The 277,728-nt window shown below is 45.2% G+C and overlaps 1 protein-coding gene across 1 annotated transcript; it reads right to left on the bottom strand.

Annotated features, from left to right (window-relative positions):
- Positions 1–45,871: 45,871 nt before the first annotated feature.
- On the bottom strand, positions 45,872–276,020 carry PCSK2 (proprotein convertase subtilisin/kexin type 2). The gene is made up of 12 exons (XM_063125359.1): positions 275,791–276,020; positions 230,275–230,379; positions 152,032–152,145; positions 148,011–148,119; positions 131,153–131,190; positions 77,646–77,722; positions 73,328–73,416; positions 71,125–71,300; positions 52,527–52,742; positions 51,399–51,499; positions 50,842–51,069; positions 45,872–46,693 (listed from the first exon to the last, which is right to left on the bottom strand). The coding sequence occupies exons 1-12, from the start codon at positions 275,971–275,973 to the stop codon at positions 46,207–46,209; spliced, it is 1,923 nt and encodes a 640-aa protein (XP_062981429.1). The 5' UTR covers positions 275,974–276,020; the 3' UTR covers positions 45,872–46,206.
- Between the last annotated feature and the right edge of the window lie 1,708 nt (positions 276,021–277,728).

Genomic DNA, 277,728 nt, shown 5'->3' with positions numbered 1-277,728 from the left:
GAGAGCTTCTCCGAAACAAAATTTGGCCCTTGGCCTGAACAAGGTTCAATACCCCCGGACATGACCACAGGATAAAGCAGCCACACCACAAAAGGTAAGGTATGGATCGAACCTAAAACAACTGGATTTCTTTATCCCCAGCCCTAAACACTGATTTGGAATATAGCCCTAGAACTTTTAAAGGAACTGAATTTCAAACTAAGTTACCCCACTCCACCAACGGGGAGCCAAATATATCACTGATGTAAATGTGCATCAAGATGGCCATCTGGACTCTACTGAAGTTGATGAATGAAGGAGATATTGTAAGAGGGCAAGCACATCCCCTTCTAGGGTTACAGGTCTTCTACCACAAAGCATGGCTCAAGCTGGATTGGGGTGAGTGTGCTTAGTACCCTAGCATTTCTAGGATTGTGATAAATATAACTATTAGAACTGATTAACTTCCTTATTGAAGTGATGATTGGACAATACTGATACCTATATTTCTAATTATGCTCTATGCTATGAATGTTAGCTGCTGCCATGTGGTTGATTTTCATTTCATGAAAGTGTTGCCTTCCATAGAAAGTATTTTTCAATACCCATGAAAAATGGGTATTGACATTTAACTACAGAAGGCAGAACATTATACAAATCACTCAAAACTGCTATCCACAACCAACAACCTGTACACGCTAACTTGGGAGCGAGTCCCATCAAACTCAATGGGGATTACTCAATGGGACTTACTAGGAGCAGTTTTCCCCATACTCAATGGAGTTTACTGGGAGCAAGTTCCATCAAACTCAGTCGGACTTGCTTCACAGAATTGCAGTTGGAGTACTTTGCTTTAAAATGCATTTATGGATGGGGCTGAGTCATCTTAAATCTAGACATTGCAATGATGTAATACAGTTTAGAACAAACTCAGGATCCTCTTCTGAGCATTTGGGAGTAAATTTGAATACTTGCAGCTTTAACTTTATTGTGAAAGTCCAACTGAGGCAGCTACAGGGAAGTGAAATGTCCGAAAATTAACATGTAAATACAAAACAGATTCATGAACCAGGTCCAGAGATGTCCCCCCAACATTCCCTGCACTGAACAGACAATTGGTTCTACCAGCTATGCTTGTATTTAATTCTTTCTCCCAACCCATGTCCACTACTTTCAGATGACACCAATTGCCTCTTCAGCAGTGATCAAGGAGTACCTCTTGCACACCTGTGGGCGATTAATGTTGGGTACTTACCAGGGCCAGCACCAGGAGTCAGCATTGCTGAGGTCCCAGGCAGCAGTGGGAGGATTGGGTCCTCCTGGTGTCATTGGGCCCCTTCTGGGCCCACCCAGTTTTAGCGCTGTGCCACACTGCCAACTGCAGCACCAACTTCTTTTGAGTTTAGTGCATAAAATTGCATGACTTCCACAACTGTTTGTTTGCCCGTTTGCCGTGTGATATGCAAGTTGAGAAGCCTTGAGCTAAACCCACAAGAGGTGAAGTGCTGTGCACACCATTCTAGGTGAGCTGTGGAGCAAACGTAAGTGAGCAAAATGTGGAATTGCTTAACATGGTGATTCCGAAATGGTGGATCAAACTGCACAAAGAAAAGTTTGCCAATGATCACTGGCAAAGAGGATCAACAATGCATATCTGAGCAGGCAAAACTTTAGTGAGGATTCGCTTAGTAAACATTAAAGAACTATTGCAATTGTCAGGCTACATAGCACCAACCTGGACTTACCAGAAAGATTAACACCACAGGATTCCAAGAGTAAATGGCTGGAAGGAAGGCAGACATCTTACGTCTTGGTTGCTGTGATCCAACACTTATTTATGGATATGGGAGCATGGGTGGCATTTCTTGCCTGCAACCCCCCTCCCCCACCATTCATTTTCAAGGGAAGCAATTCATCTGAATATGTATATGATCAGACCCTTTCATGAAAATGAAAAGGCTGAATCACACAGGCAAGAAATCTGTGTGTGCCTTTGAGCATACACAGAACTCTGGATCAAGGGGAGTGAGTGGAAACCAAAGGCCATGGAAGATGCCAATGGCAGAACTCTGGCTAGTGTTAATGTACCTGGATTTCACCCAGGGCAAATTTTTCTAACTTCTCAGATGATAATGTATTAGCTGGGTGAGAAGTTCTGAAACTCTGCTCAGAGTAGATGCAATGTTACTGGACTTACACTTCGTAGTTTTGCAAAATCAGGCCATACTAAGGTTAGCTATTTTAGGGCTTTTGTTTTACCATTTCAAAGCATCCTTCCAAAATCATTCAATCAGCCAGTATTCAAGTTCTTGCAAAATCTTAAAAGGATGATCTCTGACCTGGTTATGAATGCAGCACTGAGGACCATTAGGAACACTCTTTGTGTCATTCCTAAGTAGGAAGTGTTCCCTATATGGCAGCGCTGTGCACGCTTGAACCTCAGTGAAGCTACTGATAGTAATTTATTTCCCTATCACTTGGCCAGATTTATCTCAGACTTACACAAAAATGTATGTGAACGGTGTCTTCAGTGAAAATAAAATACTCTGCATAAACAACGAGATATCTGGTAGTTCTCATTTAAATGTTATCTGCAAATAATATGACGACCCTCACATTTCCAAAGTAGCTTCCATTTTATTTCCCACATGCATGCGTCTTGGCTCCAAAACCAGGCCAATTCAGGACTTTGCTGCCATGTACTCTTCATAGCCAACCAAAGAGCCTTGCGATAGCAACCCAAAGACCTATCTAGTCCAGCCGCTCATGAAAAGGCTTCGAGCAGGATGTGAGGCAACAGCACCCTCCCACTGGTATTGAGGGACTTGCAGCCTTTGATTGGGGGTGGGGAAACATATAGCTATCACAATGGGTAGCTAGGGACGGCAAATCTGTCAAGTCTATTATAGTTCAATCTGTTGGATTTCCACCCGTTTCCAGGATCATTTGTGAATTTTTAAAGGCCTGCATGAAAAGGCATACGTGTTTCTGTGTGCATGCACACTGCATAATGTACAGTGATTTTGTGTGCACTTACCCCCAATATTCATATTCTGTCCATTTTCCCTCTAATAAATACACTTTCAGTTGTGCATTTTTGATCACAAGTCCAAACGGTGCATTTCAGAGTGCAGTTTGCTCCAGTTTGTATTTACCCTATTTCTTCGATTCTAAGACACACTTTTCCCCCCATATAAACATCTCTAAAAATGGGGTGCGTCTTAGAATCGTGGGTGTCCGTTAGGGAGGGGGGTTTTTTCTGTTGGTGGTACTGAAATTAGTGTGTGTCTTACAATCGCTGGCATCTTACAATCGAAGAAATACGGTATATTTGGGGACCAAACGGAATTCTCACCCATTCGTATTATAGCCTTGAATTCCTCCACGAATTTGTGTAATCCTTTTTTAAAACAATCCACATTAGTAATCATCAGCAGATGTTCATGAAACAAATCCCATAGTTAGATGAGATGCTGACTCACCTTTCACTCTAACAAGTAGGCAGTATATAATACATGTGGTCATTGCGTTCGCAGCCCAGGGTGGATGAGATGTTACAAGAGATGCTAAATAAAGCATCAGTTTACCTCCCTAATAGGGTACAATGCCACCACAGTTATTGTCACATCTGGTCTAAAATTAAATTGCTTTTTGACTCCAACTTCCAATGTGAAGTTTATAAGGTTTTCACTGCAGCGATGGTGCTAGAGGGACATCACTCTGCATGTTGTTGGACATCAGGAAAAACTTCCTGTTAGAGCAGTATGACAATGGAACCAGTTACCTAGAGAGGTTGTGGGCTCTCCCACACTAGAGGCCTTCAAGAGGCAGCTAGACAGCCATCTTTCAGGGATGCTTTAGGGTGGATTGCTGCATTGAGCAGGGAGTTGGACTCGATGGACTTGTAGGCCCCTTCCAACTCTACTATTCTATGATTCTATGAACCACCAGCCATCGTTGTCAATGGTGGATTTCAAGTTTTACTGGAAATGCAGATTGTTTGTGCCTGCAGTCCTTTTCAATCTTTACAGTTCCCCCCACCCATAATGTGTAGTAACACTTTGTGTTGTGACATCATAGTATTCTGCATTTCACCAGAAATGCTATTTCAAACCCCCAGAGGCAAAGAAATATACGTCAATCCTGTTCGTATTTCCACCTGCCCACATTATGCTTTTAGGTGTACATCAAAAAGTATACCGGGTTGCATCCAGTGTTACTCCTACTTAGAGTAGATACATTGTAATGAATGGGACTTCCTTTCAAGTCCCATTTATTGCAATAGGTCTACTCTAAGTAGGAGTAACACTGGATACAACACATTGCGTGGATGAGGTAAGGCTGCCTAAAATCACATGTATGGTACAGGTACACTTTCCCTGGATGACTGCAGCTCCTTGGCACACATACACTTGATGGCAAATCGAGGTTTGCTGCTACAACATAATGTGTGGAAAGTAGGGCTCTGATCTGCTTCACTTCAGAGCGTAGAAGCAATAGCAAGGCGGCCTGATTCCCATCTGACAAAATCGGAGACGAAGCAGGTTGGGGGGGCTGCGGATCGAAGTGAAGAGGATTGAGACCAAGTGGATCCTTTGCCTTGATCCGGAGCTCCGAAAAAAAGGTAAGTGGGGTCTTACCTGGTGCTGCTGCAGTCCGTGTGGTGATGGCGGCAGAGCCAGGTAAGGGGGCAGAGGGGAGGGGGGCTTACCTGCCTCTGTCGCGGTCCCACGGCGGCTTCAACTGAGGCTGAGGCTCAAACTGGAAGTCCAGGCTGCAACCACGGCCTGCCCTTCCGCTTTGAGCCTCTGCCTCAGGTTAAGCCGCTGCCGGAACGCAATGGATTCAGGTAAGGGGGGGAGGGAGGGGGCCTTATCTGGTGCCACCACCGCCACCACAGTCCATGTTGCGACGGCGGTGGAGCCAGGTAAGGGGGCAGGGGGGAAGGGTCTTACCTGAGTCCATTGTGTTCCGGCAGCGGCTTCAACTGAGCCTGAGGACTCAAACTGGTTTGAGTCCTCGGGCTCAATTGAAGCTGCCGCCGGACCACAACAGACACAGGTAAGGGGGGAGGAGGGAGGGGGCTTTACCTGGCACCGCCACCATCGCTGCGGAGCTCCAATTCAGATCTGGAGCTCTGCAGCAGAGCAGACCATAGGCGGATCAATGTGGGGCAGAGTGGGCCCGATCCGGAATTTGCGGATCGGGGGGTCCATGCACAGCCCTAGTGGAAAGTCCCATAGCTGCATATATATTACCATCGCACTTTCAATGCCAAATGTTGTATCCAAAAGAGAGGCAGAGTAAAATATAAATCCTTTCTTGAAAAGTATCCACCTAGCAGCACTAGCATTATGCCTGACTAAGCACCCGAATTACTATTCCCAATTTCCTCTTATAGGCTGCCTCCCTTTAGCTGGGTATAATCCCAGCTCACTGAAAGATACAATGCCTATGCAATCACCACATTATGATCACGCATCTTTCGATATGGAAGAAATGTTTAAAATAGACATGATAAAAAAAGACATGATAGCACTCTTCAAATACTTAAAAGGTTGTCACACAGAGGAGGGCCAGGATCTTTTCTTGATCCTCCCAGAGTGCAGGACACGGAATAACGGGCTCACGTTAAAGGAAGCCAGATTCCAGCTGGACATCAGGAAAAACTTCCTGACTGTTAGAGCAGTGCGACAATGGAATCAGTTACCTAGGGAGGTTGTGGGCTCTCCCACACTAGAGTAATTCAAGAGGCAGCTGGACAAGCATCTGTCGGGGATGCTTTAGGGTGGATTCCTGCATTGAGCAGGGGGTTGGACTCGATGGCCTTGTAGGCCCCTTCCAACTCTGCTATTCTATGATTCTATGATTCTATGATAGTATTTCAGAACTATTAGGAGAAGAAAAGTGGCCTTTATAGGCATCCTGGCAATTGGATTTTTTTTTTCCTATTCTTTTTTCTGCTGAAACCATTCGTTTCAAAAATTGGGTTCGTGCTGGATTTAAATGAATTATAGAGCTCACCAAAACTCATTCTCAGAATACATAAACCCCTATTCAGGTGTTACGTAATCAACATACAAGGAGGGGGGGGGGTTGCTCTCCTTGTCCTCGCTCTGTTGTCATTTTGTGGATCACATGGACAGTCCCCATGGAGGCTCTTCTCTTCACAAAGTCACCCTCCATACATAGAGGAGATGAACACAGTGATGGAGGAACTTGGGTTAGTCCACTCCCCCTCCTTGTGTGTTGCTTATCCTTGGCTATAGAAGTCCTGAATAGGGCTACAGTGACTCATGATTCCTATTAAAATAGGGTGCTTTTCCAGACTGCTTTAGCATTTATTCTGCAGGTTCAGCTGGCTCTATTACTTACATGCTGTTGGTGGGTGCTTCTCCTGCCCTGGACATCATGGCCAGGTTTGCATTCCTTTGGAAGGACCATGTTCACAGTTTGGGGGTACTCACTGATCCAGTCCCTTGAGGCTCAAGTGGTCTCTGTGGCATAGAGTGCCTTCTACAAGGTTTGGCGGTTATGTCAACAGCGACCCCTTCTGGATGAAGAGAACCTTGTGGAACCTTGCCATGGTTACCATGTTCTGGTAAGGTTAGACAACAGTAATGCATTGTACTTTTGACTGAAGACTGGGAGCTTATTTTTCAGTCCTTCAACAGCTGCAATGGCTCCTGGTCTGTTTGCGGGCACAATTCAAAGCATTTGTGCTGACTTTGAAAGCAACTCATGGCATGAGATCATGCTCAGAGTACCAAAAGGGTCGCCTGCCTCAATATCAGCCATCCCACCTGTTAAAATATGGAGCTGAGGCAGGTCAGAACATGAGAGAAGGCCTACTTGGGGGTGGCATCCTGACTGTGCATGAATATCAGAAATATGTATATATACTTCCTCTTATACACAATTGGATCTGTATATATAAAAATATAATACATTGATTAAAATGCTGTGCCTAAAAGCTGGCTATTAGTTTGTATATGTTTGTATGTTCTCCCCAGAGAGCTTCTCTTGACACCCAAGTTGTTAAACCTGTCTTATTTTTCTCTTTTAAGAGAACCAACTTTTTGTTCTTTTTAAATGTGGCTGATCATATTTTATTGTGTTGTTGATTGTTTTTGATGGTGACTTTTTGTGCACTTGGGGAAATTTTATCTGAAAGGCAGCATATACACATTAATTAGCAATTAATAATTACTAATTTCACTAGAACTATGGAGAAATCAGTTCGAGTCGTCAATTTCAGCTGCTATTTTGGTTAGGCTCTGGAACGTCAGTTTTTCATATGATTTGTTAAAGGATAATGTTTATGCTGTGCCTAAAAGCTGGCTAAAGAAGGCGCTGCCTCTGAGCATGTGAAAAGTTTCTTAGCCTGACTTCCAAGCAAACACCAGCAGCACCCATGCATTTGAGTTTCCACACAAGCCTCCTTGGCACAAAGTTAATGAGTACAATGCCACATAGCTTCTGATAAGCAATTAGCCTTTGTGTTTCTCAAAACCTCCTGCCTTCTTGGGAGACAATAATGAGGCCTACTAAGTAATCTACAAAGCTTTATTCAAGCAATAAACATCTTTTCCCACCTGAAGAGAGTCAAATCTCTAGGAACTTTCCCCTAGGCAAAACTATGCAAACTAAGCGAGACAATTGTCCTTTCAAGAAGAATGGAAAGCACTTTCCCGAGATGCGTTAATTTCAGAGAGACTAGTTATGATGCAGCTTCTGACGGGACGCCAGACGGGCTGACTTTCTTCTTCCTTCCTATAGCTGTTTTAGTCTGCGGTGTACTCTAGGATTGGCTAACCTCTCTGTGCTCTCCCCCTCAGAAGAATGTTGGCTTCCCACTGACAGTGTATTATTTGCCTTTGATGAGATAAGCTCTGGAGAAGGGTCACTCCCAGCTGGTGAAGAGCCCGTGAGAGCTTTCTCCCCCACTGGTACAGGATGGCCTGTTTCTGGCACTGACTCCTCTACTTCAGAGTCTGATTCTGATTGATCACTTGAAACACCTCCTTCCAACCCAGGGGAAGCAGGGCTAGACATGACATTATCAGAATTGCCGCTTTATCTTTTTATTTTGCTTATATTATAAAACATTAGCACTGGGCTTTATAGTTTAACAATGTTCACTCTCTATAAAAAATTAACCCCATAACTCCCACTTAAGAATTTATAACAAATTAACATTATTTTGCATCAGTATAATCACAAAAAAAGGTACCCTTAATTGGCATTTTTTTCAATCTCTACTCTGATGCAAACAATAAAATAATATCCAAATAATTAATTCCATATATATTTATATTCTATATACATAATAATAATAATAATAATAATAATAATAATAATAATATCAAAATTTACCACCACTCCTTAGAGTTGTCTTTCAGTTCAGATTCAGTTCCCAGAGAGCAAGCGAACAGAGAGCGAGCAAACAGGAAGAGCAAACAAGAGTTTGACAGGGGGAGTTCGGCAGGGAACCCCAAGGGGGAGGACTCTAAGAAAAAAAAGAGGGGGGAAAAAACAAAGAAAACATAAAGACACCTACCCACCCCACAAAACAAACAAACAAACAAAAAACCCAACCAAAAAATCTTATTTTCCCTTAAGACATACTCATATGGTTGTGTACCTTCAGAGAGGACAGGACAAAGTAAAGGCAATTCCACTATAATCTGAAAGGAAAAAAACAAAGCAGAAATTGACAATATGGATGGAAAGGAGCCCCTAGAGGTGGTGACCTGCAAAGGGTGTGCAATGTTCATGTTTCTGCCTGAGCTCAACATGGCGTATACCTGCAACAAGTGCAAGCTGGTGGCACTTTTGGAAGAAAAAGTGAGAGGACTTGAGCGGCGAGTGTCCACCCTCCAAAGAATAAGAGAAGACGAGGAGTTTTTAGACCGAACAGTGGAACTGCAACAGCAACAAGAAGCACACGAGATTGAAGAGCAACAGCCAGCTGAAGCAGAAGTGGAGTATGCTGAGGGGAGGAAAGCCAATGAAGAGGAAACTCTCTGGAAAAGAGTGACAGTTAGGAGCAGAAGAACTAGAAGGCATTCTGCACCGGTGGAATCATTAGAGTTAAGCAACCGCTTTCAGCTTCTGGAGGATGAGTCTGAAGGACAGTTTGCAGAGGAAGAAGTACAGGAGACACCGTGCAACAATGAACAAGAGGCAGAAGGTAAGTCTACTAAGAAGAAGAGGAGAGTAGTCATTGTGGGAGACTCCCTGCTGCGTGGGATTGAAACCCAAGTATGTCGTGAAGACCCATGGACTCGCCAGGTGTGCTGTCTCCCTGGAGCACAGATTAGAGATGTGACTGAAGGGTAATCGAAACTCATAAAGTCCACGGACACATACCCCTTTCTTCTCATCCATGTGGGAACAAATGATGTCGCCAAGCAGAGCTACGAAGAAATCATTTCAGACTATGAAGCTCTGGGAAGGAAACTGAAGAACTTTGGGGCCAGGTAGTTTTCTCATCCATCCTCCCGGTTCTTGGAAGAGGATTAGAAAGGGAAAGAAAAATACTCTGGATGAACGAAGGTGGTGCCGACGTGAGAATTTTGGATTCTGGGACCACGGGCTACGTTACTTGGAACATGGAATGCTGACAAGGGATGGGTTGCACCTCACAAGGGCTGGAAAGAATGTGTTCAGCCACAGCATGAAGAACTTGATCAGGAGGGCTTTAAACTGAATCTTACGGGGGCAGGAGACGTAAACCTCGAGGCAACAAGGGATGAAGGCCAAGGCACCACAGTACAGAGAACAGCTCCAATAGTGCCCCAAAATAGTGTCCGCAACAATGTAGGAACAAAGCCAGACTATTAAACACATGGTCTTCGATGTCTATATACTAATGCCCAGAGCATGGGAAACAAACAGAACGAACTTGAACTCTTATTACATGAAGGCAAATACGACTTGATAGATATAATTGAAACTTGGTGGGATGACTCCCATGACTGGAATATAGCAATTGAAGGATATAACTTGTTCAAAAAGAACAGAAGAAATAGAAAGTGAGGTGGAGTTGCACTATATGTTAAAAATACCTATCCCTGCACAGAAATACAGGCGGATGAGACTGGGAGCCCCGTCGAGAGCGTCTGGATTAAAATAAATGGGGCTAGGAATAAAAAGAATATGATAATCGGAGTCTACTACTGACCACCCAATCAAGGAGAAGACGAGGATGAAACTTTTGAGAAACAAATTGCCAGTGTTTCAAGGAAGTGTGATGTAGTAGTGATGGGGGACTTCAATTACCCTAATATCTGTTGGGAGACCATTACTGCCAAAAGCGGCCCTTCCAAGAAATTCCTGACATGTATGGGTGATAACTTTCTCCTACAGAAAGTGGTGGAAGGAACTAGAGGGTCGGCAATCCTTGACTTGTTATTGACCAATAGGGATGACTTAGTGGATAAAGTGGCAGTTACGGGAACTATGGGGGAAAGTGACCACGTCATACTTGAATTCTTGACTATGAAGGAGACAAAAGTCGAGCATAGCCATACACGTACTGTGGATTTTAGGAAAGCTGATTTTAATAAACTCAGAACTATAATAAGTAAGGTCTCGTGGCAAGGGAGCCTAATGAGAAAAGGAGTGCAGGATGGGTGGGAGTATTTAAAAAATGAAATTTTAAAGGCACAGTTACAAACAATTCCAACCAGGAGAAAAGATAGAAGACAACAGAGGAAACCAATGTGGCTCCACAAAAAGCTTAGAGATGACCTGAAAACAAAAAGGGATACATATAGGAAGTGGAAGGAAGGCCAGGCTACAAAAGAAGAGTACAGACAAGTGGCGCAGAAGTGCCGAAATGGCGTCAGGAAGGCTAAAGCTGTGAATGAGCTGAGATTAGCGAGGGATGCTAAAAGCAATAAAAAGGCTTTCTTCAGATACGTGAGTAATAAAAGACAGAGGAAAGAAATGGTGGTTCAACTGCTTAATGAGGATGTCAAATCGATAACAGACAACAAAGAAAAGGCTGAAATGCTCAATTCCTACTTTGCCTCGGTCTTCTCCCAAAAGCGGGTCTATGACCCCCCTGGAAAAAGTGAAGCAGAAGTTGAGGGGGCAGGATTGCAGTTTGAGATTGATAAACAAATGGTCAAAGAACACCTAATTTCCTTGAATGAGTTTAAATCTCCAGGGCCCGATGAACTGCATCCAAGAGTAATGAAGGAGCTAGCAGAAGAACTCTCAGAACCTTTGTCTATTATCTTTGCAAAATCATGGAAGACGGGTGAGGTGCCGGACGACTGGAGGAGGGCTAACATTGTCCCTATCTTCAAAAAGGGCAACAAGGAGGAACCTGGGAACTACAGACCAGTCAGTCTGACATCCATCCCTGGGAAAATTCTGGAGCAGATTAAGAAGTCAATCTGTAAACACCTTGAAATCAATGCGGTGACAAAGCCAACATGGATTTGTCAAGAACAAGTCCTGTCAGACAAACTTGATCTAATTTTTTGATAAGGTAACCTCCCTTGTGGACCGTGGGAATGCTGTGGATGTCATATATCTTGACTTCAGCAAAGCTTTTGACAAAGTACCACATGACATTCTGATTAACAAACTAGCTAAAAGTGGGCTAGATGGAACAACTCTTAGGTGGATTCACAGTAGGCTACAGAATCGGACTCAAAGAGTACTTATCAATGGAACCTTCTCAAACTGGGGAGAGGCAATGAGTGGGGTACCGCAGGGCTCAGTCCTGGGCCCAGTGCTCTTCAACATTTTTATTAATGATTTGGACGAGGAGGTGCAGGGAACGCTGATCAAATTTGCAGATGACACAAAATTGGGTGGGATAGCTAATACTCTGGAAGACAGAAACAAACTTCAAAGTGATCTTGATAGGCTAGAGTGCTGGGCTGAAAACAACAGGATGAAATTTAATAGGGATAAATGGCAAGTTCTACATTAAGGAAATAGAAACCAAATGCACAGTTACAAGATGGGGGATACTTGGCTCAGCAATACTGCAAAAGAGAAGGATCTTGGAATTGTTGTAGATTGCAAGCTGAATATGAGCCAACAGTGCAATATGGCTGCAAGAAAGGCCAATGCTATTTTGGGCTGCATTAATAGAAGTATAGCTTCCAAATCACGTGAGGTACTGGTTCCTCTCTATTCGGCCCTGGTTAGGTCTCATCTAGAGTATTGCGTCCAGTTCTGGGCTCCACAATTCAAGAAGGATGCAGACAAGCTGTAGCATGTTCAGAGGAGGGCAACCAGGATGATCAGGGGTCTGGAAACAAAACCCTATGAAGAGAGAGAGAAAGAACTGGGCATGTTTAGCCTGGAGAAGAGAAGATTGAGGGGAGACATGATAGCACTCTTCAAATACTTAAAAGGTTGTCACACAGAGGAGGGCCACGATCTCTTCTCGATCCTCCCACAGTGCAGGACACGGAATAATGGACTCAAGTTAAAGGAAGCCAGATTCTGGCTGGACATCAGGAAAAACTTCCTGACTGTTAGAGCAGTGAGACAATAGAATCAGTTACCTAGGGAGGTTGTGGGCTCTCCCACACCAGAGGCCTTCAAGAGGCAGCTGGAAAAGCATCTGTCGGGGATGCTTTAGGGTGGATTCCTGCATTTAGCAGGGGGTTGGACTTGATGGCCTTGTAGACCCCTTCCAGCCCTGCTATTCTATGATTCTATTATTCTATGATTCTATGATTATGAAAATATGTACACCCATTTATTTATTTTGCTATTATATAGGACATTTAATGTTCAAATAGAGAAATGCATTGGTACATCAAAGCAATGGCTTCTAAACATATTCTTAAATGAATATTTTCTTTGTTTAGCAGTTTGACGATCTTCTAAGATGTCAGTGTGATCTTTGCATTTGTTATAAATATGTGTGCATGGGATGTGCATGTATATCAGAAAAACATACATACACATATATATCTTATAATACAATTTGGTGTGTATGTATAAATATATAAGACGTGATATGTTGAACTGCTGTCACACATACCATATACTATAGCTATTAATTTGTATATTTAGAGATAAATGGCCTGTACCAGCAAGGAGGATCTTCACAACTGTTATGGTTGTGTGTTGTGATGCCCGTCGGTGCTCCCTGCCACTGGCCTTGATGGAAGCTTATGATGGTGATAGGAATGACCATCTCCATATGGAGTTTCTGCTTTCATGCAGGGTCTGGATGCTGGCTGAAAGTCTTTTCAGCAGACGCAAATTCTGCTCTCAGCTATTAGCTTCATCCCACCTGTTTCCCTCAAATTATCCCTTACAGCGTTTAGCTGTCATTGTTGTTATTGTTGCTAGTGGCAGCGCTCCTAAGATCCTTTGCATACCAGGAAAATGGGTTTAAGTGGGGAAATGTAAAAAAATCATTTAAAAAAATCAATGGATGACCCAATCTGATTCAAATTTGGCATGCTGAAAGCTCTCCTTAATATCTATTATTGTGCCAATTTTGATGTCTTTATCTTTAAAGCTTACACAGATGTAAGCATTTGTTTAATTTTTCTTTCAGTGTAGGAAATCCTGCTCCTTCGCCCCAGTGGCCGCTCGGAAAACAACAAATGATTTGCTCCAAAAGTAGTACCAAAATAGGGCAGGTCTTTTGCCTTTGAAGCACAATTAAAGCAGGATGCATGGGAGTACTTCACAGTCAAAGCAGATTATAAACTGGAAGACTTCAGAGTACTTCAAAATAAAAGCAGATTATACGATGGAAAACTTTGGAGTCCTTTCATGCAATTCGCAGTGACTGCACAGTATAACCCTGGTGTGATAAAGCTCTATGTATGGCCATATGCTCCCTAGGTTTTTAGGATTCATTTCCCCAACCCACAATAAATTACATTGAATCCAAAGGAAGTCTCTCATTTACTTTAAGTTGCAGCTTATGGCCATTTCACTCAATAACCCCCATGGACACAAAAGCTTCCTCTTGTTTTCCAGGAGACAAAAGTGATAAGAGCGCCTAAGCAGAAACACTTATGCAGATGTGATGCATTTTCTCTTATAGGACAGAAGAGGAGTTTGCATTTGAGATGTTCTGGATTGTTGCTAATGAGAGCTTTTAGGCTGTCCTCAATGAAGTGCTAATGTTCATGCATATATCTGAGGTTAGACGTAGCCCCATGTTATACTTTGGTTTATTTTAAGCTCACTGGCTTACCAAGTTTTTTATACTTTCTCAACAAGCAACAACAACAGAAGCCAGAAACAATCTTACAAAACACAACTCTTTCTCGTCAGTACGCATTCCAAAAACCTTCCTTTACGAGACCCTCTGTTGCACTGCAAGTATCTTCAATAATAGTGACATTCCAATGGCTCCAGTACACGCACCGAGTTCAATATATGCAGGGCCTTCCCTTTAATTTTCTATGCATGTTCTGTGCATGTAATGGGCATAACCCAGCAGGAAAAAAGAATGGGCAGTCTCTATGCGCATGGAGTTTCAGATCAGGCATGGTTTCCTCAACACTGTTATTTCATATAGGGATGTGCTCCGCTCCGATTAGGAGCGTAGAAGCAGTAGCGGATTGGCCTGCTCCGCCTTACCCAGAGGCGGAGTAGGAGCGGACCGCGGACCCCCTAGAAGCAAGGCGAAGAGAAGCGACCATTTTTCGGAGCTCCGAGTTCAGTCGGAGCGCTCCGGTCGCCATCTTGAAAACATTTCGCCATAGGATTGCATTGCGGCAAATAATCGCGCATAACTACGTTGTTTTTGAAGCTATCGTTCTGGAAATTCTTGTGCACAGAGAGTCGTGGATGGGGGTCATTTTGAGACCACTCTCACCTCTCTGCGTGCTGTGGTTCACGTGCAATATTTTTTTAAAAATCGGGGCAACCGCGGGGCTCAAACTGCGTTTCGGCTTTTCGCCCATAGGATTGCATTGAGGGAAAGAATCGGGGATAACTGGGGGGGGGGTTTAAGCTATCGTTCTGAAAATTCTTGTGCACAGAGAGTCGTGGATGGGGGTCATTTTGAGACCACTCTCAACTTTCTGCGTGCTGTGGTTCACGTGCAATATTTTTTTAAAAATCGGGGCAACCGCAGGGCTCAAACGGCGTTTCGGCTTTTCGCCCATAGGATTGCATTGAGGGAAAGAATCGGGGATAACTGGGGGGGGGTTTAAGCTATCGTTCTGAAAATTCTTGTGCACAGAGAGTCGTGGATGGGGGTCATTTTGAGACCACTCTCAACTTTCTGCGTGCTGTGGTTCACGTGCAATATTTTTTTAAAAATCGGGGTTTGGGTTTTTTTTTTTTATTATTATTATTTTTTTGGAAGCGATGACAGGCACATTCAACTCCCAATCCTGATGAGAATTCATCTCCTCAGAAAGCATCCTCCTCCAATCCCAGCGTTGGAGGGGGGACTAAGGCAGACCCACCCTGAGAACTTTCTGTTTTGTGTCTCTTTGTGGGTTGGCGTTCGTGGAGGGAACACTTACTTAGCTAGTGCTCCTGCTTTGGAGATAGATTAATTTAATATAGGTTTAGTTTGGCGCGTGTGTGTGTTTGTTTGCTTCTTTCTGACTTGTAGCTTAGTTTGCCCTGTGTTTTCCCCTTACTTTGATTTAATATAAACTTTATTTTTGAATTTTGGAGTGTGTGGTTGGGTTGGTTGCCCCCCCCCTTCCCTGTATTAAAGCCTGACTGTTCTGCTTTTGTGAAAGCTTTCTTTTGAAAGCATACACACACTTTTTGTCCCATTTCCCTACATTTATATTCTTAAACATATTTTATTATATTCTTTCACATAGTCCATTAGTATATATTCTCATACATATTATATTAGTATTCATATTTTGTTCTTCTTATAGTAGTGGTTGGTTCTTTTTCCCCCTCCCCTCTCTTAAATCCTGATTGTGTTTCCTTCTATCTTCTATATACCAAATATACCAAAAAAATTGGATTCTCTTTTTCTTCTCTGTGTAACTTCGACGGAGTGGGCTGCTTTTGTCAAGTTCAACAGGCAGCCACAGATTGAGCATTTTGGGGAAAGCATACGCACACCATTTCCCTATTCTTAAACATATTATTATTATATTCTTTGACATAGTCTTAGTAGTCTATTAGTATACATTCTCATACATATTAGTAGTAGTATTCATATTTTGTTCTTCTTATAGTAGTGGTTGTCCCATTTCTTGTCCCATTTCCCTACATTTATTAGTAATATTCTAAAACATATTATTATATTCTTGTAGATATTCTTAGTAGTATATTCTCATACATATTAGTAGTAGTATATTTTATTGTTCTTGTCCCATTTCCCTACATTTAAACATATTATATTCTTCTTATACATATTCTTAGTAGTACCTTATACATAGTATTAGTAGTATTAATATTTTGTTAGTCATCATGAAAAGAGAAAGCAGGCGTGCTGAAAGCAGCAAGGCTCAGTCTGCCAGCAGGGCTTCCTCTCCTCCTGTGAAACTCAAACGGGCAACTCCTTGGCTGACTGCTCCAAAACAGAAGCAGGACAAGCAGCAGGCAGAGCCACTCTCTTCTGCAACTTGTGCCCGGCGTTCTCTTTTTGAGGGTGGGAATGGGAAAAGTGCCCGTTTGCAAGAGGCACGTGGCAGCAGTGCCATTAGAGGAGGAGGAGTATCCCCAACTCCTTCATTCTCCTTTCAGCCCACGAGCCCGCTGATGGACCTAGACGAGGTCCTCAGCACAGTGGAGGGGGGGGAGGAGGAGGAGGCGGTGGGCCTCCAGGATGTGGGGGCTGAGGAGGAGCAGCAGCAGGCCGAGGCTCTCTCCCCAGTCTCATCCCACACCCCTGTTTCTGTGGCAACACCAGAGAGCTCAGGCGGGCAATTGGTGGTGTCACCACAGAAACGAAAGACAAGCATCGTGTGGGACCACTTTGAGTTGGGAGCGGATCCCCGCTTTGCTGTCTGTCGCCACTGCAAACTCAGCCTAAGCAGGGGTTCATCGACAGGGCATTATGGAACCAGCAGCATGAAGATGCATCTTCATAGGCAGCACCAGGCGATCTTGCTGGGGAAAGAGGCGGGCAAGGCGACTGGTTCCAGGGGAAAGCCGAAGGCTGCTGCTGGCACTGCCACTCTAAGCTCTCCATCTCCCATCCCCACAAGGGTTAGGCAGGCAACCCTGCAGGACATGGGGTGGGGGAAGTATTGACCCACAAGATGGCGTTTTCCAATGCCCACCCAGGGTGCTACTGTGTTGGGGCATCTGCCGGGACTGACTCCTCCCCAATACTAGATCTATGACATGTCACTCTGCCTGCCCCTCTGCTAGCCTGTCCTCCTCGGTGACCGACTCGCTGGGATGGTTTGCGTTTGCAATGCGTGACTAACTGCAATGCTGGCTTAGAAACCAGCCATCACTTCCTTGTGCCCCCAGAAATGCCCGCAGCCTGCCTGCCTGCCTGCCCGCCTCCCCCGGGGTGCTGCTGTGGTGGGGCATCTGCCAGGACTGACTCCTCGCCTACTCTGCCTGCCTCTCTGCCCGCCTGGTGCCTGGTTTGCTCCCAATCGTCCTCCTCTGTGCCCCTCAAGGCGTAACTGCTGGCTTAGAAAGAAACAACCAGCCATCTTTGCCTCACTTTGCGCCCACTTATGGGTTGGTTTGCTATGCGTTAGTGCTCAAGCCATCCTTGCGGCACTACAATGCATGCTGCCTGCCTGCTTTCCATTGATGGTGCTATATAAATAAATAATAATAATAATAATAATTCTCCCCTTCCCGCCTTGCAGCGATGGTGTATGTGTCTTGCTTTGACTAAGGGGAGAAGTCCTTCCTGCGCTCACTTAGACTTTATCAAATTCAATAATCCCTTTTTCAAATGTGCCAGAAGATTTAGGGTTATCTCGTGGCATGTTGGGATTGCCTTGGAACTGGCCCCATTGAGCTGTCTGCAATTGCAACTTTAAATCCCTGACATACTGGAGTGTTCAAATTTCAAAAGTTCCCCTAACATCAGGGGATGATGGGATTGCCTTGAAACTTGGTGTCCATGGGGACACATGGGTAAGCTGTCATGGGACCAAAGGATAGGTTTCTAACGTGCAAATTGACGTAGTTGTAGAATGGGACTTGATTTGGGGTGAGTTAAAAAGTTTAAGCCGCGCCAAAAATCAGGGGATGATGGGATTTGCTTGCAACTTGGCGTGCATGTGGACACATGGATAAGCTCTCCTGGTGCCGAGTTTGAGGTTTCTAACATGCAAATTGACGGAGCTATCCCAAGGGGTGTGAATGGGGTGCCCGATTTTCATAAATTCCCCAAAAATCAGGGGATGATGGGATTGCCTTGAAACTTGGCGTGCATGTGGACACGTGGATAAGCTATCATGGTGCTGAGTTTGAGGTTTCTAACGTGCAAATTGACGTAGTTGTAGAATGGGACAATTTGGGGTGAGTTAAGCCATGCCAAAAATCAGGGGATGATGGGATTTGCTTGCAACTTGGCGTGCATGTGGACACATGGATAAGCTCTCCTGGTGCCGAGTTTGAGGTTTCTAACATGCAAATTGACGGAGCTATCCCAAGGGGTGTGAATGGGGTGCCCGATTTTCATAAATTCCCCAAAAATCAGGGGATGATGGGATTGCCTTGAAACTTGGCGTGCATGTGGACACGTGGATAAGCTATCATGGTGCTGAGTTTGAGGTTTCTAACGTGCAAATTGACGGAGCTATCTAAAGGGGTGTGAATTAGGGTTATGGGAGGTGCGTTAGAGGGTAGAGCCGCGCCAAAAATCAGGGGATGATGGGATTTGCTTGCAACTTGGCGTGCATGTGGACACATGGATAAGCTGCCCTGGTGCCGAGTTTGAGGTTTGTAACATGCAAATTGACGGAGCTATCCCAAGGGGTGTGAATGGGGTGCCCGATTTTCAAAAATTCGCCAAAAATCAGGGGATGATGGGATTGCCTTGAAACTTGGCGTGTGTGTGTATACGCCCATGAGGTGTCATGGTGCCAAACGTGAGGTTTCTAACTTCAACGGAAAAAAAGTTGTTTACTTTTTTAGCTTTCAATGCAAGCCTATGGGGGGGCAAAAACGGAGCTCCGGATCCGATCCGGAGCTCCGAGCGGAGCGGAGCGGAAGTGGGCGGAGCGGGGGCGGGGCGGAGCGACCCGCTCCGAAAAATGGCGGATCTGCAAGTGAAGCGGAGCGGGGGGTCCGTGCACACCCCTAATTTCATATGTTATTCATTAGGCATGTGCTCCGCTCCGATTAGGAGCGGAGAAGCAGTAGCGGATTGGCCTGCTCCGCCTTACCCAGAGGCGGAGTAGAAGCGGACCACGGACCCCTAGAAGCAAGGCGAAGAGAAGCGGCCATTTTTCGGAGCTCCTAGTTCAGGCGGAGCACTCCGATCGCCATCTTGAAACATTTCGCCAATAGGATTGCATTGCGGAAAACAATTGGGGATAACTGGGTTGATTTTTAAGCTATCGTTCTGAAAATTCTTGTGCACAGAGAGTCGTGGATGGGGGTCATTTTGAGACTAATCTCACCTCTCTGTGTCATGTGGTTCGCGTGCTATATTTTTTAAAAAATCGGGTAAACAAACATTACAAACAGGGACAGCGCGGGTCAAACGGAGGTTTTCGCCCATAGGATTGCATTGCGGAAAACAATCGGGGATAACTGCGTTGATTTTTAAGCTATCGTTCTGGAAATTCTTGTGCACAGAGAGTCGTGGATGGGGGTCATTTTGAGACTACTCTCACCTCTCTGCGTGGTGCGGGTCGCGCGCTAGAATTTTTGGAAAAATCGGCGGGAAAAATACCTTTTTCAAAGGGCTGAGGGGCAGTCAGCTCCCGGTCATGATCACATGATCCCAAAGTTAGAGGAGGGCATAGGCAAAACGGGTAACTTGGGATTCTGGGAAACTTCTCTTTCTTCATCTGAACGGACTTTTCCCAGTGTTTTTTAACACAGTAGCCCCAGCAAATGCACAAACACAACCTGAAATCATATACTAAGCCAAGAATAAGAGATAGAAACACAGCACTGCTCCCCACCCTAACTTTGGGGAACAACTGAAAAGATGTGGTGCAAGGGGATGAGCTCCCCTAGGGCATCTCATCATGGACGTGCCCCCACTCTCTCCTGCACTGGAAGGCCATCAGAGCCTTCCAAAGAGAGTAAAACGGTGGAGCAATGCCTATCATGAGTCGAAGTGAGCGTTTACTTCTTAGTGGTGGAGCAATGCCTATTATGAGTTGAAGTGAGCATTTACTTCTTAGAGCTCTCGTGGTGAAGCAATGGCTGTCTTGAGTTGAACTGGCAGCTGCTTCCCTCTCCCCTGGGCACGTCCCCCTATTACTGGTAAAAGACAGATATAGCCTTTTTTTAAAAGTTCTTCTTGTTGTTTATTGAGCAACACTGCTGCTTTTAATTCCACCCCTCCTTTGTTTATTTGTTTATTTATTCCATTTTATATGCATTACTGGCTTATCCTTGGCTCCCTTCCTTATGCCCCCAGAAATGCCAGCTGCATGCCTGCCTGCCTTCCCTCCCTCCTCCCCTGCCCACCTCGCAGGGATGTTGTGTGTGTGTGGCTTTGACTCAGGGGAGAAGTCCTTCCTGCGCTCACTTGGAGTTTTGGAAGTTCCAAATTTTGCAGGTTTAAGCCCCGCCAAAAAACAGGGGATGATGGGACTGCCTTGAGTCTCGGCGTGCGGCGTATGTATCCCTGGATAAGCTGTCATGGTGGTGAGTTTGAGGTTTTTTTTAACGTGCAAAATTGACGGAGCTATGGAAAGGGGTGTTGGATTTTCATAAATTCCCCAAAAATCAGGGGATGATGGGACTGCCTTGAGTCTTGGCATGTGTATGTATCCCTGGATAAGCTTTCATGGTGGTGAGTTTGAGGTTTCTAACGTGCAAATTGACGGAGCTATGGAAAAGGGTGTGAATGGGGTGCCCGATTTTCAAAAATTCCCCAAAAATCAGGGGATGACGGGATTGCCTTGAAACTTGGCGTCCATGGGGACACATGGATAAGCTATCATGGTGCCAAGTTTGAGGTTTCTAACCTGCAAATTGACGGAGCTATGGAAAGGGGTGTGAATGGGGTGCCCGATTTTCAAAAATTCCCCAAAAATCAGGGTATGATGGGATTGCTTTGAAACTTGGCGTGCGTGTGTATACCCCCATGAGGTGTCATGGTGCCAAACGTGAGGTTTCTAACTTGAACAGAAAAAAAGTTGTATAATTTTTTTAGCTTTCAATGCAAGCCTATGGGGGGGGGAAAACGGAGCTCCGATCCGGATCCGGAGCTCCGAGCGGAGCGGAGCGGAGCGGAAGTGGGCGGAGCGTGGGCAGGGTGAAGCGGCCCACTCCGAAAATGGCGGATCTGCAAGTGAAGCGGAGCGGGGGGTCCGTGCACACCCCTAATTGAAATACATATTAGAATATGTTTTTCTAACCATACTTATCTCAAAATACACATTTTAATGAATTTCAATATATTTCTTGAGCTGAGAACTGCCACCTCAACATTTGGAGGACTGTGAAATCCAATGGATAACCACATTCCAATCTGCACAGTAGGCTGGGAGGTGCAGATCAGGTCAGTTCATATAAGAATTCACAAACATCAAATTCTTCAAGTATCTCTAGATTCAGAGGAGTAGATGCACTTTGTGAAAGACCACAAAGAGTCCTGTGGCACCTTAAAGGATAACACATCTATTGTGGTATTTGTGGATCAAAGCCAACCTGATCACATACATGAAATATTATTCTAAGTTGACTGGCAGACACACCAATTCATGGAATCAGCTACCCAGGGAGGTGGTGGGTTCTCCCTCCCTGTAGGTCAGGGGTGTACAGTCTTTTCAACCTTGAGGGCTGCATCTGGTGTTGGCTAGGGGTGGTGGTGTAAATTCACATACATTTTGGCACCCACTCACCACCCTTCCAGTTGAGTTCTAGGAATTGCTGGATACTGGTGAAGGTAAAAGCCTCTCCCATCCACAGAGATTTCTGTTTCTCCTCCACTACCAGAAGCAGAGAAACAGTCATCTCAGAAGTCAGGGAACCCCCAACCCCCTGCAAACTGACCAGCTGGGATGTGGAGAAAGGTAGGCGGTGTCCTGCCAGCTTTGGGAGCTGTAAAGAGAATGACCAAGGGGCACAGGTTGTGCATCCCCTGCTATAGGTCTTCAAGCAGAAGCTGGGCAGCCAGCTTGGGGTGTTTTCATGGTTTGCTTCAGATGCCCTCATCACTCTCTTACTGAGTCATTCGGGTGGCTGGGCTGGGTTCTGAGAGCCCTGAACTTGGGCTCCAAGGGTGGCTTTGCAGCGCTGCAGCAACAACAAAACATCAGACCAATAACATGCAAATTCTAACATGCAAATTGACGGAGCTATGGAAAGGGGTGTGAATATGTGTTGGATTTTCAAAAATTCCCCAAAAATCAGGGGATGATGGGATTTGCTTGAGTCTCGGCGTGCTTATGTATCCCTGGATAAGCTTTCATGGTGGTGAGTTTGAGGTTTCTAACGTGCAAATTGACAGATCTATGGAAAGGGGTGTGAATGGGGTGCCCGATTTTCAAAAAATCCCCAAATATCAGGGTATGATGGGATTGCTTTGAAACTTGGCGTGCGTGTGTATACCCCCATGAGGTGTCATGGTGCCAAACGTGAGGTTTCTAACTTGAACAGAAAAAAAGTTGTATAATTTTTTAGCTTTCAATGCAAGCCTATGGGGGGGGGGAAACGGAGCACCGATCCGGATCCGGAGCTCCGAGCGGAGTGGAGCGGAAGTGGGCGGAGCGGGGGCGGGGCGAAGCGGCCTGCTCCGAAAATCACAGATCTGCAAGTGAAGCGGAGCGGGGGGTCTGTGCACACCCCTATTATTCATATATCCTCAGAACACATTCATGGCTTTGTTTAAGTTGTACATTTTAACATAACCACTAGAGAAACTGCATTATCCAATCCCAGGTAATTCAACATTTTCTGATAAACACATTCACCGTTTACATCAGGGGTAGGCAACATGGCTCCCATGGTCACTAATGCACCCTTGACACCTTTCCGGCACCCACCTAGCTGCCCACCCCCTCCCACTTTTGCTAATTGACCCATTTTCTTATCAGCTCTGCTGAAAACTGTGGGTTCAAAGAAGTTATTTCATGTGTTGGGGATCAGACTCTGCCTATGCCTTATACTCAGTCTTTGAGGCAGATTACTTGTCCTTTGCCAGGCCTTCCATGGCAGCCATTTTGTGTTGGTGCCAAGGACACTTTCTCAAATTGCCAAATGTGTGCAGGACCTATTATTATTATTATTATTATTATTATTATTATTTATTTATATAGCACCATCAATGTACATGGTGCTGTACAGATAACACAGTAAATAGCAAGACCCTGCCGCATAGGCTTACAATCTAATAAGTTGTAGTAAACAATAAAGAGGGAAGGAGAATGCAAACAGGCACAGGGAAGTGTAAACAGGCACAGGGTAGGGCAAAACCAACAGTGTAGAGTCAGAACAAACTCAATATTTGAAGGCTATAGGGAAAAGAAAAGTTTTGAGCTGAGTCTTAAAAGCAGTGATTGAGTTTGTAGTTCTCAAGTGTTCTGGAAGAGCGTTCCAGGCGTAAGGGGCAGCAGAAGAAAAAGGATGAAGGCGAGTAAGGGAAGTGGAGGTCCTTGGGCAGGCGAGAAGCATGGCATCAGAGGAGCGGAGAGCCCGAGCGGGGCGATAGTGTGAGATGAGAGAGGAGAGATAGGCAGGAGCTAGGCAGTGAAGAGCTTTGAAGGTCAGTAGGAGAAGTTTATATTGGATTCTGAAGTGAATTGGAAGCCAATGAAGAGATTGCAGAAGTGGAGTGACATGGTCAGAGCAGCGGGCCAAGAAGATGATCTTAGCGGCAGAGTGGTGGACAGAGACCAGCGGACTGATGTGAGACGAAGGAAGGCCAGAGAGAAGAAGGTTGCAGTAGTCCAACCGAGAGATAACCAGTGCGTGAACGAGAGTCTTGGCAGAAGAGACAGACAAAAATGGTCGAATCCTGGCAATATTATACAGGAAGAAACGACAGGATTTAGCTACTGCCTCGATGTGAGGAGTAAAGGAGAGCGAGGAGTCAAATATGAAGCCAAGACTACAAGCTTCCTTGACCGGAGTAAGCGTGACATCGTTGACAGTAAGGGAGAATGAGAGGTGAGGAGAAGGTTTAGGAGGAAAAACTAGCAGTTCAGTCTTTGCCATGTTAAGTTTCAAACGACGATGAAGCAGCCAGGCTGAGATATCTGAAAGACATGCCGAGATACGATCGTGAACATCTGGAGAAAGTTCCGGAGATGAAAGATATAATTGTGTATCATCGGCATACAGGTGATATTGGAGGTCGTGAGATTGAATGAGCTTGCCCAAGGGCAGCATGTATAGAGAGAACAACAACGGGCCAAGCACCGAGCCTTGCGGAACCCCGACTGAAAGGGGAAAAGAGGAGGACGAGCTGCCGTTAGCCGACACGCTGAAAGAGCGACCCTCTAGATAGGAGGCGAACCAGTTATAGACAGAGCCACAGAGTCCAAGGTCGTGGAGGGAATCTAAGAGAAGATCGTGATCAACCGTGTCAAAGGCTGCGGTTAGATCAAGGAGAATAAGAACAGAATAATGGCCTTTAGACTTGGCAGTAAGAAGATCATTGGTGATCTTGGTAAGGGCTGTTTCAGTGGAATGCAAAGGACGGAAGCCAGATTGAAAGGGATCCAGAGCAGAGTTATTAGAGAGAAAGTCAAGACAACGAGAGTAGACCAGACGTTCCAGGATCTTTGAGACAAAGGGCAAGAGGGAGACAGGTCGGTAGTTAGACAGGGATAGTCGATCAAGAGTGGGTTTTTTGAGAATGGGAGAGACTGTAGCATGTTTAAAAGCAGAAGGAAATGAACCAGAGGACAGAGAAGAATTAATGATGTGAAGCAAGGACGGGAGGATAGCGGGGATAAGATTAATAAAGACGCGAGAGGGAATCGGATCACGGGAACAAGTGGAAGGCTTCGATGAGCGCAGTATTTTAGACAGTTCATCAGCTGAGACCGAAGGGAATGCCGAGAGAGTTGAAGGAGGAGCTGACAGGTGAGGGACAGGAGCTGGAAGCGGAGCAGAGTTGGCTAGATCGGAGCGTATAGTTTGGATTTTAGCATTGAAGAAAGAGGCAAAGTCGTTGGCAGACAGGGAGGCGGGGAGAGATGGCGGATTAGGCTTCAGAAGAGAATTGAAGGACGCGAAGAGCCGCTGAGGGTGCTTAGCATTTGACTGGATCAACGTTGAGTAGTGCTGCTGTTTGGCCAGTGAAATGGCAGAAGAGAAAGAGGAGAGAACAAATTTGTAGTGGACAAAGTCCGCCCAGTCCTTGGTCTTACGCCACAGGCGTTCGGCTGCCCGGGAACAAGAGCGAAGGTAGCGGAGGAAAGAGGTGAGCCACGGTTGGGGTTGAGAGGGGCGAACTATCCGAGTTGTAGATGGAGCAAGATTATCAAGAGTTGAAGATAAGGAGGAGTTAAAGGAGGAGACGGCTGAGTCCAAGGAGACGGCTGTGTAGACAGAAGGAAGAGAGGAGGCTAAGGACTGAGAAAAAGCCTCGTAGTTGATAGAATGCAGGTCACGACAAGGGCGAGAAGCGGGACGTGAAGGAGGGGGATTGTGAGTAATATTGAAAGAGACTAGATGATGATCTGACAGAGGAAAGTCAGCGATAGAAAAGTCCAGGACAGAGCAGTTCCGAGTGAGGACAAGATCCAGACAGTGTCCAAGGGAATGTGTGGGTGCTTCAGACCAGAGCTTAAGATCGTAAGAGGAAGATAAGGAGCGAAATCGTAGAGCTGCAGCATCGTGAGGGTCATCTACATGGATATTGAAGTCACCTAAAATCAGAGTAGGAGAGTTGTCAGAGAGGAGAAAGGACAGCCACGAGTCGAGATCAGAGAGAAATTTAGAGGATGAGCCAGGGGGGCGGTAGAGAACTGCAACCCGCAGTCGCAGCGGAGTGAAGAGTCTCACCACATGTGCCTCAAAGGAGGAGAAACAGTGTGAAGGTGGAATGGGAAGAGGCTGGAACTGGCACAAACTCGATAATAAAAGACCCACACCACCACCTTGACCCTCTGGGCGACTCGAGTGAGAGAAAGAGAGTCCTCCAAGAGAGAGGGCAGCAGAGATGGCGGTGTCATGGGCAGGAAGCCAGGTTTCAGTAAGAGCAAGGAGGTGGAGAGATCTAGAGAAGAACAAGTCCTGGATGACAGGGGCCTTGGAAGCAATAGAGCGACAGTTCCATAAGGAGCACGAGAAAGGCAGCTGTGAGGGGGGGAGACACCGAATAGGAATTAAGTTGGGAGAGATGAGCTTGGAGCGAGCCATGGGGAACAGATATGGTGAGAAAGGAATTAGGAGAAGAAATGGGGAGAGAGATAGCAAGTAGGCAGGGAAATAAGACATGCGCAGGACGGGATCAGCCAGAACTGGCCTGGCCAAGACCAGTATCAGGAAGCAAGAAGGTAGGTACAGTGAAGTGCAGACAGATGGGGTAAGTTAAGGCAGTCACAGTTGCCTACTCCTGACTTACATCTATCCACATCTCCAGTCCTGGATTCACAGCCTTCCTGTTTATTCAAACATATAATTCGATGGCCCTTTTACATTTCCAATATCGCTCTTCCATCAATTAGGCCAGCATACCTTTTTTGGGGGGATTTGAAAGATAAAAAGGAGAGAGACTGTGAAATGTTACCAAAAAATTGTAAGTTCGTTGCATACAAAAGAAATGAAACAAAACCCGAACAAAAATGTGAGTTTAAATAAATTTGGTGCATACAACGTGCTTACAATTCATTTTCACTCTGATATCTATTGTGCTTAGTCAGCACAGCATGGGGGGAAAGTGAAGGTTTGGTGAAATCAATGTGAATTGCAACCAGGTAATGAAAACATAGATATATTATTGAGCTTGCTCCTCAGACAGCTCCCATTTCTTTTTTTTCTACATCACAAACTATACTTTTGTAAAAAGGGCTAAATTAATAGCAACGGACAGACATTATAATAATTCCCAACATATGAAGCATATTTCCAACCAGCTCAGCACAACTTAAATGGCTTCAGGTCTGGTCAGTGCAGGATTGGGCAGCATCAGATCTGTGAGCACCACTCTACCCATGGGCTGTTTCCCTGTGTCTTCAAAGTGCCCTGCTGATACCTATAGATTGTTTTATTTGCATTTTCTTTCCCAGAATGCCTCTGGTCCCATAGGGAGCTTGCAGGTTGATCCGGGGGTGGGGGAGGAGGAAGCAGGGAAGAGGTCCAGCTGTGCCTGGGTATTCGTGTCTGACTGTGACTGCCACAGCAGCCATTTTGTGAACATGCGCCCCCCAATTTGTAATGGCACCATGACACTTTCTCAAAATTCCTGAAGACCCCTGGATTATTGCCTTAATGGGAGATTATTTGGGCACCTCATAGACACCACCATTGGTTAGCCCATTAGCAGGAACTGGCAGGAACTCCCTAAGGTCTCAGGCCAAGGATCCTGTCCTAGACCCAAAACATAAAATCCTTTTTAACTTGAGATGCTGGTGATGGGGCCTAGGAATTTCTGTGTATCCGTCATAGGTTCTCCTTTTGACCCATGCTCCTCCCACTTATTTTATTGGTTGCCAGGTCAATGACAGTGACCTTTGGAGGGACGATTTGGTAAAAAGTGATGAAAGCTAAGTCAGCTGGACTCAGGATGTGTCTCATATATGACTCTTAGATGGAGAAGCTGAAGACAGACATTAGTTGGAGTCCTCGGGCTTTGAACCAGTGACTCTGGCAGCACATCCCAGTTTCCTTATTCACTGAGCCACAATAGAAGCTCTCTATCAGAAGGATCTATTGGTCTGATGTTTTGTTGTTGCTGCAGCGCTGCAAAGCCACCCTTGGAGCCCAAGTTCAGGGCTCTCAGAACCCAGCCCAGCCACCCGAATGACTCAGTAAGAGAGTGATGAGGGCATCTGAAGCAAACCATGAAAACACCCCAAGCTGGCTGCCCAGCTTCTGCTTGAAGACCTATAGCAGGGGATGCACAACCTGTGCCCCTTGGTCATTCTCTTTACAGCTCCCAAAGCTGGCAGGACACCACCTACCTTTCTCCACATCCCAGCTGGTCAGTTTGCAGGGGGTTGGGGGTTCCCTGACTTCTGAGATGACTGTTTCTCTGCTTCTGGTAGTGGTGGAGAAACAGAAATCTCTGTGGATGGGAGAGGCTTTTACCTTCACCAGTATCCAGCAATTCCTAGAACTCAACTGGAAGGGTGGTGAGTGGGTGCCAAAATGTATGTGAATTTACACCACCACCCCTAGCCAACACCAGATGCAGCCCTCAAGGTTGAAAAGACTGTACACCCCTGACCTACAGGGAGGGAGAACCCACCACCTCCCTGGGTAGCTGATTCCATGAATTGGTGTGTCTGCCAGTCAACTTAGAATAATATTTCATGTATGTGATCAGGTTGGCTTTGATCCACAAATACCACAATAGATGTGTTATCCTTTAAGGTGCCACAGGACTCTTTGTGGTCTTTCACAAAGTGCATCTACTCCTCTGAATCTAGAGATACTTGAAGAATTTGATGTTTGTGAATTCTTATATGAACTGACCTGATCTGCACCTCCCAGCCTACTGTGCAGATTGGAATGTGGTTATCCATTGGATTTCACAGTCCTCCAAATGTTGAGGTGGCAGTTCTCAGCTCAAGAAATATATTGAAATTCATTAAAATGTGTATTTTGAGATAAGTATGGTTAGAAAAACATATTCTAATATGTATTTCAATTAGGGGTGTGCACGGACCCCCCGCTCCGCTTCACTTGCAGATCCGCCATTTTCGGAGTGGGCCGCTTCACCCTGCCCACGCTCCGCCCACTTCCTCTCCTCTCCGCTCCGCTCGGAGCTCCGGATCCGGATCGGAGCTCCGTTTCCCCCCCCCATAGGCTTGCATTGAAAGCTAAAAAAATTATACAACTTTTTTTCTGTTCAAGTTAGAAACCTCATGTTTGGCACCATGACACCTCATGGGGGTATACACACGCACGCCAAGTTTCAAAGCAATCCCATCATACCCTGATTTTTGGGGAATTTTTGAAAATCGGGCACCCCATTCACACCCCTTTCCATAGCTCCGTCAATTTGCAGGTTAGAAACCTCAAACTTGGCACCATGATAGCTTATCCATGTGTCCCCATGGACGCCAAGTTTCAAGGCAATCCCGTCATCCCCTGATTTTTGGGGAATTTTTGAAAATCGGGCACCCCATTCACACCCTTTTCCATAGCTCCGTCAATTTGCACGTTAGAAACCTCAAACTCGCCACCATGAAAGCTTATCCAAGGATACATACGCACGCCAAGACTCAAGGCAGTCCCATCATCCCCTGATTTTTGGGGAATTTATGAAAATCCAACACCCCTTTCCATAGCTCCGTCAATTTTGCACATTAAAAAAAACCTCAAACTCACCACCATGACAGCTTATCCAGGGATACATACGCCGCACGCCGAGACTCAAGGCAGTCCCATCATCCCCTGTTTTTTGGCGGGGCTTAAACCTGCAAAATTTGGAACTTCCAAAACTCCAAGTGAGCGCAGGAAGGACTTCTCCCCTGAGTCAAAGCCACACACACACAACATCCCTGCGAGGTGGGCAGGGGAGGAGGGAGGGAAGGCAGGCAGGCATGCAGCTGGCATTTCTGGGGGCATAAGGAAGGGAGCCAAGGATAAGCCAGTAATGCATATAAAATGGAATAAATAAACAAATAAACAAAGGAGGGGTGGAATTAAAAGCAGCAGTGTTGCTCAATAAACAACAAGAAGAACTTTTAAAAAAAGGCTATATCTGTCTTTTACCAGTAATAGGGGGACGTGCCCAGGGGAGAGGGAAGCAGCTGCCAGTTCAACTCAAGACAGCCATTGCTTCACCACGAGAGCTCTAAGAAGTAAATGCTCACTTCAACTCATAATAGGCATTGCTCCACCACTAAGAAGTAAACGCTCACTTCGACTCATGATAGGCATTGCTCCACCGTTTTACTCTCTTTGGAAGGCTCTGATGGCCTTCCAGTGCAGGAGAGAGTGGGGGCACGTCCATGATGAGATGCCCTAGGGGAGCTCATCCCCTTGCACCACATCTTTTCAGTTGTTCCCCAAAGTTAGGGTGGGGAGCAGTGCTGTGTTTCTATCTCTTATTCTTGGCTTAGTATATGATTTCAGGTTGTGTTTGTGCATTTGCTGGGGCTACTGTGTTAAAAAACACTGGGAAAAGTCCGTTCAGATGAAGAAAGAGAAGTTTCCCAGAATCCCAAGTTACCCATTTTGCCTATGCCCTCCTCTAACTTTGGGATCATGTGATCATGACCGGGAGCTGACTCTGCCCCTCAGCCCTTTGAAAAAGGTATTTTTCCCGCCGATTTTTCCAAAAATTCTAGCGCGCGACCCGCACCACGCAGAGAGGTGAGAGTAGTCTCAAAATGACCCCCATCCACGACTCTCTGTGCACAAGAATTTCCAGAACGATAGCTTAAAAATCAACCCAGTTATCCCTGATTGTTTTCCGCAATGCAATCCTATGGGCGAAAACCTCCGTTTGACCCGCGCTGTCCCTGTTTGTAATGTTTGTTTACCCGATTTTTAAAAAAATATATAGCACGTGACCCGCACGACGCAGAGAGGCGAGAGTAGTCTCAAAATGACCCCCATCCACGACTCTCTGTGCACAAGAATTTCCAGAACGATAGCTTCAAAAACAACCTAGTTATGTGCAATTATTTCCCGCAATGCAATCCTATGGCGAAATGTTTTCAAGATGGCGATCGGAGTGCTCCGCCTGAACTAGGAGCTCCGAAAAATGGCCGCTTCTCTTCGCCTTGCTTCTAGAGGTCCGCGGTCCGCTTCTACTCCGCCTCTGGGTAAGGCGGAGCAGGCCAATCCGCTACTGCTTCTCCGCTCCAAATCGGAGCGGAGCACATGCCTAATTTCAATGCATTTTTTCATATACAAAAAAAGAAAAGAAAAGAAAAAAAGATAGCAGCAAAACCAGGATAGAATGGATTTATAGATGAATACATGCAAAAGTAACACAGATTGATAATGGACAAATCCATCCTTATCTGGAACCTGATATAGCAATGACATTCCATCCCCATTTATCCTGGCTCAAGCTTTGATAAATGTAAGGCTAGAAATAGCATCAGTCAGCATCAGTCACCTATTGTAGAGATGACATGACTGAAGCCCACACAACAACTCTGTACACATTCCACAGAAATCAGTACTGCTGGTCTCAGTGGAACTTTCTTCTAAGTAAGGCCACAGTTAGACCTAAAGTTTATCCTGGGATCATCCAGGGTTCACCCCTGCCTGAGCACTGGATCCCTTGTGTGTCACCTAGGTGAACAGGTTTGACCCCTGGACGATCCAGGGATAAACCTTAGGTCTAGCTATTAGGGATGTGCTCCGCTCCGATTAGGAGCGTAGAAGCAGTAGCGGATTGGCCTGCTCCGCCTTACCCAGAGGCGGAGTAGGAGCGGACCGCGGACCCCCTAGAAGCAAGGCGAAGAGAAGCGCCCATTTTTCGGAGCTCCGAGTTCAGGCGGAGCGCTCCGGTCGCCATCTTGAAAACATTTCGCCATAGGATTGCATTGCGGCAAATAATCGCGCATAACTACGTTGTTTTTGAAGCTATCGTTCTGGAAATTCTTGTGCTCAGAGAGTCGTGGATGGGGGTCATTTTGAGACCACTCTCACCTCTCTGCGTTGTCTGGGTCGCGGGCTATATTTTTTTGAAAATCGGGTCAACCGCGCGGCTCAAACTGCGTTTTCGGCTTTTCGCCCATAGGATTGCATTGAGGGAAAGAATCGGGGATAACTGGGGGGGGGTTTAAGCTATCGTTCTGAAAATTCTTGTGCACAGAGAGTCGTGGATGGGGGTCATTTTGAGACCACTCTCAACTTTCTGCATCGTACGGGTCGCGGGCTATATTTTTGTGAAAATCGGGTCAACCGCGCGGCTCAAACTGCGTTTTCGGCTTTTCGCCCATAGGATTGCATTGAGGGAAAGAATCGGGGATAACTGGGGGGGGGGTTAAGCTATCGTTCTGAAAATTCTTGTGCACAGAGAGTCGTGGATGGGGGTCATTTTGAGACCACTCTCAACTTTCTGCATCGTACGGGTCGCGGGCTAGACGTTTTTAAAAAATCGGCGGGAAAAATACCTTTTTCAAAGGGCTGAGGGGCAGAGTCAGCTCCCGGTCATGATGATCCCAAAGTTGGAGGAGGGCATAGGCAAAACAGGTAACTTGGGATTCTGGGAAACTTCTCTTTCTTCATCTGAACGGGCTTTTCCCCGTGTTTTTTAACACAGTAGCCCCACCAAATGCACAAACACAACCTGAAATCATATACTAAGCCAAGAATAAGAGATAGAAACACAGCACTGCTCCCCACCCTAACCTTGGTGAACAACTGAATCGATGTGGTGCAAGGGGATGAGCTCCCCTAGGGCATCTCATCGTGGACGTGCCCCCACTCTCTCCTGCACTGGAAGGCCATTAGAGCCTTCCAAAGAGAGTAAAACGGTGGAGCAATGCCTATCATGAGTTGAAGTGAATGGTCACTTTTCAGTGGTGGAGCAATGCCTGTTCTGAGTCGAAGTGAGCGTTTTACTTCTTCTCAGAGCTGTGGCTGTCAGTGTCTTGAACTGGCAGCTACTTCCCCCTCCCCCGGGCACGTCCCCCTATTGCTGGTAAAAGACAGATATAGCCTTTTAAAAAAAGTTCTTCTTGTTGTTTATTGAGCAACACTGCTGCTTTTAATTCCACCCCTCCTTTGTTTATTGATTGATTTATTCCATTTTATATGCATTACTGGCTTATCCTTGGCTCACTTCCTTATGCCCCCAGAAATGCCAGCTGCATGCCTGCCTGCCTTCCCTCCCTCCTCCCCTGCCCACCTCGCAGGGATGTTGTGTGTGGGGTGCCCGATTTTCAAAAATTCGCCAAAAATCAGGGGATGATGGGATTGCTTTGAAACTTGGCATGCGTGTGTATATCCCCATGAGGTGTCATGGTGCCAAACATGAGGTTTCTAACTTGAACAGAAAAAAAGTTGTATAATTTTTTAGCTTTCAATGCAAGCCTATGGGGGGGGAAACGGAGCTCCGGATCCGGATCCGGAGCTCCGGGCGGAGCGGAGCGGAAGTGGGCGGAGCGGGGGCGGGGCGGAGCGGCCCGATCCGGAAAATGGCGGATCTGCAAGTGAAGCGGAGCGGGGGGTCTGTGCACACCTCTACTAGCTATGGCCTAAGAGGCTTTGGAAGTATTGGGTAATATCCACTGTTAGTCCTACTTAGGGTATATCCATTTAAATGAATGGTATGTAAATTAGCCATAATTACTCTATGTCTCATTCATTTCAATAGGTCTACTCTAAATAGGACTAACATTGGATACCACCCAATATGTCTAGTTTCAGTGTGGAAGAAAAAGAAATTTGCCACAGTTCAGAACTATCAGCTGTTTCAGATGAGTTCTTACATGTTGCTTGGGTTGGTGGCATCTTCCACTGTGGTTACATCTTTGTATAAGTAAAGGCGGGGGGTCTAGAAAGGCCAGAAGAGATTTCAGCACTGTGTTAAGGTCAATCCTTTAATTAGGGTGACCATATGAAAAGTTTTCGGGCTCCTGTAGCTTTAACAGTTGTAGAGAAAAAGGATTTTCAGCAGGTGTCATTTGTATGCAGACAGCATCTGGTGAAATTCCCTTTTCATAGCAATAGTTAAAGGTGCAGGTGCTCTCCTCTCTTTTGTATCTGGTCAAGAGGGCAGGACTCCTGCAGCTTTAACTCTTATGATGAAGACAAAATTTCACCAGCTGCTACATGCATTCAAATGACACTTGCTGAAATTCCCTTTTCTATACAACTTTAAAAATACTGTCCTCCTTTTCATATGGTCACCCTACTTTAATGTAGCTTATCAAGGCAAGATCATATAAAATGTAGGCATGTGCTCTGCTCCGATTAGAAGCGTAGAAGCAGGAGCGAATTGGCCTGCTCCGCCTTGCCCAGAGGCGGAGTAGAAGCGGACTGCAGACCCGTAGAAACAAGGTGAAGAGAAGCACCCATTTTCGGAGCGCTTCTCTTTCTGCGGACCAATCCGATCGCCATTTTGAAACATTTGGCCCATAGGATTGCATTGCGGAAAAGAAAAGGGATTAACTGTGTTGTTTTTTAAGCTATCTTTCTGAAACTTCTTGTGCTTAGAGAGTCGTGGCTGGGGGTCATTTTGAGCCTGCTCTCAGCTCTCTGCGTGTTGCAGTTCGCTTGCTAGAATTTTTTAAAAAACCGGCAGGAAAAATACCTTTTTCGAAGGGCTGAGGGGCAGAGTCAACTCCCGGTCATGATCACATGATCCCAAAGTTGGAGGAGGGGATAGGGAAAATGGGTAACTTGGGATTCTGGGAACTTCTCTTTCTTAGTCTGAACGGACTTTTCCCAGAGTTTTTTTTAAAACAGTAGCCCCACCAAATGCACAAACACAACCTGAAATCATATACTAAGCCAATAATAAGAGAGCACTGCTACCCACCCTAACTTTGGGGAACAACTGAAAAGATGTGGTGCAAGGGGATGAGCTCCCCTAGGGCATCCCATGTGGACGTGCCCCCACTCTCTCCTGTACTTGGAGGGCCATCAGAGCCCTCCAAAGAAAGTAACCTGGTGGAGCAATGCCTTTCATGAGTTGAAGTGAGAGCGTTACTTCTTAAGACTGGGTCAGCCCTCCAAAGTGGTGAAGCAATGTCTTTCATGAGTTGAACTGAGAGCGTTGCTTCTTAAAAGACTGGTCACTACTAGGACCAGTCAAATTGGCAGATGCTTCCCCCTCCCCTGGGCACGTCCCCCTCTTACTGGTAAAAGACAGATATAGCCTTTTTTAAAAAGTTCTTCTTGTTGTTTATTCAGCAACACTGCTGCTTTTAATTCCACCCCTCCTTAGTTTATTTATTTATTTCCATTTTATATGCATTACTGGCTTATCCTTGGCTCCCTTCCTTATGCCCCCAGAAATGTCTGCTGCCTGCCTGCCTGCCTTCCCTCCCTCCTCCCCTGCCCGCCTCGCAGGGATGGTTTGTGTCTGGCTTTGACTCAGGGGAGAAGTCCTTCCTGCGCTCACTTGGAGTTTTGGAAGTTCCAAATCCATTTTTCAAGTGTGGAAGAAGATTCATATTAGGTTGATGATCTCTACTCCCCAATTCATGGCATCTTGGGATTTCCTTTGAAATGGCCCCATTGAGCTGTCTGCAGGTTTAAGCCCCGCCAAAAATCAGGGGATGATGGGATTGCCTTGTACCTTGGCATGATTGTGGGTCTAGATGGCATCTGTGAGTGTGCCCACTTCCCTTTTTTTATCTGTCCAAATGTCAGAGAACAGTCCACGTCTGCAAATGGGGTGCCCGATTTTCATAAATTCCCAAAAAATCAGGGGGATGATGCGACTGCCTTGAGTCTTGGCGTGCATGTGTATCCCTGGATAAACTGTCATGGTGCCGAGTTTGAGGTAACTTTCTAACGTGCAAATTGACGGAGCTATCGAAAGGCGTGTGAATGGGGTGTTGGATTTTTATAAATTCCCCCAAAATCAGGGGATGATGCGACTGCCTTGAGTCTTGGCATGCGTGTGTATCCCTGGATAAGCTATCATGGTGGTGAGTTTGAGGTTTCTAACGTGCAAATTGACAGAGCTTTCGAAAGGGGTATGAATGGGGTACCCAATTTTCATAAATTCCCCAAAAATCAGGGGATGATGGGACTGCCTTGAGTCTTGGCGTGTGTGTGTATACATCCATGAGGTGTTATTGTGCCAAACTTGAGGTTTCTACCTTTAACAGAAAAAAAGTTGTATATTTTTTTAGCTTAATGCAAGCCTATGGGGGGAAAAAAACGGAGCTCCGATCCGGATCCGGAGCTACGCAGCGGAGCGGAGCGGACATAGGCGGAGCGGGGGCGGAGCGAAGCGGCCCAATCTGCAAATCGCGGATCTGGAAGTGAAGCGGAGCGGGGGGTCCGTGCACACCCCTAATAAAATGTATGCACATACCCTATTTCTTCAATTCTAAGGCACACTTCCCCCCCATATAAACATCTCTAAAAACGGGGTGCATCTTAGAATCGCGGGTGTGTCTTAGGGTTTTTTTTTTCTGTTGGTGGTACTGAAACTAGTGTGCGTCTTACAATCGATGGCGTCTTACAATCGAAGAAATATGGTATGTAAAGAACAACATGATGAGACATTGCAATGCCAAAGTCATGATGCTGATAAATTTAAACTCTTTAAATTCATCCAGGAAGGGATCAACACTTAGAACGTGTCTTACCAGTTTTAAGTGTGCGTTTCATAGTCTTACACCACATGAAGTTCAGGTTTTGATGTTTTATTGAGGTCTTTTCTCTGGTTTTTATTTTGAACTTTTCTGAAATAGCTCATTGTATTTGTTATGATGTGGCCAATTTCGCCGTATTAATTAGCTTTCCTTTACTTCTTAATTAGCCAATCGCATTCCTGGGGGGGGCATGTTTATTTAATTTCCACACCCAAAGTTGGAGCCGTTTTTTTTCTGTGAAGCCTTGCACTTCAACTTGCATCAGCCCTACCTAGCAGAGCCAATGGTGAGGAATGCTGGGAGTTGTGGTCCAAAAGATCAGGAAGGCACCAGGTTGGGGAAGGCTGGTCTAAAGAGAAAGTAATACAATCCCGCCCAAACTGTTTGAATTCTAAATGCAGGTGCAGTTGCCTAACATAATATGGAGGAGGGGCAATTGAAGCAGAGAGAAGAGGAAGTGGGAGGGGAAATTTGCAGATGGGGAAGTAGAAGAAACAGATGTATTTTCTTAGTGTGGCCAAAAGGAATGCATTGCCACAGAAAGAGAAAACGTAAGTAAACGTTTTAAAACAAGCTACGTTTTAAATCGTTCAAGAACAAAACGTTCAATGCCTGTGAAAACAACATTTCATATACTAGTGTAGATCCCTTCCTGGTGATTTTTTTACATATGCTTAACTTTTTCCTACTGTAATGAATATGACCTGAAGGACCTCAACTTTGGCTGGACAATGCCCTTAGTTATTTAATAAAATTATGAGTGCATTTTCCCATATATTATAATAAAAAATAAAGCTGGGAATACACCATGAACATGATGTAATGAGAACAAACCAATCTCTACATTAGGATGGTACATTGGTTGTTCGACTGAAACTTTGTTGGCCCTGTTTTTCACATCATATATTTTCAACAGGAACTGAGAAAAATCCAGATATGCGAAGGGTATCATCTGGAATGTAGGTTCTATAAAAGCCCTTCAAAGCTGTGCAAGGTCAATGCCTCAAAATAATATGATCTTTCATGACTGACCCTGAGCTGAGGGTACCAAGCGGAAAATCGTGCATCAACAATGGCTGGCCTGTCTTGGTTAGCATCCTGATCAAAAATCTAGTGCCTATGTGTTTGTGGGCTGAGGCATAAATATTTTCCCCTAGAAAGATCATAGATCTCTAGTAGGGATGTGCTCCGCTCCGATTAGAATCGGAGAATCAGAAGCGAATTGGCCTGCTCCGCCTTGCCCAGAGGTGGAGTAGAAGCGGACCCTTAGAAGCATGGTGAAGAGAAGCGGCCATAGGAGAAGCGCTTCTCTTTTCGTGGAGCGATCCGCCCGCCAGTTTGGATAATTTCGCCCATAGGATTACATTGCTGGAAAGAATAGGGGATAACCGTGTTGTTTTTTAAGCTATCTTTCTGAAACTTCTTGTGCTTAGAGAGTCGTGGCTGGGGGTCATTTTGAGCCCGCTCTCAGCTCTCTGTGTGGTGCAGTTCACTTGCTAGAATTTTTTTTAAAAAATATGTAAAAAAACCGGGACAGGGTAAAAGTGGAGGGTTTTTTTTTAAAGCGATGACAGGCAGATTCAGCTCCCAATCCTGATGAAAATTGATCACCTTATGAAGCAGCCTCCAATCCCAGCGTTGGAGGGGGGGACTAAGGCAGAGCCACCTTGAGAGCTTTCTGCTTTGTGTCTCTTTGTGGGTTGTCGTTCGTGGAGAGAGGAGTTAGTTTAGGTGCTGCTGCTGTGTTGGAGGAGATTAGATTAGGATTTAGCTTGGGTTGTGTGTGTGTGTGTTTGCTTTTTTCTGACTGTTTGCTTAGTTTGCTCTGTGTTTTTCCCTTACTTTGATTTAATATAAACTTTATTTTTAAATTTTGGAGTGTTTGTTTGGTTTCCCCCCCTTCTCCCTCTAAAAGCCTGACTGTGTTTCATCTTCCTTCTTTCTTCTATATAAAAAAAAATACAAAAAAAAACAACCCTAAAAAAATATATTCTCTATTTCTTCTCTCTCTCTCTCTCTCTCTCTCTCTCCCCCCCTCTCTCTGTATTACTTGGACTGTGTGTGTGACTGTGTTATTGTGGGAGTGTGCTGTGTGCACTGCTTGTGAAGTGCAACACAGCCAGTTTAAGCATTTCAAATCCTGTTTGGGCAAAGCATACACACTTGTCCCATTTCCCTAAATACATATTAGTATTAGTATTAGTATTATATTATTATCATCATGAGAAGAGGGAGCAGCCGCACGTCTGTGGCTGGGCGTGCTGAAAGCAGTGGAGGGCAAGGGAAGGCTCAGGCTGGCACCAGTAAGCAGGCTGCCTCTCCTGCTGTGAAAATCAAACGGGCAAGACATTGGCTGGCTGTTCCTCAACAGAAGCAGGACAAGCAGCAGGCAGAGGCACTCTCTTCTCCAACTTGCGCCTGGTGTTCTCTTTTTGAGGGTGGGAATGGGAAAAGTGCCCCTTTGCAAGAGGCAGGCGGCAGCAGTGCCATTAGAGGAGGAGGAGGAGGAGTATCCCCAACTCCTTCATTATCGTTTGAGCCCACGAGCCCGCTGATGGACCTGTCTCCAGACCTCCTAGACGAGGTCCTCAGCACAGTGGAGGGGCAGGAGGAGGAGGAGGCAGTCCTCCAGGATGTGGGGGCTGAGGAGGAGCAGCAGCAGGCTGAGGCTCTCTCCCCAGTCTCATCCCACCCCTCTTCCGCTGTAACCCCTGTTTCTGTGGCGACACCAGAGAGCTCAGGCGGGCAATTGGTGTCACCACGGAAGCGAAAGACAAGCATAGTGTGGGACCACTATGAGGTGGGAGTGGATCCCCGCTTTGCTGTCTGTTGCCACTGTAAACTCACCCTAAGCAGGGGTTCATCTACAGGGCATTATGGAACCAGCAGCATGAAGATGCATCTTCAGAGGCAGCACCAGTCGATCTTGCTGGGGAAAGAGGCGGGCACTTCCAAGGCGATTGGTTCCAGGGGAAAGCTGAAGGCTGCTGCTGCTGCTGCTGGCACTGCCACTCTAAGCTCTCCATCTCACATCCCCACGAGGGTTAGGCAGGCAACCCTCAAGAACATGGGGTGGGGGAAGTATGGATCCACAAGATGGCGTTTTCCAATGCCCACCCAGATCACCACCTGCATCGGTGAGATGGTGGCGTTGGACGACCAGCCATTCAGCCTCGTCGACAACGCAGGCTTCAAGAGGCTGATGGCGCTTGTGGTTCCATACTATAAGCTGCCGTGTCGCACCACCCTTAGCAAGCAGGGGGTGCCTTCCCTGTACCATTCCTGCAGGGAGTTAGTGCTGGGTCATCTGTGCCAGGCAGAGGCACGGATGGTGCACGTCACCTCGGACATTTGGCCCAGCGAGGGCGGAGTGCACGCTTACCTGTCCCTGATGGCTCACTGGTGGGCAGCCATGGGGCAGGAAGCATCCAGCATTAGAGGGACTGGCTAGGATGGCTACTGCTGGGCCCTCCTCCATACGCAAGTGATGGACCAGTCCCACACGGCAGTGGAGATTAGGGAGGCCATGAACCGCATGGTGGATGGGTGGCTAGCTGGGCAGAAGCTCACCCGCGGTTACATGGTCACGGACAGGGGAGCCAACATGGTGAAGGCGGTGCGCAACGGTGGATTTGAGGGCGTCCGCTGCATCGTGCACGTCTTGAACCGCAGCAAGTCTAACCTCAGTCCCCTGGCCAGTATCCGTAACCTCCTGGAGAGCTGCAGAAAGGTGGCAGGGCATTTCCACCACAGCGTCAAGGGCAGTCGATTGCTGCGGGAGAAGCTGGAGGAGTTGAATTTCCCGCAGCACAGGCTAGTGCAAGACGTGGTGACATGCTGGAACTCCACCTACCTCATACTGGAGCGTATGGTGGAGCAACAGCGTGCCATCCACGACTTGTTCAGGGTCAGGGACATGGGCGTCCACCCAGCCCTGGGCAAGCAGCAGTGGGACGCCATGTCCCAGCTGGTGGTGGTCCTCAAGCCGTTCCTTGAGGCCACCGAGACCCTGAGCACTAGCTCTGCCCTCCTCAGCCAGGTGATCCCTGTATGCAGGCATCTCCAGAAACAGATGGGCGAGTTTCTGGAGTACAAGGATCCCGTCACCGGCAGGCGCTTCGAGCCCGAGGTACACGAAGCGGTGACTAGGCTGAGGGACGGCCTGACACGGAGGCTGGAGCCCATCCAAACAGAGAGGGTCTACATGTTGGCAGCCATGTGTGACCCTCGTGTGAAGGATGGGCTTTGTGGGCCAAATACCAGGCAGTACTGGGTGGAAATGCTGGTGGGTGAAGTGCGGGCGGCACGGGCCAAGAGGGTGGGGCAGAGTGAGGCAGAGGAGCAGGCCACCACTCCCCGCAGCAGCAGCAGCAGCAGCCTCACCTGCATTCCTCCCAGCAGGAGCACAGGCCAGGGGTTTTGGGCACAGGCTCTGCACGCTGTGGTTGGGCAGAGACCCTCCCCAGCCACCGGCCAGGATGACGCTGCAACTGCCATGCAGTGTTACCTGGTAGAGCCCATGGAGGAGTGCTCCATGCACCCCCTGGCCTACTGGTCATCCCGCTGCCAGATTTGGCTGGACCTGGCGTGGTTGGCCAGCGATCGACTCAGCTGCCCACCCACCAGTGTTCCAAGCGAGAGGGTGTTTTCTATGGCAGGTGACATAGTGACCCCTCACCGCTCTCGCTTGGAGCCGGACTTGGTGGAGCAGCTGGTCTTTCTGAAGGGCAATCTGCCCCTGCTGGGATACCCCACCCTCAAGCCCTCGTGGGAGTGACAGGCAGGCTCCCCTCCCTTTAATTCCACCCCTCCTTCGGTTGGCAGGCAGACTACAGTTCAGGCAGACAGGCTTTTTCTTTTTAAAAGTTCTTTTTCTTCTTCTTCTTCTTCTTCTTCTTCTTCTTCTTCTTCTTCTTATTATTATTATTATTATTATTATTATTATTATCCTTAGCATTTCATTATTTAGTGGCTGCGTTTCAGTTCACAAAATCAACTCTGAATCATTCAATTCGTCTCTCTCAGTAAGGTCATGCCTTCTTCGTCTTACATACATGCAAACAGGCTTTTTCTTTTTAAAAGTTGTTGTTGTTGTTGTTGTTGTTGTTGTTGTTGTTGTTATTATTATTATTATTATTATTATTTTCCTTAGCATTTCATTATTTAGTGGCTGCGTTTCAGTTCACAAAATCAACTCTGAATCATTCGATTCGTCTCTCAGTGAGGTCATGCCTTCTTCATCTTACATACAGGCAGGTAGGCTGTAGTACTTATACATTTCACTCAGTCAAATTCAGGCTATCTCTTCCTTACTACCACAGTAGACGTAGCAGTGCACCAGTCGCCCTTTGGACAGCTCTTTTAAGAGAAGGTGCAGTGCATATGAACCAGTGCCATGGGTTTGAGAAGCAACCTGTCACTTCAATTCATGCAACCCATTGCCTTCACCTGTGCTTTGGCAGTGAGCTGCGTCACCTGTATCCCTCCCAGCAGGAGCACAGGCCAGGGGTATTTTGGGCACAGGCTCTGTCTGCACGCCATGGTTGGGCAGAGACCCGTCCCAGCCACCGGGAACAGGAGGAAAACTCCAGCAGTCCACTGGTTGCCCTTTGGAAGGTTCTGGCTGAGGATTGGTTTTTCCATGTCATCCGACACTTCCACTTTGCATCCAGCAGCAACATTAATGCTCCAAGCCTGCATCATCTTCCACACTCAAAGTAACTGCTTCAATAAGTACTAGCTCCTTTGTGCCCACCGGCCCATGCCTGCCCGCCTGCTGGCTTGCCTGCCTGCCGGCCTGCCTGCCTATGCCCGCCTGCCTGGGAGCCGTCCTTGTGAGGTAGCTGGATCTGCTGGGACTGACTCCCCCAGAGATCTATGGCATACTTGTGCAAGGTACTAGCTCCTTTGTGCCCACCGGCCCATGCGTGCCAGCCTACCTGCTCGCCTGCCTGCCCACCCACCTGTCCTGCCTGCCTGCCTGGGAGCCGTCCTTGTGAGGTAGCTGGATCTGCTGGGACTGACTCCCCAAGAGATCTATGTCATACTTGTGCAAGGTACTAGCTCCTTTGTGCCCACCAACCCATGCCTGCTCTCCTGCCTGCCTGCCTGCCCATGCCCGCCTGCCTGGGAGCCATCCTTGTGAGGTAGCTGGATCTGCTGGGACTGACTTCCCCAGATATCTATGGCATACTTGTGCAAGGTACTAGCTCCTTTGTGCCCACCGGCCCATACCGGCCCATGCCTGCCTCCCCGCCCGCCTGCCTGCCCGCCTTCCTTCCTTCCTTCCTGCGTGCCTTCCCCCTGGGGTGCTGCTGTGGTGGGACATCTGCCGGGACTGACTCCCCCATACTAGATCTGCCCACCTGTCCTCCTCCTCTGTGACCGCCTTGCAGGGTTGGTTTGCACTTTGCAATGCATTACTGCTGGCTTAGAAAGGAACAAGCCATCCTTGCATCACTTCCTTGTGCCCCCAGAAATGTCTGCTGCCTGCCTGCCTGCCTTCCCCTTGGGGTGCTGCTGTGGTGGGGCATCTGCCGGGACTGACTCTCCCATACTAGATCTATGGCGTATCTCTGCCTGGCTCTCTGTCCGCCTGTCCTCCTCCTCCTCTGTGACCACCTCGCAGGGATGGTTTGCACTTTGCAATTTGTTACTGCTGGCTTAGAAAGAAATAAGCCATCCTTGCATCACTTCCTTGTGCCCCCAGAAATGTCTGCTGCCTGCCTGCCTGCCTTCCCCCTGGGGTGCTGCTGTGGTGGGGCATCTGCCAGGACTGACTCCACCATACTAGATCTGCCCGCCTGTCCTCCTCCTCTGTGACTGCCTCGCAGGGATGGTTTGCACTTTGCAATGCATGACTAACTGCTGGCTTTGAAACAAACCATCCTTGCCTCATTTCCTTATGCCCCCAGAAATGTCTGCTGCCTGCCTGCCTGCCTTCCCTCCCTCCTCCCCTGCCCGCCTCGCAGGGATGGTTTGTGTGTGTCTTGCTTTGACACAGGGGATAAGTCCTTCCTGCACTCACTTAGACTTTTGGAAGTTCCAAATCAAATTTTCAAGTGTGGAAGAAGATTCATATTTAGGGTTATCTACTCCCCAATTTATGGCATGTTGGGATTTCCTTTGAAATGGCCCCATTGAGCTGTCTGCAGCTTTAAATCCCTGAGATACTGGGGTGTCCGATTTTGAAAAATTTCCCCAAAATCAGGGGAGGCTTGGATTGGCTTGAGTCTTGGCATGCATGTGTATACATGCATGAGGTGTCATGGTGCCAAATTTGATGTTTCTCACATGAAAAGTGACGTAGTTCTAGCATGGGACTTGATTTGGGGTGAGTTAAAAGGTTTAGCCCCGCCAAAAATCAGGGGATGATGGGATTTGCTTGAAACTTGCCATGAATGTGGATCTATATGGCATCTGTGAAGGTGCCTGCTTCCAAGTTTTTATCTGTCAAAATGTCAGAGCAAATCCCATGTCTGAAAATGGGGTGTCCGATTTTCAAAATTTCCCCCCAAATCAGGGGAGGCTTGGATTGGATTGTGTCTTGGCAGGCATGTGTATACATGCATGAGATGTCATAGTGCCTAATTTGACATTTCTCACATGAAAATTTATGTAGTTTTAGAATGGGACTTGATTTGGGGTGCGTTAAAGGTTAAAGCCCTGCCAAAAATCAGGGGATGATGGGATTTACTTGAAACTTGCCATAAATGTGGATCTAGATGGCATCTGTGAGGGTGCCTGCTTCCAAGTTTTTATCTGTCAAAATGTCAGAGTAAATCCCATGTCTGTAAATGGGATGTCCGATTTTCAAAATTTCCCCGAAAATCAGGGGATGCTTGGATTTGCTTGAGTCTTGGCACTCATGTGTATACATGGATAAGCTATCATGGTGCCGAGTTTGAGGTTTCTAACATTAACAGAAAAAAAGTTGTAGGGGTTTTTGGATTTCAATGCAAGCCTATGGGGGGGAAGCGGAGCTCTGATCCGGATCCGGAGCTTCGCAGCGAAGCGAAGCGGACTATAGGCGGATAGGAGCAGAGCGGAGTGGACCTGATCCGGAAGTTGAGGATCTGGAAGAGAAGTGGATCGGGGGGTCCGTGTACACCCCTAATCTCTAGCTTATTTTGACATTACAGAGCCAAGCCACCAGACCTTAGTTTCTCAAGCCAGCATCGTTTAGTAATGGAGAGATCCTCCATTTACCCTGAATTGCAGAAGCCATTTTGGCTTCTACATTCCATTTTGGAGTTTTCATGGAGCAGAATGATTTCATTCCAGCTTCTGCTAGAATTCTACAGCAACTTTTCCCAATCAATTTTGTCATGCTGGCTTGGGCTGATAGGAATTGAAGTCCAAAACATCTGGAGGGCACCAGATTAGGAAAGGCTGTTCTACAAAAAGTTACGAAACAATTCTGACCTTCACTATGTCAGAACAGTTACTGAATGGTGTCAATCTGACAAGTATGTGCTGCGGAGTTTCCCTGCAAAGACAAAACGATTGCTCTAGAGACAGCCGCTCAAAGATTGTAGCCTCTCCTATTGCAAATGCCTCCCACATCTCCAGGAAATAATTCAAAAGGAATGACTAAAGGCATAAATGGGCACGCTGTGGACAATCTTTTGCATAACCTGATCTACCAAAAAGGACTCTGATGGAGCAAGAGGGGCCACTTATTTTTTTATACCAGTACAAACCTCCTGCCACCATGAAGAATGGTTATTCCTGGCAGTCTAGATTGGCACTAAAAATTGTCCAAAGATCTGGATGGGGAATATTAGCACTAGTATTAGGAAAGATACTAGAAGTCACCCTCTGGTTCCATTCATTTATTCACAGTGCAATCTCATACAGGTCATTTCAAAAAATAAGTCCTATCAAGTTCAGTAGGCCATTGTCCCAGGAAACTGGATATGGGCTCTCAGCCTAAAGTGGCAAAACACCAGGACAAGTCAATGTTCTGTAACCTCTTTCAGGCTGAAATCTGTTTTTATTGGTTGTAAGAATGCAACTGAACTTATATTGGGGCCAAACTGCATGCTTAGATTATTCACATTTTGTTAAAAAGTGTGCTTAAACTAGCCACTTTCAATTTGAAAGAGGGGAAAAAACAAAACAGCTGCATGGTCAAAAATGGGACTCTGCACCAGCTTCTTGTTGAATACTGCCCCTCCTTGGGCTTCAATATGTCCCTGAAGGTACTGTTTACTGCAGCCAGCACCTTTGGGGACAAATAGCAGTGAGGGAGAGATTTCCTGTTTTTCTTCAGAATAAAAGTGGCCAATTTAAGTATACTTAAAAATGTAACATGAATAATGTAATGTGGCATCTGATTTTTCTTTTCCCATTATTACAATTACTGTGACAGTATCTTAGCAAGTCCGAATTGCCAATGTGCTCATTCATCTGCCCAAAAACATGATTTTTTAAAATGATAATAATAATAGGAAGAGGAATGCAGTCACAATTTTGTTGGTTATCAGTTTTTGCATGTCACTTTAAAGAATAAAAATAAAAATCCTACCCAAAAATATCCCAACCCTGAAACAAAGATAGTTATAGTCATCCACTCTTACGAAGTAGTTGGTGGGTAATAATATATTTGTGACTCAAAATTCAAAAGTTTCCACTGTAATTAAATTAGGCAACATAGACAACTCTAAAATCAGAAAGTTGGGAGAATGATCTAGAGACAATAACTGGAATATGGCTAATGGAAATATTTAGGAAAGGAAAAGGGAAAGGAGGTTGCCTGACATGCAAAGCAGTGCTAGTTCTTGCTCAATATACTCTTCAGACTTCTCTCTACTGCTTCATCTAATTCCTCTTCCAACTCCTCCTTCTTGGACATGGCCAATTTAGACTGGTAATCTTTTACTATTTGGTCAATGTAGGGTGCGCTTTGTGTTCCATGTAGCATTAATGTCCATTCCTTGAGGACACCCTTCTGGGGCAGAATACCAACAAACCCAGCTTCCAGAACCCAAGTACCTCTGGGGTCTTCTCCCCAAGAATGTGTTGTCATGAAAGGCCATTTGTCAAAGCCCACCTTGGAATCATCATCTCTTGGGCGTCGACTCAGTAAAATGGATTTAGTCCCCATTGGTGAAGTCATGTTGATATTCAAGTCCCCTCTCCTGGTAGAGTTCACTGTTATAACCGCCTGGACGTGTTCAAGGTAACGGACAAAGTTCTCCTTCCCCTCGCAAGCATCTGTTGTAAGAGTCAGAACCAACTTGCCACTGGATGGGATTTTCCTGGGGTTTACAAAGGAATAAAATCATTTGAATGCAATGCTTTGCAACTCACATTTATTTATCGGAGTATTGTATTATAATACTTATACAATAATTATATTATTTATTAAATGTATGTGTTACTTCCCATTGCAAAAAAAAAATTAAAAAATTCAGCACAACCTCCACACACAAATACAGAAATACATAATTAATCAAACAGGAAAAAAGCAGAAACAAAATTATAAATCATAATAAGGATATTAATACAAATAAACGCCATAAAAGCACAATCTAAAAACAATACAATACAAAAGTTGTTCATCCACAATACACATCTCTCATCTCCATGTAGTTTAGGATGAGAACCACAAAAGCAGCCCTCAACAATTGGCTAACGTCCAATTGTCTGGGGAAATAAGTACACCTTTGTGGTACCAAAAAGATTACAGTGTTGGTGTCAGGTGAGCTTCTTTGAGAGAGCATTCCATAAATTTGGGGCTATCACAGAAAAGGCCTATTCATGAACTGTCACAGAAGGCTGGATAAATATGTGATGTTTTGAGCTCATTAAGGTTCTCCAAATTCTTCGTTGAAGCTCATTTGCTTCCTTGAAGCCTGATCACAAGCGTCATTTTACCTGATGAGGAAAAATGGGCATTTAAAAAAAATGCACATTTTTTTCCAATTGAAAAAATGTGCATTTCTAAAAATGCACATTTTTCCAATTTAAAAAATGCATTTATAAAAATTAACATTTTTTTTCCAATTGAAAAAAAAATGCATTTATAAAAATTCACATTTTTCCCCCAGTCGAAAATGCTCATTTCCCCCCTCAGGCCAAGGTGTGAAAATGCAAATTCAGTGTGTATGTGTGCATTTGTGCATGTTTAGAAGTGTGCAAATGCACATGTGTGAAAATGCACATTTTCAGACTTGACACCTGCACAAGTGTAGAGTTTTGAATGTGAAGACAAGTGCGGGAAATAACAAAAATTTCCCAAGAATGGTCCTGCTTGCATTCGTGTTTGGGGTTGCTCCCTTTCCCAAGCATTCTCCAATCCCCTTTCCCAGCCTCACCTCAGGAACTGCCCAGGCTGTGAAAGACAATACAGCCCTCTCATGCTGATGGACACTTCTTTAAATAGCTTGGATATGCAAACAATCACTGTGGGTCCATTCGAAGAGCATGCACCAGCTCGTCATCTCATTCTGCATATCCTGTCTACATGTGCCTGGCTCATAATAAGGGCACACTGGAACTGCTGATCCTTTCTTATTACACCCATATAGTTTCTGATATTCCGTCCTAGCTGGTCCCTATTAATTGCTAATGTTCTCTTGCAAAATAGTGTATCGTCTACATCTGCAAGCTCATGAAGGGGGAAATGCTTCCAGCAGTGACCTCTGGTAGCCTGTGAAATAAGGATGGTGTTATCCTTTTATATAATAATCCACAAGAAACTGCACCAGAAGAATATAATGATTTTTGCATGTCAGCCATGAGCATCCTTCTACTGGAAAAAAGACAATCTTGCTAGTGTCGAGCCAAAATGGGAAAGGAGGCCCATTTTAGCCACATTTCCCCAAGGAATGCCCCCTCCACTTTCTATGTTTTTTGCACCCCTTTGCAAAAGAGACCGAACTGGTTACAAAGGTATGGATGCAGAGGAAAGAGGGGACACATCCTTCTTGCCATCACAAACTACCAGGTGGTCAGTCTAACTAGCCATCCACAACTATGTGGAAGATACAGAACTAGAGCAAGATTGACCAGCTTGGCAAGTCTGGAACTGTCACCCTGGTTGCCTGGTTGTCCCCCAGCCCCACATTCAGGGTGAGGGCAAAGGATCAGTGCTGGGATCACAAAGCTAAATCTGATTGGCTACATGGAACCACCATGCCATCAAATTCACTACATGATCGCTGATTGGTTGTTAACATGCAATAAAGAAACCATTTCAAGGGCACATAAAAGTGAAAAACAGTAGAAGCAAACAGCTGTAGAAAAATGCATGTAAGAGTGGATAATATTTTTTTCATGGATGCCAGTCCCATCTCACAAAATGGCAATGCCTGCATTAAAAATCAAACTTTAAGGAATATCTGTACACTTCTAATTCCTACTATTGCAAAGTTTAGTATTTACATAAGATTAGGCCATCTTTAGACAGCAGTTGTCTAGTTTCCTTAAATATGTGGTGTTCTTTAATGATATAGAAATTGGTCTTATAAATCTATTATATTCAGTGTTTCCCAAATAAAATCTAATTGATGAGGTATTTATTTATTTATTACAGTTTTATACCGCTTAATAACTGAAGCTCTCTGGGCAGTTCACAAAAATTAAAATCATGAAGAGCATAGTAAAACAACCAACAATCTAAAAACACAAATACAAAATACAATATAAAAAGCACAACCAGGATTAAAACCACACAGCAGCTATTGATATAGGTTAAAATACAGAATTAAAACAGCAAAGTTTAAATTTAAGGTAAATTAGGTGTTAAAATACTGAGAAAAAAAAGGTCTTCAGCTGGCGATGGAAGGAGTATAGTATAGGCACCAGGTGACTTTAAACATCAAAATAAAATAGCATAGGGCTCATCTACACCAAGCAGGATATTCCACTATGCAAGTGGTATGCAAGTGGTATATAAAAGTCAGGAGTCATACTACTCCTTTATAGTGGTATTGAAGTGCACTGACAACTGTTGGGGTCCATTGACACATGCCATATACCGCTTTCATACCACTTTCATAGTGTTATATCTCCTGCTTGGTGTAGATGTGCCCTGGGCCCCAACAGTTGTCAGTGCACTTCATTACCACTATAAAGCAGTAGTGTAGATCCTGCCTTTTATATACCGCTTTCATAACACTTTCATAGTGGAATATCCTGCTTGGTGTAGATGAGCCCATAGTGATCAAACTATGGGCTCATCAAGAACTGTACGATCATTATGCCTGAGCTGTATATAATTTTCCTTTCCTATACAGTAGGGGTTGGCACATGATATCCATGGGCACAGTGCTGCCCATCGGGACCCCTGAGTACACTTTCCAGACCCCCTTCAGACCACTATTTTCTTCTCCCCACCACAGGTGAGTGTGGCAGCAAGAAGGAAGAATGGAGGTGGTGTGGGCATGACATTACAAGCAGGGACGAGAAACAAGAAGGAGAGAATTCAAAATGGCAAATGCTCCCCTGGCCCATGGAAAAATGGCAAATGCACCCCTGGGATGGGAAAGAGTGCCTCCCCTGCTATAAGTATCACCATTTTCAAAGATAACACTGAAAAGGTAAATTGCAGCTGTTGAGAGGCATTAAATTGTTCATCATTAGGTTAGTATTCCAAATAACTCAATTGAACTTTAGCTGTAGCAGTCAATTAGTATTAATTGATTTGTTTGTTGACTCATTCTGCTTGCCACATGAGGATAATCAGAACATAATTTGACTACCTAGCCTTTAATTGGAGATTTGGAGAACACAAACAAAATATTTAATGCTGCAGTGGCACAGCATTCAAATGACCTGTACTTGAAGTATTCTGGAGTCACTGCCACACAGTAGAATAAATCAGAGAAGGATTTAATGACATTTAGTGTCTTAATTTAATTTGTATTATTTGAGTGGAATGGTGTGGACCACAATCAACCAGTAATTGCCCCCAATTCATCCCTAGTCATGGACAACATCCAGAGCTGCTTCCAGACAAGGCTTCCATGTGCCTCATTCGCTCATTGGCTCAGCAATACTACAAACGAGAAGGAGTAATCGTGCAGAGCTGGCTCAAGCCGCAGCAATGGGCCACACTCAGCCCGGAACCATGGAAAAAGCAGGCCCAAAGTGTACGGCTGTATCCCAGGGCCAGGGAGGGATGATCCCTCCCTTCTCCCGGGATCCCCTGTGCGCCATCTGGATGCATAGGGACAATCCCGGGGTTCGCCCTGGGATAAAGGTTGGTCTAGCTAAAGCCACAGTCAAAGGTGTCATCTGAACCACTTGAAATAATCTTGTTCTTTGAGACCAACCTCACAAGTGATCTTGTATTTATGTAGGCTGCAAGCTAACTGAACATGGGCAGAGCTCACTGATCATAATGAGACAACAAGTTTCTTAATTTCCAACTAGATTGAGACTAATGTTTGTTCTCACTTACTGAGGCTCTTGTATTGATCCACCAACACAGTGAAACCTCTCTGGAACAGTCTTCCAGTCTTTAGCCATTGTAACCATTGCCCCAGCATCAAGAACACCATAGCCAAACAAGTGGTTGAATTCTAGGCCAACACCATTTCTTCGCCATTGATGAACTTCATCATGAAGCTGGTTCCTTTTGGAGGTGAGAACGGTTAAATGTTGCATGTCTCTCCACGTCAGATCCACACTGGAAGAAAGTAATATGGTAAGAGTAGGCATCTCTAGAAAGGACTTCTTCAGAAAAGACTATTTTCTCTTAGTAAAAATTGCAGACAGATGTGCTGTCCTATAAGAAAAATCAACAGTGGGATATCTTTAAGGGAATGCCATGTGTATATAAAATAATGAAATGAATGGCTATTCCAGAATAAGCCATTTAATGTACAGCTTCATTTAAATAACTTGGATTGGGAAAGGGAGGGTTTCAGCTCATACAAGTTTAAGATGTTTGTTCATCACCATGAATAGCAGATATTTAAAGTCTTAACAATATAATTGATGGCTGCTTTCACCCACTTTGCCTCCAGCGCAAGTGCAAATACTCCGGCAGCCTCTGGTGCAGCTGCAGATGTTCCAGAGTGGCGTAATGTACAGTTGCCATACAAATCTGTTGTAGCCTGCAAAGGAGTATAGAGAAGTACATGAGAGCAATAATTCCATTCTCCTTCAAACTGGATAGGAAGATAAACATAAGGGAGAGGGCCTTTTCAGTGGTGCCCCCCCCCATTATGGAATGATCTCTCCAACTAGGCTTAACAAAATATTGTTATCTTTTCAGCGCCAGGTCAAGACCTTTCTCTTCTCCCAGGCATTAAACAGCATTTAACAACATATGCTAAATTTGTTTGTTTTTTAATGGACCACAGAACTGTTGTTTTTAAATGGATACTGTTTTATACTGTTGTTTTTATATTTTTGATGGTTTTCAATTTTGAATACTTTTTAATATTTACTGTTTTTAACTTTTGTAAACCACCCAGAGAGGCTATGGGGCAGTATATAAATTAAATAAATAAATAAATAAATAAATAAATAAATAAATAATAAAATATGAAGTAGAATGCTATGTTACCCTCTTTCATTTACTGAACATCAGGCAGTTAAAAAGTCATTTTTAAAAATGAGAAAAAATAGTGAAATCATAAATACTAACTCCATTCAAAAGGCATACATTAAAATGTATAGTAAATAGTAAACACTAACTTCATTCATACAACAGTTATTCAAAATTCAATCAGATACTTGCAAAATACCAGAAAGGGCAGAAGACGTTGGGTTCTGCTCACAGGAACTCTAGATCAAACCCACCATTTTGTAAACTGCAAGACTTATGATCACAAAAGTCTGACTAGCTTTTCATAGTGTAATCACTAGAGGGAGATATTGTATATATTGTCTGGCCAATTTCTGATAATGAACCAGCCTTGTAATAATCATGAAAGTAAAATTGGTCCAGTCTGCTTATCACCATCTCCACCACTGTTTATTATTCAGTACCATTGTTTATTATTCAGTGGTGCTCTTCTCCACGAGTGGAGAACGTCAACATGCTATCTGGTCTAGAGAAGTAAACCATTCCCAGAAAGAAAGATGCCACAATGTTTCCAAAATGACAATATGGAATATTATAATTGCTTTATTTACCACACCAGCTTCAGGATTTCTCTTTCTTCCATTGCTAAAAGTAGAGGCCAAAGTTGAGGAGCAACTTTCATCGTATAATGCTGTTCGGCCATCATTAATAGCTGAATTGATGGAAATGGTCCACATGCTGGATGCATAGCCATCACAGTTACAATCATCGTAACTTCCTCCATCTCCAGAGGCCCACACATAGATGCTTCCCTTGCCAGCACGACCCTACAGAAAAGGTGTAATTGATTTTTTTCAAGTTCAGGCTGTATATATTGTCCGTTTGATTATACAGTATGTTGCAGAGCTATTAACATGGAGAAAACCAGGTCAAAGTAGATAAAATACAGAGCTATCTAAAGTGACAAATGTTCTGCACAAGTCCATTTAAGACAAATTTAAGCCACCTTCACTATCTTTTGTGCTCAGAGTGTTCCTATTTATCTCTTTATTTTCTTAGTAGCAGAAAAGATTTTTTCTAGCAGTTAGTAAGCCACACTAGAGAGAATCAATCCATGGTATAATAGGGGCAGAGCTAGTGTTTTGTTACGACGGATACAAGTCCACTTAACTTGCTAGATCTCTTGGTTTTTGGGCAGTCAATAATCAATTATTGGGCTGTCCATAAACTTACATACCAAAGAGCCCCTGCTTTGCTAAGAAGCTTGGGTAGCTGTGACACACATTTGAGATAAATGGGAGCTTTCTTTTCAATGCAATGTCTGACATACAATTGTGATGTAGATAAACCCCATGCTTCATGTGAGTCATTGACCAGCCATGCAAATGAAGAGGTTCAACATTCCAGTTCTGCTCCATTTTGTTTTTCTTAGGATATAAGCAGGGTTAGGGAGATAATATACATTGCTTGGTTTTCAAAAATGGCAATTAAGAAACAACTAAAGTAACTTGAAAGAATTTCATTTGTCATCACTCGTAACAGAGAAGGAAAGGAAAGGAACCTGGAAAGGAACCTCTCGTGCAAGCACTGAGTCATTACTGACTCTTGGAGGGATGCCAGTTTTCGCTGATGTTTTCTTGGCAGGCCTTATAGCGGGATGGTTTACCATTGCCTTCCCCGGCTGTTATTACCTTTCTCCCAGCTAACTTGGTACTCATTTTACCAATCTCAGGATGATGGAAGGCTGAGTCGACCTGAGCCGGCTGCCTGAAACCAGCTTCCGCTGGGATCGAACTCAGGCCGTGGGGAGAGTTTCAGCTGCAGAAACTGCTGTTTTACATCTTTAAAAAATCCTGTGTAAATCCATTTTTCCCCAAGGTCACAGTTCTGATGTTGGAGCCTGGTTGTGGGAGCTGGGAGGCTGGATGGAGTCTAGGAAACTGCAGGAAGGTAAAATGGTGTTGTAGGGGAAGGCACAGCTTCCCTTACCCAAGCAACTGGAACGTAAAAGACTAAAAGCACAATCCTTTACACATCTGCTCAAAAGTAAGTCCCATTGAGTTCAATGGGACTTTCTCCCAGTTAAGTAATTATACAATTACGGCCTAGAATTCACTTTAGTTGCTGCTTCTTTATCATTCTGCTCAGTGGCTCACATAGTTCTATGACTCTGCTGTTCGTATTTCTCAACCACTTTAAACTCTTCCTCTACCACCTTCAAACAGGGAAAAATCCAGTCTCTCCTAACTCTTGTGAAAGAAAAAGAGAGAGAAATGCCATCAATTTTTAACACCCCCTACTTCTCACTTCCCTGGGGAGCTCAATTACAATGCCATGATTAGATTATAAATTCTTAATACTCCTCTCCAGGTGATTTCTGCCTTTGCAGAGTTTTTGTCCTTTAGGCTCAACCATGTTATTGAGGCAATGTAATGTTTGCCAGCAGTGCAGGGGAAGGACAGATCACAAAGTGCACCCTGGGATGAAGCCAGATCACAGCTTAAATCATGAAATGAGCTCAGCCCATGAGTTACTTCTTTTTGAAGAACCTATTGATATAAAAAGACAGCATCTCTTTATCTTTCTCTCTCTCACACACACACACACGTGGGCAAGTGGCAGTTAATTTGATTTCTAATGATTTTGGTCCTTTTAACTGGGGATAAATTGGAACTTGAAGATTGCTAAAATGAAGTCACAAATATAACCAACAAAATAAGCAGATCTTGGGTGACCTGTTAAAATGGGGATTATGAACTGCATTGCTTTAATATGGAATAGCCATGTTTGTAAGTGAAACCTTCATTATCTATTCCCAAAGTCATATTGCCCCACTAACACTCTCATTAGCCTTTTCGCAGTCAGATGCTTTCAATCTTCCTACAGGGCAGTTGCATAAATGAGCCTGTTGTCTATATTAATGAGGACTTAGATGTGACAGGTGGAATATCAAGCTCAAGCTAAATACTGTTGTGAGCAGTGGAGGGTGTTGTCTCTGATTTCAGTGGAGATGTGATTCCATTCTGGGTCTTAGGCCTTAGCTAGACCTAAGGTTTACCCCGGGATCATCCCTGTTCATGTGAATGACACACAGGGGATCCCAGGATCAGGCAGGGATGACTCCGGGATGATCCCAGGATAAACCTTAGGTCTAGCTAAGGCCCAAGTCACAACTCTAAAGCAGCTGTCCAAGGCACTGAAACCATTTTGGGGATAGGGTTCAGCACCATGGATAGCTCCTTTAGAGGTCTGACTGGTTCTGACTAAAACCCAGAATGGAATCGCAGCCACACTGAAATCGGAGCCGCCAGCCTCTACTGGTTGTAAATTTGGGCTGGTGGTGGACAGGAGAAGGTTAACGGGCCCAGAATGACTATGAGTTATCTTTAATAGTCATTGGCAAAACTGCCAATTGCCTCTTCTGTTAGGGAAATGTTTTTACTGAGAGAGAGAGAGAGAGAGCTCTGGTAAACCCCTTCTCTGGAAACATGAGATTTGATGCAAGGGATTCACAGTCTACTAGAGTGCTAAACTGTATCTCTACCTATGCCAAATCTTCATATTTGTCATTAAACTCAAATATTACAAAATGCCAGGGACTTCCTCCCAAAGAAAACCAAACTTGGACAAGTGCGGCACCACTGGAACATCCACACTGCTCAGAGAAGTGGAGCAAATGTAACAACACAATAGCCATTGAATTCATGTCTACCATATATGTAGAGCATATTATCAGGACAGTTGTGTCTGGACTATATCTGATAACTGACAATGTCAGTTATCAGATCCAAGCCCAGGTAGGAGGACAGAGAAAGATGTGACACGCTGGGGAATGAAGCTCGTGACTCCATGCTATTCAGGATTGGAAGTACTGAGTTGGATGGACCGTAATGTCATATGACGCAGCTCTCTTTATACCTTTAAGCAAAGAGACTAAGATTCATTGGCCCCGTTCAGAAGACAACTTAAACCATGGCTTTAACCATGGTAGTTAAGCCAGAAAGCCAGGCCATGTTCAGAAGACACCTTAAACCATGGCTTAAACCATGGTGAATAAGGCCTTTTGCTTTATTCACCATGGTTATAGCCAAGGTTTAAGGTGTCTTCTGAACACAGCTTGACTTTCTGGCTTAACCACCATGGTTAAAGCCATGGTTTAAGGTGTCTTCTGAATGCGGTCAGTATGTCATATGGAATTAACTAATTAATCATCCATTCATTTAGCATTATCAGAACAGGGAAAAATAGAGAGCCCCCTGCCCCTATTATTATTATTATTATTATTATTATTATTATTATTTATTTATTTATTTATTTATTTATTTATATAGCACCATCAGTGTACATGGTGCTGTACAGAGTAAAACAGTAAATAGCAATAGGCATAGGCTTACAATCTAATAAAATCATAGTAAAACATAGGGGTGTGCACGGACCCCCCGCTCCGCTTCACTTGCAGATCCGCCATTTTCCGGATCGGGCCACTCCGCCCTGCCCCCGCTCCGCCCACTTCCGCTCCGCTCCGCTCGGAGCTCCGGATCCGGATCCGGAGCTCCGTTTTCCCCCCCATAGGCTTGCATTGAAAGCTAAAAAATTATACAACTTTTTTTCTGTTCAAGTTAGAAACTTCACGTTTGGCACCATGACACCTCATGGGGGTATACACACGCACGCCAAGTTTCAAAGCAATCCCATCATCCCCTGATTTTTGGGGAATTTTTGAAAATCGGGCACCCCATTCACACCCCTTTCCATAGCTCCGTCAATTTGCACGTTAGAAACCTCAAACTCGCCACCATGAAAGCTTATCCAGGGATACATACGCACGCCGAGACTCAAGGCAGTCCCATCATCCCCTGATTTTTGGGGAATTTATGAATATCCAACACCCCTTTCCATAGCTCCGTCAATTTTGCACGTTAAAAAAAACCCTCAAACTCACCACCATGAAAGTTTATCCAGGGATACGCACGCCGAGACTCAAGGCAGTCCCATCATCCCCTGTTTTTTGGCGGGGCTTAAACCTGCAAAATTTGGAACTTCCAAAACTCCAAGTGAGCGCAGGAAGGACTTCTCCCCTGAGTCAAAGCCACACACACACAACATCCCTGCGAGGTGGGCAGGGGAGGAGGGAGGGAAGGCAGGCAGGCATGCAGCTGGCATTTCTGGGGGCATAAGGAAGGGAGCCAAGGATAAGCCAGTAATGCATATAAAATGGAATAAATCAATAAATAAACAAAGGAGGGGTGGAATTAAAAGCAGCAGTGTTGCTCAATAAACAGCAAGAAGAATTTTTTTAAAAAGGCTATATCTGTCTTTTACCAGCAATAGGGGGACGTGCCCGGGGGAGGGGGAAGCAGCTGCCAGTTCAACTCAAGACAGCCACCAACAGCTCTGAGATTAAGAAGTAAACGCTCACTTCAACTCATAACAGGCATCGCTCCACCACTAAAAAGTGAACATTCACTTCAACTCATGATAGGCATTGCTCCACCGTTTTACTCTCTTTGGAAGGCTCTAATGGCCTTCCAGTGCAGGAGAGAGTGGGGGCACGTCCACAATGAGATGCCCTAGGGGAGCTCATCCCCTTGCACCACATCTTTTCAGTTGTTCCCCAAAGTTAGGGTGGGGAGCAGTGCTGTGTTTCTATCTCTTATTCTTGGCTTAGTATATGATTTCAGGTTGTGTTTGTGCATTTGGTGGGGCTACTGTGTTAAAAAACACGGGGAAAAGCCCGTTCAGATGAAGAAAGAGAAGTTTCCCAGAATCCCAAGTTACCTGTTTTGCCTATGCCCTCCTCTAACTTTGGGATCATCATGACCGGGAGCTGACTCTGCCCCTCAGCCCTTTGAAAAAGGTATTTTTCCCGCCGATTTTTTAAAAACTTCTAGCGCGCGACCCGTACGACGCAGAAAGTTGAGAGTAGTCTCAAAATGACCCCCATCCACGACTCTCTGTGCACAAGAATTTTCAGAACGATAGCTTAAACCCCCCCCAGTTATCCCCAATTCTTTCCCTCAATGCAATCCTATGGGCGAAAAGCCGAAAACGCTGTTTGAGCTGCGCGGTTGACCCGATTTTCAAACAAATATAGCACGCGACCCACACGACGCAGAGAGGTGAGAGTGGTCTCAAAATGACCCCCATCCACGACTCTCTGAGCACAAGAATTTCCAGAACGATAGCTTCAAAAACAACCTAGTTATGTGCGATTATTTGCCGCAATACAATCCTATGACAATGTTTTCAAGATGGCGACCGGAGCGCTCCGCCTGAACTAGGAGCTCCGAAAAATGGTCGCTTCTCTTTGCCTTGCTTCTAGGGGTCCGCGGGCCGCTCCTACTCCGCCTCTGGGTAAGGCGGAGCAGGCCAATCCGCTACTGCTTCTACGCTCCTAATCGGAGCGGATCACACCCCTAGTAAAACAATAAGGAGGGGAAGAGAATGCAAACAGGTACAGGGTAGGGTAAGCAGGCACAGGGTAGGGTAAAACTAACAGTAGAAAGTAACAGTAGAAGTCTGCACAACATCAAGTTTTAAAAGCTTTAGGAAAAAGAAAAGTTTTTAGTTGAGCTTTAAAAGCTGCGGTTGAACTTGTAATTCTCAAATGTTCTGGAAGAGCGTTCCAGGTGTAAGGGGCAGCAGAAGAGAATGGACGAAGCCGAGCAAGGGAAGTAGAGGCCCTTGGGCAGGCGAGAAACATGGCATCAGAGGAGCGAAGAGCACAAGCGGGGCAATAGTGTGAGATGAGAGAGGAGAGATAGGAAGGAGCTAGACCATGAAAAGCTTTGAAGGTTAACAGGAGAAGTTTATATTGGATTCTGAAGTGAATTGGAAGCCAATGAAGAGATTTCAGAAGCGGAATAACATGGTTGGAGCGGCGAGCCAAGAAGATGATCTTTGCAGCAGAGTGGTGAACAGAAACCAACGGACTGATGTGAAAAGAAGGAAGGCCAGAGAGAAGAAGGTTGAAGTAGTCCAACCGTGAAATAACCAGTGCATGAACAAGCATTTTGGCAGAAGAGACAGACAAAAATGATCGAATCCTGGCAATATTACACAGGAAAAATCGACAAGATTTAGCTACTGCCTCAATATGAGGAATAAAGGAGAGCGAGGAGTCGAATATAAAGTCAAGGCTACGAGCTTCCTTGACCGGAGTAAGCGTAACATCATTGACAGTAAGAGAGAATGAGAGATGAGGAGAAGGTTTAGGAGGAAAAACAAGCAATTCAGTCTTTGCCATGTTAAGTTTCAAGCGACGATGAAGCAGCCAAGCTGAGATATCTGAAAGACATGCTGAGATACGATCGTGAACATCAGGAGAAAGTTCCGGAGATGACAGATATAGTTGTGTATCATCGGCGTACAGATGATATTGGAGGCCACGAGATTGAATAAGCTTGCCCAAGGGCAACATGTATAAGGAAAACAGCAACGGGCCAAGCACTGAGCCTTGCGGAACCCCTACTGAAAGGGGAAAGGAGGAAGACGAGCTGCCATTAGCCAACACGCTGAAAGAGCGACCCGCTGATAGGAGGCAAACCAGTTATAGACAGAGCCACAAAATCCAAGGTCATGAAGGGAATCTAAGAGAAGATCATGATCAACCGTGTCAAAGGCTGCAGTTAGATCAAGGAGAATAAGAATGGAATAATGGCCTTTAGACTTGGCAGTAAGGAGATCATTGGTGATCTTAGTAAGGGCTGTTTCGGTGGAATGCAGAGGACGGAATCCAGATTGAAATGGATCCAAAGCAGAGTTACTAGAAAGAAAGTCAAGACAGCGAGAGTAGACCGCCCGCTCCAGGATCTTTGAAACAAATGGCAACAAAGAGACAAATGGCAACAAAGAGACAAATGGCAACAAAGAGACAGGTCGGTAGTTAGACAGAGATAGCCTATCAAGAGTAGGTTTCTTGAGAATGGGAGAGACTGTAGCATGTTTAAAAGCTGAAGGAAATGAACCAGAGGACAGAGAAAGATTAATAATATGTAGCAAGGAAGGGAGGATAGCAGGAATAAGATTAATAAAGACACGAGACGGAATCGGATCACGAGAACAAGTGGAAGGCTTCGAAGAGCGCAGTATTGTAGACAGTTCATCCGCAGAGACCGAAGGAAACGCAGAGAAATTTGCAGGAGGAGCTGACAGATGAGGAACAGGAACTGGAAGAGGAGCTTACAGTGAAGAAAACAACTAAGGGAGGATGAAATTCAAGGGTAGGGACTGGGAGGGAGAGACGTGGGTAATTGCAATTACATATATTTCAAATGCAGTTATAAATGGGAACGAGGATTAAGGAGACAAGCCAAAGGCCACGTGGAAAATGATGGTTTTGAGGAGGAATTTGAAACAAGAAAGAGGTGATACCACATACTATCTCATGATAATATCTAGAGTAGGGCTGTACTTAGAAGATGTATAGTACCACAAATACCTGTAGAACAGGCAAATGAGCTGTGTCCCATGCTACAGAGAAAGCCAAGAGAAAAAGTAACCAGCCAACTGGACACAGAATTATTTATTAGAACCTTATCTTTGAAGGAAAACAACTGCGGTAACATGTTATGTTGTAACCTCAACTGGTTTTGCCAAATCTTTCTTTTCGCGCCAATATCAAACCAACATCTTTACTCAGGCTATTTGTCATTTCCTAATTTCTTTTCCCCATCTGTTGCTTGTCTGATGTAGATGTGAAGTTACAAGCAGGGCCTCGTCAGGCCTGGGATCTGTAGAGCACCTAGATCACTATTGGAAGGGAAATAAGCATTACATCATAGGAGCAATGATCTCTAGAATGTGTGTGTTGGCGAGGGTGGTAGGATGTGATTGCACCTGCTGGCCCAATCCCCAACCTCCAGAAATTGATAGATACATGTGCACAGAGGCCTACAGACATAACCTCTGCACACAGTGTCTCTAGAGATTGAGCTTTCAGACCCTACACCAACTTTCCCCTACCTGATGCCCTCTAAATATGTTAGACTGCAACCCCTATAATTTCCAGCCAACATGGTCAAAGCTGCAGTCCTTCACACCTGGAGGACACCACGTTGGGAAAGCTGTCATAAGCCCTTAAATCTAAGGTATGCTTAAAGAATGGAGTTTGGAAGTGGACCCAACCTGTATTCATTTCTGAAGTTATGCAGAAAGCTACAGTGAAGCCAGGATAGAAGGTTTAGAGCCCGCCAGCCCTCTCTCCCTCCCCTCCTCTCTCTCTCTCACTCACACACACACACACACACAGAGAGAGAGAGAGAGAGAGAGAGGAGGGAGAATGAGAATGAAGAATCATAGAATCATAGAATAGCAGAGTTGGAAGGGGCCTACAAGGCCATCGAGTCCAACCCCCTGCTCAATGCAGGAATCCACCCTAAAGCATCCCTGACAGATGCTTGTCCAGCTGCCTCTTGAAGGCCTCTAGTGTGGGAGAGCCCACAACCTCCCTAGGTAGCTGATTCCACCGTCGCACTGCTCTAACAGTCAGGAAGTTTTTCCTGATGTCCAGCCGGAATCTGGCTTCCTTTAACTTGAGCCCGTTATTCCGTGTCCTGCACTCTGGGAGGATTGAGAAGAGATCCTGGTCCTCCTCTGTGTGACAACCTTTTAAGAATGTTTATGGCTCAGAGTCAGAGCACTTGAGAAACCCCTGAATAATAAGCTGAGAGAGGTTGGAACCTTTTTTCTATTGAGGGTCCCATTTCTTGGGGTACAGGGGTAATTAGTTAAGGCCAGAAGTGTATAGGGCAGAGCAAACAGTGTATGGGACCACCTGTTTTTTCTCTCTCTTTTAATGTCACCCCTTCTTTCTCTTTTTCCACCACACTCTTCTCTCTCTCCCTCTCTCTCTCTTTTACTCTTACCCCTTTTCTCGCTCTCACACTGACACCCCTTCTTCCTCCCCACCCAGTAGGCTGCCAAGGAAGGGACAGACTACTCTTGCTAGTGGTCAGGAATAATCACTTGCACAGGGCTACCCCACTAATTCCATTGCTCCGCCCATTACCCCCTCCTTGCCAGAGATCTAAAATTGATTTCTATGCCCCCCTCCATCCATACTTCATTCATTTCAGATCCCCCCCTCCCTGTTTACCTCTCCAGCCCAACCCTTATTTCCCTCTGGGCTCCTCCACCTAGGTTGGTGGCCATATGTGGCCCTCAGACCACAGGTTGTGCACCCCTGCTTTATGGCAGAAAGCATCTTGATCTAATAATCCTTTCATGTCTTCTGGCTTGTGACTCACACTGGAAAACTCTGGAGCAGACAGCCTCAGTTTTGCAAACATCTGGTGGTGCAATCACACAAAACTTGTGAAGAATTCCAGTAGGAGAACTCTGCTAGCAAGCTGCTCACCCAATTAATGGTGTGGAGTTGAGTGCAGCCCAAGCAGTTGCTTTATGAATCACCTTAGTTGAATATTGAGAGGAGAATCATTTCCAATTATGTCCTTTCCAGTTTTATTGCAATCCAGACAAGAATGCCAGACTGGGGTTGGAGGCTTTTATTCTCCTGTGCCCCTTCCTGGACACTGACAATAATTAATTTCACTTTAGCTGCACATTAAAATTCCTGATATGCTTCTCTTGCTTGGCCAGTATTTCAATTCTCTTCATTTATTCATAAGTAATCTTCTTGGTATATGAAAATCAAGCCCTCGTTGGCAAAGGAACGCTCTCCATGTTTATTCATGTTGGAGTTTTATTAAAGATCCATGACATTTCTGTTAAGTAAACACTTTCCTGTTCTGAAAATAGTTAGAAATTAGATTTATATTATGCATTCAACAGAGATTTCACAATGCACAGGGAGAGGGAGAGAATGGCTGGATGCACACAAAAGTACAATGTGCAGAGTTATTATTCTTAAAATAAGAACTAATGCAAAAGTGTGAGAAAAAAAGTGGGTTTTGTGAAGGAAAGTTGGGGTCCACACAACATTCCTATAAGGTAGGCCCTGGATCAATCATCTGGTTTCCCAGACTGCCATCTCCCTAACCCCATGTCAAAATGGTATTAGCCAGCCCTCCAGAGAAAACAACACACACGTATCAGGGACCGAAGCAGTTTATTTACACAAACTACAGCTGAAATGGATGACCACCAAAATTAGCACGACCTTAGGCTACTCGGGCAAAGCTTATAACTCTGCAGGTGCTGTTGCAGGAGATAGGGAGTGCTTGGCACAGCCAATTACCCAAGCCATGAGATAGACCTTGAGGAATGTTCTCCGAAACTCCCTCCTTCTGGCCCAGAGGCCTGCTGAGCCAAACTGAGCAGAGGTAGCTGAACAAGTCCACAGCTGTTTTAGTTGTTTTTCTTCCACAAGGATGCTAAAGGAACTCAAGGGTCCATCATGGTTATGGTTTATTCTTATATCAAAGATACACATGCAAACATATTCAGTGACAGTCCAATGTTAGATATAGATGGTGCATGGTCTTAAGAAAATAAGAACACTGAGGGATCAGACCAAGGATCTATCTAGGCCAGATCTATACCAAGCAGGATATAACACTTTGAAAGGTATATGGAATATGAAAAAGGTATATGGAATGTGTTCTGGTCCCAAACAGTTGTCAATACCATTATAAACTATTATAAAGCAGTAGTGTAAATCCTGTCCTAGTTCCACTTTCTGTTCATCAAACTGGCAAACCAGATACTTGTGGGAAAGCTATTAGGTGACACTGTTATGCCCCAGATATGTAAAATTTCCAGAAATTTTGAAGGCATGGAGGGAAAAACATCCTGGGTTGTTGCTTTTCCTGAAACGCACACACACACACACACACGGACATTCAGGGGGGAATGTATAAATGCACAACACTTATTTCTAAGCGCTCTTTAGCGATCTAAAAGTCATTTTGTTACTTTAGGACAACTTTCCCTAACCTGATGCCCTCCAGATATTTTGGACTTCAGCTCTTATCAGCCTCAGGTGGAATGTCCAATGGGCAGGAATACTGGACACTGTAGTCCAAAACATCTGTAGGGCACCAGGTTGACGACGGCTGCTTTAGGTGCATGAGGCAGCCTTTATTTTCCTAAAATTATATTATGCATAAGATGGTTTGCTCATAAAATTATCATTTCATTTGAAAACTTTAAAAAGTGAACTTAGTAAATTTGTAATTATTGTCCAAATAAATAAGATGTTTCAAATATAATGTACCATACATGATTAATTTATGAGCAAACCAAGTTATACATAACATATTTTAGATTCCTAGTTTATATCCAACCAGAGGGAACTTTAGCAAGTAGTTCCTGAAACATCTGAATTGTCCTAGAAGCCAGAAGAAGCAGGAAGAACTAGAGGCAAAGGAGGACAACTCCAGAAACAGAGGACTCGGGAAAACAAAAAACAAACTGTCAAGAGTGTACATTTTCTTTCGATATTATGATTTGGTGTTTCTATGCACATGTTATGAAACTGAGTATGACTTGGAGCATCCCAAAATGTTTATCAGTAAAAGATCAATAATTTTAATAAGAAATAAGTATTCTGAGAATCTTACAGAAAGGATTAAATACATTTTCTTCCCCCATGGCTTCATTATTTCCAGACATTTTACATGTGTGGTCTTTCTATAAAAGTCTTATTACATACCGTGTTTCTTCAATTGTAAGTCATACACTAATTTCAGTATCACCAACAGAAAAAAAACCCCTAAGACACAGCCACGATTCTAAGACGCACCCTGTTTTTAGAGATGTTTATATGGGTGTGGGGAGTGCATCTTAGAATTGAAGAAATACAGTAGTTTTTGTAGGGTGACCATATGAAAAGGAGGGCAGTTGTATTTAAAGGGGAATTTCAGTAGGTGTCTTGCGTATGCATGCAGAACTTGATGAAATTCCCTCTTCATCACAACAGTTAAAGTTGCAGGAGTCCTGCTCTCTTTTGTATCTGGTGAATAGGGCAGAGTTCCTGCAGCTTTAACTGTTGTGATGAAGAGGGAATTTCACTAGGTTCTCCATATATACAAATGACACCTGCTGAAATCCCCTTTTCTATGCAACTGTTAAAGATACAGGAGCCCTGTCCTCCCTTTCATATGGTCACCCTACTTTTTAGAAAACATTTGGGGGTGGGTGGAGAGTAAAGGCTTGGTGACAATATATAAACATATCGTCATAAATTCCTTTTAAAAAATCACAATCCAAAGCTATTCTTTTAGGAAACAAACCAAAAATGGTCCGGTGGGGCGGACACACAGAAAAAAATGGTATTTTTCTGAATTTTTCCAATCTTTTTCCCAGGCCTTCACATCTCTATTTGTCCCCCAGTTCTTCAATAGTGAGCCTGCAGGCCATGGTGTATCCACTAAACCGGAGTTGGTACAGACTAGGGCTGTGCACCGCCTCGGGCCAGGGCCCCGAATCCAAGGTGAGGCAGGCTGATTCAGCCTGCCTCACCTCAATTCTGGCTCAGCCAAAGGTGCCCTGAAGCTGAAGCCGATCGGCTCTGAAACTTTGGGGCACCTCGGGGCGCTTCGCCAACACAGCTCTTCAAAATTACAAATGCAGCTCCAGCACAGAACACTGAAAAAACTACAGTTCTAGAAACTTCAAACCACAATCTGAGAAGCTTCGTACTAAAGTAGACTCTTGGCAGGTCATTATCTCTTTCCAACTCCTGACGAAGGACTCGTAGTCCAAAACATTGAGCAGTTTTGGATACAAACAAAAACTTTTGTACGAATTCTTCCTATACCAGAGCCTGTCTCTTTTGCGCCTACACTATTTTGCTGCTTCCCCCCCCCTTGCATATACCTCCTTACCTGCTGCCATTGCCACCGCTGCCTCGTTGCTACTGCTGGCTTCCAGCGGTAGATGTCAGTAGAAAGAGGCGGCAGGGACTCTGAAGATTAGTACTTCAATGGCCACCGTAGTTTGTGGCCATAGAGGTACTAATCACCAGAGCCCCCACGATATCTTAAAATAGTATGTGGCTTGGGTCTACTGACATCCGGCACTGGAAGCCAGCAAGAGCGACGAGGAGAAGGCGATGGCAGCAGGAAAGCGAGGAGAGTGGGGATAGGAAGGCTTTTCTGTATGCTGGCTGTGCAGCTGGCACCCAGAAAAGTCCAAGTCACCTTGGAGGTTCCGAGTCTTGCCTCAGCTTTGGCACCGAGGTGAGTCGGGCAACACAAGAAGCAACCCCAAGGTGAATCGGGGCTGCTTTGGGGGCTCCGAAACAGCCTCTAAGTGAATCAGGGGGTCAGTGCACAGCCCTAGTATAGACCTAGTATATTTGCATAATGCAATTACAGCATTCCTGCCAGTTGGCCGCCTGGACAATACCTCCAGCAAAGGAGAACTTACCACCTCCTGAGATAGTGAAGACCTCTGCATGCCTTCCATTTCCACCCATTGGTTCTAGTCCTGTCCTCTGCAGCAACAGAGAGCAACTCTGCAACCCCTGCAAACCATCCATGGTCAAATCAAGCTATTTTTTCTTCTTTCAGTTAATATAGCTTTTCCTGTCTCCTAGTAATAGCAGTGGCCCATCAAAAAATGTGTAACCGAGCCCTTCAGCCCAGTGAAGGAAGCTGTAGCCAGACCGAGGAAACCAGTCACCCATGAGATTTAATATCTCCAGTGAAAGAGAGTCCACCACCTTCCATTTCAACCTGCTCCACTATTAAACATCGCTGACCCCTTGGAAGTTTTACCATTGCCTCTTGGGCAGGATCTACACTACTGCTTTAAAGTGCTTTAAAGAGCTTTAAAGAGCTTAGACAGCTGTGTATGGAGTGTGTCCTGGGCCCCAACAGTTGTCAAAACTGTCATAAAGCGCTTTAAAGCAGTAGTGTAGATCCTGCCCAGGTTTCAGAAAAATTCATTTCAGAACATTCTGAAATGAATTTCCCCTTCGGGCTGAGAGAGGTTCAACTCCCCAGCCATAGGGTAAGAAATGGGCGTTGCAAAGTATGGCCTGTGGCAAATCTTGACCCTCTTTGGGGTGACATATAGTTGTCTGTAGAAGTTACATAAAGCTTAAGCGAGGGCAATGCACACAGAATGAAGCACAGCTTTCCTCAGTCTGCATTCCTATGCACACTTACTTAGTAAGAAGTCCCACTGTAGTGGGGCAATCCAGAGTACACATATCTAAGACAGGGCGACAAGAAATCTGCTGTTATTCCAGATTCCCATCACACCATTCGTTAAAAGGTCTTGCAATAAAATGAAAATGAAACAGCACTGCTACAAGACCAAGAACATTTTGAAGGTCACATTTTCTATCTCTAATATGTTCCTTTCTTGCCAGCTTAGCACTACAGAAGCCTTGAACTGGAACATCCTAGCAGGGGTGCCCATTACAGAGTCTTGGCAGCAAATGGCGAGTGCTTTCCAAAGAAAAGAAAAACCTGGTATGCTTCCCTGTACAATGTAAAGGCAGAACATAAAACGAAGCGGGGGGAATAGAAACCAGAAAAATAGAGTTGTGTGGCTTTCAGCGTAGCCTTTGTGAAGCACGAGCCCTTTCCCATATATAAATTGGCAACATAATTTGAGGATTTGTCTCTCTTAATGAGAGATGACATTTTCCACACTGAGTTTACGCTGAGCGGACTTGAGGGGGGCAGGCGGGACAGGGCAGTGAGGTGAGAACTCTGTTGATCACCCTCGCCCAATTTGCAGCATCCTGGCCTCATGCAGCATGGGTCAGGGGCAGATGGAATTTGTGTAAATTGTGATTTAAGAGAAGACAACACAAAAATCTGGGAGCTGGCCTAACCTGTATAGCTTCCAAATAATGTGAGGTACTGGTTCCTCTCTATTCGGCCCTGGTTAGGCCTCATCTAGAGTATTGCGTCCAGTCCTGGGCTCCACAATTCAAGAAGGACGCAGACAAGCGTGTTCAGAGGAGGGCAACCAGGATGATCAGGGGTCTGGAAACAAAACCCTATGAAGAGAGACTGAAACAACTGGGCATGTTTAGCCTGGAGAAGAGAAGATTGAGGGGAGACATGATAGCACTCTTCAAATACTTAAAAGGTTGTCACACAGAGGAGGGCCAGGATCTCTTCTCGAACCTCCCAGAGTGCAGGACACGGAATAACGGGCTCAAGTTAAAGGAAGCCAGACTCCAGCTGGACATCAGGAAAAACTTCCTGACTGTTAGAGCAGTACAACAATGGAATCAGCTACCTAGGGAGGTTGTGGGCTCTCCCACACTAGAGGCCTTCAAGAGGCAGCTGGACAAGCATCTGTCAGGGATGCTTTAGGGTGGATTCCTGCATTGAGCAGGGGGTTGGACTCGATGGCCTTGTAGGCCCCTTCCAACTCTGCTATTCTATGATTCTATGATATGGATCAAGTCAGGCTAGTATGAGGTTAAGTGAGCCGGAGTCGGGGGGGGGGGGGGGCTTCTGAAAGTCGGCAAACTTCTCCCCTCACAAGACAGATTCCTCTGACATCTCTATTTTAGGCATTTTTACCTCACTCTTCCAAGATATTCCCAAGGTGGCTTACAAAATGCCAATAAGATACATAGTCAAAATATGGCCAAAGCCTCTTTCAACCCCAAAGTCTTCATATTTGCCCCAGGGGGTGTCCCAGTTCAGGCACAATGGAACGTCAGTGCTGTCTTGACAACAGAATACTGCTGAAAATCGTTCCCAATTGTCCTGAACAGGGGTTTTGGGGACACAGGAGAATGCAGGGGGAATAGGCAAATATTGCTTACTCCTTATTCATCCAGTGGAAAAGTTTGATTGAACCAAAAGCCTCCTGTGAACAGTAGGAGGCTTTTGACTGCAGGAGGCCTTTGCTAGATCCAACATGGAGTTGATGTATCTTAGGGTGACCACATGGAAAGGAGGAGATGGCTCCTGGATCTTTAACAGTGGTACTGAAAAGGGAATTTCAGCAAGTGTCATTTGTATGTATGCATGCAGCGCCTGGTGAAATTCCCACTTCATCACCACAGTTAAAGCTGCAGGAGCCCTGCCCTCTCTAGCTAGAGTGACCAGATACAAAAGAATGCAGGCCTCCTGTAGCTTTAACTGATGAAGAGGGAATTTCACCAGATGCTGCATGCATACAAATGACACATGCTGAAAATCCCTATTTTATGCAACTGTTAAAGATGCAGGAGCCCTGTCCTACTTTCCACAGGGTCACCCTAGATACTATATCTCTCAGTTCCTGATTCCCATGTTCCCTCTCTGCCACTGCCCCAACAGAACCCACAAAACTGACCTTTAAGCTCCCCCAAGTTATAAAAAGCAGTTTGAGGGATTGACAGGGAAGGTTAGAGGAAACGTCAAGAGAGGGTGGGTGTCCATGGGGAAAGTTCTGAACAGAAACTGCAAAAGAAATTGGGTGCACAAGGAGACCATGCCCTTTCTGTTCAGAGCCAATATAAATTAGCAATTTTCACAAGCAGAAGAAACTTCCCTATACATTTCCCTTTTTTTGCTGTTCTTACGAACAACAAATTGCCCAACACACGCACTTAAACTTTTTTCAATTTTAAAACAATGCTCAAGTGGGGAAAAACCAATTTGAAAACAAGTGGTTGTGTATTACCCTTTCTCTCCCTGATTAACCTTGTGCTGAAATTCATTTTATAAAAACAAGCTGCACCCCATGCTTCATAGGAAAACAAGTATCTTCTACGACCAATACATGAGAAAGCAAACGAGAACTGAAAAACATTTTCCTATCAATAAAGTACATGTAACAGCAACTAAAAACAACAATTACCTCAAGCATATTGTGAGAGGATAGCCAATTAATTAAAAGCTCTTGATGTCAATTTAGAAAACACAGTCATGAAAGAAAATCTAGAATTAATAGCAAACTTGTTGGAAGTGAGAAAAATAGTCAGAGCTGCTAATTGGAAGAAAGCCCTTGTTCCACCAGTTTGGAGTGGTTTTTAGAAACTGAGCCAATTACCTTAGTCTGCAATTCTATACCCACTACGGGTGAAATGGGGCGGGGGAGGGAAGGTAAAAACCCTAACCATTTGAGGGAGTGGGGGAGGATTTTCCATTATTTTCAGGGGCAGAGCTTAACTTATGGTCGTCCCGTTATTTTGGTCTACAACTCCCATCATTCTTCACCATTGGCTCTGCTGGCTAAGGGCTGTTGGGAGGTGCAGGCCAACATCTGGAGGGCCAAAAGATGCCCACTTACTTGGCATGGTGGCAGCCTGAAATGTAGAGGTTAGTAGTTTCAGCAGCAGCAGCCATTACTTTCTTCCATGCATCCGTAGAATTACTCTGTGGCATTAAATTAAAAGGCTGTGTGAGCATAAGGCCCTCATGAGTGATTGGAACTCTGAGCCAATCAGAATTCCTGATCACAAGGAAGAGGCTGATGCACATAGAGATGTATGTAGGGCCATTTCTTCTTGACATGGAGAACTCAGCTGATGGGGGTGGGTGGGCACTGAGTGTAGGCCTGATACTCCACACACACACACACACACACACACACACATTGAATGTACACATGGAAGAGAATGTCTCCACACCCTTAAGTTCTTCCTGGTCTCCTACACTGTTTGGTGTAGCCATCAGATGGAAGAGTTTGCTCTTCCATTTCCCAAGACATATTCATGTTCTTAGCTTATTTTGTTCTGCTATTAAGGATGTATAAGAAATTTGTTCCAGTTCATTTTTGATCAGGATTTTACCCAGTTCCATCTTCCAGACAGAACATGGAATCAGATGCAATCTCCAGTAAAAGTCCACACACTTCTGAGCTTGCAATGTGGTTCACAGACACCCCACTCCACAAAATATGCATTTGACAGCATGCATATATTTTTAAAATGTGTACATTTCAAAATGTGTACATTTCAAAATTAGTGTACATTTCAAAAATGTGCAAAATTGATGCACGCATTTGGAAAAATATGCACTGATTTTCATCCCCCCCCCCAAAAAAAAGTTTGCAATCTGATAGGGACTTGAGTTGTAACAAGCTTCAGGATGGAATTTGGAGAATTTTGGCCAGCTCAAATTTTATTGATTCGCACATCCCAAATTATATATCGCGGAATAGGCAAAAGGATCTTCTGTACCAATTCACTGTTACATTTAAGCCCACACCAATGAGCTCTGTTGATCTGTACATGAATGCTGCTTATAGGCCACATAGAAACCTACAGGGTGTAAACAACTTGCATGAAAAGTCAGATATCACACAGTGACACAGCAGAATGATTTTAAAACGAAACGTTACCTTATTCACCCCATCTGCCATAGCTTGCAAAGTTAGCTCTCTTGGTCCATCCACCGTCTTACCATTATCAGTAGGGCCCCAGCTGGCACTGTAGATATCTATTACTTGAGGCATGTGGCTGATAGAGGAAGCCTCGATAATATCAGTCATAAATGGCTGGTCGAGCATTCGGATACCTGTGGATCGAATCAACACTGAACTAAACAACAACAACCACCAGGCTGACATCTCAAGATAATATCCCGTTATCCCCTATGATTCTATTCATAGGGGATAATATCCCCTATAATATCCCCTATGATTCTATTCTGTCAGGGATGCTTTAGGGTGGATTCCTGCATTGAGCAGGGGGTTGGACTCGATGGCCTTGTAGGCCCCTTCCAACTCTGCTATTCTATGATTCTATGATTCTATGATTCTAGGCAAAAGAAGCCTTACACATCAAACTTTGGTCTGCATTTTTTTCTACTGCAAACCCTCAGTTCCTCTAACATACAGTTTCACAGAATGGTGACAGAGGCAGGAATGCATCATTTTGAGAGAGGAAATATCAGAATAATTTTGTCTTCTGAATGTAAGATTGACTTCTGTAATTAAAGCATGCTTGCATTTCAAAAATAATTTACTTAACTCGTGTTTACGTAAGTTTGGGCTTTACATATTTAACATCAAAATGTATATAGTCATAGACTGAAGGAACAGTCATAGAACAGTTGGAAAGTCAGAAAGGAAAGGCCTCCATTTAAATTGTTAGACTACAAGTGAGCAGAAAGTAGATAGCCAGATGTTTTGGACTTCAACTCCCAGAAGACCCTGAAAGCATGGCCAATGGTCAGGAATACTGGGAGTTGAAGTCCAAAAGCTGGACTTCTACCCGCTTCTGTGTTAGCCAAGCAACTAATCTGAAATACAGGTAAGAACATTCAACACAATACTATATGGGAAACAGCCTAGCTGGCCTTGTCTCTTCGAACTGTCTATGCAAAAGAAGAAGACAGATGTAGGTGAGAGAATTCTGGAATATACCCATTCAGACTGCAACTGGAGTTCACATTTTTGAGTACTATCCCTGCAGATAGTAAACATCAGGGAGAAGACTTTGCTCAATCTGTGTCTCAGATCTGCTCATTTTTTTTTGAAAGGTTTACAGTCCTTTCATTACTCTCTTGCAGATAAAACTTGCTCTTCAAGTTTATTCCAACAGATTCCTTTAACCTTCTCTATCACTGTCCAATTCAGGTTTGAAAGGAGGAGACTCATTTGCCACCTTCTTGAACCTGAGTCACAATGACTTTTTTTCTTCTGATATCAGCTGGCCACTTGATGGTGCTGTAAACCTCAACAGTAACTTATTTGTCAAATTATGGATTTGTATGTAGACACTAGGGGTGTGCAGAGCGGGTCTGCTTCTCCCTGAAATTTGGTGTGGAGCTCTGTTGAGCGGGTTCTCCAATCCAATTTCTGGAGGGGGTCCACCTCTCCGCACTGCTGGATTGCTTGTCAGAAAACCGCTCCATTTTCCGAGAACCATGCTATAATCGTCAATGTGAATTAACAAAAGTGCATACATCTCCATTGTTTTTTAAAGATAGAGATGAAACTTGGCACCCTGATAGCTCTTAAGTAGGGCTTCAGCCATGCCAAGTTTACAGCAGATACCTCCATCATTTGATTTTTAGGGGGGGGGGAATTAAAAATCCCCTTCAAACCATCCACTTATGGATGTTTAGGCAGAAAAACAGAAAGCCAAGGTGAATGCTGGAAGTCATAGATTTTTTTTTCTGTCTAAACATGCATAGGATTGCACCTTTAATTAATTGACATACATTTCAGAACAATGGTGGCCAACAAGGTAAGCAAAGAAACAGAAGAGAGGGCAGGGTAGGGGAAGAAAAGTAAGGAGAATACATGAAGATGCAAAAAAGAAAATTCTCTCTAGATAGATAGATAGATAGATAGATAGATAGATAGATAGATAGATATAGATATAGATAGATAAACAGCCCAGAGAGCTTCAGCTATGGGGCAGAATATAAATGCAATAAATAAATAATATATATATACATATACATACACACACACACACACACACACACACACATACAAGAAGAGTGACAGAAGAGATACTTTAACTCACTTGATCTAAAATGGCAATTTTGCCACTGTAGGAAACCACAATTTTGTTCCCTAATTTATGCCTTACCTGCCACCTTTGAATTATATGCCACTCCTACTCCACAGATATTGTTGTTCGCTGCAGCAGATACTTCCCCAGCACATCTGGTTCCATGACTGCAGAGGAAGACAAGAGTTTCCAGCCAAAGCTTCATGGGAGCATCAACACCCTCCAAAAACCTTAAACCATCCATTGTACATGACCATGAGTCAATCAGGACTGCTATCTAGAACTCTAAAGGAGCTATGGCTTCAGCACCTTGGATACCTCCTTTAAATTTCTGCCTTGTTCTGGCTGAAGCCAAAAGTGACCCCAGTCACTCCAGTGACATAGGAGCCACCAGCCTCCACTGGGTGCAAGCTTATTAAATTTATCAGGCAAATCGTGTGAGAAAGCACTGATTGCTGCCATGGAGACCTATGCAGAGGGCAATCTGTACAATGGAAATTCTTCCGAAAATCATCCATTTTGCAAGGATAGAGGACCTCAGAGGACAAAAGAAGACAGTGATTGGAATTCCCTGCCTTTGGAGATCAGGCAGGTACCAACTTAGTGTTGCTTCTGGCACCTCCTGTAAACTGTCCTTGAGTGACCAGCCACGGTTTTACCAGAACTTGGGTTTTATCAGAACTTTTAAAAATAGTAATTTTTTATATGTTGTTCTTATTCTTTTATTCTATCTATTGTTCACCACTCCAAAATCTTTTGGATATGGAGTGGTACATAAATGTTGTAAATAAATAAATAAATAAATACAATATGCATAAAATGGCATGTGCTATTGTACACATATTGATGCAAATGTATCAATAATTATTATACATGTTATTTAAAAAATACAGTACATACACCATAGTCTGGAAGATTGACCACGTGAGCTGTGTGTCTGCCTGTTCAGTCTGCTGTTGAGGCAATAACTCTTGATGGACAACCGTTCTTACGGTTCATTATCTTTAAACTAGAATTAGACAGGACAGCACTTCAAACAAAGGGTGTCCTCAAACCAAGGAGGGTCCTCTGGCAGCCCGTCTAATAAATGAGGACACCTGGCTACCCTAACTTCTGCTGCTGGCACACACCATTTTAATTCCTTCACAATATCTCTGGGGCCCCAATCTGCTATTGCTCCTCAGCTTCACAATGAGAACTCCACCACACAGGGTGGCCATGTGTCCTACTTTACTCTTCTATTTGAACGTCTCCTCTATTTGAAGTCCTGTCCAGTTTAAAGATAAAGAGCCATCAGAAGGAAGAGATGGACCTTGAAGTTGCCCATCAGCACTTAACACCTGGACAACAGACTGAGCAGGTAGACAGGTCACCTAGCATTCTCTTCTGCACTATGGAAAAATGTATTGTATTTCTGTTTAAAGTAATCCATTCTAAATGTGCATCTATACATATGCATTAGAATATACAAATTTCCATCCTCTTTGGTCCTCCTTTTCTGGTGACAGAAAAATGGTCACTCAACCTAAACATAGGTGTGTGTGTTGATCATAAGTACAGGCCAATTGTAGCATCTACAGCTGGGTTTTACTGCAAACCTGCAGAACATTCATATTGTGATTTTATATTGGCCTGGTTCAGACAACACGCTAAACCATGCTGCATTCCCTTAACCATTTTGTGGTTAAGCAGCATGGTTTAGTGCAGTGGTTCTCAACCTTCCTAATGCCGCGACCCTTTAATACAGTTCCTCATGTTGTGGTGACCCCCAACCATAAAATTATTTTCGTTCTTCTCTACACGATTCATTGTCATGGGATGGTTTGCTAATGAAAATAATACATAACAATAGCTTTAATAATACAAAAGATGATACATGACATAGTTCAGTCAATACAGTTTCCTAAGACCATCGGAAATATGTGTTTTCCAATGGTCTTAGGCGACCCCTGTGAAAGGGTCGTTCAACCCCCAAAGGGGTCCCGACCCACAGGTTGAGAACCGCTGGTTTAGTGTGTTGTCTGAACCAGGCCATTGATGGTTTACTCTTTTCTATTTTCATCATAGTTTTCCTTCTGAAGAGCAGCCTAAAAAATTTTTTCAAAGAAAACAACGAAAATAAACAAACAGGTACTTTCCTGATTTTTCCTTTAGCTCAGCCCCAGAGAGAAACAGGTACATTTCGACCGAGCCCAGTGAGGGACACTTGCAAACTGACCTCCTTGCTTTAGAAACATTACATTCTTGTTTTAATGAAAACTGCTAAATTTAATAAGATACATAGGTTTCCTTTGCGTCTATCTGCTTGTGTTGTTGTTTTGCTTTGCTTTCTGTTTCCTTCTTTGAAGTAGCACCAGGGTGAGGCCAAGGCCAACTTTTTTTTGTTTTGCTTTGCCAGAGATATTTCCCTCAGTAACAGGGGGCTTTGTTGATAACTCTATTAATGGAATGATAGGAGATGCTCTTAGAAACATAGAATCATAGAATAGCAGAGTTGGAAGGGGCCTGCAAGGCCATCAAGTCCAACCCCCTGCTCAATGCAGGAATCTTCTGTAGCTAGGCATCTGTTATCCGGCATCTGTGGCCAGCATTGTAAGGCATGAGGTAGGTTTTAGTATTAAACGTTGCCCCAAATGCTGCTCTAGCAGGGAGACTGCTGACATCTAGTTCTCTTTGTCGCAGAAGCAGAGCTTATACATAGAACCTATAGATCTGTTTATTCTACATTCATACCTTAGAAAGAGCATATGGTAGGTGTTTGAATCTTTATTCTTGATGCCTTGCAACACAGTCCAGTTTGCACTGCTTTTGCATTTCAACATGTTGAAAGAGAGAAGGGGCATTTAGCTATCTAAGAGGCCTTGGGAATAATGAGCTGTGCCCATGGGTACCACAGACACCTCCCTTGGCATTCTGCCCCTCCTGATTTTTTTTTTAAAAAAAACTTTTAGAGATTTATTTTAATTAAAAACAAAACAACTGGAAGCAAAGCAAAGGGCCACCCTCCAGAGCTGCACCATCTTTATTTCCAAGAATGCAAGGCTCTGGAGGCATTCTTAGGACACCGCCCAGAATTTTTGTGAACCACCCAGAGAGCTTCTGCTATTGTGTGATAAAGAAATGTAATAAGTAAATAAAAGAAATAAATTAAGGGGGTGGGTAGCTTCAGCCCAGTCCTTTGCTTTGAAGTGTGCCTTCTGTGAAATAAGGGTGGGAGCACGAAACTGTGCATTTAAACGAATGGTTTTCTGTTTTGGAACTCAGAACCCATCATTGCCTTATGCTTAAGGCATGACTAGATGGGACGATATCCCGGAGATTGCTCCGGGATCATCCCTGTGCATCCACATGACACACAGGGGATCCCGGGGCAGGATATGGCCCTACAGTATAATTCCGTTTCCCCTCCACAATCTCGGGCTCATTCCGAGATCGTGGGACATGTAGGTACCCGTCTCATTTTCGTCCCGACTCCTTGTGAGTAACCATGATGAGCTGGGACCTGAGCATGGGGCATAGAGCTCCTCAGGAGCTCTGTGCCCATTGGTGGTGGGGTGGGGGGAGTGGGAGTTTTTTTAAAAACAACAACAACCCAACACTTACTTTTTGCATAGGAGTGCTCCTGCGCTCATTTTCAATTAAAAAAACCCTAAATGGCGGGCGTGACGTCCTCTTCCTTCCAGGATATCACATACATGTGTAGACGGGGGGAAACTCACAATCATCATAAAGTGAGATCCTCCCCCTCCATCCTTCTTGTCTAACCATGCCCTTAGATTCTTGGGCACATTCATCTCCTATAATATTGTCTTGTGATGCATTTCCTCTTTGGGGGCAATTTGTAAGTGGCCACCTTAACTAGGTCTGCACGGAGAAAAACAGGAGAGCAGGAGGCTGAAGGGTCAGCATATTAAAACCCAAACACATCTTTGTTTTGAATTTCCCTGATCATGGACCATTAGGATCCAAAACAGATAGGATTACAGTGAACATTTTCTCTCGTCTACCCCATTGTTTTTCTACTCCTGGAGGAATGGGTAGGCTCCATTCTCTTTCATCACACCAATGATGCTACTTTTGACAGGGGGGGCTTCACATGAACACCCCCATTGTGCAGACATCTAATTTTCTTGACTGCCCACCTGTTCTATTAAGGTGAACTGGGTGCCTGCATTACATGTAGCATCACTTGTAGTCATGTTGGGACAGTGGTTTTGTGCCGTCTCTTCCAGGATGCAGCCAGCCAAGCTTTGCCAATTCCCGACAAGCAGCATGGGCCAAATCTCTACCTTTTGTAAAATTATTACAGATGTGGAATAAAAAGCAGGAAAGAACACAATGAAAGTTGTATAGGGAACACCACTTCGATCTAGCCATGGTTAGTTGTGCTCCTTACCTGTTAAACCAATCATCTGTATAGCGAGGATACGGATATGGGTCATTACTACTGAAATCATAGCTGGCTTGGGCATTCTGGAAAACACAAACAGTAGAGTCAAATAAGCATGAATTCAGATATATATGGGTTAAAGCAGGAAATCAAGAAAAATATATCTGCTCTGTTAATAAACTCTTATTGTTAACCTGTGTGATATAGCACTTGCTACAGCCATGGTAAAATGTTTGCTAAGAACAGAAGATTTATACTGCTTTTCATTTTTTTTAAAAAAAAATCCCCAAGTATAAAATGTAAAATGAACAAATGTAAAAATAGGATACAATACAATACAATAACAATAAAGCAATATAATATGTCATTAAAGCAGCCAAGTGTAGCTGGCAATGGTAGCAGTTGGGAAGGGGGACCCTAGCCCAGAGGTAGAGGACCCGCTTTGCATGCAGAACGTCCCAGGTTCGTTCCCCAGCATCTCCAGGTAGGGCAGGAAAACTGCTTGCCTGAAATGCTGGGCAGCTGCTGCCAGTCATTGCTGACAACATTGACCAATACATCATGCCTATACCAGTGTGAAAACGACCTTCAAAGATAAAAGAACAAGCAAGAGAAAACAAAACTAAAGGCCATTATTTCCCAAGTAAAGAAAAGAAGACTTGGGGCTCATCTACACCAAGCAGGATATTCCACTATGAAAGTGATATGAAAGCGGTATATAAAAGGCAGGAGCCACACTATTGCTTTATAGTGGTACTGAAGTGCACTGACAACTGTTGGGGCCCATGGCACATCTACACCAAGCAGGATATTCCACTATGAAAGCGGCATATAGTATGTGTCAATGGGCCCCAACAGTTGTCAGTGCACTTCAATACCGCTATAAAGCAGTTGTGTGGCTCCTGCCTTTTATATACCTCTTTCATAACACTTTGATAGTGGAATATCCTGCTTGGTGTAGATGAGCCCTTGGATCAATGGCTGACGGTGGGTGGAATATAATAGGCTACATTAATACTCTGTTTCCAAATTGGCTATACAGCAAGACTTCAGTGTCCCAGTCCCTTGGGAAAGTCTCCTGCACAAGGCCTGTCAAAATTAATGGCACCTTCAAAAAAGTAGTACTTGGAATGACTTGTAGACCCCCTCATAGTTTGCATGCAAAACATCCCAGGTCCAATTGCTGGCATCTCTAAGGAGTGCAGGGAAACCACCTTACTAAAATGCTGGACAGCTGCTGCCAGTCATTGTTGGCAACACTGAGCTAGAGCTTATTGACCAATAGGGATGACTTAGTGGATAATGGTCCAACTCTGTATAAGGCATCTCCCTATTTTCCTAAGTAGGTCCTCCATTAAAATGTCCCAGTTTGCATTGCTCCTGTTCACTGTGGCAGATAGCCAGCCATGGCCTGGTGCAGGATACTCCATTTCATTCCATCTCCCACCCAGTTTCTCATTTTTAAGATTTGTTTGTACTTCTGAAAACCATGGGTTTCCCCTGATCAGTGGGTGGTGATCCGTGGGTGGTGTCATTTTGGCCTCCTAGGCAATGGCATTCACAGCCAGAACATCAGAAATAGAAGAAATGGGCAGCATTTTCCTGGAAAGAGTAAAAGCATGTGGAAGTGTGATGTAGTAGTGATGGGGGACTTCAATTACCCTGATATCTGTTGGGAGACCATTACTGCCAAAAGCGGCCCTTCCAAGAAATTCCTGACATGTATGGATGATAACTTTCTCCTACAGAAAGTGGAGGAAGGAACTAGAGGATCAGCAATCCTTGACTTGTTATTGACCAATAGGGTTGACTTAGTGGATAAAGTGGCAGTTACGGGAACTCTGGGGGAAAGTGACCACGTCATACTTGAATTCTTGATTATGAAGGAGACAAAAGTCGAGCGTAGCCATACACGGACTCTGGATTTTAGGAAAGCTGATTTTAATAAACTCAGAACTATAATAAGTAAGGTCCCGTGGCAAGGGAGCCTAATGAGAAAAGGAGTGCAGGATGGGTGGGAGTATTTAAAAAGGGAAATTTTAAAGGCACAGTTACAAACAATTCCAACCAGGAGAAAAGATAGAAGACAACAGAGGAAACCAATGTGGCTCCACAAAAAGCTTAGAGATGACCTGAAAACAAAAAAAGATACATATAGGAAGTGGAAGGAAGGCCAGGCTACAAAAGAAGAGTACAGACATGTGGCTCAGAAGTGCCAAAATGGCGTCAGGAAGGCTAAAGCTGTGAATGAGCTGAGATTAGCGAGGGATGCTAAAAGCAATAAAAAGGCTTTCTTCTGATACGTGAGTAGTAAAAGACAGAGGAAAGAAATGGTGGTTCAACTGCTTAATGAGGATGTCAAATTGATAACAGACGACAAAGAAAAGGCTGAAGTGCTCAAATCCTACTTTGCCTCGGTCTTCCCCGAAAAGCGGGTCTATGAACCCCCTGGAAAAAGTGAAGCAGAAGTTGAGGGGGGAGGATTACAGTTTGAGATTGATAAACAAATGGTCAAAGAACACCTAATTTCCTTGAATGAGTTTAAATCTTCAGGGCCCGATGAACTGCATCCTAGAGTAATGAAGGAGCTAGCAGAAGAACTCTCAGAACCTTTGTCTTTTACCTTTGCAAAATCATGGATGATGGGTGAGGTGCCGGATGACTGCAGGAGGGCTAACATTGTCCCTATCTTCAAAAAGGGCAAAAAGGAGGAACCTGGGAACTACAGACCAGTCAGTCTGACATCCATCTCTGGGAAAATTCTGGAGCAGATTATAAAGAAGTCAATCTGTAAACACCTTGAAATCAATGCAGTGATTACTAGAAGCCAACATGGATTTGTCAGGAACAAATCCTGTCAGACTAATTTGATCTCATTTTTTGATAGGATAACCTCCCTTGTGGACCGTGGGAATGCTGTGGACGTCATATATCTTGACTTCAGCAAAGCTTTTGACAAAGTACCACATGACATTCTGATTAACAAACTAGCTAAAAGTGGGCTAGATGGAACAACTCTTAGGTGGATTCACAGTAGGCTACAGAATAGGACTCAAAGAGTACTTATCAATGGAACCTTCTCAAACTGGGGAGAGGCAACGAGTGGGGTGCCGCAGGGCTCAGTCCTGGGCCCAGTGCTCTTCAACATTTTTATTAATGATTTGGACGAGGAGGTGCAGGGAACGCTGATCAAATTTACAGATGACACCAAATTGGGTGGGATAGCTAATACACTGGAAGACAGAAACAAACTTCAAAGTGATCTTGATAGGCTGGAGTGCTGGGCTGAAAAAAACAGAATGAAATTGAATAGGGATAAATGCCAAGTTCTACATTTAGGGAATAGAAACCAAATGCACAGTTACAAGATGGGGGACACTTGGCTCAGCAATACTACAAACGAGAAGGATCTTGGAATTGTTGTAGATCGCAAGCTGAATATGAGCCAACAGTGCGATATGGCTGCAAGGAAGACAAATGCTATTTTGGGCTGCATTAATAGAAGTATAGCTTCCAAATCACATGAGGTACTGGTTCCTCTCTATTCAGCCCTGGTTAGGCCTCATCTAGAGTATTGTGTCCAGTTCTGGGCTCCACAATTCAAGAAGGATGCAGACAAGCTGGAGCGTGTTCAGAGGAGGGCAACCAGGATGATCAGGGGTCTGGAAACAAAGCCCTTTGAACAGAGACTGAAAAAACTGGGCATGTTTAGCCTGGAGAAGAGAAGATTGAGGGGAGACATGATAGCAGTCTTCAAATACTTAAAAGGTTGTCACACAGAGGAGGGCCAGGATCTCTTCTCGATCCTCCCAGAGTGCAGGACACGGAATAACAGGCTCAAGTTAAAGGAACCCAGATTCCAGCTGGAGATCAGGAAAGTGCGACGGTGGAATCAGCTACCTAGGGAGGTTGTGGGCTCTCCCACACTAGAGGCATTCAAGAGGCAGCTGGACAACCATCTGTCAGGGATGCTTTAGGGTGGATTCTTGCATTGAGCAGGGGGTTGGACTTGATGGCCTTGTAGGCCCCTTCCAACTCTGCTATTCTATGATTCTATGAAGATCCCAGGTTAAATCCCTGGCATCTCTGGGGAAAAGGTGATATACAGGACACTTAGCCTCAGCCGCTGCTGTCAGTCAGTGTAGACCATTCTGGGATAGATGGAGAACTGATGGAGAAATAGTTTAAGGAAGTTTTCCTGGGTTCCACATTAGTCTGTTGTTTAATGTGTGTGGAGTGCTCCCTTGTAGACCTATTGCTGCCTACATTGGCCTGGGGCCAGGAGGATGCTGGTACTGGTGTTCTCCTTTGCCATGCTCTTGAGAAGAAAGGTCATCAAAGGAAGGTCAAACCCTTTCCCTGCATCATGAGCCTGTCCCATGGAGTGTCCACTAGGAATAAGCCCAGCTGCTCTTCCAGTGTGGTCATGATGACATAGTCACCATAGAAAACAAACGACCAAATGTGGGTAATTAAATTTATACATTTTGATTTCTCAACAGTGTTTCTGAATAACGAATTAAAGAATGCCATGTATTATTCATAACTAGGATTCTTTTTCTTTTTCAGCAGACAAGAGGAAATTAAATCCAGCTCTAATTCGCTGAAATCTCATTCTCTTAACAAGGAACAGTTTTGTTTTGTTTTTGCCAAATGCCAGGCTCTTGTCTGACATAAAACCTTCAAGCGTACCTACTCTAAGACATCATGTACCTATCATTTTTACCCATTGGGCCTTCTTGCTGGAACTCCTTCCGATGTAGGTGCATCTGGAAAGCTCTCCTTTAAGCTTTTGAAAGCTGGATAAACCTTTTTTTTTAGAACGGCACTGCAGTAGCTCACAGTGGTGCACTTAGGTAATTTTAGACTCTGGACTTAAAGGCCTTATGCCTCCCTCCACTCTTTAGATGGTAATAAGCATTATGGAGGAGGGGGGCTCTTTACATGGCAATTTGTTTACTTCAAACTGTGATAAGCCAGCACTGCTGCATTTTTGGGAGCCTCCTGCTCATTGTGTGCAGAGTACAATACATGATCTACTGATGGGAGAAGGCCTCGTCCATTGCACAAAAACGTTGGTGGCATAGGAATAAACATAGTTGTCACCCCAGCCTCTCCAAAATAACCTAAGGCAAAAGGTGAGCTGACCTCCTCAGGATCCTCTGCCACACCTAGAGTTGCCAGGTGAGTCATCTCTGAGGAAGCGGTGTCACTGTGCCCTACCCAGAAGGATGTCTTTGTTCAAGAAACACAGAATTTGGCAAAAGGCGTATTTAGTTAAACACCAAGAGCATACTAATGATCCTGTTCAGATGACATGCCAAGCCATGGTGGTTAAGCATTTTGAGCTAAGCATTGGCCTGGTTCAGACAACACGCTAAACCATGCTGCTTGACCACAAAATGGTTAAGGGAATGCATGAATTCCATTAACCATTTTGTGGTTAAGCAGCATGGTTTAGCATGTTGTCTAAACCAGGACATTATGGCTTAGCATGTCATGTGAACCATGACTTAGGCCATAGCTAGACCGAAGGTTTATCCCAGGATCATCCCGGGTTCGTCCCTGCCTGAGCACTGGATGCCCTGTGTGGCACTTAGATGAACAGGTTTGACCCCAAGACAATCCTGGGATAAACCTTAAGTCTAGCTATGGCCTTAGAGTGTTGTATGAACCATAACCATGGTTTAAACACACTCACTAAACATTTGCTGCAAAGGGGTTAGTGGCCTAACCATGGTTTAGTGTGTTGTCTGAACTGACCCATAGTTAGAGTAGCAGCAGTGTGTGCATGTGAGTGTGTGGGAATAAGCTTGAGGTGAAGAGGTACTTCAACAACACCAACTCCTTTGTAATTATGGACTCAGCATGTCACCATAGCAGCCTCGTGTGGCACAGAGCGGTAAAGCAGCAGTTTCTGCAGCTGAAACTCTCCCCACGGCCTGAGTTTGATCCCAGCGGAAGCTGGTTTCAGGCAGCCGGCTTGGGTCGACTCAGCCTTCCATCCTCCTGAGGTCGGTAAAACGAGTACCCAGTTAGCTGGGGGAAAGGTAATCATGGCCATGGAAGGCAATGGCAAACCACCCCGCTATAAGGCTTGCCAAGAAAATGTCAGCGAAAGCTGGCATCCCTCCAAGAGTCAGTAATGACTCAGTGCTTGCACGAGAGGTTCCTTTCCTTTCCTTTCCATGTCACCATAGTTTTCCGGACCATGTGCGAGAGATCAGAAGCACTGATCGGAAAGTTAGCAAGACTTAAAACACATGATTCACACAACCTGGTTGATTTGCCACAAACCTAAAAAATATATCTAAAATACAGAAGCCAACCACAACCTTTTAAGATGACCCTGGATAATCTTGAGAAACGTCTTTTCGGAATGAAAATGCATGTTGAAAGTTAAAAAGGGGGTTTATTATTCAATACTCTCTATGCGACCTACTCTTAATCACAGAACATTCTCTCTCTCAGTTGCTTTGCAAGCATGTTTACATGCATTGAAATGTGGAGGTTCTTTTCATGCCCCTGAAATAATCTTTGGATTGCCCACAGGACTGCCAACTTTTATACAGTGTATATTTATTCATATCATTTCAGCATGTACTTATCCTGTACGCCGGCCTTAGATCTTAATGATATAGGGCAGGATACAAATGTTTTAAATAAATAAATAAATAAATAAATAAATAAATAAATAAATAAATATACTGAAAGCTCAGAGAGTAAACCTTTCAAAACACAAATACAGATATGTTCAGATTCTTCTCCTTCCCTGGAATCTCCCCATCCCCACAGAGAGAGACCATTAAACTACTGGAAGGAAAGGAAAGGAACCTCTCGTGCAAGCACTTGAGTCATTGCTGACTCCAAGAGGGACGCCTGCTTTCGCTGACGTTTTCTTGGCAGGCTTTGTAGCGGGGTGGTTTGCCATTGCCTTCCCCAGTCGCAGTTACCTTTCCTCCAGCTAGCTGGGTACTCATTTTGCCGACCTCGGAAGGATGGGAGGCTGTCGACCTGAGCTGGCTGCCTGAGAACCAGCGTCCGCTGGGATCGAATTCAGGCTGTGGGGAGAGTATCGACTGCAGTAACTGCTGCTTACCACTCTGCGCCACATGAGGCACTAAACTACTGGAAAGTGTATGTAAACATTCCAAGACTAGCAATGGCATTCTGAGAACTGACATTCATTCAATATTGTTTACTATACATCAAGACTACATTTTCATTTGTATTTCCCGCACAAGATGTTCTTGACAAGACTGATAGATCTGATCATTGTCAACATTTTAACAGCAATTTACTGGATGTGTAAATTGACGGAATCCTTGCTATCATTAGCCGACTCAATAAGAGCTCCAGAATTATGTTAATCGGATATAGTAGTCTCTGCAACTGGTTCGAGCATCTGAAAAATGCATGCAAATAATGCTTTATTAAATGGGAGAAGAATGCATACATTTCAAAATAGGCACAAAGAAAACAACACTGCTTGCCGTCTGTTACAGACTAGAGTCAGAATGAGCTTTGAAATGGAATTCAGAGGAGTTTGGCGAGCACACGTTTTGCTGATGCACGGATCCCTACTTCCTTCCTGTGCATTTTTTGGGGGGAGGGGGTGGGGTGTTTTCAGCAGAGGTCCAAAAAAGACCCAAAGGCTTCGACTGAGAATTCTCCAAGAAAGTTTGGAAGACAAATGCTTCAGAGCCAACCCAAGGGAAGTTCACCCACCACTTGTGAGTATGCATTAGGCCTTCCTCTCCATAGCTGATCCAGAGGACCCAAAATTTTGCTTTCAGCTTATTTCCAAATTTATTTATTTATTTATTACATTTCTAATCTACCCCATTGCAAACAGCTAAAAAACTAAAATGCCACATAACCATTAAAAATACAAACTACAACTACATGTATTTAAAAGAAAAAAATACAATGCAATGCAAAACAACAAATAGCACAAGAATTGATGACTACATTAGTCATTATTCAGCTTTTCCCTATGAATCCACTCCTTTGTTTTTATTTAATTTATTTAAAATATTTCCAGGCCATGTTTCAGGGAAGGAGCCCTTCTTTGTTATCACCCCTCAGTACATTCTCTCACAGTGCCTGCTGACATACTCTTACTGCTCCTCCTCCATTACATTTTACAATGTAATGAGAATTTCCATCTCCAACACTTGGTTTAATAGTGTAGGCCAGTGGCGCAATAGCTCAGGCCTGAGGTGTGTGAAAATCCTGGGGTCCCACTCCAGCACCTTGGGGTTACCCAGACAGCTATGCCTGCATCCCCTGGACCCACCACATTTCCCCAACAGCTGATAATTTGGTGATTTCCCAGCTTCTGTGTGTTTTACCCATTTGAGTGACCAGATACAAAAGAGGGCAGGGCTCCTGCAGCTTTAACTATTGTGATGAAGAGGGGATTTCACCAGGTGCTGCATGCCTAAAAACGACACCTGCTGGAATTCCCTTTTCTGTTCAACTGTTAAAGATACAAGAGCTCTGTCCTCCTTTTCATATGGTCACCCTATCATGCATTAAGATGGTTGTGAAACTCTAACCCTGGTAAATCATTCTCATGACATGTAAATGTGACCTCTATACACTAGATGGTTTAGTCCCCTGTGCGGAGACTTCACTCAGTGGGAGGGCTAAGAGAAGACACAAGGGAAAAAAGAGTCAGTTTGTTGTGCTGGGAAGCTGAATGTTAGAGAACTGAATTCTCATTATGGGCTCTTATCACCTTATATAAGGCAAACTTAACTGCTATTTGTTTACAGCAGAATTTCAAGGGGATAGGGAATTGTTTTTGTATCTTTGATATATTTATTATAATTATACTATTATTGCAGGGCTAATACCCTGAACGACAGTGTTTGAGTTTCAAATTATGGATTCTCCTGTGGATTAAAGTTAAAGAAATCTACAAGAGGGACTACTGAAGTATCCAGCATCTTGAGAAAACAAACAAAAACATGAGCTAGCCTTAACTCTGGTCTTAAACTAATAGGATTCAGTTTTTAAATAACTGAATGGATAACCAGCTAGTATCCTTTCTTTTAGTCTTCAGTCCTAGACATGCTTACTTGGGAGTAAGACCCATTGAAATCATGTCTGAGTAGGCATGTGAAATATCTGTTGGTGTCCTTCTCTCCCAAAGATGCCCTTTGCTCATTCTCCCCCCTCCATCAACAGCTAGTAAACACAAAATCCACAGCTGTTTGCCTCATATTCATTTTTTTTTAAAAAATAGACAGCTCTCGCGTTGTGGTATAGCTTCATTATTCCTTCAAGACGGTCTTTAATCTTGGAGAAGTTTTGCCTGACAAAATTACTGGCTTTGTGCGTGCAGCTTGAACTGAAAAGCAAACCATAGAATACATTATGCCTCGTATTTTAATGATCGGTTCAGAATGAAAGGTTCCCTTGGTAGAGAAAAATAATAATTTCTTGAAAGTTGAAGCTCTATGGAATTTTATGCTTGGAGAAGGAAATGTTATCTAGGCCAAACATAAATCTCCATTCTTACTTTGTAGAACAATGGTGGGGAACCTTTGGCCTGAGGGCCAGATGTGGCCTGCCAGGCCTCCCCAAGTGGGTCACTAAGCCTTGCTCCTCCTCAAAGCACCTCCCATGAGAAAGGCGAGGGAAGCCATCTCCATCAGAGCTGAGCAGCAGCAATGAGAGAACTGCTTCACCCTCCCCACTGACTAGATGGGGATGGCAAATCAGAGTGCTCTATTAACACCCACCCACCCCACACCCATCATAACCACCACCAGAAAAAGAGAGAGGAGAAAAGAGGACACTAATTTGTGTAAAAATTGGAATTGCTGATCAATATTTTAGATGCAGATTTGGAAATAACTACTATAATTTCAATAGAAATACATGTAACCATAGTGTAGAAGTCTGTAACCAAGGGACTTGTATTATATGTTGATGGACAACTTCCAAGCCCCTGCTTCTCTTCCTTATGGTTTTCTATCTTTAAACCAGACTTGGACTGAACAGCCCTTCAAATATTGGACCCTTTTAAATAGACCATTGTCCTCTGTGAAGTAGGACACAAGGTCACCCTAGTAGAAGGGAGAATTCTGGCATATCTGAAGTGAATTGTCCTGCTATAGCTGGATCAGGCTCAGCGTTAGGTCAAACTAAGAAGCAACCCAAAAGCAAGTCAAGGAACTGGCACTGGTCAAAAACACAGTTTTATCAGGAAAGTGGGAGAATTTGAGCAGCCGAAGTCCAAGCACAGATAAGCAGTCCAAGAAGCAGAGTCAAGCAGGAGGCCAAGGTCAATAGCACAAAGGTTCAGTCACTGAGCAAGGTCAGAGGAACAAGGGGCTTGTCTACACCAGCCTTTCCCCCTGGGACCCTTCCTGGATCATCCCTGTGCGTCCACAAGATGAACAGAGGATCCCGGGGGCAAGCAGGGACAATCCCTCCATTTCTCCTGGATTTCTGGGACCACTTCCCCCTCTCCGCTGGGTTTTCCCATGGTCCCAGCTTCTTCCCTCCTCCCTGTGAGTCGTAGGAGTCAGCAGAGGGAAGGAGCTGGGCCAGGGAGAGTCCAGGAACATCGGGGCTCCCCCCCACACACTTACTTTTTTGCTGGAGCGCAAGTGAATTCCCATTCACTTGAGTTCCCATCCGTGTGGGAACAAATGATGTCGCCAAGCAGAGCTACGAAGAAATCTTTTCAGACTTTGAAGTTCTGGGAAGGAAACTGAAGAACTTTGGGGCCCAGGTAGTTTTCTCATCCATCCTCCTGGTTCTTGGAAGAGGATTAGAAAGGGAAAGAAAAATACTCCGGATGAATGACTGGCTTCGAAGGTGGAACTCTTCGTGAGAGTTTTGGACTCTGGGACCACGGGCTACGCTACTTGGAACATGGACTGCTGGCAAGGGATGGGTTGCACCTCACAAGGGCTGGAAAGAATGAGTTCGGCCACAGCATGAAGAACTTCATCAGGAGGGCTTTAAACTGAATCTTACGGGGGTGGGAGACGTAAATTTTGAGGCAACAATGGATGAAGGCCAATGCACCACAGTACAGAGAACAGCTCCAACAGTGTCCCAAAATAGTGTCTGCAACAAGGTAGGAACAAAGCCAGACTATAAAACACATGGTCTTCGATGTCTATATACTAATGCCCAGAGCATGGGAAACAAACAGAATGAACTTGAACTCTTATTACATGAAGGCAAATATGACTTGATAGGTATAACTGAAACTTGGTGGGATGACTCCCATGACTGGAATATAGCAATTGAAGGATATAACTTGTTCAAAAAGAACAGAAGAAATAGAAAGGGAGGTGGAGTTGCACTATATGTTAAAAAAAACCTATCCCTGCACAGAAATACAGGCGGATGAGACTGGGAGCCCCGTCGAGAGCGTTTGGATTAAAATAAATGGGGCTAGGAATAAAAAGAATATGATAATCGGAGTCTACTACTGACCACCCAATCAAGGAGAAGACGAGGATGAAACTTTTGAGAAACAAATTGCCAGTGTTTCAAGGAAGTGTGATGTAGTAGTGATGGGGGACTTCAATCACCCTAATATCTGTTGGGAGACCATTACTGCCAAAAGCGGCCCTTCCAAGAAATTCCTGACATGTATGGGTGATAACTTTCTCCTACAGAAAGTGGTGGAAGGAACTAGAGGGTCAGCAATCCTTGACTTGTTATTGACCAATAGGGATGACTTAGTGGATAAAGTGGCAGTTACGGGAACTCTGGGGGAAAGTGACCACGTCATACTTGAATTCTTGACTATGAAGGAGACAAAAGTCGAGCATAGCCATACACGTACTGTGGATTTTAGGAAAGCTGATTTTAATAAACTCAGAACTATAATAAGTAAGGTCCCGTGGCAAGGGAGCCTAAAGAGAAAAGGAGTGCAGGATGGGTGGGAGTATTTAAAAAATGAAATTTTAAAGGCACAGTTACAAACAATTCCAACCAGGAGAAAAGATAGAAGACAACAGAGGAAACCAATGTGGCTCCACAAAAAGCTTAGAGATGACCTGAAAACAAAAAGGGATACATATAGGAAGTGGAAGGAAGGCCAGGCTACAAAAGAAGAGTACAGACAAGTGGCGCAGAAGTGCCGAAATGGCGTCAGGAAGGCTAAAGCTGTGAATGAGCTGAGATTAGCGAGGGATGCTAAAAGCAATAAAAAGGCTTTCTTCAGATACGTGAGTAGTAAAAGACAGAGGAAAGAAATGGTGGTTCAACTGCTTAATGAGGATGGCAAATCGATAACAGACAACAAAGAAAAGGCTGAAATGCTCAATTCCTACTTTGCCTCGGTCTTCTCCCAAAAGCGGGTCTATGACCCCCCTGGAAAAAGTGAAGCAGAAGTTGAGGGGGCAGGATTGCAGTTTGAGATTGATAAACAAATGGTCAAAGAACACCTAATTTCCTTGAATGAGTTTAAATCTCCAGGGCCCGATGAACTGCATCCAAGAGTAATGAAGGAGCTAGCAGAAGAACTCTCAGAACCTTTGTCTATTATCTTTGCAAAATCATGGAAGACGGGTGAGGTGCCGGACGACTGGAGGAGGGCTAACATTGTCCCTATCTTCAAAAAGGGCAACAAGGAGGAACCTGGGAACTACAGACCAGTCAGTCTGACATCCATCCCTGGGAAAATTCTGGAGCAGATTAAGAAGTCAATCTGTAAACACCTTGAAATCAATGCAGTGATTACTAGAAGCCAACATGGATTTGTCAGGAACAAATCCTGTCAGACTAATTTGATCTCATTTTTTGATAGGATAACCTCCCTTGTGGACTGTGGGAATACTGTGGATGTCATATATCTTGACTTCAGCAAAGCTTTTGACAAAGTACCACATGACATTCTGATTAACAAACTAGCTAAAAGTGGGCTAGATGGAACAACTATTAGGTGGATCCACAGCTGGCTACAGAATCGGACTCAAAGAGTACTTATCAATGGAACCTTCTCAAACTGGGGAGAGGCAACGAGTGGGGTGCCGCAAGGCTCAGTCCTGGGCCCAGTGCTCTTCAACATTTTTATTAATGATTTGGATGAGGAGGTGCAGGGAACGCTGATCAAATTTGCAGATGACACAAAATTGGGTGGGATAGCTAATACACTGGAAGACAGAAACAAACTTCAAAGTGATCTTGATAGGCTGAAGTGCTGGGCTGAAAACAACAGAATGAAATTGAATAGGGATAAATGCCAAGTTCTACATTTAGGGAATAGAAACCAAATGCACAGTTACAAGATGGGGGACACTTGGCTCAGCAATACTACAAACGAGAAGGATCTTGGAATTGTTGTAGATCACAAGCTGAATATGAGCCAACAGTGCGATATGGCTGCAAGAAAGGCCAATGCTCTTTTGGGCTGCATTAATAGAAGTATAGCTTCCAAATCATGTGAGGTACTGGTTCCTCTCTATTCGGCCCTGGTTAGGCCTCATCTAGAGTATTGCGTCCAGTTCTGGGCTCCACAATTCAAGAAGGACGCAGACAAGCTGGAGCGTGTTCAGAAGAGGGCAACCAGGATGATCAGAGGTCTAGAAACAAAGCCCTATGAAGAGAGACTGAAAGAATTGGGCATGTTTAGCCTGGAGAAGAGAAGATTGAGGGGAGACATGATAGCGCTCTTCAAATACTTAAAAGGTTAAGTTCAAATACTTAAAAGGTTGTTACACAGAGAATCTCTTCTCGATCTTCCCGGAGTGCAGGACACGGAATAACGGGCTCAAGTTAAAGGAAGCCAGATTCCGGCTGGACATCAGGAAAAACTTCCTAACTGTTAGAGCAGTGCGACGGTGGAATCAGCTACCTAGGGAGGTTGTGGGCTCTCCCACACTAGAGGCATTCAAGAGGCAGCTGGACAACCATCTGTCAGGGATGCTTTAGGGTGGATTCCTGCATTGAGCAGGGGGTTGGACTCGATGGCCTTGTAGGCCCCTTCCAACTCTGCTATTCTATGATTCTATGATTCTATGAACTCCCAGTCTTGCCTTTTTAAAAAAAAAATTATGGGTGCAACGGCGCAACATCCCTTTTCCCTCCTGGGATGTCACACTTCCCATTAGATGGCCAAGGACGATCCCAGATGCAGATAAGTCTGGGATTGCCCCACCTCCCTCCCTCTACACTAGGGGTGTGCTCCGCTCCGATTAGAATCGGAGAATCAGAAGCGAATTGGCCTGCTCCGCCTTGCCCAGAGGTGGAGTAGAAGCGGACCACGGACCCTTAGAAGCATGGTGAAGAGAAGCGGCCATAGGAGAAGCGCTTCTCTTTTCACGGAACAATCCGCCTGCCATTTTGGATAATTTCGCCCATAGGATTGCATTGTGGAAAAGAATAGGGGATAACTGTGTTGTTTTTTAAGCTATCTTTCTGAAACTTCTTGTGCTTAGAGAGTCATAGCTGGGGGTCATTTTGAGCCTACTCTCAGCTCTCTGCATGGTGCAGTCCACTTGCTATATTTTTTTTAAAAAAAATCGGGTAAAAAATGCGGGAGAGGGTAAGCGGCGGGGTTTTTTTAGCGATGACAGGCACATTCAGCTCCCAATCCTGATGAGAATTGATGACCTCATGAAGCATCCTCCAATCCCAGCATTGGAGGGGGGACTAAGGCAGAGCCACCCTGAGAGCTTTCTCCTTCAGTCTCTTTGTGGGTTGGCGTTCGTGGAGAAAGGAGTTAGTTATAGGTGCTGCCGCTGTGTTTGGAGTTGGAGGAGATTAGATTAGGATTTAGCTTGGGTTGTGTGTGTGTTTGTTTGCTTGTTTCTGACCGTTTGCTTAGTTTGCTCTGTGTTTATCCCTTACTTTGATTTTATATAAACTTTATTTTTTTAATTTTTGGAGTGTTTGGTTGGTTGGTTCCCCCCCTCCTTCCCCCTCTTAAAGCTTGACTGTGTTTCATCTTCCTTCTTTCTTCTATATAAAAAAAAAATACAAAAAAAAATATTCTCTATTTCTTCTCTCTCTCTCTCTCTCTCTTTCTCTCTCTCTCTGTTTCTTGGACTGTGTGTGTGACTGTATAATTGTGTGAGTGTGCTGTGCACACTGCTTGTGAAGTGCAAAAAAAGCCAATACAGTTTGAGCATTTCAAATCCAGTTTGGGCAAAGCATACACACTTGTCTCATTTCCCCAAATATATATTATTAGTAGTATTATTAGTAGTATTATATTATTATCATCATGAGAAGAGGGAGCAGGCGCATGTCTGTGGCTAGGCGTGCTGAAAGCAGTGGTGGTCAAGGGAAGGCTCAGGCTGGCACCAGTAAGCAGGCCACCTCTCCTGCTGTGAAAATCAAACGGGCAAGTCCGTGGTGGGGCATCTGCCGGGACTGACTCCCCCATACTAGATCTATGGCGTATCTCTGCCTGGCTCTCTGCCCGCCTGTCCTCCTCCTCCTCTGTGACCGCCTCGCAGGGATGGTTTGCACTTTGCAATGTGTTACTGCTGGCTAGAAAGAAACAAGCCATCCTTACATCACTTCCTTGTGCCCCCAGAAATGCCTGCTGCCTGCCTGCCTGCGTGCCTTCCCCCTGGGGTGCTGCTGTGGTGGGGCATCTGCTGGGACTGACTCCCCCATACTAGATCTATGGCGTATCTCTGCCTGGCTCTCTGCCCGCCTGTCTTCCTCCTCTGTGACCGCCTCGCAGGGATGGTTTGCAATGCATGACTTACTGCTGGCTTTGAAACAAGCCATCCTTGCATCACTTCCTTGTGCCCCCAGAAATGTCTGCTGCCTGCCTGCCTTCCCTCCCTCCTCCCCTGCCCACCTCTCAGGGATGGTTTGTGTGTGTCTTGCTTTGACTCAGGGGATAAGTCCTTCCTGCACTCACTTAGACTTTTTGAAGTTCCAAATCAATTTTTCAAGTGTGGAAGAAGATTCATATAAGTTTATCTACTCCCCAATTCATGGCATGTTGGGATTTCCTTTGAAATGGCCCCATTTAGCTGTCTGCAGCTTTAAATCCCTGAGATACTGGGGTGTCCGATTTTCAAAAATTCCCCCAAAATCAGCGGAGGCTTGGATTGGCTTGAGTCTTGGCATGCATGTGTATACATGGATAAGCTGTCATGGTGCCGAGTTTGAGGTTTCCAATGTGAAAATTGACGTAGTTCTAGAATGGGACTTGATTTGGAGTGAGTTAAAAGGTTTAGCCCCGCCAAAAATCAGGGGATGATGGGATTTGCTTGAAATTGCCATGAATGTGGATCTAGATGGCATCTGTGAGGGTGCCCACTTCAAAAAAAATTTATCTGTCAAAACGTCAGAGTAAATCCCATGTCTGAAAATGGGGTGTCCGATTTTCAAAAATTCCCCAAAAATCGGGGGATGATTGGATTTGCTTGAGTCTTGGCATGCATGTGTATACGTCCATGAGGTGTCATGGTGCCAAACTTGAGGTTTCTAACTTTAACAGAAAAAAAGTTGCTTGAGGCTTGGCATGCATGTGTATACATGGATAAGCTATCATGGTGCCGAGTTTGAGGTTTCTAACGTGAAAATTGACGGAGATATCAAAAGGGGTGTGAATTTGGGTTACAGGTGATGCAAGTCATTGCATCACCCATAGAAACTTGAGGTTTCTAACTTTAACAGAAAAAAAGTTGTAGGGTTTTTTGGATTTCAATGCAAGCCTATGGGGGTGGGTGGGGAAGCAGAGCTCCGACCCGGATCCGGAGCTTCGCAGCAAACCGGAGCGGACTATAGGTGGAGCGGAGCGGAGCCGATCCAGAAGTTGCGGATCTGGAAGAGAAGCGGATTGGGGGGTCCGTGCACACCCCTACTCTACACCCTATGGTGTAGACATACCCAAGGATACATGGCACTGAAGCTGGTAGAAGATGGTGGACAGTATCTGATGGTGACATGCTGCAAACTCAGATAGTGTTAGTGGGCTCCACTGAATCTTTCCATTATGCGAGTAGTTACCCATTACGCTTGCAGAACCGGTCGGCCATGTTCCGCAATGTGTTGCGCAATGACTACAAGCAGTTGCACGATGGGAATGCACCATAGGTTGCACAGGAGTTACGCAGAACTGCTTGCGTAACCGTGCTTTAGTTGAATTCTTCTTTTGTGCAAAGTTCAGAACCTAGTTTCCACTAGTGAAACGTCATTTGCGCAAACAGAATGACACAGTTGGATAATGCCCATTGTTTTCAGCAATGGCTATGCTGATACTAAAGACTGATTTATCATTTATTTATTTAAAACATTCATATACCGCTCAGTTATCTAACACAGTTTTCAGAGCAGTGAACATAGATATAAACAGTAAAAGAAAGAAGATTTAAAAAATGCAAAATAAAATTGTTTGATTTAAAAACAAAGGAGCCAGAAAAAACAGTTGGGGAAGGCTTCTCTAAACAGAGATGTTTTCAGGAGGTGCTGGAAGCAGCCTAGTGTTCGTACCTGCCTGCCTCCAGGGGCAGGGAGTTCAACAGAGAATGGGCCACTACCCGAAAGACTTATTGATTTAGTTTGACCTAATGCTGAGCCTTATCCAGCTATAGATTGATTTCGGGAACCAGAAGGTTCGACCATATAACACCTGCTCTGGTCCGCTTGCACTGTCTGTCTGTATGTTTCTGAGCCCAATTCAAGGTGCTGTTTTTGACCTATAAAGCCTTACACGGCTTGGGACCACAATACCTGATGGAACGCCTCTCCCGACATCAATATACCCGGTCGCTACATTCAACATCTAAGGTCCTCCTCCGGGTGCCTACTCCGAGAGAGGCTCGGAGTGTGGCAATGAGGGACAGGGCCTTTTTGGTGGTGGCCCCCAGACAATGGAACGATCTCCCTGACGAGGCTCGCCTGGCGCCAACGCTGCTATCTTTCCGGTGCCAGGTTAAGACTTTCCTCTTTGCCCAGGCATATGGCAGCATATCTTAATCACCCACATGTTTAGTTTTTTTAAATGGTTTTTAATGCTTTATGTATGTATGTTCTGTGTTTTAGAATTTTAAATTTTGTATACTCGTTTTCATCTCAATTTTAGAATTTCTGTAAACTGCCCAGAGAGCCCTGGCTATGGGGACGGTATTTATTAAGTGAAATAAATAAATAAATAAATAAATAAATAAATAAATAAATATTGCTAGAGTTTTCAGAGCCCCACTCAGGGCTCAGTTGCAGTTCATTATGGGTCCTCTGACAAAAGTCCTACTCATGAGAAAGGCCTTGCTCCTGGGGGGGGGGGGGGGAGGAAACAGCAAGTGGGCTTCAGGAACCTTCTTGATCAGCCCCAGGATCCTCTGAAGTATCTTGATCCCCAGGGACATCTGGTTCAGGAGGCTCTAGATTGTCGTCTGAAGAAGATTCCTCCAGAGGGGCGGGGGGCATGGCATGTATAGAAGGATCTCTTTATCCCACCCATTTTAATGCATGCAAAGGAAAAGGAAAGGAACCTCTCGTGCAAGCACTGAGTCATTACTGACTCTTGGAAGGATGCCAGCTTTCGCTGACATTTTCTTGGCAGGCCTTATAGCGGGGTGGTTTGCCATTGCCTTTCCCGGCCGTTATTACCTTTCCCCCAGCTAACTGGGTACTCATTTTACCGACCTCGGGAGGATGGAAGGCTGAGTCGACCCAAGCCGTCTGCCTGAAACCAGCTTCTGCTGGGATCGAACTCAGGCCGTGGGGAGAGTTTCAGCTGCAGAAACTGCTGCTTTACCGCTCTGCGCCACACGAGGCTCAATGCATGCAAAACTCACCCCCTTTTACCTTTGCACCTTATCTGCAAAACCAGATAAGCACAGCTGATTCTTGTGCAGTGCTCAAAGTTGTGCAATGCTCAAAGGAATTCTGCTGAAGTAGAACACTCAAATGTATTTATTTTGAGGATAAATATATCTTTAATATGCCATGATTGAAAATGCACTATATATCCTTGAGACAGATTTGATAGGGTTGGAAGAGTGTTGTACTTTTTTATACCTGGGTTTTGCTATGGAGATTTATTTCGGGTTCAGTTTAATTTTCACCAAAACAAATTAAAGAGAAGTGAGCTGGTTCAAGCTGAATTACATGAAGTCAAAAATAGATGAAGTCAAGGCTCAGAAATTGAAGTGAATTGAAATGATGTGGGTTGGAATTTAAAAAAGAGAGTGTTACACAGTGCAATCCTAAATATGTCTGTTCTGAAGTAAGTTCCATTGAGTTCAATATAAAGCAATCAGATAAGTTTGCATTAAAATATGAACAACAATGCTTCTGAATTTTCATGCAAACTTAAGGGGGGGGGGACTTCAAGATGATCCAAACTTAAGATTGGAAAAATGTGAAACTAAGAGAAATGGAAATTTCCAGATCTGTCCATCCCTATCTTGTGGCAGTGAGGAAATAACGTGTTGATAATCAGCAAAAGTCCATGACCTCAGTGTAGTTTAGTACATTTCTACTGCAGCACAGAACATGGAAGCAGCATTTCTCTTTCCTTCCCTATAACTCTATACGTCAAATTTAAGTGAAAAGGGAAACAAATGTCAAAGTGACCTCTTCACTTTTCAAAAGCAATGCTGAAGTTCTAAAGAGACAAACTAGGAAAGTATTTCCACAGACTTTGAGCCTGAAGCTTTGCACCAGGTGCCAATTATGCATTTCAAAACAATACAGAAAATCTACTGCTGAGAACAATATACTTAAAAAACCCAGCAACTTTAGATTAAAAAGAAAGAAAGAATCGTTTTCCTTCCACCTTAAAGTCCAAAAGAATTATGTTTCCTAGTGAACTTGATAAAGTCATGTGATCTTACAGGGAGAGTTAGTACCACCACGATGCCAGCCTAATTAAACACATGAAACTTTAAATGCCGCCTCCACAGCGATATTCCTTTTCTTTTCTTTGGAAAATGAACACTGTTATTTAAACCTAACAACCAAGTGACAAATTAATGGGCTGAATTAAATATTAGATACCACTGCAAAAGGCCAATATCAGGTCTTTACAGCCTCTGAGCCCTTGTGTTGGCCATTTTGTCCTGTTCTTCAAAAAGGCAACCTTTTTGGAACAGGAGCTATAAAAAAAAGGACTTGCATTGTGTTATTAATTCCATCTGCTTCAGGCAAACTGGAGATAACCATTGGGCACCATGGGACTGCAATGAAATCATTTTACAGGATCCCATCCTAGTTTCACAGATGTATTTATTTATTTTTTCTACCTGAAGGAATATAAATTGGATAGAACATAAGAGAAGGTGGGTCTGGTATAACTGCATCAGTGGAAATACAATATCTGCTTCAAAAATCAAACCTGCCAGGTTACCACAGCATTCCTAGCCTCGGGTGACTGAAAGACAATAACGGAGAAAGCCATTGCTATAATATCAGTTCAAATTACATGGAGCCATTCTATATCAGCTGGGCATTTTAGCTGTTCTGAACAGCCACATCCCTTAATATTCACTCTCAAACATTAGGAAATGGTTCCTTTGGAAGATGGATGTACTATTAACGTCCTACGGGTTTCAAAGTAGAAACGTTCCCCAGCTAAACTTGGAATTCCATCACCAAAATCTCCCACCCTGCTGAGCAGTCTGAGCCTACAGAGATTTGAAGGTTCGCTCCAGGTTCAGCCAGGGGTCATCAGTAGGGTGACCCTATGAAAAGGAGGACAGGGCTCCTGTATCTTTAACAGTTGTATTGTAAAGGGAATTTCAGCAGGTGACCTGCCCTCTTTTAAATCTGGTCACTCTAGTATAGCTCCTGCAGCTTTAACTGTTGTGATGAAGAGGGAATTTCACCAGGTTCTCCATATACACAAATGACACCTGCTGAAATTCCCTTTTCTATGCAACTGTTAAAGATAGAGGAACCCTGTCCTCCTTTTCATAGGGTCACCCTAGTCCTCAGGCACAGAGAGTGTCAATTCAAGAGCAATCACAAGATCAGAATGTTTTAGAAAAACGCTCTTGAGATGTTCAGCAGTTGCTGGATTCTACGTATCTTCTTTGCTTTCTATGAGTTGAGCCACAAGGATCTTGTGATAAGGTCTTCATGTTAGAAAAAAGGTATTATCATGTAAACAACTCAGACCAAACGGCTTGCCAAAATATGTATTAGGCCTTAGCTGGACCTACCAGTCTAGCAGGATGGAGGGGTGAAGATCTCAATATATTTTTATCGTGCGATCTCCCCCTCTGTTCACACGCGGCGTGCGACGACCTCAGAGGAAGAGGCGTCGCACCTGCCATTTTGTTTTTTCTTAAAGGAGAAGATGCGCACGAGCGCCCGTGCGCAAAAGGTAAGTTTTTTTTTTAAAAAAAAATCCCCACTCCCCCACCCCACCCCCAATGAGTGCAGTGCTCCTGAGGAGCTCTGCACCCTGTGCATGGGTCCTGGCTCCTCGCAAGGAACCGTGAGGAATTGGGACAAACTGTGATTCCCAGCCACATATTCCGCGGTCTCAGGATCAGCCTGGGACTGCAGAAAAACTGGGCTCAAAGGGTAGGGCGAGATCCCAGGGCAAGGGAGGGATCATCCTTCCCTGATCCCAGGATCCCTTGTGCGTCATGTGAATGCACAGGGACGATTCTGGGGCTCACCCTGGGATTTCGCCCTTAGTGTCTCAATCCTTGCTTTCATGCAGCCTTAGACCAACCTCCTCCAATCCAGCACCCTAAAGATATGTCGGCTACAATTCCCAGCATTCCTATCCATTGGCCCATCTGGGTGGGGATAATGGGAATTGAAGTCCAAAACATTTGGAGGCCACTACATTGGGAAAAGCTGCCTTAGACACATTCCACATAGGGTGGCCAGGTGTCCTCTTTTACAGAGGACAGTTCTCTATTTGAAGTGTTGTCCTGTCTAATTCTACTTTAAAGATAATGAGCCAAAATAGCACCTGAACAGCTGATTAAACACGCAGGCACACAGGTCATCTGGTCACAGATACCCACACTGCTGAGATATACTTTATTTCTATTTAAATTATAATAATTCCTTCTAGATTTGCACCTATACATATAAATTAACGTATGCACACTTTATGAAAATATGTTATCCATTTCCTCTTTTTCGGCAATACGTAAGTGCTCACCCTGTCTCCACAATTCCACATCTTCTAAAGGAGGGCTGGATACTGGTCTGAGGGAGCACTGGGCAAAGTATTTTCCAGTGGGCCCCTTAGTGGGTTTTCATAGCAGTTGTAGCAGGCATTGGCAGTGACTTAAGCAGTGTCAGGTGCCTTGGAACCATGGCTTAAATTTTCCAAAATGCCCAGAGCTGGGGACATAATGGGAAATTTAAATGAAATTTAAATGCAGCTGCCAGGAGGTCATGGAGCACCAGGCCAGAATTTGTTGTTGCTGTTGCTTCTTAAAGAGGGCCCCCTCAGTTGCCCTAGGATGCCAGGTGCTGGCACCACGGTTGTCGTTAACTTTGCCCTTCTGGGAACATTTCCTCCTAACTTTCCCCTTCTGGGCCCATTTCCTCCTCTGTTCTAATCTTCTGACCTTCTCTCACAGCTACCCCCCCTCCTTGCTGTGCTTTCTGCACTTTCTCCAAGTGAGAGCAATAGCAATAGCTCGGGCCTCATCTCCTTTGGACCGCTGCAATAACCATCCCACAACTGAAAGCCAACAGTCATAGGGACACCCTGCATTTCAGGCTCCCAGAGCCAGACATCTCTCTTTGCTGTGTGGAAAATGTCAAAGAGGGAGAACAAAAATGACCTCTGCTCTCCTTCAGCTCTGGGACGGTGGTTGTGTGAAAGCAGCTGCATCAGTGATGAGGAAAAAGAGATGAAAGATACTGCCTTATTCCAAGTCAAAACATGGGTCCATCTAGCTCAGTATTATCTAAAGCAGGGGTGGGCAATCTGATCCCTTCCAGATGTTCTGGAGTACTACTCCCATGATCCCTCACCACGCTGGTCAGAACTTGTGGTAGCATCTGGAAGGCTGTGAGTTGCCTAATCCTGGTCTAAAGTTGAACTGATGGCAACATTGCGAGGTCTCTAAGAAAGGTCCTTCCTAGCTACCCAAGATACTTTGGCTAGATCTACCAGGATTCAAGATGGAACCTTGAATTCCATCTTGCAAATCATGCATTCTACTACAGGGTTATGTTCCCTTTGTAATGCATCCTGGTGGGTATTGAACCTTTTCAGGCCCTGGTACCCATTGCAAGGACTCCATGCTATATAGTGGGAAGAAAAGGCACACACAGTCAAGAGAAGAAAATTTGAAGAGGAGCTGATGAAATATTTGCAGGGTGGGTGACATTTAGAATTGCCCTTTCGAATTTCCTCTGGCAGCACGATGTAAACGTTGGAGTTGCAACATGATGTATAGTGGGCTATTCTAAATAAAGGCAGGAGAACGTAATGGCATAAAGATGGCGTTCAAGATGGCGTTCTTGAACGCCATCTTTATGCCATTACGTTCTCCTGCCTTTATTTAGAATAGCCCACTATATATCATGTTGCAACTCCAACGTTTACATTATGCTGCCAGAGGAAATTCGAAAGGGCAATTCTAAATGTCACCCATCCTGCAAATATTTCATCAGCTCCTCTTCCAATTTTCTTCTCTTGGCTGTGTGTGCCTTTTCTTCCCACTCAACAGAAGGCTTCTCATGGGGAGCTTTCAAAGACTTATTAAATCATGGCAAACACGACTCCATCCGTCCTCTGCCTGACTCATTGTAGCAGAGAGCAACACTACTGTGCAACTACCATCAAATCTGAAGGCACATCTGTGATAATTCATCAGCTTGGCAAACAGCTGGACAACTGAGGGGGCAGATGAAGCCTTATGCAGACATTCAGCCTGCACATGTGAGGGCTAAAAGGGTGGGCGCCGAGGAGGTGCACAAGACCCTCCCTCAGTAGCTCTATCAGTGGAGGATGGTGGCTCTGATGTCCGTGGGGGTGGTAATTCCACTCCAGGTTTCAGTCAGAACCCTAAGGAGCCATACAAGGTGCTTCACCACCCCACTGATCCCCAAGCCCATTGGCTTTGTCCTCCCTGTTTCCAACCTCGCTGCATTGAGCAGAAAGGTTTATAGCCTTGACACAGTTGGGAACCTTGATAAAGAAGTGTCCCCAAACTGTGTGGAAGCTTCTAATCTCATTAGGGACATACACGGATTTTGTTCCCATGAGCAAATGATACGAACAAGTCCCATTCACAACCACAAGTGTGAACAGCAGCACTGTTCTGTGGAAATTTGCACCGTTTCCCAATCTCACATTTGCTTTTGAAAGTGGATATTTGCACAAGGACATACTGGTGCAAATGAACATCTCCCCCCAACCTCATTTTTACAAGGGCTGTGCTCCGCTTCGCTTTGGTTCCTAGAACCGATAGCAGAGCATGGAGCAGCCTGATTCACCTCCGACAAAGGCGGAGACGGATTGGGTCGGGGGAGCTGTGGATCGAGACCAAGTGGATCGAGACCAAGCAGATCCTTCGCCTCGATATGGAGCTTTGGAAAAAAAGGTAAGTGTGGTTGGAGGGGGGCCTACCTGGCACCGCCGCAGTCCATGTGGTGTTGGTGGTGGAGCCAGGTAAGGGGGCAGGAGGGGAGGGGGCTTACCTGCCTCCGTCACGGTCCAGCAGCAGCTTCAACTGAGGCCCAGGCCTCCTGTTTGAGGCCTGTGCCTCAGTTGAAGCCCCACCAGACCAAGACGGAGGCAGGTAAGTGGTGAAGGGGGAGGGGTGTTACCTGGGGCCGCCACCACTGCAGGGGCAGGGGGAGCGGGCTTACCTGCTGCCGGACTGCGACGGAGGCAGGTAAGTGGGGAGGGGGGCCTTACCTGGCTCCCGATGCTTGGATTTGCTTCAAACTGGGCATGAATGTGGATACATGTATAAGCTCTCATGGTGCCAATTTTGAGGTTTCTAATGTTAAAATTAAAAAAGTTATAGGCATTTGATTTTCAATGCAAGTCCATGGGGGGGTGAAACACGGAGCTCTGATCCGGATCCAGAGCCCCGCAGAGGATTCGGAGTGGAGCATAGGTGGATCAACGCGGGGCGGAGCGGACCCAATCTGGAAGTTGCAGATCGGGATCGAGTGCGGATCGGGGGGTCCGTGCACAGCCCCAATTTTTTACACTTTAGCCTATGGAGGAAAAGTGTGCTTTTTGAGTGCACACTTTTAAAAATGTGGTGTTCCCCCCACCCCGATTGAAAATGCTAATTTTTTCCCAGTGGAAAAAAGAAGAAGACCCATTCGGAACTGTGAGCTTCAAGGGGAGAACTTGAAGAAGCTCAACAAGCTCAAACATTGCGTTTTCGACCATCCCTACCTGTATTCAAATGAACGTTGAGTAGAATCTCCCTTCAGACTTTGCTGCTAATCACAGCAAGGCCAGGAACAGGGATGGCAGGGATGGGGATCCTGGCACTGGGGCTTCCACGTGCCCCTCGCCTCACCACCGTTTTAGCCTTCGCATGTTGCAGGCTGACTGCCTGCATACGGCTGTAATCGCGGCAGAATGTCACCTCCCTTTTCTAGATCCCTTTCGCATCTCCCATTGAAGCAAGGCCATTGATCCATTCCTTGGCTTCCATTTTAACTTCTCAAAACAAAGTTAGGCACAACCTCCTGTCTCTCCTGCCCCCTCCCTGCAAGACTGTTACATAATATTCTGCACTCCCCAGACAGAGAACATCTTGAAATGCCTCAGGTATGTATGAAACGATACACTAAGGCAAAAGAAGATGTAGCCCTTCCACTGAACTCCAGCCCACATTAAAAAAAAATTCCTGCTTCTAATGCAAAACACCCACCCCTTTCAAGGACTATGCAGCTCTCCCCCCTCCAGTCTCTTCACTGGAATCAATCTCAAGAAATCATACTTTGCTCAGAAATCCTCTGTTCATGCCTACAATGACTCAAACCGTATCTTGAAGGGCACTTCTGTGATGCCTGCATGCCTTCATTCACCAAAGTAAACAAAAACACTGCATTAATATGGGAAGATTCCATCGCTCGGTGCCATGATCACTGGGTGTTTGGCCTGAAGCCTAGCAGTGCAAGCAGAATGACAGAAAACGACACCTTTTTCTTTCTTTTATTATTTTTAGTTCAATAAGCTTTGGAACAGGTTGTTATGTGTCTCTGTTTTCTTGTTGTTGTTGTTGTTGTTATTATTATTATTATTATTATTATTATTATTATTATTATTATTATTATATTTATTTGTATCCCGCCTTTTGCCCAATGCTGGGCCTCAAGGCGGCCTTACAAAGTTTAAAACATACATGGGGTGGGGGAGGGAAACAAAACCATAAACGTTTAAAATACACAACAAAATTATAAGACATTAACATAGATAGAGGGCCAGATTATTCTCCAAAGGCCTGCTGGAACAAAAAAGTTTTAGCCTGCTTCCGAAAGCCCATCAAGGAGGGAGCCAGCCTAGCTTCCCCGGGAAGAGAGTTCCAGGGCACCGGAGCAACCACCGAGAAGGCTGTTAGATATAGAAAAATATGTTGCTTTTTCAATGTTATGAGTATATTGTAAAGAGATATGGCCAATAGATTGTATGGATGCTGTAGAGATAAATATAATAGCTAATGCATTATTAAAACATGATTATAAGGAGTTTTTGGTTCTGAAAGGGCTAACAGCTAAAAGCAATGTTATTGAAAGACAAGGAAATACACCAGGTGAAAGGTCTTTTTTTTAGCTGAAGATAATGAAAACAACAAAAATAGCTGAGAGAAAAACATGAGGGCATGACCTAGCAGGAGGGTTGTTTTTTTATAGCAGAGATAACATGAGTAATGGAATTGTGTGTTAGACTTACTGGAGCCCCTCAGGATTTATAGCCTTGTGGTTAAGATAAGGGGAGAGAAAACACATCTGTTGTTTGAACTCATGACCTTATGGGGGGAATGTAATTGAGAGGAATTAAGAAGGTGTGCTTATAGAGATAAACGCCAAATATGGAAGTATGTAAACAAGAGTGGGTGGACTATCTAATGAGAAAAGATGAGAGGTAAACAGGGGAGGAGTTACAAGGCGTACCAGGATAGGCTGTAACCCTTGGAATACCTGACCAATGGGTAACCAGGGGAGGGACCACTTCAGCCGAGTTAAGGGTATAAAATAGCTTCACATCAGCTGGTGGGTGTGCCTATCTAGCTTAGGCACCCAGACTTGCAATTCTGTTCAATAAAATCAGAGTGTTAACTTTCACCACTTTGTCCAAGCAATTTCATTTCAAATCATGTTTCTAACAAGGCCCTCTCCCATGTTCCCACCAAGTGCGCCTGTGAAGATGGTGGGACTGAAAGAAGGGCTCCTCCAGAAGATCTCAAAGCACGGGCAGGCACATAAGGGAGAATACGTTCTTTAAAATTTATTTATTTATTTATTTATTACATTTTTATACCGCCCAATAGCCGAAGCTCTCTGGGTGGTTCACAAAAATTAAAACTGTCATAAAACAACCAACAAGTTAAAAACACAAATACAAAATACAATATAAAAAGCACAACCAGGATAAAAACCACGCAGCAAAATTGATATAAGGTTAAAATACAGAGTTAAAACTGTATAATTTAAATTTAAGTTAAAATTAAGTGTTAAAATACTGAGTGAATAAAACGGTCTTCAGCTGGCGATGAAAGGAGTACAGTGTAGGCGCCAGGCGGACCTCTCTGTGGAGCTCATTCCACAACTGGGGTGCCACAGCTGAGAAAGCCCTCCTCCTAGTAGCCACCTGCCTCACTTCCTTTGGCAGGGGCTCACGGAAAAGGGCCCCTGTAGATGATCTTAAGGTCCGAGTAGGTACATATGAGAGGAGGCGTTCCTTCAAATAACCTGGCCCCAAACCGTTTAGGGCTTTAAATGGCAATACCAGCACTTTGAATTGGGCCCGGACCTGGACTGGCAGCCAATGAAGTTGTAAAAGGACTGGCGTAATGTGATCTCGCCGGCCAGTCCCTGTTAGTAAACGGGCTGCCCTGTTTTGTACCAGCTGAAGCTTCCGGACCATTTTCAAAGGCAGCCCCACGTATAACGCATTGCAGTAATCCAAACGAGAGGTTATCAGAGCATGGACCTGAGCCCAAATAACATGGACCTGAGCCATAGAGGGCTTATCAATGTATTCACACTATAAAACCGTATAGAGCTGAGCTGAAGTCTTGCTTGGTCTTTTATAAATGGCACCATTTCCACTCAGTGAGGAATTTAAGAGTAGGGCATGTGTAGACCTCCCAGCGTTCCGGGAGGTGGGGGGAGGATTTCGCGGTATTCTGCTCACGACATCCTCCCCCTCAGTCCACATGGGCCGCGTGATGTCCCGGGCATCGGGCCCATTACAGGAGCCATTTTTTTTAAAAAAAGAATATGAAGAGCTGGAGTGCATGAGCACTCCAGCAAAAATTTCAGGTAACCCCCCAACAAAAAAACCACTCCTGCTCCCCTCCACACCACCGATGGGCATGGAGTGCCTGAGGAGTCCCATGGCCAGTTCCAGGCTCCTCACGTTTACTTTCAAGGAGCTGGGATGAAACTGGGCCGGCCGGCCACACCTACTGCGGTCTTGGGACAATCCCAAGACAGTGGGAAAAATCAGGATACAAGTGATGCCAGTTATCCAGGGGAAATGGAGGGATCATCCCCCCCTGCCCCAGGACCCTCTGTGCATCATAGAATCATAGAATAGCAGAGTTGGAAGGGGCCTACAAGGCCAATGAGTCCAACCCCCTGCTCAATGCAGGAATCCACCCTAAAGCATCCCTGACAGATGGTTGTCCAGCTGCCTCTTGAATGTCTCTAGTGTGGGAGAGCCCACAACCTCCCTAGGTAACGGATTCCATTGTCGTACTGCTCTAACAGTCAGGAAGTTTTTCCTGATGTCCAGCTGGAATCTGGCTTCCTTTAACTTGAGCCCGTTATTCCGTGTCCTGCACTCTGGGAGGATCGAGAAGAGATCCTGGCCCTCCTCTGTGTGACAACCTTTTAAGTATTTGAAGACTGCTATCATGTCTCCCCTCAATCCCAGTTCAAACATGCCCAGTTCTTTCAGTCTCTCTTCACAGGGCTTTGTTTCCAGACCCCTGATCATCCTGGTTGCCCTCCTCTGAATACATTCCAGCTTGTCTGCGTCCTTCTTGAATTATGGAGCCCAGAACTGGACACAATACTCAAGATGAGGCCTAACCAGGGCCGAATAGAGAGGAACCAGTACCTCACGTGATTTGGAAGCTATACTTCTGTTAATGCAGCCCAAAATAGCATTTGCCTTTCTTGCAGCCATATCGCACTGTTGGCTCATATTCAGCTTGTGATCTACAACAATTCCAAGATCTTTCTCATTTGTAGTATTGCTATGCCAAGTGTCCCCCATCTTGTAACTGTGCATTTGGTTTCTATTCCCTAAATGTAGAACTTGGCATTTATCCCTATTAAATTTCATTCTGTTGTTTTCAGCCCAGCACTCCAGCCTATCAAGATCACTTGAAGTTTGTTTCTGTCTTCCAGGGTATTAGCTATCCCACCCAATTTTGTGTCATGCACAGGGATGATCCCAGGGTGATCCCCGGGATAAACACTGGTGTAGACATTTCCTAGGAAAAAAAAATGGGCACTTCTGTACTGTACAGTAGGGGTGTGCACGGACCCCCCGCTCCGCTTCACTTGCAGATCCGCCATTTTCTGGATCGGGCCGCTCCGCCCCGCCCCCGCTCCGCCCACTTCCGCTCCGCTCTGCTCGGAGCTCCGGATCCGGATCCGGAGCTCCGTTTCCCCCCCCCCATAGGCTTGCATTGAAAGCTAAAAAATTATACAACTTTTTTTCTGTTCAAGTTAGAAACCTCATGTTTGGCACCATGACACCTCATGGGGATATACACACGCACGCCAAGTTTCAAAGCAATCCCATCATCCCCTGATTTTTGGCGAATTTTTGAAAATCGGGCACCCCACACACAACATCCCTGCGAGGTGGGCAGGGGAGGAGGGAGGGAAGGCAGGCAGGCATGCAGCTGGCATTTCTGGGGGCATAAGGAAGTGAGCCAAGGATAAGCCAGTAATGCATATAAAATGGAATAAATCAATAAATAAACAAAGGAGGGGTGGAATTAAAAGCAGCAGTGTTGCTCAATAAACAGCAAGAAGAATTTTTTTAAAAAGGCTATATCTGTCTTTTACCAGCAATAGGGGGACGTGCCCGGGGGAGGGGGAAGTAGCTGCCAGTTCAAGACAGCCACCAACAGCTCTGAGAAGAAGTAAAACGCTCACTTCAACTCATAACAGGCATTGCTCCACCACTGAAAAGTGAGCATTCACTTCAACTCATGATAGGCATTGCTCCGCCGTTTTACTCTCTTTGGAAGGCTCTAATGGCCTTCCAGTGCAGGAGAGAGTGGGGGCACGTCCACGATGAGATGCCCTAGGGGAGCTCATCCCCTTGCACCACATCTATTCAGTTGTTCACCAAGGTTAGGGTGGGGAGCAGTGCTGTGTTTCTATCTCTTATTCTTGGCTTAGTATATGATTTCAGGTTGTGTTTGTGCATTTGGTCGGGCTACTGTGTTAAAAAACACGGGGAAAAGCCCGTTCAGATGAAGAAAGAGAAGTTTCCCAGAATCCCAAGTTACCCGTTTTGCCTATGCCCTCCTCCAACTTTGGGATCATCATGACCGGGAGCTGACTCTGCCCCTCAGCCCTTTGAAAAAGGTATTTTTCCCGCCGATTTTTTAAAAACTTCTAGCGCGCGACCCGTACGATGCAGAAAGTTGAGAGTAGTCTCAAAATGACCCCCATCCACGACTCTCTGTGCACAAGAATTTTCAGAATGATAGCTTAAACCCCCCCCCAGTTATCCCCGATTCTTTCCCTCAATGCAATCCTATGGGCGAAAAGCCGAAAACGCCGTTGGAGCCGCGCGGTTGACCCGATTTTCACAAAAATATAGCACGCGACCCAGACAACGCAGAGAGGTGAGAGTGGTCTCAAAATGACCCCCATTCACGACTCTCTGTGCACAAGAATTTTCAGAATGATAGCTTAACCCCCCCCCAGTTATCCCCGATTCTTTCCCTCAATGCAATCCTATGGGCGAAAAGCTGAAAACACCGTTTGAGCCGCGCGGTTGACCCGATTTTCACAAAAACATAGCACGCGACCCAGACAACGCAGAGAGGTGAGAGTGGTCTCAAAATGACCCCCATCCACGACTCTCTGAGCACAAGAATTTCTAGAACGATAGCTTCAAAAACAAAGTAGTTATGCGCGATTATTTGCCGCAATGCAATCCTATGGCAAAATGTTTTCAAGATGGCGACCGGAGCGCTCCGCCTGAACTAGGAGCTCCGAAAAATGGGCGCTTCTCTTTGCCTTGCTTCTAGGGGGTCCGCGGTCCGCTCCTACTCCGCCTCTGGGTAAGGCGGAGCAGGCCAATCCGCTACTGCTTCTACGCTCCTAATCGGAGCGGATCACACCCCTACTGTACAGCACAGGCCCACAACTTTTTTGGAACTGTGGGTACATTTGGGAATTTATTTTATTTTATTTATTTATTTATTGCACTTATATAAAGTGCAATATAAGTGCAATATAAGCCTCCCATAGCTACGGCTCTCTGGGCGGGTTACAGAAATTCTAAAGTTAAGATAAAAACGAGTATACAAAATTTAAAAATCTAAAACACAGAACATACACACATAAAGCATTACAAACTAGGGGTGTGCACGGACCCCCCGCTCCGCTTCACTTGCAGATCCACCATTTTTCGGAGTGGGCCGCTCCGCCCCGCCCCCGCTCTGCCCACTTCCGCTCCGCTCCGCTCGGAGCTCCGGATCCGGATCGGAGCTCCGTTTTTTCCCCCCAATAGGGTTGCATTGAAAGCTAAAAAAGTATACAACTTTTTTTTGGTTCAAGTTAGAAACCTCATGTTTGGCACCATGACACCTCATAGGCGTATACACACGCACGCCAAGTTTCAAGGCAATCCCATCATCCCCTGATTTTTGGCGAATTTTTGAAAATCGGACACCCCATTCACACCCCTTGGGATAGCTCCGTCAATTTGCATGTTAGAAACCTCAAACTCGGCACCAGGGCAGCTTATCCATGTGTTCACATGGACGCCCAGACTCAAGGCAGTCCCATCATCCCCTGATTTTTGGCGCGGCTCTAACCTCTAACGCACCACCCATCACACCCCTTTCGATAGCTCCGTCAATTTGCATGTTAGAAACCTCAAACTCAGCACCGTGATAGCTTATCCATGTGTCCGCATGGACGCCAAGTTTCAAGGCAATCCCATCATCCCCTGATTTTTGGGGAATTTATGAAAATCGGGCACCCCATTCAGTCCCCTTGGGATAGCTCCGTCAATTTGCATGTTAGAAACCTCAAACTCGGCACCAGGGCAGCTTATCCATGTGTCCACAGGGACGCCCAGACTCAAGGCAGTGCCATCATCCCCTGATTTTTGGCACGGCTTAACTCACCCCAAATTGTCCCATTCTACAACTATATCAATTTGAATGTTAGAAACCTCAAAGTCAGCACCAAGATAGCTTATCCACGTGTCCACATGGACGCCAAGTTTCAAGCAAATCCCATCGTCCCCTGATTTTTGGCGAATTTTTGAAAATCGGGCACCCCATTCAGACCCCTTAGGATAGCTCCGTCAATTTGCATGTTAGAAACCTCAAACTCGGAACCAGGACAGCTTATCCATGTGTCCACAGGGACGCCCACACTCAAGGCAATCCCATCATCCCCTGATTTTTGGCACGGCTTAAACTTTTTAACTCTCCCCAAATCAAGTCCCATTCTACAACTACGTCAATTTGCACGTTAGAAACCTATCCTTTGGTCCCATGACAGCTTACCCATGTGTCCCCATGGACACCAAGTTTCAAGGCAATCCCATCATCCCCTGATTTTTGGGGAAGTTTTGAAAATCGGGCGCTCTCCAGTATGTCAGGGATTTAAAGTTGCAATTGCAGACAGCTCAATGGGGCCAGTTCCAAGGAAATCCCAACATGCCACGAGATAACCCTAAATCTTCTTGCACATTTGAAAAAGGGATTATTGAACTTGATAAAGTCTAAGTGAGCGCAGGAAGGACTTCTCCCCTGAGTCAAAGCAATACACATACACCATCCCTGCAAGGCGGGAAGGGGAGAAGGGAGGGAAAGCAGGTAGGCAGCATGCATTGTAGTGCCGCAAGGATGGCTTGAGCACTAACGCATAGCAAACCAACCCGTAAGCGGGCGCAAGGAGCAAGTGAGGCAAAGATGGCTGGTTGTTTCTTTCTAAGCCAGCAGTTACGCCTTGTGGGGCACAGAGGAGGACGACTGGGAGCAAGCGTGCCGGAGGGTGCTGGGCACGAACCGCAAAGCCCATCTCCCAGGCACCAGGCGGGCAGAGTAGGCGAGGAGTCAGTCCTGGCAGATGCCCCGCCACAGCAGCACCCCGGGGGAGGCGGGCAGACGGGCAGGCAGGCAGGCAGGCATGGGTTGGCGGGCCCAGAAAAGCTGGTACCTTGCACAAGTAAGCCATAGATCTGCGGGGGAGTCAGTCCCAGCAGATCCAGCTACCTCACAAGGACGGCTCCCAGGCAGGCGGGCAGGCGCATCCACTGTAGTGGATGTGCTCAACTCGGCGGGTGCACTACAAGACGAGTTGAAGTGAGAGCTCACTTCTCAGGAAACGTAGTGGCTGCGGAAGAGGGGTGGGACGAGACCGGGGAGAGAAGCTGGACCAGCTTCTGCTACTAATCCTCACCCACATCCTGGAGGACCACAGCATCCAACACAAAGTGGCTGTGGTAAAGTCAATGGCTGTCATGAGTCGAAGTGAGAGCTCCCTTCTCAGATACCTTTAATTGCAAGACTGGGGAAAGACGCTCGACCAGCTGCTGCTACGAACTCCACTTCAGGGAAAGGACAACATGAGGAACAGCTAAGTGGTGAAGTCAATGAGACTGGGGAGAGAAGCTCAACCAGCTGCTGCGACTAATCTTCCTCAACCAAATCCTGGAGGACCAAAGCATCCACCGGAGTGCCTGTGTGGTGAAGTCAATGGCTGTTATGAGTCGAAGTGAAAGCTCACTTCTCAGGAGGAAACTTAAACTGTCCCTATGCAGACAGTGGTTGGGGAGAGAGGCACGGCCAGCTGCGCCTCAACCGTAGGGGCTGTGCTCAAGTGTCTGAACTTGAAGTCGAAGTGAGAGATCACTTCTCAGATACCTTTAATTGCTCCGTATGAGACTGGGGAGAGAGAGCATCCAATGACTGAGCTTCAAGACGAAGTGGCTGTAGTGAAGTCAATGGCTGTCATGAGTCGAAGTGAAAGCTCACTTCTCAGGAGGAAACTTAAACTGTCCCTATGCAGTCAGTGGTTGGGGAGAGAGGCACGGCCAGCTGTGCCTCCACCGTAGGGGCTGTGCTCAAGTGTCTGAACTTGAAGTTGAAGTGAGAGATCACTTCTCAGATACCTTTAATTGCTCCATATGAGACTGGGGAGAGAAGCTCGACCAGCTGCTGCGACTAATCCTCCTCACCCACATCCTGGAGGACCAGAGCATCCACCGGAGTGGATGTGCTCAACTCGGTGCACTACAAAACGAGAAGTGGCTGTGGTGAAGTCAATGGCTGTCATGAGTCGAAGTGAGAGCTCACTTCTCAGGAGGAAACTTAAACTGTCCCTATGCAGTCAGTGGTTGGGGAGAGAGGCACGGCCAGCTGCGCCTCGACCGTAGGGGCTGTGCTCAAGTGTCTGAACTTGAAGTTGAAGTGAGAGCTCACTTCTCAGATACCTTTAATTGCTCCGTATGAGACTGTGGAGAGAAGCTCGACCAGCTGCTGCGACTAATCCTCCTCACCCACATCCTGGAGGAACACAGCATCCAACACGAAGTGGCTGTGGTGAAGTCAATGGCTGTCATGAGTCGAAGTGAGAGCTCACTTCTCAGGAAACTTAAACTGTCCCTATGCACGAAGTGGCTGTGCTATGGGAGTTCAGTGGACTGTTGGAGTACCAGCCGCAATTGGGAAGTCCATGAGTTGAAGTGACAGCTTGCTTCTCAAAAAATCACCAGACTGGATCACGAATAGTGCATCTGATCCCTGAGCTCTCCAAAGGGCGACCCGTGGACTGCTGGAGTTAACCTCCCTCAATTGGGGAGTGACGGGCAGGCGGGCATGGGCAGGCAGGCAGGCAGGCAGGCAGGGAGGCAGGCTAGGGCCAGTGGGCCCAAAGGAGCTGGTACCTTGCACAGGTATGCCACAGATCTCTGGGGGAGTGAGTCCCAGCAGATTCAGCTACCTCACAAGGACGGCTCCCGGGCAGGCGGGCATGGGCAGGCAGGCAGGCAGGCGAGCAGGCAGGCAGGCAGGCAGGCTAGGGCTGGTGGGCCCAAAGGAGCTGGTACCTTGCACAGGTATGCCATAGATTTCTGGGGGACTGAGTCCCAGCAGATCCAGCTACCTCACAAGGACGGCTCCCGGGCAGGCGGGCATGGGCAGGCAGGCAGGCAGGCAGGCACAAAGGAGCTGGTACCTTGCACAGGTATGCCATAGATCTCTGAGGGAGTGAGTCCCAGCAGATCCAGCTACCTCACAAGGACGGCTCCCGGGCAGGCGGGCATGGGCAGGCAGGCAGGCAGGCCCAAAGGAGCTGGTACCTTGCACAGGTATGCCATAGATCTCTGGGGGAGTGAGTCCCAGCATATCCAGCTACCTCACAAGGACGGCTCCCGGGCAGGCGGGCATGGGCAGGCAGGCAGGCAGGCACAAAGGAGCTGGTACCTTGCACAGGTATGCCATAGATCTCTGGGGGAGTGAGTCCCAGCAGATCCAGCTACCTCACAAGGACGGCTCCCGGGCAGGCGGGCGGGCAGGCGGGCAGGCGGGCAGGCAGGCAGGCGGGCAAAAAGGAGCTACTAGTTATTGAAGCAGTTACTTTGAGTATGGAAGATTTGTGTGCATGCTTGGAGGATTAACGTTGCTGCTGAGCCCTCCAAAGGGCGACCGTTGGACTGCTGGCCTTTGCCTCCCTCAATTGGGGAAGTGAATGATGAGTTTAAGTGAAAGCTTGCTTCTCAAAGAGGGGTTACAGCAGAAGGGGAAGAGGAAGAGGGGTTGGATGAGACTGAGGGGAGAGAGAGAAGAGAGCATCCACTGTAGTGGCTTTGCTAGTGGCTGTGCTACGGGCGATCGGTGGACTGCTGGAGTACCTCCCGCACATAGGGGAAGTGAATGAGTTTCAGTGAAAGGTTGCTTCTCAAAATCAGCACACAGATCAAGGACTCCATTTGATCCCCGAGCTATCCAAAGGGCGACCTGTGGACTGCTGGAGTTTTCCTCCGGTTCCCGGTGGCTGGGATAGGTCTCGGCTTCTCAAAGCCATGGCACTGCTGCATATGCAGTGCAGCTTCTCGTAAGAGAGCTGTACCACGGACAAACGGTGCATTACTGGAGCTTAGCTTTTTCTCAAAGGGGAAGTCAATGAGTTGAAGTGAAAGGTTGCTTCGGAAGTCTATGGCTTTCATGAGTTTCAGTGACAGCTTGCTTCTCAAAGAGGGCGTTACAGCGGAAGAGGGGTGGGACGAGACTGGGGAGAGAAGCTGGACCAGCTTCTGCGACTAATCCTCACCCACATCCTGGAGGACCACAGCATCCCACACAAAGTGGCTGTGGTGAAGTCAATGGCTGTCATGAGTCGAAGTGAGAGCTCACTTCTCAGGAAACTTAAACTGTCCGTACGCACTAAGTGGCTGTGCTACGGGAGATCGGTGGACTGCTGGAGTACCTCCCTCAATTGGGGAAGTCCATGAGTTGAAGTGAAAAGTTGCCTCTCAAAATCAGCAGACTGGTCGAGTAGTCCACTTGATCCCTGAGCTTTCCAAAGGGCGACCCGTGGACTGCTGGAGTTTAACCTCCCTCACCCTCAATTGGGGAAGTGAATGAGTTTCAGTGAAAGGTTGCTTCTCAAAATCAGCACACTGATCGAGTCACCCAGCTCCTGGAGGACCACAGCCACTATGTAGTGGCTGTGCTGAAGTCAATGACTTCCAGGAGTTCAAGTGAAAGGTTGCTTCTCAAAGGCGAGGACTCGCCTGTTTCATTTTCGCAGCGAGACAGGCAGCTGCAGTAACACTCACAACCACACACACAATGACAGCTTTTGCACAGAGGCTCATGAGTTCAAGTGACAGCTTGCTTCTCAAAACCATACTTCTGGATCAGGGAGTATGTCTTCCACTCCAAGCCAAGGGCACTCCAAAGGGCGACCCGTGGACTGCTGGAGAGAGGCAGCCTGGCTAGTGGTGGTGGTGCCAGGCATTGCCTTGCCCCCTGCTTGCACCTCACCTAAACACGTGCAGTCAATCATGGAGTCTTTTGGAACTGGGTGGAAAGCAATCCGGATGAGTTGACTAAGCTGTACCGGACGCCACAGAAATGAAATGAACTCAAGTGCGGTGCTTTGCCCTCACAGTCAGTCACACACACGCACGGTGACAAACTCTGCCTAGTGCCTACAGAGAGTTGATGTTGTGAACTGTAACACAGCCACTAAATAATAATAATAAGAAGAAGAAGAGAAGAAGAAGAAGAAGAATGAGAAAAATATAATAAAAATAATAATAAAAAGAAAAAACCAGCCTGACTGAACTGTAGTGTGCCTGCCAACCAAAGGAGGGGTGGAATTAAAGGGAGGGGAGCCTGCCTGTCACTCCCACGAGGGCTTGAGGGTGGGGTATCCCAGCAGGGGTAGATTGCCCTTCAGAAAGACCAGCTGCTCCACCAAGTCCGGCTCCAAGCGAAAGCGGTGAGGGGTCACTATGTCGCCCGCCATAGAGAACACCCTCTCGCTTGGAACACTGGTGGGTGGGCAGCTGAGTCGATCCATGGCCACCCGCGACAGGTCCGGCCAAATCTGAAACCGGGATGACCAGTAGGCCAGGGGGTCCATGGAGCAGTCTTCCATGGGCTCTGACAGGTAACGCTGCACGGTGGTTGCAGCGTCATCCTGGCCGGTGGCTGGGGAGGGTCTCTGCCCAACCACAGCGTGCAGAGCCTCTTCCCAATACCCCTCGCCTGTGCTGCTGCTGGGAGGGATGCAGGTGAGGCTGCTGCTGGTGCTGCTGGTGCTGCTGCGGGGAGGGGTGGCCTGCTCCTCTGCCTCACTCTGCCCCACCCTCTTGGCCCATGCCGCCCGCACTTCGCCCACCAGCGTTTCCACCCAGTGCTGCCTGCTATTTGGCCCACAAAGCTCATCCTTCACACGAGGGTCGCACATGGCTGCCAACATGTGGACCCTGTCGGTTTGGATGGGCTCCAGCCTCCGCGTCAGGCCGTCCCTCAGCCTAGTCACCGCATCGCGGACCTCGGGCTCAAAGCGCCTGCCGGTGACGGGATCCCTGTACTCCAGAAAGTCACCCATCTGTTTCTGGAGATGCCTGCATACAGGGATCACCTGGCTGAGGAGGGCAGAGTTTTTGCTCAGGGTCTCGGTGGCGTTCAGGAACGACTTGAGGACCGCCACCAGCTGGGACATGGCGTCCCACTGCTGCTTGCCCATGTGGTGGACGCCCATGTCCCTGACCCTGAACAAGTCGTGGATGGCACGCTGTTGCTCCACCATCTGCTCCAGCATCAGGTAGGTGGAGTTCCAGCGTGTCACCACATCCTGCACTAGCCTGTGCTGTGGGAGATTCAACTCCTCCTGCTTCTCCCGCAGCAAGCGACTGTCCTTGACGCTGTGGTGGAAATGGCCTGCCACCTTTCTGCAGCTCTCCAGGAGGTTACGGATCCCGGACAGGGGACCGAGGTTGGCCTTGGTGCTGCCCATCCCAAGGCCATCCCTCACCACCAGGTTCAAGACGTGCGTGATGCAGTGGACGCCCTCGAATCCGCCGTCGCGCACCGCCTTCACCATGTTGGCTCCCCCGTCCGTGACCATGTAACTGCGGGTGACCTTCTGCCCAGCTAGCCACCCATCCACCATGCGGTTCATGGCCTCCGTAATCTCCGCTGCCGTGTGGGACTGGTCCATCACTTGCGTGTGGAGGAGGGCCCAGCAGTAGCCCTCCTTGCCAGTCCCTGTAGTACTGGATACTTCCTGCCCCACGGCTGCCCACCAGTGTGCCGTCAGGGACAGGTAAGCATGCACTCCGCCCTCGCTGGACCAAATGTCTGAGGTGAAGTGCACCATCCGTGCCTCTGCCTGGCACAGACGACCCAGCACTAACTCCCTGCAGGAACGGTACAGGGAAGGCACCACCCGCCTGCTCAGGGTGGTGCGACACGGCAGCTTATAGTATGGCACCACAAGCGCCATCAGCCTCTTGAAGCCTGCGTTGTCGACGAGGCTGAATGGCTGGTCGTCCAACGCCACCATCTCACCGATTGACGTGGTGATCTGGGAGGGCGTTGGAAAACGCCATCTTGTGGTTCCATACTTCCCCCACCCCATTTCCGGCAGGGTTGCCTGCCTAACCCTTGTGGGGATGGGAGATGGAGAGCTGAGAGTGGAAGTGCCAGCAGTAGCAGCAGCAGCAGCAGCAGCCTTCGGCTTTCCCCTGGAACCAGTCGCCTTGCCCGCCTCTTTCCCCATCAAGACCGACTGGTGCTGCCTCTTAAGATGCATCTTCATGCTGCTGGTTCCATAATGCCCTGTCGATGAACCCCTGCTTAGGCTGAGTTTGCAGTGGCGACAGACAGCAAAGCGGGGATCCGCTCCCAACTCAAAGTGGTCCCACACGATGCTTGTCTTTCGTTTCCGTGGTGACACCACCAATTGCCCGCCTGAGCTCTCTGGTGTTGCCACAGAAACAGGGGTGTGGGATGAGACTGGGGAGAGAGCCTCGGCCTGCTGCTGCTGCTCCTCCTCCTCAGCCCCCACATCCTGGAGGCCCACCGCCTCCTCCTCCTCCCCCTCCACTGTGCTGAGGACCTCGTCTAGGTCCATCAGCGGGCTCGTGGGCTCAAAGGATAATGAAGGAGTTGGGGATACTCCTACTCCTCTAATGCCACCTGCCTCTTGTAAAGGGGCACTTTTCCCATTCCCACCCTCAAAAAGAGAACGCCGGGCACAAGTTGCAGAAGAGAGTGGCTCTGCCTGCTGCTTGTCCTGCTTCTGTTTTGGAGCAGTCAGCCAAGGAGTTGCCCGTTTGATTTTCACAGCAGGAGAGGCAGCCTGCTTACTGGTGCCAGCCTGAGCCTTGCTGCTTTCAGCACGCCTGCTCCCTCTTTTCATGATGACTAATAAAATATTAATACTACTACTAATAATAATATGTATAAGGTACTACTAAGAATATGTATAAGAAGAATATAATATGTTTAAATGTAGGGAAATGGGACAGCTGTATAAGAAGAATAAAATATTATACTACTGATAATATGTATGAGAATATATACTACTAAGAATATGTAAAAGAATATAATAATATGTTTAAGAATATTACTAATAAATGTAGGGAAATGGGACAAGAAGTGTGTGTATGCTTTCCCCAAAATGCTCAATCTGTGGCTGCCTGTTGCACTTCACAAAATCAGCACACCCAGTCCAAGTTACACAGACAAGAAAAAGAGAATAATTTTTTTTTGGTATTTTTTGGTATATAGAAGATAGAAGGAAACACAATCAGGATTTAAGAGAGGGGAGGGGGGAAAAGAACCAACCAAACACTACTACTAATATGTATAAGAAGAATAAAATATTAATACTACTAATAATATGTATGAGAATACTACTAAGAATATGTAAAAGAATATAATAAAATATGTTTAAGAATATTACTAATAAATTTAGGGAAATGGGACAAGAAGTGTGTGTATGCTTTCAAAAGAAAGCTTTCACAAAAGCAGAACAGTCAGGGGGGGGGGCAACCAACCCAACCCACCAAACACACACTCCAAAATTTAAAAATAAAGTTTATATTAAATCAAAGTAAGGGAAAAACACAGAGCAAACTAAGCTATAAGTCAGAAAGAATATTCCTCATATTGAGGCAGTAGCTAAATCTTGTCGATTTTTCCTGTATAATATTGCCAGGATTCGATCATTTTTGTCTGTCTCTTCTGCCAAGACGCTTGTTCATGCACTGGTTATTTCACGGTTGGACTACTGCAACCTTCTTCTCTCTGGCCTTCCTTCTTCTCACATCAGTCCGTTGGTTTCTGTTCACCACTCTACCGCAAAGATCATCTTCTTAGCTCGCCGCTCCGACCATGTTACTCCGCTTCTGAAATCTCTTCATTGGCTTCCAATTCACTTCAGAATCCAATATAAACTTCTCCTGTTAACCTTCAAAGCTTTTCACGGTCTAGCTCCTTCCTATCTCTCCTCTCTCATCTCACACTATTGCCCCGCTCGTGCTCTTCGCTCCTCTGATGCCATGTTTCTCGCCTGCCCAAGGGCCTCTACTTCCCTTGCTTGGCTTCGTCCATTTTCGTCTGCTGCCCCTTACGCCTGGAACACTCTTCCAGAACATTTGAGAACTACAAGTTCAACCACAGCTTTTAAAGCTCAACTAAAAACTTTTCTTTTTCCTAAAGCTTTTAAAACTTGATGTTGTGCAGACTTCTACTGTTACTTTCTACTGTTAGTTTTTCCCTACCCTGTGCCTGCTTACCCTACCCTGTACCTGTTTGCATTCTCTTCCCCTCCTTATTGTTTTACTATGATTTTATTAGATTGTAAGCCTATGCGGCAGGGTCTTGCTATTTACTGTTTTACTCTGTACAGCACCATGTACATTGATGGTGCTATATAAGTTAATAATAATAATAATAATAATAATAATAATAATAATAATAATAAATCTATCCTAATCTATCTCCAAAGTCCAAAGCAGGAGCACTAACTAACTAAGTGTTCCCTCCACGAACGCCAACCCACAAAGAGACACAAAACAGAAAGTTCTCAGGGTGGGTCTGCCTTAGTCCCCCCTCCAACGCTGGGATTGGAGGATGATGCTTTCTGAGGAGATCAATTCTCATCAGGATTGGGAGTTGAATGTGCCTGTCATCGCTTCCAAAAAAAAAAAAAAAAACCCAAACCCCGATTTTTTAAAAAATATTGCATGTTAACCACAGGACGCAGAAAGTTGAGAGTAGTCTCAAAATGACCCCCATCCACGACTCTCTGTGCACAAGAATTTTCAGAGCGATAGCTTAAAACACCCCCCAGTTATCCCCGATTCTTTTCCGCAATGCAATCCTATGGGCAAAAAGCCGAAAACGCCGTTTTTGCCGCGCGGTTGACCCGATTTTCAAAAAAATATAGCACGCAGCCCGCACGACGCAGAGAGGTGAGAGTGGTCTCAAAATGACCCCCATCCACGACTCTCTGAGCACAAGAATTTCCAGAACGATAGCTTCAAAAAGAACGTAGTTATGCGCGATTATTTCCCGCAATGCAATCCTATGGCGAAATGTTTTCAAGATGGCGACCGGAGCGCTCCGCCTGAACTAGGAGCTCCGAAAAATGGTCGCTTCTCTTCGCCTTGCTTCTAGGGGTCGGCGGTCCGCTCCTACTCCGCCTCTGGGTAAGGTGGAGTAGGCCAATCCGCTACTGCTTCTACGCTCCTAATCGGAGCGGATCATATCCCTATTAAAAACTGTTAAAAAAAACTAAACATGTGGGTGATTAAGATGTGCTGCCATATGCCTGGGCAAAGAGGAAAGTCTTAACCTGGCACCGGAAAGATAGCAGCGTTGGTGCCAGGCGAGCCTCGTCAGGGAGATCATTCCATAGTCTGGGGGCCATCACCGAAAAGGCCCTGTCAAAGTGCAGTGGGCCCCACCATGAAATGGCTACTATGGTGGATGTGGCTAGTCATATAAAGGGGTAGAAGGGGGGGAAGAGGAAGACTAGAGGCCAGCAAGGGAGAGAAAGAAGGCAGCTAAAGCGGGGAAAGGGAGAGAAATGGCAAGGGAAGGGAATGTGGGGAGAGAAATAGTGTGGCCAGAGATTGGGCAAGAGAACACAGGGGAAAGCTCTGTGTGGGCAGAAGATTAGGCAGGGTGAGAAAGCAGGTACAGGAAGGAGAACCTGGCACTCTTATGTTTTCCATGTTTTGAACTGAAAATATTTTTTTTTGAAGGGGACAAGGAGTGGAGAGTTTCATGGGCAGGGCTGGTGCTACCATAGAGGCCACTCAAGCGGCTGCCTAGAGTGCCAAGCTAAGAGGGACGCGTGCACCGTGCAGCACTCACGTGCATTGGCTGTGAGCCAGCCTGGCCCAGCCCAAGGATTCAGCTGGGCCTGGGCAGGCGAGATGGCGCCCCACGCCCGCCCAGCCAAAGCAAAGCCAGGGACACTGGAGTTGGTGGGGTGGCTCCACGTTCGGACTTCCGCCTGGAAGCTGCCCTCCCAGAGCTGCTCTAGCCACCTGGAAGCTGCCCTCCCAGAGCCGCTCTAGTGGCCTGGGAGCCGCCCTCCCAGAGCCGCCCTCCCAGAGCCTCTCTAGCTGCCCGGAAGCCGCTCTCCCAGAGCCGGGAGGCCGCCGCCGTCAGAAGAAGAAAAAGCATGTGGCAAGCTCAACCCTGGCCCAAGCCAGCCTCTGCCTTACTCCCGAGGAAAGGGCACTGGGTCGCCTCGCCTCTCTCCTCAAACAGGCCACAATGTCCTGGCAGGCGGGCAAGTGGTACTCCCTCTCCCTACCCCCAGGAAAGTTAGGGACTTGTGGACTCCTCGCAAGGCAAACTCTCCTGCTTCCCAATTCTGTGCGCATGGATCAATAGGACTTGCATCTGAGAAAGCGTTGCACCGGGAGGCACCAGTGCGGCCTGATCTGCCTATGCCTCCTTACTCAGAAGCCTTATTCCCTCGAGTAAATGTGCAGAGGGGATGGGGACACCAGGCTGAATAGTGGGTTGCGTTCACATGGAAATAAGTCCTGGTGAATTCCAGACGGTTTGGTCCCAAATCAAAGTGAGCCAGTCCCAGCCCTCCACTCGGCACACACGTTCGGATTTCCGCGCAATTTGGGGGGTGCAAGTAGCTCACCTTGCCTAGGACACAAAATAGTCTGGCACCGGCCCTGTTCATGGGTGCTGTTGGAGGTCTCTGTGGCACCCACAAGCACCATGGTGGAGCGGGCTTCTAATGCAGTGCATTTGAAAAGGCTTTCAGAAATATCTATATATCTACAACTATTTCAAGAAAAAACTAAAAAAAGATTGGCCAATGAACACTGCAATCCTATACAGACTTACCTGAGGGCAAGTCCCATTGAACTCCACGGGACTTACTTCCCAGTAGACATGCTTAGAATTGCACTATAAAAGAGCGAATAGGATTGCCAATTGACAAGAAGTTATTGGTCTGGCCTGCTCTTGCGCCTTTAACAGCACCCTGGTCTGAGGAACTTGGCAGATGAAACTTTTCATAGCATGCAGATCAGCCTCATTACTTGCTAATAATATCTGTGTATCTAGTGCCTGTTGGCTAGGGTGACCATCACAACAGTTAAAGCTTCAGGGTGACCAGATAGAAAAGAGGGCAGGGCTCCTGCAGCTTTAACTGTTGTGATGAAGAGGGAATTTCAGCAGGTGCTGCATGCATACAAATGGCACCCGCTGAAATTCCCTTTTATATGCAACTGTTAAAGATAAAGGACTGCTGATGCGCTCTACCTTATCCCAAACCCCTGAGCAAGCTATGAATTTTCCTAGGAGATGCATTGTGTTACATTTACAAACACTTGTGCAACATGAAGTTATGAATTCCTTCTCATATGTACAATTCTCACTCTGTTGGATTTTTTTTTTTAAAAAAAAAAAAACCTACATGATCTTTCATTCAAATATATGCATAAAGCGGTTTGCAAAATCTAGGGGAAAATCAGGAACAAATGATTTATCAAGGCAATTATTTCTTTGCCTGCATAGCAGCCCAGAATCATCTGGACATGATGAAAGAGCTTACTCCAAATTATTATTCTAGCTGTGTATACCATCCCAGAAGAAGATGAAGCAGAAGCTAGTACAAGACTAAAAAAATCCACCTTCTAAAAAACCCAGCAGATTCAATAAAAATATAGGGCAGCATTCAAATCAACACTAGTACTGATGTAAATTATATTGTGCTCACTAGGGTAAGTGACCTCTAGTGCAACACTAATATCATTTAGGGCTGTGCTCCACTCTGATTTGGATTGCGAATCTAGAGTGTAGTGACCCGATCCGCCTCCGCCAAAGGCAGATCCAAATCGGGTCGGGGGAGCTGTGGAACGAGGCGAAGCGGTTCGCCTCCATCTGGAGCTCTGAACATAGGTAAGTGGGGGGGAGGGGGCTAACCTGGTGTCACCGCCGCTGCCGCAGTCCGTGCGGTGATGGTAGCAGAGCCAGGTAAGGGGGCAGGGGGAAGGGGGGCTTACCTGTGTCTGTTGCAGTCTGGCACCAGCTTCAACTGAGGCCTGGGCCTCAGTTGAAGCTGGCGCCGGACCACGCCAGAGGCAAATAAGTGGGGGGAGGGAGGCTTACCTGGCTCCGCTACCGCAGTCCATGTGGCAACGGCAGTGAAGCCAGATAAGGTGGCAGAGAGGAGGCGGCTTATTCAGCCCCCATTTTGTCCCCCTTTCCCCACTTACCTGCCTCCGCCATCCACCGCAGAGGCAAGTAAGTAGGGAAGCCCCCCCCCCAAAAAAAAATCTCAGTGGGGAGGGTCAGATCAACCTGAAGCAGTTCGGGCCTGATCCGAAAGTTCCAGATCGGGCCACAAAGCAGTTCGGGGGGTCCATGCACAGCCCTAATATCATTAGCTGGTGCAATGGGTTTCCCGCATATGCTAGGTACAACATAATTAACTAGTGTCAATTTGGATACTGCCCACTATTTTCCCCATTCATGGCACAATTGAGATGGGGTGCGGGGTGCGGGAGGTATTGTGGCTACAGCCACTTCATGAAAGATGAATTCAACCGTTTTAAAATATGTTGATATTTGTGGTATTTAACGTCTCATGGACTACATTGTTGTTTATTCGTTCAGTCGTTTCCGACTCTTCGTGACTTCATGGACCAGCCCACGCCAGAGCTTTCTGTTGGCCGTTGCCACCCCCAGCTCCGCCAAGGTCAAGTCTGTCACCTCCAGAATATCATCCATCCATCTTGCCCTTGGTCGGCCTCTCATCCTTTTGCCTTCCACTTTCCCTAGCATCAGCCTCTTCTCCAGGGTATCCTGTCTTCTCATTATGTGGCCAAAGTACTTCAGTTTTGCCTTTAATACCATTCCCTCAAGTGAGCAGTCTGGCTTTATTTCCTGGAGTCTGGACTGGTTGGATCTTCTTGCAGTCCAAGGCACTCTCAGAATTTTCCTCCAACACCACAGTTCAAAAGCATCTATCTTCCTTCGCTCAGCTTTCCTTATGGTCCAGCTCTTGCAGACATAGGTTACTATGGGGAATACCATTGCTTTAACTATGCGGACCTCTGTTGTCACTGTGGTGTCTCTGCTCTTAACTATTTTATCAAGATTTGTCATTGCTCTCCTCCCAAGAAGTAAACGTCTTCTGATTGCCTGGCTGCAGTCAGCGTCTGCAGTAATCTTTGCGCCCAGAAATACAAAGCCTGTCACTGCCTCCACGTTTTCTCCCTCTATTTGCCAGTTATCAATCAAGCTGGTTGCCATAATCTTGGTGTTTTTGAGGTTTAACTGCAACCCAGCTTTTGCACTTTCTTTTTTCACCTTCGTCACAAGGCTCCTCAGCTCCTCCTCACTTTCAGCCATCAAAGTGGTGTCATCTGCATATCTGAGATTGTTAATGTTTCTTCTTGCGATTTTAACTCCAGCCTTGGATTCGTCAAGCCCAGCACGTCGCATGATGTATGCTGAAGATGTAGTCACAATTTTGCAGATTTCAGACATCCATAGTAGACTTACAGATATATAAAAATCTTTTGGATTAATGTAATTATGAGCATAGAAAAATATATGGGGCATAAATTGCTTTTGGATCCAATATTGGTAGCAACTAAGAATGGACAGATGACTAAATGTCATCTAGACAAAAAACAAAAAATGCAGCCACCAAGGGAATAACCATTAATAAATAAGGTCCCACATTATACAAAAAATATGGAAGGTCATGTCCCACAAAAGGATTCATTAGATCAATAGGACGAATTTATTCAGTATGTGAGGAAAAATAATTACTAGAATATAGGGAAAGAGATCTTAGAAGTTGTTTAAAAAGCTGTAACTGAATATAATGTAAGTGTGATTGGAAAGCAAAAGTTGGAAAGAAGAATTGAATTGAGAAAGCATGATTATGAATTAATTGTATTAGGGTTTGAAATTGTATTTGCTCTTTTGTGCTAAATGACATTATTAATCAAATGTCTTAATAAGATTTTGAGGTGATACTAATACTAGGGGTGTGATCCGCTCCGATTAGGAGCGTAGAAGCAGTAGCGGATTGGCCTGCTCCGCCTTACCCAGAGGCGGAGTAGGAGCGGACCGCGGACCCCCTAGAAGCAAGGCGAAGAGAAGCGGCCATTTTTCGGAGCTCCTAGTTCAGGCGGAGCGCTCCGGTCGCCATCTTGAAAACATTTCGCCATAGGATTGCATTGCGGCAAATAATCGCGCATAACTACTTTGTTTTTGAAGCTATCGTTCTAGAAATTCTTGTGCTCAGAGAGTCGTGGATGGGGGTCATTTTGAGACCACTCTCACCTCTCTGCGTTGTCTGGGTCGCGTGCTATATTTTTGTGAAAATCGGGTCAACCGCGCGGCTCAAACGGCGTTTTCGGCTTTTCGCCCATAGGATTGCATTGAGGGAAAGAATCGGGGATAACTGGGGGGGGTTAAGCTATCATTCTGAAAATTCTTGTGCACAGAGAGTCGTGGATGGGGGTCATTTTGAGACCACTCTCACCTCTCTGCGTTGTCTGGGTCGCGTGCTATATTTTTGTGAAAATCGGGTCAACCGCGCGGCTCAAACGGCGTTTTCGGCTTTTCGCCCATAGGATTGCATTGAGGGAAAGAATCGGGGATAACTGGGGGGGGGTTAAGCTATCATTCTGAAAATTCTTGTGCACAGAGAGTCGTGGATGGGGGTCATTTTGAGACTACTCTCAACTTTCTGCATCGTACGGGTCGCGCGCTAGAAGTTTTAAAAAAATCGGCGGGAAAAATACCTTTTTCAAAGGGCTGAGGGGCAGAGTCAGCTCCCGGTCATGATGATCCCAAAGTTGGAGGAGGGCATAGGCAAAACGGGTAACTTGGGATTCTGGGAAACTTCTCTTTCTTCATCTGAACGGGCTTTTCCCCGTGTTTTTTAACACAGTAGCCCCACCAAATGCACAAACACAACCTGAAATCATATACTAAGCCAAGAATTTCTACTGGGGAGCTGTAAAGGGGAACTGAACAGGACTCTGATTGGGCCATTTGAATCGCATCATCAGCTGCCTCTCCTTGCAGGTAAATTAAGACTCCAGCCAGCTACTAAGCATTGGGCATTTCTACTGGGGAGCTGTAAAGGGGAACTGAACAGGACTCTGATTGGGCCATTTGAATCGCATCATCAGCTGCCTCTCCTTGCAGGTAAATTAAGACTCCAGCCAGCTACCAAGCATTGGGCATTTCTACTGGGGAGCTGTAAAGGGGAACTGAACAGGACTCTGATTGGGCCATTTGAATCGCATCATCACTGCCTCTCCTTGCAGGTAAATTAAGACTCCAGCCAGCTACCAAGCATTGGGCATTTCTACTGGGGAGCTGTAAAGGGGAACTGAACAGGACTCTGATTGGGCCATTTGAATCGCATCATCACTGCCTCTCCTTGCAGGTAAATTAAGACTCCAGCCAGCTACCAAGCATTGGGCATTTCTACTGGGGAGCTGTAAAGGGGAACTGAACAGGACTCTGATTGGGCCATTTGAATCGCATCATCAGCTGCCTCTCCTTGCAGGTAAATTAAGACTCCAGCCAGCTGGAGGCGCAAGCCTTCGGCGCGAGCCGAAGGGCGAGAGCACAAGGGCTCTCGGCCTGTGGCTCTCAGCCGTGGGCACGAAGCCATCAGGCACAACACCTCAGAGGAAGAACCCCAACCCCGGACCAGTCTGCACTACCTCCGCTCAGGACATGTTCTCCTGCACTGTCGGGCTATTACTTTGGCAATGCAACTACCTTAACCCACCCTATCTGTCTGCACTTCTCTGTGCCTACCTTCTTGCTTGCTGCTACTGCTCTTGACCAGACCAGCTCTGGTTAATCCCGTCCCACGCCTATCTTCTTCCCTGCCTACCTGCCTTCTCTCTCCTCATTTCTTCCTTTAATTCCTTTCTCCCCATACCTGTCCCTATGGCTCGCTCCAATTTCATCTCTCCCAACTTAGTTCCTATTCGATGTCTCCCCCCTTCCCAGCTGCCTTTCTCGTGTTCATTATGGAACTGTCGCTCTATTGCTTCCAAGGCCCCTGTCATCCAGGACTTGTTTTTCTCCAGACCCCTTCACCTCCTTGCTCTAACTGAAACCTGGCTCCCTGCCCATGATACCGCCACCTCAGCTGCCCTCTCTCATGGAGGACTCTCTTTCTCTCACTCGAGTCGCCCAGAGGGTCGAGGTGGTGGTGTGGGTCTTTTATTATCGAGTTTCTGCCAGTTCCAGCCTCTTCCAATTCCACCTTCACACTGTTTCTCCTCCTTTGAGGCACATGTGGTGAGACTCTTCGCTCCACTGCGACTGCGGGTTGCAGTTCTCTACCGCCCCCCTGGTTCATCCTCTAAATTTCTCTCTGATCTGGACTCATGGCTGTCCTTTCTCCTCTCTGACAACTCTCCTACTCTGATCTTGGGTGACTTCAATATCCATGTGGATGACCCTCACGATGCTGCAGCTCTACGATTTCGCTCCTTATCTTCCTCTTACGATCTCAAGCTCTGCTCTGAAGCACCCACACATTCCCTTGGACACTGTCTGGATCTTGTCCTCACTCGGAACTGCTCTGTCCTGGACTTTTCTATTGTTGACTTTCCTCTGTCAGATCATCATCTAGTCTCTTTCAATATTACTCACAATCCCCCTCCTTCACGTCCTGCTTCACGCCCTTGTCGTGACCTGCATTCTATCAACTATGAGGCTTTCTCTCAGTCTCTAGCCTCCTCTCTTCCTTCTGTCTTCACAGCCGTCTCCTTGGACTCAGCCGTCTCCTCCTTTAACTCCACATTGTCTTCAACTCTTGATAATCTTGCTCCATCTACAACTCGGATAATTCGCCCCTCTCAACCCCAACCGTGGCTCACCTCTTTCCTCCGCTACCTTCGCTCTTGCTCCCGGGCAGCCGAACGCCTGTGGCGTAAGACCAGGGACTTGGCGGACTTTGTCCACTACAAATTTGTTCTCTCCTCTTTCTCTTCTGCCATTTCACTGGCCAAAGAGCAGCACTACTCAACGCTGATCCAGTCAAATGCTAGACACCCTCAGCGGCTCTTCAAGTCCTTCAATTCTCTCCTGAAACCTAATCCACCATCTCTCCCCGCCTCTCTGTCTGCCAATGACTTTGCCTCTTTCTTCAATGCTAAAATCCAAACTATTCGCTCCGATCTGGCCAGCTCTGCTCCGCTCCCAGCTCCTGTGCCTCACCTGTCAGTTCCTCCTGCAACTCTCTCGGCGTTCCCCTCAGTCTCAGCTGATGAACTGTCTAAAATACTGCGCTCGTCGAAGCCTTCCACTTGTTCCCGTGATCCAATTCCCTCTCGCGTCTTTATTAATCTTATCCCCGCTATCCTCCCGTCCTTGCTTCACATCATTAATTCTTCTCTGTCCTCTGGCTCATTTCCCTCTGCTTTTAAACATGCTACTGTCTCTCCCATTCTCAAAAAACCCACTCTTGATCGACTTTCTCTGTCTAACTACCGACCTGTCTCTCTGTTGCCCCTTGTCTCAAAGATTCTGGAACGTGTGGTCTACTCTCGCTGTCTTGACTTTCTCTCTAGTAACTCTGCTCTAGATCCCTTTCAATCTGGATTCCGTCCTTTGCATTCCACTGAAACAGCCCTTACCAAGATCACCAATGATCTTCTCACTGCCAAGTCTAAGGGCCATTATTCCGTCCTTATTCTCCTTGATCTAACTGCAGCCTTTGACACGGTTGATCACGATCTTCTCTTAGATTCCCTCCATGACCTTGGACTCTGTGGCTCTGTCTATAACTGGTTCGCCTCCTATCTAGAGGGTCGCTCTTTCAGCGTGTCGGCTAACGGCAGCTCGTCCTCCTCCTTTCTCCTTTCAGTAGGGGTTCCCCAAGGCTCGGTGCTTGGCCCGCTGCTGTTTTCTCTATACATGCTGCCCTTGGGTAAACTTATTCAATCTCATGGCCTCCAATATCACCTGTATGCCGATGACACACAACTATACCTCTCATCTCCGGAACTTTCTCCTGATGTCCACGATCGTATCTCAGCATGTCTTTCAGATATCTCAGCCTGGCTGCTTCATCGCCGTTTGAAACTCAATCTGGCAAAAACTGAACTGCTTGTTTTTCCTCCTAAACCTTCTCCTCATCTCTCATTCTCTCTTACTGTCAACGATGTCACGCTTACTCCGGTCAAGGAAACTCGTAGCCTTGGCTTTATATTTGATTCCTCGCTCTCCTTTATTCCTCATATCGAGGCAGTAGCTAAATCTTGTCGTTTCTTCCTGTATAATATTGCCAGGATTCGACCATTTTTGTCTGTCTCTTCTGCCAAGACTCTCGTTCACGCACTGGTTATCTCTCGGTTGGACTACTGCAACCTCCTCCTCTCTGGCCTCCCCTCATCTCACATCAGTCCGCTGGTCTCTGTCCACCACTCTGCTGCTAAGATCATCTTCCTGGCCCGCCGCTCTGACCATGTCACTCCGCTTCTGAAATCTCTTCATTGGCTCCCAATTCATTCCAGAATCCAATATAAACTTCTCCTGTTGACCTTCAAAGCTTTTCACGGTCTAGCTCCTGCCTATCTCTCCTCTCTCATCTCACACTATTGCCCCGCTCGTGCTCTTCGCTCCTCTGATGCCATGCTTCTTGCCTGCCCAAGGGTCTCTACTTCCCTTGCTCGGCTTCGTCCATTTTCCTCTGCTGCCCCTCATGCCTGGAATGCTCTTCCAGAACACCTGAGAACTACCAACTCAATCACAGCTTTTAAAACACAGCTAAAAACTTTTCTTTTCCCTATAGCTTTTAAACTTTGAGTTTGTTCTGACTCTATACTGTTAGCTCCACCCTTCCCGGTGCCTGTTTACACTTCCCTGTGCCTGTTTGCATTCTCCTTCCCTTCTTATTGTTTACTACAACTTTATTAGATTGTAAGCCTATGCGGCAGGGTCTTGCTATTTACTGTGTTATCTGTACAGCACCATGTACATCGATGGTGCTATATAAATAAATAATAATAATAATAATAATAAAGAATAAGAGATAGAAACACAGCACTGCTCCCCACCCTAACCTTGGTGAACAACTGAATAGATGTGGTGCAAGGGGATGAGCTCCCCTAGGGCATCTCATCGTGGACGTGCCCCCACTCTCTCCTGCACTGGAAGGCCATTAGAGCCTTCCAAAGAGAGTAAAACGGTGGAGCAATGCCTATCATGAGTTGAAGTGAATGTTCACTTTTCAGTAGTGGAGCAATGCCTGTTATGAGTTGAAGTGAGCGTTTTACTTCTTCTCAGAGCTGTTGGTGGCTGTCTTGAACTGGCAGCTACTTCCCCCTCCCCCGGGCACGTCCCCCTATTGCTGGTAAAAGACAGATATAGCCTTTTTAAAAAAATTCTTCTTGCTGTTTATTGAGCAACACTGCTGCTTTTAATTCCACCCCTCCTTTGTTTATTTATTGATTTATTCCATTTTATATGCATTACTGGCTTATCCTTGGCTCACTTCCTTATGCCCCCAGAAATGCCAGCTGCATGCCTGCCTGCCTTCCCTCCCTCCTCCCCTGCCCACCTCGCAGGGATGTTGTGTGTGGGGTGCCCGATTTTCAAAAATTCGCCAAAAATCAGGGGATGATGGGATTGCTTTGAAACTTGGCGTGCGTGTGTATATCCCCATGAGGTGTCATGGTGCCAAACATGAGGTTTCTAACTTGAACAGAAAAAAAGTTGTATAATTTTTTAGCTTTCAATGCAAGCCTATGGGGGGGGGGAAACGGAGCTCCGGATCCGGATCCGGAGCTCCGAGCGGAGCGGAGCGGAAGTGGGCGGAGCGGGGGCGGGGCGGAGCGGCCCGATCCGGAAAATGGCGGATCTGCAAGTGAAGCGGAGCGGGGGGTCCGTGCACACCCCTAACTAATACCCAATAGTCGTAATGAAAGCTTATTCAGAGTCTGATATCTACATAATTTCCCTTGACAAAAAAGCGTCGTTGTTTTGCTTCACGTGGCAGGTCAGAGGCACTAACCTGTTGTACATAGTTGTAGGCTTTACTTGTTTTATTTGTCAGTTTTGTTCATCATTAAAATGGAGAGCTCAGTTATGGTGTTAACACACTCACGGCAGGTTAATATTTCCTCTAAAAGAATGGGCAGAACTATAATGTAGAGAACATTGTGTACTTACATAGTTGGAAGCAAGATCTGGATGAAGATAATCAATCCCTGTAAAATACAATGACAAGACATAAACCATGATTAAACACAGTCAAAATATTAATAGTAGTAGTAGTAGTAGTAGTAGTAAAATAACAATAGTAATCCCTGCAAAATACAATGACAGCACGTAAACCATGATTAACACATTCAAAACAACAACAGAAATTGAAATGCTTGAATAGCTATGAAAACCATTTACTCCTTAAATAAGCATATTACGGGCAATGTTATTGGCCTTAGAACTTGTTCACAGTTAAGTCTAAGCTTTCAATCCTTGACTTTTACATTTCAGGAGAGAGAATGAAACTACTATTAAATACAACAGGCCAGGTTCAGAAATATGTTTGGGATCTGACACACAGAGGTTAGGCTGTTAGACTTTTTAGCTGGTTTGGGCTCACAACTGGTCATAACCGCTCAAACAGATAGGCTTACAAGCCAAGTGGCTTCAACAAAACCAGGGGCACCAAAGTAGATAACACAGGGTGTGGCCAAGGGTCCAAGATTTCAGAGCTTGATGCCAATATCATTATACAGCTGGCAGCCCTAAGTCACACACTGTACCACACCAACACTTCTCCATCCCAACAGCCCCATATAAGCATCAATTGTCTCTGCTGCTCTTCCATCACCAATGCTTCTCCTTTCCTCGTGCTCCCGTGAGCCCTCATGTCTTCTTCTATTTTCCCCTCACAATCACCAGAGGCTACAATGATAAATTTCTGAGCTCACACTGAGGTTTATTTGTTTGTTTGTTTATTGCGTTTATATCCCACCTTTTGTCCACCAAGGTGGCATACCTGATCCTCCTCCTCTCCATTTTATCCTCACCACAACCCTGTGAGGTGGGTTGGGCTGAGAGTCTGCGACTGGCCCAAAGTCACCCAGTGGGTTTCCATGGCTGAGTGGGGATTGGAACCCAGATCTTCTGACTCCCAGTCTCTGACCACTACACCACACTGGCTCTCACTTGCTACAGCTTTTTCCATTCCATAATCTCAGGGCCAGCCTTAAGATAAATTGTACCCTGAGTGAGGAGTGCCTTTGGTGCCCTATTTCATGGACAGCTTTGGCGTCTCCCTCAGTTCAGCTCAGCACCCTGGGCAACCACTCAGCTCACCCACCCCTAAGACTGGCCCTGCATAATCTCACTTGGAGAAGAAGGGGCAGAGCAGGGGGAGAAATGTGCCATTAGGAGTCATATGAGAGCCATTGTGCTGTAGTGAAAAAACTGTTGGACTGGGACTAAGGAGATCAAGGTTCTAGTCCCCAGTCAGCCATGGAAGCTCAATGGGTTCTGGGCCAGTCACTGATTTTCAGCCTAAGTTATCTCACAGGGTTGTTGTGAGGATAAAATGGAGAGGAGGAAGATGGCAGAAGCTGCCTTGGATTCCTTGCAGGAGGAAAAAGGTGGGATATAAATATAATGAAATGAAGAAAGAAATATGCCCCAGTGCTTTTAGCTCTGCTGGAACCAATTTCCTTGAACTGAAGAGCCAGGGCTGACCATGCCATTAGGCTGAATGAGGGCCCCCCACAGACAGCAGGTTTTTTTGGGGGGGGGGCAGTGGTGATGTGTGGGAGGACAGATCTATTTTTCCCATGTGGGCTGCCTTGTGCCCTCTAAACTAGTCTGCTCCCATCATGGGCAAAGGACAACACAGTCCCAACGCCAGGATTGAGATAAGATTCAACTAGGAATCTCATCAGTTTCTGAACATGGACATTGAATTGTTGTGAATTGCCCAGAGAGCCTCAGCTAGTGGGCAATATAGAAAAAGAAAATAATAAATAAATAAATAAATAAATAAAAGCAGTGACCGGGGTGGGTGGGTGCCATATTGTCTTTCAACAAGATGTCTCAAGTTAGCAAGATGTCTCAAGTTAGTCCACTGGAGAGCACATGGGCTAGCTGGAAACTGCTCACCACAGACAGTCTGACCATTCCTAATCACAACCAAAATACGTATGGTAAAAATGACCTTTGAGAAAATCTCTTCTGCAAAGCAGCAGACAACTGCATTACAGCTAGTGTTCAAACAAAGCTTGCCTGTCCTACCTTTGTCTGGTGGACCCATCATGGCCAAGTTTATGCCAGTTTATGCTTTCAAGAAAACTCACTCATCAAAGATTTATTCTGATGCTGAAATATATCCATCTCTGTACCAAGAGCTGTAAAATTTAGATGAGCTGCACTGCATAGAAGACAAATATATTCCACTAAATGCATTTTCCTTGGACGTGACTAGGAAACTAAGGCCTAATCTACACTTACAGCTACACCTTTCACAACAGAGGAGGGATAATTGTGACATTGCCCACCTCTGTGATCATTATTGCTCATGTGAAGGAAGTAAAGGAGAGCCATTGCGGGAGGACGTGATGGTGGTTCCGAATGTGTATCAGGAGAAGTGGGCAGGACTGGATAGATGGGTACGGGGCATGGGATTTTTTTTAAATACCTCCTCTGAGATGCGCACCAATGCAGACACACAGCAATGCAGGGAGGGACAGGTACTTTGTCGAAGATGCACTCCTGAGCATCAATATGTTTGTGTTAAAAAACCACCACCACAGTCAGCACCAAAACACGCCAATAACCAATCAAAAAATGAGCTGAAAATGGCAGACATCCACTCACGCACATCTCCAAAACCACAGGTAATGCCCCTGACAGTGGGTTGGTTGTTCATAGAGCCGGGAGCTCACACCAAACAGCATCAGCTTCAGGAAAGGGGACCATACCGGCCGCGGACTTTGGGATTGTAGCGAGAGAGCTGGAAGAGTTGCTACAAATCCAGTCAACAATATTCCAGGAGAACTGAGTGGTCGCCCAGAGATCACCACGGGAGTAGGTGAATGTCATGTGGCCTGGTAGGGATGACTTTGATATAATTCCCAAATAAACAGCTGGTGAAGACACAGCCTAACAATACTGTCAGTTTCAACCTGGCAAACACTGCCTTGAGTATTTACATAAATTTAATTCCAAAGGGTATGAAATAAATCCAGCAGCAGTACTACTACTATTATTATTATTACATTACATTACTGCTGCTGCTGCTACACCTTTCTTTCAAAGTCCTTGCTCTACAATAATAATAAAAAAGGACAAGAACTAACTTTTGAATACAAGGCAAAAAGAAAACAGAGAACCCAAGCTGCCACCCATTTTGGTTTAAGGCAATACGGTTCCACACACACCACCAGTGGGAGTAAAATTAGTTTAAAGAGCTGATCTGTGAAATGGATGGTAAACCTCTAGCATAGAAAGTACAAAAACCATAGATAAAATTAACATTATATAACCTAGGGCATGCCTACCCCGCAAGGGTGTAGGGGGAGGATTGTGGACTTACCAGCTTCCACGATCCTCCCTGGGTGTCCAGACAGCCGCGTGACATCCCAGTAGGATGTCGTGGCTGCCATTTTTTAAAAAACGATGAGAGAAGTGCATGTAAGCTCCTCGGCCAAAGGTAAGGGAAAAAATAAAAACACTGGAACTCCCCACCCACAATGGGCATGGAGTGTCTGAAGAGCTCTGTGCCCTGTGCCCGGTTCCCACCTCCTCCCGTTTACTTGCGATGAGGTGGGATGAAGCCACGATGGGCACCCACACCTCCCATGGTCTCGGGACGATCCCGAGACCGTGAAAAGAATCGGGTGAAAAGCCGTCCCATTTATCCTGGGAAAATGGAGGGATCATCCCTCCCTTCCTTGGGACCCCCCTGTGGATGCACAGGGATGATCCCAGGACGATCTGCCCAATAACCAAAGCAAATACATCCACTGAAACATGCTTTTAGAACACTACACTTTCACAACAATTAGGGAAAGTGGCAGCACACATTACAGCTGTAACTGCAATAGCCACAGCTGGCGTATGGAAAACTAAAAGCCTGCAAAGTAATATGATAACAAGGTGTTATCATGAAGGCAAATACTACTTGATAGGTATAACTGAAACTTGGTGGGATGACTCCCATGACTGGAATATAGCAATTGAAGGATATAACTTGTTCAAAAAGAACAGAAGAAATAGAAAGGGAGGTGGAGTTGCACTATATGTTAAAAATACCTATCCCTGCACAGAAATACAGGCGGATGAGACTGGGAGCCCCGTCGAGAGTGTCTGGATTAAAATAAATGGGGCAAGGAATAAAAAGAATATGATAATCGGAGTCTACTACCGACCACCCAATCAAGGAGAAGACGAGGATGAAACTTTTGAGAAACAAATTGCCAGTGTTTCAAGGAAGTGTGATGTAGTAGTGATGGGGGACTTCAATTACCCTGATATCTGTTGGGAGACCATTACTGCCAAAAGCAGCCTTTCCAAGAAATTCCTGACATGTATGGGTGATAACTTTCTCCTACAGAAAGTGGAGGAAGGAACTAGAGGATCAGCAATCCTTGACTTGTTATTGACCAATAGGGATGACTTAGTGGATAAAGTGGCAGTTACGGGAACTCTGGGGGAAAGTGACCACGTCATACTTGAATTCTTGATTATGAAGGAGACAAAAGTCGAGCGTAGCCATACACGTACTCTGGATTTTAGGAAAGCTGATTTTAATAAACTCAGAACTATAATAAGTAAGATCCCGTGGCAAGGAAGCCTAATGAGAAAAGGAGTGCAGGATGAGTGGGAGTATTTAAAAAAGGAAATTTTAAAGGCACAGTTACAAACAATTCCAACAAGGAGAAAAGATAGAAGACAACAGAGGAAACCAATGTGGCTCCACAAAAAGCTTAGAGATGACCTGAAAACAAAAAGGGATACATATGGGAACTGGAAGGAAGGCCAGGCTACAAAAGAAGAGTACAGACATGTGGCTCAGAAGTGCTGAAATGGCGTCAGGAAGGCTAAAGCTCAGAATGAGCTGAGATTAGCGAGGGATGCTAAAAGCAATAAAAAGGCTTTCTTCAGATACGTGAGTAGTAAAAGACAGAGGAAAGAAAGAAATGGTGGTTCAACTGCTTAATGAGGATGTCAAATTGAGGATGTCTAATTGCAGCTGCAATTAGCTCAGCAGAGAAGCTATTGAGCAACATTGATTGGTTTGTTTGAATTTCAGCATCTGCTCCGCCTCTTTTAGGTTTTCCAGCCTCCAGTTTGCAGTTGCAGTTTGAAGAGCAGCTGCAATTAGCTCAGCAGAGAAGCTATTGAGAAACATTGATTGGTTTGTTTGAATTTCAGCATCTGCTCCGCCTCTTTTAGGTTTTCCAGCCTCCAGTTTGCTGGTGGTGCGAGCCTTCGGCGTGAGCCGAAGGGCGCGAGCACAAGGGCTCTCGGCCTGAGGCTCTCTGCCGTGGGCGCGAAGCCGGTCAAGCGGAACTTCTACTCCAGAGGAAAAACCCCAGCCCCGGTCCGGTCGCTGCTACTTTCTGATTCAGGACACAATCTTCTCATTTTCTCCTCTCAAGTCTTTTCTCCTCATATCTGTTCCTTATGGCTCGTTCCAATTTCATCTCTCCTAACTTAGTTCCTATTCGGTGTCTCCCCTCTTCTCAGTTGCCTTTTTCGTGTTCCTTATGGAACTGTCGCTCTGTGCTTCCAAGGCCCCTGTCATTCAGGACTTGTTTATCTCTAGGTCTCTTCACCTCCTTGCTCTTACTGAAACCTGGCTTCCTGCCCATGATACCGCCATCTCTGCTGCCCTCTCTCTTGGAGGACTCTCTTTCTCTCACACTAGTCGCCCAGAGGGTCGGGGTGGTGGCGTGGGTCTTTTATTATCTAGTTTGTGCCAGTTCCAGCTTCTTTCCATTCCACCGTCACATTGTTTTTCCTCCTTTGAGGTACATGTGGTGAGGCTTTTCGCTCCATTGCAACTGCGGATTGCAGTTCTGTATCGCCCCCCCAGGCTCGTCCTCTAAATTTATCTCTGATTTTGATTCGTGGCTGTCCTTTTTCCTCTCTGATAACTGTCCTACTCTTATTTTGGGTGATTTCAATATTCATGTGGATGACCCTCAAGACGCTGCAGCTCTACGATTTCGCTCATTATCTTCCTCTTATGATCTTAAGCTTTGGTCTGATGTACCCACGCATTCCCTTGGACACTGTCTGGATCTTGTTCTCACTCGGAATTGCTCTGTTTTGGACTTTTCTACTGCTCACTTTCCGTTGTCAGATCATCACCTAGTTTCTTTCAATATTACTCATAATCCTCCTCCTTCACGTCCCGCTTCTCGCTCTTGTCGTGACTTGCAATCTATCAATTATGAGGCTTTTTCTCAGTCCCTAGCCTCCTCTCTTCCTTATGTCTTTTCGGCTGTCTCCTTGGACTCAGCTGTCTCCTTCTTTAATACCTCCTTATCTTCAACTCTTGATAATCTTGCTCCATCTACAACTCGGATAGTTCGCCCTTCTCAACCCCAACCGTGGCTCACCTCTTTCCTCCGCTACCTTCGCTCTTGTTCCCGGGCAGCTGAACGCCTTTGGCGTAGGACCAGGGACTGGGCGGACTTTGTCCATTACAAATTTGTACTCTCCTCTTTCTCTTCTGCCATTTCATTGGCCAAACAGCAGTATTACTCAACGTTGATCCAGTCAAATGCTAGGCATCCTCAGCGGCTCTTTGCGTCCTTCAATTCTCTTCTGAAGCCTAATCCACCATCTCTCCCCACCTCTCTGTCTGCTAATAACTTTGCCTCTTTTTTCAATGCTAAAATCCAAACTATTCGCTCTGAGCTGGCCAGCTCTGCTCCTCTTCCAGTTCCTGTTCCTCATCTGTCAGTTCCTCCTGCAAATTTCTCTGCGTTTCCTTCGGTCTCAGCTGATGAACTGTCTACAATACTGCGCTCTTCGAAGCCTTCCACTTGTTCTCGTGATCCGATTCCTCCTCGCGTCTTTATTAATCTTATCCCTGCTATCCTCCCTTCCTTGCTTCATTTTATTAATTTTTCTCTGGTTCATTTCCTTCTGCTTTTAAACATGCTACAGTCTCTCCTATTCTCAAGAAACCTACTCTTGATAGGCTATCTCTGTCTAACTACCGACCTGTCTCTTTGTTGCCGTTTGTTTCAAAGATCTTGGAGCGTGTGGTCTACTGTCGTTGTCTTGATTTTCTTTCTAGTAACTCTGCTCTGGATCCTTTTCAATCTGGATTCCGTCCTTTGAATTCCACTGAAACAGCCCTTACTAAGATTACCAATGATCTTCTTACTGCCAAGTCTAAAGGCCATTATTCCATTCTTATTCTCCTTGATCTAACTGCAGCCTTTGACACGGTTGATCATGATCTTCTTTTAGATTCCCTTCATGACCTTGGATTTTGTGGCTCTGTCTATAACTGGTTTGCCTCCTATCTAGCGGGTTGTTCTTTCAGCGTGTTGGCTAATGGCAGCTCGTCTTCTTCTTTTACCCTTTCAGTAGGGGTTCCCCAAGGCTCGGTGCTTGGTCCATTGTTGTTTTCTTTATACATGTTGCCCTTGGGTAATCTTATTCAATCTTATGGCCTCCAATATCATCTGTATGCCGATGATACACAATTATATCTTTCATCTCCGGATCTTTCTCCTGATGTTCACGATCGTATCTCGGCATGTCTTTCAGATATCTCAGCTTGGTTGCTTCATCGTCGTTTGAAACTTAATATGGCAAAGACTGAATTGCTTGTTTTTCCTCCTAAACCTTCTCCTCATCTCTCATTCTCTCTTACTGTCAATGATGTTATGCTTACTCCAGTCAAGGAAGCTCGTAGTCTTGGCTTTATATTTGATTCCTCGCTCTCCTTTATTCCTTATATTGAGGCAGTAGCTAAATCCTGTCGTTTTTTCCTGTATAATATTGCCAGGATTCGATCATTTTTGTCTGTCTCTTCTGCCAAGACTCTTGTTTCATGCATTGGTTATTTCTCGGTTGGACTACTGCAACCTTCTTCTCACTGGCCTTCCTTCTTCTCACATCAGTCCGTTGGTTTCTGTTCACCACTCTGCTGCTAAGATCATCTTCTTGGCTCACCGCTCTGACCATGTAACTCCACTTCTGAAATCTCTTCATTGGTTTCCAATTCACTTCAGAATCCAATATAAACTTTTCCTGTTGACCTACAAAGCTTTTCACTATCTAGCTCCTTCCTATATCTCCTCTCTCATCTCACACTATTGCCCCACTCGTGCTCTTCACTCCTCTGATGCCATGTTTCTCACCTGCCCAAGGGTCTCTACTTCCCTTGCTCGGCTTCGTCCATTTTCTTCTGCTGCCCCTTATGCCTGGAACGCTCTACCAGAACATTTGAGAACTACAAGTTCAACCGCAGCTTTTAAAGCTCAGCTAAAAACTTTTCTTTTTCCTAAAGCTTTTAAAACTTGATTTTGTTCTGACTTTATACTGTTAGTTTTACCCTACCCAGTGCCTGTTTACCCTACCCTGTGCCTGTTTGCTTTCTCTTCCCCTCCTTATTGTTTTATTATGGTTTTATTAGAATGTAAGCCTATGCTGTAGGGTCTTGCTATTTACTGTTTTACTCTGTACAGCACCATGTACATTGATGGTGCTATATAAATAAATTAATAATAATAATAATAATAATAACAACAATAATAATAATAATAACAACAAAGAAAAGGCTGAAGTGCTCAATTCCTACTTTGCCTCGGTCTTCTCCCAAAAGCGGGTCTATGACACCCCTGGAAATAGTGAAGCAGAAGTTGAGGGGGCAGGATTGCAGTTTGGGATTGATAAACAAATGGTCAAAGAACACCTAATTTCCTTGAATGAGTTTACATCTCCAGGGCCCAATGAACTGCATCCTAGAGTAATGAAGGAGCTAGCAGAAGAACTCTCAGAACCTTTGTCTATTATGTTTGCAAAATCATGGATGATGGGTGAGGTGCCGGACAACTGGAGGAGGGCTAACATTGTCCCCATCTTCAAAAAGGGCAAAAAGGAAGAACCTGGGAACTACAGACCAGTCAGTCTGACATCCATCCCTGGGAAAATTCTGGAGCAGATTATAAAGAAGTCAATTCGTAAACACCTTGAAATCAATGCAGTGATCACTAGAAGCCAACATGGACTTGTCAAGAACAAATCCTGTCAGACAAATTTGATCTCATTTTTTGATAGGATAACCTCCCTTGTGGACTGTGGGAATGCTGTGGACATCATATATCTTGACTTCAGCAAAGTTTTGACAAAGTACCACATGACGTTCTGATTAACAAACTAGCTAAAAGTGGGCTAGATGGAAGAACTATTAGGTGGATTCACAGTAGGCTACAGAATCGAACTCAAAGAGTACTTATCAATGGAACCTTCTCAAACTGGGGAGAGGCAACGAGTGGGGTGCCGCAGGACTCAGTCGGGGGCCCAGTTCTCTTCAACATTTTTATTAATGATTTGGACAATGAGGTGCAGGGAACGCTGATCAAATTTGCAGATGACACAAAATTGAGTGGGATAGCTAATACCCTGGAAGACAGAAACAAACTTCAAAGTGATCTTGATAGGCTGGAGTGATGGGCTGAAAACAACAGAATGAAATTTAATAGGGATAAATGCCAAGTTCTACATTTAGGGTATAGAAACCAAATGCACAGTTACAAGATGGGGGACACTTGGCACAGCAATACTACAAATGAGAAAGATCTTGGAATTGTTGTAGATCGCAAGCTGAATATGAGCCAACAGTGTGATATGGCTGCAAGAAAGGCAAATGCTATTTTGGGCTGCATTAATAGAAGTATAGCTTCCAAATCACGTGAGGTACTGGTTCCTCTCTATTCGGCCCTGGTTAGGCCTCATCTAGAGCATTGTGTCCAGTTCTGGGCTCCACAATTCAAGAAGGATGCAGACAAGCTGGAGCGTGTTCAGAGGAGGGCAACCAGGATGATCAGGGGTCTAGAAACAAAGCCCTATGAAGAGAGACTGAAAGAACTGGGCGTGTTTAGCCTGGAGAAGAGAAGATTGAGGGGAGACATGATAGCACTCTTCAAATACTTAAAAGGTTGTCACAAAGAGGAGGGCCAGGATCTCTTCTCGATCCTCCCAGAGTGCAGGACACGGAATAACAGGCTCAAGTTAAAGGAAGCCAGATTCCGGCTGGACATCAGGAAAAACTTCCTTACTGTTAGAGCAGTATGATGGTGGAATCAGTTACCTAGGGAGGTTGTGGGCTCTCCCACACTAGAGGCATTCAAGAGGCAGCTGGACAACCATCTGTCTGGGATGCTTTAGGGTGGATTCCTGCATTGAGCAGGGGGTTGGACTCGATGGCCTTGTAGGCCCCTTCCAACTCTGCTATTCTATGATTCTATGATTCTATGTTAAGACAGCTGGACTCAAGTGGGCTAGAACAGTGACAGAGAGAGAACAAAAGACGTGCTTTTGAACTACGTGATGAGTAGGATAAAAAGCCAATTCCACCTCCGCGGCACCAATGTAATATTTGTTCCCTGTAGCTAGCACAGTGGAATTCTGCAAAAGGCCTCCATTTCAAATTACACCTTCCTTGCTATATTTACTTATCCTCCACTTGTATGGCTTCTCATCACAGCCGTTTTTATTAGGGATGTGCTCCGCTCCGATTAGGAGCGTAGAAGCAGTAGCGGATTGGCCTGCTCCGCCTTACCCAGAGGCGGAGTAGGAGCGGACCGCGGACCCCCTAGAAGCAAGGCGAAGAGAAGTGCCCATTTTTCGGAGCTCCTAGTTCAGGCGGAGCGCTCCGGTCGCCATCTTGAAAACATTTCGCCATAGGATTGCATTGCGGCAAATAATCGCGCATAACTACGTTGTTTTTGAAGCTATCATTCTGAAAATGCTTGTGCACAGAGAGTCGTGGATGGGGGTCATTTTGAGACCACTCTCACCTCTCTGCATTGTCTGGGTCGCGTGCTATATTTTTGTGAAAATCGGGTCAACCGCGCGGCTCAAACGGCGTTTTCGGCTTTTCGCCCATAGGATTGCATTCAGGGAAAGAATCGGGGATAACTGGGGGGGGGGTTAAGCTATCATTCTGAAAATTCTTGTGCACAGAGAGTCATGGATGGGGGTCATTTTGAGACCACTCTCAACTTTCTGCATCGTACGGGTCGCGGGCTAGAAGTTTTTAAAAAATCGGCGGGAAAAATACCTTTTTCAAAGGGCTGGGGGGCAGAGTCAGCTCCCGGTCATGATGATCCCAAAGTTGGAGGAGGGCATAGGCAAAACAGGTAACTTGGGATTCTGGGAAACTTCTCTTTCTTCATCTGAACGGGCTTTTCCCCGTGTTTTTTAACACAGTAGCCCCACCAAATGCACAAACACAACCTGAAATCATATACTAAGCCAAGAATAAGAGATAGAAACACAGCACTGCTCCCCACCCTAACCTTGGTGAACAACTGAATAGATGTGGTGCAAGGGGATGAGCTCCCCTAGGGCATCTCATCGTGGACGTGCCCCCACTCTCTCCTGCACTGGAAGGCCATTATAGCCTTCCAAAGAGAGTAAACGGTGGAGCAATGCCTATCATGAGTTGAAGTGAATGGTCACTTTTCAGTGGTGGAGCAATGCCTGTTATGAGTCGAAGTGAGCGTTTTACTTCTTCTCAGAGCTGTTGGTGGCTGTCAGTGTCTTAAACTGGCAGCTACTTCCCCCTCCCCCGGGCACGTCCCCCTATTGCTGGTAAAAGACAGATATAGCCTTTTTAAAAAAATTCTTCTTGCTGTTTATTGAGCAACACTGCTGCTTTTAATTCCACCCCTCCTTTGTTTATTGATTGATTTATTCCATTTTATATGCATTACTGGCTTATCCTTGGCTCACTTCCTTATGCCCCCAGAAATGCCAGCTGCGTGCCTGCCTGCCTTCCCTCCCTCCTCCCCTGCCCACTTCGCAGGGATGTTGTGTGTGGGGTGCCCGATTTTCAAAAATTCGCCAAAAATCAGGGGATGATGGGATTGCTTTGAAACTTGGCGTGCGTGTGTATATCCCCATGAGGTGTCATGGTGCCAAACATGAGGTTTCTAACTTGAACAGAAAAAAAGTTGTATAATTTTTTAGCTTTCAATGCAAGCCTATGGGGGGGAAACGGAGCTCCGGATCCGGATCCGGAGCTCTGGGCGGAGCGGAGCGGAAGTGGGCGGAGCGGGGGCGGGGCGGAGCGGCCCGATCCGGAAAATGGCGGATCTGCAAGTGAAGTGGAGCGGGGGGTCCGTGCACACCCCTAGTTTTTATAGAATTGCACACACACAAATCAATACCATAGTAGTGAGTCCTGGAGTGGACTATGTGAATACTTGGCTTAGGATAAAAGTTACCTTCAAAATAATAATAATAATAATAATAATAAATGTTTTGTAAGCTCAGATACTTTCGTATGGTATTTGTGCTCTTTTGTTAATTGGCTGGAAGCAAAGGGGAAGGAGGCAGGAGGCAAGACGTTAGGAGCAAGAGTTGCCATTCAGATACCTTACTGCAAAGTGAGAGTTTGGCCATTATTCAGCCTCTTTCTATCACAACCCCAGGGCTATTCCTTCATTTCTGCAGTATTAAATGGTTTTTGGCAACTGGCAGCCCATAGGCCAGTTTTGGCCTATGGAGGATCACCATTTGGCCCATCGCTCCTCTTTGCCTGCAGATATAGCAGACTGGGCCTAAAAAATTCCAGACTGACACATGGCCAGTTCTGTCAAAGGAAAGGGGAGGCTGCCAAGCCATCCCTTTTCCCCTTCATCCTGGAGCAGGCACCAGAACAATACGGAGCTGTCAGATTCCCTAGTTTGTCATGCGTCACCCCATAACTGGGCCAGGATGACTCTTCTGCTGAGAACCCTGATATTGCAGAGGATAAAGACCTTGTGGAGGGCTCGTTACTAGTGATACCCCGGGCACTTCGAGCAGCTGCAGAGAAGCTGCATTGGGCCTTCAGCAATGATACTCCCTGGGGAACCTTCAGATGGGGGGTACCCATGGATTCAGAGGAGAAGGCCAAACATCCACTTAGCCCTAGAAGGCACCAGTGTCAGAAGGTGGAGTCACAGGCTGCCACCCAGAAGCAAAGCTGCAGCAACCAGGCTCCTTGAGAATAAAGGGCTGCTCAAGAACAAGGGTCTCCTCAAAAGTAGGGAGACTCTGATGCCAGGACTAAAGAACTTGCAACTCTACCTGGGTTTAGACTGGGAGATTTGACTACATAAGCTCTCAGTTAAAACCTGCTAGTTGCTGGAACAACACCTTTATTTCAGCTCCCAGTACCTTGCAGCCTAGTTTTCCTGACCTGCTTCTTCTTTGTACTGATCTCCCATGTTGGTGACCCAAGGACTCCTGAAAAGACCCAGTTCCTTGGATTGTGTTTGACATCATCTCTGCCCCACACCCTGCTTTTGGACTCCCCTTCAACTTGAATTGTAAGACTGTACTTCTGATCTCCACCTGACATCTGCTGAGCAGACTTGCCCCAGGACTGAGCTTGGCCCAGTCATAGCAGGACACTAGGGCCTAATCTACACCAAGCAGGATATTGTACTATGAAAGCAGTATGTAAAAGACAGGAGCCACACCAAGCAGGATATAGCAGTATGAAAGCAGTATATGGTATGTGTCAATAGGCCCCAACAGTTCAATTCTGCTATAGAGCAGTACTGTGGCTCCTGCCTTTTATATATTGCTTTCATAGTGCAATATCCTGCTTGGTGTAGATAAGGCCTAGGTAGGAATAGTCTTACAACTGTAGTAATTAAAAGGATGCTTTATAGGGGCAGAAGAGACAAGTAGAAGGTACTTGCTTCCATGCCAAGTCTAAAGGCCATTATTCTGTTCTTATTCTCCTTGATCTAACCGCAGCCTTTGACACGGTTGATCACGATCTTCTCTTAGATTCCCTCCACGACCTTGGACTCTGTGGCTCTGTCTATAACTGGTTCGCCTCCTATCTAGAGGGTCGCTCTTTCAGCGTGTCGGCTAACGGCAGCTCGTCCTCCTCTTTTCCCCTTTCAGTTGGGGTTCCGCAAGGCTCGGTGCTTGGCCCGTTGTTGTTCTCTCTATACATGCTGCCCTTGGGCAAGCTCATTCAATCTCACGGCCTCCAATATCACCTGTATGCCGATGATACACAATTATATCTTTCATCTCCGGAACTTTCTCCAGATGTTCACGATCGTATCTCGGCATGTCTTTCAGATATCTCAGCCTGGCTGCTTCATCGTCGTTTGAAACTTAACATGGCAAAGACTGAACTGCTAGTTTTTCCTCCTAAACCTTCTCCTCACCTCTCATTCTCCCTTACTGTCAACGATGTCACGCTTACTCCGGTCAAGGAAGCTCGTAGTCTTGGCTTTATATTTGACTCCTCGCTCTCCTTTACTCCTCACATCGAGGCAGTAGCTAAATCCTGTCGTTTCTTCCTGTATAATATTGCCAGGATTCGACCATTTTTGTCTGTCTCTTCTGCCAAGACTCTCGTTCACGCACTGGTTATCTCTCGGTTGGACTACTGCAACCTTCTTCTCTCTGGCCTTCCTTCATCTCACATCAGTCCGCTGGTGTCTGTCCACCACTCTGCCGCTAAGATCATCTTCTTGGCCCGCCGCTCTGACCATGTCACTCCACTTCTGAAATCTCTTCATTGGCTTCCAATTCACTTCAGAATCCAATATAAACTTCTCCTACTGACCTTCAAAGCTCTTCACTGCCTAGCTCCTGCCTATCTCTCCTCTCTCATCTCACACTATCGCCCCGCTAGGGCTCTCCGCTCCTCTGATGCCATGCTTCTCGCCTGCCCAAGGACCTCCACTTCCCTTACTCGGCTTCGTCCTTTTTCTTCTGCTGCCCCTTACGCCTGGAACGCTCTTCCAGAACACTTGAGAACTACAAACTCAATCACTGCTTTTAAGACTCAGCTCAAAACTTTTCTTTTCCCTATAGCCTTCAAATATTGAGTTTGTTCTGACTTTACACTGTTGGTTTTGCCCTACCCTGTGCCTGTTTACACTTCCCTGTGCCTGTTTGCATTCTCCTTCCCTCTTTATTGTTTACTACAACTTATTAGATTGTAAGCCTATGCGGCAGGGTCTTGTTATTTACTGTGTTATCTGTACAGCACCATGTACATTGATGGTGCTATATAAATAAATAATAATAATAATAATAATGCTAGGCCTCTCACTGTTAACCATTGGCCTTTGGGAAGGGAAGGCCAAATCCATCAATTTCTGTACTGTGTCACTTTTTCATGGTTTTACCCATAAATCCATTACGTTCCCACCTTAATCTGTTTGGGGGTGGGGTGTATTTTCTCTCAGTTTCTCTCATTTTCCAACTCATGTATTTTAGGGTGACCATATGAAAAGGAGGACAGGGCTCCTGTATCTTTAACAGTTGTATTGAAAAGGGAATTTCAGCAGGTGTCATTTGTATATATGGAGAACCTGGTGAAATTTCCTCTTCATCACAACAGTTAAAGCTGCAGGAGCTATACTAGAGTGACCAGATTTAAAACAGGGAATCATATTTATTGCATTTCTATACCACCACCACCACCACCACCACCCCAATAGCTGAGGCTCTCTGGATGGTTTGCAAAGATTAGAATCATTAAAGTTTAGTATACAAGATTTAAAAAGCCAGTGACAGAAAAAACACAAACAATATATGTGAAGTTAATGTATATCTAAAACCAACTTTGAACAGTCAACCAGACCATAGGACAGATCCAGGAATGCTTAAAAGATTTTATCTGCATCCTTTATCTGCAGCTCTATGTTGAAACCTATGTTTTGATAAGTGTTTTGACACCAAGATCTGTGTCAAAACACTCAGAGAACTGGGGCAAAAATCTCTTAGCTAAATTTTAGGCTGTGCATTAGTCTGCTAGGTGTGGATCAGGACATTTTTGTAAAGGAATTCTCAGCAGCCGAATTCCTCACGCATCTCTACCTTTCTGTGGGGAGGGTTTCTGTCTATGCCAGTCACAGAAATCCTATGAACAATGTCCATGTTTGAAATAAGTGGAATTAAGGAGTGCAAGAGAAGCCGTCTCCAGGATTTTCATTGGTCCAAACACATTGCTGTTGTTTAGGTGGCCTGAAATATTGTTTCTGTTCTACAGTCCATATGCTTCTTCCAGTCAACCAGGTCCTGTCCTCCTTTAAGGCTTATATGAACAGAGACTGGGGACAGCTGTGCACAGTCACCGTGAAATGTAACATGCCACTCTGTGGACCCAAATAAAAGCATCTAGAGAGCTATGAGTCATGTGCAAATGGATGATGTGATGGGTAGACAAGCGGTATTATTTCCCCTGTGGTGTATCTAGTTGCAAGGATAGGTCCCTGTGGATCTGTTCCAGCACAGCTACTTTGCCATTTATTTTTAGCAGTCTGGTAGAAAGCTTACAGCGCAAATTTGAAATGTCATCTAATGTAAATGGAGACCAGTGTAAAAATATCTCTCATGTTCAAATCACTTTATTTTTTTTAAAAAAAAAAATCTAGCGGTGACTTCATGATCATCGTTCCACATTGCCCTAAAACCGCATAACAGTTTTAATCTATACAGCATCATTTTTTTCTATGGAACTACATTCAATTTCAGTTCTGCTGGGCCTTTTCTAAACCAGCAAAATAAGCTGACGGCTACTGTACATGACTTAAAATTCTCTCCCGTTGGCTGATATAAAGGGATCATAAATATCCATGGACTATACCCTCAGGGAACCTATGGTGGATGGTTTCTTATTAAAAATTATGGCTGAATATCTTGTAACGTTCTCATTAAAATCTCAGTGTTTTGAAGAGGGTGAGTCACAGTAGAAAGCTTTAATTTTAAATTGCATCTTTCACATGTTACATTAAGGGGGGATTTATTCAGAGTGTCAGGGTATTTTACATTTTTCACTTACCATCATCCATGATTCCTATAGTTACTCCTTTGCCCGTGTAACCCAGCTCCCACGCTTCAGCCACATTCAAATCAAGTCCAGGAGTCCCATCTGCTTGCCCAGTGTTGATCTAATGAATCAAATTACAAACAAAAAAAGTGTACGAGATGTATTTGCTTGGCACAAAGCAGAACGTTTACATCCACTGAGATTCCACCTGGTTCATCTGCTAAAAAATCTCTCTCGTTTGCTTGGGAATGCAGCCCAGAAGGAGCCAGAATATCCATAGGATGTTGCATAAAGTACAACTCTCATAGAGGACACAATGCAAGAGGTTTCGTGAGAAGAGTCATGCTGAAACAGGCCAAAGGTCCATCTAGTTCACACAGTGGCAAACCAGCTGTTGACCAGGAACCCACAAGCAGGACACAAGTGTAACAGTACTCTCCCACCCACGTTCCGTAGCAGCTGGTATACATAGGCTTACTGCCTCTGATACTGGAAATGGCACATTCCTCTGTTACTGGAAATGGCAGCTGGACAACCATCTGTCAGGGATGCTTTAGGGTGGATTCCTGCATTGAGCAGGGGGTTGGACTCATTGGCCTTGTAGGCCCCTTCCAGCTCTGCTATTGTATGATTCTATGATAGCTATCAGGACTAGTAGCCATTGATCACCTTCTCTTCCATGAATTTATCCAACTCCTTTGTAAAGCCATTTAAATTGCTGGCCATCATTATGTCTTGTAGTAAATTCCATAGTTTAACTATGTGCTGGGTGAAGAAGTACTTTATTTATTTATTTATTTATTTATTGTATTTTTATACTTCCCAATAGCCAAAGCTCCCTGGGCGGTATCTGTCCTGAATCTTCCACCAATCAGCTTCATGGGATGACCCCGGGTTATAGTACTTTGAGAGACGAAGAAAAACATCTCCCACATTCTCCACACTAGGGCTCTGGCTCTGAAATCTAATTTGAGTGCCAGCGTTCAGCTCTTGATCATATGAAGCACTAATAAAAATGCCAGTGCCTCAGTCTCTGAACACATGCAGAATGTTTCTCACTGCTGAATATCTGTAACCAACATCCATACATCTGAGAGTGAGGAGAAGGGCTTCTACAGCAGAGGATGTAGCTTTGAGGCATGCTTGAACGTTTTGGTTCCTGTCTTTTAAGAAAGGCAACATGTCAATCTCCTTGTTTCTCCCCTCAGAAATCTAAGGCCAAGAGCACAAATTAATTTGCCATACAAATGGGCATGCCATAAGCTACGGTCATACTGTCCATTCTTCTCAGGTCAAAGCAAATTAAATTTCAAAGAAACACTCGGGGTTTATGTGTTTGTTCAAAGCAGCAAAAAGAACATCCAGAGCAACATAGCAATATATACCGTATTTCTTCGATTATAAGACACCATCGATTCTAAGGCGCACACTAATTTCAGTGCCACCAACAGGGAAAAAAAGCTTTGATTAGAAGAAAAAATAAATTTCTTTGAACATCTTTTATGAGTAGAATTTCTTAGAAAGAGCTGGGTTTTGGGGCCACTGGGCTGGGGGAGGCTTAGGGGTAAGCAAAAAACAGGTGCTTACCCTCCCAGCTCCTTGTCCCGTCTCGCGGCTGCTGCAGGAACTTCCTCTTTTGGCTGCCTGCCGGCACGTGGAGGAGAGAGACGACTGGAGCTGCCGCGTGAGAGCAGCTTCGGTGGAGCAGCACTTCTTTAGCCTCTGGGCACAGGTTTTTCCGCGGGCGTGAGGGGTTCCAGGTGGGACAGGCGCTTCCCAGCGCGGCGGCTAGGGGGGACGGGACCCGGTGCTTGGGGGGGGTGAGCCTCCCTGACTCTTGGAGCCGTGTGTCTTCCTGGCGCGGCTGACGAGGGCCGGAGCTGCACGGGGGGCGCTGTAGGCTCCAATCAGCCAGCAAAGCAAACTTAGAAAGCCCTGCTTGCTCAGCTTTCGAAAAGCAATAAAGCTAAGGAGACTGGATGTTTCAGACCCTTTTTAATGGAATAGAGTCTTTTTGCATCTACCATATTGCTTCGATTCTAAGGCGCACAACGCTAAAATCGGCATCTAAGGCACAGCAGGCTTAGATGGTATTTTAGCTTGATTTACTGTTCTTATTACTATGATTATTCTCTTATTTCTGTTTTGTGAATCCCTTTCCCCCGTCATATGTTTTAATGTGATTTTAGGTTGTAAGCCTCTAGGCAGGGTATCGCTGTTTTATTTGTATATTTTGTACAGCACCAAGTACATTGTTGGTGCTATATAAATATATATATAAATAAATAAATAAATAACGGTCATACTGGGAGTTGTTGAACTTTTTTCTTTCTAAACATGCATAGGATCGCAGCCTAAAACATCAAGAGAGCCAGAACTAACATGCAATAACATAAACAGCAATACAGTCAAGGGCTTGCTGAAACTGAAAATGTCTTCTTCTAATAATAGCAGAGCACAAGCAGAGTCCGGACCCTTTTCAGCCCCATTGATTTATATAAAGAGATTTATCTCTGCCTTAAAAGAAATGGCAAGTAAGGGCTGATATGAATGCAATGCTGACAGTGTGGTAGCTAATTCCCCATGGAGCTCTGCCATCATCTGAATGCAGGAACTACTTAGCCAATGACATGGCTCTCTTCCTTCGGAACATCGTTGCAGAGCAACCCTAGCTCCCACCAAAAGGAGTTATCTACCTGACCACAGGTATCTGCCTAATCATTGATATCCACCAACAACATCTGCATCAGAGGCTCCTGGGACCACAGGCCATATGGAGGGGCCAAAATGAGGTGTTCCAGGGGCATGTGAAGAATAGCCTTGGATGTGCTGGATCCAAAACTCTCTTGTTCTCCCAACAATCTCTCTCTCTCTCTCTCTCTCTCTCTCTCTCTCTCACACACACACACACACACACACACACACATCCTAACTACAGCAGCCTGAAGCTAGTATAACTAATTCCCTGTTAATACTTTTTATGTTGAAACTAAATAAAGAACTGCTGGCAAAAATAAGAAAGAAAGAGGCAGGATCTACACTACTGCTTTATAACAGTTTATAACCGTTTTGATAACTGTTCAGGCCCAGGACACAGGCCGTATACCATTTTCAAACTGTTATATCCTGCTTGGTGTAGTTCTGGCCGAAAGAAAGAAAGAAAGAAAGAAAGAAAGAAAGAAAGAAAGAAAGAAAGAAAGGCAAAAGGCCACTGCCCCACATCCTGCCCTGGCTGCAGGAAGCTGGGTGTGTGGGGTGTGGGGGGGTTGGCGGTTAGGAAGCAGCTGATCTCCCAGTTCTCCATACATATATACAGTTAAGATACAAGGTCTTTTGCAAGTGGGAGAGAGATGTATCATTGGCCCTATTTACGTGATTGCTGGATTCAACACTTTTGAAAACAGTGTAGGTTAAAGCCATAGAACAGCTGCCCCTATCCTAGGAACATAGGAAACTGCCTTCTACTGAGTCAAACTCCTGGTCCATCTAGCCCAATATTGTTGACACTGACCGGGGCCAAATCTACACCAAGTAGGATATAACATTTCGAAAACAGTTCGAAAACTGAATATGGAGCGTGTCCTGGGCCCCAACAGTTGTCAAAACCATTATAAACCATTTTAAAGCAGTAGATCCTGACCGGCTCTCCAGGGTTTCATCTTGGAGATTCCAGGGATTGAACCTGCAACCTTCTGCATACAAAGCATGTGTTCTACCCATTGAGCTATTATTATTATTATTATTATTATTATTATTATTATTATTATTATTAATAATTTATTTATTTATATAGCACCATCAGTGTACATGGCGCTGTACAGAGTAAAACAATAAAATAGCAATAAAAACAATAAAATAGCTATATGAATCATCCCTTTAAAAGAGCTTAATGTTTGCTGTGTCATGCCAAAAATATATTCGAAATAATAGAGCAATATAATAGGGCATAGAATAACTTTCCCTCCCCCCTTCTATTCTGTGATTGTTTTCCTGATGTGGGAAAAAATATCTAAGAAGCTTTACTGCTGCTTACCAAGTACCACTGCTTTGTAAATAAAGGATCATTCATGTTGATGTCAATTTCATTGATATCCCTGTATCCTCTCTTCCTCCGGCCAAAGCCTTCTTGCTGCACAGCCTTCTTTACCTGCAATGGTAAATGTTAAAAGAAAGGTATTTAACACAGCATTGGTATTTGTTAAAGAATAATGGCACTGTCTTTTAGCTTGCCAGAAGTTGGATCCAGGATCTACCTTCTGTGAGAGGAAGGCCCCTGCTCACGGAAGGCCCCTGTGCCTGATTTTTGGGGATCCCCTCCCCCCCAAACACAGCTCATCCCATTCAACAGGGTATACTTATTCTCTGTGTAGCATTTTCAGGAGTTTGGAGGGGCTGCCCTGGAAAGGAGGGGGCAGGGAACTCCACATTGGTAAGCACAGTTGATCCAGGGTAAATCTGGGCCCTTATATGGTCCTTTCAGGAAAGGCAAACTAAACGCATGAGCAAAATTCTTAAATACCAGTTTTGCTTTCTGAGAGCTACTACTAGAGCCCTTCTCAGGCATTAAGCAAGAATGCATGAAGGCACAAAGTGAGTAAGGGGCTGAGGGTCATGAACCTGGCCTCCCCCAATTTTCCACCCCATGTGGCAGCTCCAACACCACTTTCACCCTTAACCTTTTTTTTTATTTTTTTATTAGTTTTCCACATTAATTAGACATACAACATTACAATATAGAAAACATCAAAACAACTACTACATACATGTTGAATAAATGTTGAGTACATATGTATTGAGTAAATATTAACTATAAAATATCATACCATAACATAATCATTCTTAACATAAAAGTGCACCCTCCACCTCGGGATCTATTCCTGATTCCAAAATCTTATAGTTTCTTCTGCTGGCGGTTTCCCACTTCCCTTAGTAAACACAAATATTAGGAACTGTTTCCAGATTCCTTCAAATTCATTTATTTTAGTTATACCTTTTCTCCACTTAATATTACAAGTCAGTTTATCATTATAGCTATATCCCATACTTCTTTATACCATTCTTCAAAAAGGTATTCCCCTTGAATCTTCCAGTTCCTAGCTACCATCAATCGTGCTGCAGTCAGCAAACTCGATATCAGCTCTTTAGTTTCTTTTCCACATTTTATATCTTCAAATAGTGACAGTAATGCAATCTTTGGTGTTTGTTCTATTTTCATTCCCACTATTTCTTCAATTTCAAAAAACACCATCTTCCATAATCTTTGTACATATTTGCATTCCCACCACATATGTAAATACGTTCCTTTTTCCCCACAACCTTGCCAACAATTTGCTGAATGCTGATCATTTATCTTATTCAATCTAATCGGGGTTAGGTATCACCTCCACAAAATTTTAAAATAATTCTCTTTTATTCTCACTGACATACTTCTCAACACTCTTTGTTTCCACAGTCCCTCCCAGCTCTGTCGCCCTATTTGTACCTTCAAATCTGTCTCCCATACCATTTTCCCTGAACTATCCCTTAACTCCTTTTCTAACAATATTTTATATATTTCGCTCATTAACCCTTTTAAAACTATACTTCCTCCTTTACCTTTTTCCTTATTTACTATTAACTCTTCAAACTTCGTCATTTCTCTACAAACTCTATTATCTTTAATCCACTTTTTATTCCATTGTTCTAATTGCCCATACTCTAACCAAGATAATTTTTTCTCCTTTAACAAATCTTCCATATCTTCTCTTGTATTTATATCTCTTAACCAATCCTTTAATTTCAATTTGTTTTTCTCTTTTAATATTTTACTTAATCTACCTTTCAGTTCCTCTGGGAAATTCTTTAACATTATTACCGGTGCTAAGGGAGAGTTGCTCGGAAGCAGCTTCCCTTTAAATTTACTCCAAATTTCCCATTGAGACCTCAGGAGTGGATTATCTATACTTTCAACCCATTTTCTCCCTCCTTCCTTGAAAAAGACATTTTCCAAGCTCATCTCCACATTACTTGTAGTTTTATCCTCCATCCAATATAGATCTCCTACTCCTATAATTTCTTCTACAATATGTCTTAATCTATTTGCTACGTAGTATAATTTTATATTTGGGAGACCCAATCCTCCCTTTTTTTGGCTTAAATATCATTTATTCTTATTTACCCTTGCTTTCTTTCCTCCGTTACAATATTTATTAATAATATTTTGCCAACTTTTTATCTCAATTTCTGAAATTTTTATTGGTAACATCCTAAACACAAAATTAATTTTAGCTAAAATCTTCATTTTTATTAGTGCTATTCTTCCAAACCAAGATAGATTTAATCTTTTATATTTTTCCAATTTTTCTATTACCTCTTTCTTTAATCTCGTTAAATTCTCCTTTTCTAAATTATCTAGGTTTTTTGTAATTTTAATTCCCAAATATTTAATCTCCTCCTTAACTCTCATTTCTATTCCCTTATGTTCCCATTCCTTTTCTTCCTTCTTAGTATAATTAAACAAAATCATCTCTGATTTGGACCAATTTATTCTTAACCCTTTAGCTTCTTCAAATTCTCTCAACTGAGATTTAATTCTATCTATTTTTCTTATTGGGTTCTTAATAGTCAGTAAGGTATCATCCGCAAACATATTCAATTTTATTTCCCTTACCTCTCCAATTCCTTCTATCCCTCCGTCATCCCTTAATGCATTCGCCAATACTTCCATAACCATTACAAACAGGACCGGCGAGAGTGGACATCCTTGTCTTGTACCTCTGGCTAGTCGTATCTTTTCAGTGAGTCCATCGTTTACCACCACTACAGCTGTATTTTGGGAATATAACTGTTCTATTATAGTTTTAAATTTATTTCCAAATCCCATTTTATCTACAATAACCTTCAGTGCCTGCCAGCTCACACAATCAAAAGCCTTAAAAATATCCAATGCCAAAATTCCTGCCTTAATATTTGATTTCTTTATTGCATGTATTGCGTTTAAAACTCTTCCCACTAAACTATGCATCTGCCTTCCTGCCACAAATCCACATTGATCTTCTCCTATATATTCTGCTATACATTTATTTAGCCGTTTAGCTAAAATAGATGAATTTTTTTTAGCATCCTGATTTATTAATGAGACAGGTCTATATGAATCGGGAATAGTCAAATCTTTATCTGGTTTTGGAATTAATATTATCAATGAATGTTCCCATGATTCTGGTATCTTCTCTCCTAATAATATAGCGTTATAAAGTTTCACTAATTTCAGAACTAAAAACTCTTTAAAAACTTTATAATATTCTGATCCTAAACCATCTGCTCCTGGTGATTTACCCACTTTCAAATTATCAATTACATCTTCAACTTCTCTTTGAGTTATTACCTTCTCCATTTGCTCTTTATGTACTTTTATTCCCTTCTTTATATACCTTCCAATATATTCCTCCAACTTCTCTTTCTGAATTTCTTTACCCTTATATAATTCCTGATAAAATTTCTGAATTTTTTTTATTTTGTCCTTCATTGTATAACAATAATTCCCTTGATTATCCTTCAATGCTTCTATCCCATTTCTCCCTTTTTCCTTTTGTGTGAGCCTGGCAAGCAATCTGGAATTCCTATTGCTATTTTCAAAATACTCCCTTTTCATATATATTAAATTTTTTTGGACCTCCTCTAAATTTAAATTTTCTAATTGTTTCTTCTTAGCTTATATTTCTACTAATTTATATTTATTTTTACACTGCCAATATTCTTCCTCCAAACTTCTAATTTCTGTCTCTAGCTTCTCCTGCTCTGCATATTGTTGTCTTTTTAAACTGCACATTTCTCTAATACAAATTCCTCTTACTACAGCCTTCATGGTGTCCCAAACGACTGACCCAACTGTTCCTCCCTTTTCATTAATTTCCCATGACTCTGACAATTCCTTCTGAATTTTTTCTACCACTTTATTATATTTCAATATTTTTGTATTCAATTTCCATCTATACGCCTCCTTGTAATTCTTCTTAATTGCAAATTCTAGACTTAGCAATGCGTGATCAGTTACCTTTATTACCCCCATTTCCATTTTACAAATCTTAGTTGCAAAATCTTTTGAGACAAATATATGATCTATCCTGGAGTATGTATGATGAACTGGGGAGTAATAAGAAAACCCAGGCTTAACCCCATTAAGTAAATGCCAAGAATCCACATAATCATTTTCTTTTACTAACTTATTCAATATAGTGATATTATTCCTCTTTTCAACATTAGTGGGGTTTGACCTGTCCCATCTGTTATCCATCACCATATTAAAATCCCCAGCTAAGATAACATACCCCTCCTTAAATTCTTCGATTTCTTTAAATAATTTTATAAAAAACTCTCTATGTCTCTCATTTGGGGCATAAACATTAATTAATGTATATACCTTTCCTTCAATTTTACCTTTTATCATAAGATATCTACCACTATCATCCTTTTTTATGGCTTCTAAAATGAATCCACTTTTTTTTTAAATCAAAGTGGCCACTCCATTTTTTTTTAAGTCCCCAATGATTTTTCATAATAAGCTAACCACTTGATCCTTATCATATTTGTATTCTTGAACCCTTGATGTGTTTCTTGCATCATTATAATGTCAGATCCTTCCTTATTAAACATTTGTTCTATTCTCCTCCTTTTCACGACTGCCCCCAAACCTTTAACATTGAGTGTTGATACTTTTATTTTTTTATCCATATTCACCCTTTTGGATTCTCTTTTGATCCCTTGTGCTCTGAAACTCAAATTCACATACATAAAAACACAAACACCATAATATAACCCTCAACCCCCTAACTCTAACCCCTACCATCCCCCCTTCCCCCCTCCCCTCTCCCCACCTCTTTCCCCCCCAAATCCCCATAAGTCTAATACTCCAGCCATCTACTCTAGGGGGAGGGGGGGAGGCAGTGCTGCGCCTGGCCGGCAAGGTTTCTATGCTTAATATTTCTATCTACAATTATCTCATAGTACAGTTAACATTTCTATTACACCCCAGATGTCCCAGCCTCATTTCCCCCCCACCTGTTCCAATCACACTTGCATCCTCATACAGACCCAAACTCTTCAACAACTCCTTACCCTGATCCAGAGAGGTTACTTTGTGCTCTCCCCCTCCATATGTAAATCTTAAAAAGACAGGATAACCCCACGAATATGTAATTTTTTTCTTCACTAATATTTCAGTTATTGGCTTGACACTGCGCCTCCAATTCAATGTGTGTTGACAAAGATCATTATATATTTGCACTGATTTGCCTTTATACTGTAGCTGGGCCATAGATCTCAGTTTCTTCATGATTTGCTCTTTTTTATAATAATTACCAAATTTCACCAAAATATTTCTAGTAGCCCCTTTGTAATTTTGCCCCCCCCCACTCTATGAACTCGTCAATTTCACTTTCTTCTATTTGTAAATCAGGCATCAACTCTTTAAACCAATTCAGGATGATTTCTCTCAAATTTTCTCCTTGCGTTTGAATTAAATGTTTTATTCGAAGCGTTGAACGGCGATTTTGATCTTCTGCCGCTATCAGCCTTAATTCGTGGTCTTGGAACCGCACATTAGTCGAATTTTCAAAAGCCTCTTGTTTCTTCTGGATCAGGTCTGCTCCCGCCTCCAAATCCTTTATAGCTTTATTGTTCTGCGAAATTTTATCAGCTAACACACACATCTGTTGTTTAAAGTTTTCCGTTTGCTGATCCATTTTTTTAAAAATGATTGTGTTGTTTTCTGCAATAACAGCTTTGATTTCGGCTAAGGTGGCTGGCTGACTGTCAGCTGCTTTTCCACCTTCAGCCATCTTTAATTCTTCTGCTGAGTCTGTACTTCCCTGCTCTTCTTCAGAAACTAATTCTTCCAGATGGGAGAGATTATGGTTACTGGGTCATTTTTTTGACCACTTAACTTTTGCAATTTCCTTTTTAATCTTCTTTTTGATATACGACATAGGGCATAAATCTCGTCCGTAACTCCCAGCTCCCTTCTAGCAGTCTGTTTTTATCTCTCTGTGCTCCAATACTTAATCACTCTTTCTTCTTTGGGGGGGGGGAATTCCACCACGCATCAAAACAGCATTCACTGGGGGAGACCGAAACAAACATAAACAAAGTCCCGAATCAGCAGACGGCCGTCTCCCCTCCAAACGCTGCTGACACTCCAAAACTGCGAAGCACCTCCCCCCTCGACTCAATTAGCACACCGTCCTTCAGTCAATCTGTGTCTGAGTTACTTTCACTCTAAATAGCCAGTATTTCACAGCTCTTCGCTTTCCAGTAAAAAGTGAGATTTGCCATAAATCAAGTCTGCGTCTCTAACAAAAACAAACCATTAACTGCCTGTGACTAGCAGCCAGTTTCGTTTTCCACAGAGATGGGCGAAAGATAGCTGACCATAAACAGAGACGTTCCTCCAGTCGCTTTAAAAATCTCACTTTAAACGTCCTTTAAACTTTACACCATATCAGCAACTTCAACACTTAATATTCATAGTCCTTTTCCATCGTGTTGCTTTGAGATTTATGCCCTTTTAAAAAGAGATAATTGATTTTCCCGGAGAGGCCGGTTACAGAATTAAAAAAACCTTACCAGCACCATGGCCGTCAAGCTCCGCCCCCCCTCACCCTTAACCTTTGTGCATTCAAGGAGAAGATCTGAAAGGAACCTACCTTTAGATCTTTATGTAAAACATGGGAACATCAGGGGTGGCCAACATGCACACACACACCTGGCCCCCAACACACCTGGATGCTTGAACAAGGTTCAGATGCTACCCTGCCATGTTCTTCACCTCTTCTATTCTGCGGTGCTTTCAGCAAGCACAGGTGCCCACATCCCATTGTGCTACTTATCCATACTTTCCCATCATTTGCTTCTCCTAGTTATCACCAGGACTCCTTATGGTCCTTGATCATTCATATGCTTTCTGCTGTTCCTAAGCAGAAATAGCACAAGTTGCTCCTGGGCAGGCCATTACACTTGATGCTATGGGGAAAGTGCTTTAGGAAGCCACCAAGAGTCATCTAATATTAAGGTCTATCCCAACCTTCTCCAATCTGGTGTTCTCCCCATGTTTTGAACTACAACTCACATCAGCACCAGCCATCAGGTTCAGGATGATGAGGGTTGTAGTCCCAAACATCCAGAGGGAACCAAGTTGCTGAGGGTTGGTTCATCTATTACTTAATGATTCTATTCTCATAAGTATCATTTGAACTTCAGTGGTTGAATGGAGTAGGTTATAGATCAGAGATACACTTGGATATCTTTCCTAATGGTTATTTTTCCCCTAACGGCAGCCAATTATTTTCTTGAACAGCCAAATGGAAAGTTCCAAAAAAATCCATCTTGTTTTGAATGCAACCTTTGATAATGAAAAATTAAAATAAAATGATTAGATAGATAGATAGATAGATAGATAGATAGATTCATTATCAAGCCTTTACCTGTTCATTTCAACCTGACAAAATAACTAGATGCATGAACTTTATGAAAAATAAAAGGTTTATATTTGGGTGGGTGGGGAATCTTGACATTATACTAGTCAAACTGTCCACAATGAAATTGGAAGAAGTGGAAGAAATTGAACCATAGAATGGACATATCAAAACTGACCACCTGTATTGGTTTTATACCAGTTTAACTGGTACTTCAGAGAGAATACATAGTTAACTATAGAATTTGCTACCATAATATGTGGTGATGGCCACCAACCTGGACAGTTTTAAAATGGGATTAGACAGACTGATGCAGGATAAGGCTATCAATGGATACATATCATGTTGGTTATATATTAACTCCAGTATTGGAGGCAGCATGTCTCTGAGTACCAGTTGCTATTGCATTCATGTCCCACTTGTGGGCTTCCCATAGGCATCTGGTGATCCAGTTCACCCCTTCTTATGTTTTTAATTATCATCCCCCACCCAATAATTCTGGGAATAATAGCTTGTTGAAGGTAGATTTCTTTCGGAACTACAGGAAGGGATCTAATAAGCTAGGTGTGTAACCAAGGTTTGGGCATACCTAGTATAATTTTTGGCTTCCCACCCCCACCCACCTTGAACATTTCCACTTCATATCAGAAAGTGCGTTGAAAGGTCCCCTCAGTTTTTAGAGATGTTTGTCATCATGTGTCATGGAGGGTTGATGTTTTGGCCAACTCCCAAAATGGCCTTAGGTAGGTACTATGTGGAACTAATTGTGTGGTTCTTTGGATCCAGGCCAAAGTCCCCAGGGTTACATACAGGGTAGTAATGACAACTGTTGTGGAGTAGGTAAAGCCATGAGGACCTGATCATATCCCCTACTCTTTGGCATTACAGGGATTTCCAGTGTCAGGAGGGACATCCCCATTCCCTTGCTATCACACTAAGCCCAGCCTGGGGCAAAATTCTGTAGTGTGTGAACAAGCAGAGAGCAAGTGGTCTTTGGGGGGAGGAGAGGAGGTAGTACCTGACACCAGATTATAAGGGTCTTAGGAGCACAGTTGTCCTTCTACAGTTAGCTAGGGTGAACATATGAAAAGTAGGACAGGGCTCCTGTATCTTTAACAGTTGCATAGAAAAGGGAATTTCAGCAGGTGTCATTTGTATATATGGGGAACCTGGTGAAATTCCCTCTTCATCACAGCAGTTAAAGGTGCAGGAGCTATACTAGAGTGACCTGATTTAAAAGAGGGCAGCTTTAACTGTTGTGATGAAGAGGGAATTTCACCAGGTTCCCCGTATATACAAATGACACCTGCTGAAATTCCCTTTTCAATACAACTGTTAAAGATACAGGAGCCCTGTCCTCCTTTTCATATGGTCACCCTACACTTAGCAAAAAGCCATAATAGGGAGAAGTGACGAGTCTTTTGGAGGCAAGCACAGCAAAGATGAACAGGAGAATTCTAGCCATAGGGTAAGGTTGCAAGAGAGCAGCCTTGCCCAACATGGTGCCGTCCAGGTGCTTTGGACTTCAACACCCATCAATCCCAGCCAGCATTGGTCAGGAATGCTGGGACTTGCCATCCAAAATATCTGGAGAGCACCATGTTGGGGAAGGCTGAAATAGAGGTATTTATTAACACATGCTGATGTAGAACACTTGCTTTTAAGTAAGAAGCGTCCCAAACCTTTTGCCTTTCCGCTGTGCTTGAAGTAAAGGTGGGCTGCCATCAATACACCTTTGCTCTTATTAAAAGGGTGAGAGGAATTCTGGGTAGTAAGGAAATAGTTCCATAGTAATGTAGCAATGACTGAAAGTTCCAAGTAAGTGAACTCAGAATTGGGTTGTTAGTGCTTAATCAGTACAGTCAGGAGCTAAACCAGAGGTGGAATGACACAGATAAATTGGACACTGAATCTTTAAGAGAAGGTGAGTCACAAGCTGGTGTTTATGCTCTTGCAAAAAGGGATCCCCAATTGTTAAAACTGGAAACTTTCAGCTGGTGACAGAAAACACTAGAGCACATAATGAACCAGTGGAACACTACCATGTCACAAGGCGTTATGGAGGTAGAGCACTAAAAAGGATTCAGAAAAGGATTAAAGGTTTTACATGAAGGATGATTTCATGACCACAACAAGCAAGTTATAGAGGAAATGAAAATGTTTTGGACAGATGTGAACTGCATGTGGACAGTTTTAAACCTTAGCCGGATTGACTTACAAAGGGTGAATAGCATGTGACGAGGTTCATACTTATGACCAGCATTCCCCAACCTGGTGCCCTCCAGATGTGCTGGACTGCAACTCCCAGCATTCCTGACCATTGGCCATGATGGCTGGAATGAAGGGAGTTGTAATCTCACACAACTGGAGGGCACCAGGTTGCTGCTCATGATATGTGTAACCACCATGAATTAATTCCAATGCCTTTCCTAACCTATTCTAAGGGCATGACATTGAAGGTTCAATAAATGATATGGAGTGGCAGGCTTTAAAGGTGAAGATGGCATGTCAAGGTAGAGTGGATGGTACTCAGGTAGACCCAACTTTATCTAGAATGCAAGAGTGTGCTCTCACACACCACACCACACACACCTGCACACACTATGGAAAGCCCTATGGGCTACATACGCCTATCAGGATTCAGGCCCAAGTGCATCAGTGTAGTCTACATTCAGTGTCCATCCATCCCACATTAATGGAAAATCTTTCACACAAACTTCCTATTTTAGAGATGTGCGAATCAGCAAAACCCAAACTTGTTCAAGATTTCCACATTCCATCTCAAAGCTCATTCCGACTTAAGTCCATATCCAATTATGAGCTTTGTTTTGCTTTTCCCTTTTGCATGAAAATCCATGCATATTTTTGTGCATATTTTACCAAACGTGTGAATCAAATATCCACATCTTGGAAATCTACACATTCTTCTCCCATTGATTAAAGTGCATTAGTGAGTGTTTTTCAAAAGGATGCCTGCTGCTGAACACATTTTTTGTAGGGGTGTGATCCGCTCTGATTAGGAGTGTAGAAGCAGTAGCGGATTGGCCTGCTCCGCCTTACCCAGAGGCGGAGTAGGATCGGACCGCGGACCCCTAGAAGCAAGGCGAAGAGAAGCGACCATTTTTCGGAGCTCCTAGTTCAGGCGGAGCGCTCCGGTCACCATCTTGAAAACATTTCGCCATAGGATTGCATTGCGGCAAATAATCACGGATAACTACGTTCTTTTTGAAGCTATCGTTCTGGAAATTCTTGTGCTCAGAGAGTCGTGGATGGGGGTCATTTTGAGACTACTCTCACCTCTCTGCGTCGTGCGGGTCGCGTTCTATATTTTTTGAAAATCGGATCAACCGCGCGGCTCAAACGGCGTTTTCGGCTTTTCACCCATAGGATTGCATTGCGGAAAAGAATCGGGGATAACTGGGGGGGGTTTAAGCTATCGTTCTGAAAATTCTTGTGCACAGAGAGTTGTGGATGGGGGTCATTTTGAGACTAATCTCAACTTTCTGCGTCCTGTGGTTCACGTGCAATATTTTTTTAAAAATCGGGGTTTGGGTTTTTTTTGGGTTTTTTGGGAAGCGATGACAGGCACATTCAACTCCCAATCCTGATGAGAATTGATCTCCTCAGAAAGCATCATCCTCCAATCCCAGCGTTGGAGGGGGAACTAAGGCAGACCCACCCTGAGAACCTTCTGTTTTGTGTCTCTTTGTGGGTTGGCGTTCCTGGAGGGAAGACTTAGTTAGTTAGTGCTCCTGCTTTGGACTTTGGAGATAGATTAGGATAGATTTAGTTTGGCGCGTGTGTGTGTGTTTGTTTGCTTCTTTCTGACTTATAGCTTAGTTTGCCCTGTGTTTTTCCCTTACTTTGATTTAATATAAACTTTATTTTTAAATTTTGGAGTGTGTGTTTGGTGGGTTGGGTTGGTTGCCCCCCCCTGACTGTTCTGCTTTTGTGAAAGCTTTCTTTTGAAAGCATACACACACTTCTTGTCCCATTTCCCTAAATTTATTAGTAATATTCTTAAACATATTTTATTATATTCTTTTACATATTCTTAGTAGTATTCTCATACATATTATTAGTAGTATTAATATTTTATTCTTCTTATACATATTAGTAGTAGTGTTTGGTTGGTTCTTTTCCCCCCTCCCCTCTCTTAAATCCTGATTGTGTTTCCTTCTATCTTCTATATACCAAAAAATACCAAAAAAAAATTATTCTCTGTTTCTTGTCTGTGTAACTTGGACTGAGTGTGCTGCTTTTGTGAAGTGCAACAGGCAGCCACAGATTGAGCATTTTGGGGAAAGCATACACACACTTCTTGTCCCATTTCCCTACATTTATTAGTAATATTCTTAAACATATTATTATATTCTTTTAGATATTCTTAGTAGTATATATATTAGTATATTCTCATACATATTAGTAGTAGTATAATATTTTATTCTTCTTATACAGCATACACACTTCTTGTCCCATTTCCCTACATTTAAACATATTATATTCTTCTTATACATATTCTTAGTAGTACCTTATACATATTATTAGTAGTATTAATATTTTATTAGTCATCATGAAAAGAGGGAGCAGGCGTGCTGAAAGCAGCAAGGCTCAGGCTGGCACCAGTAAGCAGGCTGCCTCTCCTGCTGTGAAAATCAAACGGGCAACTCCTTGGCTGACTGCTCCAAAACAGAAGCAGGACAAGCAGCAGGCAGAGCCACTCTCTTCTGCAACTTGTGCCCGGCGTTCTCTTTTTGAGGGTGGGAATGGGAAAAGTGCCCCTTTACAAGAGGCAGGTGGCATTAGAGGAGTAGGAGTATCCCCAACTCCTTCATTATCCTTTGAGCCCACGAGCCCGCTGATGGACCTAGACGAGGTCCTCAGCACAGTGGAGGGGGAGGAGGCGGAGGCGGTGGGCCTCCAGGATGTGGGGGCTGAGGAGGAGGAGCAGCAGCAGCAGGCCGAGGCTCTCTCCCCAGTCTCATCCCACACCCCTGTTTCTGTGGCAACACCAGAGAGCTCAGGCGGGCAATTGGTGGTGTCACGACGGAAACGAAAGACAAGCATTGTGTGGGACCACTTTGAGTTGAGAGCGGATCCCCGCTTTGCTGTCTTTCGCCACTGCAAACTCAGCCTAAGCAGGGGTTCATCGACAGGGCATTATGGAACCAGCAGCATGAAGATGCATCTTAAGAGGCAGCACCAGTCGGTATTGATGGGGAAAGAGGCGGGCAAGGCGACTGGTTCCAGGGGAAAGCCGAAGGCGGCTGCTGCTGCTGCTGCTGCTGCTGCTGGCACTTCCACTCTCAGCTCTCCATCTCCCATCCCCACAAGGGTTAGGCAGGCAACCCTGCCGGAAATGGGGTGGGGGAAGTATGGACCCACAAGATGGCGTTTTCCAACGCCCTCCCAGATCACCACGTCAATCGGTGAGATGGTGGTGTTGGACGACCAGCCATTCAGCCTCGTCGACAACGCAGGCTTCAAGAGGCTGATGGCGCTTGTGGTGCCATACTATAAGCTGCCGTGTCGCACCACCCTGAGCAGGCGGGTGGTGCCTTCCCTGTACCGTTCCTGCAGGGAGTTAGTGCTGGGTCATCTGTGCCAGGCAGAGGCACGGATGGTGCACTTCACCTCAGACATTTGGTCCAGCGAGGGCGGAGTGCACGCTTACCTGTCCCTGACGGCACACTGGTGGGCAGCCGTGGGGGAGGAAGCATCCAGCACTAGAGGGACTGGCAAGGAGGGCTACTGCTGGTCCCTCCTCCACACACAAGTGATGGACCAGTCCCACACAGCAGGGGAGATTACGGAGGCCATGAACCGCATGGTGGATGGGTGGCTAGCTGGGCAGAAGGTCACCCGCGGTTACATGGTCACGGACGGGGGAGCCAACATGGTGAAGGCGGTGCGCGACGGCGGATTCGAGGGCATCCGCTGCATCGCGCAAGTGTTGAACCTGGTGGTGAGGGATGGCCTTGGGATGGGCAGCACCAAGGCCAACCTCGGTCCCCTGTCCGGGATCCGTAACCTCCTGAAGAGCTGCAGAAAGGTGGCAGGCCATTTCCACCACAGCGTCAAGGGCAGTCGCTTGCTGTGGGAGAAGCAGGAGGAGTTGAATCTCCCGCAGCACAGGCTAGTGCAGGATGTGGTGACACGCTGGAACTCCACCTACCTGATGCTGGAGCGGAAGGTGGAGCAACATCGTGCCATCCACGACTTGTTCAGGGTCAGGGACATGGGCGTCCACCACATGGGCAAGCAGCAGTGGGACGCCATGTCCCAGCTGGTGGCGGTCCTCAAGTCGTTCCTGAACGCCACCGAGACCCTGAGCAAAAACTCTGCCCTCCTCAGCCAGGTGATCCCTGTATGCAGGCATCTCCAGAAACAGATGAGCGACTTTCTGGAGTACAGGGATCCCGTCACCGGCAGGCGCTTCGAGCCCGAGGTCCGCGATGCGGTGACTAGGCTGAGGGACGGCCTGACGCGGAGGCTGGAGCCCATCCAAACCGACAGGGTCCACATGTTGGCAGCCTTGTGCGACCCTCGTGTGAAGGATGGGCTTTGTGGGCCAAATAGCAGGCAGCACTGGGTGGAAATGCTGGTGGGCGAAGTGCGGGCGGCATGGGCCAAGAGGGTGGGGCAGAGTGAGGCAGAGGAGCAGGCCACCCCTCCCCGCAGCAGCACCAGCAGCACCAGCAGCAGCCTCACCTGCATCCCTCCCAGCAGCAGCACAGGCGAGGGGTATTGGAAAGAGGCTCTGCACGCCGTGGTTGGGAAGAGACCCTCCCCAGCCACCGGCCAGGATGACGCTGCAACCACCGTGCAGCGTAACCTGCTCCATGGACCCCCTGGCCTACTGGTCATCCCACTTTCAGATTTGGCCGGACCTGTCGCGGGTGGCCATGGATCGACTCAGCTGCCCACCCACCAGTGTTCCAAGCGAGAGGGTGTTCTCTATGGCGGGCGACATAGTGACCCCTCACCGCTTTCGCTTGGAGCCGGACTTGGTGGAGCAGCTGGTCTTTCTGAAGGGCAATCTACCCCTGCTGGGATACCCCACCCTCAAGCCCTCGTGGGAGTGACAGGCAGGCTCCCCTCCCTTTAATTCCACCCCTCCTTTGGTTGGCAGGCACACTACAGTTCAGGCAGGCTGTTTTTTTCTTTTTATTATTATTTTTATTATATTTTTCTTCTTATTCTTATTCTTATTCTTATTCTTATTCTTATTCTTATTCTTATTCTTATTATGCGGCTGTGTTACAGTTCACAACATCAACTCTGAATCATTTGATTCGTCTCTGTAGGCAGAGTTTGTCACCGTGTGTGTGTGTGTGTGTGTGTGTGACTGACTGTGAGGGCAAAGCACCGCACTTGAGTTCATTTCATTTCTGTGGCGTCCGGTACAGCTTAGTCAACTCATCCGGATAGTTTTCCACCCAGTTCCAAAAGACTCCATGATTGACTGCACGTGTTTAGGTGAGGTGCAACAGGGGGCAAGGCAATGCCTGGCACCACCACCACTAGCCAGGCTGCCTCTCTCCAGCAGTCCACGGGTCGCCCTTTGGAGTGCCCTTGGCTTGGAGTGGAAGACGTACTCCCTGATCCAGAAGTATGGTTTTGAGAAGCAAGCTGTCACTTGAACTCATGAGCCTCTGTGCAAAAGCTGTCATTGTGTGTGTGGTTGTGAGTGTTACTGCAGCTGCCTGTCTCGCTGCGAAAATGAAACAGGCGAGTCCTCGCCTTTGAGAAGCAACCTTTCACTTGAACTCCTGGAAGTCATTGACTTCAGCACAGCCACTACATAGAGGCTGTGGTCCTCCAGGATCTGGGTGACTCGATCAGTGTGCTGATTTTGAGAAGCAACCTTTCACTGAAACTCATTCACTTCCCCAATTGAGGGTGAGGGAGCTTAAACTCCAGCAGTCCACGGGTCGCCCTTTGGAAAGCTCAGGGATCAAGTGGACTACTCGACCAGTCTGCTGATTTTGAGAGGCAACTTTTCACTTCAACTCATGGACTTCCCCAATTGAGGGAGGTACTCCAGCAGTCCACCGATCTCCCGTAGCACAGCCACTTAGTGCGTACGGACAGTTTAAGTTTCCTGAGAAGTGAGCTCTCACTTCGACTCATGACAGCCATTGACTTCACCACAGCCACTTTGTGTGGGATGCTGTGGTCCTCCAGGATGTGGGTGAGGATTAGTCGCAGAAGCTGGTCCAGCTTCTCTCCCCGGTCTCGTCCCACCCCTCTTCCGCTGTAACGCCCTCTTTGAGAAGCAAGCTGTCACTGAAACTCATGAAAGCCATAGACTTCCGAAGCAACCTTTCACTTCAACTCATTGACTTCCCCTTTGAGAAAAAGCTAAGCTCCAGTAATGCACCGTTTGTCCGTGGGACAGCTCTCTTATGAGAAGCTGCACTGCATGTGCATCAGTGCCATGGCTTTGAGAAGCCGAGACCCATCCCAGCCACCGGGAACCGGAGGAAAACTCCAGCAGTCCACAGGTCGCCCTTTGGATAGCTCGGGGATCAAATGGAGTCCTTGATCTGTGTGCTGATTTTGAGAAGCAACCTTTCACTGAAACTCATTCACTTCCCCTATGTGCGGGAGGTACTCCAGCAGTCCACCGATCGCCCGTAGCACAGCCACTAGCAAAGCCACTACAGTGGATGCTCTCTTCTCTCTCTCTCCTCAGTCTCATCCAACCCCTCTTCCTCTTCCCCTTCTGCTGTAACCCCTCTTTGAGAAGCAAGCTTTCACTTAAACTCATCATTCACTTCCCCAATTGAGGGAGGTAAAGTCCAGCAGTCCACGGGTCGCCCTTTGGAGGGCTCAGCAGCAACGTTAATCCTCCAAGCATGCACACAAATCTTCCATACTCAAAGTAACTGCTTCAATAACTAGTAGCTCCTTTTTGCCTGCCTGCCCACCCGCCTGCCCGGGAGCCGTCCTTGTGAGGTAGCTGGATCTGCTGGGACTCACTCCCCCAGAGATCTATGGCATACCTGTGCAAGGTACCAGCTCCTTTGGGCCTGCCTGCCTGCCTGCCTGCCTGCCTGCCTGCCTGCCCATGCCCGCCTGCCCGGGAGCCGTCCTTGTGAGGTAGCTGGATCTGCTGGGACTCACTCCCCCAGAGATCTATGGCATACCTGTGCAAGGTACCAGCTCCTTTGGGCCCACCGGCCCTAGCCTGCCTGCCTGCCCATGCCCGCCTGCCCGTCACTCCCCAATTGAGGGAGGTTAACTCCAGCAGTCCACGGGTCGCCCTTTGGAGAGCTCAGGGATCAGATGCATTATTCGTGATCCAGTCTGGTGATTTTTTGAGAAGCAAGCTGTCACTTCAACTCATGGACTTCCCCAATTGCGGCTGGTACTCCAACAGTCCACCGAACTCCCATAGCACAGCCACTTAGTGCATAGGGACAGTTTAAGTTTCCTGAGAAGTGAGCTCTCACTTCGACTCATGACAGCCATTGACTTCACCACAGCCACTTCGTGTTGGATGCTGTGTTCCTCCAGGATGTGGGTGAGGAGGATTAGTTGCAGCAGCTGGTCGAGCTTCTCTCCCCAGTCTCATATGGAGCAATTAAAGGTATCTGAGAAGTGATCTCTCACTTCAACTTCAAGTTCATACACTTGAGCACAGCCCCTATGGTGGAGGCACAGCTGGCCGTGCCTCTCTCCCCAACCACTGACTGCATAGTAGGGGTGTGCACGGACCCCCCGTTCCGCTTCACTTGCAGATCCGCCATTTTCTGGATCAGGCCGCTCCGCCCCGCCCCCGCTCCGCCCACTTCCGCTCCGCTCCGCTCGGAGCTCCAGATCCGGATCCGGAGCTCCGTTTCCCCCCCCCCGTAGGCTTGCATTGAAAGCTAAAAAATTATACAACTTTTTTTGTGTTCAAGTTAGAAACATCACGTTTGGCACTATGACACCTCATGGGGGTATACACACGCACGCCAAGTTTCAAAGCAATCCCATCATCCCCTGATTTTTGGGGAATTTTTGAAAATCGGGCACCCCATTCACACCCCTTTCCATAGCTCCGTCAATTTGCACGTTAGAAACCTCAAACTCGCCACCATGAAAGCTTATCCAGGGATACATACGCACGCCGAGACTCAAGGCAGTCCCATCATCCCCTGATTTTTGGGGAATTTATGAAAATCCAACACCCCTTTCCATAGCTCCGTCAATTTTGCACGTTAAAAAAACCCCTCAAACTCACCACCATGAAAGCTTATCCAGGGATACGCACACCGAGACTCAAGGCAGTCCCATCATCCCCTGTTTTTTGGCGGGGCTTAAACCTGCAAAATTTGGAACTTCCAAAACTCCAAGTGAGCGCAGGAAGGACTTCTCCCCTGAGTCAAAGCCACACACACACAACCTCCCTGCGAGGTGGGCAGGGGAGAAGGGAGGGAAGGCAGGCAGGCATGCAGCTGGCATTTCTGGGGGCATAAGGAAGTGAGCCAAGGATAAGCCAGTAATGCATATAAAATGGAATAAATCAATAAATAAACAAAGGAGGGGTGGAATTAAAAGCAGCAGTGTTGCTGAATAAACAGGAAGAAGATTTTTTTTAAAAAGGCTATATCTGTCTTTTACCAGCAATAGGGGGACGTGCCCGGGGGAGGGGGAAGCAGCTGCCAGTTCAACTCAAGACAGCCACCAACAGCTCTGAGATTAAGAAGTAAACGCTCACTTCAACTCATAACAGGCATCGCTCCACCACTAAAAAGTGAACATTCACTTCAACTCATGATAGGCATTGCTCCACCGTTTTACTCTCTTTGGAAGGCTCTAATGGCCTTCCAGTGCAGGAGAGAGTGGGGGCACGTCCACAATGAGATGCCCTAGGGGAGCTCATCCCCTTGCACCACATCTTTTCAGTTGTTCCCCAAAGTTAGGGTGGGGAGCAGTGCTGTGTTTCTTTCTCTTATTATTGGCTTAGTATATGATTTCAGGTTGTGTTTGTGCATTTGGTGGGGCTACTGTGTTAAAAAACACGGGGAAAAGCCCGTTCAGATGAAGAAAGAGAAGTTTCCCAGAATCCCAAGTTACCCATTTTGCCTATGCCCTCCTCTAACTTTGGGATCATCATGACCGGGAGCTGACTCTGCCCCTCAGCCCTTTGAAAAAGGTATTTTTCCCGCCGATTTTTTTAAAACTTCTAGCGCGCGACCCGTACGATGCAGAAAGTTGAGAGTAGTCTCAAAATGACCCCCATCCACGACTCTCTGTGCACAAGAATTTTCAGAATGATAGCTTAAACCCCCCCCAGTTATCCCCGATTCTTTCCCTCAATGCAATCCTATGGGCGAAAAGCCGAAAACGCCGTTTGAGCCGCGCGGTTGACCCGATTTTCAAACAAATATAGCACGCGACCCACACGACGCAGAGAGGTGAGAGTGGTCTCAAAATGACCCCCATCCACGACTCTCTGAGCACAAGAATTTCCAGAACGATAGCTTCAAAAACAACCTAGTTATGCGCGATTATTTGCCGCAATGCAATCCTATGGCGAAATGTTTTCAAGATGGCGACCGGAGCGCTCCGCCTGAACTAGGAGCTCCGAAAAATGGTCGCTTCTCTTTGCCTTGCTTCTAGGGGTCCGCGGTCCGCTCCTACTCCGCCTCTGGGTAAGGCGGAGCAGGCCAATCCGCTACTGCTTCTACGCTCCTAATCGGAGCGGATCACACCCCTACTGCATAGGGACAGTTTAAGTTTCCTCCTGAGAAGTGAGCTTTCACTTTGACTCATGACAGCCATTGACTTCACTACAGCCACTTCGTCTTGAAGCTCAGTCATTGGATGCTCTCTCTCCCCAGTCTCATACGGAGCAATTAAAGTTATCTGAGAAGTGATCTCTCACTTCAACTTCAAGTTCAGACACTTGAGCACAGCCCCTACGGTCGAGGCACAGCTGGCTGTGCCTCTCTCCCCAACCACTGTCTGCATAGGGACAGTTTAAGTTTCCTCCTCAGAAGTGAGCTTTCACTTCGACTCATGACAGCCATTGACTTCACCACACAGGCACTCCGGTGGATGCTTTGGTCCTCCAGGATTTGGTTGAGGAAGATTAGTTGCAGGCAGCAGCTGGTCGAGCTTCTCTCCCCAGTCTCATATGGAGCAATTAAAGGTATCTGAGAAGTGAGCTCTCACTTCGACTTCAAGTTGAGACACTTGAGCACAGGCCCTACGGTGGAGGCACAGCTGGCCGTGCCTCTCTCCCCAACCACTGACTGCATAGGGACAGTTTAAGTTTCCTCCTGAGAAGTGAGCTTTCACTTCGACTCATGACAGCCATTGACTTCACCACAGCCACTTCTCGTTTTGTAGTGCACCGAGTTGAGCACATCCACTCCTGTGGATGCTCTGGTCCTCCAGGATGTGGGTGAGGAGGATTAGTCGCAGCAGCTGGTCGAGCTTCTCTCCCCAGTCTCATATGGAGCAATTAAAGGTATCTGAGAAGTGAGCTCTCACTTCAACTTCAAGTTCAGACACTTGAGCACAGCCCCTACGGTTGAGGCTCAGCTGACCGTGCCTCTCTCCCCAACCACTGTCTGCATAGGGACAGTTTAAATTTCCTCCTCAGAAGTGAGCTTTCACTTCGACTCATGACAGCCATTGACTTTACCACAGCCACTTTGTGTTGGATGCTGTGGTCCTCCAGGATGTGGGTGAGGATTAGTAGCAGAAGCTGGTCCAGCTTCTCTCCCCGGTCTCGTCCCACCCCTCTTCCGCTGTAACCCTCTCTTTGAGAAGCAAGCTGTCACTGAAACTCATGGACTTCCCCTCAGAGAAAAACCTAAGCTCCAGCAGTCGACCGATCTCCCATAGCACAGCCACTACGTTTCCTGAGAAGTGAGCTCTCACTTCAACTCGTCTTGTAGTGCGCCCGCCGAGTTGAGCACAGCCACTACAGTGGAGGTGCCTGCCCGCCTGCCTGGGAGCCGTCCTTGTGAGGTAGCTGGATCTGCTGGGACTGACTCCCCCGCAGATCTATGGCTTACTTGTGCAAGGTACCAGCTTTTCTGGGCCCGCGAACCCATGCCTGCCTGCCTGTCTGCCCGCCTCCCCCGGGGTGCTGCTGTGGTGGGGCATCTGCCAGGACTGACTCCTCGCCTGCTCTGCCTGCCTCTCTGCCCACCTGGTGCCTGGGAGATGAGCTTTGCGGTTTGTGCTCAGCACCCTCCGGCACGCTTGCTCCCAGTCGTCCTCCTCTGTGCCCCTCAAGGCGTAACTGCTGGCTTAGAAAGAAACAACCAGCCATCTTTGCCTCACTTGCTCCTTGTGCCTGCTTACGGGTTGGTTTGCTATGCGTTAGTGCTCAAGCCATCCTTGCGGCACTACAATGCATGCTGCCTGCCTGCTTTCCCTCCCTTCTCCCCTTCCCGCCTTGCAGGGATGGTGTATGTGTCTTGCTTTGACTCAGGGGAGAAGTCCTTCCTGTGCTCACTTAGACTTTATCAAGTTCAATAACCCCTTTTTCAAATGTGCAAGAAGATTTAGGGTTATCTCGTGGCATGTTGGGATTTCCTTGGAACTGGCCCCATTGAGCTGTCTGCAATTGCAACTTTAAATCCCTGACATACTGGAGTGCCCGATTTTCAAAAATTCCCCAAAAATCAGGGGATGATGGGATTGCCTTGAAACTTGGCGTGCATGTGTATACGCCCATGAGGTGTCATGGTGCCAAACGTGAGGTTTCTAACTTGAACCAAAAAAAAGTTGTTTACTTTTTTAGCTTTCAATGCAACCCTATGGGGGGGGAAACGGAGCTCCGATCCGGATCCGGAGCTCCGAGCGGAGCGGAGCAGAAGTGGGCAGAGCGGGGGCGGAGCGGAGCGGCCCATTCCGAGAAATGGCGGATCTGCAAGTGAAGCGGAGCGGGGGGTCCGTGCACACCCCTAATTTTTTGGTTTGCAAATCACGTTGCAAGCTTGGAAATGTACGGATTTCAGCTGCAGATTGCACCTTCCGTGTTTGGGTAAATCCTGATGTAATGACCCCTGTAAGCCTTAAAGAGTTAGTTTTTCTATTATTGACAGCAGCACATTTGGAGGTAGCAAAAGGGTGGAAAACCAAGTAAGGCTATGTGGTCCATAGCAGAATTTGGCAAGTGGCATTAGCCAAGAAGCTGATTCATCCCAGTAGATGGATTATGGGGCTGATAGTTTCATAAAGATATGGTTTCCATGAAACTGACTAGCAAGATAGTTTCATAAAGATATGATTTCCATTTTTTACTTCCATTAACAAAAAAGAAAATGCCTTCAGACCTCTAGTCACACAGAGATCATTTTGGAGAGATACCATGTCTAAAGCTTTGAATATACTTGTGCAACTCTTTTTATCTAGTGTAACTTCAACACTACAAAACTGAATGTGGATGTTTATGCTATATAATAAGCTCTTGTACTCTATTGTTGAAAGTATTGCTTGTCTGTTTAATGAAGAAATAATAATAATAAAAAACTTTTTTAAAAAAACATTTATTTATTTATTTATATATTACACTTTTATACCGCCCCCATAGCCAGAGCTCTCTGGGCGGTTTACAAAAAATGAATTGAAATGGATTGAATTCCTCATACATCCCTGTCCTATTCTGGCAGGCTTTCAAGGATAGCAACTGAGTTTTACTTGATGTTATTTTTTTAAAAAATCTGAAATTGCTTTTATTATCTTGCTGCTTTTAGCTGATTTTTTCTTCATTGGCTTTTGAGATGCTCTTCTGATCTATTTATGTTCATTTTGTATTGTGGCTGTTGGTTTTAATATTGTTTGTCAGGAAGCAGGATACATTTTCAAACAAAAAATAAAATAAAAATATATACTGTGATTGGTTCTGTAATTTGGGCTGTGTCTCAAAAAGAAATTTCACAGTTAACTATATCAGATTTCTGGGCTGTGCTGGAAAGTGAAGAAAAAGATGCCGTAAAAGTAAAATACATGACATGGAGACAATGAAAGGATCATGCCAGTTATTGCCTCTGCTACTAACTATCTCTGTCTTGGTATCTATTGCTTCATGCCTGCAGGGTATGAATTATTGTGAAAAATAATTGAAAGTATAGAAAGTATAGACTACAATTCCCATAATTCCATAGCCTCTGTATGTGTGTGTGTGTGTGTGTGTGTGTGTGTATCCATGTGTTGATTTCCAATTTTAGTCAATGGGAGGCATGAAGATTTGACTTTCCAAATCAAGATTCGGATGTGGATCTGAGTCGAAGTGGGCAGCCTCCAGTCTGAGCCAAATTTGGCTGTTTTCTGAAGCACCAAATCAGGGTCTGATCCAATTCTTGTGATCAAAGCACACACCGCTTAACGATTGGGCCAATATCACCCAGTAAGCCTTTTGACTGAGTGGGGATCAGAACCTGGGTCTAAGTCTAATGAGTCGAACCCAGCCTTCCCAACCCTGGCATCCCCCAATGTGTTGTGAGAGTTGCAGTCCAATGCGTCAGGAAGGCACCAGTTTGGAGAAAGGTGTTCTAACCATTATAGCGCACAGACTCTGAACTTGCCTATCCAAAAAGTGCACACATATTTACAAAAAGATCCATCCTTTATCTTTTGAGATGTACCCTTGCGACAACTTGAATACTAGGGGTGTGCATGGACCCCCCCCCCCCCGCTCAACTTCTCTTCCAGATCCGCAATTTGCGGATCGGCCCGCTTCGCTCCACCCCCGCTCCGCCTATGGCCGCTCTGCTCCGCTCGGAGCTCCGGATCCGGATCGGAGCTCCGTTTCCCCCCCCATAGGCTTGCATTGAAAGCTAAAAAAGTATACAACTTTTTTTCTGTTAAAGTTAGAAACCTCAAGTTTGGCACCATGACACCTCATGGACATATACATACACACGCCAAGTTTCAAGGGAATCCCATCATCCCCTGATTTTGGGGGAAATTTTGAAAATCGGGCACCCCATTCACACCCCTTTCGATAGCTCCGTCAATTTGCATGTTAGAAACCTCAAACTCGGCACCATGAAAGCTTATCCATGTGTCCACATGGACACCCAGACTCAAGGCAATCCCATCATCCCCTGATTTTTGGCGCAGCTTTAACCTTTTTAACTCACCCCAAATCAAGTTCCATTTTAGAACTATGTCAATTTGCACGTCAGAAACCTATCCTTTGGTCCCATGACAGCTAATCCATGTGTCCACATGGATGCCATGTTTCAAGCCAATCCCCTCATCCCCTGATGTTAGGGGAAGTTTTGAAAATCGGGCACTCCAGTATGTCAGGTATTTAAAGTTGCAATGCAGACAGCTCAATGGGGCCAGTTCAAAGGAAATCCCAACATGCCATGAGATAACCCTAAATCTTCTTCCACACTTGAAAACAGGATTATTGAACTTGATAAAGTCTAAGTGAGCGCAGGAAGGACTTCTCCCCTGAGTCAAAGCAAGACACATACACCATCCCTGTGAGGCAGGAAGGGGAGAAGGGAGGGAAGGCAGGCAGGCAGGCAGGCAGGCAGCATGCATTGTAGTGCTGCAAGGATGGCTTGAGCACTAACGCATAGCAAACCAACCCGAAAGCGGGCACAAGGAGGAAGTGAGGCAAAGATGGCTGGTTGTTTCTTTCTAAGCCAGCAGTTACGCATTGAGGGGCACAGAGGAGGACGACTGGGAGCAAGCGCACCCTCCCAGGCACCAGGCGGGCAGAGAGACAGGCAGAGCAGGCGAGGAGTCAGTCCTGGCAGATGCCGCACCACAGCAGCACCCTGGGTGGGGGAAAGCAGGCAGGCAGGCAGGCAGGCAGGCATGGGTTGGCGGGCCCAGAAAAGCTGGTACCTTGCACAAGTAAGCCTTAGATCTGCGGGGGAGTCAGTCCCAGCAGATCCAGCTACCTCACAAGGACGGCTCCAGGGCAGGTGGTCATGCGAATCCACCGTAGTGTCTGTGCTCAACTCGGCGCAATAAAAGAGGAGTTGAAGTGAGAGCTCAGAAAAGTTAACTTCTCAGAAAAGTTAAACTGTCCTTACGCACTAAGTGGCTGTGCTACGGGAGTTCGGTGGACTACTGGAGTACCTCCCACACATAGGGGAAGTCCATGAGTCGAAGTGACAGCTTGCTTCTCAAAGAGGGGGTTACAGCGGAAGAGAGGTGGGACGAGACCGGGGAGAGAAGCTTGACCAGCTGCTGCGACTGATCCTCACCCACATCCTGGAGGAACACAGCATCCAACATGAAGTGGCTGTGGTGAAGTCAATGACTGTCATGAGTTGAAGTGAGAGCTCACTTCTCAGAAAACTTCAGGGAAAGGACAACATGAGGAACAGCTAGCTTTGGAGTTCACTTGGACTTGAAGTGAGAGGTTGCTTCTCAAAGACGGGTTTACACAGTGGAAGAGGGGTGGAACGAGACTGGGGAGAGAAGCTCGACTAGCTGCTGCTACTAATCCTCATCCACATCCTGGAGGAACAGAGCATCCATCGTAGTGGCTGTGCTAAACTATCTGAACTTCAAGATGAAGTGAAGTGAGAGCTCACTTCTCAGAAAACTTAACCTGTCCTTACGCACTAAGTGGCTGTGCTACGGGAGATTGGTGGACTGCTGGAGAGAGGCTCGCCCAGCTGCGCATCCACCATAGTGGCTGTGCTCAACTCGCCGCAGTATGCGCAGCAAAGCGAACGTGCTTCCAGTGCCAAGTGTCTTCTTCTGAGAGGTGGAAGAACAATTACGGACCAACTAGAAGACTGCTTGTTTGCTGCTGAACCACTGGGCAAAGCCTAAGTAGTGGCTGTGGTGAAGTCAACGACTATCATGAGTTGAACTGTGAGCTCACTTCTCAGATCACTTTAATTGCTCCAAATGAGACTGGGGAGAGAAGCTCGACCAGCTGCTGCTACGAACTCCACTTCAGGGAAAGGACAACATGAGGAACAGCTACCAGGTGAAGTCAATGACTCTCATGAGTTGAAGTGAGACCTCACTTCTCAGAAAACTTTAACTGTCCTTACGCACTAAGTGGCTGTGCTAAGGGGAGATTGGTGGACTCCTGGAGTACAGCGGGCAGGCAGGCAGGCAGGCAGGCATAGGCAGGCAGGCAGACTGGGAGGCTTGGGCCGGTGGGCACAAAGGAGCTGGTACCTTGCACAAGTATGCCATAGATCTCTGGGGGAGTGAGTCCCAGCAGATCCAGCTACCTCACAAGGACGGCTCCAGGGCAGGCGGGCATGGGCAGGCAGGCAGGCAGGCAGGCTTGGGCCGGTGGGCACAAAGGAGCTGGTACCTTGCACAAGTATGCCATAGATCTCTGGGGGAGTGAGTCCCAGCAGATCCAGCTACCTCACAAGGACGGCTCCAGGGCAGGCGGGGATGGGCAGGCAGGCAGGCAGGCGGGCAAAAAGGAGCTACTAGTTATTGAAGCAGTTTCTTTGAGTATGGAAGATTTGTGTGCATGCTTGGAGGATTAACGTCGCTGCTGAACCCTCCAAAGGGCGACCCGTGGACTGCTGGAGTTTACCTCCCTCAATTGGGGACGTGAATGAAATTAAGTGAAAGCTTGCTTCTCAAAGAGGGGTTACAGCAGAAGAGGAAGAGGGGTTGGATGAGACTACGGAGAGAGCCTTGGCCAGCTGCTGCTCCTCATCACCCACATCCTGGAGGACCACAGCCTCTACAGTAGTGGCTGTGCTGAAGTCAATGACTTCCATGAGTTGAAGTGAAAGGTTGCTTCTCAAAGGCGAGGACTTTCCTGTTTCGTTATCGCAGCGAGACAGCCAGCCGCAGTAACACTCACAACCACACACACAATGACAGCTTTTGCACAGAGGCTCATGAGTTGAAGTGACAGGTTGCTTCTCAAAACCATACTTCTGCATCAGGAGTACCTCTTCCACTCCCAGAGCCCTCCAAAGGGTGACACGTGGACTGCTGGAGTTTACCTCCCTCAATTGGGGAAGTGAATGAATGGAAGTGTCAGCTTGCTTCTCAAAGCCATGAACGTTACTGAGGAAGAGGGCTAAGAGGAGACTTCCATGAGTGCAGTGTCAATTTGCTTCTCAAAGCCAACACTAACTCATTGTGGTGAGTGAGGCGAGGACTAGCCTGTTTCCTTTCCACAGCGAGAGAGGCAGCCTGGCTAGTGGTGGTGGTGCCAGGCATTGCCTTGCCCCCTGCTTGCACCTCACCCAAAGACGTGTAGTCAATCATGGAGTCTTTTGGAACTGGGTGGAAAACTATCCAGATGAGTTTACAAAGCTGTACCAGACGCCACAGAAATGAAACGATATTATCGAGTGTGGTGCTTTGCCCTCACAGTCACACACACACTCTGCCTACAGCTTTTGCAGAGGCTCATGATGCCCACCAGGCAGGAAGTAATCTCCTTTAGGGGAAGATTCAATCTGGCAGTGCCTGCTACGTCTACTGTGGTAGTACGGAAGAGATAGCCTGAATTTGACTGAGTGAACTGAATTGTAGAAGGACTACAGCCTGCCTGCTGTATGTGACACGAAGAAGGCATGACCTTACTGAGAGAGACGAATCGAATGATTCAGAGTTGATGTTGTGAACTGAAACGCAGCCACTAAATAATGAATTAATAATAATAAAAGAAAAAGAAAAAGCCTGCCTGCCTGAACTGTAGTCTGCCTGCCAACCAAAGGAGGGGTGGAATTAAAGGGAGGGGAGCCTGCCTGTCATTCTCACGAGGGCTTGAGGGTGGGGTATCCCAGCAGGGGCAGATTGCCCTTCAGAAACACCAGCTGCTCCACCAAGTCCGGCTCCAAGCGAGAGCGGTGAGGGGTCACTATGTCGCCCGCCATACAGAACACCTTCTCGCTTGGAACACTGGTGGGTGGGCAGCTGAGTCGATCCATGGCCACCCACTCCAGGTCCGGCCAAATCTGGCAGCGGGATGACCAGTAGGCCAGGGGGTCCATGGAGCACTCCTCCATGGGCTCTGCCAGGTAACGCTGCACGGCGGTTGCAGCGTCATCCTGGCCGGTGGCTGGGGAGGGTCTCTGCCCAATCACGGCATGCAGAGCCTGTGCCCAAAACCCCTGGCCTGTGCTCCTGCTGGGAGGGATGCAGGTGAGGCTGCTGCTGGTACTGCTGCTGCTGCTGCTGCTGCCGCTGCGGGGAGTGGCGGCCTGCTCCTCTGCCTCACTCTGCCCCACCATCTTGGCCCGTGCTGCCCGCACTTCACCCACCAGCATTTCCACCCAGTGCTGCCTGGTATTTGGCCCACAAAGCCCATCCTTCACACGAGGGTCAAACATGGCTGCCAACATGTGGACCCTGTCTGTTTGGATGGGCTCCAGCCTCCGCATCAGGCCGTCCCTCAGCCTAGTCACCGCTTCGAGTAACTCAGGCTCGAAGCGCCTGCCGGTGACGGGATCCTTGTACTCCAGAAACTCGCCCATCTGTTTCTGGAGATGCCTGCATACAGGGATCACCTGGCTGAGGAGGGCAGAGCTAGTGCTTAGGGTCTCGGTGGCCTCAAGGAACGGCTTGAGGACCACCACCAGCTGGGACATGGCATCCCACTGCTGCTTGCCCAGGGCTGGGTGGACGCCCATGTCCCTGACCCTGAACAAGTCGTGGATGGCACGTTGTTGCTCCACCATACGCTCCATCATGAGGTAGGTGGAGTTCCAGCATGTCACCACGTCTTGCACTAGCCTGTGCTGCGGGCGATTCAACTCCTCCTGCTTCTCCCGCAGCAAGCGACTGCCCTTGACGCTGTGGTGGAAATGCCCTGCCACCTTTCTGCAGCTCTCCAGGAAGTTACGGATACCTGACACGGGACCGAGGTTGGCCTTGCTGCCCGTCCCAAGGCCATCCCTCACCACCAGGTTCAAGACGTGTGTGATGCAGCGGATGCCCTCGAATCCGCCGTCGCGCACCGCCTTCACCATGTTGGCTCCCCCATCCATGACCATGTAACCGTGGGTGAGCTTCTGCCCAGCTAGCCACCCATCCACCATGCGGTTCATGGCCTCCGTAATCTCCCCTGCTGTGTGGGACTGGTCCATCACTTGCGTGTGGAGGAGGGCCCAGCAGTAGCCCTCCTTGCCAGTCCCTCTAGTGCTGGATGCTTCCTGCCCCACGCCTGCCCACCAGTGAGCCGTCAGGGACAGGTAAGCGTGCACTCCGCCCTCGCTGGACCAAATGTCTGAGGTGAAGTGCACCATCCGTGCCTCTGCCTGGCACAGACGACCCAGCACTAACTCCCTGCAGGAACGGTACAGGGAAGGCACCACCCGCCTGCTAAGGGTGGTGTGACACGGCAGCTTATAGTATGGCACCACAAGCGCCATCAGCCTCTTGAAGCCTGCGTTGTCGACGAGGCTGAATGGCTGGTCGTCCAACACCACCATCTCACCGATTGACGTGGTGATCTGGGAGGGCGTTGGAAAACGCCATCTTGTGGTTCCATACTTCCCCCACCCCATTTCCGGCAGGGTTGCCTGCCTAACCCTTGTGGGGATGGGAGATGGAGAGCTGAGAGTGGAAGTGCCAGCAGCAGCAGCAGCAGCAGCAGCAGCAGCAGCAGCCGCCTTCGGCTTTCCCCTGGAACCAGTCGCCTTGCCCGACTCTTTCCCCAGCAAGAGCGACTGGTGCTGCCTCTGAAGATGCATCTTCATGCTGCTGGTTCCATAATGCCCTGTCGATGAACCCCTGCTTAGGCTGAGTTTGCAGTGGCGACAGACAGCAAAGCGGGGATCCGCTCCCACCTCAAAGTGGTCCCACACTATACTTGTCTTTCGCTTCCATGGTGACACCAATTGCCCACCTGAGCTCTCTGGTGTTGCCACAGAAACAGGGGTTGCAGTGGAAGAGGGGTGGGATGAGACTGGGGAGAGAGCCTCGGCCTGCTGCTGCTCCTCCTCAGCACCCACATCCTGGAGGACCACCACCTCTTCCTGCTCGTCTACGAGGTCTGAAGACTGGTCCAGCAGTGGGCTCATGGGCTCAAATGATAATGAAGGTGTTGGGGATACTCCTCCTCCTCCTCCTCTAATAATGGCACTGCTGCCACGTGCCTCTTGCAAAGGGGCACTTTTCCCATTCCCATTCCCACAAGTAGCAGAAGAGACTGCCTCTGCCTGCTGCTTCTCCTGCTTCTGTTGTGGAGCAGCCAGCCAAGGAGTTGCCCATTTGATTTTAACAGCAGGAGAGGCAGCCTGCTTACTGCTTCTGCCAGCCTGACCCTCCTTGCTGCTTTCAGCATGCCCTGCCACAGACATGCGCCTGTTCCCTCTTCTCATGATGATATTATACTAATACTAATAATAATATCTATAAGAATATACTAATAGTAATAATAAGATGTATAAGAATATAATATTAATATTAATAATAATATGTATAAGAATATACTATATGTAGGGAAATGGGACAAGAAGTGTGTGTATGCTTTGCCCAAACAGGATTTGAAATGCTCAATCTGTGGCTGTTGCACTTCACAAAAACAGTGCACACACAGCACACTCACAGTCCAAGTTACACAGAGAAGAAATAGAGAAAAAAATATTTTTGGTATTTTTTGGTATTTTTTTGTATAGAAGGAAGAAGGAAGATGAAACACAATCAGGCTTTAAGAGAGGGGAGGGGGGGAGAACCAACCAAACAAACAAACACACACTCCAAAATTTAAAAATAAAGTTTATATTAAATCAAAGTAAGGGAAAAACACAGAGCAAACTAAGCAAAAAGTCAGAAAGAAGCAAACAAACACACACACACACCAAGCTAAATCCTAAATCTATCTCCAGAATATACTATATGTAGGGAAATGGGACAAGAAGTGTGTGTATGCTTTGCCCAAATGGATTTGATTGAAATGCTCAATCTGTGGCTGTTGCACTTCACAAAAGCAGTACTCACAGTCCAAATAACACAGAGAAGAAATAGAGAAAAAACCAAACAAACAAACAAACAAACACTCCAAAATTTAAAAATAAAGTTTATATTAAATCAAAGTAAGGGACAAACACAGAGCAAACTAAGCAAAAAGTCAGAAAGAAGCAAACAAACACACACACACACACGCCAAGCTAAATCTTATCTATCTCCAAAGTCCAAACACAGCAGCAGCACCTAACTACCTCCTCTCCCCACGAATGCCAAAAACCCACAAGACGCTGAGAGCTCAATGCTCTGAGGGTGACTCTGGCTTAGTCCCCCCCTCGAACGCTGGGATTGGAGGATGCTTCATTAGGTGATCAATTCTCATCAGGATTGGGAGTTGAATGTGCCTGTCATCGCTTCAAATAAAAAAAAACCCACCGCGCCACTGCCGGTTTACCCGTCCCTGTTTGTAAATGTACCCGATTTTTTAAAAAATATAGCACGCGAACCACAGGATGCAGAGAACTGAGAGTAGGTTCAAAATGACCCCCATCCACGACTCTCTGAGCACAAGAATTACAGAACGATAGTTTCAAAAACAACACAGTTATCCGCGATTCTTTTCCGCAATGCAATCCTATGGGCAAAATGTTTCAAGATGGCGATCGGATCGCTCCGCGGAAGGAGGAGCGCTCCGAAAATGGGTGCTTCTCTTCGCCTTGCTTCTAGGGGTCCGTGGTCCGCTTCTACTCCGCCTCTGGGCAAGGCGGAGCAGGCCAATTCGCTCCTGCTTCTGCACTTCTAATCGGAGCGGAGCACATACCTATTGAATACGTTCCTAAAAACGTAACATTCGAAGTGGCCATTTCTCTTATATCAGTAATGAATGTCTGTTTTAACAGCCCTCTAATCTTTTGCCTTAATAACTTTCCTATATTTAGAGTACTCTCCTTCCCCTGCTGCCCCATGCATGGCTAGATCATTAATAAATTCCTTACTGGGTCTCCATTAGAGAAAAGAATCTACACATTTCAGAAGATGGCTTTAAGATTATAAAATATCAACAAGAAAAATAACATTTACGCATTGAGTTTTAATATACTTCCACTTAGGCATAGTGCATAAAATAACTGGGATGCTAATAAACCAGCAGGACAGCGAGGCAGAACAAATTAACAAATTCATCAATCGACTACATGACTACTCCTGGGGGAGAGTGGGGGGAGGCATCATCATATTCTACACTGAACCCATGCTGTGCATGCCAAGGAATGCCAAGAAAATTGCCTCTGCATTTTAATGAAACATAATTAACAAAACTCATGAGCCAGACTTATGAGAATCAGCCTTGATATCTTCCATGTGCTGCACCAGCATGGGCCCTGCTGAATTTAACCAGGGTTGAATCTTAGTAAGATTATTCCACTGGGTGTTTTTTACCCAGATACCACATCCATATCCTCCTATTTATAGCACATAATGGAGAAAGTGGGAAATCACCACTGGCACAGATCGCCAAGGATACGTGCATTCGTACGCTTGCTCACACATTTGCATTTTTTTTCTCCTGAAACAGAGACATGAACATTTGGAGGGTGAGGTGGGAACAAAAATAAATGGTTGTCTTTGGGGAGATATATTTACAGCTTGCCACCAAGAATGAGCTGATAGCACATCGGGAGACTAGGGTCCTAGCTAGACGGGCCGAAATTCCGGGGCGATCTCCACATGATGCACAGGGGATCCTGGGAGCAGTAAGGGATGATCCCTCCCTTGCCCTGGGATCTCACCCTCTCCCTCAAGCCCACTTTTTCCATGGTCTCGGGCTGATCCCAAGACCGCAGAACGTGTGTGCGGGTATCGCAGTTTGTCCAGTTCCTCGCAAGGAGCCAGGACCCACGCATGGGGCACAGAGCTCATCAGGACCTCTGCGCCCATCAGGGGTGGGGTGGGGGGAGCAGGGAAATTAATTTAAAATTTAAAAAACCTTACCTTTTGTGCACGAGTGCTCGTGCGCTCATCTCCTTTAAGAAAAAAAATGGCGGCTGCAACATCCTCTCCCTCCGAGGTCGTCGCACACTGTGTAAACAGAGGAGGAGATCTCGCGATAAAAATATTGCGAGATCCTCACCCCTCTGTCTTGCTAGACCCGTAGGTCTAGCTGAGGCCTTAGTGGACAGAGGGGCCAGAATGAAAGAAACAGGCACTGAGTAATCCAAGAATAAAGGTAGATTTGCCCAGTAATATTGCATGATAAAGCAGTGCCACCTCCAGGGTTTGCCCAAGATAATTTGCTGCCTGGGGTGAAGGACAAGATGGTCCCCCTCCATTCCAACTACAGAAGCTGACAGGACTTACTTGAATCCTGATGATGGGGCAGCACCCTCTAACTCAACAGAGAGCAGCAGATTAGCAAAACGGGTGCAGCAGCAAAGCAGATAGCCTGGAATACACATCTCTGTCCTCCAAGGGAAACATTTTTCATCTGAAGTGACTGCCTCACTCTGCCTAACAATAGGGCCGGCCCTGCTACCTCTTCTTAATTAAGAGGTGCCAGGTCAAGACTTTCCTCTTCTCCCAGGCATTTTAACAGCATTTAACAACATTAAGTTTGTTTTTAATGGACCCCAGAATTGTTGTTTTTAAATGGATACTGTTTTTATACTGTTTTTATGGTTTTTTTTAAAAAAAAATTGTATACTTTTAATGTTTACTATTTTTAATGTTGTAAACTGCCCAGAGAGCTTCGGCTGTGGGGCGGTATATAAATGTAATAAAATAAATAAATAAATGAATAAATAAATAAATAAATAAATAAACTTCACTGATTTGTGCCAGCCATTATTCCTACCACCTTTCCTTTTCAGAACCCAAATCTCCCCCTTTGTCTCCTCTGCTCCCCCCTGCTCCACCTCAACCCTTTCAAACAGTGGTCAGGTTCAGGAGAGCGCTTCCCACCTCCACCTGAAAAAAGATGTCTTTATTAAAATAGCCTGGTCTACACATGCAGCCGACTGAGATGAAATGAGGTGGTAGAATGGAAAGTGCCACTCTGGACTACAGATGGGAGGATGCCGGTAATTTATTTGGTTTATTTAAAGCATTTACCTTACCTTTCATTTGAAAAGGCTCCCAGAACAGCTTATGGAAGATCAGTAACAAAGAAGATGGCCCCTTACCTGCAGGTTTATAATCTAAAACAGGCAGAGGGAACTTCATGAGATTGGGGGCCACAATGTCCACGCACGCTGAATTTGCTGTGGCAGCCTGGGAGGTTTCTGGCAACACAGTTCCTGCACACAATGTGAACACTCCCCACATCACCATCATCATCATCATCATCATCATCATCATCATCATCATCATCATCTATTTATTTATTTATTACCTAACTCTCCCTCTGGATCGAGGAGGGAACATCACCAAACACAACATAATACATAAAATTAGTTAAAAGAACATATAATAAAATCAATACAATCACAGTATCTTAAAATTCTTAGGTTTAAAATACATCTGGATAGGACTGCCGGAAGAGACTAGTCTTTATGGCTGTCTTAAACTCCGAGAGAGCTTTAAGCTGACAGATCTCCCCCCGGCAGGCCATTCCACAGTCTGGGGGCGGCAGAAGAAAAGGCCCTCTGGGTAACAGTTGCCAGCCTAGTTGTGGCTGATTGGAGAAAACCCTTCCCAGAGGACCTGAGTGTGGGGGGCAGCGTGATCCCGCAGGTAACCTGGACCCAAACCATGTAGGGCACATACCTTGTTTGCAAGAAAAATCCCTGGTTTTTGTTTGTTTTGCTGCCACTGCTGTGGCAAATTCAATAGTAGCAGGAGCAGGGGGTGCAAGAAAGCCCGGGGAAACGCCTGCCACATGTGGCCTACCCTGATCTAAAAAATACGATGCAAAAGGCAAAAAAAGGATAACGAGGGAAGGGGGGGAGCCAGAGGGAACCCAGGCACCATTCTTTCAAAGTTACATTGTCGTTCTTATTCCACTGGAATGGAAAATGGAACAGTGAACCTTTCAGTGCTCCCCATGTTAAAATAAAACAAACCCTGCTTGGAAATAGAAAATGAGCACGTGAGGGAGAAAAGGGTGTTGCCCAGACCTGTTGCCTGCCGCTCTGGTTTTCTATTAGCAGGGAGGATTTTTATTTTTGCATTTAGGATAGGGGAGCATTAACCAATGTAAAGCCCCACTTGCAGTCTGAGGAGGAGCCGTCCGTCCTATGACGTCAACATCCACTTTGTTCATTTCTGCGGCAGGTGTACACCTGGCCCTCTGGGCTCATCATTCGTAACTGGCTGGTAATGAATCACCAAACAAAAAAGAGCAGATGCCACCCTCTCTATAATATTCTGAGAGGGAGAGAAGTTCTATAATAGCACAAGCGTATACAAAGGCCCATTAAAGCTCTAATCATTTTCATAGACCATCCCTCCTACCCGGTCAATTTCCACATTGTTAAAAGCCTCATAAAAGCCTCAATCTTCATTTCCCATAGCTCACTGGTACAACCCGTGGAGATGGCCTATGAGAAAGGGCTGCAGAGCCAGTGGGTCTGTGAAAATCAATAAGGTTCATCAAAGGGAGCATATTGATGGAGCAGAAGTAAGGTAGCAGCCTGGAAGTCGTGAGCTGCTGCTTCTGACACACAGAATATATGCTCAACAATGCCACGGTCATTGATGCTGCATTAGCCAGAATACGATGTGGCAAAAATGTAGACAACCATATGTAACAGAAAAAAAGAGTAAGTTGGGATTGCCATGTGACTAGAAGTAGTATCAGGTCATATTCATTGGCTCAAGCACTATGTCAGTGTTCTAAATTCTGTCCAATAAACTATTGATTTGCTTGGATTCTTTTCAACCAGGCCTGTATGAGTTGTATCCCGCTAAAACAAACCAAGCCAACCAGAAGCCATGTTTGGTGCTCACTATAAACTATCCCTTTTTGCTGCTCATTTGGAATTACAACAGGGCTGGTTGTCACGAACCTGGAAGGCCACAATACATGTCTGACAGACAGTTTTGGGTTTGATTTTGTTTTGGGGAGGGGACATGGCTCAGGGGTAAAGCACCTGCAAAAGGTCTCAGATTCAATCCATGCCGTCTTAAGAACATAAGAAGTGCCATGCTCGATCAGAACGAGGGTCCATCTAGTCTATCACTCTGTTCACACAGTAGGGACCAACAAAGCAGGACATGGTGCAACAGCACCCTTCCACCCATGTTCCCCAGCAACTGGTGCATACAGACTTACTGCCTCAGATACTGGAAGTAACACATAACCATCAGGACTAGTAGCCGTTGATAGCCTTCCCCTCCAGGAATTTATCCAACCCCCTTTTAAGGCCCTCCAAATGGGTGGCCATCACTACATCTTGTGGTAGTGAGTTCCATAATTTAACTATGTGCTGTGTGAAGAAGTCCTTCCTTTTATCTGTACTGAACCAATCAGCTTCATGGGATGACCCTGAGTTCTAGTATTCTGAGAGAGGGAGAAAAGTGTCTCACTATCCATATTCTCATCATGTATAATTTTGTACACCTCTATCATGTCTCCCCTTAGCCTCCTTTTTTCCAAGCTAAACAATCCCAGTTGATGTAACCTTCTCTCATAGGGGAGATGCTCCAGCCCCTTAATCATTTTAGTTGCCCTTTCCTGCCCTTTTTCCAGCTCTATAATATCATCTTTTAGGTGTGGTGACCTGTACACAGTATTCTAAGTGTGGTCGCACCATAGAATTGTATAAAGGCAGTATAGTACTGGCAGTTTTATTCTCAATTCCTTTTCTTATAATGCCTAACATGGAGTTTGCCTTCTTTACAGCTGCTGCACACTGGGTTGACATTTTCATCGAGCTGTCCACCTTTCTTGTTCAGTCACCACCAGCTCAGATTCCACCAGGTTATACTTGAAGTTGTGTTTTTTTTTTTTTTTTTTTTGCCTCAGCATGCATCACCTTACACTTGCTTACATTGAACTGCATCTGCTATTTGGATGCCCACTCTCCCAGCTTGGAGAGATCCCTTTGGAGCTCTTCACAATCCCTGTGTGTTTTAACAAACTTAAACAATTTGGTGTCCTCAGCAAACTTGGCAACTTCACTGCTGACTCCTAATTCCAGGTAATTTATGAACAAGTTGAAAAGAATTGGTCCCAATATCGATCCCTGGGGACCCCACTATTTGCTTCCCTCCATTGGAAAAAAAAACCCATTTATTCCTACTCTCTGCTTTCTGTTCTTTAACCAGTGATTGATCCATAAGAGGACCTCTCCTCTTATTCCATGACTGCTAAGTTTGTTCAAGAGTCTTTGGTGAGGAACTTTATCAAAAGCCTTTTGGAAGTCCAAGTAAACAGTGTCCACCGGATCACCCCTGTCTACCTGTTTGTTGACATTCTCAAAGAATTTTAGTAGATTAGTGAGACAGGACTTGCCTTTGTGGAAACCATGTTGATTCTTCATCAGCAGGACCTGCCCTTCTATATACGTACTAATTTTGTCTTTAATAACGCTTTCAATCAATTTACCTGGAATGGATGTCAAGCTAACCAGCCTGTAATTTCCCAGATTCCCTTTTTAAAAATTGGTGTTACATTCATAGAATCATAGAATCATAGAATAGCAGAGTTGGAAGGGGCCTACAAGGCCATCAAGTCCAACCCCCTGCTCAATACAGGAATCCACCCTAAAGCATCCCCAACAGATGCTTGTCCAGCTGCCTCTTGAAGGCCTCTAGTGTGGGAGAGCCCACAACCTCCCTAGGTAACTGATTCCATTGTTGCACTGCTCTAACAGTCAGGAAGTTTTTCCTGATGTCCAGCTGGAATCTGGCTTCCTTTAACTTGAGCCCGTTATTCCGTGTCCTGCACTCTGGGAGGATCGAGAAGAGATCCTGGCCCTCCTCTGTATGACAACCTTTGAAGTATTTGAAGAGTGCTATCATGTCTCCCCTCAATCTTCTCTTCTCCAGGCTAAACATGCTCAGTTCTTTCAGTCTCTCTTCATAGGGCTTTGTTTCCAGACCCCTGATCATCCTGGTTGCCCTCCTCTGAACACGCTCCAGCTTGTCTGCGTCCTTCTTAAATTGTGGAGCCCAGAACTAGACGCAATACTCTAGATGAGGCCTAACCAAGGCCGAATAGAGAGGAACCAGTACCTCACGTGATTTGGAAGCTATACTTCTATTAATGCAGCCCAAAAGAGCATTGGCCTTTCTTGCAGCCATATCGCACTGTTGGCTCATATTCAGCTTGCGATCTACAACAATTCCAAGATCCTGCTCGTTTGTAGTATTGCTGAGCCAGGTATCCCCCATCTTGTAACAGTGCCTTTTGTTTCTATTTCCTAAATGTAGAACTTGGCATTTATCCCTATTAAATTTCATCCTGTTGTTTTCAGCCCAGCACTCCAGCCTATCAAGATCACTTTGAAGTTTGTTTCTGTCTTCCAGTGTATTAGCTATCCCACCCAATTTTGTTTCATCTGCAAATTTGATCAGCGTTCCCTGCACCTTCTCGTCCAAATCATTAATAAAAATGTTGAAGAGTACTGGGCCCAGGACTGAGCCCTGCGGTACCCCACTCGTTGCCACTCCCCAGTTTGAAAAGTTTCCATTGATAAGTACTCTTTGAGTCCGATTCTGTAGCCAATTGTGAATCCACCTAATAGTTGTTCCATCTAGCCCACTTTTAGCTAGTTTGTTAATCAGAATATCATGGGGCACTTTGTCAAAAGCTTTGCTGAAGTCAAGATATATGACGTCCACAGCATTCCCACAGTCCGCAAGGGAGGTTATCCTATCAAAAAATGAGATCAAATTAGTCTGACAGGACTTGTTCCTGACAAATCCATGTTGGCTTCTAGTGATCACCACATTGATTTCAAGGTGTTTACAGATTGACTTCTTTATAATCTGCTCCAGAATTTTCCCAGGGATGGATGTCAGACTGACTGGTCTGTAGTTCCCAGGTTCCTCCTTTTTGCCCTTTTTGAAGATAGGGACAACGTTAGCCGTCCTCCAGTCGTCCGGCACCTCACCCGTCTTCCATGATTTTGCAAAGAGAATAGACAAAGGTCCTGAGAGTTCTTCCACTAGCTCCTTCATTACTCTACGATGCAGTTCATCGGGCCCTGGAGATTTAAACTCATTCAAGGAAATTAGGTGTTCTTTGCCCATTTGTTTATCAATCTCAAACTGTAATCCTGCCCCCTCAACTTCTGCTTCACTTTTTCTAGGGGGGTCATAGACCCGCTTTTTGGAGAAGACTGAGGCAAAGTAGGAATTGAGCACTTCAGCCTTTTCTTTGTCATCTGTTATCAATTTGACATCCTCATTCAGCAGTTGAACCACCATTTCTTTCCTCTGTCTTTTACTACTCATGTATCTGAAGAAAGCCTTTTTATTGCTTTTAGCATCCCTCGCTAATCTCAGCTCATTCTGAGCTTTAGCCTTCCTGATGCCATTTCGGCACTTCTGCGCCACTTGTCTGTACTCTTCTTTTGTAGCCTGGCCTTCCTTCCACCTCCTATATGTATCCCTTTTTGTTTTCAGGTCATCTCTAAGCTTTTTGTGGAGCCACATTGGTTTCCTCTGTTGTCTTCTATCTTTTCTCCTTGTAGGAATTGTTTGTAACTGTGCCTTTAAAATTTCCTTTTTTAAATACTCCCACCCATCCTGCACTCCTTTTCTCATTAGGCTCATTTGCCATGGGACCTTACTTATCATAGTTCTGAGTTTATTAAAATCAGCTTTCCTAAAATCCAGAGTACGTGTATGCCTACACTCAACTTTTGTCTCCTTCATAATCAAAAATTCAAGTATGATGTGGTCACTTTCTCCCAGAGTTCCCGTAACTGCCACTTTATCCACGAAGTCATCCCTATTGGTCAATAACAAGTCAAGGATTGCCGATCCTCTAGTTCCTTCCTCCACTTTCTGTAGGAGAAAGTTATCACCCACACATGTCAGGAATTTCTTGGAAGGGACACTTTTGGCAGTATTGGTCTCCCAACAGATATCAGGGTAATTGAAGTCCCCCATCACTACTACATCACACTTCCTTGAAACACTGACAATTTGTTTCTCAAAAGTTTCGTCCTCGTCTTCTCCTTGATTGGGTGGTCGGTAGTAGACTCCGATCATATTCTTTTTATTCCTAGCCCCATTTATTTTAATCCAGACGCTCTCGACGGGGCTCCCAGTCTCATCCGCCTGTATTTCTGTGCAGGGATAGGTATTTTTAACATATAGTTCAACTCCACCTCCCTTTCTATTTCTTCTGTTCTTTTTGAACAAATTATATCCTTCAATTGCTATATTCCAGTCATGGGAGTCATCCCACCAAGTTTCAGTTATACCTATGAAGTCGTATTTGCCTTCATGTAATAAGAGTTCAAGTTCGTTCTGTTTGTTTCCCATGCTCTGGGCATTAGTATATAGACATCGAAGACCATGTGTTATATAGTCTGGCTTTGTTCCTACATTGTTGCGGACACTATTTTGGGGCACTATTGGAGCTGTTCTCTGTACTTTGGTGCCTTGGCCTTCATCCATTGTTGCCTCGAGGTTTACATCTTCCGCCCCTGTAAGATTCAGTTTAAAGCCCTCCTGATGAAGTTCTTCATGCTGTGGCCGAACACATTCTTTCCAGCCCTTGTGAGGTGCAACCCATCCCTTGCCAGCAGTCCATGTTCCAAGTAGCGTAGCCCGTGGTCCCAGAATCCAAAAGTCTCACGTCGGCACCACCTTCATAGCCAGTCATTCGTAGCCAGTCGTTCATTTCTTTCCCTTTCTAATCCTCTTCCAAGAACCGGGAGGATGGATGAGAAAACTACCTGGGCCCCAAAGTTCTTCAGTTTGCTTCCCAGAGCTTCAAAGTCTGAAATGATTTCTTCGTAGCTCTGCTTGGCGACATCATTTATTCCCACATGGATGAGAAGAAAGGGGTATGTGTCCATGGACTTTATGAGTTTTGGTAACCCTTCAGTCACATCTCTAATCTGTGCTCCAAGGAGACAGCACACCTGGCGAGTCCATGGGTCTTCACGACATACTTGGGTTTCAATCCCATGCAGGAGGGAGTCTCCCACAATGACTACTCTTCTCTTCTTCTTGGTTGACCTACCTTCTGCCTCTTGTTCATTGTTGCACGATGTCTCCTGTACTTCTTCCTCTGCAAACTGTCCTTTAGTCTCATCCTCCAGAAGCTGAAAGCGGTTGCTTAACTCTAATGGTTCCACCGGTGCAGAATGCCTTCTAGTTCTTCTGCTCCTAACTGTCACTCTGTCATTGGCTGTGCTCCAGTCCTCTGGTAAAGAGGCTGAGCTTAGAGACATGTTGCATGTCTGCAAAATTTCATATTTGAGTTCTCTAGGATGGATACCATCAGAGCCTGTTGATTTATTTGCTTTCAATTTGTCAATCAGGTTGAGAACTTCCTCTTTTGTCAACACTATTTGCCGTAGTTCCTCAGACTCCCTTCCCGAAAACATCAGTTCAGGCACAGGCATCTGTCCTGTATCTTCTGCAGTGAATACTGATGCAAAGAATTCATTCAGCTTCTCTGCAATCTCCTGGTCTTCCTTTAGTACTCCCTTAACTCCATTGTCATCCAATGGTCCAACTGCTTCCCAAACTATTTCCTGCTTCTGATATATTTAAAGAATTCTTTATTGTTGGCCTTGATATTATCAGTGATGTCCTCTTCAAAATGCTTTTTTGCATCTCTCATTGTTTGCTTGCATCTCTTTTGTGTAAGCTCGTGCTCCCTTTTATTTTCCTCACTTGGGCAAGACTGCCATTTTCTGAAGGAAGCCCTCTTTTCTACAATAGTGATGTGCTCTTCAGGTAGGCCTAGGAAAGAATCCTGCCTGAAACACTGGAGAGCCATTGCTGTCGGTCAGTGTCGACCATCGGAGGCTGGTGGCTCCTATTTCAGTGGGGTGCTAAATCCATGCTACATTTCAGCCAGAACCAGTCAGAGTTCTAAAGGAGCTGTCCAAAATGCTGAACCCATTTTGGGGATAGAGCTCAGCACTTTGGATAGTTCCTTTAGAGTTCTAACTGGTTCTGACTGAAATCCAAAATGGAATTATAGCCCCACTGAAATCAGAGCCACCAGCCTACATTGTTGACAGCACTACTGGGCAAGATGAACCAATGGACTGACTCAGATTCTTAGGTTCCTATGATAGGTCACAAGTGTGGTGTAGAGAAAGAAAGAAAAAACAAACCCCATCAAGCAAACAACAGTTCTGATCTAAATGATAATAATCAGACATCCAATTAAAAACTCAAAAAATGGAATAACTCCTATGACTTTTTCTCACACATTCAGCTGGCTTTGCATATAAACTGAGATCCTGGCTCAACACATCTTCATAATATGAGGTCATCATATGCACAGATACTAAGCCAATCACTATTCAAGGACCTCAGATCCATGTTGGCTTAAGAGAGCAATACTATGGACCCTACATAGCATTTGAGGGTGCTATAGTGTGCAGTGTATCTGCCCCTCCAAGACCAAAGACAGACCTCCAATGCCAGAGGAGATCCATCTGTGGATGGACAGAGAACACCAAGTTTAGAACCCTTAGACATTTGGGCTACCCATAGGATTGTTCTCTAAAATAGCTATGAAAACTGAGCTTTCATCCAACTTGATTTTAATTCTTTGTTTGTGAACTGTGAACTTGTGGAAGTCAAAGAGGGAATAAATTGGGAGTTTGGGCCACTTGCACAAGTGTGTCATAACTCTTTTCTCCACAGTAGGGTGGCCACACATGTATTGCCCAAAGCAGAGGAAACGCATCATTCCAAAAGAAGACAAAAGAGGAGAGTAATTTGCATAAAATGCACACATCCTAATTTATATGTATAGATACAATTTAGGAATTATTACTATAATTTAAATTGAAATACACTATATCTCACCGTGGTGTGGAAGACTGTGACCTGTGTGCCATTCTCAGTCTGTAGTCCAGGTGCTAACTGTTGATAGGCAGCAGTTGTTATGGTTCATTATCTTTAAACAGGAATTGGACAGGAAGCTCTTCGAATAGAGGGTGCCTTAAAACAGAGGACTGTCCTAGTTGAGCCTCACATTTTACACCATGTCTCTGGATTAGAGTCTCCGTGTTAATATTTCTCAAGATGACTTAATTATACCTTCCAAAGAAATACATTTTCTCAGCTCATGATTTTTTCTCGTGCCTCTCTCAAAATGGTTAATTATATCAATTTAGGGAGGTGAAAATGCAACTAGTTCATAGCATCACATGCTGACCTGGGCTACAACCTCTTTGTGACTTCCCTAAGACTTTATTGTGGCTTGGTAAATCAGAGAAGAAGCTTTTTTAAAAATTAAAAACAGAAAGAAAAGGCAGTGAAAAGAATCAATATTTTTCTCCATTTAGTTGGCCTCTCACTGTGTTGAGCACAGATACATGCAATCAATATGAATATTGAAGCTGAGAGGAGTTTTCAGCCCGTTCAACTAAGCAATCAATGTGTGCACCTAATCTCCTTTGAAATTCAAAAGAACTGGTTATGCTGGGAACTTCAGGACAGATGAAACGACTAATGGTGTCTTTTCTCACTGGACATAATGCTGCAGCTCATGTTTCCCCCTTTCAGACGTGGGCAAAACTAGAGAATTTCATAAAAATGAAAAATAAAAAAGGCATATAACTGCATTATCCAACCACTGCTTCCCAAACTCTGATGTTCACAGCCCAGGTGTAGTACAGCATCCTAAGGTGTCCACATGTCCTAATGTACAGAAGACAATGACACAGTGTTTTCTTTCTTGGTGATGCATACGTGGCCACTCTGTCAATGGTGCAGCCGTGTAATTTTAGACACTGCACTGAATGGGCTTACAAGGGTCCCCGTTTAGACTGCCATTTTTTATTACTTCACTTCTGAAGCATGCAACTAATATTTCTCCATGTCATTCTATGCTTCACAGCTGCTTCTACACTCCTGAGATGATAGAGCAAAAACAAAACAAAGGCAACCATTTGCCAACCTATAGAAAGAAAGATAAAAGAAAGAAAGAAAAGTAGAAAGAAAGAAACTCTCTAAGGATATGCAATTTTGCAATTTTAGCTCACTGTAGCACGATGACAATTACAGGAACAAACTAGAGTCTGTTTCTGTTGCCCTAATTCTAAATACATTTAATTGGGAATAAGCACATTTTGTTATATAAAAGAATACCCATGCACACACACATAGACAGTCAGGGAGAGAGAGAGAGAGAGAGAGAGAGAGAGAGAGAGAGAGAGAGAGAGAGAGAGAGAGAGAGAGAGAGAGAGAGAGAGAGCATCTGTAACCATGTAAATACCGAGCTGGCCACCTTCTAACTATAAAAACTTTTTTAAAAAATAGGAAGGAAAAAGGAGGCTGTAGAGAGCAGTGTCAGACTTAGTGGCCCCCAGCATACCCATGCCAGCCCAGGTGATGACGTCCTTCCTCTGTGCCACTGCCCCTTCATCTACAGATTCTAGATTGTCATTTGGTGGCCTCTTGAACAGTGGAACCCAGGACACTAGCCCTAGCTGCACCACCACGCCTGTCATATTCTTGTAGGGGCCCTCGTGGTTCTTCCTTCTTATGTCCTCCCCCCTTTTAAAATGGACTTGGACTGGAGAGCCCTTTTAATAGAGGATGCCTTCAAAGAAAGAGGACTGTCCTTTGTAAATTAAGACACATGGGTTAGTTTTCCCACCCTGAGTGATTAAATATGCAGCAGTTACACAGAGAGATGAAGCCAAGGCCTGGGAGAAATGGAGGCCCTGTTTGGATTACTGCCTGCCTGGGTGACATGCCAACTGATGGCCTTCTTGTGTGACAGATGGCCTTTGAATGGTGCGGTATGGACTGCAAACAAAGAAGGGGGCGGTTGTGACTTAGACAGGAGAACAAACAAGATTCATTCCCATGAAACTGAGAGAGTATTGAATGATGTTGTTTGTGCTTGCCTCAAACAGGACTCTGCTTGAATACTTGGGCATGCATCGTGCATCTGAGGAGAGGCATGTTTGTGTGTGTGTGTGTGTGAGAGAGAGAGAGAGAGAGAGAGAAGCTTTTGGCAAACCACAATAACCAGTAGAGGCAATCCTGGAAGACACTTGGTAAGATTCAAGGTAAGTCCTACTTAGTCCAGACCCATCGAAATGAATGAGACTTGAGTTACTCATGATTAACTTAAGTCTTTTTAATTTCAATGGTTTTACTCTAAGTAGGACTTACGTTGCCTTTTACACAGTGACTTCTGAAGACAGTCAGTGATTGCTTGGCTTCTATCTTTGGTCTCCTGAAAAAAGGAACTCCCCCAATCAACCAACACAGTTGGCCACTGGGTGAACAGAGTTCTGGACTAGATGGACCCTTGGTCTAATCCAGCATGGCACTTCTTACGTTTTTATGTTCTTACACACGGGGCATGTCTACACCTATGGGTGTAGAGGGAAGGAGGAGGGAGGATCTCACGATATGCTGAGATCCCTCCCCCTCAGTCTACATACGGCGAGTGATGTCCCGGGAGGAAAAGGACTTCGCGACAACCTTTTTTTTTTATCAACACTGAGCACAAGAGTGCTCCAGCGCAAATGGTAGGTGGGTGTTTTGTTTTTTTTAAAAAAAACCTCCCGCTCTCCCCACCCCACCCCCGATGGGCACGGAGCTCCTGAAGAGTTCTGTGCCCCATGCCTGGGTCCTTGCCGTTACTAGCAAGGAGCTGAGATGAAAACGGGATGCCTGGCCACACCTCCCATGGTCTCGGGATCATTCCGGGACCGCAGGAAGAACTGGGATTAAAGGGTATGGCGATATCCTGGGGGAAATAGAAGGATCACCCCTCCCTGCTCCGGGATCCCATGTGCATCATGGGGATGCACAGGGATGATCCTGGGATGATCCCCAGGATATTGCCCTGTCTAGATATGCCCACAGTGAGACAGAGTCCTTTAACTCAGTGGTCCCCACCCAACCTTTTTGGCACCAGGGACCAGTTTTGTGGAAGACAATTTTTCCACGGACCGCAGGGGGGTTGAGGGGATGGTTTTGGGAAGCCCCCGCCCCCCCACACACACACTCCAGCGTCCTGGCTTCGCTTCGGCTGGTTGGGCACCCAGCCAAAGCGAAGCCAGGACACTGGGGCAGGCGGGCGGCTTCGGAACAGTGCTCCCAGAAGTCAGTCTCTCAGAATGGCTTCTGGCCAGGCGCGCCATTCCGAAGTCGCCCCACCCACCCCAGCGTCCTGGCTTCGCTTCTGCTGGGCAGGCGAGATGGTGCTCCGTGCCCAGGTACGCTGGGGTGGGGGTGGGGGGTGAAAGCAGCTCATCTGTGCAGCCTGGTTCCTAACAGGTCACTGACCAGGACCGGTCCGTGGCCCGGGGGTTGGGGACCCTTGCTTTAACTGAAACATTGTGAACTATTCCTATGATTGATATGGTCCAGTCAGCAGCTGCCCTTCATTGAAAAATCTATCTTGAAATAGACATATCCACTTCATAAAATCCCTTTGTGTGAGAGCAAATTGGTGTGTGTGTGTGTGTGTGTGTGCATGAGAGAGTGAGAGAGACACAGAGAGAAAGGAAAGAAAAGTTTAAGGTTGGCAGATATGCAAGTCAGAGGGAGTATGAACACGCTATTTTACCCAATACTAAATCCCTGAATATTGTTTGCTTGGCCTACCATCCCTGGTAAACAGGTTCTGCAAGCTTTTGAGACAATTCAAATACTTACGGAGCCTGTTTACCAGGGGCAGTTCTTCTTTCATAAACTCAGACTGTAGCAGAGGGCAGGGGTCCCGCTTTACAGAAGACAGTCCTTTATTTATTTATTTATTTATTTATTACATTTCTATATCGCACAATAGCCAAAGCTCTCTGGGCAGTTCACAAAATTTGAAGGTATCTTCTATTTGGAGAGTAGCCCATTTAACCCGATTAAAAGATAAAGAACCATAAGAAGGGAGAACAAAGACCTTGAAGTTGCCCATTAAGAGTTAGCACCCGAACTACAGACGGAACAAGCAGGAACACAGCTCAGCTGGCTGCAGTCTTCCACACTATAGTGAGATGTACTGTACTTCTATTTAAATTATCGCCATTATTTTTATATGTGTAGCTATACATATAAATTAGCACATGCAATCTTCATGAAGATCTGTGGCCTCTTTTGTCCTCTTTTTGGAAGATGAGTTTCCTCTTTGGTGATGCAGAATTCACCATGCCGAGGGAAACTGAGGCACGCAGCAGCAACAATGTATTTATTTATTTATTACACTGTCCCATAGCTGAAGCTCTCTGGGCAGTTTACAAATTTAAGAAAGCAATCTCAGAGACTTACTCCTCTTGCCATAACCTTGATTTCCAAATACTCATGTTGTTCTCATGTCCCTCCATTTCATTCTGTACATAGTTCTCTCTACTCCATTGCCCTTTAATAGTCCATAATTCCTCTTGAAACATAGCCTGAATAATAACATGAGCATCGGTCTGAAATATAGATGAACCCTGCAGTATTGCTTCTTCCACTAAGAATCTATACACAATAGCCTTTTACAGAGATTTTCTGGTTCTGGCTATAATTGACTTTATATAATGGGTGTTTTTAAATGTGCGTACCTTTCTGAAATGGCTTTGTTCTCATCAAAAGCAACAAATGCTTCTATGTAGCTAATATAAAACATCACAATAGAAGTAAATTGTTGTGGTGGAGCTCGTTTCTGATTCATCCAGATTGCCTTCGGCTTAAAAGCCTCTACTTATTTCCAGACAGAAGTTACCTATGGTGCAGTAGGTGATACTCCAACCATACATAGTTTTAGACTTCATATTTCTACAGTGTTCAGCACACAAGAAAAGACATTTAGAAATGCTCATAATTCCTTATCCTCTGTCCTGGTTTCACTGGGGCAGCCATGATTTTCGGCCTGTCTCAGAGAAACGTTCATCAACAGTGAGAACCAGTGTGGTGTAATGGCTAGAGTATGGAAGCTCACTGTTTGACTTTGGGCCAATCACAAACTCTCAGCCCAACCAACCTCACACAGTTGTTGTTGTGAGGATAAAACGGAGAGGAGGAGGATTATGTACACCGCCTTGGGTTCCTTGGAGGAAAAATGGAGGATATAAATGTAAACAATCAATCAGATTCTGAAGAAGCACCTGGGAAAGGTTTTGGTTCATTTTTTTCCTTTGTATTATACATATGCCTGTTAACTAAAACTGAAGCTCTGAAACAAATATTTTTGCTTAACAAAACTTATTTTAAAAAACTATATCACAATCATCCTTCCTGAATCTGGTTCCCATCCAGCATGGCTAATGGCCAGGAATCCTGGGAGTTGTAGTCTAAGACATCTGGAGGGCACCAGATTGGCAAAGGCTGGTATAAAGTCCTCACGGAGTCTAAAGCAGAGAATGTGTTGGCTTGGAACTGAAGTACCATGCACGGGACGGGGGATGCATTCATAGTGTTTTGCAAGAGCGCTAACAGGGGCTGGGATTGCCAGGGGTTTGCCGAGGCCTATGTCTCAGTAGGGGACCCACTGCCCAATGCCCAGAGGCCTCTGACCCTACTGCTACTGCTTCTCCTTGCTGTTACCAGGTGTTCACCTGCCAATTCCAAGTGAGGGACCAGGATGAGAGCAAGGCATGGGAACAGCAGCCCGTGTTCACCTCTTCCCCTGAGTGGTGGTAGATATTGCACTTAAAGGGAGAGGGCAAACAAATGGGTGGCAGCAACAGCAATGAGAGGAAGATGAGACTACATGGAGAGGGGAAGTCCCTCGGGGCATGTTGCTCAAAGCTCCACCCCCACCCCCCAAAAAAAACCCTGGACCTGATGCAGAAAGCAGAATATTTTCTTCCTGAATTCCAGCCAGCAGCACAAAGAGAGGAACAGCATGACTGGGAACTTGGCTCTTGTGTATAGGTGAGCAAGGCAGCTTTCTGGGTGGGCATTTGCGCCACTGCAACACTGCCTCTGTATAACAAAAAAGCAGGTGCTTATTACTTGCAGACATCTGGTTCTCTGCAAGCATGCAAGCATCCCTTGTATGGAGCCTCTTAATGCAGGTTTTTCTTTTCTGGCTTGTTTTTGTTTTCTGCAAAAAGTGAATTCTCTGGATCTCACAAAGGCCTGTCATATTTGCCAGCATGCTGAGGTGGCTGCAATTCAATATAGCAGAAGGCTTTATGCTCAAAAATAAAAAAAGTGGAAATGTTCTGTACATGGCCAGTAGAATGAAAATGCAGGCACATAGTCCTTTGCACTCACCAAAGTATCATGGTAAAATAAAGACTCCTTGCTTCTAATCCTCATACTATAATCGTGAATAAAGTGTTGATGCTGCTGAATTACATAATTAGTCAGCTCATTAGTTGAAGCTGGTCCATCCATAATACTCACCTTTATAGTGAGCTTGGATCGATGCATTGCGAATTTGCTAGTAAGTTCAGAATTGATTGTGAGCTTCAGAGCATGCACAGTCTGCATCTAAACAAGGCAATTTCTGTGCATACACTGAATTGGTTGGTTTAACCTTGCATGGTCCAGGGCTTCCTTCCTCCACCACCAGAGTTCTGGCTCCATGAGGCTCTTCTTCTCTTTTCCATATACTGATGAGTGGTGATGACAAGTTAATATCACCTCACACAGGCAAGCCATGTGCAAACAACCAATCGGGAAGTGGGGACATAATGTGGTGCTGCGTGACGTCACGTCACCCTATGCATTTCAAATCTACAGCTCTCCCAATGCACTTTGATATTGCACCTGTGCAAAAGCTCATATGCAGAGAACGAGAAGAAGGCACGTTCAAGGAGAACTCTCATCCGAGATCACGCGAGTGAATTTGTTACTTTTTGAGGACAAAATAATAATTTACCCAGGGTAAGTTCACCCATCGTTAGAATGAGGAGGTTATGAATTGTTCTTTTGCTTTTGTAATTGCTCTATAAATTGTAGTTCTTGAATCAAAGCAGATTTGTTCATCTCTATTATCCACTTCCATAAACCTACTCTTATTGCACATACGCATTGACCCTGGCACCTAGCTATGCACAAGGATAGTGTCCCAACAACAACACCAAATGGATTACCAGTGCTGATCACCTGTTGAAAGAGAGGGGGAATTCTGCATTTATTTATTTACTAGCTGTACCTGGCCACGCATTGCTGTGGCTCAGTGTTGTTAAATGGAAAAGAAAGAAAAGACAAAGCGGACGTTTCTAATATGTTTAATTTCACAATGCTTGTGGATATACAATATTTTTAGTTGTTCCATTGTCTGTGTAGATATAGAGATTGTCTGGTTTGCCGACTCTAGAACACGCAACATATAATTGTCCATGTGAGAAGCAATCTGTGTCTAGATCTAAACCGCACAATTCTAAAGATTGGCCCTGAGCTTTGTTGATGGTGATTGCAAACGCCAATCGAATTGGGAATTGCAATCTCTTAAATTGTAATGGCATATCTGTTGGAATCATAGGAATGTGAGGAATGAGAACATCTTCACCTTTGAAAGGTCCTGTCAAGATTGTTGCTTCTACAACGTTGTCAGTAATTTTTTTACTGCAAGGCGCGTGCCATTGCAAAGCTTTGGCTGGTTTATATTTCGCAACATGATAATTGGTGCGCCGATTTTCAATTGCAGTACGTGCAGTGGCATCCCTGGCAGATTGAGTGAATTCAAAAATTCTGTTGGATAATTAACCGCTTCATCTGTTTCCACAACAGTGTCGACGGACTTGTATGTGACTGCCTCGCTTTGAATGTTAGACTAAGGGCCTTATTAGACCTGCCGGCTTACGCCGGCAGGGAGGCGGGGCCAAGGCGCGCTAATGTTAGCGCGCCTCCCCCAGGCTACCACACATCGGACGCGCAGGGATGTCGCGTCCCTGCGGCGTCCGCCATTTTTATTTTATTTTAAAGGGGCCGGGTGCGGCCCGAAGACGTCGGACTGGTTATTTTATTTTAAAGGGGCCAGGTGCGGCCCGAAGACGTCGGACCCCCTCCCCCCTTGCCACCCACCCTGCCATCCTTCGCCCTCCCCTCTCTTGCCCCCCCGCCGATGGGCACAGCGCTCCTATGAGCGCTGTGCCAGGCAGGTCCGCGGCTTTTCGCAGCTCCTCGTGAGTAAGCGAGGAGCCGCAAAAAGCCACGGAAGTCACCACACTTCCCCCAGCCCCGGCCTGAGGCAGGAGCTGGGGAAAAAGCGCACCATAAGCGCATTCACTTATGGCGCGTTAGACCAGGCCTCAGCGCAGCCTGTCTCCGGATTCCCCTGTGCGTCATCTGGACGCACAGCAGGGAAACCGGGTCAGAAGGCGCGCTAAGGCCTCGTCTAGTAAGGCCCTGAATAATATTGTTAAGTTCGTAGATGTTTTTGTTCTTGGCCGCAAGAATAGCTCGTTCACTCAGCCAGTCGTGATTCTTATAATTGGTTTGAATATTGGGAAATACTTTTTCAACCAATTCTTCTTTTGACGTCACTAAATTGCAGAAGTTATGAGGCAATGAAATTCGTCCTGAGGTCAGATCAACTGGCACCTTTCCATTCCCAATTTCCAGCAATTGACATGAGAATATCTCAGCTGATCGATCGTTTTGCAGCTGGACACGCATATTTGTAGTTAATTTTAACGTCTTGACGTGTCGCCATAAAGTAGAGTTTTCAGGCAAGCATTTATTTTATCTGCTGGTGTTGATCTAGGAATTACAGGTAATGTTTGCCTGAAATCTCCTGCAAGCAATATTATTCCGTTCCCAAATGGTCTGATGTTTCCTCGCAAATCTTGCAATGATCGATCAAGAGCCTCAAGCGATTTTTTGTGTGCCATTGTGCATTCATCCCAAACAATAAGTTTGCATTTTTGCAATACTTTTCCCATGCCGGATGCTTTAGAAATGTTGCACGTGGGAGTTTCAATGAATTGTATATTCAATGGCAATTTCAAAGCGGAATGAGCAGTTTTTCCACCTTGTAGCAATGTCGCAGCTATTCCAGACGACCCAAGAGCTAAGGCTATGTCATTTTGGGATCGAATTGTTGCCAGAATCAATCTAATTAGGAACATTTTACCAGTTCCTCCTGGCACATCTAAGAAGATTTTTCCAACCCCATTATTTACAGTTTGCATTATTTGATCGTAAATGTGATTTTGCTCAAGCGTTAGCTTAGGAATATTTGACTGCACATACGACAAAAGATCACCCGTGTTGTAATTTTGTTCACTACGCAATTCTACATTGAACAAAGCAGGAGCAGATTGATTCGGTGATGGCATTCCCAATTGATTGCGAACTTTGTTCGCGATTTCTAAGCACAAATCTTCAATCATTATCAATGCTTCGTTGTAGATTTCTGCTGTGAAATCCATGTTCATATTTGAATTTTCGTTGCGTATTCGATGGAAAATATCTTCAGCCATGTCCGATTTATATTTCTCCCATAATTCTGTTGGATATGAAGGCGAGCAGGCGATCAATATGATTGCAAACAATGCACGAATTTGATTTGGATGTGACGTGTTGCACCCGTCATTAATGCATACATCCCAGTGTTGGTGGTTCTCCAATAAATTCAGAGTTTGACATGCACTGCGGAAAGTGGCATGTGTAACGCCGTTGACAATTCTCAATTGCTGGAAAGACATTGGACCGGGCACATTTACCAACAGCATGTGAAGAAAGAAGCATTCATCTTGATTGGGATGCACGGTGTACAGTCTGCCTATCGTAGTTTCTTTGAATATACCAGGTTGTCCGTCGACTCGTTCTCCTCGTTTGCGTCATTCAAATGTTTTTCTACTTGCATTCCATGTGTAATACGTAGGCACTTCTGAATACAGCAGTGTTTTTGCAAACGCATCATTTTGACATAAGGTGAAGAAAGCAGTTAATGTTGTAGCCAGTGGATTCAGGGCTATTTGTTGCACATTTGCAGCTGTGAAATAAACATGTTGTCCATTTTCTAGATGTACTGCTAAGTGAACAACAGCTGGACTTCGTTCATGTATGGGAAATGAAAGAATTCGCCATACAGATTCATTGCTGCTTATGTATCTTCCAGCCTGATACTGTGTGATTTCATCGATATGTATGGTCGCATTCCTATCACTTCTTTCTGGTTGCACACCAAAAACTGCCATGTTGCTGCCTTTATTCACCTACTTACAAATGTATTTGATCGATTTAACGGAGTTACAGTATTCCACGTTTATGTGCGCTTTGTATGTTTTTGATAGCAAAGGCGAATATGGAACAACCCAACAGTTATCTACTTCGATGTAACCATGTCACATTTGTATGGTTGCTAATTTACCACCATCTTCTGCTGATCTTCTTCTGTATAAAGGATATCCATCATTTCCTGTAACTGTGTTGGATACTAATGCTCGAGGATATTGCTTAGAGCATTTTCCGTATATCATGCATGGTGAATGTGGATTCAGTGTACCGCAAGGTCCATGTATCATATTTTTCGTTACAACTTCATGCAAATCCTTATCGACGTCGGCATCGGGTATTTCAGCGCATATTACACTGTCAATTTCATTTGAAGTGATTTTGTTATAGAGCCAGATTAGTATATGTGCATGTGGCAATCCTCTGTTTTGCCATTCCACTGAGTACATCCAGCAGCACACAGACCCAAACACTTCATGTTTTACCATGAAATGCATCAGCGATTTCAGCTTCTGTCTAAAAACACGTGCTGTGATGTCCTGCCTATCCACCGGCGATTGGCCAGGAAGTAAGAGCTGTTGTATATCGTCCCAAGCTGGATTGCATGTGAATGTAATGAATAGGTCTGGACGGCCGTAGTGTCAAACATACGCAATTGCATCTTGAGCGTACTCATGCATATGACGTGGACTGCCTGTATATGAAGATGGCAAAATCATTAGTCTTCCAACGTTAGTTGTATTACTGTCATTTACAACTGCATCTCGCAAATGAACGTATTCTTCTGAGCGAAGCTTGGTCTGATTCAAACGGATAAATATCAAACGTTCTGTTCCGATTTTTGCATACATATCTATGATGTATTGGTGAAACAATTGACGGCATTTCAAAATGTGATTGTTTTCATTCTCTCGAATCATTAATCGGTATGAATAATAGTTCATTGCGCTGCATTTCATATTTGTTTATTCGCCACTGACTGGATTTATCATCTTAACGTTGAAGTGATATCCATCGGCACCATCCCAAAAATGATTGGATATTGCAGGGCATCGTAGCATCGATGAGTTTCTGCAACTTTTGTCAATTGATCGTTTCTCCGATGAAGAACAATATCTCTAGGTTGGAATTGATCTCCGACTATAACAATTGCCACTTCGTCTATAGTTGGAGCATTGAATCTTCGCACATGTTCTCCAGCAGGCGTTTTGTCAGCATGAATAACAATCTTGTGTGTATCAGATGGCATCATGTCAATTGCTGTTTTGAACAAACGTACTAAATTGTTTTTTTCGTGAAGAAGCTCTTGCAGTTTGGAAATGATGGACCTTTTTATGCCAGTAGAAATTCCACAGCATGCATTCAATTCATCATTGCCATCACCGATGAAATACATTTGTAGGAATTTATGTTGACTATCTGGAAATGGAAGGAGGGAGCCGGCTTTATGTTAAATTTGTCCTTTGACTTTGAAAGTTGGCATAAATGGAACTGTTACGATTTCTGCACCGAACGACATCATTTGGAAGCATGAGTTGTATTTTCTGATGTTAGATAGGAAATGCTTTGATTCTGCGATATATCCGGCAAGCAAAGTTTGTAATGGCTTGGGTGGTTCTCCAAGTTGAGGCAGTTTAATTTTTCCGCCGGCGCAACACATTCCTTTCGTTTCTCCATTAAATTTCAGAGCCTTGCAATAAGGACACACTTCAGTCATAGTGCCGATGAGAACATGCCGGCTCAAACTATAATCATCAGCTGGGTTGTACCAGAATGCAAGGCGATTGTAATCGCTTGATTGTTGAGTACAGAGTCGTGTTTGACGCTGATGTGCTGTTTCTTGTTGACGTCTTTCAGCCACTCTCAGCCTGTCGCGTTCATTCTGTTGAGAATGAAGCAGATCTGAAGCTGTAGAACGCGATCGCCGTGCTCGCAACCGTGCATCCTCAAGTCTGGCTGCATGTCGCTCGGCTGCTTCCTTGGCACGTATTTGAGCCATTCTTTGTCTTTTTTGCTTGTTCGCTGATGCCCGTTCTTCCTCAGTCAGATTTGCAATTACTCGTCGCACTGCTTTCGCTCCGCAACTACGACGACCTAAGTGTGATATTCTGCGAGGCATTATTTGGATGAACTAAAGCAGATTGATTGCACTGAAAAAGAAGATAGAAAGTTATAACAAAAACATATAAAATTGCAAAACATTAAAAAAGGAAGAAAGACAAACTAAAAAACAAAGGTAAAAATTTAAAAACTAACGAAATATTTCAATTGAAACACAGAAAATTGGAAACATTGAAATGGAATTGTACAATATGTAGTATAGCATATGTAGTATAGCATAATTTACATCCAACAGATGGCGATGTTTTTCAAAGAAAGAATGTTTTTACCTGTCACAGGTGTGGTGAGGAGGTTCGTGGGTTTTGGCCCCTCTGCTAGGCTGGAATCTCCTGGCAGTTACCTTTCTTCAGAACTTGGAACTTCCATAGAAGGCCGCAGTTCCGAGAAACATCGCTAGATGGCGCCAAATAGGAGAGAACATGGAAATAGGAGAGAAGGCAGAGGCAGTGGATTGGCCTACTGGTTGGTGATGTCACAATGACTTCTCCCTATTTGCATAAGTGGCTTGGAGGAGGCCTCTGGGCTTTTATATACCCTATTTCTTCGATTCTAAGACACACTTTTGTCTCCATCTATAATATAGTTACATAAAAACACACGCGTATTCAAAGGCAACATTGTGTCAAAATTTCAAAGCAATCGGTGAAGAACTTTAGGAGATTTTAGAGTAGGAGCAAACGAACATTTACATTTTTATTTATATAGATTCATACTTATAAACCACCACCACCACCCAAAAAAAAAAAAAAAAAAAAAAAAAGGAAAGAAGGAAGAGATCCCACTGTTATTTACCACTCAGGGCAGGTGATGATAATGAAAAGCAACCACAACATTTAATACAAAAAAATAAAAATAAAAATTACAACGTAATAAAAACAGAGATGGGTGCAGAAGATAAAACATAGCCATTGGATCAAAACTTGTCTATCTGATAAAACAAAGAAACAAGCAAAACACCATAAGGGAGGATGCCAGCGTGGCTTCACAGATTCAAGTAGATAAATAGTTCCAAAGCCTGCCTTATATTTTTGTGGGGGGAAATTGTCTCCCTGTGAAAGGGGCACTGTTTTTCTGTCTCTTTTTGGCAGGGAGGGGAGAACTTCAAATGCTTTTCTCATAGGGTGTAGGGTCAGGGTTTCCACTTATCTTTTAAAGTGTAAGAGGTGGCTGAGAGCCCTTCTTTGTATTTTTTTTAACTTTAAAATTGCTGTTGTGGATCTCTTTGCCTGAAAGCTTCTAGTCCTGCATCTCTTCCCAAGCTCCTGTGAGATCCTGAGATATCACAAAGTCTCACAGGTGTCCTTGAAGAGCAGCCATGTTGGAGAAGCCTCTCTGTAAAGAGCCCCATCCTACTGCAACTGCATGGGGCATTTTTAAAGTTTTAAAATATATCTTTATAAAGAAGACCACCGCAGTCAGCTCCTACACAGAAAAGGTAAATGGAACCCATGGCCTTCCTACCCAAGGAGGAAATTATTCCATATTCTCACCTTCCCAACCTCTTTTACCAAAGTTTTCATTTTGCCCCCCCCACCTCCACAAATTGACAAAAATGGAAGAACCGAAATATTCAGCACAGCACTGGATAAAAGTGATTAATTAATTTAGTCACACACACACACACATCCTAAAGATGATCTGACAGTGTTCTGTTTTTTCCTAATTGCTTTTTATTCCGTACTCTGAGCAAAAACATTTACTTGCAGATCAAGCGCCCAGAACATCTTTTAGAAATGAAGGCTGGTAACATAGAGGTGTGCTCACCCTGCAATGAAAAAACAACTTTCCATACAAAAATTGGAATATTTTCATTCCATATGAGTAAGCCCTGCTGCCTGGTGAATCAAAACAAAGTCCAAGAATGCAAAATGTTCTTAAACTCTGTTGGCTCTCTTTTAGTGTGGACCAGACATGCTTCTGAAAGTAATTAATTTGCAGGCCTGTCAACATTTTTACATCTGACATTTTGAAGTCTATACGGTCCTACCACTTACGGCTTGCCAAAAAACAAGAAACACATCACACACAAAGAAGAAGAAAAGATGACAGTGATTGGCATAAAATTTGTATATGCTCTATATATAGATATGTGCAAATGTAGAAGTAATGATTATAATCTAAACAAATACAGTACATTTCACCATAGTGTGGAAAGTGACCTGCCAGCCTGTTCAGTCTGCTTTCCAAGTGTTGATGGACAACTATTTTTGTGTTCCGTATCTTTAAACTGAAATTGAACCTTTCAAATAAGAGGACTGTCCTTTGTAAAAGACAACACATGACCACCCTATAAGACAAATGAAAACAAGGCAGATTTATTTATTTATTTATTTATTTTATTACATTTATATACCGCTCCCCTCAGTGGTGTCATCCATATGTGGATGACACCACTGAGAAGGCCCTCTCCCTTGTTGCCATCCTCCGAGCTTCCCTCGGAGTAGGCACTCGGAGGAGGACCTTAGATGTTGAGCGCAGTGTACGGGTAGGTTCATGTCGGGAGAGGCGTTCCATCAGGTATTGTGGTCCCAAGCCACGTAGGGCTTTATAGGTTAAAACCAGCACCTTGAATTGGGCTCGGAAACATATAGGCAGCCAATGCAAGCGGGCCAGAATCGGTGTTATATGCTCAAATCTTCCTGTTCCAGCTATCAATCTGGCTGCCGCATTTTGCACAAGCTGCAGTTTCCGGACGGTCTTCAAAGGCTGCCCCATGTAGAGGGCGTTGCAGTAATCTAATTTGGAAGTTACCTGGGGCTGGTTTCATTTCCCACCAATTCCATAAAAAATGCCTTTTCTATGGGGATTATCCTATCCTATGGTTCAAATATTCTTGAGAGGATGTCTGTGATAATACTTCTCAAGCATTGCTTCTCTTGAGGTACACCTGACTTAACCTTTCTCTAAGCTGTACTTATCCTTCCTTCGTTAGCTTTCAGTTACTCATACCTCTCCATTGGATAGTGCCATATAATAAGACCACACACTTGGAGAGTATGGAGAACTTTGTCAGAATGGACTCTGAAACCTCAACCTGCCTTCCTTTTGGTCTCACTTCAGTGGTTTTATGACTCAGAGAGACAAAGGAGAATTCATCTAATAAAAAAACTCATGTTCAAACAGATAGAAACAGTGATGCCAGAAGGCACATTTGAAGGAGTAAGTTATGAGATTAAAAAGCTGTGTTCAGTCATGTCATTACTTACAAGTTCAAAACCAGACCAATTTCCCGAACCCAGTAAGAGTGCAATTGTTCATTGCCTGCTGTAATGGAACTCAGTAAAAAACAAAAAACAAAAAACCCCATAGAATATTGGCTGCTGAGAAACAATTGATGGGGAAAAACAGCAACTTTGTTTATAGCAAGGCGAGTAGAATTCGTCTATTTTACCTCTTCAAAGAACCTTGATTTATAGTTAAGAAAATATTTGCAAATTCTTCATCAGAGCAAATCACACAAAACAGATTTATATGTAGATAATTTTTTTTTCACAAGTCGACAAAAGGCAATAACTAACTAGCATTTATAAAGCACTTAGAGTGTTCAAAGTGTTTCATTTATCTTAAAATAATTCCTACCATCCAGCTCAGGCCAATATTACTTTTCCTCCTCATATTATGGAAGTTAGTGGGCCTGGAAGAACAGTAGTTTGCCTAAGTGGCAGAAGTGAGCTTTGAACTAGGGATCATCCATGGCAGTTATTGTGATGCAAAACGTTACCAAACGAATCCTGGCTAGTTTAGTGATGAACAAGTGTTTCATTTCAGTTTGCAAATCATCACAACTTGCCCTGGACACAATCCTGAATGTGAACATGAATGCTCACATATTCCCAAACTTTGAATCACATTTGGAAAATGCATGTTCTAAAAATATTTAAAATGCACTTTAAAAATGCCCGTTTTCCAAAAGATACGCATTTTTCACTCTTTAGTCAATGCACACTTTTCCTGATCGAAATGCACATTTCCCCTGTGAAATGCAATTCCCCTGCATTCCTGATCGAAATGCACATTTCTAATGTGCATCCTGATCGAAACGCACATTGAAAAGACAAACAGGCTACAAACAAAAACAGATAAACAAGCAAAGAAAATGGAACTTCAAACTGGACTTCACAGAATTTTGGTGAGCTCAGATATCCCTGGTTCTCCACTCCCTATGCCATGCTTAAATTCAGTGGCTCAACACACTTGATCAGAGGTCACCGTTAGATCAAAGGGGAGGGTCAGACTGAAGAAACAGATCAAAGGATCACTTCCACAAGAGGTTTGGATCAAAGCAGCCCTGGTTCCTAGCTATTACGTCTTAGAGCTAGGTCACTAAATCATTGTGCTACTTCAGCTTTCAGGTAAATCATCTGAATCACTGGTGCACAACCTTTTTCACCTGGAGAACTGCATGAGATGCAGGTTTGGAGCTTGGGACCACATGTGAATATGGATAGACACTCATACATGTAACTGCCAACCTCTTTAAAAGAGGTGGTAATCAGACCACTCCTGAAGAAACCTAACCTGGACCTGGAAGATATTAACAATTACAGGCCGGTGGCGAACATCCCCTTCCTGGGCAAGGTGCTTGAGCGGGTGGTTGAGGGACAACTCTATGCACTCTTGAATATAACAGATTATCTAGATCCCTTTCATTCGGGCTTGAGGCCTGGTTTTGGAATGGAAACTGCCTTAGTCACCCTGTGAAGTGTGACCCTGTTGATTCTCTTGGACCTCCCAGCGGCTTTCAATGCCATTGACCATGGTATCCTTCTGGAGAGGTTGTCTGGGCTGGGAGTTGGAGGCACTGTGTTGCAGTGGTTCCACTTCTACTTGGATGGCCAACTCCAAAAGGTGGTGCTGTTATTGCTCTGTGCCATGGCATTTAGGCCATGGGGTTCCATGGGGCTCTATTTTATCCTCTATGCTGTTTAACATTTACATGAAATTGCTGGGAGAGGTTATCCGTAGATGTGGGTTGAGGTGTCATCAATATGTGGATGACACCCAGCTCTACCTCTCCCTTTCATCAAACCGAGGTCAGGAAGTGGCTGTTCTGAACCAGTGCCTGAGCACAGTAATGGACTGGATGAGGGCCAACAAACTGAAACTCAATCCAGAAAAGACAGAGGTACTGTTAGCGGGTGGTTCACCTGTCCGGCTAGGTGATCTTTACCCTGCTCTAGACGGGGTTACACTCCCCCTAAAGGATTGGGTTCATAGTTTCCGGGTGCTCTTGGATCCAGAGCTGTCACTTGAGGCACAGGTGAACTCAGTGGCAAAGAGCACCTTTTATCAGCTTAGGCTGATATACCAACTGCACCCTTATCTGGACAGAGTTAGCCTAGCTACAGTTATCCATGCTCTCATAACCTCTCATTTAGATTACTGCAATGCATTATATATGGGGCTGCCTTTTGTTAGAAACGCGATTTGAAATGAAAATGCTTGGACAAAGTGGTGAAAGTTTTACACTCTGTTTTTATTGAACAGAATTGCAAGTCTGGGTGTCTAGGCAGGTAGGCACACCTACCAGCTAGAGCAAAACTATTTTATCCCTTAGCCCGGCCGAAGCGGTCCCTCCCCTGTCACTCCATTGGTCAGAGACTCAAGGGGTTACAGCCTACCCCGGTATGCCTTGTAACTCCGCCTCTGTTTACCTCTCTGCTTCCCTCATTTGATATTCCACCCACTCTTATTTACTTACTTCCATATTAAGAATTAATTCCTCATAAGCCCACCCCTTGATTACTCTTAATTAGGCCCCCCTCCCATCGTGTAACCACAAGGTCATGAGTTCAAAAACAACAGATTTGCTTTAACTGCTGTTTTCAGTTTTGTTCTATTTATCACCTCTCCTTACCACAAGTCCAACCACAAGTTCCATGTTGTTCTCGTGTTGTTCTCTTTCTGAACCTTCCTAATGGCTCTTGCACCTGCTGTGTTTTTCTGTTTTTCTATAATGCTTCAGTTATAACCAGGCCTTCGAGCCGACTGTATTCTGAAGCTTTTAATAATATTTTTAATAATGTATTAGCCATCCATTATATGCTCTTATGTTAAGCATTGCAATATTGAAAAAGTAACATATTCATCCATTTCTCACACTTTGAAAATGGTCTGGAAACTTAAGCTGGTACAAATCAGGGCAGCACATTTACTAACGGGGACTGGCCAATGAGACCACATCACACCAGTCATTTTCCAGCTTCATTGGCTGCCAGTCCAGGTCTGGGCCCAATTCAAAGTGCTGGTATTAACATTTAAAGCCCTAAACAGCTTGGGGCCAGGCTATCTGAAGGAACGCCTCCTCCCATATGTACCTACCCAGACCCTAAGGTCATCCTCAGGGGTCCTTCTCCATGAGCCCTTGCCAAGGGAAGTGAGGCAGGTGGCTACCAGGAGGAGGGCCTTCTCTGCTGTGGCACCCCGGCTGTGGAATGAGCTCCCTAAGGAGGTTCACTTGGCACCTACACTATACTCTTTTAGACACCAGTTGAAAACCGTTTTATTCCCTCGGCATTTTAACAGTCCATAAATTCAATTTTAACTTTGCTGTTATAAATTTGTATTTTAAATTTTGTATTTCTGCATTGCTGCTGCTGTTCTCCTGGTTGTGTTTTTGTATGGTATTTTATATCATGCTTTCATATTGTTTGCTTTATAATTTGAATGGTTTTCATTTTTGTGAACCACTCAGGGAGTTTCGGTTTCCCCCCTCCCCCTTGAGCCCGGTAAGGGACCAAGGGGGAGGGGGGCCTTACCTGCCTCCGTCCGCAGTCCGTCGGCTTCTTCAATTGAGCCCACGGTTCAGCCAGGAATCCTGGGCCGCAAGTGCGGCCTAGACTTCCTCGTTGAACTACGGGCTCAATTGAAGAAGCTGAGGGACCGCGAACGGAGGCAGGTGAGGGAGAGGAGGGGGCGACAGCGACAGCGGCAGGGCCCGGTAACCCCCACTTACGTTTCCAGCGGAGCTCCGGATCGAGGTGAAGGATCCACCTTCACTTCGATCCTCTTCGCCACGCTCCGCCGGCCCCCCCAATCCTCTTCGCCTCTGCCTTAAGGGGAGGCGAAGCACCCCGCTCCGCTTCTAATTCGCCGGTCTGATTAGAAGCGGAGCACATCCCTATTTGTTTTAGCTCAACTATATGTTGCTGTGAGGTTTCAAAACCTGCCAACACAGCATAGTGTCATCAGTTCTGAGGTTCATCTGTCACAGCATTTGCTACTGTGCATCAGTAGAACTTAGTTTCTGTCACAGCTAGTCACTGGATCAGCCAATTCACTAGTGTTGCTTGCAGACAAATAAGAGAGAAAATAACGTGTTTGTCTTCTGCTTTAAAAAGACTGAACTGAAGAGATATGGGGGGAGGATCCAGTTAGACTTCAGCAGAACACTGCAGTGTTACATAACAGACCAGTCAAATCGTCATCAGCTTGCTTATTTTGCTACAAGACCTGTAGCATCCAGATATAATTATAACTGGCAATACTCATTTCTCTAGGGATTTGGGTTTTGATATAGCTTGTGTACACAATATGCCAGCTTTACCTTTATGGAGAAGAAAAACCTCAAATGCACAGAGATGAATTATTTAGGTCAGGTCAACAAAAATTTAAATTCAGAATTGTGCCTACAGTTCTAGCAATGCTGTTCATTCAATCATCAGCTTAATGACTCTGCTAATCAGGAACAAGTCACAGCCTCAAACATCCCCTTTCCATGGCAGAAAAAAGGGGAAAACATTCAGTTTTGGGCTTTATGATAGCATAAACAAACAAAAAACAAAAATCATAATTTTCAAAGTATACTAAGAAGCTAAAATCATCTTTCCCACACTTCAACACACTAAAGTCAGAATAATCTCTATGATGTTTAATAATAATAACTCAGTCCAGATCTTATAACAGCTTCATTTGTATTGCTGAGTATTTCATGACTAATGTATGTCCCATTCATTTTAATGGGTTTACCCTATATCGGTCCTGTTCAGACGATACCCTAAAGCCTTTTTGGTTAAACAGCAGGGTTTAGGGTGTCTTGTGCAATGCTTTTTGCTAAACACTGCTCACTGTGTAACCATATTCAGACCGTCTTCACTAACCCTGTTCTGCAGCAGGGTTAGCAGCGCTAACCCTGGCTTAAAATGTCTTATGTGATCCTACCAGGTTTAACAGGCCAGAATCATAGAGCTCACTGACAGGAGTGGACTAAGTTGCCTGCACTGATCCAGCCAGCAAGCTTGATCTCTGCTGCCAATTGCTGACATACTGATGTGGCTGCTCAAAATGGCTGTCAGCATAAAGTATAGCAGGTGACCCTCTCAAAATGGCAGCACAAACAGGGTGGTGCTGCAGTGCCACAAATGGCTTTGAATTTGCCAGCTACCGTCCTGGATGGTGAGAGAGAGGCAGGAATGCATATTCCTGAACAGCAAGTGTCCTCTCTGATGATGGAGGTGGTGATCATCAGCTTCATAGCACTTGGCATAAAACAAATGGCTAAGGAGGGAAGCTTCAGACCTAAACTGGCAGGCACTAAGGGGCTCATACCGGAAGGGATGCTGGGATATGGGGCAGAGCATTTGGAGGACTCAGGAGCTCAGCAGAAAGGTTTGTGGTTAGTGTGTGGTCCAGGAAACCAGGAAACGGGCAGGGTTCATGGTGTCTTGTGCAACAGCACAGCTTATGGTTAGTGCTAACCCCAGAGAACCACAGTTCTGCTAACCACAGACCCTGAAATGTTGCCTGAACAGGCCCATTGTCTTTTCTTTTTTGACAATTACTTATTTATTTATTAAAACATTTATATCCTGCCCTATATCACAAGGATCTCAGGCCTCATAATAGACCTTGCAACGGGTTTAGTGAAGCAACGTCAGTTTACACATGCATTGAGCATCTTTGCATTTCCCAAAAGTTGCAAACAGACCTCCCCCTGCCAATCTCTGGGAGAATACAAATGGTATTTTAAGACAAAAGTCATAGGATAAAGTTTGAGCTAACGCTTTGAAGACTACTGCCAGAACATATTGCTAGCAGCCATGTTCTCAGATGAAGAACGCACAAGAATTTAATATAGAGGTGGGGGGTGGGGCCACAGACTGATATAGTACTCAATATAGTATACCACAGACTGATATAGTACTCAAGCAGTTTGAAGAAATGATATAGTACTGATATAGTACTGATATAGTACTCAAGCAGTTTGAAGACATGATTGCAAAGGTTTAGGGAATTGGATCCAAGAGTGTATACAGTAATACAAGAGGAAAAGAGAAGAATGCATCAGGGGAAAGTATCAGCGGATGTTGGGAATTGAGAGTGGTGTTGAGGCAGAGCGACCAGAGAACTTAGCTTGGGGAAGACATTGAACAGGCAGGTCTGTTGGGTTAGATGCTATTTTTATTCTGTTATTGTTGGGGTTTTACTTCATTTGTTTTATCATTGTTTCAGCCAGGTTTTATTTATGATAGTAACCCACCTTGAGTGCCATTTCTTTGGGTGAAAAGGCGGGGTATAAATCAAGGAAATAAATTGAGTTCCATGCTGTTGGCAGTCATTTCCTCAGTTAAAGAACCCACAAGAATTTACCATAGGGGCTGGCTGAGTGGGGGCAGAGAAAGACTGGTGCAGATATAACAGTACTCCACTGGCAACAAAACACTATTCCCTCCCCCCATTCTGGATGTGTGCTCTGACAACATGACTAATGAGACAATAAACCCATTTTCTGTTTGAAAAGGAAGCAAATAGTCAATTTTATCCCTTAGGATGAAGCACAGCTGTCAGACAGATAGGCTAATGAGACTTTCCTGTGTAGAGGTTTGCTTTTTCTTCTTATTCATTATTCATTTCAATTACTTTACTGTTTAATCCCCTCTTTTTATGTGACTATCCCAGGATGTAGTTTGTACCGCCATCCAGCAGTATAAAAACATATGATTTCCAAGTCATGCCTCAGTGGGATCACTGTGAGTTGGCTAACCTGATTGTGTATCTGTCTTCTAATAGTGCTTAAAGCTAAATTTGCAAAAATGTTTAAAAAAAATACAAGAGGGAGGGGGAGGAGGAGGAGAAGGAAGAAGAGGAGGAGAAAAGCTAATGTGATCCAGGCTGTATATCTTAAGAAGCAGCAGCAGTGACTTCTTTAAACATGGCTGCACTTCTTCTGACTGCCCCAGTCATTGAAGTGTATGCTGGCTCCCTGCATGAATAACTCAGTTCACAGACTTACAGCAGCCTAGTTCTGCATACATAGAGGAATTTCAAGTTTGCGGCTCTGATGTGAGTGGGACAGTGAATCCACCCTGGGTTTCAGTCAGAACCAGTCTAAACTCTAAAGGAGCTATCCAAGGTGTTGAACCTTAACCCCAAAATTGGTTCAGCCCCTTGGACAGCTGCTTTAGAGTTCTGACTGAAATCTAGAGTGAATTCACCACCCAATGATATCAGAGCCACCAGCTGCCACTTTTGGCCCTCCAAATGTTTTTGGCCAACAATTCCCATCATCCTCACCATTTACTATGCTGGTTAGGGCTGATGGGAGTTGTAGGCCAAAACATCTGGAGGGTCACATGTTGCCTACCCCAGCATTACACAGAGACAATTCCTATATATGGGACTGGGCATGAAAAGGAGTATTTATTATGTATTATTGTTTGAGTTTTGCAGATGCAACAATAAGACTATGGCTGCATTGTGTGAATGAGCCTAACTGAGCCCTCCCCTCCCCTCCCCTCCCCAGGATTGAATGCTTCCCCTCCCTTGACATGGCCACAAGAAATAGCTCAGGAACTTCTGTTTCCATTTCAATCACAGTTTAGAGTGTCAGCTGAATCCTAAACTGTGCCTAATTTCACCATGGTTAGCAAAAACAAGCTAGGTTTGATGTTGGCTTGTTACCATTAACCACAGTTAATATTAAACACAGTTTGACACAGCCCTATGAAACTTGACCTGTGGATGCAGCAGCAGGAAGGAAGAGGCAAAGTATCAGGGGGTGGGGTGGGATTTGGGAGTGGTGTTAGGGGAGAACAACCAGAGAACACAGTGAGGGAATGACAGAGGACAAGCAGTTGGGAGGGGCGTCTGTGCTGCTGCAAGGATTTAGGAATTGGATCTTTTTGGCAAATACTTTTTCTCCCAGCAGACAAGGCTGTTGGCTGGATGCTGTTTTTATTCTGTTATTGCGGCATTTTTATTTAGGTTTTAATTCATTTGTTTTCAGATTGTTTCAGTCAAGTTTGATTTATGATATTATGCCACTTTGAGAGCCATTTCCCTTGGTAGAAGGAGCTGGTACACATCAAACACATACGTGTTCAATTTTCACTTATCTCTCAAGAAGGTTTGTCGCCTATCGGCACACACAAACACACATTTACACATGTACTGCAAGCATTTCGCAGTACGAAGTAAGAACACCTCTCTGCCGGAGTCCGTCTCTGAGCCATCTTAGCACGAAAACTGAACTTTAAAATGCACTTCTTTTCACTTTAGGCTTATGCAGCTGGAAAGGTGGGGATTGTTTCAGAAAGGAGGGTGGGGAAAACTAGTTTTCCTGCAATCAACTTGGAGCTCCTTTCTCGATAGCTGAAGTTTATGCTCATAGAATCATAGAATCATAGAATAGCAGAGTTGGAAGGGGCCTACAAGGCCATCTAGTCCAACCCCCCTGCTAAATGCAGGAATCCACCCTAAAGAATCCCTGACAGATGGTTGTCCAGCTGCCTCTTGAAGGCCTCTATTGTGGGAGAGCCCACAACTGCTCTAACAGTCAGGAAGTTTTTCCTGATGTCCAGTCGGAATCTGGCTTCCTTTAACTTGAGCCCGTTATTCCGTGTCCTGCACTCTGGGAGGATCGAGAAGAGATCCTGGCCCTCCTCTGTGTGACAACCTTTGAAGTATTTGAAGAGTGCTATCATGTCTCCCCTCAATCTTCTCTTCTCCAGGCTAAACATGCCCAGTTCTTTCAGTCTCTCTTCATAGGGCTTTGTTTCTAGACCCCTGATCATCCTGGTTGCCCTCCTCTGAACACGCTCCAGCTTGTCTGCATCCTTCTTGAATTGTGGAGCCCAGAACTGGACACAATACTCTAGATGAGGCCTAACCAGGGCCGAATAGAGAGGAACCAGTACCTCACGTGATTTGGAAGCTATACTTCTATTAATGCAGCCCAAAATAGCATTTGTCTTTCTTGCAGCCATATCACACTGTTGGCTCATATTCAGCTTGCGATCTACAACAATTCCAAGATCTTTCTCGTTTGTAGTATTGCTGAGCCAAGTGTCCCCCATCTTGTAACTGTGCATTTTGGTTTCTATTCCCTAAATGTAGAACTTGGCATTTATCCCTATTAAATTTTATCCTGTTGTTTTCAGCCCAGCACTCCAGCCTATCAAGATCACTTTGAAGTTTGTTTCTGTCTTCCAGGGTATTGGCTATCCCACCCAATTTTGTGTCATCTGCAAATTTGATCAGCGTTCCCTGCACCTCCTCGTCCAAATCATTAATAATAATGTTGAACAGAACTGGGCCCAGGACTGAGCACTACGGCACCCCACTTGTTGCCTCTCCCCAGTTTGAGAAGGTTCCATTGATAAGTACTCTTTGAGTCCGATTCTGTAGCCAACTGTGAATCCACCTAATAGTTGTTCCATCTAGCCCACTTTTAGCTAGTTTGTTAATCAGAATGTCATGTGGTACTTTGTCATAAGCTTTGCTGAAGTCAAGATATATGACGTCCACAGCATTCCCACAGTCCACAAGGGAGGTTGACTTCTTTATAATCTGCTCCAGAATTTTCCCAGGGATGGATGTCAGACTGACTGGTCTGTAGTTCCCAGGTTCCTCCTTTTTGCCCTTTTTGAAGATAGGGACAACGTTAGCCCTCCTCCAGTCGTCCGGCACCTCACCTGTCTTCCATGATTTTGCAAAGATAATAGACAAAGGTTCTGAGAGTTCTTCTGCTAGCTCCTTCATTCCTCTAGGATGCAGTTCATCGGGCCCTGGAGATTTAAACTCATTCAAGGAAATTATGTGTTCTTTGACCATTTGTTTATCAATCTCAAACTGCAATCCTGCTCCCTCAACTTCTGCTTCAGTTTTTCCAGGGGGCTCTGTCACTTAAACATCTCAGAGTGTTGAAAAACAAGAAAGGAAAGGGCAGTACTACTGGAATTCTTATCTTAATATCCACATGCTGCTTTGCAATCTGTCTAGCCACATTATTCCCCAGAGAATCTCTCCTTCTCTCTCTCTCTCTCTCTCTCTCTCTCTCTCTCTCTCTCTCTCTCACACACACACACACACACACACACACACACACATACACACACACACACACACACACACACACAGAGCACCACTACCTGCCTGCCAAGCTATTGTTTTGACAACTATTTGAGATATGTTCCAGTGCTTTTAGCAGAAGACAGATGCTAATTATATAATCATAGAATCATAGAATAGCAAAGTTGGAAGAGGTTTACAAGGCCATCGAGTCCAACCCCCTGCTCAATGCAGGATCCACCCTAAAGCATCCCCGACAGATGCTTGTCCAGCTGCCTCTTGAAGGCCTCTAGTGTGGGAGAGCCCACAACTCCCTAGGTAACTGATTCCATTGTCGCGCTGCTCTAACAGTCAGGAAGTTTTTCCTGATGTCCAGCTGGAATCTGGCTTCCTTTAACTTGAGTCCATTATTCCGTGTCCTGCACTGTGGGAGGATCGAGAAGAGATCCTGGCCCTCCTCTGTGTGACAACCTTTTAAGTATTTGAAGAGTGCTATGATGACTCCCCTCAATCTTCTCTTCTCCAGGCTAAACATGCCCAGTTCTTTCAGTCTCTCTTCATAGGGCTTTGTTTCCAGACTCCTGATCATCCTGGTTGCCCTCCTCTGAACACGCTCCAGCTTGTCTGCGTCCTTCTTGAATTGTGGAGCCCAGAACTGGACGCAATACTCTAGATGAGGTCTAACCAGGGCTGAATAGAGAGGAACCAGTACCTCACGTGATTTGGAAGCTATACTTCTATTAATGCAGCCCAAAATAGCATTTCCCTTTCTTGCAGCCATATCGCACTGTTGGCTCATATTCAGCTTGCAATCTACAACAATTCCAAGATCCTTCTCGTTTGTAGTATTGCTGAGGCAAGCATCCCCCATCTTGTAACTGTGCCTTTGGTTTCTATTTCCTAAATGTAGAACTTGGCATTTATGAAGTGGTGGGGTCTTCTGAGGAACATTCACTAATTCGCCTAATACACTAGTCAGATGAAAAACCTATGTGAATAATTCTTGTATTTCTAATGCTGAGGTTGCTGGGGATTGTTCAGACACTGTTCAAAAGAGAGACAACAGACTGTATGCCATAAAGATTGGGTTTAGAACCTGGAATGGTTTTAAAATAAACATTAAAATAAACAACCAGTGTGGTGTTGTGATCAGAGTGCTGGACTGTGACTTTGGAGATCCCCACATGGCCAAGAAGCTCCCTGGGTGACTTTGGGCCAGTCACTGACGCTCAACCTAACTTACCACACAGGGTTGTTATGAGGATAAAATGGAGAAGAGGAGGACCATGTACTGTGTTGAGCTAAGTGTCATCCCTTTTATGATGAACCATTTGTGTTTTAGTCCACAATAGCACCCACCCACCCCACAAAAAATGAAAGAAAGAAATGTATTGCATGGCTCACACATCACATTTACCTTAGCTACTACAAACTGTTTGATACTAAACTTTGATTAATTTTGGTTGTTTTGGCCTGGCTTAATTTTGGAACACATACAGACTTAAACACCCAGCCCATTTTCTAAATTCAACTTAATAGGCAGCTTGAGGACTTTGTGGGAGCAGCTGATGAGAGGAAAACTCCCCAAAATAGAGGGTATGCTCGCTGCTATTAGCTGGGGTCAGAGCAATCCATCAAGAGAGGAGGAAGCCATAGCAGATGAGCCATGGAATCCAAGGCCCTGTTGGGCTCGTGTCAGTCCAGCAGATAGAATGGGCAGTGTTTCCACCCTCCCTTTCCCCCTGTCATTGGCAATTTTGTGTGTGTTGGGGATTAGAATTTCTCAGAAGGAAAGCAACTATGTCAGGCCCAGGGCTCGCATGCTCCTCCACCACCATTCCAGGGCTGTATTTGGGAAATGGGAGGGCTTTGGAGTTGATGGCTCCAGAGCATCCACCAAAACAGCTGAGTTCACCACCACCCTCCTGGGGTAGCAATGGACCCTTCCAATGTCATTGTAAGAGGGCTTTCAAGGGCAAACTGCTTCCATTTCTGTGGGTGAAGAGGGCATCCCAGGGGCAAAATTCTATAGCCATAAGATTGCACCCTTAGAATCTACATTTCAGACAGACAGTCAAGGGTACAATTCCTACTTTGTGCCTTTCCTGGAATAATTGATGATGATGATGATGATGATGATGATGATGATGATGATGTATTTGTTTAGTCTATGGCTAAACAGGCCAAATAGAGCTATTCCCAATAGCCAAAGCAGCAGAAGCTGCTGCTGCTTCTTCTTCTTCTTCTTCTTCTTCTTCTTCTTCTTCTTCTTCTTCTTCTTCTTCTTCTTCTTCTTCTTCATCATCATCATCATCATCATCATCATCATTTATTTATATCCCACATTTGTCCCAGTACTGGGACTTCTTCTTCTTCATACTAGAGAAGCCGCAGTGCAAAATGAAGAATTGATCCTGACACATATTGGAGGAAAAAGCTTCCGGCAACAAAAAAAACCCACTCTTCTTAAGAAACCTCCACAGCAACCCGCAGTTCTTAGTATCTTATGTTTTATGTTTGATTTTCATTTTCTCTTAACTCCTCACAGGAATAGAAACGCCAGTTGATATTTAGCTCTTCACCTCCAATAATGGCTTTCAGTTACTGTAAAAAGAACAGAATTATCATCTTCTGTCTAGTTCAGTATTAAACTTTTATAAGCCACTACTGTGCCGGCTGTGGTCCCATTGTGCCTCACCACTGGAGAAGTGTGATACTGTGAATTTCCTTCCTTCTTTTGTTTCCATCTTAGTGTCAGTAATTTTTTCATGAAGGTGTTGTGTGTGAATTATGAATATAATTGTATCATGGCCCTATGGGCCTTTCCTCTCTATACACTTCATTTATTTTATCCTTTCTTCTCCCTCAACTATATATGGTAGAAAAAATACAATATTCGAAAACTTCTAATTCTCCTTGCAGATCCAACATAGTCACGATTCCAGTTCTTAAGTGCCTGTCATCTTCTTTAAGATTTTCTAGTCTCATCTTTGAAAATGGCTGGATAATTACACTGTGCACAGTTGTGCACAGTGTAGTTAAGGACGGTCAGTAAAATGAACATTCTGCCATGTTAAATGGAGTTACTGGGGGAGGGTCAACCTAGCAGCCTAAAATGAAAAATATTTCAGCAATCTTTCTGAAATGCAGTACTGCCAGAAAGAAATGCTGGCTTTACATTCCCTGCACGTTTCAGGGAGATTGCTGCAATACTTATGGCTGGATCGGAGTTTAAAGCAAAAAAAGGGGGGAAGCATGTCTGTCTCAATCTGATCAGGCACACTTCCAGGTTGGCGACTTTTTTTGCACACTTATAGCGCTCAATTGGAAGCCTCCCCATGCAATCCATTAGTTGGATTACATTGCCCTATACTCCCCATTGATGGAATGGCCTTTCTTTTTTCAAAAGACCATTCCATCAATTTTTAATTAATTTTTAAAAATCCCCATGTTTTCCTATGGGGAATCTGATAAGCTAATGCATGCGCGTCAGCATCAGATTTCTCAGAGGGAGGGGGGAGAAACAGGGAGAGCGCGGCATCCCCGACAGGTAAGAGAAATGGGGTGAGGGGGCTTCCCTGGAGCCGCCGCTGCAGTTCGTGCAGTGGCCGGCCCAGGCATAGCGGGGGGGGGAACCAGGGGGGTAAGTCACGCCCCCCCGGTTTCACCTTGTCCATTGGCGGCAGGCCCGGGTTTCAATTGAGCGCCCGGCTCCACCCGAAAGCAAGGCCGCAATTGCGGCCTTGCTTCTGGGTGAAACCGGGGGCTCAATTGATTGAAACCCGGGCCTGCCGCTGATGGTTTCAATTGAGGCACCGTATTCACCCAGAAGAAAGGCCGCAATTGAGGCCCTGCTTTCGGGTGGAACCGGGCGCTCAATTGAAACCCAGACCTGCCGCCGATGGACAAGGTGAGTGAACTCTGTGGGGGGGTTGGGCTTGCCTGGGGCCGTCAGTGGCACTGCAGTTTGTGCTGTGGCAGCGACAGGCCCAGGCTGGAGGTGGGGAGCAGCAACTTACCTCCTCGTCCTCCGGCCGGCCCGGGTTGAAATGGAGTCCCTGGCTTCACCAGAAGTTAGGCCTTGGCCTAGCTTCTGGTGAAGCCGGGGTAGCTCGAGTTAAACCCAGGCCGGCTGGAGGAAGAGGAGGTAAGTGACGTTGTGGGGGGTTGGGGTTGGGCGGGGGGAGTGGGGGGGTTGTCTGGGGACACCGCTGCGGCGGGCCCAGGCCCAGGGGGGAGCAGAGACTTACCTCCCTCTCCACCGTCCGTCGCCGGCAGGAACGGTGGGGTGGTTGGGCTGCCCCCCCCCCCGCCTGGGACCACCATGAGTTGGGTTGGGCGGCTTGGCAGGGGGGCCCGGCACTCCTGTATCTTTTAAAGATACAGAAGCCCTGTCCTCCTTTGAATATGGTCACTCTAGCCATATGGAAAGGAGGACAGGGCTCTTGTATCTTTAACAGTTGGATAGAAAAGGGAATTTCAGCAGGTGTCATTTGTAGGCATGCAGCACCTGGTGAAATTCCCTCTTCATCCCAACAGTGAAAGCTGCAGGAGCCCTGACCTCTTTTGTATCTGATCACTCTAGTATAGCTCCTGCAGCTGTCACTGTTGGGATGAAGAGGGGATTTCACCAGGTGCTGCATGCATACAGATGACACCTGCTGAAATTCCCTTTTCTATGCAACTGTTAAAGGTACAGGAGCCCTGTCCTTCTTTCCATATGGCTAGGGTGACCATACTCAAAGGAGGACAGGGCTCCTGTATCTTTAACACTTGTATAGAAAAGGGAATTTCAGCAGGTGTCATTTGTAGGCATGCAGAACCTGGTGAAATTCCCTCTTCATCACAACAGTGAAAGCTTTTGTATCTGATTACTCTAGTATAGCTCCTGCAGCTTTCACTGTTGTGATGAAGAGGGAATTTCACCAGGTTCTGCATGCATACAGATGACACCTGCTGAAATTCCCTTTTCTATGCAACTGTTAAAGATACAGGAGCCCTCTGCTCCTTTTCATATGGTCACTCTACAGGAGCGAGACATGCTAAATCCAGCAGCGGCTTGTGACACCGATGTCAGTGGGGTGGTGAATCCGCTCTGGGTTTCAGCCAGAACTCTAAAGGAGCTTTTCAAAGTGCTGCACCTATTTTGGGGATGGGGTTCCATACCTTGGAGAGCTCCTTTGGAGTTCTGGCTGGCTATAACTGAAACTTGGCATGGATTCATAGTCCCACTGACATCGGAGTCACTAGCCCCCCCCTGGTGACCATATGAAAAGGAGGACATGGCTCCTGTATCTTTAACCATTATATAGAAAAAGAAATTTCAGCAGGAAAAGCTGCAGGAGCTATACTAGAGCTATACTAGGAAGGGCTGCTCTAAACAAAAAAAGAAGTAGGTGGCTCTAAGTTGTTCGTCATCAGTTTTCCACAACCCCACAGTCACCTCTGCATATCCTATTATCCATCCTGTCCTCATGGTTTATCTGCTTTGGCAGAATGAGAATTTCACTAGTACTTTCTGTCTCCTTAGGGAGGATGTGGTGTTAAGGCTGGTGAGCCTTAACTCCCAATTTCCCTGCTTTTTGGTGCTTGGTGGAAAAGTGTACATCCTTAACGTTGTTTTATAAACTGTAGGTTTTATATATATATAAACTGCTGGCAAGGGATGGGTTGCACCTCACAAGGGCTGGAAAGAATGAGTTCAGCCACAGCATGAAGAACTTCATCAGGAGGGCTTTAAACTGAATCTTACAGGGGCGGGAGACGTAAATTTTGAGGCAACAATGGATGAAGGCCAATGCACCACAGTACAGAGAACAGCTCCAACAGTGTCCCAAAATAGTGTCTGCAACAAGGTAGGAACAAAGCCAGACTATAAAACACATGGTCTTCGATGTCTATATACTAATGCCCAGAGCATGGGAAACAAACAGAATGAACTTATTACATGAAGGCAAATACGACTTGATAGGTATAACTGAAACTTGGTGGGATGACTCCCATGACTGGAATATAGCAATTGAAGGATATAACTTGTTCAAAAAGAAGAGAAGAAATAGAAAGGGAAGTGGAGTTGCACTATATGTTAAAAATACCTATACCTGCACAGAAATACAGGCGGATGAGACTGGGAGCCCCGTCGAGAGTGTCTGGATTAAAATAAATGGGGCTAGGAATAAAAAGAACATGATAATCGGAGTCTACTACCGACCACCCAATCAAGGAGAAGACAAGGATGAAACTTTTGAGAAACAAATTGCCAGTGTTTCAAGGAAGTGTGATGTAGTAGTGATGGGGGACTTCAATTACCCTGATATCTGTTGGGAGACCATTACTGCAAAAAGCGGCCCTTCCAAGAAATTCCTGACATGTATGGGTGATAACTTTCTCCTACAGAAAGTGGTGGAAGGAACTAGAGGATCGGCAATCCTTGACTTGTTATTGACCAATAGGGATGACTTAGTGGATAAAGTGGCTGTTACGGGAACTCTGGGGGAAAGTGACGACGTCATACTTGAATTCTTGATTATGATCGAGCGAAGCCATTCACGTACTCTGGATTTTAGGAAAGCTGATTTTAATAAACTCAGAACTATAATAAATAAGGTCCCATGGCAAGGGAGCCTAATGAGAAAAGGAGTGCAGGATGGGTGGGAGTATTTAAAAAATGAAATTTTAAAGGCACAGTTACAAACAATTCCAACAAGGAGAAAAGATAGAAGACAACAGAGGAAACCAATGTGGCTCCACAAAAAGCTTAGAGATGACCTGAAAACAAAAAGGGATACATATAGGAAGTGGAAGGAAGGCCAGGCTACAAAAGAAGAGTACAGACAAGTGGCACAGAAGTGCCAAAATGGCGTCAGGAAGGCTAAAGCTGTGAATGAGCTGAGATTAGCGAGGGATGCTAAAAGCAATAAAAAGGCTTTCTTCAGATACGTGAGTAGTAAAAGACAGAGGAAAGAAATGGTGGTTCATCTGCTTAATGAGGATGGCAAATTGATAACAGATGACAAAGAAAAGGCTGAAGTGCTCAATTCCTACTTTGCCTCAGTCTTCTCCCAAAAGCGGGTCTATGACCCCCCCTGGAAAAAGTGAAGCAGAAGTTGAGGGGGCAGGATTGCAGTTTGAGATTGATAAACAAATGGTCAAAGAACACCTAATTTCCTTGAATGAGTTTAAATCTCCAGGGCCCGATGAACTTCATCCTAGAGTAATGAAGGAGCTAGCAGAAGAACTCTCAGAACCTTTGTCTATTATCTTTGCAAAATCATGGAAGACGGGTGAGGTGCCGGACGACTGGAGGAGGGCTAATGTTGTCCCTATCTTCAAAAAGGGCAAAAAGGAGGAACCTGGGAACTACAGACCAGTCAGTCTGACATCCATCCCTGGGAAAATTCTGGAGCAGATTATAAAGAAGTCAATCTGTAAACACCTTGAAATCAATGCAGTGATTACTAGAAGCCAACATGGATTTGTCAGGAACAAATCCTGTCAGACTAATTTGATCTCATTTTTTGATAGGATAACCTCCCTTGTGGACTGTGGGAATGCTGTAGATGTCATATATCTTGACTTCAGCAAAGCTTTTGACAAAGTACCACATGACATTCTGATTAACAAACTAGCTAAAAGTGGGCTAGATGGAACAACTATTAGGTGGATCCACAGTTGGCTACAGAATTGGACTCAAAGAGTACTTATCAATGGAACCTTCTCAAACTGGGGAGAGGCAACGAGTGGGGTGCCGCAGGGCTCAGTCCTGGGCCCAGTGCTCTTCAACATTTTTATTAATGATTTGGACGAGGAGGTGCAGGGAACGCTGATCAAATTTGCAGATGACACAAAATTGGGTGGGATAGCTAATACCCTGGAAGACAGAAACAAACTTCAAAGTGATCTTGATAGGCTGGAGTGCTGGGCTGAAAACAACAGAATGAAATTGAATAGGGATAAATGCCAAGTTCTACATTTAGGGAATAGAAACCAAATGCACAGTTACAAGATGGGGGACACTTGGCTCAGCAATACTACAAACGAGAAAGATCTTGGAATTGTTGTAGATCACAAGCTGAATATGAGCCAACAGTGCAATATGGCTGCAAGAAAGGGAAATGCTATTTTGGGCTGCATTAATAGAAGTATAGCTTCCAAATCACATGAGGTACTGGTTCCTCTCTATTCGGCCCTGGTTAGGCCTCATCTAGAGTATTGTGTCCAGTTCTGGGCTCCACAATTCAAGAAGGATGCAGACAAGTTGGAGCGTGTTCAGAAGAGGGTAACCAGGATGATCAGAGGTCTAGAAACAAAGCCCTATGAAGAGAGACTGAAAGAACTGGGCATGTTTAGCCTGGAGAAGAGAAGATTGAGGGGAGACATGATAGCACTCTTCAAATACTTAAAAGGTTGTCACACAGAGGAGGGCCAGGATCTCTTCTCGATCCTCCCGGAGTGCAGGACACGGAATAATGGGCTCAAGTTAAAGGAAACCAGATTCCGGTTGGACATCAGGAAAAACTTCCTAACTGTTAGAGCAGTGTGACGGTGGAATCAGTTACCTAGGGAGGTTGTGGGCTCTCCCACACTATAGGCATTGAAGAGGCAACTGGACAACCATCTGTCAGAGATGCTTTAGGATGGATTCCTGCATTGAGCAGGGGGTTGGACTCGATAGCCTTGTAGGCCCCTTCCAACTCTGCTATTCTATGATTCTATGATATATATATATATATATATATATATATATATATATATATATATATATATATATACACACACACACATAATTTGAACCTTATTTTCAAGCTAGCAGTCTCCAATGGGCTTGAGGTTACGCACATTCTAATAAGAGATCCCCTCTGCTATCTAACATATCTGCATTGAAACTACGGGAGTGCTGAATATTGGCAGGAGGATTTTTTAAGCACATTTGTAAGAGTGGGGGAAGGAGGCAAAAGCAGGAAGGAAGAGAAAGCATGAGCAAATGGGTGCCCCTTCCTACAAATTCCATTCAGAGAAGCAAATCAGACTGGCATTTGAATTTTACTTCAACATTGACTGCCTGTACTGCACTTTTAGGACAGTAGGAGGGGCCAGACAGAGTGTGTGGTGGATGCACAGCTCTGTCCTCCCACACTTGCCACTTCCTGCTCCCCTGCCAGGATCTGCTGGCTGACGTGGCTGCCTCACCCTGCCTAACAGTAGGGCCAGCTCTGCTAGGAGACATTTTCTGACCAGCCCCAATTTAAACCAACTTAGCACTGCTAATGTAAGTTCCCCGTGGCTTTACTCTTTGTGGAAACAATATAGTAAGAGTGGTCCAATCCAACATTTAAACCAAACCATTATGAAAGGGTAAATTGTTATAAAAAGAAAGCAGATATGTGTGGTGTAGTGGCTAAAGGGTTGGACTGGGAGTCGGGAGATCCAGGTTCTAGTCCCCACTCGGCCATGGAAACCCACTGGGTGACTTTGGGCCAGTCACAGACTCTCAGCCCAACCTACCTCACAGGGTTGTTGTTGTGAGGATAATATGGAGAGGAGGAAGATTATGTATGCCACCTTGGGTTCCTTGGAGGAAAAAAGGCAGTATATAAATGTAATAAATAAATAATAAATGTTAGGGGAAAATTAGGCTCAAGTCTCCCATCACCCATGGAACTCACCAGGTGAGCTTGGGCCATTCACTTTCACTCAACCTAATCTTCCTTAGAGGGTTATTGGGATATAAAATTGTGGAGGAGAATCTTGAATTCTACCTTGACTTCCTTGAAGAAAAAAGGCAGAATATAAATGCAACAAGGTAAGTGGAATATGTGTGTGTGTGTGTGTGTGTGTGTGTGTGTGTGTGTGTGTGTGTGTGTGTACCTGATTTGCATTGAAAGGCATGCTTGCTGGAAATGGTGGGGGTTGCAGCCCAATGTATCTGAAGGGCACTAGGCTGGGGAAGGCTGATCGAACCCATCTACCCAAATTAGCAGTGGCTCAGCAGGTTTTCAGATAGAGGGAGACGTCTTTTACAGCCACTGTATCCACCATAAGAACATAAGAAAAGCCAAGCTGTATCCACATCTCTAGTTCAGCATTCTATCTAGTCCACCATATTTATTCACAAAAGGACCGACCAGATGCCTATGGAAGGCTCACAGCAGGATACGAGGTCAACAGTCCTCTCCTGCTATTGTTCCCAAGCAACCGGTACTCGGAGCTGGTCTCAGAGTCTGAGGTAGTAGCCATGGGTAGCCTTAGCGTCCATGAATTGCTCTCATCCCCTTTCAAAACTGTCCAAGGTTGATGGCTTATTTGATTTCAAATAGAGTACGAGCTAGGAAAGGCACTCATGATGATCAGATGGAAAGGCCACTTACCCTGGGATCTTTTTCTAAGTGAAGCTGATGCTGAAGACTGCGCCGCCTCTGACCCTTGGCCAAGCCATGATGAAAAAAGTGGTAGCCATCCTCAACAAAGGGAAGCTGAAGAAGAGTTTGGAAAATGCGGACGTTAGAGGTAACGTTGCATTGGTCATCATCATAATTTTATTTATTTATTTATTTTATTTATTTAAGGATTTTTATGCCGCCATTCAGCCAAAAAAGGCTCTCATGGCGGCTTACAAAAGTATTTCTTGACATAGTATACATGTCATATACATAATCTATAGTATAATCCTTAAAAACAATGGGAAAATACTCTATCATTAAAAGAATCCTATATTTTATAATCCAGGGAGAAAAGAAATAAAATAAAGGTTATTGATGACAAATTTAGTCTTGTACTAAGAAAAATCATACTCTTCTAGCTATCCATAGCTCCAGCAACACATACAGTACACAGAAAATAATTATTTATGTAGTGCCATCAACATGTTTTTATGTTGATTATTTAATAATCAACATAAAGATAATTATTATTTGTGTAGTGCCATCAACATATCCCTGCCCTCGGGTGCTTACAATCTACAATTCAAGGCAGAAATGGCAATAGAAGGAGAAGAGGAAAGTCAGAGTGATTACGGGGACAATATGCATTCAGTACAGTTACACATATTTAGGATTTACTGGGGGGGAAATGATACAAAGCCAAACTATTCTGTTCAGCAGCTGCAATATCATTAATAATAGTAACTTACTATGATAGAGCAAACATGTATGGTTATCAGACGTAGCTCATCCTCTGGTGGCAAAAACCAAACACACACACAAACCCAAATTCTAACTTGATAGTACAATGTGTGTTTTCACCAGCCCTGCCTTGTGCCACCATATCTCCTGTCTATTCACTTCTATGTCGTATACTGTCTGTGTTTCCACAATGCCGCATCTGGCACTGCTGGACACTGTCAATACTCTAGCACTGGTAAGTGAAGCCATACCAATGTAATGTCTGGGGTCTACATACGTAATTGATATACAAGTGCCACAAGTTACTCCTTTGTCCTAGGGATGGTAGTCTTTACTAGGGCTGTGCTCCGCTTCCTTTCAGGTCGGAGAAGCAGAAGTGGATCGGGGTGCTTTGCCTCCCCTTAAGGCGGAGGCGAAGTGGATCGGGGGCAGCGGAGCATCGTGGAGTGGATTGAGATGAAGGTGGATCCTTTGCTTCTGGAGCTCCGAAAAAAAGTAAGGGGGCTTTACCTGGCACTGCCGCTGCCTGTGTGACGACGGCAGCAGAGACAGGTAAGGGGGGAGGGGGGTCCTACCCGGTCCATCGCAGCCCGTTACCAGCTTCACTAGAGCCTGCAGCTCAACCCGGAAGTGTAGGCCCCAAGCAGGGCCTACAGTTCCAGGTTAAGCTGCTGGCTCTAGTGAAGCCAGCGACGGGCCGCAATGGACCAGGTAAGTGGTGTGTATGAGGGGGGGTTACTTGGCCCTGCCACCGCTTCCCGTGGGGCGACGGCAGTGAAGCCAGGTAAGGGGGCAGGGGGGAAGGGTCTTACCTGCATCTTTCTGCAGTCCGGCAGGGGCTTCTACTGAACCCGAGGACTCAAACCGGAAGACCAGGCCAAGACTGCAGCCTGGTCTTCCTGTTTAAGTCCTCGGGCTGAGCTGAAGCAGCCATCAGACTGTAGATGGACGCAGGTAAGGGGGGGAGGAGGGAGGGGGCCTTACCTGGTGCCAGCACTGCAAAGCTCCGATTCATATCCGGAGCTCCGCAGCGAAGTGAAGTGGACCACTGGCAAATTGGCACGAAGCGGAGTGGACCCGATCCGGAAGTTGCGGATCGGGATCCGAAGCAGATCGGGGGGGGGGTGTCTGTGCACAGCCCTAGTCTTTACACGTGTTACGAGTGTTCATAGGATCAGCCCATTAGATGAAACCTCAATATTTTCTGTAATTTAGCACAAAACTAATGTTGGTCAAGTACAAAAACTATAGCAATAATTTCAGCAGTATGCTACTATGTGTTGTTGTTGTTGTTGTCGTCGTCGTCACTGCTGCTGTAAAAGGAGCATGGGACTTAAGGTTAGTTAAAAAAAGGGTTCTGCCATTATAAACCTCAAATTTCTACTCCTCATAAAATTGATACCTGTTAGGATAGAAGCTACAGCGAAAACAGGATACTAATCCGGAGACCTGTCAAGTTCATAATGCTGATAAGTAGGCATGTGCTCCGCTCCGATTAGAACCGGAGAATCAGAAGTGAATTGGCCTGCTCCGCCTTGCCCAGAGGAGGAGTAGAAGCGGACCGCGGACCCCTAGAAGCAAGGTGAAGAGAAGCGCCCATTTTCGGAGCGATCCTCTTTCTGCGGACCGATCCGATCGCCATTTTGAAAAATTTCGCCCATAGGATTGCATTGTGGAAAAGAAAAGTGGATAACTGTGTTGTTTTTGAAGCTATCTTTCTGAAACTTCTTGTGCTTAGAGAGTCATGGCTGGGGGTCATTTTGAGCCTACTCTCAGATCTCTGCATGGTGCGGTTCGCTTGCTAGAATTTTTTTAAAAGTAGGGTAAAGGCGGGAAAAATATTACCTTTTCGATTGCTGAGGGGCAGAGTCAACTCCCGGTCATGATCACATGATCCCAAAGTTGGTGGAGGGGATAGGTAAAATGGGTAACTTGGGATTGCATGTTACTGCATGTTACTACACAGATTGGAAACCTAGCATGATGACATAAGGGGAATTTAATCCTTTGCCAAACCACTGTGGTCCCAGTCTGGATCAGGCTCCTCATGCTGCCAGTTTACACTGAAAATAAGGCATCCGGTTATAATGTTAATTGCAGGCATAGAGCAAATGGTTAATGCCCCCTATCCAATGTTTCGGGCCCTGCTTTAAATGAGATTAGAATCACAGAATCATAGAATCATAGAATAGCAGAATTGGAAGGGGCCTACAATGCCATCGAGTCCAACCCCCTGCTCAATGCAGGAATCCACCCTAAAGCATCCCCGACAGATGCTTGTCCAGCTGCCTCTTGAAGGCCTCTAGTGTGGGAGAGCCCACAATCTTCCTAGGTAACTGATTCCATTGTCGCACTGCTCTAACAGTCAGGAAGTTTTTCCTGATGTCCAGCTGGAATCTGGCTTCCTTTAACTTGAGTCCATTATTCCGTGTCCTGCACTCTGGAAGGATGGAGAAGAGATCCTAGCCCTCCTCTGTATGACAACCTTTTAAGTATTTGAAGAGTACTATCATGTCTCCCCTCAATCTTCTCTTCTCCAGGCTAAACATGCCCAGTTCTTTCAGTCTCTCTTCATAGGGCTTTGTTTCCAGACTCCTGATCATCCCGGTTGCCCTCCTCTGAACACGCTCCAGCTTGTCTGCATCCTTCTTGAATTGTGGAGCCCAGAACTGGACGCAAAACTCTAGATGAGGCCTAACCAAGGCCGAATAGAGAGGAACCAGTACCTCACATGATTTGGAAGCTATACTTCTATTAATGCAGCCCAAAATAGCATTTCCCTTTCTTGCAGCCATATCACACTGTTGGCTCATATTCAGCTTGCAGCATACAATAATTCCAAGATCCTTCTCGAGTGTAGTATTGCTGAGGCAAGCATCCCCCATCTTGTAACTGTGCATTTGGTTTCTATTTCCTAAATGTAGAACTTGGCATTTATCCCTATTAAATTTTATCCTGTTGTTTTCAGCCCAGCACTCTAGCCTATCAAGATCACTTTGAAGTTTGTTTCTGTCTTCCAGGGTATTAGCTATCCCACCCAATTTTGTGTCATCTGCAAATTTGATCAGCGTTCCCTGCACCTCCTTGTCCAAATCATTAATAAAAATGTTGAAGAGCACTAGGCCCAGGACTGAGACCTGCGGTACCCCACTCGTTGCCTCTCCCTAGTTTGAGAAGGTTCCATTGATAAGTACTCTTTGAGTCCGATTCTGTAGCCAACTGTGAATCCACCTAATAGTTGTTCCATCTAGCCCACTTTTAGCTAGTTTGTTAATCAGAATATCATGGGGCACTTTGTCAAAAGCTTTGCTGAAGTCAAGATAAATGACATCTACAGCATTCCCACGGTCCACAAGGGAGGTTACCTTATCAAAAAATGAGATCAAATTTGTCTGACAGGACTTGTTCTTGACAAATCCATGTTGGCTTCTAGTGATCACCGCATTGATTTCAAGGTGTTTACAGATTGACTTCTTTATAATCTGCTCCAGAATTTTCCCAGGGATAGATGTCAGACTGACTGGTCTGTAGTTCCCAGGTTCCTCCTTTTTGCCCTTTTTGAAGATAGGGACAACGTTAGCCCTCCTCCAGTCGTCCGGCACCTCACCCGTCTTCTATGATTTTGCAAAGATAATAGACAAAGGTTCTGAGAGTTCTTCTGCTAGCTCCTTCATTACTCTTGGATGCAGTTCATCGGGCCCTGGAGATCTGAACTCATTTAAGGAAATTAGGTGTTCTTTGACAATTTGTTTATCAATCTCAAACTGTAATCCTCCCCCCTCAACTTCTGCTTCACTTTTTCCAGGGGGGTCATAGACCCGCTTTTGGGAGAAGACTGAGGCAAAGTAGGAATTGAGCATTTCAGCCTTTTCTTTGTCATCTGTTATCAATTTGCCATTCTCATTCAGCAGTTGAACCACCATTTCTTTCTTCTGTCTTTTACTACTCACATATCTGAAGAAAGCCTTTTTATTGCTTTTAGCATCCCTCGCTAATCTCAGCTCATTCACAGCTTTAGCCTTCCTGACGCCATTTCGGCACTTCTGCGCCACTTGTCTGTACTCTTCTTTTGTAGCCTGGCCTTCCTTCCACTCCTATATGTATCCCTTTTTGTTTTCAGGTCAACTCTAAGCTTTTTGTGGAGCCACATTGGTTTCCTCTGTTGTCTTCTATCTTTTCTCCTTGTAGGAATTGTTTGTAACTGTGCCTTTAAAATTTCATTTTTTAAATACTCCCACACATCCTGCACTCCTTTTCTCATTAGGCTCATTTGCCATGGGACCTTACTTATCATAGTTCTGAGTTTATTAAAATCAGCTTTCCTAAAATCCAGAGTACGTGTATGGCTACGCTCAACTTTTGTCTCCTTCATAATCAAGAATTCAAGTATGACGTGGTCACTTTCCCCCAGAGTTCCCGTAACTGCCACTTTATCCACTAAGTCATCCCTATTGGTCAATATTAGGTCAAGGATTGCCGATCCTCTAGTTCCTTCCTCCACTTTCTGTAGGAGAAAGTTATCACCCATACATGTCAGGAATTTCTTGGAAGGGCCACTTTTGGCAGTATTGGTCTCCCAACAGATATTAGGGTAATTGAAGTCCCCCATCACTACTACATCACACTTCCTCGAAACACTGGCAATTTGTTTCTCAAAAGTTTCGTCCTCGTCTTCTCCTTGATTGGGTGGTCGGTAGTAGACTCCGATTATCATGTTCTTTTTATTCCTTGCCCCATTTATTTTAATCCATATGCTCTCGACAGGACTCCCAGGGCGTTACTAGACGAGGCTCTAGCGCGCGTTACCTTCCGCAGTCACGTCGAGGCTTCCAGATGACGTTCACGAGGATCCGCCGTTATCCCGCGGTGAAGCCTCTTTCTCCCGACTTTAAAAAAGTGAGTTTTAGGGCGCCTTTTCCTGCTGTCCCGCGGTAATTCGGAGTACGTGTGGGAGGATGTGAGGTCACTGCGGTCGGCACTGGTCAGGAAAAGGCGTGCTAAGGGGGAGTGGTCAGCGGCTTCGGTCAAGCCGCCTCCGCCATTTGCGCGCAGTCCGCCAGCTGGGGCAGCGCGGCGGAGCGGCTTTTTTTTTTATTTCCCCAGTGACAGTTTGCGCAGGACCGGAGGACCGGAAAAGTGGCTGGTGACTCCTTGCGGTGGGCAGCTACCGTGGCCGCATAATGGCGGTGCTGTACGCTGCCTGTTAGTGTGGGTACCAGGCTGGCAGAGGGCAGAGCTGTTTGTGGGCTGCTGCCATGGCTACGGCCAGATGTGGGTTGGCTCCTTGGGATGGGGCACAGGGCACAGAGGCGGTCATCGCCGCCGACACCTCAGAGGCATGATGGGAGATGTAGGCACAGAGTGGCCATGCAGACGATTGACCTCGGGTCATATGACACCTGCCACGACCCCCATCAGGAAGTGAGCGCATCAATGTTGACCCTCAACAGCACCAGCAGCACTTCAGCTGGCACTGGCACTGCCGCCGCTGCCGCCGCCAGGGCCGGCGGCGGCATCGCTGACGGCTGCGCAAGTTTGCGGTCTTTCGGACGTGCGCAAACCGTGCAGCGAGCGAAAAAAAAAGCCGCGGCAATCAGGCCGGTGTGGCTGCGCAACCGTTCTCGCGGCGGCAGCAGCACAACCGGCGCAAACTTCCGCCACAAATTGAAGGCAGGTGTGGAGCATGAGGCGTCACGGCTGAACGGGAAAAGCCGCTTTCACCGCTCCTCAACGACGGAACACCCGGTAGGTCTAGCAACGCCCCCAGTCTCATCCGCCTGTATTTCTGTGCAGGGATAGGTATTTTTAACATATAGTTCAACTCCACCTCCCTTTCTATTTCTTCTGTTCTTTTTGAACAAGTTATATCCTTCAATTGCTATATTCCAGTCATGGGAGTCATCCCACCAAGTTTCAGTTATACCTATCAAGTCGTATTTGCCTTCATGTAATAAGAGTTCAAGTTCGTTCTGTTTGTTTCCCATGCTCTGGGCATTAGTATATAGACATCGAAGACCATGTGTTTTAAAGTCTGGCTTTGTTCCTACATTGTTGCGGACACTATTTTGGGACACTGTTGGAGCTGTTCTCTGTACTGTGGTGCATTGGCCTTCATCCATTGTTGCCTCAAAATTTACGTCTCCCACCCCCGTAAGATTCAGTTTAAAGCCCTCCTGATCAAGTTCTTCATGCTGTGGCCGAACTCATTCTTTCCAGCCCTTGTGAGGTGCAACCCATCCCTTGCCAGCAGTCCATGTTCCAAGTAGCGTAGCCCGTGGTCCCGGAATCCAAAACTCTCACGTCGGCACCACCTTCGAAGCCAGTCATTCATCCGGAGTATTTTTCTTTCCCTTTCTAATCCTCTTCCAAGAACCGGGAGGATGGATGAGAAAACTACCTGGGCCCCAAAGTTCTTCAGTTTCCTTCCCAGAGCTTCAAAGTCTTAAATGATTTCTTCGTAGCTCTGTTTGGCGACATCATTTGTTCCCACATGGATGAGAAGAAAGGGGTATGTGTCCGTGGACTTTATGAGCTTCGGTAACCCTTCAGTCACATCTCTAATCTGTGCTCCAGGGAGACAGCGCACCTGGCGAGTCCATGGGTCTTCACGACTTACTTGGGTTTCAATCCCACGCAGCAGGGAGTCTCCCACAACGACTACTCTTCTCTTCTTCTTGGTTGACCTACCTTCTGTCTCTTGGGGCATTACTAGACGAGGATCTAGCGCGCGTTACCTTCCGCAGTCACGTCGAGGCTTCCAGATGACGTTCACGAGGATCCGCCGTTATCCTGCGGTGAAGCCTCTTTCTCCCGACTTTAAAAAAGTGAGTTTTAGAGCGCCTTTTCCTGCCGTCCCGCGGTAATTTGGAGTACGTGTGGGAGGATGTGAGGTCACTGCGGTCCGCACTGGGCAGGAAAAGGCGTGCTAAGGGGGAGTGGTCAGCGGCTTCGGTCAAGCTGCCTCCGCCATTTGCGCGCAGTCCGCCAGCTGGGGCAGCGCGGCGGAGCGGCTTTTTTTTTTTATTCCCCCAGTGACAGTTTGCGCAGGAACGGAGGAACGGAAAAGTGGCTAGTGTGCTGCTGGGGTGTGTGGGGGATGGGTGGGGGATGTGCGCCTGTTCTAGTGGGTTTTTTTTTATTTCCCCAGTGACAGTTTGCGCAGGACCGGAGGACCGGAAAAGTGGCTGGTGACTCCTTGCGGTGGGCAGCTACCGTGGCCGCATAATGGCGGTGCTGTACGCTGCCTGTTAGTGTGGGTACCAGGCTGGCAGAGGGCAGAGCTGTTTGTGGGCTGCTGCCATGGCTACGGCCAGATGTGGGTTGGCTCCTTGGGATGGGGCACAGGGCACAGAGGCGGTCATCGCCGCCGACAACTCAGAGGCATGATGGGAGATGTAGGCACAGAGTGGCCATGCAGACGATTGACCTCGGGTCATATGACACCCGCCACGACCCCCATCAGGAAGTGAGCGCATCAATGTTGACCCTCAACCGCACCAGCAGCACTTCAGCTGGCACTGGCACTGCCGCCGCTGCCGCCGCCAGGGCTGGCGGCGGCATCGCTGACGGCTGCGCAAGTTTGCGGTCTTTCGGACGTGCGCAAACCGTGCAGCGAGCGAAAAAAAAAGCCGCGGCAATCAGGCCGGTGTGGCTGCGCAACCGTGCTCGCGGCGGCAGCAGCACAACCGGCGCAAACTTCCGCCACAAATCAAAGGCAGGTGTGGATCATGAGGCGTCACGGCTGAACGGGAAAAGCCGCTTTCACCGCTCCTCAACGACGGAACACCCGGTAGGTCTAGCAACGCCCTTGGTCACTGTTGCATGGTGTCTCCTGTACTTCTTCCTCTGCAAACTGTCCTTCAGACTCATCCTCCAGAAGCTGAAAGCGGTTGCTTAACTCTAATGATTCCACCGGTGCAGAATGCCTTCTAGTTCTTCTGCTCCTATCTGTCACTCTTTTCCAAGGAGTTTCCTCTTCATTGGCTTTCCTCCCCTCAGCATACTCCACTTCTGCTTTAGCTGGCTGTTGCTCTTCAATCTCGTGTGCTTTTTGTTGCTGTTGCAGTTCCACCATTCGGTCTAAGAACTCCTCGTCTTCTCTTATTCTTTGGAGGGTGGACACTCGCCGCTCAAGTCCTCTCACTTTTTCTTCCAAAAGTGCCACCAGCTTTCACTTGTCGCAGGTATACGCCATGTTGAGCTCAGGCAGAAACACGAACATTGCACACCCTTTGCAGGTCACCACCTCTAGGGGCTCCTTTCCATCCATACTGTCTATTTCTGCTTTGTTTGTTCCTTTCTGATTATAGTGGAATTGCCTTTGCTTTGTCCTGTCCTCTCTGAAGGTGCACTACTATGCACCTTCAGAGTATGTGCATAGTATGTCTTAAGAGTATGTCTTAAGGGAAAATAATATTTTTTGGTTTTTTGGTTTTTTTGTTTTGGTGGTTTTGTGGGTTTTTTTTCCTCTTTATGTTTTTCTTTGTTTCCCCCCCTCTTTTTTTTTCTTAGAGGCCTCCCCCTTGACCTCCCCTGCTGAACTCCACCTGTCAAACTCCAGTTTGCTCTTCCTGTTCGCTCTCTCTCTGGGAACTGGCTTACTTTTAAGTAAGCTGCTCTTCCCTGCTTCTGCTCAGCTCCAAGTCAGGAAACAGAATGAGGTCACTGGGAGGCCAGTGCTGCTCCTGGTCTCAGTTACCGTCAGGCTGAATTCATAGCCTTGTTAAGTTTTGGGATTTGGGCGGGAGAGGATTAATGGGCTCAGAAGGACTATTAGGGAGTTTTAAGCATACCAAACCATATCTATTGTTGGAGAGATTACAAGTAAACAGTCCAGGAAAGGCTAGGAAACCCAGCTGAGTACCTGGCATACTTTCCCCTCCTTTCTCCCCACCCCCAGGCTAAAGATGGTATAACCAAAACCTGTGTTTGTAGAAAGGGACCAAAAGAAGCAATTTAAAATGGAAAAGAGCACAGAGGAAGAGAGACCATTCTTGTTCTCTCTCTCTCTCTCTCTCTCTCTCTCTCTGGGGAACTGATGTATTGATGCCTGTCGGAGTGTTAAGCCACGTACCTTCACCTCTGCTGAATATGTAAATAAACTCAAATATTTCAGACATGCCATAAGCCTCTACTGATCTCCTTCTAAAGGGAAGCAAACATAGGTAAGTGTCCCTGGAACTTCTATGTCTCTCAGGATGGTAGGATGCATTATACTTCCTTAAATCATAACAGTTTTAAGGTTTCCCCTAAAAGGCGACTTACAATTTTTTTCAATTGAAAAAATCTTTTTTGTGTTTGAATCTAGCCCAAATATACATTTCCACTGCCTTTGGATCTGATCGGTTGCTTTTTGCTTTGTCAATCATTGAAATGCTAACCTCGAACACTTTTCTTTCCCTGAAAAACTAGCTTCTTTTTGGTCTATCGTATGGTATGTCCATGCCAATCTGTCTTCCTTCCTCCCTTGTGCTGGGAAAAACAGTTGCACGACTCCCTTCTAAGCCAGTGTCTTTTGAATTTTCAAATATTGGAAGAGAGGCTGTTGGGGGTGGAAATCCCTATTGCTAAACCGTGTGATTCAGGCAGACTGCTAACATTGAAATAGATAGCACACATATTCCTCCATCAGGCTGCTCTTATGGAACACTTTTCAATTGTGCTGCACGTCTCTGTGCCATTTCTTGCTCAGAATAATTCATAACCATCTGGTTAGCTCCTCATCTGCATTCCCAGCTCCGTTTTTATCTGTGTTTTCCTACCATCTCCTTTCAAATTACAACAATAAAAAGGATTGTGACCTATCTGGCTAGTTCCTAATGGAACTCTTCTGATCTTTTCGGCACAGCGAGAAACAGGGCAGAACACGATTGTCCATTACTGTACGAAATGATTATCCTGGAATAACACATTGGCATGCCCGTTTAGCAAGTCTGAAGAGACGCAGGAGCAGTTTAGGAGTTCATTTCACTGACCTGTGGATGAGACCCTGCCGTTCCTTGGAAAGCCAAAATTCTCATCCATGAAATAGCTTCTAATTTAAAGTGTATTATTGTATTGTTTCTATTATTTCTTAGGGATGGCAACCATTCAAATTTAATTAAAACACACAGTTTGTAAATTGGTGGTTAATGGCTCAATTAGTCAAGTCAATCAAAAGAAGAATTCCTGTCTCAAGTTTGGGTTTTTCAGCATGAAGCGTTGCATGTGTTGTGCCTCAGCACCTTGAGAGGCCTGTAGAAGCTCATGCTGATTGAAGCTCTATGATTTTTTTTCCACCTGTGAGAATGGTCATCAAGAAACTTAAAGAATAAGGGTGAGGAACTTGTGACCCTCCAGATGTTTTGGCCCACAACTCCCATCAGCCCTATCCAGCAGAGTCACTGATGAGGACTGATGGGAGTTGTAGGACAAACATCTGGGGGACTGGAAGTTGCCAACCCTGCTGTAGAAGAAGAAACTTATTTCTAGACAGAAACGGTGTGGCCTTGGAGAAACTTTCTATCTTTACAACCACATTTGTCTTGTATATAGGGATGTATGGATTTTGTAAAATCCATGGAATGTCAGGTGACTTTAGTTCCATCATCCGCTCATTGAAGGAATCATATCTTCTCAAATTCCTAAATTTGCACAAATTCAATTTGTGCAATTTTTCCTTTGTGAAAATGTCCCCCCCCCCCCAATTGGACAAATCCCCCCCCCAAAATGATTGAGGGAAATTGCGCGTTTTCAGCTGGTGCTTTTGTATTTTAGATATTTTCCCATGACTAAATTTGTGCAAAATTCCAGAAAGCTAACAAAAACGGTCCACGAGTCTGCAGAATTCCTGCAACTCAGGAAAAGCCACTCGGGTCCAGAATCTGCAAGTCAGACTCACAGAAATCTAAACTCGTTTGATTCTGTTGCAGATTCCTCTGACGTCCCTAGTTGTACACTACAAATGTTCTTCAAGTTGCTCACCACCGTTGAGAGTGCTCAGTGCCTGGCATTTTGTTGGCAGGGACCAGGAGCAGATGGCTGCCTGGTGCTTTGCGAAAGTCATGCATTCTGATGTTGTCACCCTCACCTGTTAAATGAAACCATATAAAACAACCATGTGGAGCAAGAATAACTTACATAGAAGCACAATGATATGTTGTATTTATTGACATTTAAAATGCCAGTATGGTGTCGTGGTTAGATTGGCCTTCCCTAACTTGGTGTCTTGCAGATTTGTTGGACTACAACGCCCAGAATTCCTGACCATCGGCTAGGCTGGCTGGGACTGCCTGTAACCCTGGCGTGCCACTGCCAGTCAGGTTGACAATATGGGTCTAGATGGACCAATAATCTGATCCACTATAAGGCAGCTCCCTATGTTTCTATATAAATTATTTATTGTTGTTGTTGTTTATTCGTTCAGTCGCTTCCGACTCTTCGTGACTTCATGGACCAGTCCACGCCAGAGCTTTCTGTCGGCTGTCTCCACCCCTAGCTCCCCCAAGGTCAAGTCTGTCACCTCCAGAATATCATCCATCCATCTTGCCCTTGGTCGGGCGGCCCCTCTTCCTTTTGCCTTCCACTTTCCCTAGCATCAGCCTCTTCTCCAGGGTATCCTGTCTTCTCATTATGTGGCCAATTATTTATTGCACAGGTCTATTTTTCACTCTAGGAGGATGCAGTCAAAGATAGCAGGACTCCCAAGTTCAGCTTTTCAACAGAGAGAAAAGATGTTCCGCCTTAAGTCACCTCTGCTACAAAGCTATTAGAAGCACAAAGGCTCTGTCCTCCTTCATCATGGATATAGAGGGTCTTCTCAGTGGTGGCACCCTAATTATGGAATGCTCTCCCCAGAAACATCTGTCTGGCTCCTGTTTCATTATCTTTCTGGCAGCAAGCTGTTTTGGCCATAGCTAGACCTAAGGTTTATCCCTGGATTATCCAGGGGTCAAATCTGTTCATCTAGGTGACACACAGGGGATCCATTATATCTTTCATCTCCGGAACTTTCTCCTGATGTTCACGATCGTATCTCGGCATGTCTTTCAGATATCTCAGCTTGGCTGCTGCATCGTCGTTTGAAACTTAATATGGCAAAGACTGAACTGCTTGTTTTCCCTCCTAAACCTTCTCCTCATCTCTCATTCTCTCTTACTATCAATGATGTTATGCTTACTCCAGTCAAGGAAGCTCGTAGTCTTGGCTTTATATTTGATTCCTCGCTCTCCTTTATTCCTCATATTGAGGCAGTAGCTAAATCCTGTTGTTTTTTCCTGTATAATATTGCCAGGATTCGATCATTTTTATCTGTCTCTTCTGCCAAGACGCTTGTTCATGCACTGGTTATTTCTCAGCTGGACTACTGCAACCTTCTTCTCTCTGGCCTTCCTTCCTCTCACATCAGTCTGCTGGTTTCTGTCCACCACTCTGCCGCTAAGATCATCTTCCTGGCTCGCCGCTCTAACCATGTTACTCCACTTCTGAAATCTCTTCACTGGCTTCCAATTCACTTCAGAATCCAATATAAACTTCTCCTGTTGACCTTCAAAGCTTTTCACTGTCTAGCTCCTTCCTATCTCTCCTCTCTCATCTCACACTATTGCCCCGCTCGTGCTCTTCGCTCCTCTGATGCCATGTTTGTCGCCTGCCCAAGGGCCTCTACTTCCCTTGCTCGGCTTCGTCCATTTTCTTCTGCTGCCCCTTACGCCTGGAACGCTCATTTGAGATCTACAAGTTCAATCGCAGCTTTTAAAGCTCAGCTAAAAACCTTTCTCTTTCCTAAAGCTTTTAAAACTTGATGTTGTTTGTACTTTATACTGTTAGTTTTACCCTACCCTGTGCCTGTTTACCCTACCCTGTGCCTGTTTCCATTCTCTTCCCCTCCTTATTGTTTTACCATGATTTAATTAGAATGTAAGCCTAAGCGGCAGGGTCTTGCTATTTACTGTTTTACTGTTTTACTCTGTACAGCACCATGTACATTGATGGTTCTATATAAATAATAATAATAATAATAATAATAATAATAATAATAATAATAATAATAAGGCAGGGGCGAATCCTAGATGATCCCAGGATAAACCTTAGGTCTAGCTGTAGCCTTTATCTCCCAGGCTTTTAAGGTAGGTTTAAAACTCTCTTGAACATGTTACGTTGCTATATGATCTAATGACTTTCAGCATGTGATTTCTAGTGTTCTAGAAATTTCTAGTGGACATCTAGACATCTAGAAATTCAACTGAAAGCCCACATTTAAGACATATATAATAGATACATGCAATAAATAATAAAAACCAGGCAATTATTTTTGTTTGACAATGAAAGGACACAACTGCAAAAAAGGAAAAGGCAGTGCTGTCAATGGTGCACCAGGATGAAACCACTTGTCAGCAATACTACAAATGAGAAGGATCTTGGAATTGTTGTCGATTGCAAGCTGAATATGAGCCAACAGTGCGATATGGCTGCAAGAAAGGCCGATTCTATTTTGGGCTGCATTAATAGAAGTATAGCTTCCAAATCATGTGAGGTACTGGTTCCTCTCTATTCAGCCCTGGTTAGGCCTCATCTAGACTATTGCATCCAGTTCTGGGCTCCACAATTCAAGAAGGATGCAGACAAGCTGGAGCGTGTTCAGAGGAGGGCAACCAGAATGATCAGGGGTCTGGAAACAAAGCCCTATGAAGAGAGACTGAAAGAACTGGGCATGTTTAGCCTGGAGAAGAGAAGATTGAGGGGAGATGATAGCACTCTTCAAATACTTAAAAGGTTGTCACACAGAGGAAGGCCAGGATCACTTCTCGATCCTCCCACAGTGCAGGACATGGAATAACGGGCTCAAGTTAAAGGAAGCCAGATTCCAGCTGGACATCAGGAAAAACTTCCTGACTGTTAGAGCAGTACGACAATGGAATCAGTTACCTAGGGAGGTTGTGGGTTCTCCCACACTAGAGGCCTTCAAGAGGCAGCTGGACAACCATCTGTCAGAGATGCTTTAGGGTGGATTCCTGCATTGAGCAGGGGTTGGACTTGATGGCCTTGTAGGCCCCTTCCAACTCTGCTATTCTATGATTCTATGAAAGCAGTATACGGCGTGTGTCATGGGCCCAAACAGTTGTCAGTGCACTTCAACACTGCTATAAAGCAGTTGTGTAGATCCTGCCTCCATATACCCTTTCATACCACTTTTGTAGTGCTATATCCTGCTTGGTGTAGATCTGGGACAGGTTCAATATATGCAAGAGGATAATCCAACTAAAGTTATATTTGGACAAGTGAGTTGGGTATTATGCTTGTGCAATGTGCTGTATAACCATTTGTGCATATCTCTTGTGCAACCTGTTATGCAACAAGTTGTACAACTGATTGTGCAAGTGTTTGAACAACTGGTTGCACAAGTAACAAGTATAATGGGCAACCACGTGGGCAACAGGAAGATTCAATGGGGCTCCACTACTGTTATTTGAATTTATGGAATGATACTCTTAAATACTTCCCAACGTCAATAATAACTTTTTAATGTGCTGATGCTAACACACTGGAGACATACAGACAGATACCCTCATGAAGGTTGAGCCAAATTCACATGTACCTCTGTGATTACCACTTTTGTGTGGTTATCTACTACCGCATCACCATAAAAGAGAAAACGTATCACCAAAGAGAAAGAAAAAAAAAAACAGATTTGTCTAAAACGTCCATGTGCTCATTTATACTCTAGATGCAAATTTAGAAATTACTATGATTTAAACAGAAATACAATTTAGCTCACCATAGTGGGGAAGACCATTCCCCAGGGAGCTGAGTGCCTGCTCAGTTTGCTGCCCATCTCCTTTTCCTTTTCCAGCTTCATTGGCTGCCAGTCCAGGTCCGGGCCCAATTCAAAGTGCTGGTATTAACATTTAAAGCCCTAAACGGCTTGGGGCCAGGCTATTTGAAGGAACGCCTCCTTCCGTATGTACCTGCCCGGACCCTAAGATCATCCTCAGGGGTCCTTCTCCGCAAGCCCCTGAGAAAGGAAGTGAGGCAGGTGGCTACCAGGAGCAGGGCCTTCTCTGCTGTGGCACCCCGGCTGTGGAATGACCTCCCTAAGGAGATTCGCTTGACACCTACATTATATGCGGTGAAGACCTTTTTATTCTCCCAGCATTTTAACAGTCTGTAAATAAATTTTAACTTGGTGTTTTAAATTTGTAATTTTGCATTGCTGCTGTTTTTATCTGGTTGAGCTTTTATATTGTATTTTATATTATGGCTTTATACTGTTGTTTTATACTATGAATGGTTTTAATTTTTGTGAACCGCCCAGAAAGCTCCGGCTATTGGGCGGTATAGAAATGCAATAAATAAATAAACAAACAAACAAACCGTTGATGGGCAACTTCAAGGCCCCTGTACTCTGTTCTTATGATTCTTTATCTTTGAACTGGTCTTGGACTGGTGGCTAACCCATCAAACAGAGGATGCCTTGAAATGGAGGACTGTTCTCTGTAAAGCCAGACACATGGCTACCCTATACACCATAGCAGTAACATCCAGAATAAGGAAGCACACAAGTCACACGTACTTGGGCGCATCCCCACTGTGCTCATCATCACCCATCAGATCCTCGGGCCTATCACCACTGGCACTCATGTGGTACCTACTTCTGGAGCCGGAGAGGGGCAACATATGCCCACCCAACCCCTGGAAGGTGACCACCCCTGTTCTAGATGAATGTGTGAATGATTCCTGAGAGAGAGAGAGAAACACAAACACGTGCACACAAAGAAAAGACATGTAAATGATTGAAGGAGCAATTTTTAGCAATGGCAACATATGGTTCCTGAGAAAAAATGGAATGCCACCCAGCATTCTCCCACCAAATGGCTCCATACCAACCCTGCTGCACACAGAACATGCTTAATTATTTAGATAACTAAAGTAAATATAACTAAAGTAAATATAACTTCAGCAGCAGATGACATTTTCACTGTTCTCACAAAGAAGGAGGCTGCTATTTTTATTTCCTTTATGCATCTTTCCAGCATGCTTCTAAAGTACCCAGGCAGTGAGGCAAGGCAGGCTATGGATGAGTTCACATGTGATGTTTCTCATTTGATGATGAACTGATGGCTTCCTTACATAGAAAAAAAAGCCATCACAGAGCAAATGCCATATAGCGTACACATCTCCAGCATAATATTCTGCTGGAGATAATTCTCGCAATCAGTTTCAAGTCATCCAGGGATGAACATGCATGTGTGACTGGACCAGAATGTGGAGGGATTCTCAGGGTAAGTTCATTGTGGTTTTGTTGTTGTTGTGAAGGAATACACATGCCACATCCTGCTTCAAGTGGCGCTACAGCTGGAATGACAGAATGTTTCAGGCTGCATGTTGATAGCACACCAAGGCTGTGGAACTAGGAGAGCCAGCAGTGCAGGCTTAGACATTTTCTAAAAGGTAAACATCTGAAGAAGATCCAAGGGTCAGAACTCGCAGGGTCCAAATGGACACCTGGTAGCAAGGAATTGCCAGACCAAGGCTGGGAGCTGAAGAACAGATGTTGTTTCAGCAGCAACCCCCTTCTTCAAATGCAAGACAAACTACTGCCCCCCACCCAAGGCATTATGTCTGCCACCAACTGGTCACAAATATAACATTCTTCTTCTTCTTCTTCATATTGATGGCAGATTAAGAACAAAAAGGCTCCATGACTGCTACCTACTTTGAATCATAAAACCCCACAACTAATTCCTATAAGCAAGCATAAATGTCAGTTACTTCAATGAAGCTTCATAGTGTTTTGAAGACCACACTTCCAAGATCCTGAAGTTGGAGAACAGACTCCAAAGGAAAGCTTACAACTAGGGATGTGCTCCGCTCCGATTAGGAGCGTAGAAGCAGTAGCGGATTGGCCTGCTCCGCCTTACCCAGAGGCGGAGTAGGAGTGGACCGTGGACCCCCTAGAAGCAAGGCGAAGAGAAGCGACCATTTTTAGGAGCTCCGAGTTCAGGCGGAGCGCTCCGGTCGCCATCTTGAAAACATTTCGCCATAGGATTGCATTGCGGCAAATAATCGCGCATAACTACGTTGTTTTTGAAGCTATCGCTCTGGAAATTCTTGTGCTCAGAGAGTCGTGGATGGGGGTCATTTTGAGACCACTCTCACCTCTCTGCGTTGTCCGTGTCGCGTGCTATATTTTTTTGAAAATCGGGTCAACCGCGTGGCTCAAACTGCGTTTCGGCTTTTCGCCCATAGGATTGCATTGAGGGAAAGAATCGGGGATAACTGGGGGGGGGGTTTAAGCTATCGTTCTGAAAATTCTTGTGCACAGAGAGTCGTGGATGGGGGTCATTTTGAGACTACTCTCAACTTTCTGCGTGCTGTGGTTCACGTGCAATGTTTTTGTGAAAATCGGGTCAACCGCGCGGCTCAAACTGCGTTTCGGCTTTTCGCCCATAGGATTGCATTGAGGGAAAGAATCGGGGATAACTGGGGGGGGTTTAAGCTATCGTTCTGAAAATTCTTGTGCACAGAGAGTCGTGGATGGGGGTCATTTTGAGACTACTCTCAACTTTCTGCGTGCTGTGGTTCACGTGCAATGTTTTTGTGAAAATCGGGTCAACCGCACGGCTCAAACTGCGTTTTCGGCTTTTCGCCCATAGGATTGCATTGAGGGAAAGAATCGGGGATAACTGGGGGGGGGTTTAAGCTATCATTCTGAAAATTCTTGTGCACAGAGAGTCGTGGATGGGGGTCATTTTGAGACCACTCTCAACTTTCTGCATCGTACGGGTCGCGGGGTAGAAGTTTTTAAAAAATCGGCGGGAAAAATACCTTTTTCAAAGGGCTGAGGGGCAGAGTCAGCTCCCGGTCATGATGATCCCAAAGTTGGAGGAGGGCATAGGCAAAACAGGTAACTTGGGATTCTGGGAAACTTCTCTTTCTTCATCTGAACGGGCTTTTCCCCGTGTTTTTTAACACAGTAGCCCCACCAAATGCACAAACACAACCTGAAATCATATACTAAGCCAAGAATAAGAGACAGAAACACAGCACTGCTCCCCACCCTAACCTTGGTGAACAACTGAATCGATGTGGTGCAAGGGGATGAGCTCCCCTAGGGCATCTCATCGTGGACGTGCCCCCACTCTCTCCTGCACTGGAAGGCCATAGAGCCTTCCAAAGAGAGTAAAACGGTGGAGCAATGCCTATCATGAGTTGAAGTGAATGGTCACTTTTCAGTGGTGGAGCAATGCCTGTTCTGAGTCGAAGTGAGCGTTTTACTTCTTCTCGGAGCTGTTGGTGGCTGTCAGTGTCTTGAACTGGCAGCTACTTCCCCCTCCCCCGGGCACGTCCCCCTATTGCTGGTAAAAGACAGATATAGCCTTTTTAAAAAAAATTCTTCTTGCTGTTTATTGAGCAACACTGCTGCTTTTAATTCCACCCCTCCTTTGTTTATTGATTGATTTATTCCATTTTATATGCATTACTGGCTTATCCTTGGCTCACTTCCTTATGCCCCCAGAAATGCCAGCTGCATGCCTGCCTGCCTTCCCTCCCTCCTCCCCTGCCCACCTCGCAGGGATGTTGTGTGTGGGGTGCCCGATTTTCAAAAATTCGCCAAAAATCAGGGGATGATGGGATTGCTTTGAAACTTGGCATGCGTGTGTATATCCCCATGAGGTGTCATGGTGCCAAACATGAGGTTTCTAACTTGAACAGAAAAAAAGTTGTATAATTTTTTAGCTTTCAATGCAAGCCTATGGGGGGGGAAACGGGCGGAGCGGAGCGGAAGTGGGCGGGGCGGAGCGGCCCGATCCGGAAAATGGCGGATCTGCAAGTGAAGCGGAGCGGGGGGTCCGTGCACACCCCTACTTACAACGTCCAAGCTCTGGAGCTCAGTAAAAAGAAAAGCCTGTTCTGCACTATATATCAGACAATCCTAGAGAAGATGATCTATAGTTTCATACACACCCCAAACCCCACAAAAAGCAGAATCATATCTTCCCCAATCAAAGAAATTGCTACATAAAACACAATGACCACCCAAGATGCAAACCATAGCAACCATTGGTTAAAAATCTAAAAGTCATCCAGTTCTGGACAGAAAAAAAAATGTTCTCCCAACAAGCCCACTTCTATCAGTCCTGACTGATTTCATGCCAACCCCAGCTTTTAACCTCTGATGAGGGCAAAGGAAGTTCTGATATCAGTTGCATCATGCCCTAATGCTTGTTGGTCTACTTGAACTGCCATTTCTTTACCACTAATACCGTCATGAGCAGGGACCCAGACAACCCCAACCCCAAAACCCATACAATAACAATTCAATATTTAGACGTTATTCCTTAGCAACTTTTTTCTTTCTTTTTTGATCACCTGCAAATCATCAGAGATAACTTGGAAAGTTCTTACTCATAGTTAGAGCCTTACTTATCAGAAGACTCATCAAGAGTTCAGCACTTCTTCGTATGGCAGCCAGTTGAGCTTGCACCCTCAGATGCCTGCACACCTAGGACTAGGTGGGGTCTAGGTGTCCATCCTTTAATCTGAAAGGGGGCCTCTACACAACCAGAGGAGATGGGTCTATTAATGTCACTCCAAGGACTTTAGGTTCCCCCTGACCATGCACAATCTTCTCTTTCGAGAAGATCAACTCAGAGAGCCCATGATGATCCCTCTGGGTGGGGGCAGCCATGTCTATTTTAGGTAACAGCAGAGCTTCCAGAAATTTAAACAGAAATACATAATCTATGTTATGTTCCTACAAAGTCTGAAGCTTGCCATTTATCGTCATAAAGGTGACTTCAAACTTAGGGTTACAACCATATTCTATCCAGTAGGGGTGTGCACGGACCCCCCGCTCCGCTTCACTTGCAGATCCGCCATTTTCCGGAGCGGGTCGCTCCGCTCCGCCCCCGCTCCGCCCACTTCCGCTCCGCTCCGCCCGGAGCTCCGGATCCGGATCCGGAGCTCCGTTTCCCCCCCCCATAGGCTTGCATTGAAAGCTAAAAAATTATACAACTTTTTTTCTGTTCAAGTTAGAAACCTCATGTTTGGCACCATGACACCTCATGGGGATATACACACGCATGCCAAGTTTCAAAGCAATCCCATCATCCCCTGATTTTTGGCGAATTTTTGAAAATCGGGCACCCCACACACACCATCCCTGCGAGGTGGGCAGGGGAGGAGGGAGGGAAGGCAGGCAGGCATGCAGCTGGCATTTCTGGGGGCATAAGGAAGTGAGCCAAGGATAAGCCAGTAATGCATATAAAATGGAATAAATCAATCAATAAACAAAGGAGGGGTGGAATTAAAAGCAGCAGTGTTGCTCAATAAACAACAAGAAGAACTTTTTTTAAAAGGCTATATCTGTCTTTTACCAGCAATAGGGGGACGTGCCCGGGGGAGGGGGAAGTAGCTGCCAGTTCAAGACACTGACAGCCACAGCTCCGAGAAGAAGTAAAACGCTCACTTCGACTCAGAACAGGCATTGCTCCACCACTGAAAAGTGACCATTCACTTCAACTCATGAGAGGCATTGCTCCACCGTTTTACTCTCTTTGGAAGGCTCTATGGCCTTCCAGTGCAAGAGAGAGTGGGGGCACGTCCACGATGAGATGCCCTAGGGGAGCTCATCCCCTTGCACCACATCGATTCAGTTGTTCCCCAAGGTTAGGGTGGGGAGCAGTGCTGTGTTTTTCTATCTCTTATTCTTGGCTTAGTATATGATTTCAGGTTGTGTTTGTGCATTTGGTGGGGCTACTGTGTTAAAAAACACGGGGAAAAGCCCGTTCAGATGAAGAAAGAGAAGTTTCCCAGAATCCCAAGTTACCTGTTTTGCCTATGCCCTCCTCCAACTTTGGGATCATCATGACCGGGAGCTGACTCTGCCCCTCAGCCCTTTGAAAAAGGTATTTTTCCCGCCGATTTTTTAAAAACGTCTAGCCCGCGACCCGTACGATGCAGAAAGTTGAGAGTGGTCTCAAAATGACCCCCATCCACGACTCTCTGTGCACAAGAATTTTCAGAATGATAGCTTAAACCCCCCCCCAGTTATCCCCGATTCTTTCCCTCAATGCAATCCTATGGGCGAAAAGCCGAAACGCAGTTTGAGCCGCGCGGTTGACCCGATTTTTAAAAAAATATTGCACGTGAACCACAGCACGCAGAGAGGTGAGAGTGGTCTCAAAATGACCCCCATCCACGACTCTCTGTGCACAAGAATTTCCAGAACGATAGCTTCAAAAACAACGTAGTTATGCGCGATTATTTGCCGCAATGCAATCCTATGGGCGAAATGTTTTCAAGATGGCGACCGGAGCGCTCCGCCTGAACTCGGAGCTCCGAAAAATGGGCGCTTCTCTTCGCCTTGCTTCTAGGGGGTCCGCGGTCCGCTCCTACTCCGCCTCTGGGTAAGGCGGAGCAGGCCAATCCGCTACTGCTTCTACGCTCCTAATCGGAGCGGAGCACATCCCTACTATCCAGGTCAAGATTCCAGCTCTGAAGCAGGAGAACATCTGATGTTCTTTATTTCTATCCCTGCAACGCTGTGGGGAGAAGGGGCACCTGTGGAATGCTAGTCTTTCTTGATATTCTTAAAGCAAGGGTGAGTAAGTTGTGGTCCTCCAGACATTTGGACTCTCATTATCCCTCACAATTGGCTCTGTTGGCTAGCGCTGATGGGACTTGTAGGCCAAAACATCTAGAGGGCAGAAGTTGTTACCCCTGTCTAAAAAGTATGAAAGTCTTGCTCTATCTAGAATGGGGGCAATCTTATTCTGCCCAACAGGGTCTGATTCTAGATTATCAGACTGCTATTGTTGCTTCTTTCCAGACTTCTGTGATTGCTTTATTCTATGGTCTGTTTAACACGTCCAAGTAGGGATATGAGAGAAATCTGGAACAGATTCAAATGAGTTCGGATTTCTTTAAATCCAGCTGGCGGATTCTGTAGCTGACTGGCTTTTCCCAAGTTCCATGCATTCTGTGGACCTACAGATAGTTTTCATTTGTTTGTTTTACTTTCCAGAATTTTATGCAAATGTAGTTGTAGAAAAATACATTTTTAAAAAACAGCCAAAAATGGGCATTTCCCCATAGGCTAAGGCATGAAAATGTGGATTTGGAGGGGGGTTGCACATTTTGGGGAGGTTTGCACATTATGGCCTTAGCTAGACCTAAGGTTTGTCCCAGGGAAATGCCCTATATATTTTAAATATGTGTATGTTTTAAATAACTCTTTTAGCCTGTTCGTATAATTAACAAATGACTGTGATTTTATGGTTTTAAATTAATGATTGTTGGTATTGTTTCTATTGGGTCTGTGACCGCATAATAAAATGTATGTATGTATGTATGATTTGCTCATTTTTGCAAGTGTGAATTTGGGCAATTAAGAATTTGCACAAGAGGGAATTTGTGCAAGATGGAATTTGCGCACATTCAGGAAACGGGGAAAATCCAATTTCATCAATGAGTGAATGATGGAACGGAAGGCATCTGACAATTTGTGACACGCAGGCAGAACAGATTTTACAAAACGCCTCCCTCCCTACTCCCAAATAGTTTATCTAGTCTCCGTATCCTTCATTAGCAGAACTGTTCAACCATCATTCAGTGGAAACACTCTTTTCACAATCTGTATTTCCTTCACAGAAATCAAAATCTTGGTGTGGGTGAGAATTTTAGTTCAGTTCAGGTTTGATATGAATTAACCAAAACTCACTAAATTCTCCCTATTGGGGACAAAAAAGGATCTGTGATATATATATTTTAATGGAATATGTGAGAACCTGTAACTGGCAGATTCATCTACCCAGACCCAGAGCTTTGAGTGCTTAGCTCTTAAAAGTCTGGGATTGAATCCCTGTGTCTTTAACCATTTTTGTGGTGCTAAATTAGTGTTGCCACCTCTTTTTTTCAGATGGGCTCCTCACCTTTAACATATGGCAGGAAGGTACATCATGATCCTCTCCAGGGCTGGGGATAGCTTGCACCTACTGAATTTGGCTGGTTCAGATGGGCATGCATTTCATCTCAGTTCGTTCTTGATAAGAATTTGCCAACATTCGCAAAGCTCTTCATATTCAGGAGAGAAAGTTGTTGAGTTGTTTAAAAAAAAGCAACAGAAACCAAAACTGAAAGATTTGGCCATCATTATCAAAACCTTTGAGCTGAGATCTTCTGGGGAGGCCTTTCTCTCAGTCCCACCGACATCCCGGGCACGCATGATGGGCACACAGGTGAGGGCCTTCTCAGTGGCTGCTCCATGGCTCTGGAACTCCCTTCCCTGGGAGGCTAGGCTGGCTCCCTCTGTGCTACACTTTCAGAGCCAGGCAAAAACTTTTTTGTTCCTCCAGGCTTTTGGAACTATACCAGACTTGTGTTAATGTATTGGATTCCCCCCCCCCCACATTTTTAACCTTCTCCCTTACCAACCTGCCCGGTCACTGAGGTCATCCGAGGGCCTGCTCCTGGTGGTTCCACATAGATCCATCCTCCGATTGGAATCCACCAGGGGAAGAGCCTCCAGCGTGGTGGCGCCCCTCCTGTGGAATTCCCTGCCTCTGGAGGTCAGGCAGGCGCCAACCTTGTACTCCTTTCGGCGCCTCCTGAAAACATCTTTGTTCCAAGAAGCCTTTCTTTAACATGCAGCCTTGGATTTCTGTTTTTGCTTCTTTTAAATTTTATTTTAACTGTTTTATTCTGTTTTTATTTTCATTTTACCTTGTACACCGCTCCAAAAAAAATTCAATGGGGAGCGGTATATAAATATTCTAAATAAATAAATAAAAACCTGTTACAGTTTTTAAATTTTTTAACATGTTTTTAATTTTACTGTAGGTTTAATTCTATTTTAACTTTTGAAAATTTATATTTATATGTTTTAATTGTACATGTTTTAATTTTGTAAACCACCTTGAGTCCCAGTACTGGGACAAACGTGGGATATAAATAAAAGAAGAAGAAGAAGAAGAAGAAGAAGAAGAAGAAGAAGAAGAAGAAGAAGAAGAAGAAGAAGAAGAAACACATTTCTTACTGGTTTCATTAAATAAAGAACTGATGTAGCTTGGACAGGATTCAGCCTATTTTGATATTTGCACACAAGTTTGTGCCCATTCATAAGTGTTTTTCTTAGGGGTGTGCACGGACCCCCCGCTCCACTTCACTTGCAGATCCGCGATTTTCGGAGCGGGCCGCTTCGCCCCGCCCCCGCTCTGCCCACTTCCGCTCCGCTCCGCTCGGAGCTCCGGATCCGGATCGGAGCTCCGTTTTTCCCCCCCATAGGGTTGCATTGAAAGCTAAAAAAGTAAACAACTTTTTTCTGTTCAAGTTAGAAACCTCATGTTTGGCACCATGACACCTCATGGAGGTATACACACGCACGCCAAGTTTCAAGGCAATCCCATCATTCCCTGATTTTTGGGGAATTTTTGAAAATCGGGCACCCCATTCAGACCCCTTTCCATAGCTCTGTCAATTTGCACGTTAGAAACCTCAAACTCAGCACCATGATAGCTTATCCATGTGTCCACATGGACGCCAAGTTTCAAGGCAATCCCATCATCCCCTGATTTTTGGGGAATTTTTGAAAATCGGGCACCCCATTCACACCCCTTTCCATAGCTCCATCAATTTGCATGTTAGAAACCTCAAACTCGCCACCATGACAGCTTATCCAGGGATACATATGCACGCTGAGACTCAAGGCAGTCCCATCATCCCCTGATTTTTGGGGAATTTATGAAAATCCAACACCCATTCACACCCCTTTCCGATAGCTCCGTCAATTTGCACGTTAAAAAAACACCTCAAACTCACCACCATGACAGCTTATCCAGGGATACATATGCCACACGCCGAGACTCAAGGCAGTCCCATCATCCCCTGTTTTTTGGCGGGGCTTAAACCTGCAGACCCCTCAATGGGGCCATTTCAAAGGAAATCCCAACATGCCATGAATTGGGGAGTAGAGATCAACCTATATGAATGTTCTTCCACACTTGAAAAATGGATTTGGAACTTGAGCACAGGAAGGACTTCTCCCCTGAGTCAAAGCCAGACACACACAACATCCCTGCAAGGCGGGCAGGGGAGGAGAGAGGGAAGGCAGGCAGGCAGGCAGCAGACATTTCTGGGGGCATAAGGAAGTGAGCCAAGGATAAGCCAGTAATGCATATAAAATGGAATAAATAAATAAATAAATAAATAAACGAAGGAGGGGTGGAATTAAAAGCAGCAGTGTTGCTCAATAAACAACAAGAAGAACTTTTAAAAAAAGGCTATATCTGTCTTTTACCAGTAATAGGGGGATGTGCCTGGGGGAGAGGGAAGCAGCTGCCAGTTCAGCTCAAGAAAGCCATTGCTTCACCAAGAGCTCTGAGAAGTAAACGCTCACTTCAACTCATAATAGGCATTGCTCCACCACTAAGAAGTAAACGCTCACTCCGACTCATGATAGGCATTGCTCCACCGTTTTACTGTCTTTGGAAGGCTCTGATGGCCTTCCAGTACAGGAAAGAGTGGGGGCACGTCCACGATGAGATGCCCCAGGGGAGCTCATCCCCTTGCACCACATCTTTTCAGTTGTTCCCCAAAGTTAGGGTGGGTAGCAGTGCTCTCTTATTATTGGCTTAGTATATGATTTCAGGTTGTGTTTGTGCATTTGGTGGGGCTACTGTGTTAAAAAACACTGGGAAAAGTCCGTTCAGATTAAGAAAGAGAAGTTTCCCAGAATCCCAAGTTACCCGTTTTGCCTATGCCCTCCTCTAACTTTGGGATCATGTGATCATGACCGGGAGCTGACTCTGCCCCTCAGCCCTTTGAAAAAGGTATTTTTCCCGCCGATTTTTTAAAAAATTCTAGCGCGCGACCCGCACCACGCAGAGAGCTGAGAGTAGTCTCAAAATGACCCCCATCCACGACTCTCTGTGCACAAGAAGTTTCAGAACGATAGCTTAAAAATCAACCCAGTTATCCCCGATTCTTTCTCGCAATGCAATCCTATGGGCGAAAAGCCGAAAACCGCCGTTTGAGCCGCGCTGTCCCTGTTTGTTGACCCGATTTTTTAAAAAATATAGCATGCGACCCGCATGACGCAGAGAGGTGAGAGTAGTCTCAAAATGACCCCCATCCACGACTCTCTGTGCACAAGAATTTTCAGAACGATAGCTTCAAAAACAACCTAGTTATCCATGATTATTTCCCGCAATGCAATTCTATGGCGAAATGTTTTCAAGATGGCGACCGGAGCGCTCCGCCTGAACTAGGAGCTCCAAAAAATGGGCGCTTCTCTTCGCCTTGCTTCTAGGGGTCCGCGGTCCGCTTCTACTCCGCCTCTGGGTAAGGCAGAGCAGGCCAATCCGCTACTGCTTCTCCGCTCCTAATCGGAGTGGAGCACATGCCTAGTTTTTCACTCAAATGCTAGGGATGAATTGCTATTAAGTGTACAGTATCACCCAGGTAGCCTTCCCACCAGTGAACACTCAATAAATCATTTAAACAGGATTGAATAATACATAGCATACTCTCCTACCTCTTTGTTTCGATCACACCAGTCTCAACCAGACAACAAAACACCTTGTGGCACCTTAAAGACTAAGAAAAATTATGATGGCATAACCTTTCATGGACTAGAATCCACTTCATCAGATGCAGCCCACAAAAGCTTATGCCATCATAAAAATGTCAGTCATTAATGTGCCATAAGACCCTTGGGTTGCCTTGACTGTAGAACAAACTAAGGTGGCTACCCTTCTAGATAGCAGTCTCAAGGCAAATACTAAGAAACTGTCCCAGAAAGTTGATCCTTATGGATTGTATGCAATGAGTACGCTTAACAAAACAACAATGCTCTCATTGAAAATGGCAAGGTGTTGCTTTTTGATGTCTCTTCCCTGTTTTTCACAGTTACAAGTAAGCAGCTTAATTATTTGTTTAGAATGGATATTTAAATCCAGTGTCCTGCCAACAATCTATGCAGACGTAAAATCCTATGCACAATCTTACTCAGAAGTAAATCCCTCTGAGTTCAGGCAAGTGTATATAGAATTGCAGTCTTGCAGTCTAGAATTAAGGTTTATCCTGGGATCGTCCCGGGGGTCATCCCTGTTCATGTAAATGACACACAGGATATCCTGGGAGCAGGCAGGGATGACCCCGGGATAAACCTTAGGTCTAGCTAAGGCCTCTGCCTCAGACAGAGGCTGCAGTGCCTTGTGGTTCTTGAGCATGCCATATTTCTTTAGGGAAGGACAGGACACATGCACATCTGAGCAATCTGTTTAAAATATGTCTTCCTTTGTATGTATCCCCTTGTCTTTAGCATTGACATCTTGGAAGATGAGATTTCATTCATGAGCTGCAACTGGATCTTGTATGGCAGCCATTGCCAGTTGCCTTTTCAATGTTACAGAAATTAGGGTGACCATATGAAAAGGAGAACAGGGCTCCTGTATCTTTAACAGTTGTGTTGAAAAGGGAATTTGTATATATGGAGAACCTGGTGAAATTCCCTCTTCATCACAACAGTTAAAGAGTCATGTATATATGACTCCAAGTAGTCCCTGGGAAATGTAGTTTCCCCAGGGGCTACGGACATGGGTAAACTGCATTTCCCAGAGGCTACTTGCAGCCTGACCTGGTGCATAAGGTGACCAGATGCAAAAGATAGGGTGACCGTATGAAAAGGAGGACAGGGCTCCTGTATTTTTAACAGTTGTGTTGAAAAGGGAATTTCAGCAGGTGTCATTTGTATATATGGGGAACCTGGGGAAATTCCCTCTTCATCACAACAGTTAAAGCTGCAGGTACCCTGCCTTCTTTTGTATCTGGTCACTCTAGTATAGCTCCTGCAGCTTTAACTGTTGTGATGAAGAGGGAATTTCACTAGGTGCTGTATGCCTACAAATGACACCTGCTGGAATTCCCTTTTCTGTTCAACTGTTAAAGATACAGGAACCCTGTCCTCCTTTTCATACGGTCACCCTACAGAATTTCTAGGGCCAGGGAGGTGCCTTTCTTTAAAATCTATCAAGATAAACTAGCTTGGACAATTTCTTAAATTTCCACCACACTGCTGTGCTGTAACTTCTAAAGAGGGAGCATACAGGTCTGTGGTTGAGCACATGCTTTCCATGCAGGAAGTTCCAGGTTCAATCCATGGCATCTCCCAGAAGGGCAAAGAAAATAATCCTCCCTGAAACCCTGAAGAGCTGCTGCCAGTCAATGTCAGCACTATAGAGCTAGATGAACCAATAGTATACCTCTGTATAAGCAGCTGTCTATATTCCTCTGTTGTTGTTGTTGTTTTGTTTTTAAGTAAAACCTTTCCTGTACTTCAGATTATCTGATGCATTAGGCCTTTTTCATGCTGTGATTAGTGTGTCTGACAACAGGAACACAGAGATCCATACTACCCAATCATTTATTTATTGCAGTAATACAGATAATGACTCCACCAACAGGTTTACTGAGTCACTAGAAACAAGGAAAAAGAGAGGATCAAAACAACAAAAACAGGCTGGTCTGTTGTGGTGTCTTTACTCAGCAGCTTGATTTTCAGAAGTCAGTGTGTGGTGGTTCCACAGCATGAAAAAAAAACACCTGATCAACTGTTGATGCCTTGCACGTTGAAATGCTGTCAAAGTCATGCTCTATTCTCAACTGTGAGGGTATTGACTCTATTCTCTATTCTCAACTGTGAGGGTAGAGGCACAATATAAAACATTGAGAGGCAGCCTGAATTTGTTACTTATTTGGAAAGTGGTGTGGTACGTAGACCAAATAGTGGAGTTCTGGCTGGTTCTGGCTAAAATTCACAGACCCACAAAAAGAAGAATCCAGAAATGCAAGCAGATGTGTTCACAAACCCTCTCCAGGACACTCCTTCATTGTAATTTATACACAAAGTTTAGAAGTCTACTCCATGTTTTTCCAGTAGTTCTAACATATCGGAATCTAGAGTTGTTCCAACTCAAGTTTAACATGGGCCAGATCTACACCAAGCAGGATAAAACACTATGAAAGCAGTTTGAAAACAGTATATGGAGTGTGTCATGGGTCCTAACAGTTGTCAATACCATTATAAATGTTTTTAAAGCAGGAGTGTAGATCCTGCCATGGTTGGGGAATGTGTGGACCTCCAGATGTTGTTAGACTGCAACTCCACTCATCACCTACCATTGGCTATGCTGGCTAAAGCAGCACAGGGAATTGTGGTCCAATAATATCTAAAGGACCACACATTCCGAAACCCTGAGCTTAAAAAATAATAATCCCTTACTTACTTGGGCCTTAGCTATACCTACCTGTTATTGTGCGATGGAGGGGTGAAGATCTCTCAATGTTTTTATTACAAGATCCCCCCTCTGTTTACACATGGCGCATGGCGGCCTCGGAAGGAGAGGCATCACGCCCGCCATTTTTTTTGTTTTCTTAAAAGAGAACATGCGCACGAGCGATCGTGCGCAAAAGGTAAGTGTTTTTTAAATAATAATAATAATAATAATAATAATTTCCCCGCTTCCCCCACCCCACCCCCGATGGGCGCAGTGTTCCTGAGGAGCTCTGCACCCCGTGCGCAGGTCCTGGCTACTTGCAAGGAACCAGGACAAACCACAATGCTCAGCCACACATTCCGCTGTCTCAGGCCGGGCTCAAAGGGTAGGGTGAGATCCCAGGTCAAGGGAGGGATCATCCCTCCCTGATCCCAGGATCCCCTGTGTATCATGTGAACGCACAGCGATGATCCCAGGGATTGCCCCGGGATAAAGCCCCATCTAGCTATGACCTTGGTGTGTGGATAGTATAATGATATGATTTAGCCACTAGGTGTCACTGGATGTAGTTGTACCTATATGGAGTAGCCATTTCCCGTAACTATTCTGTTTCTTTTGGAAAGACACCATACAATTCTTCTCTAGCTTCTTGACCAGCGTGTTCTCCTCATCTTCCATGACACATGGCAAGTTAGTCACCCAGAGATGTCTCCTCTACACTACTTGATTTATGAAAAGATTAACTTCAATGATATTTGAACCACTGTTTTGTTCTTGGACCCTGAATGCTTTCTAAAGGGATATACTGATTCCTGTTGATTGATTCCATGCACATTCTGCCGTCACGTTCTCACTGGTGCTGGAAAGCAGTGACGCCCAGCATATTGGGAAGAGTGATGCTGCTACAGTTGCAGGAGTGTATAAATTTGGTCTAGAATTGAGGGGTGCCATCAGGGGTGCAGTCAGCACAGAGCATCGTTTCAGAGGCGATGGGGGGATAGAGATGGCAGTTCCCACTACCCAGCCCAATTTGCAGCAGAGGCAGAACTAAGATATAAGAATTCAGATTTTTGTTGAGTGGGGAAATGCAAGGCTGCAGCTGATTTCCTTGAAAAAAAATATTTTTGAAAATTCTGATGATTTCTCCACATGCACACAGCATGAGAAAATACCTGAAATCCCACCCACCCTCTTTTGCACCCTGGGAATAGGGATAAAAAAAAAATTAAGGAAGCATTTTCAGTTCAACTTGAAGTTTCTCCCTAATTAACCGCAGAAGAGCAGTAGTGCAGCATCGGTAGACAGAAAAAGTATTCCTGGAAAAAGTACTTTTGGAGATATATTTAAAAGCTACCTTAAATCCTCCCTTTCTGAGGGAGAGTCCTTGGTTCAATTATGGAACCTGTGCTTGCCTTGGCCACGTGTGCCCTTGCTAAATAAAGGTACTTATTGGTTGTTAATGCCAATTAATAAATGGCAGCTGTTTATTGCCCATATAAATTGGGATTAATCTTCTGTGTGCTGATAAGCTAATGATTCATTGTTACATCAATCAAATAAAATAAACACATTCTTTTAATTAGTTTCCCAGCCATTAGCTCCTGAATAGTGCTTCGTCTCCTGAGTTCCTATATATTTGGGTGCATTAATGTGTCTAAATTTGGAATAGTCTTCTTAAATGAGTGACAGAGTTAAAAGGGGAAGGTAGGAAGAAAGTGAGAGGAAATGTAAAGATTCTTCACTCATTCCTTGAGGGGGAGAAAGCAAAATACCAGTTATTTCATCAGCACAGTGCCGGTATTTCAATAGATGCATTAATCTGTGTGCAATAGGTACTCCATGAAAAAAAAAACACTGCTGTACACTGCACTGTCTCTCTGCAGGTCCCTTTGCATTGCTATTTTGTGATGACGTGGCCAAATGGATAGAAATGTCCAAATGCCACCAAGCCTATAATCCTATATCCAACATGTGGCTCCTATATAAGAAGAGCTATACCGATTCAGACCAAAGTCCTAAAGTTAGTCTACCATTCTGTTCTGTTTCCCATAGTGGCCAACCACATGCCCACGGGAAGCCCACAAGGAGGACATGGGTGCAATTGCCCCTTCCCATTCATGTTCCCAAGCAACTGGCATACCAAGGTTTACTGCCTCCAATACTGGAGGCAATACATAGCTATCCTGTCTAGTAGCCATTGATAGTCTTTGTTATGATCCCAAGCCCTCCCACCAAGATGTGACATGTTAAAGAGGCCTGCTGTGCAATCTACAAGGTTTTGTTCAGTAAATGCACATCTCTTCACACCTGACAGGAGTGTGAATGCTAGGAGGTATCCTCTAAGCTTAATTAAACAAGCAAGACAGTTGCCTATCAACTAAATGGACAGTTTTCCAAAGTGCCAAACAGTCTTTTTCTAAATCCCTCCTTCAGGGAAGGTCTTCAAGTTGTAACCTTGGGTGATCGGCTAACCTAGTGGGCTGCTTCCCAACTCCTCTTGCTTGATCCTTCAGCAGATTCTGGGACGTCAATCCCAATACTCCTTCCTCTTCCAACAAAGACTGAGCTCCCAGGAAGGGGGAGGATGATCTCTTAGACTGGTCCTCCTCTTCTATATGCTCCTGGGAAGATTCCTCCTTGATTTCTGGAGAACCTCAGAGAAATTCTTCGTCTGCTTCCTGCCTTGGCTGGTATACTTCTTCTTCAGGTTCCAAGTCCGATTTGGGATCCATATCAGGGAGACCGGGCCTGATCCTGACACCCTAATCCTCCGCGAATCCCATTTTAAAGCCACCCAGGTTGGTGGCCATCACTACATCTTGTGACAGTGAATTCCATAGTTTTAAGTGTGTGAAGTATAAAGAAGTCCTTCCTTTTATCTCTCATCATTCAGATCCACGGGATGACCCCAGGTTCTAGTATTATGAGTGAGGGAGAAAAAAAATGTCTCCCTATCCACTTTCTCCACACCATGCATAATTTCCCATGCATAGTTATCCATTCATAATTTTCTACACCTCTATCGTGTCCTGCCTTGGTCATCTTTTTTGCAAGCTGAGTTCCAATTCCCCCCCTTCTCTTCATACAGGAGTTGATCCAGCAGCCCATTGATCTTTTGACTGCATCCTTCTCCATCTCTGCAATCTCTTTTTTGAGTTGAGGTGACCAGAAGTGTGCACAGTATTCCAAGTACATTTGCATCAGAGAGAGATGGTATAATCCTCCCATGAAGCCACCACCACGTCAACTGAGCTGCAGGACCTGCACAGAGGCAGCCAGGAAATGCACATCAAACCTTGGACCTCACCTAGTTGTACTTCTCCAGGCTCTGATTTTGCCAAGCTCTCTACACAGATGATGAGCCTCATGTGGCGCAGAGCGGTAAAGCAGCAGTTTCTGCAGCCGAAATTCTCCCCACGGCCTGAGTTCGATCCCAGCGGAAGCTGGTTTCAGGCAGCCGGCTCGGGTCGACTCAGCCTTCCATCCTCCCGAGGTCGGTAAAATGAGTACCCAGCTAGCTGGGGGAAAGGTAATAACAGCCGTGGAAGGCAACAGCAAACCACCCCACTATAAGGCCTGCCAAGAAAACGTCATCGAAAGCTGGCGTCCCTCCAAGAGTCAGTAATGACTCAGTGCTTGCACGAGAGGTTCCTTTCCTTTCCTCTATACAGATAACCTGCTAGGATCTGCTTGGCTCCTCTCCTTACTTGCAGAATTCTCCCCATTTTATCTTTGCCCACCATAATTTGAACACTGATTCTATCCAGTGAGATAATACTTTCTGAAAGCCAGAGTTGCCAACACTGTATACTATATGTACATAGGGATGTGCAGGCAGAATAGAAGACAGACTCATGAGCTGCATTCTGACATAACATTAAATATGGATTATCATTACAGGAGCAAGTATGGGTTTATTCCTGTGAATGCACCCCTGAAAGCCAAAATAAAGCCAGCTGTGTCATCCATCCCCAAAGCTGCTTGACTGGTGTTCAAAAAGCACCACATTTTAGACTCTGGACTCAATGTCCTTACAGAGAGTGTCCCCTTTTTCAACTGTAATTGCTTCACTTACTATGAAATGTGGTAACTCCCCTGCCCTGCCCACTGTGTTTGAGGGCCCTCCTGCTCATTCTGCTGAATGGGGCCCCAGACATCAACCCCAAAGTCCTACCCTAAAAGCACCACTGACACCAAAAAGCCTGTTGTATGATTTGGCAGAGCTAAAGGTATATGCAAAGAAATGCAACTTATTGGCAGCTCTGAGATGGGAGAAGGAAAGCATATGCATATTAACATGTTTCAATCTGTTTTAACAACTGAGATTCTTCTAGCAATTAGCAAAGCATTATTTTGCAGTTATGATATACATGTGTGTGTGTGTGTTTTCTCCTTCTGGGTGTTGTTGTTTTTAATTAGAGCAAAGTGAATCATATGAAATAATGTGCTTCTTATATTATTGGCTTGGTGGAAATTTTAGGAGTAAGATCCAATTCACTTAAACTTGTTAGAGTGGAATCCAGTCATGCAAATGGAAGTCCACTTGGGCCATGGGACGTCCCCTTCCTCCACCCCACACACACCCTGCACACCCCTCCCAAGATCATCTGTTCTGGTGGGTCCTCTGACCCTCTCGAGTAGATTTCTGGGATGCGCAGGGGGTGGGCTGGCATGGTGAGAGAGGGAATTCTTTCTCCAGGTACTGCTGCTGGAAACCCCTTCATCAGCAGAGAAAACTGCATCGGATTGCACCCTTATTTTTCTTCCTTTTGACAACATCTTGCACTCCCACCCCCACTACCAAATAAGCTGTGTCATGCCTATACCAGTGTAAAAATGACCTTCAACGGATAAAAGAAAGAGAAAACGCAATGAGAGGAATCTCTATTGCTGGTGGTTGTGAAGGCCATTATTTCCCAAGTGAAGAGAAGAAGACTTGGATTAATGGCTGACGGTGGGTGGAATATAATAGGCTACATTAATACCCTGTTTCCAGATTAATTGGCTACGCAGCAAGACTTCAGTGCCTCAGTCCCTTGGGAAAGTCTCCTGCACAAGCCCTATTGAAATTCATTGTAGCTTCACAAAAGTAGAACTTAGCATGACTTGTAGACCCCTCTCATGGTTTGCATGCAGAATATCCCAGGTTCGATCCCCAGGCTCTCCAAGGAGGGCAGGAAAACCGCCTGCCTAAAATGCTGGACAGATGCAGTCAGTCATTGCTGACAACACTGAGCATGATGGACAGACCAATGGTCAGACACTTATGTTCCTAAGTAGGCCCTCCATCAAAATGTCCCAGTTTGCAGGGCTCCTGTTCACTGTTGCAGACAGACAGCCATGCGTTGGTGCGGGATACTCCATTCTATTCCCTCTCCCACCCAGGTTCTCATTTTTAAGATTTGTTTGTACTTCTGCACACCTCAGGGTCCCCCTAATCTTGCTGCTACTTCCCTCTGTCTGTGGGTGGTGCCGTTTTGGCCTCCTAGGCAATGGGACTCACAGCCTGAACATCAGAAATAGAAGAAGTGAGGGCCATTTTCCTTCAAATGGTAGGATGACAGAAGCGCCAGGCAATGTTTACTGATGGATGGAGTGGGGGCATAAAACCACAGACCCTTGTGCACTGTGAATGTCATGCATACTCTGAGATGTTCAGTGGGCGTTGGCTAAGTCTAAACATACTCAGCTGGAAATATGGGGCAATGGGTCAGTAACAATGCACATGCTCTGCATGCAAAAAGGCCGCAGGTTCAACCCCCAGCACCTCCAAGTAAGGCAGGAAGAACTGCCTCTACAAGTCCATGTGGACAATACTGGCCCAGATAGACTGATGGTCTGACCCTGTATAAAGCCGGTATGTAAATCACAATGGTTTGGGTGGAATCACAGCCTTTGACTCCCTCAAACAGAAGGCATCTCGTGAAAAAATAAATATTTTGTTCTGTTCACCAACCAATAAAAGCCCAAAGAATGGGCTCTAGAAATACGTCTGATTTATTTATTTATTTATTTATTTTATTACATTTATATACTGCCCCACAGCCAAAGCTCTCTGGGCGGTTTACAACATTTTCTCAGACTCTGCAAGACAGAAGATGTTCTGGTCCTTGCAAGTTGCCTACAGATCTCACATTGGCTCCATTGCAGTGCTGGGGTGGAGACAGGACTCACAGAGTCGAAGTGCTAGGACGTTTTTGATTAGCAAGAATGATTACATCATCTGCCACCCCTCTCAGGCTTCTCCACTCTCTCGAAGCTTAGCTGCGATCCTCACAGTAGCTAGTGGGTGGGAATAGATTTTTCCAGCAACAAATATTGTAAGTTAGCCCTGTTATTTTGGGGTGGCTAAGGCATGAATAGGCAATTCAGTTTCCAAAATACCTGCTCTTGATGGCGATGGAAACTGCTAGAATTGGCTTGTTGATACGAATACACATAGCTGCCTGCATTTTTGGACTCTACTTGACAGTGTGGTTATGAGGAGCGCCTGCACTTAAAAAAATTACCACTACCCCACTGCTCTAGTACTAATTTCCCAGTCCAACTCTCTAAGTATGAAATGTTTGAAGTGGAACAAACTTATGGCCTGAAATAGAAGCAATAAAAATATACCTAAGAACAGAAAGCCACCTGCTTATTTCTTTTGATTTGGCACAGCTACTCCAAATAGGCCAGCAAACATTAAACTCCTAATCTGGCAGCTGTTTGCTAATTTTAAATAATAGAGATTGCACAGTATAGTTCTTTTAGACAAGTTCTCCTAACCAGACAAAGTGTTTTGCAGACCGGACAGGCCCTTTAAGAGGTGAAGATGCCTCAAAAATTTCCTTGAAGTGACCGAGTATCTTAAAGCACACAGGTAGAATGCATTTTGCATGTAATGATAATATATGTGGCATTCACGTAGTGTGGCTACGCACCACATGTTGGTGGACTCCCATTCCCATCAGTCCTAGCCAGGCAAAGCCAATGGTGAAGGGTGATGGGAGTTGCAGTCCAAAAACCTCTGGAGGACCATCTGTTCCCCATCTCCCCCCATGGCTTTAAAAGGGGATTATTTATTTATTTATTGCATTTATATACCGCCGCATAGCCCAAGCTCTCTGGGTGGTTTACAAAAGTTTAAAACAGTAAACATTAAAAAGAAATTAAACAAATTCATGGAGGATGAGGCTAGCAATAGCTACTAGTCCTGATGGCTACTAGTCCTGATGGCTGTTTGCTACCTCCAGCATCAGAGGCAGTATGCCTGTGTACACCAGTTGCTGGGGAACATGGGTGATGTTGCGCTGATGTCTTGCCTCTGGGATTAAGAACATAAGAACAGCCATACTGGATCAGGAAAAGGGTCCATCTAGTCCAGCATTCTCTTCACACAATGGCCAATCAGCTGCCCATAGGAAACCCACAAGCAGGACATGAACGTAACAGCACCCTCCCACCCATGTTCTCCAGCAACTGGTGTACATAGGCATAGCGCCTCTGATACTGGAGGTAGCTTATAGGTATCAGGACTAGTAGCCATTGATAGCCTTCCCCTCAAGGAATTCCCACAGGCAGCTGGCTGATCACTCTGCCAACAGAACATTGGACCAAATGGACCCTTGGTCTGATTCAGCATGGTTCTTCCAAAGTTCTTATTTTGGTTCAGCCTGATTTAACCAAGCTAATCAGCACACCCAAAATTGAGATTCACATTAGCAGTGTTAAAATCAGTCTAAACTATATCATGAAGGTTTAGATGGAAGCAGGAAATTAGCACAGAGAGAGAGAGAGAGAAAGAGAGAGAGAGAGAGAGAGAGAGAGAGAGAGAGAATTCAGACTATGTTATGACAGCTATGTTGCCAAAATGGGTGTACTGAGAAACAAAAGAACAGTATCAGCATGTTCAGGGAACCACAAGGTTTGCAGAAGTAGAAAAATCTTTAGGGAGGGGGGAGGAATCTAAGAAATGCCCCACCCTCAAAATATAGTCCAATTAAAACTGAGCATGCTCAGTGGACACTGAATGTTAACTATTCCTACGAGGATGGAAAACCAAATAGGAGAGGGAACAGAATGGACTCTCATAGAAAAGGTCACGGCTGTTTGGCTGAAATGCTGATCAGGAGTTCTCCACGCTTCAATATTGTGCTGCAGGTCCACTTCTCCACCCAGATTGCCTGAAGAGCCACTTACTCTGACCACACAGGTTTTGGTTTGGTTTGGTTTTTGGGAAGCCACTACCCAAGTGGGAGGCTGCACAGGTGAAGCATGAAGTTCACCTGAAGGACTGGAGAAAATGCCTTCTTTGACCGGAAGTGGCGTGGGCAGAAGCGGCTGCGCTTCAGCGCTTACATGTGAAACTGTTGTCAAGGAAGGCTTTGGGATGATGCTCTATGAATGCACTATCTACAGAGTAATGGATTCATTTATTTAAATGCATTCAAATGTATACAGCCCAGCAATTCCCGAAGGCCCCGGGTAGGTAACCATTTTAAGAGGGCATGTAATATTCCATTAAAGCAGAATAAAATTAATGCGCTCTGCGATATCTTTTGATTAGATTTGATTTATTACTTTTAACCCTGTTTTCCATCTGCAGATTCACAAAACTGCTTGCTGGATTAAAAACAGTACAATGCAAAAAGCAGACAGTCTAAGGCAGTGGAAGATGAATGGCAACCAGGTATTCTTCACCTCAGCTGCCTTTGGTGATGGTCACACTTCAGCCTTGGTGGGCAAAACCAAAGGCCTTGCTACGAGAAGGATTTCTGGATAAGACCAGATGCTGAGCTGGATGGCTTGACCAGACCACCCCCCTCTCAAAAAAAAAAAAAAAAAAAAAGCTACTTGAATGAAGGCAGATGCTTTTCGTCCACTCTAACCATTGGACTACTTTGGCATGATCCACATCTAATGTCACATGCACAAAATTGCACCCTCGTAGTTTGTGTTCATTAAATCTGGAGTAACTGTCCCCCACCCCCCAAACATTTTAGATTTGTACTTGCAACCACTAAGGCCATAGCTAGACCTAAGGTTTATCCCTGGATCATCCAGGGGTCAAACCTGTTCATCTAGATGACACACAGGGGATCCAGTGCTCAGGCAGGGGCAAACTCTAGATGATTCCAGGATAAACCTTAGGTCTAGCTGTGGCCTCTATCTCACTTCATTCATCAGCCTGCATTGAAAGGTTAGCTATAACCTGCCCTTTTACCCATCCTATGTACTTTTTAATGGGTGTTAAGGGGTAACTGATTTGCTTTAAATTACCTTGAGATGGGATCCCCCAGCCATCAAGTTCTACTGAGAAGTAAGCCTCACTTGGTTCAACAACCCTTATTCCCAGGTAGGTGCGTATACAATTCGAGTCTTTGGCTGCAATCCTATATACACTTATGTGGGAGTAAGTCCTACTGAACTCAATGGGACTTTCTTCCTTACTTCCTAGTAGACATGCCTAGGATTGCATTGAATGATTTATTAACCATAGTAGAGAAGCAGTATATCTCTGAAAACTGCACGCTTGGCACACACAGTGCAGAAGGGCTGCTTCCTTCAGGCTTTCCCAGGGTATCTGGCTGGCTCCTTTGGGAAGCAAGAGGATGGACTAGATGAGCCTTTGGTCTGATGTGGCAGAGCTCAACTTTTGCTTTTAGGATTATTCTCTACAATTATTTCAGGCCATCTGCAAATTTCTCTTTTCATCCCGGTTTGCAGTTCTGTTCCCAGTACAGTTCCTTCAGCCACCTGCTGTTTACCTTTCTCTCTGTTGCAGAAAAGAAAAGGTCCGTTTTGTAATCAACATTAGCTTAATGAAAGGTTGAATGTGGCTGTTAAGAAACAAAGGACAGGGACAAAGTTGCCATTTCTATTTCCCGTGAAATCTGCTGTTCTCCACCAACCATCTGCGTTATATCAGTTTGTGGTAATGACCACCTACAGCCTTTCCCTGAAAGGGCTTTGTAACGTAAGGAAATGTGTCTTTTAAAAATAATTGCTTTCCAGTCACATGGAGTTGTGTGCTGCACATGGCATGTATCTCATTCGTATGTATACATAGGAACATAAGAAGCGGCTTTATACTGAGGTCAGACCCTTGGCCCATGTAGTCCAGTATTGTCAACTCTGACTGGCAGCAGGGGCTCTCTAGGGTTTCAGGCAAGGTTCTTTCCTGGCCCTACCCAGAGATGCCAGGGATTGGGGCCATTTGCATGCAAAGCAGGTGCTCTACCACCATGTACAAAATGCCTACACAGACAGGCAGATAGACAAACAGCTCAGATTATCAGCACACTATAAGAAAGCTACAGCTTCTTGGGAAAATGGGGTGTTGGCTTGGTTATGGAACAAGGAATTCATATAGAAGCATGGCAGTTGGGATTTCACAACTACTTCAGATTATATAATAGTTCTGGATATTGGGTTGGATCCAGAGATATACATGCTTAGAGTTATGCCCATTAAAAACAATGGAAGAAGTTGGCCACAACTAACTTAACTACCATTTATTTCAATGGGTCTACCCTAAACATAATCAAACCTGAATTCAGTCCATAGGTTTTTGATCCAGACTTCTTTGTTTCCCCCCTACACTTCAGGACTCTTAACTCAGATTGTGAAGCTGTTATGTGCATGTTTTAAATCTTATTTATTAATAATTCCTGTAATTGTATTGTGAGCTAAAAACCTGGCAGGTAGATAACACATTGCACAAACATACCAGGAATTATTAAAGTATTCTACTGTGGGCCTACTTATTCTGAGGGGATATAGTCTCTATGCAATGGCACTTGATTTTTCAAGGGGAAGAATTTGTCTGAAACAAATCCTGTGGAAAAATCCTCCAAAATTACCATGTTGGAGAGAATGCTAGCAAAAGTGTTTCCCTCGCATCATAACTTAGGAAACGTTCAGGTGGGGTGCTGTTTCAGGCAAATGCCTCCCCTGTAACACTGTGCCAAAAGTTATAATATAAACCCACATATTGCCACCTTTAAAAAAAAATCCAAACAAACATGACTGACTACAAAGCTATGTTAGTCTATTGCATCAAACTATAACAGGTCTTGTGGCACCTTGAGAACTAATACATTTATTCTGGAAGGAGTTTATGCATTAGACGAGATTCAAACAAAACTCGAATTGAGCTTATATGGGACCATTCACTAAAATGTGAGTCTGTTAGCACAGTATATACAAAACTAGATACTAGTGAAGACAAATGCAGACATAATCAGAATTTTAGTGCCTGGGCCTGTCCCCTGTTTTTGGCAAATCGTATGCCCGTATGGCTGCATGTCCTACACAATTAGGTACCCCCAAAATACAATGCAAGAAAAACGCTTGGGCTTTTTCCAGAGAATAATTAGTCATATTGATCCATACAGGGTGATACCGTATAATTACTGATTCAAGAACTTGGCTGTGAACATTCTGAGGGCTGGCGGAATACTTTGATCACCTTAGGTGTAGTAAAAACAAACAACAGCAGATGCACTGCAATTTGCACAACTGAGTTCAGTTTCTTGTTCTAAGTTTATATTGAAAGCTCTGGGTACTTAAATTTCTTAACCTGTTCCAAAGTATTCCCTTTTAATGTCCAGCAAAACTTTTTCTATGACTTAGAGAAAACCATAATTTTAGATTTTACAAGATTTATAATCAGTGAATTTTTATCACAATACTCTGAAAGGCCTGTAAAAGCTGTTTCAAATCCAGTTGAGTTAGAGATAATATCACAGCATCATCTGCATATAACAACAATGAGATCTGCCTCAAACCAAACTTGCAGGGGGAGATTCCTTCTACCGGCAGCAAAGTTGGGGCTAAGTCATTTGGGAATAAATTGAATAAAAATGGGGTCCAAATACAACCCTGTTTTACACTCTTGTTTATCATGGTCTCATTTGTCAATTGGCTCTGATGACCACAATGGACTTGAAGATTATTTTGGGTGTACATATTATGAATAAGGAACAACAATCATCTATCCATAGATATTCTTTTTAGTTTTTCCCACAAGCATTTTCTTGAGATTCATGAAGTGTTACCGAGATGTTCAGGTTTTTATGGTGGGCAAATGATCAAGCTAGCACTACTTTTCCTAAAGTTAACTGAACTATGGATAAAAATAATTCCCTTTTCCATGGGAACTTACTTTTGATCGATTGGGTTTTTTTTTTAATGAAAGCATCTCTCACATGCCTGTTCTTGACTAATTTCCATTAACAAACAACGAGAAACAGCATTGATAAATCACAGGATAATTGTCTTTTAATGGTCTATTTCTGCCCTGGAATGCTCCCCACAATGACGAGTTCTGAGAAAGCAAAGCAATTAGCCACATAAGGCCATACTTGCAGAGGAAAACACTAAGCCTGCAATTTTCCCCTAACAGCCATAGCCTTAAAGTTGGTGGCTGGAGGTCCTTGCAGAGTCATACCTCTCAGTAAGAACTACGCAAACAGGTAAAGGCAAGGAAGCAGCGATATTAATTGTGAATCAAGCCATTTGGTCAAAGCATCTAAGCTACTCCTCATGGAAAGGAGAAATCAAGGATTTACTGTTGAGTTTAATCTCATGCAAAGCCAGAGACAGTAGAAAATAAATGTACATTTGCAAATAAAGCATATGGTGTGTGTTTCCTTCTTCTCCTTAAATGGAGTGTAAGGGAAGGGAAAGAGGAGAGAAATGAAAATACAACTTTCTAGGGATTGCCTTAAATCCCTCATATGTAATCCTACAATTCTGTGCTGGAGAGTAAACCAACTGGAGAGAATAAACTGAGTCCAGTCCCACTGAACTCAGTGAGACATACTTCCAAGTAATAAGCCTTATATGGTATACAATGCACATCGCTGTGTATTTGTTTAGACGTCACTGATTGTTAGAGGGAGATTTTAATCTAGAAGTGTTAACAGCACAATCTTATACGATTCTACTCAGAAGGAAGTTCCATTGAGTTCAATGGAGCTTACTCCCAGATAAGTGCAACCTGAATCTTAGACAGAAAGAAACAAATCTTGTGGTTATAGTTCCCTCTGCCAAGAGGAAATGATGTCCAGATAAGTTATTGCTATTCACAATAGAAGGAAATCAACTCCCACTTCTAGCTCCTTGTAGCAAGGCACATGGAAAGAGATTGGCATTCAGTTGAGGTTACACCCTTGTGATATATGTACAGGCATAACCTCATGAATAGTCCATCCCAAAACAGGGCAGCACGGTTACTAACAGGGACTGGCCGACGAGACCACATCACACCAGTCCTTTTCCAGCTTCATTGGCTGCCAGTCCAGGTCCAGGCCCGATTCAAAGTGCTGGTATTAACATTTACAGCCCTAAAAGGCTTGGGGCCAGGCTATCTGAAGGAAGCCTCCTCCCGTATGTACCTGCCCGGACCCTAAGGCCATCCTCAGGGGTTCTTCTCCACGAGCCCCTGCCAAAGGAAGTGAGGCAGGTGGCTACCTTGAGCAGGGCCTTCTCTGCTGTGGCACCCCGGCTGTGGAATGAGCTCCCTAAGGAGGTTCGCTTGACACCTACATGATATGCTTTTAGATGCCAGGTGAAGACCTTTTTATTCTCCCAGCATTTTAACAGTCTATAAATAAATTTTAACTTGGTGTTTTAAATTTGTAATTTTGCATTGCTGCTGTTTTTATCTGGTTGAGCTTTTATATTGTATTTTATATTATGGTTTTATACTGTTGTTTTATACTTTGAATGGTTTTAATTTTTGTGAACCGCCCAGAGAGCTCCGGCTATTGGGCAGTATAGAAATGCAATAAATAAATAAATGAAATAAAATAAGTCTTAACATGAACACTTTGACCTTGTCCCTACTTCTTTTGCTCGGCATTTTGCAAATCTCCTTAATCTGATGTCTATTTCTCATTTATGGGGAAAGTATCAGTGAAGAAAAGGGACCTGCAGGTAGGCTGGAGCTACTTTTCTGAATCAGGATGGGAAGAGAACGGACCTAAGGGAAGAAATGGCACATCCAAGGAATTTTATGCAAAGAAGCACAGCTTTTTGGAGATTTGTCTTTAGGATTCCTTCCCCCAAAGCCATAGCAATGCAATCACATCACTCATAAACAGAGGGGTTTCATTCCAGCAATGCTAGGTGGCACAGAATCTATGAGACAGCCATGCAATTAAGCCAGAATGGTCATTTGTTTTGCCTTCATTTTTCTAAAGACTTCTCCATCAAATTAGACTTATTAGGTGACTACAGGGTAGTTTTAATTTAACAGCCTCCCCTGCTCAGCAAAGGCACTTTCTGGAGCTAATAACCACAGAAGTTAATAAGGAGATACATATTGACTGCAATGGAAGCTGGATCAGGTCTTTCTTGCATAACTGCTGGGGAAAGAAAGGACAGAGCAGTGATGGTGAGACTGTCTCATTCCATGTACATCTCAGAGAGGAGCTTCCTCTCTTTTTTAAGGACTTTGCAGGAGCTGTATTAACCAGAAGGATTTCATAAGATCAAACACTCACCTTCGAACAGTTACTGTGGATTACTCAGACAGTATTTCTGTCTTGATTAATATGAAGAGAGTGCCAATTTGGTTTCAACTTCAGAAAAGAGAAAGCACTTTGGCGTCATTAACTACTAGTAGTCATATGCATCTGTACCTCAAACATGTTGTCTTGCCTTAAGATTCCCTGCTGCTCTGAGTTCTAACCATAACTATCAGCTTTGTACTTGGCGTTAAACTTCAAATTACTTTCTATTAAATTTACATTATATTTACATTTTAATCCCAGGCAGAAGCTCTTTGTGTCCAGCTCTACTTTATTTAAATCTATTGTAGCCATACTGAAGCCAAACTAAAAAGAGGTTCATTTCCAGATTCGCATGTGCAAGGCTGGGGAGGTTCCTGAGAGGAGATACCATTTTAGTCACTAACCCAAAGATCTGCCACCTGTGATTATTTCAGCAGGAAAAATAAAACTAGAGGATGGCTGTATTTTACCAGCAATTAGTAGGTACCAGCCGGACCAAGTGGGGGAAAACCCCACTGTGGGTTTAGATGCCATTGGGACTGATCTAAAACCTACCTAGCACCATGCTCTACTCCTGGTGAGGTCTTTGCACATTTGACTGTCCACATATTAGAAACTAAAGCAAAGGAAGCATCCATGAGAACCACCTTGTATTTCTCCCAACTTGGTGGATATCATAGTAGTGTGCACTTCAAGGAATGACTTGGCTGGCTCATTTTAGTGACTACAAGCATACACATACATATCCAGCCGTCATCCATAAGACAGTGCTAAAAAAAAAAAATACCTAGGTGAGGGTATTTGGGTCAGAAGCAATCATCCACTGATTAGAGTTTCAAAGAACTCTTTTCTAAAAGAAAACCAAGAAACCCCAACCCTCTTGTCCTGTAAAATGCATGCACAAATCTTTCCAACTTTGCAAGGCGAATGTATCAACATCATGCACAAATAAATCACCTGGGCTGCTGGCTAGTTTTAAAAAATAAAATAAAAAATAGAGCGGACCTTACCTTCCTGACCCCATTAAAGCCATATTCTGCAGCAAGTTGCCTGGCTTCTGCTTCTCCCCCTTTGTGAAACTCAACCAAAAAATGATTTGTGTAGACGGCTCTTTCGGTTGCAGAAGCAAAACCAAGGAGCCCCAGGAAAAAGAGGCCAGCTGTCTTCCAGTGTGGAACAGGGTCTGCCTTCATGGCTCTTTCGGACAGGGTGTGCGAGGGAATGGTGGCGGCAGCTACGATCTCAGAAATAAATATAAGCAAAGGAGAGTATTAATAATATCGACAGGGGTGAAGGTGGGGGTGGGCCGTTCAGTGGGCAAGCAGCAAAGTCAGCAAATCAGCCAGCGCTCCGGTTTAGCTTCTCTCTGCTTTGAGGAGAGGGAAATCCGATGGGCTGGCAGCTCGTGAAATTATTCTGATGTGTGCGTGAGCGTGTGTGTGTGTGATGCCAGATCTGCATTTTTCAGCTCCGCCTCATCTATAATACAGCGCGGCGGCTAAAAGAAAGCACCAACCCGGGCAAGGTGAGGACGCGGGACTGCCAATCGCTGAGATGCAAGTGGGTGTGGGGTCCTCCCTCTGCCTCCCAATTGGACGCACGCTAGCTGAGCCCAGGCAAGCCTTGCTTGCTGCTGCTGCTGCTGCTGCTGCCTGATTCAGCACCCTGGAGAGTTCCTCCATTTCTCAAGCCCGGAGCGAGGGGAAGGAAAAGCCCGAGGGGAGGAAGGGAGAGAGTGAGAGGTTTTGTGCAACGCGAGGTGACACTGAAACACGAGCCACGCTGCTTCGACATCAGCCGGAGCTCTGTCACCCCACCCCACCCCAGCCCCGGTCGACATTCCTGCAGGGTGCGGGACTCCTCCACCCTCCGTTTCCATCACGCACTCCGCTCGCTCCCTGTTCGGTTGGAGAGGGCTCCCCGCCGCCTGCCCCCTCAATTCGGAATCGCCTTTTCCTCCCCCTTTCCTCATGCACATTCGCTACATTTTAAATGGGGAGAAATGGGACCGTTTCCAGAGTACATTTGCAGAGAGGCTTCTGAACTTGGACGGGGACGATAGGTCTAGTGGAGGCCAGTGGCTCCGATTTCGGTGAGGCTGTGAATCCATTCTGGGTTTCAGTTAAAACCAGCCAGAACGCTTAAGCTGTCCAAGGTGCTGAACCCCAATCTCAAACTAGGTTCAGTACCTTGGAGACCTCCTTCACAGTTCTGGCTGGATCCGACTGAAACCCAGAAGGGATTCACAGCCCTGCTGAAATCAGAGCCACCAGCCTTCAATGAATATCTCTGTGACAACGGGATTGGTGGACTGTCTCCTCCCCATTTCTTCAGTCAGAGGATATGATTACAGATTAAAACACTCATAACTGATCCATCACATATATAATTTGAAAATCACCTTGCCTGTCTGTAAATAAAAGGAAAACAGTGATCATATATTAATCCCAGATTTTAAACTGTGGCTGGGATTGGGTAGGGTTATTTGTATTCCTAATTTTTTTTAAGATTAATAATATCTACGGCTCTTTGAACATGCAAAGCATTTAGCCATTTTTCATCTTCAGAATGAATGGAGGAGGTGTATGAGGCCAGACTACTTATAGACCCTAAGAAGAGCTTGTCTTCCTTTGCATTTTTGGCTTGGATCTGCAAGGACCTTTGTGTGGGGACTTGCTTTCCTCTGGTGGCAGAACATAGTCTGGAGTGGACCTCAGAAGATTGATTAGATGACCAGACTGCCTTTTCTGGCAGAAGATCAAGCTAGGTCCTATTTTGGTCCCTCCATCTCTGTCATAACTATCCACATTTTAGGTATGTGTAACTGAGGCCAAGAGAGTACACCATTCACAGGGGCAGCCCTACCATTTGGCAGAGTGAGGCTGCCACCTCTGGCATTGCTAGACAGCGTGGCAGAAGCAATGATGAACACTTGGCCACTTTCCTTG

The sequence above is a fragment of the Elgaria multicarinata genome, chromosome 4 (genome assembly GCF_023053635.1).
Source record: "Elgaria multicarinata webbii isolate HBS135686 ecotype San Diego chromosome 4, rElgMul1.1.pri, whole genome shotgun sequence".
NCBI classification, from domain to species: Eukaryota; Metazoa; Chordata; class Lepidosauria; order Squamata; family Anguidae; genus Elgaria; species Elgaria multicarinata.
The sequence above is the reverse complement of the archived record's forward strand: the minus strand, read 5'-3'. Positions and strand labels throughout refer to the sequence as shown.

Excerpts from the sequence above, each read along its gene's own strand:
- PCSK2 (XM_063125359.1), bottom strand. The coding sequence starts at position 275,973 with ATGAAGGCAGACCCTGTTCCACACTGGAAGACAGCTGGCCTCTTTTTC. Across the intron at positions 152,146-230,274 it reads ACTTAGAAAAAGATCCCAGG|GTAAAGAAGGCTGTGCAGCA; the intron begins GTAAGTGGCCTT and ends TTACCATTGCAG. Across the intron at positions 71,301-73,327 it reads ATATAATTCAAAGGTGGCAG|GTATCCGAATGCTCGACCAG; the intron begins GTAAGGCATAAA and ends TTCGATCCACAG.